Raw genomic sequence first — 231748 nt, 5'->3', positions numbered from 1 at the left:
CAGGCCGTCGTGGGCCTCGGCGGGTCTCCGGGAGGCCGGTGCTCGGGCCTGAGCCGGCCGTGCTCACCGGACCCCTTTTTATTTTTATTTTATTTAAGATTTTATTTATTTATTCATGAGAGACAGAGAGAGAGAGAAAGAGAGAGAGAGGCAGAGACCCAGGCAGAGGGAGGAGCAGGCCCCACGCAGGGAGCCCCACGCGGGACTCGATCCCGGGACCCGGGGTCACGCCCCGGGCTGAGGGCGGCGCTCAACCGCTCTGCTCCCCGCGTCTTGCAGCCTCGCATTCGCCGCGCACGTCGGGCGGCCCCGCGGAGCCTGGTGGGGGGGGGGGGGGGCTCCCGGACACGGTGCGGCCACAGGCGGGCGGAGCACCCCACGGACTCGGGCTCCGCCGCGGGGCCTGCTGACCGGGCCGCAGCCGCCCGCCGCCTCCTCACGGCCGCCCGCGGGGCGCTAACGGGGCCGCCAACGGGGCGCTAACGGGGCCGCCAACGGGGCGCTAGCAAAGCACCAACGGGATGCTAAAGGGGCCGCCAACGGGCCGCCAACAGGACGCTAACGGGGCGCTAACGGGGCGCTAACGGGGCGCTAACGGAGCCGCCAACCGGGCGCTAACGGGGCGCTAACGGGGCGCTAACGGGGCGCTAACGGGGCGCTAACGGGGCGCTAACGGAGCCGCCAACCGGGCGCTAACGGGGCGCTAACGGGGCGCTTACGGGGCGCTTACGGGGCGCTAACGGAGCCGCCAACCGGGCGCTAAAGGGGCCCTAACGGGGCGCTTACGGGGCGCTTACGGGGCGCTAACGGGGCGCTTACGGGGCGCTTACGGGGCGCTAACAGGGCGCTAATGGGGCGCTAACAGGGCTGCCAATGGGGCGCTAAAGGGGCCCTAACGGGGCGCCATCCGGCCGGACCCCGACTCCTGGGGCCACCGGGGCGCGCGGCGGCGGCGCAGTGGCCGGTCGGGACCTGAAGAAACAGGACGGAGCCTGCCCCGGGGCCCCGGAGCCCTCGCGTGACACCCGGCGCGACAACACGCGAGCAGTTTATGAGGAACTGGGGAAGGTGTGCAGGCCCCGTGCGCACAGGATTTCTCCCAGGAACCCAAGGTGGGGGAGGCTCCCGCAGGAGGGTCCTGGGGGGAGGGGGAGGGGGAGGCTCCCGCAGGAGGGTCGGGGGGGGGGGGGGGGGGGGGAGGCGCCCGCAGGAGGGTCGGCGGGGGGGGAGGGGGAGGCGCCCGCAGGAGGGTCCTGGGGGGAGGGGGAGGGGGAGGCTCCCGCAGGAGGGTCGGGGGGGGGGGGGAGGGGGAGGCGCCCGCAGGAGGGTCGGGGGGGGGGGGGGGGGAGGCGCCCGCAGGAGGGTCCCCGGGGGAGGGGGAGGGGAGGCGCCCGCAGGAGGGTCCCGGGGAGAGGGGGGAGGGGAGGCGCCCGCAGGAGGGTCCCGGGGGAGGGGGAGGCGCTCCCCGCCCGCCTAGGCCGCCCCCCCCCCCCCCCCCCCCCCCCCGCCCGCGTCCCCGGGGCCCGTGGCCCAGCTGGGTCAGGCAGGTCGGACCCCCCCGGCCCCGGCCCCCGGAGCCCGGTTCCGCCCTCGCTGGGGCCCCAGCCCGGTGCCCGGCAGGCTTCAGGCCCGCAGCGCCTGCCCCTGCCCCTGACCCGCGGGGCCGGGGGGGGGGGGGGGGGGGGGGGGGGGGGGGGGGGGAGAGGCCCCCAGGGGAGCAGGGGGCGCGGGCGGCCTGGTGGGTCAGGGCCGGGTCAGGGCCGGGTCAGGGCCGGGTCAGGGCCGGGTTGCAGCCTGGCCTCGCTCTCGCGGAGTTGAGCCGCCAAACATCATGGGGCGGAAGTTCGAGCTCATTCCTTTTGGGGTTCTGGTCTTCTGGATTTCCGATTTCAGTTTGCAGTGGTTTTTCTTTTTCAGCCTCCAACTCCACCCTCTGGCCCTTGTTGCCAATGGGCCTGAGTTTTCCGCGGAGTCAGGAGGCTTGGCCATCAGCCTCAACCCCAAAGGCCAGGGGCCCTTAATTCTTAGCCCTTTCAGTTGCTGGGTTGGTTATTTTGTATTATTTCTGTGTGTGTGATGAAACCCTTCTGCAATTTCTGCATGCTTTTGAATGCTTTCCAGTGAGTTTCAGTTGTTTTAAAATTTTAATCAAATTTTATAATTGTCATCTGCAGGGCAGCGGATACTGACACAAAGACAGACGCGTCTGTTCGGTGGAACAGAACAGTGCACTTCCCGGCCCTTACACCTGTATACAGGTGTGTGTGTACGCACGGAGGGGGTTATACACACACCCGTCCCTAAGCACTCAACTCATGTTCAGCAAAGGTGTTAGTACTCTTTTCAAAAAATGGTCCCAGAAAACCCCTGGATACCTGTATGAAAATAAAAATGAGCATAAACCTTATGTCACACAAAATGGACTTTAGTGTAATTATAATCTTCTAGATTAAAACAGAAGAAATATTCCGGTGACTCAAGCTTCCCACCACTACCGGAAGTGCTCTTAGAACCTGCTGTCTGTTAACATTTAACATCTGATCCTCTCTGGCTACTATGTGTAGAAACCCTTCATTCTTCTTAAATACCACGAATAATCCAAAAAGCTCTTTTCTGAATGTTCGGATTATTTACGGCAATGGCGCAACAGCGTTCTTGTATATATTGGTGTGTATACCTGTGGGACTTATTTTTACAGGATAAATCCTTAGAAAGGAACTGCTCTACTGATGACCCCCGAACTTCTACCTGCAGTTTCCATCTCCTTGACCTCCAGCTTCATTCATCCAAGTAGCTCTCTGGCACCCGGCTGGGCTTGCCCGCAGACACCGGGGTGTGTTCAGAGGGGACCGCACATCGTCTTCCCGCTCCTGGGTCTACACGAGTCTTCCCGCATCTCGTTGCCATCCACTTACTGGAGCCAGAAAGCCAGGGGCCATCCTGGAGTCCTCCTTTTCCACCGTCTTTTTCTTCCAATCTATCATCCAGTAATAGTAATTCTAATTCAAACTGTAGCTCGTGTACATCCACTTGTCTGTTTCCACGTCTACCACCTGGTTCAGATCATGGCCATCTTTTAATCTACTGTAATAAGTTTTTTAAACAAAAAAGTTTGAACAGCATTTATATTTTAAAATGCTAATAATATCTTCACCTTTCCTTTTCACTCCCAAAACCAGTATTAACAGATTGAGATGTATTCTTTCCAAGTTTTTTTTTTCTATGCTCATGCTAAGATACTTCTCAAAATACAAGTTTCTGCTTCTGTTTGCCATCCCTGAACTAGTACTGCTGTTTATTTACAATCTGATAGGTGAAATATATTTCAATTCAGATTTCTCTAACTAGTGAATTTAAACCCAACTTCATTCATTAATGAATCCACGTCTACTAACTCCCTCTTTGCTTTGTACATTTTCATATGCTATTAATTCATAGGAGCTCTTTGTAGAGCTATCACCTAGTTCTCATTTTCTTACCTTGTCATTTGACTTTACTTTTTGAGTCAACTCTCATATGTAAAAAAATTTAGAAAAAACGCTCAGTTCTCCCTTTAAGGTTTTGAGAATTCCTACTGAAGGTCAAGGTCTCAGGGGCACCTGGGTGGCTCAGTTGGTTAAGGCTCCGACTCTTATTGCTCAGGTCATGAGATCAGGGTCCTGGAGGAGAGCCCTGCATCGGGCTCTGCATGGAGTCTGCTGGTCTCCCTCCCCTCACTCACCTGCTCTCGCTCTGAGAAAGTCAAGCTCTCTCCTGGATGACTCTGAAATATTTTTGCTTTAATATTCAGATCTTTAATCCAGTAGACTTACATTTTTTACTTTGCATCAAGTGGTAAGGAGGTGGACGTTGAATTTCCTTTTTGATGGACTATGTTGAGGGGTTGTACAGGTTTGCTGTAATCGTTTCTAATGCTTGGGGTTCTTCAAGGCTTCCTGCATTTGTGGGGTTTCTTCCCAGGCATGGGCTGACCACGACTTACCAGCACTTGAGGACCCACGAGGGATCTCCACAGGCATGCACTTTCCTGTTCTCACCCTAAGTGACCCTGTCCTTCCTGTCCTCCCCGCTCTCTCAACCCAGGAAACTCCTGTGATGTCCCAGGAACCCAAAGGACTAAGGTGGTGGCATTCAGTAGGCTTCACCCTGCCTGTTTCCCGCTAGCAGATGATCACGGTCTTCTATACCTTTTGTTCAACGTATTGAAAACTTCTGTTCAAGGTATTGTGTTATGGGTGGAGGGGTAAATCATGCCAGGAAGCAAGTGTTCTTATGGTTTGTTTCCTCACTGTCTACATGTTTGAGGTTTTCTAGATTTTTGACATGGAAACTTAGATACTGGTTTACCTGGTTCTCCTAATCTACGCTTTCCAAGTTAACACATTTCCCTCTAAGCCCTGCTTTCTGCCAACCTATTTTCGTTACCGTGCATAATATTTTAAACTCGTATTGTCCATCGTGACATGTGGGGATGTTGTATCCGAACTACTTCTAGTTTTGCTATGGAGTTCTAATTTAATCCCACTAGCCGAATATATTCTGGGCTATAAATCGAGAGTTGTAGGGTTCAACAGCCTGTGTGTATTCTATGCGCAGTTGCTGGATGTAAGGTTTTACAACTATCCACTACATCGACTTGACCATGTTGAAATATTCTATGTGCTTAATGCTGTTTTTTGTTGTTGTTACTGAGAAAGCTATTTCAGCTTTTCTGTTTTCTGCACAAAAAGCAGCTTTTTGTTACTTTAGAAAGCTATTCTAACTACACAGATCTATTCACCCTTTCAATCAACATTCTGACTTTGGTATGGAATACTTTATGAGAAGCCTGGGCTAACGCTCACTTCCAAGTTTATGATCACCATCTTACTGTTAAATTGATCCTTTTATCATTATGGACAGTTCCTCTGCTTTCTTTTTAATACTCCCTGGCCTATTGTGTTAATATCACCACATATTAGTTAGTATTTGCTTGGTATCTTTCCCCCCATCTTATTTTCAACCTATGTTATCCTGAATGCATTTTATAAAGATATAATGGGAGTCTGCAAACTTTAATCGAGCGTGACAACACATAATTGGGGTGTATAACCTACTTTAGTTTAAGTAGCCTGTTTTTCATTCTGAGAACCTTTTGTAATTTTCAATATCCCATTTTTCTTATGTATTAACTTTTTGTTGTACTTAAAAATATTTTATTCATGATATATATGTATATGTGTGTGTGTGTGTGTGTATATATATATATATATATATATATATAGGCATAAAATGAAGTGATAGAGACTCCATCATGTAAAGAGAGAGAGAGAGAGAGAGAGAGAGGCGCAGAGACCCAGGCAGAGGGAGAAGCAGGCTCCATGCAGGGAGCCCGACGCGGGACCGGATCCCGGGTCTCCAGGATCAGGCCCTGGGCCAAAGGCAGGCGCCAAACCGCTGCGCCACCCAGGGATCCCCTTGAGGATTATATCTTAAAATGGTTTAAAATCACTTACCGTCTTCCTCTTACTTCCAGACATAACCCCAAATTTAGAATTTTATTTTGATCACACAAATGCTGTTAACTTTAACCTGTTTAAGCAAGCCTTCTCACTCACTATCCTTTTCCCATCGTGTAGTTCTAATCTGTTCTCCAAAAAGCAGCCAAATCTGTATTAAAGCTAACTAGGACTATTTCAAACCTTTCAGTATTTTCCAACTGTTTTTAGAATCCAACTCAAATTCTTTTCTATGACTGAGGCTTTACATGATGGAGTCTCTATCACTTCATTTTATGCCATTTTTTACTCATTAAGCCTTACACCACCTTCACCAACTGTCATCTTACAACAGACTTAGCAACTCTGTTACAGACCTTTCAGGAATTATTCTCTCAAGGACAATTTGCCTGACCTTTAGATCTTCTACCCACCACTCATTATTTCCTTCATGGTACTAATAAAAATTTGTGATTGTTTTCCTAGTATTGATAGAAGATTCACTAGAGTATCTTACTGTCTCCCCATCTAATTATTAGTTTATAAGTACAGTAGATTCAACGTTTTTGAGTATCTGAATAAACCTAATTCGTATGTTCTAAGTATTGACATCAACAAATTACCCTCTGAAAGGGCTGTGCTAAATCATCCACTGACAAAAAAATACAACGATCTTAAAGAGATCCTATTGATTCCTAAAGCCCCAGCAAATGCAATACAAATGGCACTAGTGACAAGAGTGCGATGGTGTGTTAAATACATCGGTCTTTCTAATCCTTGAACAAGGTTCTTTTTAATATGTGAATTACTTGTAAATCTTGGCATTTCCTTTGCTTTCCACCTTTGCTGACATAAGAAGTCAAATGCGGAGGAAAACCTGCTACTTCCTAACTGGCTTACCAAACTCACAAGTCCAATATTAGAGTTCATGTCAGTCATCACTTGCTTCAAAATGTGGTTTATAATGCTCAGATAACTTGCTTCAGACTTGGATATGGGACGCTCCATTTAATGAATGGGTTTAAATCCATTTCCATCATCGTTAAATGGGGGAAAATTATAAAAGCACACTAACACAAGTAAAACGTTCTAGTCTGTCTCAGCACTTTTCCATTGTAGGGTTTTAGTACTGCAGGTTCTGCATTGCTGCATATGTACCCTGGAAGTACTGATGTGGTCTTCATGTCTGGGAGCAAATCGAACCTTTTTCTGTGATTCTAATTAATTAACAATGGCAGTTTTAAAACTGGGACACATAGCAGTGCAATCTTGTAATGCTAATCACACTACTTAGAAAGGTGCAAATAATTTCCTATTCTCTGATCATTGTCACTAGTATCACATTAAAAATTCTTCAACTCTAACCTACAATTTTTGAATTACAAGAATGCAGATGATTTATTTTCCCTGCTTAATTCTGATGTGAAGTATTTAATCATTCAGGTAACGTTTTTCAGCAGGTTTGAAGCCAAAAGGTAGACTGAAGAAAAAGTTCAACAAGAGAATTAATAATACTTATTAATCAGATTTCTATCCACAATTCAACATTCCTATTTTGTATTTTATTTTGTTTTAATTTCACTACTGACCAAGTAAGTAACTCATAAATCACTTTCCTCATAAAAGCCAGGGATATGTAGGAATCCAAGAAAATGTTCGAATAATTTTTGCCAATAAAATGTACTTTAGTGGTGTAACTATCAGTGATATATTCTATGCTCTTCTCCACTAAAGTTTTTAAAGCTTTAAGCTACATTTTTAAAAAACCTGTACTTGTTATAGTGCATTATATACCTAAAGACTCATGTAAATTTATGAGACAATATTTTAATATATACAGAATCATTATGAATTCTATTTAATCTGCTCTTAAATCAGAATAAGGCAAACTGTATTTTAAATTCATGATTTTGCAAATGAGGCACCCCATTACCCTTAGTTCAATGATCATGTGCTCTACAGAACTCAATATATAGCAAAGTCGCTCAGGTTAATATTTTTGCTGAGGCATGTTAGGAATAAATCAGTAGCTGACCAGAAGATCTTACTTCCAGCTTAATAATTTTTAGTGCTTTGGTCCTTAATAAAATCTAAACAGGGGGATCCCTGGGTGGCGCAGCGGTTTGGCGCCTGCCTTTGGCCCAGGGCGCGATCCTGGAGACCCGGGATCGAATCCCACGTCGGGCTCCCGGTGCATGGAGCCTGCTTCTCCCTCTGCCTATGTCTCTGCCTCTCTCTCTCTCTCTCTCTCTCTCTCTCTCTCTCTCTCTCACTGTGTGCCTATCATAAATAAATAAAACAAAAAAATTTTTAAAAAAATCTAAACAGGTTTCAAAATGTACATCAGTGAGGCTGTTGGTCCCAATTCCATTTTGTTTCCAATAAATAGAAGTTGCGTCCTTTAAACACAACACTGAGGAAAACAGCTCATTTATATGAAAATTCTAGATTCTATACCTCAACGAAGCATAGTTGCACTGGTAACTTAAAAGCTTTTACAGTTTATGAAGAAATGGCCTTATTAAAACTTAAGTAGAGAAGTTATCTGTTCTTAAGTCTGGGAACTAACTTTCATGCTGGTTTATCTTGCAGAGCTAGAACTTCAGAAAAATTCCAGCAAACAATTATTTTTGGTAAAGAACAAAAACATTTCCTGTATTTAAATACTGGAAGAAACACAATTAATCAAAACCTCTTAGGAAACAGAACAGCTATTAGAGGCTCCTTTGTCAAACACGAAGTGCTTGCCAGGACAGTGTTGAGAGCTAGGAATACTGGGTTAAAGACAAGGGCTCAAAGGAAATTCTCATAATTCCTATGAACGCTCGGGAACCAAGGAGAGCATCCCAGCATTCTGAATTGAGTCATGAGGCCAAAGGAGAACGTGGAAAGTGTGTGGGCTGTGTGTGTACAGAGCATTCCAGGCATAGGAAACTTGTATAATGATGAAAATCTAACACAAGTGGTTCAGCAGGAGTTGTGGGGGAGGGAAAGGTGTGAATCCTGGAAAAAGAAGAAAATCATGACTTCTTAATGCTATGTAGAAGGATTTTAATTTAATCCTGAAAGCTGCACAGGTTTTAAGCAAAGCAATGACAGAACTGCTTGTCCGTGATGAAATAAGCATTGGAGCATTGGTATCTGCGAAATAACACGAGTGGGGGAATAGAACAGCCAATACTTGCAGGTTGGAGATCCTCGGTCTTTGTGGTAACCCTGATAAATAGGCTACAGCTGTTTTATCTTTTAGTAGGTACAAAACTCTCTCCTCTGACCACAACACTAAGATCTTTTGCCATTTTTAATCAGCATTCAATGTGGTCCAGTTTAATTCTGACAGATTATGAGGTTCCTTCTTTCCCTAAGTTTTCCCAGTTATATTTTTAGTACCCTAAATACATGATCAAAAGTTGAGCCTTTGCAAATTAGCTCATACTCCTCAATAAACTTCAAGACTATAGAGTTTTGCTTTCATTCAGGCAAGACTAATTCTTCCCATTTTTATCACTTTATTTCTACTGTAAAATATTTTGTAAGCACTCCCTCACTAAATTAAAATGGAAAAGGGCTGTCCTACATAATTTTAGCTTCAAGCCCAGTCCTTTATATAGATCCTTGAGTAACACAACTTTCCTCATAATCTTCTTAGATATATTTAGGTCCTAATTTACCTGGCTGTTGAAAATATTCTTTATGCTAGTATACCTTTTATTTTGCTAAATACGTATGTAGGAACTATTACTACGTTTTTGTATAAGTGTGTATAATGCTATATAAAGAAAACCTACGACTTACTGGTCACTCTCAGTGACTACAAACTTGGTTCTAATGCTACCTGGATCTATCCTTCCTGATACTGAAATTAATAGCCAAGGCACCTTTTAAGGTCAAAGCACCGCAACCCTTGCCCCTCACCCACGATGAATCCAGTTCCCCTTCACCTGTTTGATGATACCTCTGACAAATTCTTCCCTCCCTCCTCCTCCATCACCTACTTTCTGTTCTATTGAAGAATGGGAGGCATGTAAAAAAAAAAAGCCCACAGGAGTCAATCTCAAAGAACTTCCCCAGAGCAAAGCTGGAACAATCTGAACAGTAACACAGCAACAGCATTGGACTATGGCCTAAAGTATAAAAGAAATATGCAGGAGTCCATACAGATTCATGGGAGAGGTTTCAACAGAAGAAGTCAAGGGAGTAGACAGCCCTGCGCAACAGGAATTAATTCCCTGATCTCTACTCTGAAGGTGGGCTTTACTTAGTAACTTACTTCCAAAGAGTGGAGTAGGTTAAAGGGTAAAGACTAACTACAGTGACGAATCTGGGCAAATCCAGATATTATGTACCCCAGATTTATGATAAAAAAAGGCATTTTTCTTCAAATACTCTTTCCAATTTCCCCTTCTCCCAGTCTAAACACCAGAAAAACCATACTAATTCAGAATGGGGGATATTCTTCAGCATATCCACTTAGTATTCCTCAAGATTGTCAAGGAACTAATGAAAAACTGTCAGACCAGAAGAGACTGCAGAGATACAACAAACTAACTGCACTGTGGTACCTGGACTGGATCCTAGAACTGAGTAATGACAAATGATGAAATTCACATGAAATCTGGGTTCTAATTACTATTAATACATCGATTCTAGTTTCTCAGCTTTGTTAAAAGTATACGGTAATCATGTGTTAAGGATGGTGAAAATGATGTGGAACATACTGGAACTCAGCAATTTTTGCAACTTTTCTGTAAATCTAAAGTTATTCCAAATTAATGACTCTATCTGCCTACCTACCTACAAATGACTGAAATTCACACCCTCGTACCACACCACTAAGAATCCCTGACCATTTTGGCTTAGCATTTATCTTTTAAGACAAATTATGTGGTTATTAGGAGTAATACTGACATTTGCCATTGGGCTTGGAGGTAAATCCCCATTTAGCCACTCTTGTGGTTTCTCTGGGCAAGTTTTAAATTCCCTCAAGTTGCAACCTTCCTTTTTGTAAAACCATATATAAAGCTGATAGGAGAATCATATAATGCCTATAAATCTCTTATGACATACCTTAAACTGTCTTTTAATTAAAAACTGCCCACTCTATTTTCTAGAAATAATACAATTTCCAGCTCAGGAAAGCTACAAGGTTATTTAAAAAATATTTCATGACTATATCAAAAACAGGGCGGAGAGGAGAAATTCCCTGCTTCTTACCAACATCTGTAACCCTGGCTGTGGATGCCACGATACAAAAAATGGGAAACAAAGACTGGTTTAACTTTCATAATTGTGCCTAGAGATGGCCTTGTGTTTAGAGCTTGCCTCGAACTTAAACACTGCTAGATACCATTCAAATAGTTTAAAGGATTCTAAATGAGAACTTAAAGACAATTCAGCAGTTAAGACAGACAGTTGTTGAGTGTTATAGTCACAGTTTTAAAAATTAATTCAAGCAGCACACTATGAAGTGCTATTTTACCGCATGAAATAAAGTGTGTGATGTCATGGTAGGAAATATTCAATGAATTTGGGTATTCTCATTAAACACACATGCACACGCACACGCACACACACACACACACAATTTTTGAGTATCCAAAGTTATAGCTGATCATGACCTTGGTATGTTTTAAGCCAAGCACTCTTACTATGAACAGTGTGATGTAATCCAAAGGTAAATGAATATAAAGAGTTTAAAGTTTGGCACAATCGAAAGTCACAGGACTATAATAGGCTTAAAAATGAACATTAACTCAGAGCTTAAAAATTCTAATTTATTTCTCACAAATGCCACTTGATGCTTGACTCACAGCTTTATTTACATTTGTCTACAGCATCATTTCCTCATGAAATGAACTAGTACAGCTTAGTTAAACCAAATGAAATCATAATCATCTGAATTGTTTGTAAACTATTAGCTAAATTTATAACCTTGCATTTGCTTAGTACAGCCAAAGTTTCAAATACAGAAAGCACAAGAATAAACCAATGGTAACAAGTAGACTCTAGAAGATCATCTGGGCAATTTAGAAGGTGGACTTTCAAGAAGTCTGAGGCACAATTACAAGAGAGTAAAAGTTCTTGTGCAACCTACAGTAAACGTAGCAAAGAAAATTAAGACGTAAAAAAACAAGGGGAAATTCATTGTAAAAATATTATCAAAATACTTCTACATAAGATATTTTGCTTTCATCTTTAGATCCACTGAAGAGAAAAATCACTCATTTTAAAATAAAAAACAAATAATTTTGTTTGGTCTGTCTACTAAATACCTTAAAACCCTTACATTTTTAATTGCAGTAGACAATAATTTAAAACTAAGGAAAAAAAAAACCAAACAGTGGGTATTGATCCCCATGACAAAAAGTCCCCAAGCACAGTTGTTGATTTCCCTTAATATACTTACCTTGCATTGTCACTGAAGATACTGCTAAGAGAAACCTTTCTGTTTTTAAGCCAGAGGACAAAAAATGGAGCTCAAGTGACCAGATTTTGAGAAATAAAACAAACTCAAAGTATTTTAAGCCATAAGTAATTTCAAGTGAATAGGAACAATAAGTATTTCTGCATGTCATGCAGAAATAAGCATTCATTTGTTACTCAGAAGAAAATTTTATGCAGCGTTTGAACACCTCAAGGCAAATAAACGTTCACTTAAATTCATAATCTCTCTGTTGGTCTTTCAACCCGAGAAATACACTTCTGAAGCTTTCTTCAATTTGTTCCTCATTAACTATGATTTTACCTTGTCTACACCACTGTTATGTGGTAACTGCGTTTTTAAAGGGTATCACATAAAGCTTCTTAAAATATTAAGATAAACATTCTGAAATGGAGGTTTTTCTCATCAATTATACCAGTAAAGAAAAGAACTGGTTTTACACATCTGCTCAAAATCACATGTCAGGCAAAGAGAAATGAGTAACACCCTCTTCCTTCTGCAGTTCACAAGATTTTTCTTCATTAAATGTGCTGATACAAAAGTAAAACCAGTTAAGAGAAACAAAGATTCTAAGGCACCCTCAGCTTAGGGAATTTCAAAATAAGTTTCCATTTGGCTGTTTTCAACCAGTTTTACTTTTTCTTTCTGATAAGAATCACTTTGACATAGACTAACACAAGCAGATTGACTCCTTTTCCCAGATTAACATAAACAGATTGTTTCCAACTACTTTACCACAGTCTTGCCTCCATGACCAAAGTTCAGGCAAGCCTAGGTTATCCTGTCTTCAGTCAATAGTTCATATTCGGAAATGAAAAAAACAAGAGTTCAAATTAGGAAACTTCTGTCATAGCTGAAATGGTTTTAAATGAAACAAATGGTTGTAAATAATGATAAACAAGAGCATCTATTTTGGGACATTATGGCTTAAAATACTATTTACTTTTAATTTCACAAATAAACACAGCTGTATTGTTCTGAAAAGCAATGAAAGGCATGCACCTCTACTAGCAGATTTAGCACTTCTGACCAAGTAAGACACCAACTTCTTAAAAAATATGCTTCATGCACTGTACTGATTTTTTTTTTAAGATGTAAATTTTAATACATTATTTCTTTTTTGAACTTGAACGGGAACCAGAATGGGATGATCCAGAAGATGACCTGTGGTGCCTGTAAGACATAAGGAGAAAGCAGATCATCTAGTAAGCTGGAGCTGGTTATCCAGCATTCATTCATAAGACTATGAGAATATAAAAAACAAAACCTCATTTTGCTGGCAAAAATAATAATTAAAATATAAGATACAAATGTATACACACAAAATTAACCAGTGTTTAGATGTTGGATGTGAGACCAGTAATAGCATAACCATAATTGAAAACTCTCTGTAATTTACAAATATCTTCTCAAGATATAGCCACCTCTCAATTATTTAAGGTAATGAAGGAAAGCCTTGCAAAAAATGTGTAAAATTACAGATAACATACAACAAGGGCATATAAACTTGGTAATGGGAGTGTGACTAAATCGATCCTTGTGATACACTGTAGACCAGTGTGGTAAGTCTACATGTAAAACAAATACAGCAAGGCTTCATACTGTGTATGAGAATATATATTCTTAAATAATTACGTTTTGGAAATCTAGGTCACACAAGATGATTGTACAATTAGTTATAGGGTTATATTCATGCAGCTAATTATGAATAAGTCAATATATCAACCTGGGTAAAGTAGTGGTGTTCCGAGGGGTTGGCCCTGGGCTCAGGGTTGTTTAGTGTTTTCACCAATCACCTGGCTTATGGAATAGAGAACATGTTCATTAAGTTTAGATGACAACAAACTAGGGGGATTATATGTGGCTAAGATAAAAATTTGCAGAGTGGTAAGAAAGCAACAGAATGAATTTCATTCAAGTATGGAGTAATTTTTCTTACAAACAAATGCACAGAAACAATACTAGTTGTGTGTAACCTTAATACCTAAACTTCAAAATGTGAAGCAAAACTAATCATTCTGTACAAGAAGGAATCATGAGGTAATCCTACCACTGAACCCAGCAATAATCAGATTCTGCCTAATTCTTATATTCCACAAGCTGAAAGGATATGGAAAATTTGTAAAGATTACAAAGGAAATCATTAAAATGCCTATATGATTAGCTACTGAGAATGTAGAAAAAGTTAATGAAACTGAGTAATTAGCCTCTTGCAGAAAAGGCTGATGACACCTGCACTTTCCAAATTTTAAAAATGTCAACAGTAAGGTGATCAAATAAAAGGTCTTTCTCTCTAAAAAAAAAAAAAAAAAAAAAAAAAAAAAAGAAAAGAAAAGAAAAAGATTTGGACCGCAAGATGAAATATGCATTAGCTACAAGAACAATTTCCTTATAGATAAAGGGCATGAAACAGTAATTTGCTGTGGAAATTCATTTATACATATTTAAATGAGAATAGATTTCCAATGATCTAAAATAATTTTTTTTACTAGAGGCCCCAGAATTCTAGGATTTCTAATATTTAATGTAAAATCAATAGCATACATTTAAAAATCAACTTCTAAATTACTTCAACATATAGCCTCTGAATTACAATCTTAAAAGACAGAAATAACCGAGAGTTGGCTATAATAATCATATACGAAAATAAAAATTTAAACAATAAAATGATCAGATAGTGGAAGAGTGGATTGATCTACAACTTTTCTAAGCAACCTGATCAAAGCACACAGGTAAACAAAGTAATTAATGGTTTTGAAGTTCAAAGTCGAAAAGTGTAACTTAAAATCGGAACAAAGAGATAATGAAAATCTAATCCTTGACTAGGAAGTTAATTTATTAAACACACTTAAGAACACCCATTCTTATTTCTACAGAAACCCAAACCTTTCGGGTGACCGTGATCTTGTTCGTCTTTTTTTTCGATCACCAGATGAAGAAGATCTAGAACGACTTCTCTTTCTGTTCCTCTCAGGAGAAGATGATGAACTTGAATAAGATCTTTTTCGTGGGGAAGAAGAGCCCCTGTGGGACCTGGAGCTGGATCTTCATTGATTGAGAAACAAATCAAACATTTCATTAAAAGAAGAAATAAGGCAGATCATTTTGTTAACAGACAGCTCCAAAAATAAACAGGATTTACAACTGAAAATTTTATAAGCAGGAATACTTACTGCATACTCAACGGAAGACTTCTGGTTCAACCATGAAAACAATTCTATTTAAGTATAATTACTTTATGTTTTAATCTTTTTAACATTCTAGGTGTTCATCACTTATAATTAAGAACCAGCTTAATATATTAAAGATTTTTTTTTTTTTTTTTGTAACTTAAGGCTTTCATTTTAAAGTATACATAAATAACAAAACCAAAAGTAAGTGCATTTACATGATTTTTTGTCTAGAAAACATCCTCCCATTTGGGAAACAAACATGTATGTTATATACAACTTCCTGAGGCAAATAAACATAACAATTCCTTGTGGAATTATGCAACTTATTAGTTAAGTTGCTATACAAAAGGCAGGGATAGGGGACAGCAATGAGAAAGAACAGTAACTATTAAACTGCCAAATAAAGAAAAATAAAATGAGTAACTTTGAAACTTTGATTTATATTAACAGTATTTGTTTTTATGAAGGACTACTATTCATGAAGTATGAAGTGTTGACATTCACATGTTTCAGGTAGAAGTAAATGTGCAAATATTTAAATGCAAAGTTTTTTCTTCGTTTACATATTTTGGTTGAAGGAATTTAGCTCAAACTTCCCAAAAAATTCACCTTTGGGCTTAAAATAAAATCAGAAAGCCCAAAAGGAGAATTCTTTGGAAAGTTATAAGCAATGAAAAAAATGTTTGGGAAGAACATGAAGGCTGTTCTGTAAATCTTAATTCTATTACTTCCCCAAAGGGAACTAGGACTTAAGAATCTTCACCTAAGCAGCACTCAAATAAAAGCACTAAAACATTGATAATACAGAATAAACTCACTTGCTCTCCATTTTGTACTGCCTTAATACGAGCTTGCGTATCATTCTTTCTTCCTTTAATGTTAAACTGCAGTTGCCCTTTAATGCTACAGATTTGGCTCTAGTAAGCAATTATTTTTACCAAAAGACCTACCATTACACTTCGGGGAGAATTTCCACACAAGTGCAATCTTAGTCATTTTCTTATTCTTGTGAGGTGCTTTAAATACATGATCAATAAATCAACTTAAAAAAAAAAAAGGCAGCATATTTTGACTAAGTTTAGGAAAAACACTTTAAGAAAGTAAAGACTAATTGTTTCATTTGCTTCTTCATAAATTCTTTCTACATACAGGTTGGACCAAATGCAACCTGAAGTTAATTAACAGTAACACTTACTTAAGACCACAACCTACCTAGACTAACAAACCACACTATTGTTTTTTAAACCAACCATACTTCTTGATTTAGTTTGTACAATTTAAGAGGACTGCTTATTCTACATATAATATTCATGTGTAGTATTTTATAATTTAATAATATTTTGTGTAATTTTTAAAAAATGGAAAAATGTATAAAATATTCCAGAAACTTTATGACATAAATGACAAAACAGTTTCTGTAAATACGGAAAGAATTGCCCTACAAAACAAAATCTGTTTTGAGGCAAGGTTAATTTTCTTCCTTTTAAAGACACAGCAAACTTTTCCTTTGCATATCTCTAACTGTATTTGAACTTTTACTGCAAACATAACTTTAATGCACTAGAGATACAGTGGTAAGACTTGGCTCCATCTTCCTACTTCATCTCATTTTAGCTAGCACAAAAAAAAATCAAACCTTGCTTGCATAATGCAAAATAGCAACCTTAATTCAATCATGGGAATGTCTTGGCACACTGCTGGCAATGAAAACATCTCATGGTGAGAAAATTAAGCTGAGGCAAGTGCATTAGTTTTCTAATGCTAAAATAAAATTGACAAGTAGAAGCAAAATAAGAGAAAAAAAAGCAGCAACGCCCTCTGCAGCCTTAAATATTTTTTCTCTCTGCTTTACAGAGAGATGCTACCTCATTCACCTTGATTTCGACCCACGAGATCTCGAACGTTCTCTGGAACTGGAACGAGATCTTGACTGCGAACTGGAAGAACTTCTTGAACGGGACCTGGAACAACATGGAAGGATTTTTTTTTCCAGGACCACTTACATGAACTTTGTGATATGAAAACTGAAAGAAAAATACATATTAGAGTTCATTTTCATATAAAAAGACAACTATTTGAGATACATATATTTTCAAAAATATTTGAACTAAACATTATTTAAATATTTATGCCAAATTTAAGCTAATATATTTTTTTAAATCAACTACCACTTTCTAAATTTGACTAAATTACTCTAGAAGTCACTCAATATTGAACAAGTAAAAACACTAAGCATTTTCACTTCATTAACATTGAAGACTCTCTGCTCACAAATAGTTTTTAAAGCAACTCAGGACTTCACATCCAGGAATACTGAATGTTGTTTATAATTTCTTTGACAGAGCTCTAGCAATTTCCCTAATAAAACTCCTTCTGTTTCCTTAGTCTCTAACATGACACTTGAGAAGTATGACGACATGTGTAAGTCCATTTGTTGTTTTTCTGTCTACTCAAAGGTTAGAGAATTAAAAAGAAAATACATTAACAATAATGTCATTGTCTTAGGTAATTATACTATTGAAAAATGATACATGGGGAGTTATGGCCCTCTTAAATTTTAAAAAATCACAAATTAAATTCACTTACTAACCTAGTATATAAATAACCTTTACCTCTTAAGATAATACCTTATTGAAAAAGATTACTATTACATTTACATCTTAAAATTACTATCTTTATAATCACAATTGTATGCTCTCAGGCTTTATAGTACTCAAACAAAAATATATTAAGTATTCAAATAAGCTGTTTTTATCCCTAAATACCGTTAAAATTCATTGCCCATGGTTTCACTGTACTGTGAATAGGAATTCTTCAAGAGAACATTGCCTATATGAGGTACTGCTTTTGCTCGCCAAAAATTTTATTTTCATTGTTGACTAATCAGGTAATTTTATTGAAATTTTACATTTCTAGCAATGTAATATTCAAGTACACCAACTAAATCCTTTTTCCTGGACATCTCAAAATCATGAGCATTAGGGCAATAAAACCACTATGTCAGAAATTTGCTCCTTTATTCAAAATACCTCTAACCAAATTATTAAACTATTGTATATTAAAAGCAATGTGTCTAAGAAGTGTCTAGAAAAGTGTCTAGAAAATTTCCATACTAGCCTTTAACATCACTTTATCTGAAAGTTCCTAAATGTAAACTATCTTTTAGTTAATTAAATCTCACTATGTGTAATGATTTAAATGAATTTTTAAAGTCTACTTTAAGAAAGGCATGGTGCTAAAAATGAACCAAGGAAATTTCACATTAAAACTTTGCAATTCTGAAAATACTGGACAATTACTTCATGGCACTAAGAAATAATTATTTTGTAAATGTTGACTTGAATAAAATCCCTAAAGTACAAAGGAAAGCTTATTCAGTAAAGAAAAACAAAATTTATAAATAAAGAAGTTAGATACTGACATTTTGACTGGTGTTACCCTTGACCTGTACCCGTTTACCTGGACCTAGACCTTGAACTTGAGGGGGAGGATGAGCGTGATGAAGATCGTGAATGTGAAGATCGGGACTTTGAGCGACTTCGTCTATTAGATTTCTTTTTATTACTATCTTCTTCTTCACTGGCATCAAGATTATATTTTGAGAGATCAGCATCATCTTCATCCTCATCCTAACAAAAATTCAATTATTTAGACATTTGGATACTATCTACTAGGAATGATGAACAGTTCTGTGCACTGGACATCTCCATATGGATACATGGTATCATCAATGGATATGATATCATCAACATCTCAGCAATGTCTCAATCCTGAAATCTGCCTACAGTATTACTTATCTCAGATACACAGATTATCTCAGACATTTCAACAAAGTAAACCTGGAACTCATATTATTTCTTCTTTTTTGGTCACAATGTATTACCAAGTAAGCTGCCAAGAATTTTCAATTTTAGGGGCACCTGGGTGGCTCAGTGATTGAGCATCTGCTTTTGGCTCAGATCATGATCCTGGGCTTCTAGGATTGAGCCCTGCTTTAGGTTCCCTGCAGGCAGCCTGCTTCTCCCTCTGCCTATATCTCTGTCCCTCCCCCGCACCCCCGCTGTCTCTCTCATGAATTAAAAAAAAAAATTAAATTTTTTTTTCAATTTTAACCCCTTAAAAACCCTTGAATCCATCTTTAGTCTTAGTTCAGAACTTTATGCTTTTCTCCAGTATACTACAGCATTACCTTTCACTTGGTCTCCCTAAATCTAGGGATCCATCCTGCCTCCCTACTACCTCAATATATTGACTGTTACTACCTTGAAACACGTCAGATAAACATACCTCATTTGCTAAGAAACAACCTTTAGAAATGGTTTCACAGTCATCTGTGTAGTTGCATTTGAGGGATTCTTATGATGAGACCTCAAAGTGTACCTATAATGGTATCTATACATCAGGCCATAAAACTTTATACTCTGGCCTCGAATACCACCTGACCTGATGGTGGTGGCTGTCCCTCTCACCGCATTCTGCCCTCTGCTCTAATCACATTACCTTATGAATGATTTTTTGATGTTGTTTATTTCCTATTTAAATGACTTTTATTTGCTGTTCTCCGCCTGAAAGTGTTCTGACCACAGCTCCTGAAGCCAGCATGTAGTATCATTCTATCATTCAAGATCTCAGCTCAAATTTCACCTCCCCAGAAAATCTCCCCATCCACTGAAACCAAAGTAGATCTTCTCATGATGTGTTATCACATTTGTCTTTATAACATCATTGCTACTTAAATTATCTTGTCCATTTATGTCTTATCCATTTATGTCTTTCCCCTCTAGAATTGAAGTTCCATTAAAAGAAGGATGGTTTGGGCAGCCCCGGTGGCTCAGTGGTTTAGCGCCACCTTCGGCCCGGGGCGTGATCCTGGAGACCCGCAATCGGGTCCCATGTTTCTGTGTCTCTAATAAATAAATAAAATCCTAAAAAAAAAAAAAAGATGGTTCGGTCTCCGTTATTCTATTTCCAGAGGCAGTATAGTGCTTGGAAGAGTAAAGCTCAAAACCTTTTGAGAACAAATGAATATATAAAACCTATCTTCACTACTGGACAAAGATCACTGAAAGACTCACATTATATTCATAGCTCAAATAAAACTCAGGAGAACATAAGACAAGGAAACCATTTACCTCATCTAATTTATATTTAGAAAGATCTTCATCCTCATCCTCTTCTTCTCCCTCAGATTCTTTGTCTTCAACTTCCTTTAAAATAGATGCAGGACCAACTGCCTTCCCTCTGTATTTTTTCTTTTTACGTCCAAACTAGAGAAAAAGTTTCATGATATTTCTGTCAGCTAAAAATGTTTTAAAATTACTATTTTTCTAAAAAATTCCTTTTATATATTTAAGTCAATATGCATTTTCAAGTTAATTGTTAAAATTATATATTTAAGCCAAACAGGACTTCTTTAAAAACTGTCAGCTGCTTTAAAAGAATCAATGTGTACTTACAAAAATAAGATATATATTTATTATTCCTTTGCATTTAAGACATTTTTAACATGTTTTCTATTTTGTGTTCAACCTGCACACTAGTGTATAGCTTACCTCATCGTATTCGCCATCAGACTCTTCTCTTTCTATATATTCAACGTTTTCTCTTTCATTAAAACCACCACCATAGCCTAAAAAAGGAGGGGACATAAACTGTTACCCTATGACAATTCATTAAAATAACAAAAATGTAATAAAATCATCTCCCAGCATTAGAAAAAAAGAAAAATCTCATCAATGACATTTGCCTAGCTAATAAATTACTAGTTTAAAAAAAAGCACATTAAAAAACATCAGAACAGTGTCAAAGTTAGACACCTTAGCTAAAAAAGCCCTGTTGCTACACTTCTAGCTCTTCTCAATTTCAAAATATCCTGTATGACTTAGACTATGCATGGAATACACAAGCGGAAAACGATTTACTTCTGTAATTTATCATAGTTCTTCTGGGAGGACTGGGCTCAGTAAGAACTAAAAACCAAATTTCACTGATTACTAGCTGAAGATAGTCTGAAATCTTTTGATATGTTGAAATTTTGCTGAGCTAAAATGTAGCTAGGGTTTGGAATAGTCCTAATTATAAAAAAACGAATACAAGGACATAATAAAAGAACACCCAAATTCATTTTAATACAATTATTTTTAACATACTGTTAAAAGTCACTGAGGTACAATAAAATAGGCAGCAGACTTTTAAACTGAGAATATTCTATTAAAAAATATTCAAGATCAGCAAATCACAGGTCTTTGATGTCACAGCCAACATCTTCAATCGGACTGACAGTTTTTTGATACACACTTAAGAGGAGCTGGGGTTACTTTTAGAGAAAGTGAGTGAGATTGTGAATAAATCTCCCACTGGAAAAATGATGGAGATGTATGTAGGCAAGGGCAACATCACCTAACTACTTCATAGACTGCAGAGCAGGGGCAGTACATAAAAATAGTGATTCCAAGGCTTAAGGATTTTATGAACCAGCAAAACGCTAAATAAATGTGAGCAAGAAAGTATTTTTTAAAAATTTAAGATACGTGACTTAAAAATGATCGATCATGGGCATTTAAAAAAACGATCACTTACCCTACCATCATTTTATAAGAGTCACAAATAGTAGAAGGGATAACTGTCCCAACAAAATAATGTAGTAAGTTTAACTTTCTTAAAAAAAAACAACCAAAAAACACAATCATCTTCATTATAATTTATACCAGTGAAAACTGAATGTGTCAATGCTTATCCCTCAAATACTTGCATGTGATCCCCTTTCCTTCTCCTCCTACCTTATTTCAGAGACAATATGGACTTCAATTGTGATATACAAGAATTTCCTTTTGCTTCTATACATGACATACAAATGAAGAGTGTATTAAATACCAGTAACAATTTTTCCTTAGTAAAATCTTGGCTCTAGCTTTTCAGAAATTAAATATAAAAAGACAAAAACAAGTACAAGTGAGTATATGCTGAACCTCAAGAAAACAGCTCATATTCAATACTAATTTTTAGATTATAAATACTGTGGAAAGTTATAATTCAATATAGTTTCTTACATCTAGGTATATTTGATGTAATATCAATGTCTTGAGATTAAGGTAGGAGTAGTCTAATAAACAACAAATTTTAAAACATGACCAATAATAGAGACCTAAAGACCTAAGCTTCCAAGTACTTAAAAGTAGGAAAAAAAAAACTTCACAGGATCTAGATGGAATATTCACTTTAAGAGATGATTAATGATAAAGATCTAAACTTCAAAAACTTAAGAGAAAAGCGAAAACTAAAACAAACCAAAAAACCCACCACAGAATTTAGATGGAAATTCACATAGGAAAAAAATTAAAAGCAAAGTGAATAAATACAATGCAATAGCATGATTGTCTTCAGGTCAGCAGTGCAGAAAAATGCCTGATAGACTATTAATATGTGGAAACATGTGAAAATACTAAATTCTATTTAAAATCAGTAGTTGGGCTTTTAGAGTTCTTTGTTCACTCAAGGAATCTGCAGCTGGGGATCCCTGGGTGGCGCAGCAGTTTAGCGCCTGCCTTTGGCCCAGGGCGCGATCCTGGAGAACCGGGATCGAATCCCACGTCGGGCTCCCTGCAAGGAGCCTGCTTCTCTCTCTGCCTGTGTCTCTGCCTCTCTCTCTCTCTGTGTGACTATCATAAATAAATAAATAAATAAATAAATAAATAAATAAATAAATAAATAAATAAAGGAATCTGCAGCTGAAAAATGACATGGCAAATAAATTATTGCAGGATTCAGAAAGTGACCTATAATTCACAAGTAATTTTCCATAGGTATATAGGTAAAACTACTTTAAAATATATCGCAGCAAACATAAAGCTATTTTCATGTTTTCATACAGGCTACAGAAAAAGAACTTAATTTTTGACAAGAATGTAATTACTAAAGTATAAACTATACAAAAATAGGAGAACGGCTAATTATTTGTATAATTATTTGAAGGGATAATGCAGAAGTCAGCAATCTTTCAGTAGCACATCAAGTTTTCTTTTACTTGCAGACTATCCCACGCTTAGGAAATGTTCCCCAGAACCTTGGACTTCCTTATTAAAAACAGTAAAGAGACACTGAGGAGCAAAGCTATAGGTTATTTCAACCTTCAACTGTGACCAGCAAAGACAACCAGTTATAACCAAAGAACTAGTTATAGCCAAAGAAGTGGGAAAGGGTCAAGATATCAGAATCATAGGAAAAAAGACTGAGTAAAGGAAAAGTGAGAAGACAGCAAACTTTGAGGATTGATTTTAGTTGTTAGACTATAGTTTTCACAATAGTGGAACTTTAAAGAAGAGTCACAAAACAGATCAAAGAATATGGAGAGATAAAAAGCTCTTTGGAAATTTAAAAAAACCGATAAAGATTTTGGATTTTATCCTAAAAACAAGACCATTTTAAACCAAGTAGGTCTTTACTTTGAAAAAAAAGTAAAACATCTCTGGCTACCAACAGGGCAGGAGGCAGAATGTGTAGAGACATCAGCTAAACAGCAATTTCTCCAAGACAAGATAAAGTGGTATTTCTACTACCTAGGGGAGTGGTGGAAAAGCATTCTGGAGGGAGTAGAGGAGAAATGAAGGAGTTACTAAGGACATCTAGCTTTCTGGCTTATGCAACAAGCACGTGGTGGGGAGCACGAATCATGAGAAAGAGATCCCTTAGAAGAGGGCCAGGTCCTGGGGGAAAATTATGAGCTCAGTTTGGATATAGTAAGTCTGACATTTACATGGTAACGTTGAATAGGCAGCTGGATATATAGGTCAAAGGAGTCTCAGCTGAAGACATACACCTGAGTATCATGGTGTGCCATAGGTTACTTAAACTTAGGGCTTAGGGAAACAACGCCCAAAAAATAAAGAGCAAAGAAAGAAAACCTAGGGATTGGACCTTAAAGAACCTCAACAGTCTGTGGACATGCAGAAGACGGCGAACCTAAAAAGGACACAAATTACCTGAGGTGTGGGAAGAAAAAAGATAAAAAAAGACAGAACACATCTTTTATGTTTTAGGAGGGGAAGAAGGGAAAAAAGGGGAGATTCTTATTAAAAGGCCCCAATCTACTCAGTTAGTACAAAGGCCAAAAATAGGAGTGAGGTAGGATTTGAAGATTGAAAAAGTATCTAGGGCATTGGACATAATAATAATAATAATAATAATAACAATAATAATAATCTCACATTAGAGATTATTTAAAAAACAAAAACACATGGGGAATAAAACAAATATTTCAGTTACAGTCTTGAATGTCCAAATCCAGATGATTCTTGAAGGCTCACGGGTCTCCTATCCCTAGAAACCAGAGTGGAAGTGGTCTGAAGTTCTCAAGGAAAAGAAAACAGGGAAGTAGTTTAGTAAATAAATCTGACAACGGTAACTATATACAGAAGGAAACCTTTGATTCTATGACGTATGAGTCACTATGTTATAAAATCAAATTTGAAGTATAGGGATAATGTGGTTGGGCTAATTGCTGGTAACTGAAACACTATATAGTTAGGTAAATCATCTCACCACAGAACACACAGAGCCAGTGGTAACCGACTACTTTGGTCAGTGCTTACCAAACACCATCCAAATCACCGACAAATTTCAGGGACCCACACTCCAAGAGCTTTCACAGTTCTGTTTTGAAATCTGTATTTTTAAAGTTTCCCAAATAACTCCAATGCACAGCCAACTTTGAGAATTACTGCCTAAGCTTTAGACAAATACCTTAAAAGGTGCCTCTCTGCCCTTCTTAATTTGTGAGCATAGGACTCTCTACCACTATACTTAGTACTTAGTAAAATGGGATATTAGGAAACAAAAAGTCTTTTTTTGAGTAGGAGAGAAAAAAATCCAGTTAAAAAACCTAAGGGCAGAACAGATGGAACGATCAACTACTGTGCTCTTATAAGAGAAGGTCATTGAATTGTCAATTAAACTTTTAGTTCTTTTGAAATCATTTAGTTAGAACATGATCAGATTTTACCTGTTCTTTCTTCTAACTTAGCATACTTCGGAGTATTACACATGTTACACTCTGATCTTCTGGCCCAATTCACATTACTGCACCTTTAGAAGAGACAAATACCAAATTAGTAGGCTATACTACAATACAGGGAAAAAAGTAAATTTTTAAACATTCTAGAATTTTAATTTTAAAATAAAAATTAGGATGAAACCACTACCATAAAGAACCATTTATAAAGATACTGTAAACAAAGAAAATGTACTAGTGTGGATTCCAACAAAAGACTGAACTATTTAAGCAGAGAAGCAAGAGCTATATAGTTTGAAGACTGCATTTGTCATTTTTTTTCAAAAACATGAGACAAATCATACAGAGATTTTGATGCCTTGGGGGGGAAATTCATTTTAAATTAAAAGTTTTACTAATTTTTCAGTCTCTAAATTAACCTCAAAGGACAATAAAGTTATACCTTCCAAACATTTATATTTTTAAAAAAAAATTTTTTTTGAGGAATCAGTTCAAGCACTGCATTTCACAGCATTATCAAATCCAATGACTTAATCTGTTAGAGAATTGTCCAATATAAATGTAATAACTACAGTATCAGAAATTTATGTAAGACCCTCTTCTGATTCAGTCCTTTCTCATATATTTATCTGCACAACAGAAAAACATAGAAGTTGGAAACAATCTATACAGAACTTGAAAATCAAAAGTATTAAGGAAAACTACCTCATTAGATAGTTATGGCAAAGAACCTATGATTCTAAAACTACTTTGTAAAAACACAGAATGTATTTCGTAGTATATTTCCTATTAATGATAGAGGCTAAAAGTTCCTGAGATTTTTCAGTAATAAAAAGAAGTAGGCTTTGGTGGTTTTAAATAGCCCTTCCTCTTTTTTTTTTTTTTTGAATGGAAGCTTACCTTAGGCATTCATTTACCAGTACACATCATCCATCACAATAAAAACTAACACTACCATTAAAATAATAGAATTAAAAAATTCTTTATACTTCTATATCAGATAAACTAATCAATACGTCTTTGATTTAAATGATTTCCCTGGTTTGTTAATGTGCCTAGTAAGAACTGGAAATATTAATAAGCAGTGGCTAGACATATTATAGAAGAAAAAGTAGATAATTTAAAACACATACGTTTTGCACTGCCAGTCATTAGCACTAAAAAGGCCTCGGCTTTTTTCTGCAAGTGTCTTTCCTATTTCAGTACCCCCAGCTTTCATCATCTTAGCCTCGGTTGTTTTCTCTGAAAATAGGAAAACAATGCGTTATGAAACTGGGGAAATTAAAAAAATGATCTGTATACAGTCATAATAGAAGCTTCCTTAAATGCTTACCCCGACCACATCTATTACAGCTGGTTCTTCTGGCAAAGTTTACATTTCCACATCTGAAAATAAACAATATAAGGATGTCATTTAAATCTACAGAATTCTTAAAATTCTTTTTTTTTTTTAAGATTTTATTTTTTTAAAATTTTTATTTATTTATGATAGTCACAGAGAGAGAGAGAGAGAGAGAGGGGCAGAGACACAGGCAGAGGGAGAAGCAGGCTCCATGCACCAGGAGCCCGACGTGGGATTCGATCCCGGGTCTCCAGGATCGCGCCCTGGGCCAAAGACAGGCGCCAAACCGCTGCGCCACCCAGGGATCCCCAGAATTCTTAAAATTCTAAATGCGTAACTTTTTAATGTGTCCTTACTATATTACCTGCATCCAGAACTTATGCCATCTCAGTCATGTAAGTTACAAAACAAAAACAAAAACCCAACACCCCCCCCCCACAACAAAATCACAATGTAAATGGAAAAAAAATATTTAAAGTCACAAGTCCAGGATAAGAAATTCCAACCTTTCACTAATTGGTTATGGGGATCCTGGTTGAGTCATTTAGGATCTGTGTGCTTCAGTGTTCTATTAGCACCTATCACTGACTGTAACAAAATCCCCTTGGCAAAGCTGAAGTGAGGTATGACTGCACTTCAGTAATTACTGCGGGGGCACCAAGTCAAAAAAAAAACTCAAAGTGACTCCTAATAAAGAAAATAAGATATACACAAAAATGTAGTCAATATTATAAGAAATACATAATCCTATAGATGGGCCAATGGGGAAAATATAGATAGATAAATCAGAGGCGGCTTCATGGATCTTGACAAGATAATCTCTTTACAAGCAGGAGATGGAATTTAAGTAAAGAAAATACGTTATACCAACTAAAACTATAAGTAGTTTCAATTACAAGGAAATGGGGAGTTTTCCCGGGATATTTATCAAAACTCTGAAACCTAGTTGAAATAAATAACCAACCACAACCAACAAACTCAACATGATGCAACTCAGTATCACTTGATGTTTATATCCAGCAAACTTAAAACAACCATCAGGTTCACTAACAGTGGTCTTAACACTGCATCTGAATATTGTAAAAGCATGGTAAATGCTCGGAATGACATGCAAAGCTTAAATCTTAAAAAGCTGATTTCTTTTAGGTGTTCTACTAGAATAAAATAAGCACGTAAATTATGGAATGGCCACTAAACTGAGTGCTCCAAATAATTCTTACATCTTTTTTTCCCTTTAATATGCCTTATGACTCATATAAGCATTGAAAATCTATCTTGTGGGGCACCTGTGTGGCTCAGTTGGTTAAGCACCTGCCCTCAGCTCAGGTCATGATCCAAGGGTCCTGGGATCGAGCCCCGCATCAGGCTCCTTGCTCAGTGAGGAGTCTGCCTCTGTCTCTCCATCTCTCTGTCCCTCCCCGATTGTTCTCTAATAAATAAAATCTTAAAAAAAAAAAACTTGAATATATGCACTGTAAGAATAATAGCCTATTCGCATATTCGCAACGAGCTGAATGTACTTAGACCTACGTCAAATATTGGCCCATGTTGTCATTAACGCTGTCACAGGCACGTCGTTCTTCAAGTAACCAACACAAAAATCAGGTGTGTTATCTTTCCAACGTTTTCCATAGTATCCCTTAGAGTGATGCTGTTCTTGCATACGAATCCATTCGATTCCATGCTATCAAGCAGACCTGATCCTTGAGATCATCTTAATCTTTATGCAAATGAGTCGTCAATTAATTATGAAATAAATCTGACGGATATTTCACTTAAACTACTTAAAATGTAGGGAATCCCAGGATGGCTCAGCGGTTTAGCACCAACTTCAGTCCAGGGCGTGATCCTGGAGTCCTATGCATGGAGCCTGCTTCTCTCTCTGCCTGTGTCTCTGCCTCTCCCTCTCTCATGAATAAATAAATAAAATGCCAAAAAAAATATATAATATATACATATAAAATTTATATATATATGCACTTAAAATGTGAATGGGCGTCAAATATTGGGGAACTACAGGCTCCCTGCATGGAGTCTGCTTCTCCTCTGCCCGTGTCTCTGCTTCTCTGTCTCAAATAAAAAAAAAAACAAACAAACAAACAAACAAAAAAACTTAAAATGTGAATGGGCGTCAAATATTGGGGACCACGGGCTCCACATCCTTTAAGGAGGCAACGTGTGAGGACGTTGTGTGAGCTGACCTTTCTAGAACTACCGCCAACCAATTGCTACCAATGCAGAGCCTTCACCTCCGGGATACTTCCCCGCTGGACACCCCATCCAGGCTCCCGGGTATTCATCGATAAGGGCGCTATCCGACCCTGGTGTCTCAGTCAAGTTAAATAACCTACTTAACGGGGTCTGTAAGCCACAGACCTGAAAATCAAACCCCGCGTTTGCTTGCTTCCAACTCTCGTCCTTACTATACCAGGGGCTCTACCGCGTGTGTGGCTGCTAGCTCAAGAGGAGGAGATGCAAGATTTTAATCTGGATCCGAAGTGTGTTGCGTTCAAGGTTCCGGGCGCTTCCTTTCCGTGCGTTTCCAAACAGGCACCATGTATGTATGTATTATGTATGTATGTGCTCGGGCGGAGAGCCTTCGGGGAGAACCCGGCCGTGGCACACACAGCACCGCGGCTCCCGCACCGATGGTTCAAAAAAAAAAAAAAAAGCTGGGCCACTGAGGCACGTGCTTGCTTCTCTGCTGCAGGGATGGGATCTCAGGGCTGAGCAGGCAAAAAAAAAAAGGGGGGGGGCAGAACAACAAAATAACACAGACCTCTTGCATTTCGGCTGTTAGCGGGTGATTAAAGATCAATAAAGAGAAAAGGAGGAAAAAAAAAAAAAAAAAGAACGTCCGAATTTCCTAAAAATCAAAGCAAGGCAGCAGGCAGTGTCTCAGGGAGGGGAGGGGATGGGGGAGGCCCACGCATTAGGGAAGAAAGCGAAAATTGGAAAGTCTAAAAACCCAGGCGGAGGACGAGGGGCCAAAGGGCCGACACGGAGGAAGGCGCTTCCCGCGAACCGGAGGAAAGTTCTGCAGGAGGAGTCACGTGGGCAGGTGCACGGGGCGCGCGGGGGCGGCTGGGGCGGCGGGGGCGCGCGCGGGGGCGGCTGGGAGCGCGCGCGCGGGGGCGGCTGGGAGCGCGCGGGGCTCGGGGGCGCGCGCGGGGGCCGCGGGGGCGCGCGGGGCCCGGGGGCGGCGGGGTCGCGGCCCAGGCAGCCCGCGTGGCCCCGAGACGCCGCCGCGGCCCCGCCGCCGCCGCGCCCCGCCGAGGCTCCCGAGGCCGCTCGCGGCGAAGAGCCGGGAGCCTCCTTCCCGCCGCCGGGGCCGGGGCCGGGGCCGGAGCGGGGGCGGGGGGCGGGGGGCGGGGGGGGCCGGCGGTTCGCCGCCTGCACCCGGCTCGGGCGATCCGAGCCCCCGACGACGGCCGACGCCGACGGAACCCGGGCCCTCACACCCTCAGCCCCGACCCGGGCCCCTTCGCGGACTCACTTTTTGTCAGGGCAGATCCAGTCTCCGTCGCTGACTCGGAAATTCTTGGTCGACATCTTGGCCGCCGCCGCCACCGCCGCCCGCAGCTGCGTCTTCGCAGGAGGAAGCGGGCTGGGGCCTCGCGGCCGCCGGGGCTGCCCGCTCCGCGCCTGACTCCGACGCGCGCCCGCGCCCCGCGGCGACCGAGACGCGCACGGGCCCGGGGTGAGCGTGAACGTCGTCGCCGCGGCCGGACGCCCGGGACACGGTTCTCCGGCCGGAAGACTCGTAGCGCGCACGCAGGCTCCGCAGCCAAACCCTCAGGCGCCGCAAGGGCCAGCCCGGGCGGGAGGCCTTCGTGGCACCGGCGGCCTCGGAGAGTCCCCTGCGGGCGGGAGGACCCCACGGGAAAGCACTTCCGGTCACGTGGGCCGGGCCGGGCGGCCAGGCGGAAGTGACGGCAGCCGGGTTCGCGCGTGGGGTCGCGGGGGCGCGGCAGCTGCTTTAACCCGCGGTTAGGGACGCTGCTGTTTGCGCACGCGGCGCTCGGACGTCATTTAGAGACTCGCTGCTTTCGACACCTGCGTAGATGCAGCACCTTAACCCTTATGCGCGTGGAACCGGGGTATTTGCCAGTGTTGTTGGAATTGTGTCTTTGACCCGTTGCTTTTCTCCGAGGGGAGGGACGCTCTCTTGTGTTTTCTTTTTTTTTTTAATTTTATTTTTTTATTATTTTTTTAAAGATTTATTTATTTGTTTATGATAGACATAGAGGAGAGAGGCAGAGACACAGGCAGAGGGAGAAGCAGGCTCCACGCAGGGAGCCCCACGTGGGACTCTATCCCGGGTCTCTAAGATCAGGCCCTGGGCCGAAGGTGGCGCTAAACCGCTGAGCATCCCCCGGGCTGCCCGGTTTCTTCTTCTTCTTTTCTTTTTTTTAAAAATTAGTTTGTTTATAAACTACAAGGATAGTCGGTGGTAGAATACGCAGACCTCCCCCCCCCCCCCCCCCGGCGAGGTACCCCCAGGTTCCTCTTAGGCCGCAGCACGTGCGTGCAGGTGTCCGGCTGCTCCGTCGTCCCGCCTCCGTCCCAGCGACGCTCCCGCGAACGCTCTTAGGCACGGGGTGACCAAGCGCGAGGCTTCCTTCCTAAGGTCGCAGCAGGCGCCTGGAGGGAAGACGTCGTCCGCTACTGCTGGTCCCAAGAACGGCTTCTCACCTGGTGGCTGGCAGGTGGCAGCTGTTACTGATCTTATTCTGCCTTGAGAACTGGTTATGTGTTCTCACTTTGAAGATGGATGGATCCTCGGTGGCCTTGAGTAATTGTGTTTGTTTGTTTTGTTTTGTTTTTGTTTTTTAATCTTGGACGTGTTGAGTATATCATGTTGCGTAGACTCTGGGTTCCTGTGAAAAGGCTTTGGGGGACTACTGATGTTCTGTTTTATTTTATTTTTTTAAGATTTTATTTATTTATTCATGAGAGACAGAGAGATGCAGAGACACAGGCAGAGGGAGAAGCAGGCTCCATGCAGGGAGCCCGACGCGGGACTCGATCCCGGGTCTCCAGGATCAGGCCCTGGGCCAAAAGCAGGCGCTAAACCGCTGGGCTACCGGTGCTGCCCTGTTCGGTTTTAAAAGGCGGTGGGTCCAGTTTGATTTAGATCCACAAGTTCAAATTCGGTCTCACTTTCCGTGCACGCTGGTCCCTTTCAGCTCAGCTCTCAGAGGCGTTATTCTGCTTGGAGCCTGCCCTATACGGGCAGCACCCCAGCATTATTTTGGAGCTCGGGCAGTACGTTAATTCCTGGTATCTGCGGTTTTGCTTTCCCCATGACAGACACAGGCAGAGGGAGAGGCAGAAGCAGGCAGTCTCCATGCAGGGAGCCCGATGTGGGACTCCATCCTGTGTCTTCAGGATCCCGCCCTAGGCCCAAGGAAGGTGCTAAACCGCTGGGCCACCTGGGCTGCCCGCTTTCCCTGGTTTCAGTTAACCTGTGATCAACTATGAGAAGCAGATGATTCTCCTTCTGACTCATCCTCGGACAGTTTACAAATGCCTGTTATACACCTCCCTTCATCTCATCCTACAGGCGTTTTATCATTTCACATAGAAAGAAAAGGTTGAGGGGCGCCTGGATGGCTGGTCTGGTTGAGCATTCAGCTCAAGTCATGATCGCAGGGTTGTGAGATGCAGTCCCATGTGAGGCTCTGGGCTCAGGGCAGGGTCAGCTTGAGATTCTCTTTCTCCTGTCCCTACCCCCAGCCCCCAACCCCGCCCTGCTTGCACATGCGCTTTCTAAATAAATACAATCTAAAAAAAAGGGTGAGTAAAGTCCAGAAATATACTTTAAGAGTGAGAAACGACATTAATATAAATTTTATTACAGTATATTACTGGAATTGTTCTATTTCATTATTAGTTGTTCTTGCCTGGTTTATAAAGTAAGCTATAATTTATCATAGCAATGAATGCAGAGGGAAAAAAACACTATATATAGAGTTTTATCTGCAGTTTCAGGCATCTTCTGGGGGGTGTTGGAACGTATCCCCGGTTGAAAAGGGGAGGCTACTGTAGTTTAAATTGTAGTTCATTTCACAGACCTTTGCTAAACAGCTTTGTGTTTTTCTGCAAATTCTTAGTTCAGGTGTGAGAACCATTTATGTGGGTTTATGCATAGAATTAGGGGGTCCCCTTCTACAGATCTCCCCTTTTGATACTCATGTTCTCTCTTTTGCAGAGTAACCTCTTTCTGGCCCTCCTGCCAGAAATAGGAGATTTTTCTTGGAGTTCTAGCTGCCTTCCATAGCTGCAGCTGCTGACTAGGGCCCACACTGGGGCAAAGAGGTGAGAGAAAAAAAAAATGTGGATTCCCTCCATATTCTTCATACCACAGAGGCCTCCTTTCCTATTTCTCTTGTTTGGAAAGTTAGGGTTTCTCTTGGTCTGAGCCTAGGCCCCAGCTCTCAGGGCAAAGCCCAGAGGGAGAAAAGGAGAGGGGGGAAAAAAAAGCCAGGTATTTCCTGACCAACTTTGACTCACAGAAACCCCTTCTCTCAATTTGTCTGGCTCGAAAGACAGGATTTTTCTTAGTTTCTGCTACCTGTGCTGCTGTTAGTTTTACTAGATGCCGGGCCTCAGGTCAAAGCTGTGGGAGAAAATAGGAAAAACAAAGAGGGCATTTCTCCAACTTTTGATTCAACCCAATCTGCCCATTTTTGTTTACTTTTTGGAGTCCTTGGGTGGTTGCTTTTTGTATTTTGATCTGAGCTTTTAGCTGCAATCAGCAGGAAAGAGTCGTGGTCTTATTTTATCTTGGCTCTGGCAGTGCAAGTCAAGGAAATGCAAATCACTACTACATATTCATCAGAATGATTAAACTGAAAAATTCAGACAATTCCAAGTGTCGGAGATGGGTGTGGAACAACAAATTCTTACACATTCTTATACATAGTGAAAGTGTCAATTGATGTATCTCCTTGAGAGAACATTTGTCCAGAATCTATTAAGTCTGAACATACGTATACCATATGACCCTGAAATTCTACTCCTAAGTATATTCCCAACAGAGATGCACATATGTTCACCAAAAGATGTGTATAATAATGGTCATTGCCACACATTCATAATAACCCCAAACTAGAATTTTCCAATTGTTTATTAATGATACCCTGGAAAATAGTCACGTATTCACACACTGGAATATTATATATAGAAATGAAAATAAATTGCAACCACATTAAACAGTGTGGCTGCTACTCCAAAGTATAATACTGAAAAAGCCAGATGAAACTTGTATGTTTACATCAAGTTCAAAAGCAGGCAAAACCTATGTATCTTTATTTCCTAAAAATCCATTGAGCTGCACATTTACCATTTGGGCATTTTTTTTAAAAGAAAAAGTTTAAAAAATATTTTGATTTACCTAGCTCACCTATCCCCTCATTCAGGTAGATGCTTGCTAAATATTCTACTAACTTGAGTGGCAGAGGGCATGATCACAGACCCCCTTGACATGGTGAGTATCACGGGTGAGTGGGTACCTTCTGGTCCTAATGGTAATTGAGCTCCCTTACAACTATAATATTGAGTCTACCATAACTTATATTAACTCATATTACAAAGCTGTTAAGAAAAGATCTATTCTTGGTTCTAGAATGAATTGAGAGTCTAAGGTGGCAATGATCCAGTCTCTAAGGTTTACATTTGTAGATCCAAGGAGAATTTTCTAAAAGTCCAGATAAATCAACGATCTTGTTTATGCATGTTCAGTTCACATTCAGGGAAAAAATGCTACTCAAAAAGAACGGAAGATAACTTTTAATAAAGTTCCAAATCATAAATTCACTATAAGAGTCATAATTGAGATATATTAAAGTAAATTTTTTTAGTTGACCAGAGTTTTTTTCCTTAATTATGGTACATAAATCCTTGTGTTATAAAATATCTAGAATTATGACTTAACAAGCAACTATAAAAACGTTTGCTCTTGAAATAAATAGGTCTTACTCAAACAAAAGAACAAGGAATTTAAGTAAATAAAATGTCACTGGATTTAACACTCATACCTAAGAAACTCCCTAATTTTAATCTGGGAACCTGTGGAAAGTAAAATTCACTCCTTAGGTTACAAGTACGGCAGCGACATTAGGCGACGTTGTGGCGTGGTGTGAAGTGGTGGCTGGGTTTAGTGCAATATGTGCAGATATTACAGGACAGAGGGGAGGGTGGCTCTACCCTCCAGAAAGGTCCTCAGAATTTGGAAATGGAGTAATAAAATACGATTTAAAAGTGAGGTTGGAAGGATTAGCATGCAATTGATTAAACTAGCCACCTGAAAATAAAATCAACTCATTCTAGCATCTGGTTTGTAGTTTTGACATGAAGGTGAACAAAGATCTCCTAAAGCCAATCCATATGCCTGAGGGAATTCTTTCACAGGTAATAAAAGCTACTCTTTATTTGTCACCATATATTCAGTAGTGTGGTAAGAGCTTTATATTCGTGATAACATTTAGAATCCTCCCAATCTTTAGGAAAGATACTATTAGCTTTGTTCAGATGGGAAATCGAGGTTTAAAACGGTAGGTACCTCTTGAAGGGCTGTAAAACGTAACATGTGGTGAACATACAGGGACTCAAGTCTGATTTCTTGGTTTGCAGTCCCAGCTCCACTACATGTTAACTATGTGACCTCAGGCGAATTGCTTGATCCATATTTTGTTTCTTCGTGGAGGAAGTAAAGATGATGATAATGGCACCTGTATTTCAGAATCACCAAAAGGAGTGTGATAACTCATTTAAGGTGCCTGATAACTATAACTCAATAAGTGATGGCTATCATTATTCCATTAAAGGCTAGAGCTGGCGAATGACATCCAGTTAATGTACCAAAGTCAATCAAGTGTAGTTGGTAAACGTTTTCTGTGAGCATCGTATGTCAACAGAAAGATGATTTACAGTAAGTCTGAGATAACAATGAAACAAGACGTAAGAATATATCTGGTAATGACCAGAAGGGAGGGCTGTTTGTGTTCAGGGATTACAACTAACTTGTCAAAGAGAAATATTCCTAGAACAGAAAAGGAATTTCAAGTATCCCAACTTGAAAGAAAAATTCCTCCAGACCACCCATTCTCTTTCTTCTAAGCTTATGCTCACCGAACAAGCCTCTGAGTGATTTTTCTCCTCCTGAGTACACTGACGCTACCGTGGCAAAACACCCAGAGTGAATACTCCACACACACTATTTTTTTTTAGATTTAGCCCTCTTTATAGATTGGTAAATTGACATTCTGAGACGCATATCAGTTTCTTATGGGTCCTCTTAGCATGTTGATCCCCAAGAGGTTAATTAGCACTGGTGGAAGGAATAAAGTCGAGTTCCTGCATCCACAAAGCTAAGAATCTGGCTCTGGGTATTGCACTACAGCTCTTTGCAGATAACAAACATCACAGTGAAATGGCTTAACCAATAGAAAGGGGAAGGAGCTAATATAAAGAGAAGGTGTTTGATGGACTAGCAGGGCAAGAGCGCAACACCAATCCAGGAGAGTGACAGGGCATCTGGCACTCTTCGCCAATCTCTCGTCACTGCCTCTCTGTTTGAGTATGGTTCTTTCTTTTCCGTAGACCAACTTCCCCTGTTGCTTCATTTACGGGATGGGTAGAAGGAGTACATACTGACTTAGACGTGAACAAGCAGGGCTCATAACAAAGGGCCCACCCTTTGGAGAACCTTCTCCAGATATTCTAGGACCCCTCTGGTACCCTGGAGCCAGAACCCAGTTTCAGTATGGGTCTTGGCAATGGAAGCCCTCAAATATTCTGTTGTTGCTGGTGGGTTTGGCCTGGTCAGAAAGCCCTTCTGGGTGGGACACTCTACACCTGGACCTGGACCTTATGGGCCTCAGTTCCTATTTCTCCCTCGCAAAGTCCTCTCGACAGTAACTCCCTCTTACGGTCATCGGAGCCCACCAGGTGCCCGACAAGCTCTGGGACTTATACCTATGGGGGTAGGTCTCGGGCTGCATGGTCTATTCCTGGTGAGCCACTGGCCAGGGCAGTCTGTCCTTATCTTATTTTTAAAGTTTTTTTTAAAGAATTCAATGAGTTAACATACAGTGTATTATTGGTTTAGGAGGTAGAGATCAGTGATCCATCTGTCTTCTATAATTCCCAGTGCTCATTCCATCACAAGGGCAGTATTTTTTCCATGGAGTTGCACCAATGTTCAGCCATGAGAATGAGACTGATTCACTGTTTTGGGGGTGATTTTCAATACTGTGGACACAGAATGGGTTCAGGACCTGGGCTAGCCACCATCCTCCGTGGGCAGCCTGTATGAGGTGGTACACAGGTGCTTACCTGTTTGTATTCAGACCTAGGAGCCACCTGGTGAGGAGCCACTGAGAGAGTTATGAGTAGCTCACAGGTCTTTGATCTGGGGTTCCTCCTCAACCCATTGTTGGTGGCCAGGGCAGTCATACCACCCTTTTGTAAGCTATGTGCTATATGTCAGAAAACCCTGGTCATGGTCATTCTTGTCCTTTCCTAGAACTTTCTAGACTAGTACTGCAAAGTGAATGGCCCCTTCCTATTAAAGTCATTTCTTGCCTTTAATCAGTGTGGTGACATTCTGCTGTCCTGGGTTGGTCTTAAGCCCTGTGGGACAAGGGATAGATATGGCTTACTGCCCTTCTTGCTCTGCCCAGGGCCCCTCATCTATCCTTAGTACTGCTAACTGGTGGGTGGAGGCAGGATTGTGGTCAACATGAGAAAGGTCACATTCTAGCAGTGCAGTGATCAAGGCTTATTAGTTCAGGAGAAGACCTGGTCGGAAGATGTGTTGTTCTATGTTAATGCTTGAAACTCCATAAATAAATGTTATAAACCTCTAAATGATGATTTAACATGACCATAAAACAGAGTAATTGTTTACATATTCCCACATCCTCTGGCTAAGACTTGCATTGGTGGTCATCATTGACAAAGCCCATTAACAACATTTGAGAGTCATTGGAAACCATTATTCAAGGGCAGCACAATGGATGTTGCCAGGAGATGAGTGATGATATAATCAGAATTCAATAAATGACATTAGGGAACTGCAGAAGCCAGAAGATCTATACTGTTTCAATTTTAAAAGGTTCCAAAGAGCCATAGCATTGTGAATAATAATAGTGTTGCTACCTTTTCCTTGCAGCAGGATGGATATATGAAATTAGCCAGGAATGGTCTCCTTGACAGTAAATAACGTAAGAAGTAGATCCTGGAAACTAGGAAAAGTTTTCATGTGCACTGACTGGACAGTAAACATCTGTGTTAGTACCTTTTTTTGCCCTAAATTTTTGTCAGTAAAGTGCTATACCTCACGTGGGCCTGTGATTTTTGTCATGACTTTTCTAATCAAATTATTGCTATTGATGGCTTCCACCAGCACACCCCCAAGTATTTGCACAGAGCCTCGTATACCCCGGAGGCAGTGTTAAGAAAGCATACACCTTTATCTCTCTTTTCCATTCAAGAGATTCCAGTTGAGAATCTCTTGGCCCCGACTTCTGATTTCCAGACAGAGGCCCTTGGTCCCGTCCGCCAGGTCAGGCAGTCAAGAGCATGATGTACTGTACAACCCTGACTGCTGGGAGGCAGAGGGGGAAAGGGTAGGACTCAGAGAAAAGAAAAAGCAGTTGGTTCTTGTGTCAGTTTTCTAGTGCTCTGTAACAATCAACCACAAACTTAGCTTAAAACAACCTATTTTATGATCTCCTAGTATCTGTCGGTCAGAGGTCTGACCCCAGCGTCTCACCAGACAACAGTGAAGTTACTCCACGGGTACACAATTCCGTCTGAGGCTCAGAGTCCTCTTCCAGGCTCATTCAGGTTTTTGACACAAGTCAGTGCCTTGCAGCTACAGAGTCTCATTTTCTGGCCAGATGTCAGCCAGGGCCAGCTCCAAGCGACTGCCCTTAGGTCCTAAGCCTTTGACCCTCTTACAACATGGGGTTTACTTCTCCAAAGCCTGCAAGAGAATGTCTCCATAGGCTATTTCTGGTGCTGCTGCTGCCACTACCACCATCACTATTATTATTACTTGCTGCTGCCACCACTACGACTACTGTCGTCTTACAGAATGCAATGTGATCTCGGGAGAAATGCATTCATCACCTTTGCCATGTAATGTAGCCGGATGCAAGGAGTGGCATCCCGTCAAAGTCACAGGTTCTGGCTGCATTCAGAGAGGGGCATAATACTCGTATGCCAGGAGGAAGAATCTTGGAAGCCGCCTTAAAATTGTGCCTACCACGGCTCTCGGCCGGGCCAGTGCTCTAGGAGATGGCCGGTGCTGGTGCCTCTACCTTGAAGCATGGGGAAATCTTGAAGCTGACTGTCCTTCTTCTCAACATTCTCTTAAGAACAACATAGTTTATAAAGTGCTTAGGATGTGTGTGAATATTCCTAGGTATCCAAAGTCTCTTGGACTCCCCAAATACATCTTGAGTATTTTGTCACGCTGGTTTCTTTTTTCTGCAAATCGATGATAAATTATCAAACGTTGTTTACTTAGTACACTTGAAATTTGACATTCTCAGAAATTCGGTGGGTTAAATGATGTGAGTAGACACGCACGCTTCGTGAGTCCCCTACAACCTAAATTCTCCTTCCGTTCTCTGCAAACCATGAATAGGGAATCTTTGCCAGCTGGTGTTTCAGAGTTCCTTATAAATTAATTATTGTATTTACTAGCCATGTGGGAGTGGAGAAGTCTAATTGGGTCAAGGAGGCTGGCCCTGCTGGAGACCGAGCGGCAAAGCACGCGTAAGGCATCACTTGCAAATGTAGCTCAGTGCTTTTTTTTGAACACATGTGGGGGGGGGGGGGGGGGGGGAGTGAGCAATGCTGAAATTACATGCAAATTTGTGAAAAATCACATCATAATTAGAATAAAAATTTGCTGAAATTTGCCATCAGTCTATGGCAAGGGCAAGGTATTTTGGCAGATGTGGGACTTCACAAGTGTCCCCAAGCCATGGGAGGAATGGGCTGCTTAATGCTACGAGCACATTCCTTCATCGTTCCCTCACACCCCACAGGGCCAGGGCCAGATGTAGCAGTGAAGAGGACAGTACTGCAGCCTGGTGCTCGCGGAGTGCTGGTGTCTCTGGGTGTGTAAGGGGGTAGAAGCAAGGGTCAGGAGAACGGGTCGGCATGGCCAGAATATTGTGGGCACTCCCGGTGGAGCAAGTCACCCAGTTCACGGTGGGGGGCAGGGGCATTCATCCGGGTGAGTTCACTGCAAGTCACGGAAACCGAATCTGGTTAAACGTTACCCTTATCCTTTGGTGCCAGGACAAGGGAGCAAGCCAGTCAGTCACACGGGGCGTGAAAGTGGAGGTGACACTCAGAGCTGCTGGAGCTGGAGGTGTCATTGGAGAGTGAGCGCCCCCCCCCCCTTCAATTTGGGGGATAGGCACCTGCTTACTGCAGTCTTGGTCCTGTTTTATCCTCCAGTCTTACCAGCATAGTCAAGACTTTTTTTCTAGTCTTCTTTCCCATGAAAAACAGTTGAGAAAAGCATTCACAATGGTGTAAATAACCAAAAACAATTTAAAGTACACATTCTTTTTTTATTTTTTTTTTTAAGATTGTATTTATTTGAGAGAGAGAGAGAGAGAGAGAGAGAGAGAGAGACACGGCATGAGCAGGGGGAGGGGCAGAAGGAGAGGGAGTCTCCAGCAGATTCCAGAAGCCTGGAACCCAGTGTGGGGCTCTGGTTCAATCTCACAAGGCCGTGACCATGACCTGAGCTATAATCGAGAGTCAGATGCTTAACTGACTGAGCCAGTCCAGTGCCCCCACAGTACACATTCTTTTAAAAGGGTTTTCAGTTTAGCAGAAATCATCAAGCCCTTAAACCATAGCTCAAAACCTCAAATATTGACAGGGCCAGACGGTAGCAGGCATGAATGAAGCAGGCCTGTGTAAGATGCTAGGGCAGGGACGGGCGGGCTATTCGGACACCTTCAAATGCAACCTAAAAATAGGGACTGCTTTGGCCAAACGAGAAGTACCTGCTGGATTATTAGATCAGTAAAATAGTTGTGTTCCCTGCCTGAGGTTAAAAAAAATTCAGTTGCTATGTTAGAATCTCTGTAGGCAAATGGTGTACGGACGTAACGAGAATTGGATGGAGAATACCTACTTGGGGTATTATTTCTCCAATCAAACTCTTCCTGTGAGGCCTTATTACACATTTCTTTGGCTTTCTTTCCCACCGACTCCAAGATTTGGCCTAGTTATTGCCACTTTGTGCCGTAACAGCTTATTGTCTTGCCTGTATTCCATGAGTCACAAGACATAACTGGAAAGTTTTTCACAGCTAGAAACTGTCGAGAAGTAGATCACGTTCAAGAAAAAAAAAAAGAAAGTTGCAGCAGCATCACTAGGAGCCTTAAGCGTGTCTTGTCTGGACAGGAGTAGTATAGGAGACCAGAGTGGTCAAAGTATAGGAAAGTCCAGGTGCTTCTGAGGGGCCTGTCAGTCATGGTCCCTTCAGCCCGAGGGACAGACGGGATTCTTGCCCAAGCTGTCCGGTTGGAATACCCAGTCTCTCGAAAGAGAGGAAAATTGCTTCCTCTATCAGGGGAACACCATGAGGGGAAAGAAAAGAAGAAAAGTGATATGGTCTAATCTTGTCAACTGGACTTGAGGCAAAGAGCATGATGATTTTAGACACAAGGAGGAAGCCTTGGCTGCAGAATGCCCTGAGCAGGATCTCCCTAAGTAAAAATCGCCTCCAGTAAATAAACCCAGAGTCTGTTGATTTATAGGACATGGCTTCCCAGGATCATGTCATCAAACCTACACAACTCGTGGAGGTATAAAATGAAGATGTTTCACAAAAAACACACGCCCCCTCTTCCGTGAGGTAATAATCCGCAAAACCTCCCACAGAAATTTTGATCTGTTGTCCTGGGCTGGTGGGGTAGAAAGGACCTTACAAAAATGCCCCAGACCTTTGTCTGCTTTGTCGCTTGATTTCCTGTACTCTTGACATTTGTTAATAAAGCTTGATGCTAGAAACTATCTCCGATTTTTTTTGTGGGTTTTGATATGATAATCCTGTTCTGCGCGTTAGCCTTGACTGGCCGCGGTACTTGGTTGAGGAATGAATATGTGAACCAGGAAAAACCAATCAGAATATTCACTAGGATTCATTTAGGAACATTGGGTGAGAAAAGCTCTCTCTCCATTGGAGTTCCTAAGCGGGTAAATGTAGATGTGCAACGCATTGTAGGGAGAGAGTCCACCCACATAAAACAAGTCCAGCAGACACAATAAGAGCTGGTGGAGGGAGAGAATCAGGGGGGAGAGAAAAGGGATGGAAAGAGAGAGTGAATTCTGAACATAACATTTGAATGCCTGAATTTTGTTCTGTCCAGAGCCGTGTCTATCCCCCGGACTTCCTCCACGAGCCAAGTCCGCACACGTTCTCTTTTTGCTTAAGCTACAGTATGCTGGGCTGCTGCCCCTCGCCACCAAGAATTCTGACTAATGCCATAGCTGAAATTTGGTATAGACCAGACTAAGAGGAAGACCTCAGAGCTCAGGAGCAGACAAGCCACCATCCAGGAGAGAGTAGTGCTCAGAGATAAAAATCAGATGAGAAACCAAGAAAACACACATCATAAAGCCATTTAGAACTTCCGCCTCTGGTTCACAAACATCAATGAAAGATTAAGATTACGACTATTACAACAGTGTTTTAAGCCATTTTATCCTAAGCAGTGCGGAGATACATGCCTTTCTGCCTTCTTTTTATTTTGCCAGCTGTACCCCATGAACCTCTTTTGCGGCTATGTGACCAAGTAAGACAGTGTTGCAGCTTTGTCTTTGGCTCAGGAAGCAGAGCTCCATTTTAGAAGTTGTCCCTTTATGTTGTCCTTACCTCTGTGCTTTATCCATCCCTGATTCCTCACAGGGAGGAGATATTTATTATTATTCCTTCAACCTCAGCACCTAGAACACGGTTAGTGCTTAATATTTGTAGAACAAAGAGAAGCGTTTTTTGATTTTGCCATCATTGCAGCTCTACACGAGCCTGACCGATGTGAAATTGCACAGGCTTGATTCCTTCTTACTCTCTACCAAATGTGCATAATTATATTGCTTGGTATGCAGCAAACTGTTAGATTGTGATGAATGCTATCATAGTTAAGGCTTGTTGCTAACATTTGCAGTGAGCAAGGAATGACTACTTTAAATTGCTGCACGGTTGAGAGCCGTGGTTAAAATCACAGGCTTTCGGAACTAGGATTTCTGCTCTGCTGTGCTAGCTCTGTAACCATGGTCAAAGTGCTATATCAAAAGATGTCACACTGTCATTGTCGATATTAAACGAATGCTACATTTAAAGCTCTTTGGCAAAAGAGAATCTAGCACACAGTAAGTGCCACGTGTTTGCCGTGATTATTCTTATTGTGCTCCAGGCCTCACTTTTATCACAGGAAAATGGGTATAAAATCATATCTGTGTGCACAATTCAAATAAGATCATGCCTCTAAAATGCTTGACAGTAATGCACAATACAGAGCAAGTATTAATAGCTATGACTAGGGTATAGTTAGATTAATTGAAAGTTACCATGTGTACCAAACCTGCATTACCAATTTTCAAAAACAAAGCAATAGGGTAACTCATTTCACATTAAAACGCACTCATATACCCTCAAGTAGTATAGTGTGGGGGTTAACGGTACAGACACTGAAACCAGCCTGCCTGGGTTCAGGTCTCAGCTCTACTACCTGTTACTCGTGTGATCTTGGGCAAGTTATTTAACTTCTCTGAGTCCCCGCTAATAAAACAGGAGTAATGATAGTATCTGCTTGGTGATGTAGTCCCAAAGACTAATTGAGGCAGTGCCTCTAAAGTAATAAACACAATGCCAGAAAAATAGTAAGCAGGCAATAAATGTTAGCTCTTATAATTGCTCTGAGCCTCAGCCACTTTCAGTAGTAAAAATGAGAATAAAGATACCTACCTGACCAGACCGGAATGTGGGTAAATTGTGATCATTCCAGTGAAAATGGTAAATACTAGATATGTCATAAATGCCAGTTTTCTTTCCCATTTTTATGATTCAGGAGACAACTCAGAATTTTACCATGCGTTAAGGTTGTCAGTATAAATATCAAGCGTATGGTTGTAGGACAGATAGGATTAGGTAAAATTTGATCAGTGACACATACTAAATGTTGTTTATTAAATAAGTATGCAGGCTATTCTTTTGGCTTATTGGCTGTTCTTTCTTATTAAAGAAGATTGTGCCAGGAATACCCATTTTTATGTATTAGTTTGATTCAGGTCACGGGTAAATGGCGATTTACTCTATTCAGAGGATAGAGAAGTAGGCTGGTATTTCAAGTGTCTTGCAGTGAACATGGTGCACAATCTGCTAGAACTGAAGGAGAATGTTATTAATCAAAAGGTGCACAAGAAGGCAAAGGACTTCATTATGCTGTCTTGCTCCCACAACTTGCACCTGGAGCTTTTTAATGAATGTGCCCTTTGGAGACAGGTGGCACTCTGCAAAGTGTAAACCTCTCTAAACCTCTTCTTGTCTCAAACTGACACGTCTTCATGGCACTGTGAATAATCAATCTAAGCCTTAAATGATGTGAAAGGCTTTGGTAGGAGTATAATTAGTTGAAACAATTTTTTTTCTTGGTCTTTAGGAGTACACATGGCTAGAATAAGGGAAAAAATGTCAAGAAACAGCTGGAAAAAAGAAATCATGTATTCATCTGAAAAAGGCGAGCCTATAAATGATGATATTGTGTACTGGGTGAGCAAGTACAGTAGATGGCAGTTTAGTAACACCCAATATCATTTTGTCACGTTTAAAAGTCATCTTTTTAAAGAATATGTAGAAAAATATATCTATCTTATGTTTTATATATTGTCATCTTTCTTGGGAAAAGTTCTGCGTGTGATCTCTGTTGGCTTAGAGAAACAGAATTGTTATAAACTTGTCAAATAGCACAGAATATGAAAGGGACATTGGGGTGCTCTGGGATTTTTACACCACATTTTATTGGCATCTTATTCATTTCGAGGCACATACAGATTGTGTGTGTGTGTGTGTGTGTGTGTGTGTATTTGAAGCAATAATGCACTTGGGAATTACTCTCAAGTGAAATAACACTAAAGCCAACAACTGATTCTTAAGAAAAACTGGCTGTAATTTTAGCATTTCATGCATAGTTCTTTAGTTGTGAAAGCACTTAACAAATTAAGAGAGGTGTGCAAAGGGAGCAGGGACAGAGAATATTAGGAAGAGAAGTTAAAGTTTCCAAGATTTTTTGCATGGAGAAAAAAAGAACCCAACTTTCCCTGAGTTACAAGCTGAAGATTACATCACTTGTCACATGGAATTCACCAAGAGTCCAGGCATTAAAAACATTCTGATCCCAGAACAGAAAGCTGACAGTTCTTCCTACAATGGAATCAGACCATTACACATGCTCTGTTGGTTTAATTGAGCATACATTATATCCTTCAGCAAGAAGGCTGCTGCCATGGTGCCCTGTTTTCTTGGGCACCAGGGCTTGACAGATTTCTCACACAAGTAAGCAGTTGAGAGTGATACAATTTTGACATGAAATGTGCTTATCCTTTGAAAGCCATTAAACAAGACTTGTTTGCTTATAATTTGCTAATAAAATAAAGGGCCTTCTGCGGAAAGCAGTTTTAAAAACACATCATAACATTTTAAGTGTGTAGGTCTTGCAACGTTTGTTCTAATTTTCTAGTGACAGACACAGAGTAATAAGATTTCCCTAACAGATGCTTAGTGCTGGGTACTCACATGTCACTCAAGCTGACAAGGTTTTAGGGAAAAAAAAACCACTTTTGTCACCATGTTACCAGTTTGAAAAATTAACTGCACATAATTGCAGCGTAATTCAATTTTGCTTAATTGAAAAGTATAAACTTCACAAAATATGACTTATTAAAGTTAATATGATAGAATTAATTGCAAATATACCCTAAACAACCGACTAGATCCTATTCTGCAAATTTGTCTGTCCCAGACAAAATTCTAATCCTATGTGCCTGGAGAAAAGCATTAGTTTAGCTTACAATAGGATCATAGGATTTGGAGTTGGGAGAGAGACTGCAAGATCATCTATTTCAAATTAATGCCTACTTTTAAAGACTTTATAGATATATGTGTATACGTGTGTGTGTGTATATATATATATATACACATATACATATATAAAGAATATATTTGAATTTTGAATATTGATCGAATTTAATAATTCAAATAAGATATAGCAAGCACCATTCAGGTTGTGAATGACATGAACATAGTTTCTTCATACATTCATTCATTCTCTCAACAGATATTTATTTTAATTTTTATTATTTTTATTTTTATTGGAGTTCAGTTTGCCAACATGTAGCATAACACCCAGTGCTCATCACCCAGTCACCCCAACACCCCGCCCACCTTCCCCTTCCACTTTCCCTTGTTCATTTCCTAGAGTTAGGTGTCTCTCATGTTTTGTCACCCTCACTGATATTTTCACTCATTTTCTCTCCTTTCCCTTTATTCCCTTTCACTAATTTTTATATTCCCCAAATGAATGAGACCATATGTTTGTCCTTTTCCGATTGACTTATTTCACTCAGCATAATACCCTCCAGGTCCATCCATGTCGAAGCAAATGGTGGGTATTTGGGTATTTGCCGTTTCTAATGGCTAATATTCCATTGTATGCATAGACCACAGCTTCTCTATCCATCATCTGTCGATGGACACCGAGGCTCCTTCCACAGTTTGGCTGTTGTGGACATTGCTGCTAGAAACATCGGGTGCAGGTGTCCCAGCGTTTCATTGCATTTGTATCTTTGGGGTAAATCCCCAGCAGGGCAATTGCTGAGTCGTAGGGCAGGTCTATTTTTAACTCTTTGAGGAACCTCCACACAGTTTTCCAGAGTGGCTGCACTAGTTCACATTCCCACCAACAGTGTAAGAGGGTTCCCCTTTCTCCGCATCCTCTCCAACATTTGTGGTTTCCTGCCTTGTTAATTTTCCCCATTCTCACTGGTGTGAGGTGGTATCTCATTGTGGTTTTGATGTGTATTTCCCTGATGGAAAGTGATGCAGAGCATTTTCTCATGTGCTTGTTGGCCATGTCTATGTCTTCCTCTGTGAGATTTCTGTTCATGTTTTTTGCCCATTTCATGATTGGATTGTTTGTTTCTTTGGTGTTGAGTTTACTAAGTTCTTTATAGATCTTGGAAACTAGCCCTTTATCTGATATGTCATTTGCAAATATCTTCTCCCATTCTGTAGGTTGTCTTTGAGTTTTGTTGACTGTATCCTTTGCTGTGCAAAAGCTTCTTATCTTGATGAAGTCCCAATAGTTCATTTTTGCTTTTGTTTCTTTTGCCTTCGTGGATGTATCTTGCAAGAAGTTACTGTGGCCGAGTTCAAGAAGGGTGTTGCCTGTGTTATCCTCTAGGATTTTGATGGAATCTTGTCTCACATTTAGATCTTTCATCCATTTTGAGTTTATCTTTGTGTCTGGTGCAAGAGAGTGGTCTAGTTTCATTCTTCTGCATGTGGATGTCCAATTTTCCCAGCACCATTTATTGAAGAGACTGTCTTTCTTCCAATGGATAGTCTTTCCTCCTTTATCGAATATTAGTTGACCATAAAGTTGAGGGTCCACTTCTGGGTTCTCTATTCTGTTCCATTGATCTATGTGTCTGTTTTTGTGCCAGTACCACACTGTCTTGATGACCACAGCTTTGTAGTACAACCTGAAATCTGGCATTGTGATGCCTCCAGCTATGGTTTTCTTTTTTTAAAATTCCCCTGGCTATTCGGGGGCTTTTCTGATTCCACACAAATCTTAAGCTGATTTGTTCCAACTCTCTGAAGAAAGTCCATAGTATTTTAGTATTTTGATAGGGATTGCATTAAATGTATAAATTGCCCTGAGTAACATTGAAATTTTCACAATATTCTTCCAATCCATGAGCATGGAATATTTTTCCATCTCTTTGTGTCTTCCTCAATTTCTTTCAGAAGTGTTCTGTAGTTTTTAGGGTTTAGATCCTTTACCTCTTTGGTTAGGCTTATTCCTAGGTATTTTATGCTTTTGGGTGCAATTGTAAATGGGATTGACTCCTTAATTTCTCTTTCTTCAGTCTCATTGTTAGTATGTAGAAATGCCACTGATTTCTGGGCATTGATTTTGTATCCTGCCACACTGCTGAATTGCTGTATGAATTCTAGCAATCTTGGGGTGGAGTCTTTTGGGTTTTCTATGTACAGTATCCTGTCATCTCAACAGATATTTATTTATTAAGCATCTCACATAACTGGTATCTTCCAGGAATTATGTTAGAGATTGGTAATGCAAGGATAAATATTTCACTCTTTCTGCCTCTGAGGAGGAACTCAGAGGATAGCTGGGAAAGTAGACAAATAAGTTAATAACTCTGCAGTGGTAGGATAAAGGCTAAGACAGATTTGTGTATAATCACGTGGGGTAAATGGTGTGGAAGCAATCTATGTCACTTGCGGGTTTTTTGAAGACAGCAACAGGAAATCACATTTGAGCTGGAGCAGGAATTCTCAAAGGAGAAGTGGGGGCGGAGGATCTAGGAGAGGAAATAGATATGAAGGCAGAAGAGTATGTTTGGAGAGTGTGTGAAATGTATGGAATGGTGAGAAGTGATACAGAGTCAGACTTGGAAAGTTAATTCAAGGAAAGACTGCAAATATCAGATTATAAAGAGTCTGGCATTACTTTTGTAGGAAATAGGGCACAATTGAAAAAAAGGTAAAAGTGAAGACAAGGATATCATCTGACTTATATTTTTGAAAAGCTGTTGACTAGTGATAGACATGTTGAAGTATGCTTTTGGTGTTAAACTTGGACAATGGAAGTGACAATGGATGAAGGTGTATTAAAATGTGTTTTAGAAACTGCACTCAGTGGTCAGTTGCTTGGGAGAGCAACTGACCTGTCTCGGTGCTAAAGGAAAGGGAAAAGTGGATGGCCTCAGGAGGTCTAGTTGGCATGATTCGTTTCAAGGCTTGGAACACACTTATGTAATCTTCTTCACAAGCTTTTGAAGATTATAACAGATGAGAAAAACCAAAGTTTTGAAAAGTTAAGGAATTTGACAAGGTTACCACATAGGTAGTAACTTGTGGAAACCAGATCTGAGCACATTCTGTTCGACTAATTCGAGAACTGAGAACCAAGCTCTTAATCACTGTGCTATTTCTTTCTGTACTGAGTGGACAGTGACACACATTTCCTGGGCTGGGAAATATAAAAAAAAAAAAATGTTTTGGGGCACTAGGTGGCTCCGTTGGTTAAGCGTCTGACTCTTGATTTCAGCTCAGGTCATGATCTCAAGGTCCTGAGATTGAGCCCCATGTCTGGCTTGATGTTCAGTGGGGAGGCTGCTTGAGATTCTCTCTGTCTGTGTCCCTCTGCCTCCTCGCCACATGTATGCTCTCATGCTCTCTCTTTCCCTAAAAAAAAAAAAAAAAAAAAAAAATACATAAATCTTTTTTTTTGAGGTTTTGAACAGAAGATAATCAGTCTGACCTTCAGCATCTTGAGTTTGAAAGACCATACAGTGGAAATATTCCTAAAAGGATTGGAAATAACAGTCCTAAAACTCATGAGAGATGTGGAGTCAGAAAGTTCAGATTTAGGGGATATCAATGCATGAGTGATGGCTGAAGCCATAAGAGTGACTTGATGGCCCAAAGAATAGACATAGGGAAGAGAATTGGGCAGAAAAAGCTTATAGTGGCAGTGGAACAAAAAGAGTCCAGGGAAGAAGCCTGAGAAGGAGGATTCAAATGGCTTAAAGGGAAACCAGCATAATAAAACTTCCACACAGGTCTGTGAAGTAGAAACTTACTTTTCTCCCTTGAGCATATGTTGGGCAGAAGGTTGGACCATCATCTTCATTGTTCATTATTAAGAGCATTCTTACAACTGTGAAAAACTGTCACTCTTAGGCTCTTCTTTTCTGGAGTTCATGATCTCTTCCCATTCAGGGTCACCATCTTCTCCACACGGATTCCCATCATTGTACTAGACCATGAGTCCACATCTTTGATGATAATGGGTGTGCCCGTTCTCACCTCAATTTCTAGACTGTGCTTGATCCAACTTCACCTCCAACATGTTTCCCTGTTGTTCCAGGAGCTTCCCTGCTTGTAAAATACTTGACCATGAAATTCCAATGACTGAGCATAACGTCATCCTGTCTTCTTTCTGGTAACTCAATTCGGACTCAAGTTAGTTCACATCACTTATTGAGTATTTATCATATGTTGTGTGCTAGGATTCAGGAGATATATATATACATATGTGTATATATATCTGAATATATATGTGTTTACATATATATATCTATCTCCGCCTCCATCTATAACTGTATCTATATCTGTATCTATAGATCTTAGCACTAAGACATTGTCCTTAATCTCAAGAATTTCACTTAATAGGAAGGAGCAGATGTATAAGCATTTTTTGCAATCTCAGTATAGTAAGTAAAATGATAAAGGTATATTCTAGGAACAGTAGCGTGATATGATGGAAAGGTTGAGCAGTTGCACTTGAGTTGGGAATGGGAGACATACTATTTGTCTATAATCTCATAACTAAACCCCTAAATGTAGAGGCTTGAAATATCAATGATTTATTATTTCTCATGGTTCTATGGATTGACTGGGCTCCACCTACATTCAGTGGATGAGTAGGAAGAGCCAAGAAGGTTTTACTCATATGTCTGGGTATAGGTGCTGTGTGCCAACTTTCCCTCCTAGTGGCCTTTCTCTCCACATGATAGATTTGGGGCACAGTAATCTGAACTTCCTTCCTTCCTTGGGTTACACAGGAATTGGCACAGAGCCAATTTTATAACATTTAATTGTCAAGGGCCAGGCATTATTTGTGGGAGTAATGGCATGAGTGTTACAGGCATGGGATAAAAGTTCAGCAGTTATTATTATTATTATTATTATTATTTATTTTTTTTTAATACAGACAAATTACTGCAGGAGACTTTAAGAAGGATGAGATGCCTGGGATGGGTCTCAAAGGCTTGAGAAATTTGGAAATCTTTCAGATGAATGGGGATTTAGAAGAGCAGCTCTTCAGGGAAAACAAGAGTGACGTGAAGGCAGGAAGCAACATAGTCATTCCGTTGCCAGGACATGTGGAATGCCTGTGGGCATTTGTGGGGAGGAATGAGAAACGTGCTTGCTAGGCAAGTAAGATTATGGAAAGCCTTGTTATAAGAAGTAAATTGAACTTCATCTTCCAGATAAAGGCTGCAGAATAGCCTTAAAGAGGTTTTCTGTAGGGGAGCGGCTGCTCTTTACTCTCATTGATTCTTCTACTTTGGGGCTTTGTATATTCTTGATCAATAAGCCTTTGACTTTCTTTCCTTATTCAATCCAACCTACAACACATGGTATTCACTTAAACCTCTCTCTCACCAGCCCAACACTCTCATGACCTTTTTTTCATTCCATTATCCTAAGCCTCCATTCTAGAATAACCTAACCATCTGTTTGTTCTGATCCTAACACCAGGCATTGGATAATACTGGAGCAAATCACATAACCATGTTGATTGCCTGCCTTATACATTTATGATTTCCAACCTCTGTTGGGCTCTTAATATCCTCTAGCAAATCTTCACGTACCCTTGCCCATTCCCCATGCTGGTCATTTCTTTGCTGGTATTTTTAAGTTTTGCACTTAATGCTGCACCTTTTCCCCTTAGTAGATTACCCTGACTATTTCACAGAGGAAATAGCTGTTATAGCTGTGAAAAACTTGCTTCACAGCGCCTCTTTGAAGTTCACTTATTCTTTCTCCTGGATCTTCCCCTTCCTTTCTGTCCCAATTCCTGTCATCTGCCCGAGACTTACTTTACTTCTCCTACACCTCTGACTGAATTGGTTCACAGTTTTCATCCACTTTTATCGCCCTTCCTTCCACAGTCATGATTCCTTCTGTCCTTCACCTATGCTCATACCCCAAGCCTCCTACCCCTTGCAAGTTCTTGCTCCAACAATTATGTCCTTTCTTACGTGATTTTTCAATCCCACACCTTTCTTCTCAGCCTGAAACATGGAAAAGTCTTCCTCACCCTATCAACATTTTCTTCAGCCTTGCTACTCAATCAATAATCTCTCAGTGTACCCCCTGCGGATTCTTTCTTATTTCACACTTACTTCTTAGCAGCCGGCAATTTAGGTCTTGATCCAATGTCATGCAGTTTCTAACACATGACACACATGCAGAAAATAAACTTATTGGTGATCAATTTCTAATTGCTAATATTATGATCTCTTTTTAGCCCTCATTTTACTTGTTGTGAGAGGTGAGGGACAGGTTCCATTTTAAAGTCCTGCCCCTGGCACGGTGGAACTTGCAAACCCACACATACAAGTAGACATAATGGGGATCCCTGGGTGGCGCAGCGGTTTAGCGCCTGCCTTTGGCCCAGGGCGCGATCCTGGAGACCCGGGATCGAATCCCACGTCGGGCTCCCGGTGCATGGAGCCTGCTTCTCCCTCTGCCTGTGTCTCTGCCTCTCTCTCTCTCTCTCTCTCTCTCTCTCTCTGTGTAACTATCATAAATAAATGAAAAAAATTTTAAAAAAAACAAGTAGACATAATGGCTGAGATTCTGTATCCACAGATTTCTTAGAAAATCAGTGTTATTCTATTTTTATTTTGGTTTGTTGGAGCCTATGTTGTACCAATTGTTAAATAAATTGAATATTACGATTACTGATAAAATCTACAAAAATTATATACTATACTATATTATACTATATAAAAATTACTACATCTCTCTTGAAGTGTGATGTCCATTTAACACAAGGCAATCACAGATTTCTCATATGCTAGACAGATTTAAGAAGACAGGAGTCATGGTTTCCTAGCACATAGTAGATAATCAGTATATTTCTCTGGAACAAATAATGAATGTTTCTTATACATAACATAGCCAGAATTTTCCACATGAACACGGAATGTATCTCTGATATTTCAATGTAAAAGTACCCTGCATTGTGAGGGCTCAGAGTCATGCATTCTAAATGACGGTTGTGTTACTGTTATTGGAAAGAAAAAAAAAAAACTCCACTAATTAGCACAGCAATTCACAGGTAAATTTTGTTCGTTTTCTGTGGAAATTTCATCTGTTAGAGGGTTGTTTTAAGATGCAGTCTTTCCATAGAAACACACATAAACTCACAAGGAGTTTGAACTTAAACTACTGCTATAAAACTAGGTACTTAACGGCCTTCAATTCATCTGACTTTTATCTTATGGAATGTGAGCTCATTTAATGGCATCAAGCAAGAGAAGCTACAATAGCATCCTATGTACTGCATACCTTGGGGACCTTCCTGTGTAATGTTGACATTCAGCCTCAACCAGCCTGACAATAAAATGATCCATTTATCCAACACAGGCTGGCAAAGGAAGAGATACTGCATCTTTTCACTCTGCCTCCCACTCCCAGAGCCAGTCCGATGCTTCCTTTGGGCCAAAGACACACACACGCACACACACACACAGCACTTCATCAACAATGGTTCATGTTTTTCTGTTAAATTGAATTTACTCTTCTTACATGAATTTTCCCCTAAATACTTTTTCCAAATAGCAGAGAAAGGATTTGAAGTAACGAAAACTTTTTCATAATAAACTTGTGGTTATAAAATCCTAGGACTAAGAAACACTTATAAACAAAGAGAAATAAACAACTTTACCATTATATAGACAAGACTACTGAGGAAGTTAGAAAAAATCACTGATGTTTAAAGAAAGAGAGATAAATTAGCGTAAATCTTAAAAATCAAACTTTTTAGAGGGGCAATATTGTCTAATTGGGGACGTTTATAAATTCCTTGGGAATCTACTCCATAAAGTAATTGCTTTAATCACCAAGTCTACTGACTAATTTTTTCACTTCCTTAATTCCACTCCCTGATAGTTCTATTTCCTTTTTTTTTTTTTAAAGCACCAAAAGCAATTGTCTTCTTACCTAGTCTATGACTATTATGGTTGCTTAATTAAATTTCTTTTTTTCTTACTGAAAATAAGTCACTCCTTCTTGGTCCATGTTTTGTTCTCAATGGAGAATTCTAGAATGGCCAGGAGTTTTTGCTGTTGCAAGTGACCTAAATCCAACTCAAACTATCTTAAATCAAAGTAAGAAATCTCCCAACTTGTAACTGAAAACTCCACAGGTGAGCCTGACTCACATGCAGCATAATTTAGAGCTCCAATCATCAAGAGCCCCCTCCGGGTTGCTTCTATTCTCAGGCTAACTTTCCTTGTGAACATAATAGATAAGGCAATTCCAATTCATCATGTCTCTAGTAATTCTAGTTGAAAGTCAAAACTTCTCTTCTCCAGGAGCATATGTTCCAGGTTATTGTGATGGTTAAAAACAGTAGTATTTGTTTTGTTAGTTACTATTATCATTATCCCCTTTAGTTTGTGCTATTTGTCCATCTCTCTACCAAGCACTGTAGTCAAACAGAATATCTAGCTAGTTTTAAGATCCTTAGAGTTTTAGGGGAAGGTGTTCAATCCTATACAAATTATATACTTGAAAAGAAAGGATTATAAATTCTCTCAAAGATCAATAGAGTATTTTTTGCCAGAAATAAGGGTATAAAAAAAAACTGGCATGACAATTGTGATGGTTTACTTTATGTGTCAATCTGAGTGGGCCATGGGGTGCTTGGATATTTGGTCAAATGTTATTCTGAGTGCATCTCTGAGGATATTTTTGGATGAGATTAACATTTCAGTCAGTAGCTTGAGTAGAGCAGATAGCTCTCCCTAAAGGGGGTGAGTCTTCTTATCCAATGAGTTGAAGGCCCAAATGAAGAAAAAAGGAATGACCTTCCATGAATAAGTAGGAGCGCCTCCTACCTGACTACTGAAGTGGGTCATCAGTCTTTTCCTGACTTTGCTTTGGACTTGAACTAAAACATTGGCTCTTTGGATTCTAACAACAACAACAACAACAACAACAACAACAACAACAACAACAAAATGAGACCCAGACAGAAAGATTTTGGATGGGAAATGTGGCAGAGAGGCTGACAGGAAAGATGCCATACTCAATGATAAACCTTGTTTAGCTACAGATGATATGAGGGCTAGGTCCTCTAACAGGACCTCTAACAGAACTATTTTTTAGTTGCAGCATTTAGAAAATCCCGCAGAAAATGTCTAAAACCAGAAGGGAATTTTTTGGTTCTCATGACTGGTACTTACAGCTTGTGTGCCATTTATCAGTTTATTGCCTCTAGGCTACAAATTCACCCTTGGATATATGTTCTATGGTAACAGACAATCCCCTTTAATGTTTCTCCTTTAAAGTGAGACTTTTATGTTAAGCATTCTCAGTTGAGGGCACTGCATGGACCTCAGAGAAGAAAAAGGCTCTCGTGCCTTGTGTAGCTGCTGCTTGATGGGCCAGTAGTGTGGGTATGCGGACATCTGGTGAAGGTGTGCCTCAGAACGTGGTCCTCTGGCCACCTCCCAGGCTGGCAGCTACCACTGTGCTGCACACTGGATATAGATTAGCACCCAATGTCTGCACCAGTGCTCCATTTCCCTTTACAGGTTCCTGCACAAAGAGGGTCCTAGAGGGTCCCCACCGAGCCAGCTTCTGCTCCCTCTGAAAGCTTTGCATCCAGAAGGTATCTACCCTCTACAGCTTGCTGACTGCCTGCTGCCCACCTGCACTCCATAGGGCTGCTTCTCAATTGTCCAGAAACTGCAGAGCAGCTCAGGTCTGGGAAACCAATTTAATTTCTGGGCTATGCAATGGTGGAGCTAAACTAACTGTACCTTCTCTGAGGAGGTCTGAACACCAGCATTGGTGAGGGGGGTCTCCTTCCAAGTTTGTCCTTCCTATGGTAGTCTTCCTCAGCCCTAGGGTGCCATATAAAATTTCCTTATATTTCATAGTCTCTCTCTTATCACAGTTTAATAGTCCTTTATATTATTATGTTTATGTTTCTGCGTAGTTTCTATCTCCTGATTGGACTCAGACTGATAGACTTTTTCTTAAGGCTCAAAAATTATTACCAGGAGCAGTCTCTTGACTATGTTTCCCTTCGGCTATTTTCATCTCAGCTGGGCTTTCTTTTTGTGGCTTCACATATTATATTTTTAACCTATCAAATCTATTTGAAGACTCCAAACTTTTCCCTAGAAGCCCCAGCTCTATCTCCTTACATGTCAATAGCTTGGGTTGGGTTACACACACATCCATAATCCTACCACCATCTACCTACCTGGAGACAATCACTTCTTCATTCTAGGATTTGTCACTCCTAATACCCTACTTCTCATATCAATTTCTACATCAGTTACGAATTTTTCTCTTACTGAATCATGAGCCTGTCAGCTTTTGGGCTGGGACTATACGGTCAGCTCTTCTGGGTCTCCAGTTTGCCAACTGTAGATCTTGGGACTTGTTAGCATCCATAACCACGTGAGCCACTTTCTTAAAAAAAATTCCCTCCCTACACCCCATCTTGTTGGCTCTATGTCAGTATTGACCTCTGATAAGTAAGAAGACAAAGGAAGAAGATACAAAATGGGAGGGGAGTGGATGAAGACTTGACGATTGGGGGAATGAGGGGAAAGAAACACCATGACGTTTTTCTTTCTCCCTAAAAGAAACTACACTGACTTCTAACACCGTGTATTAGTGCTATCTGTTTTTGAATTCTGTTTTTTTTTTTTTTTTTTTTTTTTTAAGATTTACTTTCGTGTGTGTGTGTGTGTGAAAGAGAGAGAGAATGCAGGGGTGAGAGAGAGAATCTCAAACAGACTCCCTGCACTGGGGCTCCATCTCATAACCCCCAGATCATAACCTGAATCGAAATCAAAAGTCAGATGCTTAACTGACTGAGCAACCCCGGCACTCCACCTGTTTTTGAATCCTACATAATGTCATTAGATAGCATGAATTATTTTGTGTCTAACTTCATTCAATATTGTTATGAAATTTATACATGCTATTGAATGAATGTATAGTTCATTAATTTTCATTGCTTTGTAAGTACTCCAGTGTAGGAATACACCACTGTTTACTTATCAAAGTGCCCATTTAAGTGGAATTTTGGAGTTTTAGGATAACCATGTGTTTCACTCTAGAAGATTCTGAGAATAACTTTCCAAAATAGTTCTGGCAATACACCAGCAGAATCTTGTTGTTTCATGACCTCCCCAGCACTTGGTATTTTCCAACTTACTCCTTCGTGTGGGATATTTAAACTTAATTTTTAAGGCAGAGGAGAGCCCCTGAAGGATTTTCAGTTGGAAAGCGGTGAGAACAGGAGAGCTACACTGGTAGTGTTGCATAGATGGGAGTGAAAGAAAGACATGAGGGGGGAGTCGAGTGGGAGCACTCTTCCAGTGATTTCATAATGTGAAAACAAACTAGAGTATTAACAGAGGGGCTAAAACGGAAGAGACAAGAGATGCTACTGTATGTAGTGTGTGCCTGTAGATAATGAGATTTGGCAATTAATAAATTGTACAGGTAAAGACAACAAGGGTAACTGAAGAAGAGCACATGCTTGAGCTCAAGACATTGCAGAGTCTGAACCACCAGAAAGCTTGGGAGAAAATTATGGTTTGGGGGAAATCACTTTTTACTCAAATTATGTCATTTACCTTATTTAACTTTTTACCAGACTTAGTTTAAAGAGTTTAAAGCTGTGACAATCTTTTTTTTTTTTTTTTTTTTCCCAATTCTCATTTCTTATCACTGGAAGATCACTCTCAGTAGAAGTTGGATCTGTCAGAGAAGAAAGAACCAGGACTATGGTGGGATAGTTAAATTGCCTCCCTCTCTGTGAACTCAGTATCCAGAGGAAGCAACAGAAGGTTTTCTATTATTCAAACCTGACAGCTTTGGTGTAAGGAGTGATAGTAGCTAGGAAAGTGACAGGTCTGGGACTTCTGGGAAGCCTAAAGTCCACACAGCTTTTAAAGTAGGAGCTGTTCTGTGTGCTCACTTCCATCACTAATTCTTTCTTTCTCTCTAGACATTTGTTTCTATCACTGACATATGCCATTGCTTCTCCTATTTTTGCAATACTTTCTTTGTCTAACTGGGTACTCACAGAGATGTGCCAAACATGTAGGTGCTCCAGGACCAGCACTCCGCTACCTTCCCAGGTGCTGGTGTTGAGATGGTAACTCCAATTGATTATTTTAATTTTTGAGACAGTTTGCTTGCATAACAGCGCCGGCGGTGCCGTGTTGGCCTCTCTATATGCATTCCCGTCAAATAGATCTCATAGGCGGTGTGTCAGTTTTAGCACAGCTTCTTTGGCAAAGGTTTTCATTTTATACCTTTGCTAATATTTTACCTACCATTATATCCAAAAGCTTAAAATGACTTGTTAAGCTTATTTATATTGTTTTCTCCAATGAAATCACTTGACGAAGGATTTGTCTTAAATTTCTACTTTCTAAGCCTCTTACTATATCTTAGTAGCTTACAGTGTGGCACTAACAGGAAACAGAAATAAGACTACCTTATATTTCTAGACTACTTTCAAATTTTCAAGGCATGTTTACATCTATTTTATTTCCCTTTACTCTCCCCATCATCTTGGGGATGAGGTGTTATTATTTTCATCTTTCAGATGAAGAAGACTGGGCTCAAGGTCATATATGGTGTCACAGCCAGGACTTCAAATCAGATCAGCACCTGTGATGGTTAATTTTGTGTGTCAATTTGACTGGGCCATCGTCTGCCCAGCTCTCTGGTTAAATATTGATTCTGGGTGTGTCTGGAAGAGATTAGCATTTGAATTGGAGGATTGAGTAAAGCAGATTGCCATCCCTAACCGTGGGTGGGCATTATCCAATCTGCTGAGGGCCTGAGTAGAACAAAATGATGGAAGAAGGGTGAATATTCTCTCTGCCTGTTAGAGCCAAAACATCAGTCTTCTCCTGCCCTTGGACTGAGACTCACACCATCAACACTCCTGGTTCTCAGGCCTGTAGACTTATGTCAAAACTTATACCACTGGTTTTCCTGGGTCTCCAATTTGTGGACTGCAAATGGTGGGACTTCTTAGACACCATAATCATGTGAGCCTATCCCTTATATACATCTCATGCTTCTCTTGATTTAGTTTTTCTGGAGAATCCTGACCAATGCAGTGTCCTTTTGCAGTGCTTCTGCCCTGATTACCTTTTGAGTCTAGCTATAGGCTTTCCTGTTATCCTTCAACTATTAGGCAGGAACTATATTCCTGCCAGGTGAGGATTGTCTGTATATTGAGTATGTATACTTTGGCATTGAAACATCAGTAATTCTCAAAGTTATCAGGTTAATTTAGTACTTGGAACTGAGATGGGGAAACTGAAGGGCCCCCTGGAAGAGTTGCTTTTTTTTGCTGCCTCTCTTCTTCCTAGGACCTGAACCGCCACCTTACACATTGCCTTAATGTATGTCTGACCAGCTGAAGTTGTCATGCATGTTTTCTAAGACCACTCACTCCAAACACCTTGATGCCAAGGCCCTTGGTTCCAGTGCATAAGTGATTTAGCGGGGGACACCTGAGCACTTGTTCTTGTTTTGTCCAGTTCTTGGATGCCTGAAAAGGCACGTACACCAGATCACAATCCTCAATAAAAACCCCAAGCCCCAAGCAAAGACGAGATTTTCTCTCTTCTCCTTTCCAAGTCTTCCAGATTCTCTTTATCTGCAGTCTCTCTACATCTTCAATAAACTCTGCTCTCAATTCCTCTTAGCTTGAGTTTGATTTTCATCATATGCAAAGCCAAGAATCCTCTTGTCTTGTCCTGCAAGACCCCGTTGGTGTTTTTAGACCCAGCCAGCCTACATCAGAACCAGTCTACATTCGGAAGTTAATCTCATGGCATAAGAATTCACCATTTATCTTTTAAAAATTTTTTAAAGATTTTATTCATTTATTCATGAGAGACACAGAGAGAGGCAGAGACACAGGCTCCATGCAGAGATCCTGATGTGGGTGGGACTCAATCCCAGCACTCCAGGATCACGCCCTGAGCCGAAGGCAGATACTCCACCACCGAGCCACCCAGGCATCCCTATCTTTTTCTTATTTGCTTGAACCAATATTACCTCACTGTATGAATAGGTTTAGGGGAATAGCCAGCGAACTTTTATTACAGGTCTGTCTTACATTTGACTTTTTTTGGGCACCAATAAAAGCTGCCAACCACTATCTGATTATATTGCCAAAAAATTGGTTTTCAGAATCTAAGAATTGAGTCATTGCATATATAATATTTTTCTTGCTAGAAATAAATGTATTTTCCTGGATATGTTACATAGATCATCAGTATGTGTGTATTTTTTTTTAACAGATTGGTCATTGGTAAATGTATTAAAGAAAATAATCCAAAACAAGCCAAAGTGAGGGAAAGCAACTCTTGTATTAGCTTAACATTAAATATTAGCACCCAGATGAAAGACTAAAATGTAGGTGAGAACAGATGTAATGTTTGTTAATTTATTAGCAGTATGCAACTCAATCACACATTGGAGTCTACTGACTAAGATCAATGTAATGGAAAGCACAACTCTCTTGAGTGCTGTTTTTCTAGGTTCTTCTAGTGAAAATATATTTTTAGGCAACACTATGAAATTCAGAGAACTTTGAAAGGTAATGAGGTATTCTTCACAGAGCAGTGTACCATGTCCATTCTATCACTGAAAGAATAATGACATGAGTCAGAAAAGCTGAACACATATACATTTAAATTCCTGAAAAATGATGTGGGTATGCAGTTATTTAATTATTTGGATATTTTGTCAATGTTTACTTCCTGACTAAGCAGGGAGCATTTTTATATTCAGCCACATAACAGATTTATGAACATATTTCAACTTACCTAATTCTATGATAATCCAACCAACATGAACAAAGCTGGAGAAAGGGAGTTATTAATTAGGTTCTAGAATGATGAGATGTAGTCAATTCTTATTCAAGACTATGAGGATTCTGTGAGCCAAAGAAACTGGCAAATATGAACCTTAAATCTGTAGAGTTAAGAGGAAAAAGGGGACATTAGATTTGCACAGCCAAAAATTAGGTCAAAAATATTTATTTATTTATTTATTTACTCACTCACTCACTCCATACCCAGCATGGAGTCCACATGGGGCTTGAATCATGACCCTGAGCTCAAGATCTGAGCTGAGACCAAGAGATGGATCCTTAACTGAGAGCCACCCAGGCACCCCAGGCCAAAAAAATTTTAACCAAAAAATAAGATAGGAAAAAAGCAAAAGCCATTGGGAATGAACACATAGTTCCTTGACAATTTCTTCATCTGACAATGCTAGAGGATGAGATGATTGAGGTTTTTCTTTATAGAACAGTGGACACATGATGAGTGGAAGAGGTCAGGATGGCTAAAGGAATCAGGAGCTGAGCAGATGATTATTGATTACTCTTCCCTACGATAGACATTATCTAGTATTCTCTCATTAGACACAATTTAAAATATGTAGCATCAAGTTACAAATGTAGTCAATTCTTTAGTTTTTCTAGAGGGTTCTAAACAGTGCTTGACTAATTTTTAAAAAATGAGCTAGATGACTTTAGAATTCAATTAGTAATACAGAGCCACAGACTCAGAATGGGAGAAAAAATTCAAGGTTATCCACTTGCTCTCGATAATAGGAATTCTTTTCTATAATGTTCTGGTTGAGTAATAATCCAGTGTTTGGCTCTCTGTTGACATGGTACATGTTATTTTAGGAGGTATCTCATCTCATTGTGTACAGTATTTGTAAATTTTTTTGGCTAAACAACTTTTCTGATTTCTGGCAGCATTGTGATTTATGTTTATGAGAAACCCTCTTCTCTACTAGATGTGGCCTAGTGGAGCTACTTCCTAATCATGGCCCTGTCCGACCCCATCCTAAATGGGATACCAACATGACCCAAGATAGACCTGCCACCTTCTCTCTCAAATTTGAACTTTGAACACAGTGACAGATGTTTCATTTCTAGCACTGGTGCCCTGACCAGACTATTTTTTCCCCCTAAGACTGCCTACATTTTCTGCCTTCTCATTCTCCGAATGAATCTACCCTGTTTTTTCTTGTTTCCAAAACTGATTCTCCTGCATCCTGTCAATGATGTGTATGACAATCAACTGGGGAGCCTATTAAACATGAAGAATCCCAGGCCTCGCCCCCCTCAAATATGTAATTTAGTAATATGGGGTATGGGTACAGGAAGTTAAATTTATAACACATCCTCTGGGTGACACTGATGCAGTCAGATTATGGGCTGACTTTTGGGAACCACCACTCATATGATATAACTCAAATGTAAATTTGCACTTCAATAAAAATTTTCTGAAACTGGAAAAGGCTTGCTGACCACCTCATTAAATGAATGAATCCCAGTTCTTTCATTCACTCAATAATTCAACAAACAGATACCGAACATCTACACTGTGCCAGGAACCATCATGAGCCTTGGGATGTATGATACCATTAAGATTATTTCAAACTTGTTATTGGTGGGCACTGAGGCACTGAATAAAAGAGCAAAGAGCACGTATCTGGATTTTCACATCTTGTATTCAGTACATGTCACCAGTAATCTTCAAAAGAAATGAACAAGCATTTCTTTCTGTATTTCAATATACTCCACACTCCCCAAAAATGTAACAATGTAGATTTTTAATTTCTAGGTATGTTCCTTCATGTATGTAAAAAAAAAATAGTTCTAGGTAAAACCAGAAATCTCAGCTCTAATTAATTAGTCTTGGACATAGTTCAACCATACTAATTTCTTACCGTGTTTAATAACACAAGATTCTCTTCTTTTGTTGTGCTGTGGACTTGCCTCACAGTTACACACATAATGTACAGTAAAAACAACTGTATAGTTGAACAGGATATGAAAATGTTCAGAGGCTCCTTCTTTCGGCTAACAACAAAAATAACTCTATGCAAAATACTTGCTGTTAAATTAGGCTCACTCAGGTTTCATATTATTTTGGAGGATATTTTAAGATTCTAAATTGATGGTCTCAAGTCAACTTTGAAACTTACATCCCATCTCACAAATTTTGTTGACCTCTAAAATTTCTCATCATAAGCTTAACTAGTTGTAAAATATATAGTTTACAGAAAATTGTGAACATTAACATAAAAATTTCATTGTCTTTGAGATATATCCATTTGATTCCTGCCATAATCCATATAAAAATACATGAACAAACTCATTTTAATAGTCAGAAATTCTTCATTTATTTTTTCCCCTCTGAACTATTTCTATAGCACTTTTCCAATAAAATTTTATCCTAGTTTAATACATTTTTTTTCTGCCTGAAAGTCTTTTAGTAATCACTTTTTTCCTGCCATAAAAAAAGATATGTAGATTGAAAAGTAATTAAAAATTTGTAACTATAAGATTGTGTTAAAATTTCTTCTGAATTGATTTTCATTACACAAGTCAATACAAAATTAACTTAAACAACATAAATAATTGTACATTTAGATAAACATAAAGATAAAATTTATTAAAAAATGTATCCATTATTCAAATAGTTGGGCTATTTTTTGTTCAATAAATGTATGTATCTGTGAATGCATATTACTTATTGCTAGATGAGACAAAGCTCAGCATCAGTCTCTTCTATTTTTGTTTTTATGGATGTAAGATCTGAGAAAACATATTCCCATAAATAAGTAGATGAGAATGGAAAGAGTTTTGTTTTAGCAATGTCACTCAAATATTTGAACTCCTTCCAAGTTATATGCCAAAATCACATAGTTATCTATCATCAAAAATTATTTTTAATGATCTACCAGCTGTCATCTTAATTAGGTCTACTTTCAATTTTGTTAAAGGCAAAGAATCGAAACCGATTCCAGATTTTATGACTCAGTTATTATTAGTCATTTATTTTCTCAATACCAAGACTGATATTTGTAATTGTCCTATTGTTTGCAGCTCTGGAGATTTTTACACTTAGGGTCAACGTACCATTAGTAAGATGGTAAAATGGATGATAGGCATGCCTCTCTTTTAAAAGGAACAACTGGCATGAATATTCTTAGGCAGTCAAATTTTGGAAAGAGTACATGTGAAACTTGGGTTCTGAAGATTATTTCCTAAAAATTATTCATATCCCCAAAGCATACATGTCCCAGTGAAAAATCTGATGGTGTAAGCATGTCTCTTTTTGAAGATAGTTACTCATCGTTCAACATCATGTGAATGTAGATTTTTCTATATTGGAACAAAGAGACCTATGGTAAATTATCCTAAAATAGCTGTAAAAAAAAAAAAAATCCCCTTTCTCACATGCTGTACTTACACTGTGACATTGGCACTCCTCTTGTTGAGAAGTGGCAGTCTATTTTCTTTTCCTTTGGATTCTGAGGGGATTTGGACTATTGAGGAAATAATTCTCTATGAATTCTGAGTCTAGGTCATTAAAGATAATAAAGCTCCTGCCTGTCCACTTGGGATGTTCATCGTTAAAACCCAACTACCATGCTGTGGGGAAGCCCGACTACATGGGAAGGCTGTGAATAGGTGTTTTGGCTGACGGCCTCAGGTGAGGTCCCAGACAGACAGCAGCCAGCATCAACAGCACACCTGTGTGTGAGGGAGCCTTTGGGGTTTCTCTGGCTTCAGCCACCTGGGTTATCTGGATGTGACTGCATGAAAGACCTCAAGCAAGAACCCCAAAACTGAGGGAAATAATAATATTAGTATTGCTTTAAACTACTGTGTTTTGGGATGATTCATTATGTAGTAATAATAATCAGAACAGGACCTAATGGAATTTTTTAGTAACCAAACTAAGTTGACATCCAGTTGATTCATAATTTGTGGAAGTGTTACCTGATGTTGGGTGAAGTTTATTTTTGCACATGGTGAAAAATCGCAAAGTACATTAGTAGTGCATAAAGATGGCAAGGAATGTGTTAATCTTTAATTTCATTAAGGAAAATATAACTTGATTTTCATATGTTCCAATTTATTGTTGTTTAGAGTACTGCATGCATATAACATTACCCAAACTCCTTATCTTTTACTTAATTTTAAAAAATTTAGTTATATTCTCAGAGTAATACTTGTGCTTAAATTTAAAATCCAAACAGTAAAAGCTTAAAGACAAACAAACAAGCAAACAGATAGAAGCAAACTCCTAGCCCCTTCTCATTCTCCTCAAGCAAACTTTTATTTTTGATCTTTTTTAGCTGCTTAATCTGGTATTTACATCCCTGTTTCTCATGCTATACTTTATTGATAGTTCAGTATTTTTGTTTTTAATTTTACAAACTATCTATTAGCTTCCTTCACTGGAAGTTTAGGATTATCTCTTTTGCAAAGCCTCCTTAGCCCTAATGTTGATGCATACACTTGTTTTTCCTCCCATTCTCCCATTAGAGTTATATCATGTTTTCCTGATACATCAGTATTTATAGTTTATATCTGTATTACACTCTGATTACATTTCTCCTCTTTACACAAATTTTTGTTATGTTGTTTGGTTATCTAGATCCCTATGACTATTTTAGCCCCAAACTTTTTCACAGACTATAAAACAGCTTTTTTTTTTTTTAAAGATTTTATTTATTTATTCATGAGAGACGCACACAGAGAGAGAGGGAGACAGAGACAGAGACATGGGCAGAGGGAGAAGCAGCAATTAATTTCATGCCTTTGAACATAATTTCTAGGTTCCTTTCTCCCTTCCTTTCTTCCATCTTTCCTTCCTTCCATGTCTTTCTTCCTTCCCTTTCTTTCCCCCTTTCTTTCTTCCTTCTTTCCTTCCTTTTCTTCAGGCTTTTCCTTCCCCCCCCCTCCTTCCTTCCATCCCTCCCTCCTTTCCCTCTCATTCTTTCTGCTCCTCTCTCTCTCTCTGTTTCTTTGCCTTTCCTGAGCCCATTATCTTCCTATGCCAATCAAGATTCTTTGCTTTCTAGGCCAAGGACTCTAGCTGATATTCTAGGCAGTCATTGCTAGGAATTTCCTTTCTTTTTTCTTTCCTCCTGAATTGAATTTCTTATTTCTTAGATTTTGTCTTCCTCTTTCTTGGTCGATTCCTTTGTCTTGATGGAGCACATCTAGGATTTTGTGTGTGTGTGTGTGTGTGTGTGTGTGTGTTTACAAAGGCTGCATACAAGATAAAATTTTTGGAGATCTTACATATTGAGAATATTTTAATTCTACATTTACTTTTGATTAAAGTAGCGCTGAAGGTAGAGTTTTAGGTTAGAAATAACTTTCTCTTAGAATTTAAAGTGTTACTTTAATTTCTGTTGATTTGCTATTACAGTTTTTCAGTCTGAAGCTACATGGATTTCTGATATATATATTTATATATTATTGAGACTTTCCAATGATTTGTTGCTTGAATCTTCGGATTCAGCTTTCTGAGTGCTGTTAGCCAGATTCCACTAGCCATGACATTTCTGTCTTACAAAGTGGCGTTTTCATATTCATCTATTGTCCTCGTTGTCTCATTCCCTCTTCCTCTTTCTTTGTCTTTGTGGTTTTATACCTTAGATGAGGTATTTCAAGGTTGAATGTATGTGTTTATTCTATCATATTTAACCTGCATTCTCTAGCTTTCTAACGTTTTTCACTTTAGAGATGTACTAATCCTGCCGTCTTATTTTTAAATCATATGATTTTCAGCATTCATCACGTTACATATATACCTATATGAAAAATTAGCAAAAGTACATCCTTGTGTTTTCTTTTGATTCATTGATATGAAGAGAGACAGTGGTGTGCTATTAAGTGTTCATTCAGGATGAATGGACTAGGAAAACATGAAAATTGGTTTTGAAATAGTTGGAAAGACTGAAGGAGTGAGGAGGGAAAGCTGAGGTTACCCACCCACCACCTGTGTGGCTGGAGGAGCAGCAGAGGAAATGGGGTTGCCCAGAGCCCAGGATTGCTGTGCTGAGGAGTCAGCTGGGGTACGACCGCTGCTCACTGCTGTTCCGACGATCACCACCCTGTGCTGGCAGTTAGGAGCCCACAGCCTCTATGCTGCAGGAACCCAGGGGCTCACGGTCTCTTGCTTCAGAGGCTGTAGCAGCCACCGCTTCTGGAGCCAGAGCTCATGAACACTGCGCTGCTGGGGCAAATGGAGCACAATCTCTGCCTTTGCTGAGCAATTACACTGCCTGACTCCACAGCCTGCAGGTGCCCTGCCCCTCTCCTTGAAAAAAAAAAAAATCAAGCCTGTAACAGTGCCTCCCATTGGCAGGACCCGCTAGAAAGCAGCTGGCAAGGAAGTCTGTGAGATGTGGTTTACAGGCTCCCAGCCATCCTGCCATACAGAGGAGATTCCAGAAAGCTGTGAGCCAAATGACAAATAGCCAGCCTAGAGAGTTTAAAGGGAAAGTCAATAACTGACTTGTGAATATTACCATTTCTCTGGGTAGGCATATCTATTTGGCACGTCCTCTGAGTGTGATGCACAGCTATAAATATATTCTATATACATATTTTTAATAGAGACCTTTGAGAATAAAATCAGAGCTGCTTGTGGCAAAGAGGTTTGATAATTTTCCAACTGTGAAGGAAACTTTAATGATTATGATATTTCATTGATTATTTTGGCATTTCCAGAGTTTATCTTAGATATTGCTGGTTTTACTGACATTTTCCAGAATTTGGAGCGGGTGTACAAATTTTATAGGTTGTTAAATGAGACTTTTCCTATTGTCTTAAATTTTCAATGCAGGCCAGAAACTGAGCACAAGAGATGTTAAATTCCTCACATTCTAAAGATTGTGAGGACAGCCAAAATTAGGTTCAGAAACCACCCCCAGGGCCAGCTAGGAGGGGGCTAGACTTGATCTACTGCCACCAACCTGCCCCTGCTTCCTATTTTTCTTTCTCCTGTCCTAAATGCACCTGACTAGAATTAACAGCCACCACTTTTTTTCTCTTTTTTTATCTTGCATATTAAAGTGAACATGATCTTTCAGGGGAATATAGCTATTTTTGTTGCTAAAATTGAAGGTGAAGAAATTCCTGTGTGACTGGCCAGTATGTAATCATTAGAAATAAAAAGGCATCTGTCTTTTGGCTTCTGTGCTCCTCCTATTCGGAGAGACTCGGAGTTCAACTCTGCCCCCCAACTACTTGCTCCTGTTTTGAAAACTCAAAGAAAAGACGTATTTATGACAGAGGGTAGTATTCCTATTTACTTGTTCTTATGCCTTCTAGGCAGAGCTATTCAAAATAAAGGAATGAGTGCTGTTAAGAATTGATGTCAATATGATATTTGGATGGCTTTTGGCCAGAGGATTCATAAATGTTCAAATTCTTTCCTGTCTTGGTCATCGTTTTTCAAAGAGAGCATATGTGTCGGATAAACTGACCAATTCAGCACAGTGACATCACACCATAACACCTGCTAGGATGTCACTCCCAATCTCCAAAGCAAGACAAGAGAGAACCAACCAGGAATCCACAGGAAATCTCCAATCTACATATCCTGGGATGGCTTAGAAGGTCTGGAAGCCAAGAAGGCCAAAAGACTTGTTCTGACCATTTCTACCCCAATATCCAAGCCACACCATTCTCACAAGTCGTGAAAATTCCATTAACCAGTGCCAAGGTGTGAGACATAAGGACAGCTGGAGACAGGTGTTCTATCCCAGTGCCATCATGTGCCCTCCCTGGACCTGCCTGGGCTGCTGGTGAGTCCCCTTGCGGAAGAGAAGGAGAGCAGATAAAGAGAGGAAAGGAGAGAAGGACCACGCTTTCTGCTGGGGCAGTCAGATTCTAAGCTTAGCCTTACTTCCCCACACTCCTAGAAGTGAGAGAATCCCGAATGGCAAAGATTGAGGGACAGCTAGCCAGTCTTTTCCTCTTCTTCCTGCGATGACCGCATCTAAAGAGAAGTGAAGGGCCAGATTGTGCAAGTGTGTGACTTTTACCCCATGAGTGTTCCGCTGTGATCCCATTCAGAGACCAGAGTCTGGCCATCTGAATCAGCACTGGGATGAGGTGGGCTCATGGGGACAGCAGGAGTGACTAAGACCCACGACGCCTCCGAGGAGCCAAAGATCCCTGTGCTGATGTTGGCCTCGTAAGTAGTCACTACGGATACTTTCAAAGTCAGAGGTTTCGAGTCTTCATGTTTTATACACAATGTTGTGTAGAAATTATACTGGTGGCCCTGCAACTGCTTTATCTTCTCCTCTGCTGAGGCACTTTGTGTCTGTCTAGTTGGTTCCATATTTTCTAGACTTTAGGGTGCCTTTTCATGTGTTGCCCTGTGTCCCCAATTGGACAGCGTGTTCCTGTGGAACAGGTGCCTTGTCATTCACCTTTTTGTATTTCCAGAATCCACGAGTGTTTGGCATTGAGTAGGCATTCGGTAAATTTTTGATGATGAAGTTGTCTAGTGTATGAAGGGCATTATTCAGACTTATTAGGGCTTTTACCAGAACACATTTTTTTTTTTTTTATGAGAACTATCTTCAGATCTCTATTTTGAAAGTTTTTGTATTTTTCTTTCTTAAAAAATTGATATAGCATTTTCAATACAGCTTGATGGGCTAAATTTATTTTTTGCCTTTGCACTTATTCTTTTAGAAGAGCATATATTTGGAAGAAGATATATGTGAAGAGCTGCAGAGACAGAGGCCATGTCTTTCAAACTAAAGTGGTAGAGTGATAGAAAGCACTTGTGTTGGAGTGACCCAGCCCAGCTGGTTGAAATAAGAAGCTGGGATCAGTCCTCGGACAGGCTGAATGTTTTTCCATTCTCATTATGCCCCTCTCCAGTGCTCTTTCTCAGAGCAAAGTGACAATTATAATGAGAAATACAAATAGGAAAAAATAATGGGAAGGGATTATACTTTCTTGCCAGTCAATGTGCTAAGTTATGTATATCAGCTCATTTAATCCACACAATTACTCTATATAAAACACAGTGTTATTATCTGCAATTTATAAACTAGAAAACAAGCTCAGAGGATTTGAGCAATTTGCCTAAATCCTACCACCAGTCATGGCAGAACCAAAATGGAAACACTCCCTAGTCTGGCCTTAGACTTTGACACTCCACTGTCACCTGAAGGCTAAGAAATGTTTTTGGAAATAAAAAAGGAGGGAATCTTGGAGACCAGGGATGGCCTACGTTTTAGACAACTTTGGAGAAGTTACCCAAACCATCAGAAATCTGACCTTAAAATATGAGAGTGGCAATTAAGCCAACTGAAGGTTTACCAGAATTTAGGTTTAGAAGTAAATGAGAGACACTTTCAGTTGAACTTCGAGATTGACATATTTTGCTTACTGTTCTGCACAATAGTCATTCTCTGCTGAAAAGAATAACTCGTATAAAAGAATGACCTGGGATTGACTTATTGTCAGAAACACTAAAAAAGTTATAATAAACCAAGACAGGTTATTTTGAAGGCAGCAAAAACCTGGGATCAGGTGAGGTACTAGCTTTTTTAATATATGTATATAATTTCATTTACATTGTCTAGAGCATCCATTTTTGTGTTTTGCTTTTTTCTTGTTTTGGAATAATGAATGGAGTTATTTTAACGGAGTGCTAATGTGGTGAGTGCCAGGTGAAAAATTCAATTGAAATGCTGTCACGAGATTCTTTTGTTTTACTGACAGAGGTGTCATGTTCACTTGATTCCTGATACATGGAGTGTGAACTGATAAATAGTTTAGAGATGAAATTGTCAGTCACCATTATCACACTCAAGCAATTATCTTTTCTGGTGGCTTGCACCACCATGAAATCCAAGTTTTGGAAGCAAAGAGAAAAACAGTATGTATGTGACCATAAATTGTAAAAGTGCTTAGGTCAGAAAAGTGAGGTTCCTAAGGGGCCTGAATTAGGCATGGGGTAATTGTCTGCTACGTTCGAGATTAGCGAACAGGAAGGAAGGCAAGAAGAAGGGGGCAGATTGGATGTGGGTCCACCTGACTTCAGGCTTCAGGCTCCCTTACAGATGGAGGTCACACCAAGGCTTTGATAGAGACTAATATGTACACACAGCCATATTCTTTTGTAAAATTCGTGTAAGCTACTTAACTAAATCAGTTAAGTCTGCTGTTTCTTCCTGCCCTGACTTCCATTAAATTCCTCCTTCCTTTGGGTGGTTTTGGAGAGACCTCAGACATTGCTTGAGATCTACCTAAGAAAATTTGAATGGAGGGGCGCCTGGGTGGCTCAGTCAGTTAAGCATCTGCTTTCAGCTCAGGTCATGATCTCAGGGCCCTGGGATCAAGCCCCGCATCCCCGCATCGGGATCCCTGCTCAGCGTGGGGTGTCTGCTGCTGCTTCTTCCTTTTCCTCTGCCCCTAACCCCACTTGTGCTTGCTCTCACTCTCAGATAAATAAATAAAATCCTTAAAAAAAAAAAAAAAAGAAGAAAGAAAACCTGAGTGGAGAATACATTTTGTTTTAGTTTAGTGAAATATATTTATGTGATTCCCATCACTTCCCATAGGTTTAAGTTAGTAGTTCCTCCTTCTAGGATAGGAATAGCTTCCAGGAATATTCCTATTGTCCATTCTGCCAACCTGGTTGATATGACTCACAGGTATGTGACCAAAACAATATGAATATGTCTTAAGGGGCCTAGCATCTGATGTATGTGTGTAGTGGAGAAACAAGGCTTGAAATACATGGAGCCAGAAGCTAGTCTAGAAAACTTTTTTTTTTTAAAGATCATATTTATTTATTCATGAGAGACACAGAGAAGAGGCAGAGACACAGGCAGAGGGAGAAACAGGTGCCTTACAGGGAGCCTGATGTGGGACTTGATTCCAGAATCCTGGGGTAACGCCCTGAGCCAAAGGCAGACGCTCAACCGCTGAGCCACTCAGATGTCTGTAGAAAATTGTTCTAATCATCAGATATGTAAAACTGTAATTGGAGGATTTGGTTTCTATCTATAATCCTACCTGTCAGGAATGTACTTAATAATACAGCATGTAAGTTAATCACATTTTTGCTTTTTTTTGGGGGGGGGGGATTGTGTGAAAAAGACTTTGTCAGAACTCTGTATTTGTGGGGCACATGTGTAGTATTTCCACAAATGGTGCTTATAGTAACCATATACAGAAGAAACTTTAGAGAGCTGTACCGGCTATTTAGTCTCATATATCAAACTTTCCCAAACTTATTGGCTTAAAACAAAAATCATTACTCTGTTATTAGTGATTTGGCCTGGGCTTTTCTAAGATGGCTTATCTTATTCCATGTGGTACTTGCTGGACATGAACTTAAGGCTGGGATCTCAGCTGTGGTGGCTAGTGCTTTTTCTTCTCCCCCTAACAGTATTGATCCTCCACAAAGCCAAGGTTTGTTTGTTTCCCGAGTGAGAGCATGAGCCAGGTCTCTTAAGGCCTGGGCTCGCGTCACTCACACAATGTCACTTCCATTAATCAAAGGAAGTCACAAGGCTAGCCCAGATTCAAGAAGTGGGGAGACAGGCATTTTTACCTTGAGGTGGGAACTTATGGTCACTTTTTTGTACTCTACCATGTAAGATTTCCCAATTTGACAAAACTTCTGATCATTAATCTAATGATAGGAAGTTGTGAATCTGAAAGAGATCACTAAGCTATCAATAATAAAAAAAAAATCAGTCAACAGCACTAGGGGCAAATCTGAATTACCATTCTGTTCTCTTTCTATAAAGTAATATTAGAAAAATTGTTGTTATGTGGAGAGACAGTCAAAGAGTAAGGAGCCTGGAATATGGTGAGTATGGAGAGAAGGATCAATAAAATATGTCTTGAGATCTAGTTGAATTTGTATTTGGTTTATATAAAACAGATATCAGCACCATGCTTGGGAGTTCATATGGTCTGGGTTTGGGTGAGTTAACATTACTTTAACAGTTGAGAGATTTGGGGTAAGTTACCTCTTGCTTTGAGAATCAGTTTTTCATCTGAGAAAAGGAGTAATACAGATTTCTTTATATTTTTGCAGCTATTAATGTGCTAAATAATGTATTAAAGTGTTTAATATTCCCCTAGTATATAGCAGGCAGACGGCGGTAACACTTGGATCGAATATGCCCACTGTGTCTTTGGTCCTGTTCTTAGAACTGGGGTTATAGCGACGAACAAGACAAAATTTCTCACCCTCAAGAAGATTTCATTCTAGTGAGGGTCTTATGTCTAGTAAGACACTGACTGACTTCTGAGTTTATATCCCAGGCTTCAGCAAATCTTCATTCTCCTTCTTAGCATAAAGACATGAATAAAATAATAAGGAAAAATACTTGGAGCAATAGTCTATGGAGATTTTGTACATTTCCTACTTAAAAGTGTGCATTAATTGATCAAAAAGAGTTTAAAAAGAGGAGATGCTGGGAGTTCACATGTAATGAACTTGCCCAAACCGTAAATGGAGGCTAAATTATTTAGGATTACTCTAATCCGGTTAGCTAGGAAAATTGGATCTCTCTCTGTCACATTTAAAAGAAAGATTCTTATCGAAGGCAAGCTGTTCCCTTGTTTTCTTAGTATCCTGGAGAATTAAAAGAAAATCTAATTTAGGAAAGCTTTTCTGTCTTAAAAAAAAAAACACAACAACTCAATATGTTGAAAAGGCAACATTAAAAATGCATTCCCTATCTGAATCACAATTATATTGAAAATATCAAATATTGAGTTTGTATGCATTTTCTTTTAGCATCTACTTTTTCTATAGAAATAACATTACAATATGCATTAAGCCTATTAATTTATTTTTCTCCTAGAGATGAATACATTATCCTTATGCAGTTGCTTGGCTGGAGGAGGGAGGAACCCTCAATTTTTTTTTTTTATTGAAGTTATAATTTCAAGGGGGAGCTCATCTTAAGCCTTGTCTGTCTTTAAACTTGGGCAATTGGTTTTATGTGTGATTAAATTGTGTTTTTGAACATAGTAGGAATACTAGAAAACTAGATTAACCTCTCCTTTATTTTTAATTTATCTGTAAAGCCTACTAATGTTCTGTGGTTATAGAAATTATATTTCTTTCAGTTTTACAACATGGATTAATAGCAGTGAAGGGCACAGTTATATTTGTGGAGATGTGGAATGTTGGCTTATTGACTAACATAGGGTATTAAAAAATACAACATAGTTAGAAAGCCCCATTCTCAAAAGTTGTCTCCCTCTAACAGTAGTTAGGTGTTTTTGCTTATTTTCACATATAATCCAAAGTTGATTGTGTACTGGAATTAAATTTTTGTTTTCATTTTAAAAACACATCCTTTTCTGTTCTTATCCAAAATATGGCTTAATATTTCAGCTAAGCCATTCTCCAACTTCCACTTTCTATTATTTTTCCTACCTGTTTCTTAACACATAAGAATTCTTCTCCCTTGAAGTATTTTTTTTTTTAAGATTTTATTTGAGAGAGAGAGAGAGGGAGGGAGGGAGGGGTAGAGGGAAAGGAAGAGAGAATCCTTAGCGGACTGCACTGAGTGTAGACCTGGATGTGGGGGCTCGATTTCAGGATCCTGAGATCAGGGCTTGAACTGAAACTAAGAGTCAGACCAACTGTGATGGGAGCCATGCAGCCGCCCCACCCTTTAGTATTCTTAATTCTTTGGAAGCTAATTCCCTATTGCTTTGGACTTTATTTTGAAGGAGTTTTGACCAAAGATAAGCATGGTTGGCTTCACTTCTCTAAACTGAGACTAGACTATCTTAAAATAGTAACTTCTGTTATGGAGTTGATCTTCTTCTTTCCCCCCATCCCTTCTCAAACACTGTTGAAGTCATGCATTATGAGCCAGGCTGTGCAACCTTTTTTGTATTCACGCTAATTATTCTCCAGTCCATTTCAGCCATAGAAATAGATGGTTTAAATCTCTATATTTGAATTGCTTTCAGTTAGATTGGTTAATTCTCTTTAACCTTTCAGTTACTGTCAGCTCCTTTTTATATAATGTATTTTCTTCTATTAAGGGAATATTGCACAAATAGCACAGATCATTAAAAAAGTGATAAATTGAACTTCATCAAATGAAAAACATTTGCTCATTGAAAGATATCATTAAGAAGCTGAAAAGATAAGTCACATACATCTGACAAAGGACTTGCATTCCAAAATATATCAAGAGAACTGACATCTCAGCAAATACAAACCAGTAAAAAATAAATAGAATAATTTGATCAGATACTTACCCAAAAAGATATACAAATGGTGTCACTAGTCATCAGGATAATGCAAATTAAAACCACAATGAGGTACGATGGTATAAAATGAAAATTAGCCAGTAATACCAAGTGTTGGTGAGGAGGTGGAGCAATTGGAGCTCTCATACCTTGTTGCTGGAAATACGAAATAGCACTGCCATTTTGGGAAATGGTGCTACAACTTCTTATAAAATTAAAAATATATTTACCATAAAGCTGAGAAATTCCACCCCTAGTTATTTACTCAAGAGAAAGAGAAATGTATACAAATGCTCTTAGCCACTTATACAAAATATCAGAAAGAAAAAGAAAAAAAACAACCCAAATGGCCATTAGCTGCTGAAAAGATAAACAAATTGTGCTATATTTACACAATGAAATCCTACTCAGCAATAGAAAGGAAGAACTACTGATATATACAATAATTTGGCTCCATCTTAAAAACATCACTCCAGCTGAAAAAAGAGACACAGAAGGCTTCATTTTGTATGGTCGCATTTATGTACAATTTTTAGAAAAGGCAAAACTGTAGTAACAGAAAGCTGACCTGAAAGATCTGGGCAAAGGGATTTGTCTCAAAAAGGTGTTAGGGAACTTTTGGGGAGGTGGAAAATGTCCTCTGTCTTGAGAAAGGTGGTGGTTAAATACCTTTACACATTTGCCAAACTTCATTGAACTCTACTCTTAAAATGAGTTATTATCTATAAAAGTTATGCTTTAATGAAGCTGTTAAAAAAGAGAATGCTTATTTATCATAAATAATTTGGAAAATACAGAAAGCTATAAAAATAAAAATTCATTTCCTATGTAATATAACTACTATAAATATTTTTTAGTAAAGCTTTATTTGAAGAGTTGAATACTGCAGAAAATGCAAAATCATACTCGTACAACTCAATGAATTTTCACAGTGAATATGCACATATAACTATGACCAAGCTAACGAACCAGAACATTACCTAGCACTCCAGAAACATGTCTCCTGCCTCTTTCTAAGCAGTAAATCCTCAAGTAAGTAACACCAGAGCTTAGTTTTGTCTGTTTTTGAAATTCATATATGGAATTATTTTCTTTGTGTCTACTTCCTTTAGCTCAAAACTACCTTTCTAAGTTTCATCCATGTTGCATGTAGCTCTGGTCCATTCACTGTTATTGTTTCATAGTTTTCCATTGTATGGACATGCCCAAACTTATATATCCTTTCTGCTGTGTATGGTTATTGAATTATTTCTAACATTGGGTTCTTAAAAGTAGGATTGCTATAAACATTCTCGTATATGTCCTTGGACGAACAGTACATATATCTATCAGGTAGGTTCCTAGGAATGAGATTGCTGGAGTTTAGAACATGCATATGTGCAAATTTATAGATATTTTGAAATAGTTTCCCAGTGTGGTTGTACTAAGTACACTCTCACCAGCAGTGTTTGAGCATTCCAGTTGACGCACATAGTGATATTTTGATGTATTGTTCACAGAATTATAGAGCAATACCTTTTGGTTTATTTTAAAAATTTTATAATTTTTAATAAAATTTGTCTCATATGGTATTCAGATATTTGAAACTCGCTCTTTGAACTTTTCTTCTACTTAACCTCACAACATAACCATGTTAAATATTTTCAAGAAATATTATTGTTAATGGCTGCATAATATTTGATTGTAAGGTTATTGTTATCTCCCACCACTATTGTCTAAATTTCATTTTCTTCAACTCTACAACAGTAATAGTCATATCCATATAGAGGGGTTTTTATAAAAAAAAAGTAATAATATAAGGTAGTACTTTACATAATATATCTTTTTTAAGATTTTATTTATTTATTTGTGTGTGTGCACAAGTTGGGGGAGGGACCCAGGGAGAGACAGAAAATCTCAAGCACACTACACATTGAGAGTGGAGCCAATGTGGGGCTCAATCTCACAACCCTGAGATCATGATCTGAGCCAAAATCATGAGTCTAAGGCTTAACTGACAGAGCCACCCAGGAGCCCCACATGATATTTGACATATGATACATGTTCAGCTGGTTAGTTCCTGTCCTATTCCAGCATTGTGTTCATCTTCCCTAACGGGGGAGGATAAATCAAATACAGTAAGTAGATCTTTAATTTCTTTCATTAGAGCTTTATAGTTTTCTGCATATAGATTTGTTAGATTGATCCTTAAGTATATAATTTTGGGAGGTGTTATTGTACATGTAATGTGTTTTTAATTTCAAATTCCAATTGTTTTCTGCTGTTATGTAGGAAAGCAATTGATTTTTCCATATTAACTTGTATCCCACAACCTTGCTATAACCACCACTCATTATTAGTTGCAGGAGGCTTTTATTGTTGTTGCTGATCCTTTGAGATTTTCTACATAGACAATTATGTCATCTGTGAACAAAGACAATTTTCTTTCTTTATTCTCAATTTGTACACCATTTTATTCTCTTTTCTTGTCTGACTGTACGCTGGGTCTCCGAGAATGATATTGATAGGAATGGTGAGAGGGAACATGTTTGCCTTTGTTCCATTCTTAGCAGGGAAAACATCCAGCTTCTCACCAGTAAGTGTGATATTAGCTGTGAATTTTTTGCAGATATTCTTTATCAAGTTGAAGAAGTTCTCTTATATCCTTAGTGTGTGAGAGTCGGATAATGAATTGGTGTTGGATTATGTCAAATGCTTTTTCTGCATCAATTGATATGATCATATAATTTTCTTCTGTAGCTTATGTGATAGATTACATTAACAGATTTTCAAATATTGAACCAACCTTTGCATACCTGGAAGAAATTCCTTGATTATGGTTTATAATTCTTTTTGTTCACTGTTAGATTAGATTTGCTAATATTTTGTTGAGGGTTTTGCATCTGTGAGAAATCTTAGTCTGTAATTTTCCTTTATTGTAATCTCTTTATTTGCTTTTGGTATTAGGGAAAGACTGGCTTCATAGAATAAGGGAGGAAGTGTTCCATCTGCTTCTGTTTTTTGGAAGAGATTGTACAGAATTGATATCATTCCTTTATTAAGTGTTTGGTAGATTCACCAGTGAAACCATCTGGCCTTGGTGCTTTCACTTTTGGAAGGATTATTACTGATTCAGTTTCTTTCACAGGTATAGCTAGGCTTATTCAGATTATCTATTTCTTCTTATCTAAGTTTGGGTAGTTTGTATCCTTCAAGGAATTAACCCATTTCATCTAAATTATCAAATTTGTGGGCATACAGTTATTTAAGGTATTCCATTATTATTCTTTCAATGCCCTTGGGCTCTGTCATGATGATCCCCCTTTGTTTCTGTTACTAGTAATTTGTGTACTGTCTTTTTATCTTACTATGGCTAGAGGTTTGTCAATTTTGTTGATCTTTTCGAAGATCTTTTGTTTTTGTTGATTTTCACTATTGTTTTCCTGTGTTAGATTTCCTTGCTTTCTACTCTAATTTTTATTATTTCTTTTCTTTTGCTTGATATAGAATTAAATTGATCTCCTTTCCCTAGTTTTCTAAGATGGAAGCTTAGATTATTGATTTTGACATTTTTTTCTAATGTATTAATTTAACGCTATAAATTTCCCTTTAAGCACTGCTTTTGTTGCATCCACAAGTTTTTTTGTTGGTTATATTTTCATTTTCATTTAGTTAAACTTAGTTATTTAAATTTCTCTTGAGATTTATTCTTTGATTCGTGTGCTATTTGGTAGTGTGTTGTTTAATCTTCAAATGCTTTATGATTATCCAGCTATTTTTCTGTTTCTAATTTGTATTTTGGGGTCTGAGAACACACTTTGTGTGACTTCTAGTTTTTAAATTTCGTTAAGGTGTATTTTATAGCCAGGAATGGTGAATGTTTCATGTGAGCTTGAAAAGAATGTGTATTCTATTGTTGGATGAAGGATTGCATAAACCTTAGTGAGATATAATTAATGGCTTCATTTAGGTCAAGTATATCCTAAAAAACTTTCTGCCCACAAAGGTAAATGTTATGCTCGGATAACAGAAAGTACCTCTAGGACTTCTGGTCACCAAGAAGGTGGTTACCATGGAAGGAAGGCAAAACCAAAAAACTACTGAAACCAGGTGCTCTTATGTGAAGGAGTTGTTTCATTTTGTAGATTGTTATCATCAGTTCCCTGAAGAACTTTTACTAAAATGGATGAGCAACTAAGTTAGGGACCTTGTCTTTGGTTTTGAATGCTGCAGGGTGGAAGAGAATACTTGCATTGATACAGGACCTGCAGCTCATGGTTGAACAATCATAAATATTTATAATTTACACATAGGGAGTTATTCCTGAGAGAACAACTTGGCTGGAGAACTGGATACGAGCCACTGTAAGGTCTGCTTACATTGAGTAAGGGAACTGCCCAATCCCACCCTAAGTGCTAAGTGGAATGCTGCAGATGAAGTAGTTGATACGCTTCATATGCAAGCCATGTAAGACTGACTTTATGATAATTAGGATATGTACCTACTGAATATGCCATTTACGGTTAATCCTGTGATTTAGGAGGCTCCTTTTGCACGGGCGCCCAATATAACTTTACTGCTGCAAAGTCAAGCAACAGCCTTATAGAATTTGCTCTTTCAGTTTCCCCGTATGGGTCTCACAGATACTACTAAAAAACATTAAGTTAATTAACAATAGAATGCAAGGAGGCAGAAGAGAGAGTCTAGGGACTCCTTGCAGGAAAGTGAAAATTTTTACACTGTTATTAAGAAATGGAGTGGATAAAGCAAATGTTGATAGAGGGGAAACAAAGAGGAAAAACAAAAGTCATAGGAATTATCCCAGCAGGTGAATGGTTATTAAGAATGAGTTGAATAAAATGCATAATGATGGTGTTAAAAGATAAACTGAGGCATATCAAAACTTTTGAGTTTATTTTTTTATTATTTTTTTAAAGATTTTATTTATTCATGAGAGACACACACAGAGAGAGACAGAGACATAGGCAGAGGGAGAAGCAGGCTCCCTGTGGGAACCCAACGCTGAACTCGATTCCAGAACCCTGGGAGCATGCCCTGAGCAAAAATTTTGAGTTTATATGAGTAAAATCTGATTTTGAATCAAGCAGTCCCAAACCAGAAATGGTTAGGACCACTCCACTGACAGGAGCTAGGGGAAAAACTTTATTTTTTATTTTTGTTTGTTTAGGGGAAAGATTTTTATGAAGTGCAGAAGCAAAGCAAGGAAATTATTTGATTGGCTATAGCTTAAGTGGTTGCCTTATTTGGGAAGGTCTGGTGGGCTGCTGGTGATTGGTTATCCTCAGGTTTTAATTTCTTAACCTTTGAGGCACTACAGTCTTGGGTTTTGGTTTGCTTACTACAAAGGCATTAAAGACATCTCGGTGTAATGGCCTATTCACTAAATTAATTTTATTTATTTTATTTTTTTTTATAAATTTTTATTTATTTATGATAGTCACACAGAGAGAGAGAGAGAGGCAGAGACACAGGCAGAGGGAGAAGCAGGCTCCATGCACCGGGAGCCCCACGTGGGATTCGATCCTGGGTCTTCAGGATCGCGCCCTGGGCCAAAGGCAGGTGCCAAACCGCTGCGCCACCCAGGGATCCCACTAAATTAATTTTAAAATGGTATTAAAATAAAAGTCTAACTATAATGTCCTTAAAATTGGGTGAGCCAAAGGGGCCCCCAGCTAGCTCTCCAATATTAAAAGTTTCCAAACAGGTTCCTCAATTTACTGTGGTTTGGAGAAAATTAAAAAACCAGAAGGCAGCCATATGATCAGACAGGAGGGCAGTGGAAACTACCCTATTAAAGGAATGTCCACAGGATTTCCCTGTGGAAATCACTATAGGACACGTTGATGCCCTATAGAACTCCTTGCCAGGTTCAGAGGGTGATTGGAATCCCTACGCAGATATTCCCACGTGCTTGCTTACGATGGCCACCTCAGTCCATGGAAGAGTGGATGTGAAGGTACTGCAGCGCTGCAAGGATGGCCTTGCATTAAATCTAGACATAGTCCTCTTATACCCTCTGAGGCACAAAATGCTAGTGAGAGCTGTTCTGTTTGCCAGCAGAAGAGACAGAGACTGCAGATGGCTCCGTGGCAGATTCCCTGGTGGGAAGGCCCTGAGCATTCCTGGCGAGTCACACCGATGCTAGTAGTCCTGGGGGCTACAAACGGGTTGTGACAAGAATAGACACTGGCTCTGGATTGGGCTTTGCTTACCGGGTGGTACGTGCAAATGCTCAGAGTGCTATAAAAGAGCTGGAACAGAAGATACTGCACCAATTTGGACCTCTGAGTCATATTTCTCCAGACCGAGGAACACACTTTACAGCTTAAAATTTCCAACAATTGGCAGGAAGATATTTTCTTCAGAGTAATAGCCTAATAGAGAATTGGGACGGGGAATTCAGACGTCAGTTGTCTAATGTGGGGCGGGGGTAGATCTAGGCATGAAGCACTGGCTCGCACAGCTTCACAAGTGTGCTCGCAGTGAACAGAAGTGGGTCCGTAGGAGTGTTCCCACTGGTGAGAGTCCTCTGTTTTTCTGGTTTATCTGGGGAAGACTGAGAGGAGGAGGATGCTCCTATGAACATGCCATTCATGCCAAACCGGGAGGATGCGGGTATATCGACTACATTTTTCTTCCTTCTCCACATCATCTCAGTTTTATTTTTTCTTTAATACAGTAGTCATAGGATCAAGGCTTCAATTAAAAATATTGGAAGCAGGGGTGATTCCTAAGCAAGAAATTGTATTTTTAAACCTGTATGTCAGAACTCCTAAGAGCCTGAGGGGGTGGGTTTTTCCTTCACCTCATCTGGCAAAATTAAGGGCCAACAATGAATGTGGCTCTCCTGCCTGCTGGTAGAAGTAGTCTCCTAGTTCTGCACCTATATCTAGTTCTGTACCTCATCTGCATGGATGAGAGCAGACTGAGGGGGAAGCACTTGCTAGGCTGGTCCTGCTGCCTGCAGTCAGACTAGCACAGCGGCTGAACCTAGCATTCCTCCCAAGGGTGGAAAAATTTGAGTGTAAATGAGGAGAAGAAGGAATGGTAGCTGAGGATAAAGAAATGAATAAATGGGTTATTTAATGAGGGAAATCGAATACATTAACACTCTAAAAGAAGCCCAGAGCAAAAGATGATATTGTCTCTTAGCTCAATTATACCAGATGCTTGAAAGATGAAGTCATATGTCGCTGAGACCACTCCTGCTTTTGGAACCTGGCAAGTTTGAATAGAAGCCCAAAAACCTGAAAGGCCTTGCCCTGGGAGACATGTTCATACAATATGGTGATGGACTGGACTAATTATTAATGACTGAGCGGAATTCTGTTAATGGGACATTATCTTTTGTCTTTTATGATGTTTTTGCTACAAGGGGTCATGACCTGTGATCAGGAGGTTGGACTATGACATAATAATAAATCTATGTTTGGTCTTTGCCCCAGTCTGTTCTGGACACAGATCTTCTAAGACCCTTGGGATCTCTGGAGTGTTAAGGGTATCTTTTTTTTTTTTTTTTTTTTTTTTTTAAGATTTTTAAACTTATTTTAGGAGACAGCATGGGGGGGGGGGGGGGCACAGTGAGAGGGAGAGAGAAACCCGAGGAGGCTCTGCTGAGTGCAGAGCCTGATGGGGGCGCTCAGTCTCATGACCCTGAGATCATGACCTCCAGAATCAAGAGTTGGAGGCTCAACTGACTGCCACCCAGGTGCCCCAAGGGTGTCTTTTTGTATATTAATGAGATGCCTGGTAGCGGGGAGGAGGAGCCCCTAGACAGCCTCAGGATGGGGGCTGGTTTTCAGAAAGACCAAGGCTTGGTTAGAGGGTTAGAACTCTCAGTTCCATCCCCATCCTCTAGGGAGGGGAGAGGGGCTAAAGATTGAGTTAATAATCAATCATACCTATGCGATAAAACCTTCATAAAAGACCCTAACTGAAGGGGTTTGGCGAGCTACCAGACTAGTGAACACACATGCTGGAATGGTGGCATACTTCAACTCCACTGGGACAGAAGCTTCTGCACACAGGACCTCTTCGCCCTTGTTCTGTGTGCCTCTATCTGGCTGTTTGTCTATATCCTCTATCACATCCTTTATTACATAATAAATTGGCAACTATAAGTACATGTATTCCTGAGTCTGTGAGCCATTCTGGGAAATGTTGAACCCGAAGAGGGGCCTTGGAAACTCTTGATGAATAGCCAGTTGGTCAGAAGTATGGGAGGCCTGGCTTTATGACTGACTTTTGAAGCGGGATCCCTCTTGTGGAACTGAGCCCTTAACTTAAGATGCTAATTCCAGGTGGTCAGTTAGCCTGGAATTGAACTCTAGGACACCCCATCGGTGCTGGAGAATGGCTCAGCATAGAAAAATCCCACAGAGCTTTGATTCCTTCCATTCAACTGTCTCTCCAGATTTTACAGTTGGGAGTTGGCGCTGAGACCTCATTTCTTTAATAAGAAAATCCAAAAAAAAAAAAAAAAAAAAAGAAAATCCAAGAAAAGTTGATTTTTAATTTGTTCAGCTTTTTTCTTATTATAAGGATAGGAGTGACATTCAAGCTCTTTACATGTCGGAGCTGAAACCGAAGTCCATACCTAGTTAATTTCGTCTCTTGTGCCTTCTGAGTTTTATACTAAAGTTTGTGTTAGGCTCTAACGCGGATGACTGTAGGGTTGCCTGGGCTCCTGGTTATACCAGTTGTAAAAAAGTTAAGCCCTGTAACTTATTTCAGCACCCGTTTTCAATCTTACACGTTTCTCGGTTGGGATGGAAATCAAGTAATCCCCCCGTTGCTACGACATCCTTGGGAATAATTAAAGACCTCCCTGACAAGGGCAGTTGTATTTGGCTCCTGCATGGATTCAGTTTTGTTACTGGAAAACCATACATTACTTTTTCCTTTCTCTCCTTTCTCAGTATCTCTTGTCTTTCAGTATTTGTGTTTATTTTTGTTGTTTCTCTCGAAACTCCTACTAAGGTTACTAGAATATGTTCTGTTGTGAATATTAAGTTCTGTGTGGCCATGTAACCTAACTATCAGAAACAAGATTTGAGAATACTCCTCTCAACATAACTTTCTTAGTCTCTTTGGGTTTCTGTAGCAGAATTTGGTGGTCTGAGTGGAATTTATTTCTTACATTTCTGGAGGCTGGGAAGTCCAAGATCATGCTGGCAGATTTGTCTGGTAAGAGCCTCCCTCTTGGTGCAAAGAAAGACTTCTTCTCTCTCTGTCCTCACATGATGGAAGGGGCCAGGAGCTTTCTGGGGTCTCTTTTATATGGACTCTCTTCATGAAAGGGCTCAGTCTCATTCATGATGGCTCTGCTCTCATGATCTACTCACCTCCCAGAGGCCCCGTCTCTAAATACCACCAAACTGGGGATTAGGTCTCAACAAATGAATTTTGGGGAACACAAACATTCAGTCAATAGCATTCTGTCCCCCCCTCCATTGATGTCCTCACACATAGAAAACATGTAGGGGCTAAGGGGGGGCTCCCAAAATATGCCACTTGGGCATATTATTTTTTTAAATGTTACTTAAGAAACAATAGTGCAAGGACCTCAGGCCCTCCCTCTGTCCCCCTAAAAGCAGGAAACAAATATTCTATGTGAAACATATCCTCCCTATGATAAGAAATAAAAATTTTCTTTTTTAAGAAAAAAACCTGATTTTTATCACTAAGTAGTGACTTTAAAATTTAAAAAAATTTGCAGAAATAAAGCTTGTTACTTTTTACTAATCTGCACTATCTCAGCCCAACTTCTGCTTAGAATTCCTTACTAATTAAAGCTCCCACACATGTTTCCCTTATCCTGCAAATTCCTTACAAATTTGTTGTCTTTTTATCTAAAATATATAACTACCTGCCTTGGTCATTTCTTTAGGTCTCAATTTTATCAGTGGGCCTCTGTGTGCATCTAATAAAACTTTGGTTTTTTTCTCTTGTTACTCTGTATCACATAAATTTATTTCTTAGTCCAGCTGGAGGGCCTTGCAGGGAGAGAAGAATTTTTCCTTTCCTACATACACTTATTATGTCCCAACAGCCCCAGAAAGTCTTCACTTTTCCAGCACAGTTCTAAAATCCCAGTTCCAACGTCTCTTCTAAATATCATCTAAGTTAGATACGGATGAGACTCAAGATACCGTTCATCCTGAGGGAAACTCCTGTCCAGCTCTCAACCTGTTATGTCCTTTCCAAAATATAGCAGTGGGACAGGCATAGGACAGATATTTCCTTTCTAAAAGAGAGAACTATGAAAGAAAGAGGCAGCAGGTCCCAACTAGTCCAAACTTCAAGGCAAAATCCATGAGATTGTAGAGTAAGAATAATTAGCAAAAGAATAATCCTCTTTTGCTCGATGTTCAGCCCTCCCGGCCTCCAGGTCCCATTTTCTACACCCACTGGGGCAGGGGTCCCACTTGTGGCCCTCCCCACTCAGCTTTGGGCAGAGGTTATCTGTCCTGTTTAAAGCAAAGTGATGAGCCTCCCTTTTGAAGCCACACAGGCATCCCTGATGATCTCTGACTCACCTTCAGGGTCTTTACTCGTGCGTGTTCACAGCAGAGGAAGTTCTGCTATCCCGTCCTATAAAATCCAAGCCCAGTACTTTTCTTCATTCCGTCCTTTTCTCCCCTCAGTTCTCCTGCCAGGGTGGCTGATTAAGTTTGTGGTTCACAGCTATACTGGTCTCCTGTGAATTGTTCATGGTCGCTTGGCCGCATCCTCAGTGCTCTCTTTATACCACGCTTTCTCTCTCTCTCTCTCTTTTTTTTTTTTTTTTTGCAAAGTGGATAGGCTGAGAATTTTCCAAGTCTTTAATTTCTAGTTTCTTTCGGTCAATAATTCCCTCTTCAAGTCCTTTCTCTCTTCTCACATTTACTACAAGCGGTCAGAAGGAACCAAACTGCACCTTTGCTGAGGAATTTCTTCAGCTAAATACCCAGTTTCATCGCTCATAAGTTGTGCCTCTCACAATACACTAGAATATGAACACAATTCAGCCAAGTTCTTTGTCGCTTCTTAACAAGGATCTCCATTGTCTGACACCATGTTCCTCACTTCTGAGACTTCAGAATGGCCTTCACTTGTCCCTAATTCTCCCAAGATTTTGTTCACCATAATTTAGTTACTCCCTAGGATGGAGGTTTTCTCTACAGCTTTCTTCTTTTTAAGCCTACCTCAAGGGGATTCCTGGGTGGCGCAGCGGTTTGGCGCCTGCCTTTTGCCCAGGGCGCGATCCTGGAGACCTGGGATCGAGTCCCATGTCGGGCTCCCGGTGCATGGAGCCTGCTTCTCCCTCTGCCTGTGTCTCTGCCTCTCTCTCTCTCTCTCTCTGTGACTATCATAAATAAATAAAAATTTAAAAAAAGCCTACCTCAAGATCACCATTAATGATCCATTTATGACAATGTAAGCTCTCTCTAGAATGCACCTCAAAACTCTTCCAGCCTCTGACCATTATCCCAGTTCCAAAGCCACTTCCACATTTGTAGGTTGTTTTTTTTTTTATAGCAGTACCTCCACTTCTTAGTATCAATTTCTGTGACAATTAAGACCCTGTGTAGCCACAGAGCTTAATGATCAGGACCACGATTTGAGAATGCGTGTCTTAACATGACTGACTTACTTGTTCCAGAAAATGCTTATCTAGGAGGACATGACTTATAAACTAACTAGTAAGCAACTTCCCTGCTTCAGGACATTCCTAACTTGTCCGGGAAAATTGATGACTTACGTGGGCAAAGAGCTTGCTTATGTAACAAGAGCTTATTTATGAAGACTTGCTTTAGAACTCCTATCTCACTATGTCAGTCAGTCGTGGACTATTATTAATTAATTTGCCTAATCCTAATCAGTTCCTCACTTTGGAAGGCTTGCTGATTTGAACCTAGATCTCAAAATCATATATATCTATATCTTCTGTGTCTGTGTCTATACTTCTATTCTCCTCCGGCCGCCCCCTCCTGAGACCCACTGAGACTCTTATTTTGTTTCTTGTTGAGGTAGGTTTCATCAACTCAACTTCGCTTGGTCGGTGAGTTATTCTGATGGCCTTGGATCCTTTGTAGTATTAGAGTTTCTGAGGGAAGTATATTAATTAGACTTCACTGTAATTCTTAAAACATTGGATTCTCCTGAAAGATTAAATCAGATAGAAAAGAGTTCTGGGGGAAGAGTGGTTTCATTGCCTGCTTCTATGTGGCCAGATCCTTATTTTACCAGTTCCCATCATAACAAACCATTAATTCTGACACTTTCCTATGAATTAAGAATATTCTTATCTCAACTCTACAGGTGGGGAACTTGGCAGAGAGGCTAATTGACTTGCTCAAGATCACTATGTGAACCAATAGCCTGGCCGAGATATAGCCCGAGCCTCCTGACTCCCGGCCCGTGATCTGTGCACCAGATGTGCTATGCCATCACTCTGCTCTGCTGTCAATAAGCCACTGACCTCGTTTCCTTCTTAGTTGGCAGAAGTCTACCTTACGCACCAATATCATTTCTCTAGTTCATACCTGAATTGCTTCTATGCCTGGCCAACTTTGCAGTGTTACAATATTTTTAGAGTATGGCAGACGTACCATAAAATAATATATTTTTTAAAAATGACATAAGGAGAATTCTTAAAATATGCTGAGTCTTACAATGTATAGCTTTGCAGTAATAGAAAAAATTCAAATAGGTCTCAAAATTGAGCTTTTTTTATAGGTAACTTCCATGTGGCCAACTATACACTGTACACTCTGAAAGGAAAATGAGGAAACTCATGTTGCTTTGTAGCGCCTCGAATAGCTAACAAATCATGTTGTAGTATAAATACAGTGTTCTTTGTGTAGACTCACTTGATTTAGGCAGAACATCCTTGAATTATAATGTTCTATCCATCTCTATCTTGGCAATGTGTCTTCAAAAATGTCATAAATAGAGATGGTTTGTCTTGCAATGGATCCCGCTTTCTTTTCTTTTATATCCCCCTTTTTCATTTATTGGAATTGTATCTACTGTGAAGCTACCATCATGATTTGCTTCTTTGCAGGCCAAACTCTATCAAGTAGACTTGTTATTAAGGTCTATCCAGGGCTTGCTTGTTCCCACTCACCTTGGAAGACATGAAGATGTAATAAACCTCATCGTAAAGAAGTTTCTGAGGCTTTGTGAGGGGTGATTAGAAAGAGCTCTCAGGGAGCCAGAGGTGAGTTTACTCAACTAAAAAGAGAAGAAGAGAAGCTCCTAGGAAACCTGAGTAATGGTTCCCAGGTAACACAATGAGTGGTGCCCTCTTTACCCAGAACTTTTTTTTTTTTTTAAAGGTTTTATTTATTCATGAGAGACCCAGGGAGAGAGGCAGAGACACAGGCAGAGGGAGAAGCAGGCTCCCTGAGGGAAGCCCGATGTGGGACTCGATCCCAGGACCCCGGGATCACGCCCTGGGCTGAAGGCAGATGCTCAACCACTGAGCCCCCCTGGCTCCCTACCCAGAATTTAATTAGAACATGAGCATATATGACTTGATGCAGAATTCCTGGAATTTCAAAGGCCTGACCCCTAATATTTTAAAGGGGAACACCATGTTTTCCCCCAATCTCTGGTTCAGCATTGTGTGAAAAACTTTGTTTGGAAAAGTTTTTATTGTTTATTTAAGGAAGGCAGATAAAACTCTTGGTCTGTATATATATAAATCAGAGATATATGTGTGTGTGTGTGTATATATATATATGAATCAGAGATAATATATATGTATGTATGTGAATCAGAGATAATCTCTGGATGAAGAGATTTAGATGGCAGCTGTAGGAATAAGGGATAGGTAAGAAATGCTCTTGAAAATAAATCCATAGGAACAGTTCCAATATTAGGCAAAAGGAAGAAAGTAAACAAAGTGTCCGTGTTGAGCTAAGCACCCATGTGCCTTATAGGGATATAAAGATGATAAAGGCACAGTTTCTGCCTCGAATCTAGGTGAATAGGGAATACATTTATATAAACAGGCCACCATAAGAACAGCTAAATGTAGAAACAGGATACAACTAAGCTAAGGAGGACTTTCTAGGGAAAGTAATGTCTGAGCATGCATCTTAATAACTCATCTCTGGTATTTCAAATGCATATTATTTTGCTAGGGCTGCTATAACTAAGTACAACATCCCAGGTCTTAAATAATGGGCATTATTTAATGTCTTAAATAATAGACATTAATTTTTACATGGTTCTGAAAACTAGAAGCCCGAGATCAAGATGTCTCGGAGGTCTGGGTTTCTCCCAAGGCCTTTTTCCTTGACTTTCAGCTTGTTGCCTACTTGCTGTGTCCTCACATGATCTTGGTGCTCTCCTGTCCCTGACGTCTCTCTGTGTGTCCAATTTCCTCTTATAAGGACACTAGTCAGATTGGTTTAGGGCCCACCCATATGACCTCATTGAACCTTAATTACCTTTTTAAAGACCCTATCTCCAAATATAGTCGCACTCTGAGTATTGGGGGTTGAGGCATCAACATATGAATTTTAGGGCAACACAATTCAGTCTAGAACAAAATGTTACAGATCTCAAAAAGGCAGCGTATGCTCTTCCTTTCCATCTTACTTAGCTTTATTTTCTCCTTCTTAAGTGAGAAGTTATGTAGCATAACGACTAAGAGCGCAGGCACCGGAGGAGCATGGGCACCACTCAAATCCAGGCTTGGCAGTGCCACTTATTCTATGTGTAACCAAAGACAACTTGCTTGACTTCTCTGTATTGTGGCTTCCTTGCAGGTGAAATGAAGATGTTCCTAACTACCCCATTGGGTTGCTGTGAAGTTTAAATGGATGAATAATATAATATACTCAGTAGTGCGTGGCACATAATAAACACTCAATAAGTATAAAGTATAAAGGATAGCAATCATTTCTGGGTATAAGATTGTACAATATGATAGACATACCAGTGCTCATAAATAAAAAAATTATATTCTTCGGAGCCATATCTCATTTTTCATCAAATGTCATAATGAGACAGAAAAATGTATAAGCTTAAGGTGACTATCCCAGCTACAATTTGTGTCACTTACTATTCACATATTCACATGCAGCATACATCTGTTTGATCATCTGTGTTTCTAAAATAATTCTAGTGAGATTTCAGACACCTAATATTGTTATTAATAAAAACTCCATGTGTCTTTTTCATTTGTGTGGGTGATAATTTCATACTTTAGTTTGCTGTGCTAAAATCACCCTTAATCTAGTCTTTGGTGTATTTTTGGTTTCTGTGTTAGCCCATGCATTTTTTCTTTATAAAGACATTGCTGTCATTTTCTCCCTCGAATTCACAAACTCTAAATAATAGCAAGTACGGAAATAAAAGTTTTAAATGATAATTATCATGTGTTGTGCTTTCATAGACAGCACCTGTCACCAATAACTACCAATGAACTGCTTTCGGGCACCAACACACTTACCCAAAGGGATATCTCTGTAGCACTTTGGTTTTTTATTAACTCACATATAGCATTTGCTCTCTTCCTGGCCCTTCTCTAAACGCTTTACATATATTAAATCATTTAGGCTCACAACAGCTCTAGAAAGTGGATGCCATTATCCCCAATTTGTAGGTGAGGAGACTGAGATACGAAGTGAATAGTCAGGCCCAGGTCATCGTGGTCGGATTTTCATTCTGGGAACCTCTTTGCTCTTTGGGTGTAGAGCACACTAATCATTTCCCATCTTTCTGCCCACTCCGTCTTCATATCCTTTATTCGAGCTTCCTCTTGAGATGCGGTGGTTCTTGAATATTGGAGTTTCCCAGGGTTCTGTTCTTGAAATGTTTGTTTTCTACCTCTAAAGCCTCTCTCCCTTATGTCTGCTAGGGCTCATCTACAATCTAAATAGAAATGAATCTTACATCTGTATCTCCAGAGCCACCTTCTCCCTGAGCTGAAGACATTTCCAACCACCTACGAGGCATCTTCGCCTCGGATGCTGAGCACATACAACACTGAACTCCCCATCTGCCTCACTCTCCCCAAGTCGCTGCACTTCCAGTCTCTAAGCCCAACCATGGATTCTCCAGGCTCTTTCTTCTCCCATGGTCTGATCTGGCACTCATTTCTCTTGCTTCTGGCCTCTAGTGGCTCTGTACAATTGCCCCTGAAGTCTAATCTCACTATTATTGCTCTAGGTTAGCATCTGTGGGAAGGTGCTCATTTTCTTTTGTCTTATCATCCATTAATGATTTTCCCTTGCTTCAAGTTACTGTTTGAACAGGGTGCTGGTCGCTTATACCAGCTTTCTCTGCAGTTTGAGATCTTTCAGTCATTACTGTTATTTCACCAATATCCCAGGCCTGAGCTGGAATTTTGTCTCTTGAGCTAGCTTTCTGCCTTCTATTTGCTAGGAAAGAATCCAGTTCCTATTTTATCTCAGTAATATTCTTCTGTAAGAACAAGATGCTTTCAAGATCGAGCCTTTTTTTCAGAGTTTTAAAAAATAGTTTGTGTGCATGTGTGCATGTGTGTGTGTGTTTCCCTTAGCAATTACCATTGGCATAACTAGCACACAAAGAAATAAAGATCTTTTAAGAGAAACCTGGTGTATTTTTCTGTGGGCTAGTTCCCTGATCTAAAAAAATCTCTTTGGAGAGGTTATTAATTACATTGCACATTATCTCTCACAGGGACTTTGCAGACTTCAAACTTGTCTCTCTCCTTCTGCTCTAATTTATCCTCTGTATAACCTTCCTAAAAATGGAAAAGCAAATCTATTGGCCACTGGATTAGGTGGAAATTGTTTCAGAATGGCTCGCGGGGCATTTGACAAAGTTGACTGAACATGACCTCTCCACCTCATCTCCCTCTCCTCTCAGTGCGCATCACAGCAACTGCTGGCCCTCCTTGTACACGCTTGTAGCTCCTTCCTCAACGTCATTTCCTCCTTCCATATCTGAAAACGCACACATTCTATTGAGGTCTGACCCTGACCTGACTCCTGGGCACTCTTAATGCAGCGTCTCTAACCACCTGCCATTGTGTTGCCCAGGACAACCCTGCCCTGCCACGATTCAAGGCCAGGACTCTTGTGTCTCATTTTCATCTGGCTCCTGGGCACGGACACTTTTCTTGTTCAACTCCCAACCTTTTGTTTATAAAAATCAGTGTAGATTCCATGACTTGGTTCTTCACTAATTTTTCAGTCGGGTTCCACTTCCGATTTTGTCCCTAAGCTTTGCCAGGCAACTACCCCACAGGATGAAGCTTTAACCCCAGATTCAGTCAGCTTTCAGGAAACTCCTATAAGTCCGATGTCCCTCAAAAGAGAGACCATACAGTCTGTTAAAAATCTTCCCATTCTTCTCAGGCCGCATTGGTCAAGATCTCCTTGGGGCCGCCATGGTCATTCTGTATTGTAGTCATAGCTCCCGGAATACTTCAGACCACATTGTCGGGTGTGGGGAGTGAACCTGGCACTTCGATTGGGCCCTCTGTCGGATGCCATCAGTGTCGCTCCCAGAGTCCCTCGTATCCCTTTTATGACTCATGTGTATTCTTCCCCTGATGTCGTCGTGTCTTCACTTCCCTCGGCCTGAAATTCTTCTTTGGAGGACTGCCCTCAGACTATGGGGCTGCTTCTCCCGGAACCCCGGACAGCTGGAGGTGTGTGGGAATTAGAACTCTCGAGGGGGCTCTTAGCCAAAGACTGAAGAGACAGGAGCACTCTCCACCCTGAGACGTGGGCTAAAGCCTCTTCTATGGGACGTTGCCTGAACTCTTACTCTAGTTTTTCTCTTCCATGCACTGCTTGCCCTTCTCCCTTATTGGTTTCTCCCAGGAACACTTCCCCGATCATTCACTTATGCAGGACTCCTTGCCTCAGGATGGACTTCTGGGGATCTTGGCCTAAGACATCACTTAATCTCCCTTTCAAGTCTGTTTGGTTTGATTACAAAAAACATTTATCTAATTTAATTCTTTTTCTTTTTTTTTTAAGATTTGTATTTATTCATGAGGGACACACAGAGAGAGGCAGAAATACAGGCAGAGGGAGAAGCAGGCTCCATGCAGGGAGCTGGACAACGGGCTTGATCTCGGGCTTTTGGCATCACGACCTGAGCCAAAGGCAGGCGCTCAGCCACTGATCCACCCAGGCGTCCCTATCTAATTGAATTCTGAGTAAACCTTGAAACTTCAGATTTAATCTCAGCCAATTCAGAATTTCTGCCATCGGATCCCTTCTCCCTTCTCTTCAAGTTCTGGTTGAGTAGTCCTGGTTGTGGTGATGTTTTTGCAATGTCATGAGGGATCATGCCCATCTGCTCCCAGTTGTCAGAATCTGTCAGGGTGACATACTATCTTACTACCTATTTTAAGTGTCTGTTTCCATGTTTGTTCTCATTACTATGATTACAGCTTAATAATATCTAGGTTCCTATATTTTTGCTTTTTTCATTTTCAGCACTTAGAACACAGACACTAACTGTTGAGTGAAAAAAATAACAATACAACACCTTTGTAAGGCAGGCATTATCATCTTAGCTTGACAGAGGATGTAAATAGGGCTTAGAGACATTACATAACTGAGGCCATGGAAGAGAACTGATTTATAGCAGAAGCAGAATTCGGGTGTTCTGATTCAGTATAAATATTTCTGCTCCACCCAATCTTGCCTTTTCCTCCATGTCCCGCTAGAGGTCTCATGTCTGTGCCAATATGCCTGGTACTCAGGGGAAGGTCCTGGTTATGCTGATCTCAGCCATCAGGAAAACAAGTCACAAACATCTGCCTGTAGGCCTGTCAGAGAAGAGTCATTCCAAAACCTCTGCCATTTCTAGACATGGAAACCGGAATGTTCCTCCCAACTGGGCTTCCTCCTTGAGTATGAACATTGACTAACACCTTTCTTTCCTTCCTCGAGAAACTCTCCACAATCTTGGGGATTTCCTTGGAAACCCACCGGTCATAAGATCAAGCAACAATTTTGATATCATTTTTATTCATTTGACAAGCCTTCTGGGGGGGCACGGTGGGGGAGAGGTCCTGCCTTTCTGGAGAGGAAGTGTTGGGTCTTTGAGGAAGGTGCATGTGTGTAGCTTAAATCAGAAAGAAAACCAAGTAATAATGGGCACAGCCCATGATGGCAGTGAGAGGAATGTACTCTAGGAACATCTGCTGTCAGGACGATGCTCTTACTTGATTGAATCACAGTGGATGAGAAACCTGGGCACTGCATTGTTTCTCCATCTCATCGGTTCTCACTCTTAGGAGTGCAAAGACTTAGATCCGGTTGTATTTGTAGAATTTAAAAGGCATCTCTGATACCTTCAGAGGAGCAGAGGTGCGTGACCTTTAGCTCCTGTGCTCGTGTGGGGGGCGCAGGGCCCTCCCGTGGTGGCATGCCACCGTGCTGAGCTCTGTGGGTGCAGGATAGTGCCGCGCTGCTCCTACCTGCTGCCTGGGGGTGGGTGCGGGGAACCATCTACTCTGGAAGATGCGATTTAGTTAATATGCCACGCTCTGCCTCTCAGGCACTTGGGGGCACGTCTTTTGTTATTCTGCTTATTTCTCCTGACAAGGGCATGATTTGGCAGTTTGTTAGGGAACAACATTACCATTTAGTGGAAGAGCACTTTCCGTTTTAAAACTTTTAACTTGAATTAATGTCATGTAGAGTATATTTGTTTTAACCTATTGGCTCTTAGCACTTAAACACCTTAGGCAAGATCCATCTATATGTACAGAACCTGAAATCATTTGCAATTTGGTAATGTGTCTCGCTGTAGCATTTTTGAATGTGATTATGAATTAAATACAGTAGTATCGTCTTATATTCCATTTTGGGATCTTAAAGTTGACATTTACTTTTGCAAATAAATTCCATGCAAAAACTGGCATAGTACTCTCTCCAGCTTGCACATTTATGGTATTTTAATCTTTTCATTTAAAACCCTGAATAGTAATTTGGGGACTTTTTTAAAAAAAAATTTCTTGAGATATATTGGGAATGAAGAAACGCCTATATTAGGAGGTAGATTAAAAAGCTAAATAATAATTGGTATGTTTAGGAGTGCCTGCAAATAAAATTTCAGACTTAATGAAATTTGACCTCAGTTAAAGCTTCTTACTGTGTGCCATCCTCACGATGGCCTTTTGCCTTTCCTGTCTTGCATGTGTCTTCTGTGCCTCTAGGAGTGTGGATCTCTTTGGCATCATCAAAAGCCATGATGACTCTTCCTTCTGAAATGATTGAGGACACTTTCTTGCTGGAGCCCAGGAGGGGCTGAGAGTGAAGATGTCCCTGAGTTCTCCAGTTCTAGCTCAGCTTTGTCACTCCTGAGAGCTTCCGGCTATTGGCGAACCCTCCAAAAAACATTAAATTTACTTTGATGCAATGTAGTTTAAGCTCATATTGAAGGAAAAAATTGTTGCTTGATTAGCATGTCTCTGGCCTTGTCTTTTTAAAAAATTATTTATTTATTTATTTATTTATTTATTTATTTATTTATTTATTTGAGAAAGATAACAACTGAGATAGTGAGAGAGAGCATGAGCATGGAGGGGAGGGAGAAGCAGCCTCTCCGCTGAGCAGGGGGCTGGATGTAGAGCTCCATCCCAGGACCCTGGGGTCATGACCTGAACCTAAGGCAGACGCTTAACTAACTGAGCCACCCAGGTACCCCTGGCTTTGTCTTTTCAGAAATAATAGATATCTGTGATTTTCCTGAAGTTCCAATAATTGCTTTCCTGCTCCATAATCTGATAGTAAACACTTTAGTTTTTATAGGCTATTTCTCTATGTTGCTTGGGAAATGACTTTGGAAACCAGGTTCAGAATTCCAGATTCAGGGACCAGTCTTGATTCATGCATGTAATAAATGTAACTGAGTGCCTACCATGGGACAAGAATCTCTTTAGGCACAGAGGAAACGGTGATGAACAAGGCAGACCAAGCTCAGACTTTCCTGAAGTGTATAGTCTGTTGGGGGTGGGAAGACAGCCAAAAAAACGTTCGCAAGGAAAGACGAAAAATATCAGGTTAAGTATTATGCGCAGTGTTAAAATGGCATGGTGTGATAGGGTGTGATTGGAGCTACTTTAGATGATCCTGGAGGCTTCGTCAAAGAGACAATATTTAAATGCTAGCTGAATAACAAACAGCCATGAGCAGTGTATAGTTTAGAAGGACAAGACTCCTGGCAGGGCCAAGTCCCTAAGGGCTAGAAGGAATATGTGCTGTTAGGCTAGAGGACCTATGGCAGCCAGGATAGCTGAAGAAGAGTTCTGGGTGAGAGGAAGAATGGAAGGAGCTGATATGAGAGAGGTAGGCAGAGGCCACGTCATCTAAGGCTTTGTAAGGCGTGTTAAGGAGCTTGGATTTTATTGTAAATCCATGGGAAGTCATCAGAGCTTTTTTTTTTTACAGGGTGGTGCTATTTTCAATTCATTACTTTGGCTGCTATATGGAAGGTCAAACGATGCTAAAACCTCACAAGAAGGAGACAGAGGAAGAGGGCTGGCTAATTAGCAGATGTTCTTTTTTTTAATATAAATTTATTTTTTATTGGTGTTCAATTTGCCAACATACAGCATAACACCTACTGCTCATCCCGTCAAGTGCCCCCCTCAGTGCCCATCACCCAGTCACCCCCACCCCCCGCCCTCCTCCCCTTCCACCACCCCTAGTTCATTTCCCAGAGTTAGGAGTCTTTATGTTCTGTCTCCCTTTCTGATATTTCCCACTCATTTTTTCTCCTTTCCCTTTGTTCCCTTTCACTATTTTTTATATTCCCCAAATGAATGAGACCATATAATGTTTGTGCTTCTCCAGTTGACTTACTTCACTCAGCATAATACCCTCCAGTTCCATCCACGTCGAAGCAAATGGTGGGTATTTGTCGTTTCTATGGCTGAGGAATATTCCATTGTATACATAAACCACAGCTTCTTTATCCATGGTCTTTCGATGGACACCGAGGCTCCTTCCACAGTTTGGCTATTGTGGACATTGCTGCTAGAAACATCGGGGTGCAGGTGTCCCGGCATTTCATTGCATCTGTATCTTTGGGGTAAATCCCCAACAGTGCAATTGCTGGGTCGTAGGGCAGATCTATTTTTAACTCTTTGAGGAACAACTTTATGGTCAACTAATATTCGACAAAGGAGGAAAGACTATCCACTGGAAAAAAGACAGTCTCTTCAATAAATGGTGCTGGGAAAATTGGACATCCACATGCAGAAGAATGAAACTAGACCACTCTCTTGCACCAGACACAAAGATAAACTCAAAATGGATGAAAGATCTAAATGTGAGACAAGATTCCATCAAAATCCTAGAGGAGAACACAGGCAACACCCTTTTTGAACTCAGCCACAGCAACTTCTTGCAAGATACATCCATGAAGGCAAGAGAAACAAAAGCAAAAATGAACTATTGGGACTTCATCAAGATAAGAAGCTCCTGCACAGCAAAATAAACAGTCAATAAAACTAAAAGACAACCTACAGATGGGAGAAGATATTTGCAAATGACGTATCAGATAAAGGGCTAGTTTCCAAGATCTATAAAGAACTTATTAAACTCAACACCAAAGAAACAAACAATCCAATCATGAAATGGGCAAAGGGCATGAACAGAAATCTCGCAGATGTTCTCCCTTGGGGGTCTTCCTTTTCCTCTTTTTCTTGTGAGTTTGTAGGTGAAGTGACTTTTTGCACCCTCTCGTGCTTCCTGAAGCTTTACTTGAAATCTTACTTTAGAGATACCGCTTGGTTCCCAGCATCAATAGATTTAACAAATACCTAAGTATCATATCCTTTATACCAACTAGGGGAACCATGAAGGCAAAACATTTTAAGATGGGGGAATACTGGATATGGCCAGGTGACCGTGTTTACTAGATATAAGAAATTGGAGCTGCTGTGGGGTTGTGACATTGCTGAGTCCTGGAAGAAAACAGGTAATGAGAAGTTTACCTGGAGCTATCTGGATGCCAAAATTTTGTGGCTTAAGTAAGAAATTCTAAATAACTCCCCTGTTGGCCATCTGATTGAAGTTACTCACAAGGCTGGTGATAAGGACCATAAAACTATTGTTTGTGATGTTTTGAGTTCACATTTCAGTTTTCTTTTTTTCTTTCTTTCTTTCTTTCTTCTTTATTTCTTTCGGTCTTTCTGTTCTGAGGGAGGGGAGGGTCTTTCTTAGGGAGGTCGGTGGGCGGAGGGCGGGGCGGAACCTAAGGAAGAAGGATAAGGAAGGTAGTCAGGACGTCACTTCCTTCCTTCCTTCCTCCTTCCTTCCTTCCTCTTCGTTACACTCCTACGCATCGCTCCTCCCCCTCGGCTCCCCCTCCTCCTCCTCCTCCCCTCCCTCCTTCTTCTTTTTTTATAGTTCTTCCTCTGTGTCAGTGACTATGCCAGACTGAGATACTGCTGAGAACAAGGTCCTCAGGGTCCCAGGCCTTACACAACTTGCAGTCTAGAAGGCAAAAGCGTTTAGACACTTCACTGACTGTGAGTATGGGGAGTACTTACCAAGTCAAACATCAGTTCTAAATCTTTTCCTGCTTTTGAAAAATTACTGATACCTTAGGCCCCAAAGCTGACTAGGCTTTCTGGGTAAGGCCATGAGCATAGCAGTTTTGAAAACTCTCCAGATGGTTCTACTGTGCATGCAGGACTGAGCATCATTGTCCCATATCAGGGTTTCTCAGTCTCTGCGCTATTGACATCCGGGGTGATTTGTTGTAGGGCTGCTGCCCTGTCCGTGGTAGGGGATTCAGCAGTGTCCCTGGCCTCTAGGTGCTAATAGCACTTCCTGTAAGTTTTATTTATTTTTATTTATTTATTTTTTCCTGTAAGTTTTAATAAACAAAAATGTCTCCCCACACTGCCAAATGTCCTGAGTGGGGGGCAGAGTCCTTCTTTATACCCTCTGTTGAGAGCCACTGTTCACAGGCAGCAGGTCCTGGCTACTTCTTTGACCTACTCTCTGCCTTGGTGAGTCTGCTCCAGCAATGCCAGCTCCTGCATGTTCCTCAGACCCCATGCTCCTGTTCCGGGCCTTTGATGGCTTCCTCCAAACAACCACTTGAACTCCCGTGCTGTTTTTCAAGTCTGCTCAGTGCCCCCTCCTCAGGAAGATCTTCCCTTACTATCCTATCTCAGGTAGACATTTCCCCATCTCTTTGTCCTCTTACCCTGCTTTAGTTTGCTTCACAGAACTGATTTCTCCTTGACATTTTATTAGAAAACTTCTTTCGCCTACCCCTCCCCATAGCCCGTAAATTCCACAAGGGCTATTTAAGTGTCTGATGCATAATAAGTGTACAGTACTTGCTGATCTAATGAATGAATACGCGTTATAAAATAAGAAATGTAAGGTATTAAGGAGAGTTGTTGTCTTTGGAAAGCAATCCCAAATTCTTTGTTTCATCATCCCCTAAAATGATTAATTTTTTTTTTGGGGGGGGGGGGAATTTGCACTCTTATATGGAGTAAAAGTTGCTTTCAAGTGAAGGTCGTATGTGCACACATACCCACACATATCCACATGCACACAGGTGTTTGACCACTGACAAGCAAATTAATGTGTTAAAATTTTACTCATTAAGAGGAAGCGATTACATTGCGAAACCTTAGCACTTTCTTTTTGACATTATTTCTATTTGCGATCGTTGCATCTCTTGTCTCACTGATTTATCTTTACCAGTACAAAATGTTCATTTATCTCCAGATTCTGTAATTGAACGAAGTTGTAAGCTCAAAGCCTGAGTTTTAGTCAAAATACTGCATTATGTACCTGCAGTGACCATTTGTAACAAAACGTAGCCAATACTGGTAGAGAAACGCCTACGTTTTATTTTTTTATTTTATTTTATTTTTTTTTTGAGAAACGCCTACGTTTTAAAGGATAGGATCTTCCATGGGATAAGGAGGGTTTTGCCCTGTAAACTTTCAGAAAAAGCTTGACAATATGTTAGAGGTAAAATAGTATTTCACGCTTCAGACTATGATCTAAAGATATTACGGGAAGCAGGCGGGGACGGATGTAGCGTGGTGCCTGTTTTAGAAGCCCACTTTCCCACCCATCAGCGGTTAAGCCAGACCTGACTTCCAGCGTGGGTTAGGACCTGGCTAACCTTTGTAGGAACCCTTTATTCCTGCCATTGTCATGAACAGAGAATTCCCAAGAGAATCAAATGCAGTAAACTCCTCTGGAAGGGGGAGTATGAGGTTGGAAATGTGAGCATGGGCTTGTCTGGAGCCAACAAACTGCAGTAATGGGTCCTGGGTAATTGGGAGCACACTTGCTTGGGTCTTAGGAGCCAGGAGCCACCGACAGAGTAAAGTAGGAGCGTTCACTAATGTGTACTGCTGGCCTTTTATTAGCCAAGGACTTTACACGCATTATGCTATTGAATCTTTACAATTGTTGTTGACCCTATTTTGCAGGAAAAAAAAATCATAGTTCAGAGAGGTGAAATAACTTGCTAATGTTTCAGAATTTAAACATCATGAAGGTCGGATTTGAATTCTTTTCTAAAAGGGCTAAAATTCATGCTCTTACTGCTATTACCATATTGCCTAGAAGAGAAAAAGTTGATACAAACTTTGATAACCTTGCAGTTTTGCGTTATTAATGCTTGCCTAACACTACATACTTTCATTAGGCTGAATGTAAAGAGTTAGAAGAGAATATAATGTAAAATAGGATGCATTTTTTTTTTTATTTGACAAGAACAGCCTCCCCTTCAGAACTCTGGAGGTCACTGGGATAGGAATGTGCAAATTTTCTTGAGAGCCTAAGGTTACTTTTGGGGAGAGAAAACATTCCAAATCCCCAAACCGGCTTTCAGCGCCAGATTCAAGTGGATGTGCAAGAGTCTTTATTTACCCTGATAAAATAAATTTCTGGTGTTTATGAACCAGCTGGTCTGTTGTATGCTATTTTAGTAGCCCAAATAGACTACGACAGAGTTCAAGAGAAGATATGGATGGGAATGTAAGGTGTTTCCCTACATTTAGGTTACAGAATTTTAAATGATAAATTCAGCAATCAGAAAATGAATGATTAGTCACATTTTCCTCAATACCCTGGATAAGATCTGCCTTTGGGGCTATTATCAATGAGACATGGCAACAACCTTTGAAACAGCCATCGGAAGCCAATATTCACGGGTGGCACAATGAATGATTATGCTATTATATAAATAATGATGCAACCAGCATTAAACAAATGGTATTAAAGAACCTCAGAGGCAAGAAGATCTATCATGTTTCCATACAACAGGTTTCAAAGAGCCATCGCATTGTAATAACGGCACTGCTACATTTTTCTCTTTGCAAGGGATACAAAATTAAGCAGAAATCGAGGATTTGATGATAAAGAACACAAACAGCTGGTTTCAGGATCTGAACAAAAAGAGATGGTGGTCGGACACTATAACGAACCTTCCCAGGCACTGATTAAAAAATAAAATATATAAATATTTCTTCTCTACTCACTATTCTGGATCTTTATTCAGGTACCTCACCATAGCTTACATGGGCTTGTGAATTTTTAAATACATTTTAAAGTCAAATTGTTTATATTGTCTATAATTTTTCCCCCCTTGGAGATCCTGCGTGACCTAGGTCTTCCCTGACGTTAGCAGAGGAGAGTAAAGGCATGGCAGGATGTCTCCCTTGTAAGGACCCTAAATGTAGCCTTCGAGTCATGAAGCAAGTGCCTCTGGAGGAAATTAATATGTGTATCTCATTGGCAGGCTGAAGAAGTTGTCCAAAAAAGCGGAAACTCCCCAGAACATTAATCAAGGAAAAATGAACAGCAAACATTTTGTGCCAGTAAGAAAGTGTAGCATCAGCATGAGCATGGGATACCTCCAAGTGCTAAGCTTTCATACCAGGGAGGGCCACCGTACAATAATACGCCCAGCTCTTGATTACTTTTCCTAATGATAGTGAAGCACAGCATGGAAAAGTGACAACTTGAGATAATTCAAAGTGTCACATTAGCTTTGAGTTTCAATCTCTTCTATAACCAGTCTTCATAAAAAACTGCTAATGAGTAGTAAATTGGACTGATTTGAGTTTTAGTTCAATTTGCTTCTTGTGCTAATCTTTTGAGAGAGGGTGTAAGACAGCGAGACGTCAGAGATGGCACTAGAGCCAGGATCATGCGAGCCAAAGCCAAGTGACCTGGGCTCGAGGGTCCGTTCTGCAGTCAACAAGCTGTGTGGCTCTGGGCAAGGAAGGTGAGGACATCAGCTGTTCGTGAACATCGGTCAGGTGCCATGCACCATGCTGGATCTGGAGGAGAGGGTGATGAGGGCGCAGCTGGGGTCCCCAGGCGCTCACAGCCCCCTGGTGGAGACGACGCGTGAAAGGGGGAGTGGAGCCCCTTCCGAGGCATCTCACAGGGTCATGAGCAATGGGCCCTGGGAATTCGGACTACAATATGATCAACAATGAGAAGATCCACAAGGACACATGATAGTGCTGCCCGGTGCTAAACACGGTGACTGGTAATTAAAATACGTAATTTCAGCGTTTTAGGATGTACGCTGAAAAGAGTCGAAAGAGACCAGAGAAATGAACTTCAGTAATATATTTCCAATATCCCTAAAATATTATTTCAGCAGATAAAAGATACGGAGTCATTAAAAAGATAGTTCACGCTCCTTTTTATCCGCTCAAATGTTGGAGGAAGGTCAGTGTTTGTTTCACCCTGACGGCGCGCGCCCATTGGGACGAGCCGCGGTGCAAGTACTCAGTGGCCACCAGCGGCTCGTGGCCTGAACCGTGTAGTAGTAAGTCTGCATTTATGTCCAAGAAGACTATTTATGTCCAAAGCATCGGCGCACCATTCAGGGAGGGATTTCTAGCCTAACCTAAGGACCCGGGAAAAAGCCCCATGGGATTTAAGTCTCTACGACAGTGGTTTTAATATACGAGTTCACCCACGGACACTGACCGGGCACGTAAGAATATTGTAGGAAACTTATATATATATATATAAAAAAGGATTCCTAGATCTCTGAGGCTCTGAATCACGAGGGCCGGGCTCAGCCTAGGAATCCGGATTCTCTAAGAGAGCTCTGAGCATCACCAAGCAGGTGGCGGGCCGGGAGGTCCGGGCCACAGGCCCAGGAGGCGCCTGCCACGGTGGACCAGGTCGTGGGACTTTAGGTGGCACCAGCAGGAGGATCTTCCCCTGGGGAGCCAGCCGGAGAGTAAATAAATGCCTCTTTGGAAGCGCCCTCCCTTGGGATGTGGGTCGGCCGGGTCGGGGCCACCGGGCCTTCTCTGCAGCCGCCCCCTGGCTCGGCCGCGGCCGTGGGCACGGGGCTCCAGGAGCTGTGCCGGCTCACTCTCCTCCTCTCGTTTGCACTTATTTTTTCATTGTTTTTAGCTGTTCGTCCGATGTCTTTCAAACGAGCCGTCTCAAAGCTGCCCATGCGGTCCTCGTGGGGGACGTTAAAAGCCTTTCACGGGCTCCCCTCCGCATCCACTGAAGCAGGCAGCGGGGGTCAGGGCCTCGCACCTGCTGTCCCGCAGGCTCAGTGGGTGTCGGGTCAGCTCGCAGAGCCGGCCTTGGCACCCCGGGGTCCCCGCCTGCCGCATCTTCCTGTCCCATCACCCCACTTGTGATCTCAGCTGGCCTCCTGGCTTTATTTCTTTTCTTTTTGTTATTATTATTGCGTATGTATTTTAGTGGGGGGGGGGGAGAAGGGGGGAGGGTGGGAGCAGGCCCACGCCGGCCCGGACCCCTGCGCCTGCCTGCCCCTCAGCGGGCCCTGGAGCGGGCAGAGGCAGTGGGTCTAACATGTCTGACCACCCACCCCCCCCGTTTCTAGATGGGTTCCCCTGTGCCTGACCCACCTGGGTCACCAGCAGCTCCGGGCCCTGCTGGACACCCGCGCCGCCTCGGGCCAGGGTCCCCGGCCACCTGTTGCCTGCACTCTCCACTGGCTCTCACATGATCTTCTCGGCTTCTGGTTCCCCCGACTGTTCCCCCATTAGCCAGGAGACCCTTTCAGGCCGGGTTCAGGATCGCCCTCCTGCTCTGCCCGCGTGGGACGGTGGCCCTTCCTGAGTGCAGCCGTCGGGGACACCTGCAGGACCCCGAGGCCTCACCTGTGCCCTGCTCAGCACCGCCCTGCCTCCGGCGTGGGCCCTTCCCCGCAGTCCTCGGGCCCCGAACCCAGGGTGAGGCCCTTGATGTCCAGAGGGGCCGAACCCCCAGCAGGTGCCGAGGCTGCAGAGGCGGCTGGAGCCCCGGGCCTCAGGGCACTGGGGGCTGATCCTGGATCTGTGGGGGCCCCGGGGACTGGGCCCAGCCTGCTGCCAGCCCAGGGAGGCCGTGAGCCCCTTCACCCCACCACGAGGGTGCCCTCTGGGCCCGGGCAGGAGAGGACATGAGGGACTGTCCTGGCCGGGCCTTCAGGATGTCGTGTCCTACTCTGTGCTTCCCCAGGGCCCTCGGGCCCGCGAGGGTGTCCTCATTCACTGACACTTGGTCCAGTCGCTGTTGGTGGCAGAGGCCGAGCTTTGGAAAGTCCTGTGTCACCGTCTCGCTGATGCCACTCGCTGTTCACGCTCTTCCAACAATACCATTCAAACTTCTGAGCAAACTTACTAGTCTTTTTTTTTTCTTTGTTTTTTTTTTTTGTTTTTTTTTGTTTTTTTTTTTCAGTCTTGACAGAATGAAACCCTAATGGCAGAAAAATAGTTGGACACGGTGGCTATTCTGGGTAAAAAGTTGCCTCCTTTATGCTCTTTTATATCTCACCCACAGCTGGTGGAGTGAGGACATTGTCTGCTGGAAAGGAGTCCTCAAAACTCCTGAAGAAGGTTGGAGTCACTGCCGGCACGTAAAGCGCGCTGGGCATCTACACCGGCAGCGATCTCATGGCTCGACCAAAGTCATCTCCGAGAGCCCCTAGTGCTACATAGAGGGTCGATGTTGCACTAAACCTGACCCGCTTTTTGACTGTGACACGTGGACATCCCTCTTCTTCGTTTGGCCCAGTTGCCCCCCGAGTGATGGATATATTCTGAACATGACGACGAGGAGCAGATGACAATCATGACTGGGGCTTCTCCTTTCTCCTTTGGCTCATCGACTGTGGAGCATCTCACAGGGGTGGCAGCTCCTGCCTTCCCTACCTACTGTCACTCCCCATATGCCCCTTTCTTGTAGATCAGCCCTACTGAATTTTCAGCCCGGTTCTGACCGGGTCGTCCAATACAAACAACCTCAGGTTTACTGAAAGGTAGGATCTAGGATTAATCATCGTCTTGGTCCATTTGAGAAGGTTCAGGGATTTGAACTCCAGGGCCTCTCACAACTTCAACATTTGGTATTGGGAAAGAGAAGTCTGCATACGAGTGAGCCCAGTTTAAGCTCTTGACAAAGAAGGAGGCTTAGTAAGGGAACTCTTTCTTGAAGAATTACCAGGGACATAAGCTGGAGAGAGGACTTTCAAGGAATTGAATCTTAATCCTTATGTGCTTGTTTCTTTTAAGCTAACACAATTCTTTCCAGGACCATGTAGACAAATTTTCGTTTAATGACTAAAATCAAAGTAACCATCATAATTGCCTCTGAGAGAAAAAAAAAGTTTTCCTCAGGTAATGGGTGTTATCATTTGAAAACCTTCCCCTATGTGTTCTTCTTCTTCAATACAGTGGCTTCTGCGACTATAGACTTTTAGCTTGAAGATCTTTTTTTAATTTTTTTTATTGGAGTTCAATTTGCCAACATATAGCATAACACCCAGTGCTCATCCCGCCAAGTGCCCCCCTCATTGCCCATCACCCAGTCACCCCAACCCCCCACCCACTTCCCCTTCCAGCACCCCTTGTTCATTTCCCAGAGTTTGAAGATCCTTTGGAAAGAGAATAGAAAGGTACATTATGACATAGAGGAGGTGTCTGCAAGACAGGAATGAGGAGAAAAAATAAAGGCCCTTTAGTTCTCTGAGGAAAGGGATAGATGGAAGATAAGAGAGAACAGATCAGATATTAATCATTTCTACCCATGTACCCCACCGGCCTCGCCCAGGTCATCCTTGAAAGGTAGGGGCCAGGTGTGTAAACATAAAATGTAGAATTTGTGGAAGAAATGGAAATAAGAGCTTGTGCCCCACTTCCTCTTTGAGTTTCTAGAAATAAACCATCTAACAGGATCATCAGCATTAGCACGTTGTTTGCATGGGTGCTGGGCTCAGGAGAACGGTTGTGTGCTTCATTTAGGTAGAGAGAAATCTGGCTACAGAAGTTTCCCTGAGCTCCCATAAAGAAAGGACGCAGAATGTCCGTGTATAATCAGAAGAGATGACATGGAGACAGCTAAGAGGAGAGAGCCAGAAGGCCTACTTTGGGTCGAGGCCACATGGAGAATGTAGCTGAGATTTTAGATAATCCGAACTATGAATGGAAGCCAGAATAGGCCAAGACATCAGAGTGGGCCTGGAGATTTCCCAGTCATGCCAAGAAAATAGCCAACTTTCACCAGCCATAAATTTCAGTAGCACCTACTAGAGGGATGTAAATAATGGTAAGGGGCAATGAACATTTTTAAGGAAGCCAACAAGATTCTGGAGGAAAGAACAAGGGACAGCTCTCTGATTTAGGGATCCTTCTTCCCTGTGCCATTAGGACATTTAAGATTTTGAGATATTATTTATATCCACAGGAGATGTTGGCTTGGAGAAAGAAAGACGGAAGAAACCTTGAAAGATTTTGCAAGTACCCCAAGAGCTCACATTAATCTGGTCATTTAATGTGAACGTGATTGAGTTATTTGACGTGATAAGTTTAAATTTTCCCACCATCCAGTAAAATTGGGAACTTGAGAGCAAGATAAGGTCAGTCATAGAAAATAAAGAACTCATATTTTTCACGTAACTGGGTTTATAATATGTTAATTACTAGCCCCTATAATGAAATTAAATCATAAGCTCGTAATGCATGAAATGTGACAGGGTGCGTCTCCTCCAAGGTCCTTCTCCATCAAATCCCGCTTATCACCAGGTCTCGAAATATGTGCTTTGATTATGTGATTTGGAGAGAGAGCCCTAATTCTGGGGTTCTCAACTTTAGTTTCAAGACTCAGTTTTACAATTTTTCTCAGGTGTAAAATGTCTAAATTTTAGTGCCTAGAACACACATCAGGGCTGAAATGGGAGAGAGTCTGTGTTTAGTGGCAGGAACAACCACGAATAGAAACCTATGCAGGGCAAAGAGCATGAGCTGTAAATGTGCTGTGTGAGCGCGGGGGCACCCGGTACATGGATCAGTTTCTCTGCTCAGTACGGGAGAGCTGCTTTCCCTGCACCTACTCTCTGGCCATGCGACCGGCTAGGCTAATGAAACATCAGAATAGTACAAGTTCAGGCCCTCCTGTGGTAGGATAAAGACAGTGTGTTATCATGGTCTTGGCTCAGGAAATTGATAGTAGGTTAGCTGGACATCCTCTTTGCCTATTTATTACCGCTCCGTTTGTGATATTTTTAAGAGGATAGCCATGTGTTTTAGCATTATGCCGTCTTGGTGTAATGCAAGGCGAATTCCTGATATCACCCATTTCAGAAATAGAACTCAGAGTAACATTTATTGAGCCTATTTGTGTTGGTACTATATCAGGTACAGGGGATACAAAAATAAGCCAAGGCCGCTGTCTTCGAGGACTCCATGTTATAGGGGAATTTGACTTTGGGGTATTCTGTAGGGTTAGTGGAAAATAAGGATAAATATGATGATGATGATGATGATGATGATGATGACAACCACTACTTAGCACCTACTTTTCAGACAAGGCTACATGTTTTACATATATTGCCATCAATTCTTTTGACAATAGTGCAATAAAATGAAATTTATTTGCATTTTAATCAAATAGCTTCCCCTAGTTAACTCAGATACATATATAAAACACTGAGACAGAAATTGAACCCAAGGATGTGTGACTTTCCCTTGTAACAACTTATCTAGCAATTGAATATACCTTGGCAAAAGAAGAATATAATTCATAATAGGCTCAGAGATGCCAAGAGAAATCTGCCAAAGAAGCCACATTTGTGGGGAAAAGAACAGTTAGAGCAGGATTCACACAATTTTTCAAGACCAAAAGAGGAGGGAGTTGGAACTCCCTTTCCTGTTTATACACAGGGAAAGCACCATTTACTGAAAAGGTAGATTAGTGGTTGAGGGACATTATCAGTGGCTGAAGTTATTATTCCTGAGCTCCACTCCCTTCAGAACATCACAGTCTCTTCTCCTTTCTTTTTTTTTTTTTATTTTTTTTTTTATTTATTTATGATAGTCACAGAGAGAGAAAGAGAGGCAGAGACACAGGCAGAGAGAAGCAGGCTCCATGCACCGGGAGCCCGACGTGGGAATCGATCCCGGGTCTCCAGGATCGCGCCCTAGGCCAAAGGCAGGCGCCAAACCGCTGCGCCACCCAGGGATCCCTTCTCCTTTCTTTTTTAGGGTCTTGGAGTCCAATAGTGTCAACTTCCCAATTTTAGCCATTTTGAAATCGAGTGATATTTTATTTGATATATTAACATGAAATTAGAGAGGACCAGTGTATACTTTTATTAAGTAAAGCAAAATAAGTTTTGTTTTACCTTTATTATACCTTTACTTTATGCCTTAAAAGTAGAATACAGGGATTCTTTTGATAGTCAAGTGCATCCTTTTGTGTATCCAGTAGATGTCAGCATTGGGCTGTTTCTGACCATTTCATCCATCTCCATATTATTTTGAAAGGACCATAAATATTCAGTATGAAATATACTGAGATGTAAAATAGCAGGTGCAGCAAATCTGTGGTGAGGATACATTTAATGGGTGAAGGATTCAATATTCCATCCACCGAGCAAACAACTGTATATAAAAACCCCATCTGTAGCTTTTTTATCCATGTCCATTTTTAAAAATCAATTTATTTCAAAATACCAGTATACTATTTTGTAGAAGATAGCTTTATACAATTAAGTGACAAAATGGATTAAAGTCATTGACATAAATGTAAATATTTGAGTAATTTTAGGTTGCATCTGCTTAAAATCAGAAAGGGACACTGAAGGGTTTTTAAAAATCTCATTAGGATGTAATTTCAGCCATAAAGTTTTTGGCAAAGTGGTTTTTTGGAATTACTCTTTTTTTTTCCTCCTCAATATTAAGATTCCAGCTCCTTTGGAACACATTAAAACCACTTCTAGTAATATGCACCCCAATAAAGCCAAATGGATAGTTGATCAACATTAAGTGGTAGATAATATGTATAATTCATGCTTCCACCAGATTCTAAAGTTGACACAAGTTTTTGAGATTCTTGGCATACAGAACACAATTTCCTAGGAAATTGCTCAGTTCTGTGGCTGAGCTAAGTAGATCAGGCCTTGTATCAAACTGAAATGGCTTAAGAAGTCAAAACATCCTCGTTTCCTTAAGAGTAGAGTCTTACTCATCCAGCCGTTGTCATTTCATTATATGTAAAAATACAGTATCTGAGGGAGGAAACCTGGAAAAAGCCAGGGAAAACATTTAGTGTAGCATTTCCATGAAGATATTGATGACCAAAGAGGTCTTGCTTGAAGCATAAAAGCTAGCATGTAAGCATGAGTCTTATTTCAGAATTCTAGTTCATTTTAGGAAGAAAAACAAACAAAAATCTCTCTATCCATCTATCTATCTAGAGAACATGTGCAAAATTCTGTAGTAGACTCCAAGCAGACTTAAAAATTATCCTTATTCCTGAGGATTTTGGAAAATCATTGAAAAATCAGAAACATTAATAGAATATCCAAATAAATTTTAACAAATTTAATGATAGAAGTGTGCTCAGGGTGCAGATTAGAACCACTTAGTTTAGTTAGGGAGGGTCTTTGTGATTTCTAAACAATGAGCCATTTCTTGCTTGAAAGTTCTAGGGGTTGTGTTACCAAACCAGGAACAGAGAGCATCATTATTAAATGGGACAGCACATGGGGTCTGAAGATGGCTTCACTGACCTACCACTACTTTGTGGTCATTACAGTCCAGTATAGTTTTTTAAAGATTTCATTTATTTATTCATGAGAAACACAAAGAGAGAGGCAGAGACACAGGCAGAGGGAGAAGCAGGTTCCCTGCAGGGAGTCCGATGTGGGACTCGATCCCAGGACTCTGGGGTCATGCCCTGAGCCGAAGGCAGACGCTCAACCACTGAGACCCCCAGGCGTCCCCAGTCCAATATTTTGTAAGTGCTTTTAAATGCCTGTTTCAGAATTGTCTCAGAGTTCAAAATTCAGAACAGTATATGGCCTAAAGAACAGAAAAACAAAAATAAAAATAACAGCAATTTTGAGGCGCAGCCAGTTAAACAGATGAAGGAACCGCTGATCTAGCCTATACTAAGCCACCCACGGTAGTTCATCTTGATACCAACAATGTGAAATTCAAATTGTTGACTACCAACCATATGATCATCAACTGTATTCATCACTATGATGAATATAGTCTTTGGTCCTGTAAGAAAACCAGGCTACATGGTTCATTGGAGATCAAAACCATTATTGTGGCCTCACTTATATTCTGTTCTTACGCACAAAACTCTTAGGTCACTGTATGTGATGACTACATACCAAAGTGAGTAAGTGGTCGGAGTACTATACTATGTACATGATCAAATGAATATGGTAACATGGCATTCAAAGTATGGTCTACTGTAAAATAATTTAGATGAGTTTCCACAGTCACACAATAGACTGCTTTCTGGAGATGATGGTTTAGCGAATCTTTTCCTTGCCATTTCCTGAATGATGGGAAAGAACACCTCTTTCATGAGCACTATATAATATTTCTAACCATTTTTTCTCATCTCTTTGGGACACTGCAGGGAAACACATTAGGTCATAACTCAATACTGGAGGAAAATTCTGATTATGAACCTAGCTTGTTCAAAGCATCTTTGACATTAATCTGCCATATGCAATCACCACGTGGGAGATTGAAGACCATACTTCAGTTTTGTGTCCCTGGACACGAAACCCTATCATACACTTAATCCAAATCGTTGGAGAGAGAGTCCTCTTCAGATAACAAGGAACAGTAGGAGCATGGAAAGATTCTAAGACATACAATTACCCAGTAATTACCAGACTACTTGGTGTCATGATCGGTGACAAAAATTAGTATGTATTCACCACCAGGACTTCTGTTAGCCTGAATTATTCACGCCAGGGGAAAGAAAATGTGCTTTAAGACTCCAGTAGCTTTTCATTTGGATTAAGTAACAAACATTCTAAATAAGACCTTTGGTATATATCAACACTCCCTGCTTCTGTACGTAGAAGAAAGGGGATTGGGAGTAGGGCATAGGGAGATGGTTATGAGGGTCCAGTAGTTCAGAGCTTGGGCCTTATGGTTCTTACTCTCTTTTGGTATAATGGTGTTTAGAAACAGAATTCAAGTTTGCATATGACTTCACTCATCTTAAGTAGATTTATTCTTCTTCCAGATTTAATTCATGGGTTTTAAACATTTAAAGCATAGATTTTCCTTACCAACATCTTCACTTACCTCTTTCCAATGCATTCAAGATGGATTATTTTAGCCTGTTCATCAGTTTTTGTTTCATTACACCTGATGATGCTTTAACTTGTTTTATCAATCATTTGCCATTCGCCCACACTCCTTTCTGCCATGTGAGTGAGGCATTTTCTTTGGTGTTGGGCTCAAGAAATGGGGTAAGATATTGAAGAGCGAGTGTGTGTGTGTGTGTTCCCATGAGTAGCCTAGAAATCTAATCTTTTTCACTTGAGGTCATGTATTTTGGTTTCAATGGCTAGACTTTGATCCTTACACCATACCATCTCACTGATGGATATTGATTATGAAGTTGATTAAAATGAGTGGCTCTAATGGACCATAATCCTTTAAGGAGAATGCAGATTTAGAGTTCAACTGACTCTACCGGTCAGAGAAACAAATATCCTGGTGCCATGCTGGTGCTGTATAATCTCCAGTGTCAGTCTATTTATTTTTGTCAGTGTATGAAACTAGTCTCTGAGAGTTTTACTGTACGGTTGCTGGTATTAACTCTGTGTGTGTGTGTGTGTGTGTGTGTGTGAGAGAGAGAGAGAGATAGGTAGTTTTGTTTGAATTTTATTTGAATTTTATTCATCATAAAAATGAGAATGATCTGCATACCTTTTAATTCAGGGTTAGCTCTTTTTATTTGATTTTCCCTGCAGACTGCCTGTCAGTGCTTCAAAAACATCAACAACTGATAGGTTTTTATACAGCTGCCTGGGCAGCTGTGGTAATGAAATGTGAATGTGCTTTCACAAACAATATCTGAAGACTTCTGCTTGGGATTATAAGCAGAAAGAAAGAACTGCGTTTTAAGAAGATGTTGGCATATTCTTCAAATGTTCTGAAAATGATGAAACTTAAAATAATTTATCATTCTAGGGCTGTTTTAGCTTTATTGTTCTAACAACAAGATATCCTCCCATTAAAATCCTTTGTGTGTGTGTCTTTCTCTCTCTTTAGGGCTCATTATAACGGAAGTCAGGAGATCTGGCTCTCAGAGATGGCATAGTAATAAGCACCAAAGGGTTGTTCTGAAAGAAATGAGATCCAATCCTGCATGGGTGAAACATTAGAGAAAAGAAAAAGGCTATTTCAGTGTTTTCTATGCATATAATCACATGATTTACCATGATTTAGAAATTATTTTCTGTAATTTTAATGAGATAGGTTATGTCTCCACTGAGTAGGATTGTAGATTTTTTTTTTGCATTATATTAATCTGACCATGAAATAATCCTTTTCTAGAAAAAGGGATTTATAGTCTACATAAAATCAATGTGTGTTTATTATTTTCCTGAAATACACAGAGCAGACGAGTTTATTTTATTTTTTAAATTGAAAATTAACAATTGCTGGTCATCCACGGGGAGTCAGCGAAGAATAATTTTTAGAGGCACCAACTCAACAGGCTGACTCTGTCTCAGGCCTAAGGCGTCCCTGTGTGTGGATTGCCCTGAGACCCCAGTCAGGGAACAAGCTAGAGGCCCAAATGTCACTGCTGGAAAAATACAATGTATTCCAGAGTCAGTCATTTGGGGGCCTGAGGCTGCCAAGAACACTCCGCATCAGTTGGCATAGAGAACGTTTCAGCACGGAGGAGGTGTAAGGGAAGAGCATTCCCACCCCATCAGGAACAAAAGGAGATTGCTGTCATAAAATATAAATACAGATTTCAGAGACTATAACTGGGGTGTCCAGTTAATGAAATATTTGTTAAGAACCATAATGGGAGGCAGCAAATGCTGTTTCACCTCAATTCACTACAACCCTTTGAAGCGAACATGTTCATCTCTTAAAATCTTAAACATCCACAGGAAAAAATTTGCCTTAAAACACAACTGAAGGGAAAACATGGCCAAAAGCACTGTTGAAAAATACATGTGTTTAATCTTTTTTTTCCTTCACAATAAAAATCCACAGTCTCTCAGACAACATTTAACAGCATTATAGGAGAGTATTATATTTCTGCTTGCCCCAAAATGTAATATATTTCCTCTGTATTTCTGCCTCAACCTTTTAGTCTCAAGCTTTATTCCAGGAAGATAGTTCTGAAAACACCTGTCTTTTCGAGAGTGAAATTTTATGGTATCATGGATTTGTCCTACTCAGGAATAACAGAAATTATTTTCCTCATTTAATATAGAGTCTTACTAATTTGTCTATTTTGGTTTATGTGATTATATGCACCGTCTTTCAAGGCTCCTAACCCCAAGGAAAATCTTAAGTATATAACTTAAAATAATGTAGTTCATGCAGGTAAATTCTGCCAACAGTTATTCAAACACAATATACCCACAGATCCATACACTTAAACTGTGATTTTGTGATTTTTTTTTTTTTTTTTAACTTTTGGATAGAGTTAGCAGAGATACGATGCTTTTGCTGAAAGATCAAAGTATTTCCCTAAGCACCAACATACAGCTAAGAAAGCTCTGGAATTTTCTCTTTTAAAAAATTAAAAAAAAATTTTTTTAATTCAAGTATAGTTAATAGTGCTATATTAGTTTCAAGTGCACACTGTAATGATCGAACAATTCTATACATTTCTTGGTGCTCAGCAAGATAAGTGTACTTTTAATCCCTTTTATCTCTTTCACCCATCCCCCTACACCTTTCCTCTGTCAATCACCAGTTTGTTCTCTGTATTTAAGCATCTGTTCTTTGTGTCTTTTTCTGTTGATTGGTTGATTGGTTTTGTTTCTTAAATTCCACAGGGGACTGAAATCATATGGTATTTGTCTTTCTCTGACCAACCTATTTCACTCAGCATTATACTCTCTAGTTCCATCCATGGTGTTGCAAATGGCAAGGTTTCATTGTTTTCTTACAGCTGAATAATATCCAGTTGTGTGTATATATATATAACCTCTTCTTTATCCATTCATTTATGATGGACACTTGGACTGTTTCCGTATCTTGACTACTGTAAATAATGCTACAGTGAACATAGGGGTGCCTATCTTTTTGAATTAATGTTTTGTTTTCTTTGGGTAAATATCCAGTAATGGGGTTACTGGATCATACAATAATTTTATTTTTAATTTTTGAGAAACCTCCATACTGTTTTGCACAGTGGTCATACCTATTTACATTCCCATCAACTATGCAGGTTTCCTTTTTCTCAGTATCCTTACCAACACTTGTCAGTTCTTGTGCTTCGGATTTTAGCCATTCTGACTGGTGTAAAGTGATATCTCATTGTGTTGGGTTTTTTTTAAGTAGGCACCATGCCCCAGTGTGGAGTTCAAGATGAGGCTTGAACTCATGACCCTGAGATCAAGACCTGGGCTAAGATCAAGCGTCAGGTGCTCAGGCAGCCCAGGTGGCTCAGCGGTTTAGTGCCACCTTTGGCCTAGAACGTGATCCTGGAGACCCGGGATCGAGTCCCGCGTCGGGCTCCCTGCATGGAGCCTGCTTCTCCCTCTGCCTGTGTCTCTATCTCTCTCTCTCTCTGTGTCTCTCTCTCATAAATAAATAAAATCTTAAAAAAAAAAAAAGAGTCAGCTGCTCAATGGACTGAGCCACCCACATGCCCCTCATTGTGGTTTTACTTTGCATTTCCCTGATGATCAGTGATGTTAAACATCTTTTCATGTATCTGTTGGCCATCTGCATGTCTTCTTGGGAAAAATGTCTGTTCTGGTTCTCTGCTCATTTTTTAATTGGATTGTTTGTTTGTGGTGTTGAGTTGTATAAAGTATCAGGTGTCAAATTAGAACTGGTTTATTTGGTTCAGATCAAATTTTGTACCAAACACTACCACACATACCTATTTTTCTAGGCATAGAGGTTGGGAAATGTTACAAATGTTCCAAAGATTATATAAAACCTTAGGCATAAGATCCGCATAAGAAACCTGTTTCAGGCTGTATTCACTGGAGTAGAGCCCAGCTCAGGCTGCATGTGGGAGATGACATGAGGTGTGTCTGTAGGAATTGGATGTTTTCAATCCAGTATTCATTTTTATTATTTTTTAGGTCTGACACTGAGGGTAAGGATTCTGGATGTCATGGTTTGAGTTCCTTCAGAAGTAGACCCTGAGGATTCCAGGGCATCTAGTTTCTTAGGAGAGATCCCAGGAAACACAGAAGAGCAGAAAAGAGGGACAGGGAATGAAAGACAGACAATAGTCTCCTATGGTTTGTCTCTCTCTCTTAATCATAGAAACAAACTGAGAGTTGCTGGAGGGGAGGTGGGTGGGGTGACAGGCTAACTGGGTGATGGGCATGAAGGAGGGCATGTGATGTAATGAGCACTGGGTGTTATATGCAACTGATGAATCACTGACCGCTACGCCTGAAACTAATAATACACTATATGTTCATTAATTGAATTTAAATTAAAAAATTAAAAATAAAGGGAGTGAAGAAGCCAAAAGATTTAAAAAAAGAAAGAAAAAGAAAGAAAGACAATAAATGGCTTCATTCATTAAGCAGCTCTATCTTAATCTCTTTGGGTATCTCTGGGGGACACTGACACGGGCACTTCCGAGTTAGATCTCCCTGGCACTTGTCAGTCATTGGTTACGGGCTGTTTTTAGGGTTCCCTCATATCCTTGCACTTCTGGCCTGCCCCAGGCATGTGAAGAACAAGCCTTAGCAGCCAGAGACAGCCCTCACACATTGGCCAGCGCCGACAGTGGTGTTTGAAAGGTGTTTACAGGAATGGTGAAAGTGGAGAGCTTATGGGAGGACACTTACAGCATCTGCTACGGGAGGTCAGAGATACAAGGTTCAAAGATCTTGGATCAATCTCACTTTGGCAATAGAATGAAATAATATTTTAGCCTGAGGCTGACACAGGAGATAAGGCAACTGTTACGGAAAGCAGTATTTCCTTTGGAAATACATTAGGACGACATCATTTCGTACACTGGCATACAGTTTCTCAATAGATCCAACTCTCAGGTTTATGTTAAGCATTGGAAGGAGCTGTCTCTGCAGTTGAGCAGATGAAGTGGTTGGCTTGCATTTGGGGGGCAATGTTGTATGAAAAATAGACTGTCTTTAAACATTGGAATCATATTCATTCTTTGAGAGGCACATGAGACCTGAGACTGAGAAAAATAACATAACTTCTGTTTTCATAATTAATTTAGGGCATGTGCTCCTTGAGTGGAATCCTGAGTGGAATTACCTGCACTGTTTAACTTCCCTCTCTCTTTTTCTCCAAGGGACTAAAGTTAAGTAAGTGCAACTTAAATATTCATGAGATGTGACTCCATTTATATCTAAAGACCAAACGTAATGGAGTTATGAATGGGTCCACTCTTTGGGGGTCACTGGGAGGTGTGGTATGCCGGGGACATGGAAGGGATTTCAGCCACCTTTCTTAGCAATCAGTTAAAGCTCTTTTAATGATTAACGCGATAAATTCAGGAGCTAAACAGATATAAAGAGTTAGCTACCATAAGGTAGACTGCAGACTCTGCTTTTCAAGATAAAACACTAGGAATAGGAATGCAAACAATGCTGTTTTACAGTAAAATGTGGACAAAATCGCAGATATTCATTCACATCTTACTTCTTCGAACAGGAATTAAGGAAAAAACAAACCAAGAGTTGGGAATTAGGAACAGAGAAAATAGGAGAGAAGGACATTGCCAATCAACTAATCCATAGGATTGCGCCTCATTGGCCCTGTTTATTCTAGATGGCGGTTCTGCAGGCCCAGTACTTTTCGCCCTAACCTCCTGATGACCCTTACTGTTCTTAACTCTGGATTTCTATCATACCTCTTTCATCTGACCCCCTAGCTGGATTAGAGGAATAGAGCTGAGACCCTGAGATGCTGGACTGGACACCCTGTAGGGCCTGAAAAGCCACATTATGCACTGCTGTGTCCCCAATTCCTAGCTCCATGCCTGACACACAGCTCGTGATGAATACACAACTGTGCATGGAAAGGAGAATGGTGGCGAAACTGGTATCCAGCCAAACCGCCTGATTTCCAAGATCTGGGAGCCCCCGGGAGAGACCTTGAACCCTGTCCATGGGACGTGGGGTTCAGAGGCATTTGACACAGTAGAATCAAAGGGGCGGGGGAAGCAGTGGGGTCATGCAAAGAAGAGTTTGCCTGAGTTGAGGGATGTGCTGTGGTGGGAAATCAGCACCGGTGTGCAGTGAGGGCAGGGCCAGAGCTGCACCTGCGGGAGGCGGCCCTGCAAGGCCCTCGGGTCCCGGCACACGGAGGCCTCTTCCCTCTGCGCTGCTGGCCTTTGCGTGTAGTGTGTCTTCAGGTCAGCATGCGGGACATTGCATCGCCTTTGGTTTCGAAGCCCGGCCCTGCGTGCTTGGCCCTGGGGTGAGCCCTGGGGGTCCTAGGTGTCAGCGAGCGACCGCTTGGCCCCACGCTGCTCTGCACAGGGCAGGCCCGAGCCTTCCCCAGCGGCCCCGGCGGCTCGGGGCCAGGCCTCCCCGCGCCCAGGGCATCTGCACCCGACCTTCTCGCGATGCCCTTCTCTCTGGAGGGCATCTCCCCGGTAACCAGCTCTGCCCCCGTCCTCTGTCTTCAGCGGGGTTGGGCGGAGGCCGGATCCGGCCCGCGGGCACCAGGCCCTGGTGGGGCCACCAGAGTGCGAGTGTCCCCGGGGCGCTGCTGGGCCTCCTGCCTCTGGGCCGGGCCGCGAGTCTCTGGGCAGGGTCCCCGGCCCCTCATCCTTGCAGCCCACGCCCTGGGGACCTAGCAGCCGGACAGGTGCATGAGACGCCCTCGTGGTTTGGAGGTTCCCTTCCCCCTGGAGCTCTGCGATGGGAGCGTGGACGGCCTGGCGCTGGAGGAGGATAAAACTCAGCACCGGCGTTCAGTTCCGGAGCCGGCTAACATCTAGAAGTTAGGAAACATTAATTCTATCCCTTCTCAGCCAATATTTGGATTTACGGCCAGAAAAGAAGTACTTTAGTTCCTTGAAGCATTTACCTCATCTATAAAACAAGAACTACGGCTTCCCATCACTTAGAATTGGAGGGATTTACTGACCTTAACCAAATGGTTATCTAGAATTAGCCATGTATTATACTTTGCATTCCTAGGATGTTTTATTCCTCTTTGAATCATGATCAGCCGCCGTTCGTTATTGGATCCTTTTAGCAACACAATGAGGAAAGTGAGGCAGTTATTATGAACTCAACTGGTAGGTTTAAAAAAAAAAAAAAAAGACCCAGGGAAGCTCCGTAGCTTTGCACAATCTTACAGCTGGTTAATGAGGGAACCATCTCATTTTTAATATGTAGACAGAGCATTCAGAACATTCCTTCGGCTCTTAGCGTGTGCCAGGGGCTGCTCCTTATATGACACAAAGGTTAACTTGTCACGTCTTTAGGACAACCCTCAGAAGTGGGATGGTGGGCTGAAACTTCGTCCCGGTTCCTAACTCCTCCCTTCGGTTCCTCACATCTTTGCCACGGTCCGGTGGAGGGAGAGGTCTATGCCCTCACCGTTTGGTTCGGCCACGGAAGCCCCTGTGCCCAGTTACACGTGGGCCTTGCAACCCCGCGTGTGTCCGCTCCTCCTCCTGCCCCTGTCATTGCCGTCGGAGAAACCAGCCAGCAAGGAGGAGGGATGCTCAACGCACAGCTGCCCCAACTGACGCACAGACTTCCAGTAAAAAGCAGAGCTGCCCCACCTGCTGCAGTGAGAAGACGACAACCCTCGTATCCTTGGGCCAAGCCCAGCCTATTTGTAGATCTGTAAGAATGATTTTTCTTTAAAAAATGATTTTTCTTTAAGCTACTAAGTTTAACAGTGGTTTCTTACGTAGCATTACCATGGCAATGGGTCGCTAACATGCATAGGTAATGCTATTTGTTATTCCTATTTTATGGGTAAAGAAATGGAGGCGCAGAAAGGCCAAGTTGCTAAGGTGCTCAGTAAGCAGAGGATCTAGAACTCAAAGACCCTCTGTCTCCATAGCCAAAGTTCCCTAATCCTATGCACCGCCTCTCTGATATTCTAATGGGAATAATTCTCCAAGGATATTTAATTATTTGGGAATTCTGTTTTGAATTCTGTTCTGTCTCTACCACTGCAGAGGCAATGTGGTATTAAAAAAAAAAAATCTGCAAGGATTTTGATGTTAGACATTCCCAGGTTCAAATCTCAGCTCTGCCACTTACTAGCTGTGTAGCTTTGTGTAAATTATCCAAGGACTCTGAATTTATAGTCAAATAACAGTAGTGAGTGTTCATCGCTTCATTAATCCCACTCACTGAGCACCTCTTCTGAACTAGATACCGTTCTAGGTACTCCCGATGCTGAAAGGAGTAATACTCCAAGAGCTACAGTCTAGAAGCAAACACAGACAGTAGGGCAGCAAGGCAAAGGGGATGGCAACCACGTGGCACAGGACCGATCAGGAGCACGGATGGTGGAGTCCTAACCTTGTGTATTTATCAGGGTTCTCCAGAGAAACAGAACCAATAAGATCTATATTACTCCATTTCTTACAAGATTCATTATAAGGAATTAGCTCATTTATGGAGGTTGAGCAGCACAAGATCTATAGTCCGTAACCTGGAGGCCCCCCAAGAGCTGATGGTTAATTCTACTCTGAGCCCAAAGACCCGAGAAGCAGAAGAGCCAACAGCGTAAGTTGTCCCCTGAGTCTGAGTCTGGAAGCAGGATAAGACGGCTCAAGAACGGGCGGAGAGAATGAATTCTCCTTCACTCAAGCCTTTTTACTCTATTCATTCCTTCTCCAGATTGGGTGAGGTCCCCCGCCGCCCCCCCCACCTCCCGACACACACATTTGAGAGGGCAACCTGCTTAATCAGTCCCCTGATGCAAATGCCGACCTTACCCAAAAATACCCTCACAGATGCGCTTGATATAATGTTTAACCAAATATCTGGGCGTCTCTTGGCCCCCAGTCAAGTTGACCATGAAATTAACCATCGGACGCTGATTCGGAAGGTGGTCGAGGAAGGCTTCTCAGAGGGGGTGGCACTTAATGCTGCGCCCTGTGTAAGAAAGTGTATGTGTAACGTATTAGCCTAACGTATATCAGATGCTCGTTAAATTCTAGTTTTCTTTCTCTTTCAAAGGTCATGAGAACAAGTAATACTCTTTGGCCTACTGAGAACTTTTCAGGCCATAAAGCACGGGGGATTTTTTTTTTTCCTCCTTATGTGCTGAATTGAAGAAACACTGACTCTCTTGCTGATGACGAGGGTCATGGGCACGGTTCACTTGTAATTGCGCAACATAATTCTACCCCCCAAATAGAATGCTTTTTGATGGTGTCTTAAAATCTCCAATTGGTTTTTACTTATGAGGTGAATTTACAGTGAGTTATGTTACAAGGTAATTCAACCTGACAAGACACACCATCCTAAACATTCACAGACACAGTTTTGCTTCTCCCTCGAGAAGAAGCTGTTAGAGTGGAGCGGTAATCGCCGTAACACGATCAGCATGGGGGAGATCGATCACACCTAGGAAAGTGACCTCTTAGAGTTTCCTTGCAAAAGGCACACCTTTCCTGTTGATTGATTACACATCAGGGTTGACCATCCCTGGGTGGAAAAACCCAGTGTGGCCCTTACGCGCTGCTGGCACATGCACTTTTTTTGGTTAGGGTTCATGAAAGATTGATGTGGAGCTGCTGTAGGGCAGGGTCCCAAGTACGCATGCCGTGAAAACCCAGCTAGTTCTGAAAAGAGAGGAAAGGATTTATTGCCCATGAATATAAATACAATAAAGCTCAATTCAAAATGGTGATTAAATTTGAATAAACCCACCGAGGAGGGCACTCCCCCTCAGAATTGTAGGGAAGGAGACTGAGATGGAGTCACCGAAGGAAAGGCCACTGCCCTGAACATCCTGTCCCCAACACGTCTCAGGGGGTCTGGTGTTTTGGCAGATTTTACTTCTCGATTTATATTTGGGGTCACAACTCTCACTTTCATACAACCCCTGTTCGTGAAGGCACGCTCCGTCCTCCACCCCAGATTGTCGGCATCATCACCCGACTAACAGTTGCTTCCCCTTGTTCCTTGAAGAAATGGACACTGGCTGTATAGTCTTTCTCTTCACTGCCTTTCTCCCCACCTCCCGGAGTAACTTCAATATCCCCAAAGATAGGACATCCATTCCCGTGTCCCTCGACTTCAGGGAACTTTACCTTTGCTTACTTGCCAGAGCTCGTCAGCCCCTGCTGTCGTTCACTGCCTCAATTCTGAAATATTAATTGAAAACATTCTAATCTCTGACCACATCTTTCTATCTTTTCCTATCTTTGTCTCTCTCTCTATTATCCTCACTAGGTTTTTCCAAGTTCCTGGGACTGCTAATCCCTTGATCCTTTTACTTTTCCTCTGTCAGTTCCCACTCATCGTCACTTTGTACTCAGCTTAAATCCTATTGTCTATTACTTCAAACTTTTCCAGTGGTGGTGGTGGTGGGGGGGTGGCGCTGTTATCTTAAATCCCTTGCCCTGTTTTCTTATGTCTCGGCCATCTGGAAAATCTCCCAACTTTAGATCAATCTGATTCCCCGCCCCCCTTCTTATCCAGGATGCTGAATGTTACAAAACGAAGATACAATCCCGCAATTCTGAAAGCGAATGTCATGTAAGTGCTGTTCATGCCAATTAATTTCACGATCTCCAACCCCAAATGGATCAATACCACCTAAAATTTCTTCTACGGATCCCTCTTAACTTTCTGTCCCACTCTGGGCTCCAACTTTTCAAAATGTTTCCAGTCTTTCTGAACATCCATACTTCCCGTCTCTTCCTTTCAGCAGACGACTCTGTCTCTGGCTTCATTAAAAGAGAGAGAGAGAGAGAGAGAGAGAGAGAGACTGAGACTCATTTAGATTGAAACTACTTCAAAGTTCCACCACCTTATCCACAAACTTACTGTGTTCAACTACTTCTTCCCTGTTCCTGTATCTTCCAGTGAAAAACTGAAATGCAAATCGTGTTTTGAAGCCAGTCCTCTGTGATTCCAACCCCTTCCCTTTCATCATTGTTTTCTTACCCAATACATCCAATCTCTTATAATAGAAACCTCATTCTCGGATTCATCTTCTTCCTCATTTTCCATGTTAGACAATCACTAGGACTTGTCGAAACTACCTCCTAAATATTTCTCAAATTCATCTCTCTTTCTTCATCCTACTGCCACTGGGTTGTTGCAATAGTCTTTTTATAACCAGCCATTTGGCCTCCAGTTGTACCTCGATCCAATCTGTTCTTTGTATCTCAGCCAGGGTGATTTTTCCCAAATGCCAACATGACTTCCCAGTTTAAAATCTTTTCGTGCTCCACATTGCCTTTAAAATAAAGTTCAGAGTCTGCAAGGCAGCTCGCAAGTTTTCCATTATCTTGTGAGCCTATGTCTCTTGCTTTATTTCTCGCCGATGCCTACCACCTCACCTGGGAAACTAAGGAGTGAGGCGACTGAATTTCCACAAATTTGCCACATCTCTTCTTACCTCATGGTCATTGCACTTGCTAGAGCTTTTACCTTTTTAAAAAAACCTGTTCTTTACTCCACTATAGGTTTTAATTTAAACTTAGTTCCTCCTCTAGGAACTTCTAACTTGACCCTCCCTTCAAGACCCAGTCAGATATCCCCTTTATGTTTTTCCATTGCCAGGGTATTTCCACCATTTTCATTCTTACCACGCTGTATTGCCATCATTTGTTTCTGTGCTCTACCACACTAGACAATGAGTATGTGAAGGACAGGAATTGTCTTTTTCACTGGGTTATTCCCCAGAGGGCTTGGTGCAAGCTAGAGGTTCAAGAAATAGTTTTTGCAGAAAAAAATTTCAGTAGCGTAGTGACAGTTGCTATGGTATTTCCCTGTACAGAGTGTAGACAGCAGAGATGGTTGGAACCACCAGTCGACAGGTAGTTCACTTAAAGAGATAAAGAGCGAATGTGGACAGAACCCACATGGAGGGTATGGGATTATGGGATCAGATCCATGGTTTGGGGTTTATTATCATTGGGCCTTCAGGAGGAGAGAGAGCTAAGCAGCCCATAACATGGAGGAGAATCAAGAAACATAACCATGGCAGATTTTGAGTTCATCTTCGTTTGAATTATCATCTTTATTTTGGGGAGTTTTAATAGCTTCTGATATTCTATAATATTCATCTTTATACTCTACCTTTGTTATGAATAGGATGATTCTTTACAAGGTGTTTTGGTTTGTTTGTTTGTTTTGGATAAGGGTGGGTAAGGGAAGACAATCTCTCATTTCTGAAATCATTTTGTGCCAGAAAGATTTTCAAACATCGTGAGAACGTGTAGTATTTTGTTTTTGTGCCAGGTGGTTGGTTAGGCTTCATTCAAGAGCAGCGTTTTATTAGGAATGTGCTATCATAGATAGTTTCCAGGAGGGCATTTGATATGGATTCTTCTATGGAAAAGAAATTCTCAAATACTCATTTCTCTGCTTAAAACTCTTGGATAAAACAGCAAGAGTAGAGTTGGCCTAATGGGACCATTTAAAATTCTGTGTTGCAAATAGTGTTGCTAAAGAGAACTTTTAAGTCTCCCATAATTCTAGGTTGTACCCACTCACTGCTGGTTGTAGTCAAGTTTTAGGGAGGGTATTTGACAATCGAGGAGTAATGAGGTTTAGTGTACATTTTATGTAACCTTCTATCAGGTAGGCCAATTAAAATGTTACATCTGAAAAAGCACATATTCTGATTTCTGCCTAGGGATGTAATACATTAACTTACATTTGGACATGCTTTTGCTTTATGCCCTTCAATTAATGACATCTCCCAATTTACTCTCTTGGGCTGCTTAGCTCTCTCTCCTCCTGAAGGCCCAAAGATAATAGACCCCAAACCATGGATCTGATCCCATAAAAGACAATTGGTATTCACTGAACAGAACATGAAAATATGCCTTGTCCATGTCCACACTTTGGCTAGTCCTTTTTCAGTTGTGGTAAAAACGAAACAAAACAAAACAAAAAAACCACAAAACAAAACTCAAAAGTGAGATTGGACTGATTTTTTTTTTCAAGGGCATTCTTTCCTTCTTAAAAAAAAAAAAATATGGAGCAAAGCCGCTTGGCCAAGAGAGAATTATTACTGTTACTGGAACCCTTTCTTAGTTTCCTAAGACTCCTAGGGTAAGGTAAGGAAAAAATGGACCAGCCTGGCTCATAGAATCCTAGAGAACTTTATTGTGCTTATAATGACACTGGGATCATAATAAACAAGCAACGTAACAAAACAAATTGAGCCCAATTCGAAGGCAAACAGTTTTTCCATAACATAGTTTAATGATTTACTTAAACAGAAAAAAATGCAAAAGGTAAACAATGATAACTAAATGGAAAAGTACAGATAGGACAGTTACGGGAGTATTTAGGGACCGAGCAGGAGAGAGAGGAGTCACCAGATACGTTTTCTGTATAGCACAGATTCTTTATTACTGTACTTCAGTTGTGCCGTGCATTCAATCACGCCAGCCTAGGAACCGGAAATTACAGCGGCTAATTACTTGGCAGGTTTTAGATCTGACCTTCAGTTGAGGCCCTGTGTGAGTCTGCTTGGCTGTCATAATGTGTGTACACATACACACGCATACGTATTCCTGCCGCAGATTCCATGTCTTAAACAACAGAAATTTATTTTCTCAAAGTTCTGAAAGCTGGAAAATTCAAGATCAAGTCTCTGGAAGGGTTTGGTTTCTGGTGAGAGAGCTGTTTTTCTGGCTTGCAGATGGCAGCTTTTGTCCTCACATGGACTTTGCTTTGCGTGCTCTGAGAAAAAGAGAGAAAAGGAGAGAGGAACCTCTGTCTTTTCTCTCTCTCTTTTCCTATAAGGCCACCAGTCCTTTTGGGGTAGAGTCTCACTCTTATGACCTCATTTAGCCTTAATTACCTCCTGAAGACACTCTCTCCAAATATAGTCACTTTGGGAGTTAGGGCTGCAACATGTAAATTTTAGGGAGACAGACTTCAGTCCATAGCAGGGCCGAAGAACGACGAAGAGATATAATTAGAACCTAAGAATAAATAAATGTCCAGCCTGTTGCAGTAACAGGGCTATGAATGAAGAGGGTGGAGCTATAGAAACTGACTGATTCTGTTACCGAGCAGTTGAAATTAGAATCCCAGATCCAACTAAACCAAAATTCAAAAAAGCAAAATATAACTGGCGGGACAGAGAAGGTAAACTGTGTGATGAATATAGAGCTGTGCCACCCATTCCTTTTTCAAGGAAGGGCTTGTTGTCAAGCTGCCGGGAATGCTTTTTGCAGGCAGATTCCAGGGGGAGGGCCCCTGCAGGTGCCCTTCAGCTGTAGGGAGCCCCATGCCCAAGGTCGCACGCTTCCCCGAGCAGCTGACATCCAGAGCCTGAGGGCCAAGGATGGTAGGAGGTTGCCCTGTCATCACGACTGTGGGACGCTCTCCTGGGCCCGGGGAGCTCCAGAGTCCCCGGGGTGGGGGTGGGGGGGTGAACCTGGGCGCACACCTGGCGCCCCCTCTCCACTGTGAGCGCCAGTGCATCCACCACGCCCTGGTAACATCCTGCACGCTCTGCTTCCTGGAGCCCCTAACGTGCCGCGGGTGTGATCCCGCTTCGCCTGCTCATCTGCTTCAATCTCGGTACAGCGTGCTCGCAAGCCAAAGCAGGGGATGTCTTTATGTCGACCCACAACTAGCTTCACAGCCTGAGTCACCCGGCCACCAGTGTTTCCACGGATCTTTATTGTTTTCTTTTGTTTCCAATGTGTGTATATAATTTGTGTAAGATCGGATCACTTTATATCTCAACCCATTTGTGTGTGTGTGTGTGTGTGTGTGTGTGTGTAGAATCACAGATCGACACATCTGTTCGTATGTTTTTTGACTAAATCATGGTCTTTCTCCCACGTCAGAATATGCTTACGCATAACATAGGCAGTTTCAATTTTTTCCCCAAAAAACGATTTGACTTAAAAAATTTAAACTCTTGGGGCACGTGGGTAGCTCAGTCGGTTAAACCTCTGACTCTTGGTTTTAACTCAGGTCATCATCTCAGGGCCGTGAGATCAAGGCCCGAGGCGGGCTCCACACTCAGCGTGGAGTCTGCTGCTCTTTCGCTCTCCCTTGTCCCCCACCTGCTCTCGCCCGCTCCCTCTCTCTAAAATAAATAAACGCATCTGAAACAAAATCCAACTCTTCAGAAAACTTGTGGGAATATACTTTACCTGGATTAATCAAGTATGAATCCAGGCTGCCATGTTTCCCGTGTGTGTTTACATATGTGTATATGTGTGTATGGAAATCTATTCCCTAGCTTACTTTTTTTGTAAGAATGTAGTATGTGACATGTGTAACATACAAAATACATGTTAACTGTTTATGTTCTCACTAAAGGCTTCCAGTCAACAGTAGACTATTCAGTTTTGGGGGAATCTAAGCTTATATATAAATTTCTGAATGCACAGGGTGAGGGTCAGTGCCCCTTACCTCAGTGTTGTTGGAGGGTCAACTGTATGTATTTTTAACTCGGTTATTTTTTTTTTTTTTCCTAGTTCAATTTTCTTTTTTTTATTTTTATAAATTTATTTTTATTGGTGTTCAATTTGCCAACATATAGAATAACACCCAGTGCTCATCCCGTCAAGTGCCCCCCTCAGTGCCCATCACCCAGTCACCCCCACCCCTCGCCCACCTCCCCTTCCATCACCCCTAGTTCATTTCCCAGAGTTAGGAGTCTCTCATGTTCTGTCTCCCTTTCTGATATTTCCCACTCATTTTTTCTCCTTTCCCCTTGTTCCCTTTCACTATTTTTTATATTCCCCAAATGAATGAGACCATATAATGTTTGTCCTTCTCCGATTGACTTATTTCACTCAGCATAATAACCTCCAGTTCCATCCACGTCGAAGCAAATGGTGGATATTTGTCGTTTCTAATGGCTGAGGAATATTCCATTGTATACATAGACCACATCTTCTCTATCCATTCATCTTTTGATGGACACCGAGGCTCCTTCCACAGTTTGGCTATTGTGGACATTGCTGCTAGAAACATCGGGGTGCAGGTGTCCCGGCGTTTACCCCAAAGATACAGATGATACAGATGCAATAACCTGGTTATTTGAAAGCTAGTTTCAGATGTCCATGTAGTTCACCATGAAATACTTTACCGTGTATTTCCCAAATATAAGAATTTTCACTTAATAATAACAATGCACAAAATAATGATCAGACCCCAAATATTTAATATTGTTATGTTATCTCTAATGTATAATCCACCTTCAAATTTCCCCAGTTGTCTCAAAATATCCTTTTTTTTTTTTTTGAGATCTAGTAAAAAATACACTGAATTTATTGCATGTCTCTTTAGTATTCCTTAGTTATTTCCTCTGTCCTCTGCCCTCCTCCCCTACCATTTTTTGTTTTTTTGGTCTTTTATGGCATTACCATTTTTGAAGTGTACAGACCAGTTGTTCTGTAGAATAATCTTCGATTTAGATTTGCCTGAATGTTTCTTCACAGTTAATATTACATAGATGGTGTAACCTTCAAGTATATTATATAAGAGGTGATATTATATCAATCTGTCCCATTGATGGTATTAGTGTTCATCAGATTTCTTCATTGCAAAGGCCCTTTTTGAAGAAGCAGATTTTAATAGAGATTTACAGAGACGAAAATGCGTTAGTCCGCTGAACCATTTCTTTTACACTTCAGCTTATTTCCCCTACACCATACTAATCCACATCCCATGACAAATGATAGGAATATTATCAAAAGATCTAGGGAAAGTGAACTTGTGAATGTGACATTCATTCTCAACTCAGAAATGTCTTTTTCTTTAGACGTACCATCCAGTAATTTTGTCTTCCTAGTGTGGCCTTTTGTCATTTTATGACAGTGTCTACCCAAAAATACTGGGGAGATCTCTCTCACAGATCAGACCATTCCTACCCTTTCGTGACCTTCAATATTGTTAGTATCTGTCCAATGTCCAGTAAAACAAAAGTAGAGCAGATGAACAGAAACATTACATAAATACTACATATCATATGGGGACGAGGGGGGATGGAAATGAACTCCAAAAGATATAAGGCACAAAGCAATGTGGATGATCACCAGATGGCCCTCTCCAAAGTTAGAAAACTGAAGGATTATTGGAGGCCATATTGATAAGGGAAAAGAAAGAGGGCGGGACACCAATGTAACAAACTGACTGCCAATTCTATTGAGTAGCTCACTGTTTCCTCCCTTTTATCACTGTTTGATCCTGGACAAGTTACTTACCTAACCTCCTTAAACCTCATTTTCCTCATCTATTAAATAGGGATGAAAACACCCAAAATGCATAATTTTTAGAAGCATTAGAAATACTGGATGCTCAATTCCTGACTTCCAGCAAGTATCATATAAACGGTATCTATTGTTACAAACATTACTTTTTATGGTGTTTTGCAGTGGACATACAATAGTCTCATTACATATTTGATTTGATTCTTGCAGCCCAACCCCTGCTTCCCCCATGGTATAGATAAGAAGTGGAGGGTCAGCAAGTTTAGCAAAATTGGCAACTCGTCAAGTCACATGCTTGACAAAACATTAAAGCTGGGACCCAAACCCAAGTCATGATTTTTGACTAATATTCCTTTCACTAAACCATGTTAGACTAAGAGTAAAGGAACAGTGCCATCTTCCTACAAGAAAAAAAAATTATTTTTAATGTCTCTAAAATAGGTGAAAAATAGCAGTCGCATAGTTTATGCAATGCTAATATTAACGAAAGAAAAAAATGTCAACTCCAAGTCATAGAAAATAAACCATTAAATAGAATTGCAAGAAACAATGTTTCTTAGAAACAAAACAATTATCTCAACATTTCCTCAGAAGATATACTCCCCAAATGTGTGTGTGAAAACCAAACCACTGTTTCTTTGTCTTTTTAAAGAGTTACAACATGAGTTTTAGGAACATGATCATTAGATGTTCTAGCACTGTTTGGCAGGAACACATGCTTGTTATAGAATAAATTATTCTTTCTAGTTGGCTTTGTGGGCATTTGTTTATACTCAGATGAATTAATTAATTATGCAAATAATTATATAACCATTTTACTATGTAAACTATGTGCTGGTCTGTGCGTATGTAAGATGGCTGACGTCTATGTGGTTTTGTAATCTATTTAAGGTAGGTAAATAAATACATATGTAAATAAATCAAGGAAATATTTATTGAGCTCCTGCTATGTATCTCATACTTTGTGAGGCCCCAGAGATTAACACAATGACAAAAGACAAAGTTATTGCCCTCAAAGAGATTATAATTTGCTGGAAGGAAAAAAATGAATAGACAATGAAAATATATACACAAAAGAACTTTCAGTTAAAGCTAGTTTGCAATACAGGTCACAAAAATAACAAAAACACACCATTTTGGGATTCCAGAGAATGAATGAGAGGCCTGCGTCTTTTTCTGCAAAGAGCTGAAGGGACTCTGGGAGATTTGTGCACCTTTGGAAGCACTTTCTAGTTCTCGGCATCAACCACTGGGTTGAGCCCTGGCCCTTTGGGCACTTCCCTGCCTGTAATCATGTCTCCATAGAATTGGAGTTGATTTTTCTGGAGTCATCAGGAATAGCTTCTATTCATATCCAAGACCCTTACTTTTAGTTTAGGGACTTGTCCTTCCATATTCGTTTTGTCAAATTACATCCTGTTAGTATAGTCGGGCGGACTGATTTTTTTTTTTTTTTTTTTTTTTGCACTGAGTATTTGGTCTCTTTTTGGTTGCTTTTGTCATAGAATAGAGACAGAGTAGGAGTGAAGGTGTTCAGAGCTCGTTAGGCTGGTGATCAAAGGCCATCAAGAGGTGTTCTGACACCTGAATGAAGCTGGTACCTTCAGTATGACTTTTTCTCTCTGATCATCTGTTTCATTAAGCAGATGAATCCTACCTCACAGATCTTTATGGTTTATTAAGCATTTTCATACATTACCTCATCATATAACAACCTTGCAAAATAGGATGGGTCCCCTTTTGTCCTTCTCTGACAGATGGGGAAGTTGAGAGATGACACATTTTTTTTAGTTTGTTCAGTATCACATGTGGAATAAAGACCAAGCTGAGAGTACAACCCAGTTATTTCAGGCTCCGGAATCTTGGCAGTTTTCGCTCCAGCACACCAGCGTCCATGACATGCCATCCCAAACAGCATGCTGCCTTGTTCACTGCCTTCCTTTTCTCCCATCTCTCCGCTCCTTCTCTTCAGCCTTTCTCTCCCTGCCTCATCTTTCCCTTCCTCATTCTACTCTCCATTTCACATTCTTTTCCTTCCTTCCCCTTCCCTTTCATTCTTCTTCTGCCTCTTTTTCTCCTTTTCCTAGGAACTGATTGCTAGACGATCGCTGGCCAGCTGAGAGAGGACCTCCCCGATCAAACTGCCCCCCACCTTAATGGTTTGGATCAGCAGGGCTCTTGATCTAAAAGGAGGATACAGAACAGGTTGTGTTCGTTGTAAAATCATAAACCAGGATACGTAGAACATCTTGGTTGGAATGGAAATTCAATTATTTCTGATTCTTCCACTGGGTAGTTGGTTTCCTTAGGCCTGATATTCAAAGTATGAGGGGCAAGGGACTGGCAGCCAAGGCAGCCAGGAACACCTTCACTGAGAAAGAGCCCGAGCGGAGTGATACGGGTCTTTGTACATTGACAGCCCTTGGAAACAGTTCCCAATGTTGTTTTCCGTCGCTCCTGCCCATTTGTGGGAGAATCGACTCCAAATTAGGCCAACTGGGAACATCTACATATGAAGAATAACAGAAATTACATGTGTCACGTATGTGACACACATGCCATGAGAATGACTTTATAGCTGGTGCCCTGTAATCACAGTCTTGGAAGGACAGCTAAGAAGCAAGAGACTGAACAGAAAAGTCACTCTAAGAACAATGTTCTCATTCCTCTTTTCTAGACACGAAGTAACAAACCTTGCCCTTCTGCCTGTTTTGTTCCTGCCTTTTTAAAGTGCTTGTTGAGATTTATATTTGAGGCTATTTTTGGAAATAACTGGAGCATGCCATCACCTGAGTAACATGCAGAACGTTTAGTCCCCATGTCTCCAGAGCTCCAGAATTGTCCCTTTTGGTCCCATCTACCCATCTGTGCATTTGGTCCCCAGAGCCCTACGCAAAACCAAAAGCGATGAAAGTCTTCGGGAATCTTTAGGCTTTTGAACATTAAAACCACTGGATCTGGGGTCAAGAAAATTCTGAACTCTGGGTCCAATATCTGCCTTTAATACTATGTGACCTTGGAAGAAACACTTGATTCCTCTACAATTTATTGCAAAATGAGGAGACTAGACTAAGGACAACAGCCTATGATTTTAAGATACCATAGGAACAGTCTGCTTCCAGCCCTGAGGCATGGTAAGGCCACTTGGGTCGACCGAAATCACTTTCTGGTTTATCTTTCATTGACTTTTACAATAACATTACAACAGAACAGATGTTTTTGATGTTTAATGAATGATTGATATAAATTGCCATAATAATATTGCTTTACTGTTTTCGTCCTGGTTCATTAGCTGTCATTAAAGATGCCACGTGACTTGTGTTTTGCACGTGCGGTGATGTTACCATCCAGAAGCTGAATTCCTTCCCCCACCAGAAGATCCCCAAGTCTACCATTTGAATCAATGGAGGTGTGAAATTCATTCTCACACCATCTCTTTAGGAGATCACAAGGTCATTGGCTCCCATCAAGAACGTGGATGAGGAAAACAAGATACTGGAATAGAGCAAGAACGAGAGGAGCCAATTCCCACTGCTCCCTGAAGTTTAAATAGTTCCCCTGTGGTTTCAAGTTCAGTTCTGTTCTGCTTTTAATTTAAAACCATTCTCTACCAGGCAACTGATTTTTGCTAGTCTCTTGGGTGATTTTCTAAGACAGATTTCACTGTATTCTACTCTTGTGTGTGCACTTAGCTCCCATTAGCAGTAATGGGTGTTATGCATGTATAGTTCCCATTAACAATAATGGAAATTATACGTGTGCATCCATAGGAAAGTATGCTCCCCAATGTTGGAATTTTTTCAGGAGGAAAAGGACTCCTTCTGCAGCATTTGGCTTTTGTTTTAGGCTCTCTATTGTGGTGACGATTTGTGCTGCAAAGAATGAACACTGCGTGGAAGACTGCCAGCCTCCCCGTGTGCAATCTGTACAGTATTTTTTTAAAATCTTGGTTTATGATTTTTCTTTTGCGTGACCAAAACAACAGTCAGGCAAAACTTGTTAAAGAAGTAAAACAGATCCAGATCATTTAATAAAAGGTCAGAGAGGGGGCTAAGGAAGTTCCTTAGAATCAGGAGTTCTGGTAGGTAATGTTACCTGTGTGAGGGTAACAAATACAGATTTGAGCAGATGGAGAAAATAATTCTTCAAAAATAACTGAGTGCTATTTACGCAGACCATAACAACCTCCCTCCAGAGGAACACGATTTAACCCAAAGAGACCATTTCTAACATAATACAGTGATGAAAAACTGTAGGCCGAAGGTGATATTACAAGGGCTTGTGAACCATCAGCATATTAATTTGGGAACAAATCATGCAAAGATAAGATATTTAGCGTCCATATGAAGTCGAGAATATGATTCATTGTGCATTGGCAGATGCATTTAATATTTAAAATGTTTTTGGGCTGTCAAAGCAATGGTCGAAATATTCATCTCTTCCGAGTGCCTTTTGCTGAATGTCCAGCACTGTTCATCTCTGGCGGGAACTGGTCTGTGTCTAGACCTGGACGCCCGCCCCGCCCCGGCACTGCTTAGAGATGTACAAAGTCAGGTCGTGTGTAAGGCTTGGGCTTTGGTGGGAAGAGATACGTAAAAAGCCTTGGGGTGTTTAGGAGCACAAACCTTGGGAGAGATACACCTGGGCCCTTAGAAATGTATTTTACTCCTCTGAGTCCAAGTTTCCTCATTTGTAAAGTGAGGATCATAATTCTCATCCTCTAGTTGTTTTGTGGATTAAGTGAGGTCCAAAACTGCATTAGCTGAACTATTATTAACCTATCTGGGGAGATAAAATTTGACAATACTAGACATCAAAACATTTCTCTAGCCAGATAATGTTGACTAGCTTCTAATTATCTCTAACCTGTTGTATATTTTAAACACATACTTTATTTTTTCATTATTTAGCCATAAACGTGCTTGTCATAGCCTGCGCTTCTAATCTTAGGGGAAGGATAAACATAGCAATATTCTTAGGAAAATAACCCCAAACACACTTACTTTATTTTATTTTATGATTTTATGATGTCATGATTTTATTGTTTCTAGGTGGGGGAAGGAAGAGGGAGAGAGAGAATCCTAAGCAGGCTTCACGCACAGCATGGAGCCTGAAGCGGGGCTCCATCCCATGACCCCAAGATCATGACCTGAGCCAAGATCATGAGCCCAACACTTAACTGACTAAGTCACCACAGTACCCCAAACACTTCGTTTACTTTTAAAAAAGTTTTTTTTTTAAAGATTTATTTATTTTACAGAGAGAGCGTGAGGGAAGAGTGGCGGGGGGTGGGGGGTAGAAGGAGAGGGAGAACCTCTAACAGACTCCCCACTGAGCGTGGAGCCCCAGGCAGGGCTCGATCTCAGGACCCATAAGATCATGACCTGAGCCAAGGTCAAGAGTCAGACACTTGCCCACTTAACCAACTGAGCCACCCAGGTGCTCCTGCTTTATTTTTAATTCTAACTGAAGTTCAAAAAATTATAGACCCCAAATTTATAGCTATCCAGAAACTTACATTTCTTTTTTGAGGATGGTGAGGACTTAGATTTTCTTTCCCTCATTGACTCCTCAATGTGATAGTGAATGTGCAAGAAACGATGAAGTTCTTTGCGATGTTTATACGTAATTCTATTATGGTCTTAAAGATATTGAAATATTATGTAAGAACATAGGTCTTACCCTTTCACCCAGTAGATTCCCTGGTCACTCAACATGTTAAGGAGGAGACCGTGTGTGCGACCACAGGCCTCGTGCTCCACCTCCATAAACGTCAGTTTCTTCATGTGCAAAGTGCAAATAGCTGTGTTTACTTCACCAGGTTGTTCTGAGGAGTAAATAATATAACAGAAATGTAAAGGACCTTCTGTGGTGCTTAACTGTTAAGCTTAATTCTCAAGCTCTTGGGAATGACGAGAGCAGCGTGGGGAGGATACCACCGTTATGGGCTGTGGGCAGCCACAGCACAAGACGTACTTCGGCTCCTAAGGGAATATTGGGAGCGGAAGGGTGAGTACGCTTACCTAGAGTGAGAAATGTTTCAGAAGGTGAAAAAGGACACACATTTTACCGATGGCTCAGGTTCACCCAGGGCCTACCCAGCAGCAACAAGGACATGCCCAGAGTCTCCTCAGAGCAGTGTGTCCTGATGCCGAGAGAGCAGAGCTTGTCTCCGAGACAGACTAGAGCAAAGATTCCCTCAGCTTTGTCCTGGGGTGGATGGTGAATTCCATCCTTATCATGGACAAGGGCCGCTTTGTAGAATTCCTAAGTTTTTGGAAGGATTCATTTTTTTTTTCTAACAAGCAAATTGCATTTATAAGCAATTGGAGCCCCCGGTTTTATGGCACGTGGATGTGCCAATCAGGATTTATGGGTAAGTCTAGATAGTCTGTGCTTCCGCAGAGTTGATATCATCTGTCTTCAAAGTTGAAAAAATAGCCTCTATAGTCTTCTCTGAGTACATAGTCAGCTTATGATTTTATATTTTTTCCCAAACTCTGAGTATAGCCACGGACCACTAAGGACTGGTCAACGTGGGCTTGTTGCTCTTACTTACGGATCGTTACGTAAAAGGTGTGTGCTCCTACCTGCTGACCACACACTGATGGTTACCAGAGGGAGGTGGGCAGGGGGACGGGTTAGATGCCTGATGGGCACTAAGGATCCCCCTTGTTGTGAGGAGCACTGGGTGTCGTAGGGAAGTGTTGCATCCCTATACTGTACGCCCGAAACCAGTATCACCCCGTATGTCAACTACCTGGAATTTATATAAAACCTAAAAAAAAAGGAGATCTGTGCATGCCGATTTGCTTGGGGTGAGACAGAGCCACTGGGTGACTGGGAATTGCTACCCCCAACACCCTTTATATTCTTATCATATTTTATTTTTCTTGTATAGAACTTACTTCCACCTGCCCTCTATGTTTTCGTCTATCGTCGATCTCCATGAAGGTAGTGACTCTGTTGTTCTTACTGCTCTAAGTCTGGATGCAGATCACGGCCTGAAAGGCGGTGGGGCGCAGGCCCGCGTGCTGACTGAGGTGGCTGACGAGCAGCCTCCTCCTTTTAATAGCCACGCTTCCCGCGTCGGTGCAGCGGAGAATAGACGGGAGGGGCCTGGGGGTTCCATCTGCAGCCGGGCAGCTTGCCCCGGCTGGGTCCCTCGGGCCAAAGATGTGGGACGATCCCCACCATTGCCCAAGGCTCTTCGGACAGCTCGGCTGATTGTTTCTGAGCCTTGGCTTTCGGATCTGTGAACAGGGATAGTCCCACTACTCTGTAGGGTCGCAGTAAGGATCACACATAGTCGTATGCGCCCTACTGTGTTGTGGACTTTTGCTGTTTCAGCATAGCGTCCATCAGGAAAGGTGAGTTTGGGGACATCATCCAACCACTTGTGCTCGGCTTCCAGGAGCCAGATGAGCTTGGGTCACATCTGGTGACTTTTCGAAGTCTTAATGGCTTCTTCACCTGGGAAGGTGAAGTTATTATTAATGAGTTGTCATTGATGATGTTGAGCATCCCATCCGGTTACGAAAGTCCATGTCACGAAAGACTCTATTTTCCTTTTCGAGGTCCTGCCTGGGGGTTAGGACTGTGTAGGTATCCTTCCAACTTCTACGAAAACATGATAAAGGGAATTTAATGTCAGGCATTTGCCTCATTTCCTTTATCACCATCGGGCACTGTCCTACTTGGGGTGACAAGTCCCCACTGACAATCCTCAGGCTTCCAGGGGTCTCCCCCACAACACCCCGCAGTGGCTGCGCGGTCCCCGGGCCTCAGGGCCAGGCCAGGCCACAGGCACCTGGACGGGGGAGGCTGGGGGGGGCAGGCTGCAGGGGAGGCTGTACCACGCTCACCTTGCTCTGTCTCGGGAAAGCGTGTCCTGCCCCCAGTGAGTGCCAGGGACAACCCCGCTGTGCCCGGGCCCAGCGCTCTGCCCCTGGGGCCCCAGGGCTGGGTCTGCGGGTGACCTGCCTACCCCCCAGAGCAGTGGAGCTCATGCGTCTCCCAGGGGGGAGGCCAGAAGGCCAGGCGGGCAGCTGCGGGCCCAAGACCCTCGACTGCGGGAGGCTCTTCCTTCAGGGCCTCCCCTCCCAGTCCCAGCTGGGGACGTGTAGATAGAGGCGGCCAGGGGCAGGGGCAGGGTAGGGGCAAGGGTTTAGGTGGGCTGGGTGGGGCGACAGAGGTACTTCGAGGCCCACTGGGACTCAGGCTCCGTAGATTTTAATCCATAAGGTGCTCCAGGGCTTGCCCTAATCTCATCTCAGTGTATAGATCTCTTCTTCCTTTCTCCCCTAAACTCACCCTAAATCCCGATTAGGCAAATCCTAACGGCCTTTAGTAAGAACCTCACCTGTGGGGTTTGGCTCACGATGCCTTGGGTGTAATGGTCTGATTCCTTCGCCACCACGCATCTCATTCTTGTACATCTAAGATCCAGATCAAGTCCCACCTGGCCCATTTGATCCTATAAACCTTACACATTTATCCTTTTCCTAAACTATTACTATATTTTATGCTCATCAGATTTAACTCATAGATTATATGGCCCTCTGATGCCTGAGTATTTTTTTTTTTTTTTTTGCTTCTCATCATCTCTAATGGAGTGTTGGAAATACAGTAAGTCCACACAGATTTATTGATTGTAAAGGTCTAAGTGATTTTTTAAAAAAATATTTTATTTATTCGTTCACGATAGACATAGAGAGAGAGAGAGGCAGGCTCCATGCTGGGAGCCGGATGGGATGTGGGACTTGATCCCAGGACTCCAGGTTTGCACCCTGGGTCAAAGGTAGGCACCAAACCGCTGAGCCACCCAGGGGTCCCCAGGTCTAAGTGATTTCTAACCATTTTTTTTCTAATTCAAATGGAAGCATTTTTGATAACCCCAAACTGTCTTTCATTTATTTTGAATTCTCTTCTTTTTTAATCTTTTTAATTCTGTAGAGAGCCATGCAAAGAGCCTAGTGTAGACTGTGGTGTATGCTAAATGCACAGTAAATATTCGCCTTATTGCCCTCCCCCTCACTGGCTTTGTTTCTCACAGCACAGGTTGTGTGTCAGCAGAGAACATGTTTCGAACTTAGTCCTCCCTAAAGACACGTGCCCTACAGTTTTCTCCAAGGCCTCAGGGAGGAAGGGTAACCCTATTTCACCCTTCTTGGGGTCACTATTTCTTCTCTCTTCCCACCACTGCCATAATACTTCTTTCCATTAGTCACTCTTATTGCCAGCCTCTTCTTCTTCTTCTTCTTTTTTTTTTTAAGATTTTCTTTTTCTTTCTTTTTAATAATAAATTTATTTTTTATTGGTGTTCAATTTACCAACTACAGAATAACACCCAGTGCTCATCCCATCCAGTGCCCCCCTCAGTGCCCGTCACCCATTCACCCCCACCCCCCGCCCTCCTCCCCTTCCACCACCACTAGTTCATTTCCCAGAGTTAGGAGTCTTCATGTTCTGTCTCCCTTTCTGGTATTTCCTACCCATTTCTTCTCCCTTCCCTTCTATTCCCTTTCACTATTATTTATATTCCCCAAATGCCAGCCTCTTCTAAATTTATTTTCCCCTTTAACCAATATGCTGACCTCTCTCCCAATGGAATCTTCCAAAGTTCATGAGCTGTTTATCCTTAACCATAGCGTTGTATATTCATTAATAAAACTATCATGAGAGATAACAATTTGGGCAATTTTAAATATAATTCTTTGTATAATAATGGCAACATCTTTCAGTGATTTTTTTTTTGTATACTTCAGAGAATGCATTCTAGATCATTTGCTTAGATTCATTTTTCCCTGAATGGTTCCCAATCATTCTTTATGTTATTTATTTATTTTTAAAGTAAGCTCTACACCCAATGTGGGGCTTGAACTCACAACCTCGAGATGGAGCGTTGTATGCTCCACCAACTGAACCGGCCAGGCACCCCTCTTAATTAATTTTAGATGTAAACAGAATGAGACTTTTTTTTTCTATTTAAAGAAATATTATTTACCCCGAAGTAATGTGTGCAATAGCTGCTTGAAAGAACCCAAAATAAAGAATCACAGCATCATGAACAGAAAAATTAATTTTCTTTTTTATGAACTCACTTTGGTTTTTGAAAACAGTTTGCATTTCTTCTAAAAATTGAGCAAGGGGTGACTATGAAAGGATGTAGCCTTATTAAGGGTGTCTGTATGCTGGGACTGTTAGATCCACTTGAAATTCTGGCTCTGCCGTCTGCTAGTTGGGTGAACCTGACAATTCTTTTAACTTCCCTGGGCCTCAGTTTTCTCATATATAGAATGGATATAATACAGCTGCGCCTACCTTCTAAGGATTTCATGTTTTTGAAATTAAATAATTTTTGCAAAAGACAACACAATGCACTGAATACGGTGAGCACTTGATGCAACTGTGGAGTGACCGTGTCAGCCAGGAGAAAGCTTTGCCTTCCCCATAGTCCATCAGTAATTCCCCAGGCACCTCCCTCAGCCCGACCTTCTCCGTAGCTCTGAATTCACTGGATCCACAATCCTTTGGGAGTTGCCGAGCTGAGATTCATTAACTAAATGGTTCTCCTCATGTCTGGGGAGCTCCCTGTGGAAAACCAGGGAGAAATGTGAGGAGCTTTGGCCCTAAACAAAATAATGAAGGAGACAATTTGTGGTGTTTAACATCTTTGCATTTTCTTCTTCTGTACCCTTTGGTGAGAACTGTCGTGCGCCTGGGAACCTGTGTGGCAGCAGCCATGGTTAACTCTAGACCCACCATTAACTCGGTTCATAGACACGGCTTCAAACAATATGGTAACTGGATGCCATGGTGATAGATGACAGGGGCAGTTCAGGCATGGGAGCGGGGAGCCCTAACAGGGAGCCCTCTCTTACTCCTGCATTTACTCATCCATGTATTCATTCATTCACCTAATGAGAAGGCCCTCTGTGCTCCATGCACTGGTTAAGGTGTTGGGAACAAAACAAAGACTGTCCTGTTTCAGAAGCTTAAGGTCTAGCAGGATAGGTACACAGTAAAATAGATTGGATTTATTTATTGGATACACAATAAAATGACCAATGCGGGAAGACAGAAAGGATGGAGACCTACCTTAGCCTAGGGGTCGGGCAGGCAGGCCCCTCAGAGGAGTGTTCTTTAAGGTAATAGGCTGAGGGATTGCAGAGCCCTGCTTGCAGGAGTGTGCTGAGAACCAGGGCCTGTTAGGCGGGCCAACATCCTGTCACCCCTTAAAATGGATATTTAAAAACTATTTGTTCGATATTTATTTCTTGAGGCCAGGAAGAAATTGATTTTTCTATTACAAAAAATTATATGCAAAACACATTCACTTAGTAATTCACTTCAGCTGGGTCAAAGCAGAGTCGATACTGTGGAATTATTCAGTGAAGTGTTCTCTCTTCTCTCCCTTCTCCCCAGTTGGTGTGTGTTTTGAACCAGAGAACTTCTTGGGCGGCATACTAGAAATGTAAAATTTAGATAATAAAATAAACTACTCGTCCCTGATAAATAGCACCATGCCACGTGTTATTTGGTGTTAGAAACTCAACTCACTGCCAACTTTTGGCTGTTACTCTCAATACATTTTGCAGAAATACTTATTGAGTCAGTATATCTAGGGGATATGTGGGTATTTTTTCTCCCACTTGGGTGTGCTGACTCCTTTTTCCAGGAGCAACAGCAGTGTCAGTTTCCCCAGTTAAATAAAACCCAGGGACCAAGTCAGTGAGGCCCGTGTCCCTCATGCTCTAGAGAGGTTTTCCCTGCTGCCATGTGAGCCAGGGCATTGGCATGGGGCCAGGCTGATAGAGGAAAACGCATCTACAATGTGTGTGTGGGGGTGAAGGTAAGAAGTGACAGTGGCCTGGGACACAGAGGGGGTCGGTTGGTTAAGCATCAGGCTTGCTTTGGGCTCAGGTCACGACCTCAGGGTGGTGAGCTGGAGCCCACGGGGGGCTTGAAGCACAGCAGGGAGTGTGCTGCAGATTCTCTTTTCTCCCGCACCCACCTCCCTGCAGCCCCCCCTCCACTCTCATGTGCCCTTTCTCTCTCTCTCTCAAATAAACAAATAAATCTTACAAAACCCTAAATGATAGCAGCTGGAACAAAGAGAGTGGCAGTAAGGAAGGAGGGAAGTAGAGTTCAGGGTGTGTGTTGGTGCACTAACAGGCTGACAGATGACGCCAGAGAAGGCCTTCTCAGGTGAACCTGTGGGAAGGCGCCAGAGCTCCCTGCCCGGACCTGGAGTTCACCAGCAGGAGTCTGGTCCACATGTGGAGGGCGTGAGTAGGAAGAGAGAGGAGGCCTAAAGAGGCAAGGTGTTGGAGTTTGCAGGTGCCCTGGTGGGAATAAAAGTCCTGGCCATGGAGCTGACATGCCAGAGAGAGACTTTGGGATATGCAAAAGGGCCTGAGAAAAAGGAAGGGGACTTAGAGAGGGAAAGCCCCATGGGGGGACAATATGACCAAGGGAGGAGCTTTGTCTTAGGGCCTCAACTGTCACACTCCTGTGTCAATAGCCACTTGGAGAGACTCAGAGAAGCTGGGACACTGATAGCTGATAATGGCATGACGTTTTTACACATTCAGTCGTTTTCTCCCTCCCAGTCATTCTCTGCACAGCAGCCAGAATTCTTAAATAGAAACCCGATCTTCACTTGTTCTGCATAAAACACTTCAGAGACTTTTTGGATAAAGACCAAAATCTTGGTCACTATTTACACAGCCCTGCGTACTCTAGTCCCTGCTCACCTTCTAGCATTTCTTTGAGGCACCCTGTCCCACCTCTAGGATTCAGCTGCCAGCGTCTTTTATCAGGTACAAAAAATGAACAACATTCTGCTTATTTCCAGGCCTCCAGACACGCTGTGTCCTGGAACTGAGAATACTCTTCACTTCGCCTTTAAGTTCGTGCCTGAGTGTTGCTTCATCGCGAAGTTCCCCTGTTACATATTTTCACAGACACCTCCATTATCCTTTCATAGTCCTTGTAACTGTGATTAGTGATCACTTAGAAATGCTTCCTCAAAAAAAATATATTTTCTCGTATCTTTTGTCATGAGCAGACTATAAACTCCATGAGAGAGGAACTGTGTTTGCTTTATCATCATGGTATGTCTTGTACCCAGCATGGTGTCCGGCATGTATCAGTCATCAGCAAATATGTGTTGAATGAATAGTGAAATCCAGGGATTGTTGTTAAACACGGAGCAGCTACGCCTCAATCTGTAGCCTTGGCTTCTCTCATGGCAGCACCAATAGTTGCTCTTCCATAACAGAGAAATAAGCATCTTCCAGTAGGGAGGGACCTTCCCAAACCCTTAGACCACGTTGCTTAGACAGTGCCTACTCAAGAAGAATGCTATAGTTGCGAGGCAAAGAGCAAGTAGATGGAAAGGACAGAAATGCACCTGAACTTGCATCTGGAGAGAGGAGAATGGAGGGTGGGAGATTCGACGACCTACACTGAAGCAACCAAATCCCTAAATACAGACAATCCTAAGCAGAAGGAGGATGTTCAATAGATATTTTGCTAGCATGGATTTTTTTTAAGGTATTAAGTGAAATTTTGAGATATTTGTTTTTCTTCTTGAATTCTCCCCCTGCTCTGTCCTCCATTCAACCATACAACCAGTTCCATACTTTCTTTCTGTCTGTCTTTAAAGATTTATTTATTTATTTGAGGGGGAGGGCAGAAGGAGAGGGAGAGAGAACCTTAAACAGACTCCACGCTGAATCTGGAGCCCAACGCAGGGCCAGTCTCACAATCCTGAGATCATGAGCTGAGATTAGGACCTGAGCCAAAACCAACGGTCAGACGCTCAATGGACTGCACCACTCAGGCACGCCTCCATATGTTCTTGCCATGAGAAAGGTTTGCGGCAGGACTTCTTGGCTTCTGTTTGCCCAGCGAGGATAACAGAATTTACAGACAGAGGGAAATTGGTATCCCTGTGTGAAATCAGGAGAGAAAGAAAGTTCTTCAAGGAAAGGAGAGTTTTTTCCACATTGAAGGGAAGGTCTGCTAGTCCTTAAACAGAGGGGACGTGGACAGTCCTCCCTGGAAGCACCTACGAGGATAGGAGGACTTCAGAGGAAATCTCCAAGTGATAAACCAGGTAGGTTAGCAACCATGCTAGAATCCTAGCCCTGCTAAAGAGTCCCTTGTCCTGTGCAAGGCATAGAAGTGACACAGTGGGATTCTTGATAAGGTCATGTGGTTGTGGAGAAATCTAGCCGGTACCAATGTGGACAGATACCAATGTTCTAATGCCTGGTCCTGGAGACCTTAGACTCTCAACACAAACCTGAGTGTGGGAGAAAGCCTGGAAAGACCTAAAAAAAAAAAAAAAAAAAAAAAAAGGAAGACCTGAGGTTGACTGTCACCAGCTCAGTGGGCCTGGGTTCTCAGAAGAGAAATTCAGTGATTTACAGACAATAATGAAATGTGATTTTACTTGCTCATCCAATTAAGATTCATACCTGCCACTTTAAACAAGTGAACAGTAATAAAGAAAAGGTAAACTAGTCCTCTTTCCCCATTTTGAAGGGATAGTTCATTTTTATTTAATGATTTTAGAATTTCTTAAATATGCAAGGAGCTCAGGACCGAACTATCTGCGTTGAACTGATATCATCATCAGTAGACGGCACTTAACAGTACCCCGATGATAAGAGTAATAAATAAACCCAATTTTAATTCATTCTGATAGTCACGTCATGCTGCCCATGTCTGTGGGGGCTGCCCTCTTTATCTAGAAGAAAAATACTAACAGTGAGCACCAGTCTTCCAACAAATAGTTGACCTATTATCAGTAAAGTGACTATCTCAGTGAAGCACAAAAGCATTTCCTTAAACAGAATAAGGCAGTCCGGTATGTGTTCCCCGATACAGAGGAAGATGCAGAGGCAACAGGTCTACTCCAAGAGCATGTTGATGATGGCAAAACCAACTTGACATTGGTGGTGAATTGATGGCAAACAATTTTGAAATTTGTAAGTCAGAATGCTGCCCACTTACCTATGCGGCTTGATACGGAAACAAGCTTTTCATTTTTAATCATTTTTACTTGTGAATTCTTTTACTCATTCATTCCTTTTTTTCCCCCCAACAAATATGAAGCCTCATCATGGGCTAGCCATTGAGCTGGTGCTGTAGGAGGCACAGAAATGAACGAGACACTGGTTAAGTCCTCATTTTCAACTTGGGAAAGTGACAATTCATGTGCAAGAAGGACTGTAACGCACAGCAACTAGTGAGTTTGTCAAAGGCAGGGGACGGTGATACTCCACCCTTCTTTTTTTTCACTTTCTTTCTGCTCCCTTCCCTTCGCTGCCTTTTCTTCTCCATCAGGGCTGGCATACATAATGTGTAAGAGTTTTATAAACAGGTAGGAAATACCAGGTCTCTACTACCAAGTCTGGGTGCGAACATGGACACTAGAATTTAGGAGAGGCAAAAAGAGTGGGATCTTTAAATTGATAGGAAATACTGTTTCCCAGTGTAACCAGACATAACTTTTTTTTTTTTTTTTTTTTTAGGTAAAACCGCAGAGAAAAGCTGAGATATGGCAAAATGAAGAAAGGTAGGGCCAGTAACGTGTTGGAACTAGCTCACATTCATGACTTATGCTTGTCAAGTAGTGAGGAATTTTGCGAGCCAGATATTAAGCTGTAAGCAGCTCGAAATCGGCCATGGTGGACATATTTATATCACAGAATGAGGTAAATGCTGTAAATCACGACTTAAAACAAAAACTCAAACAAAAACAATAAGTTGTGGGTGGCGCAGCGGTTTGGCACCTGCCTTTGGCCCAGGGCGCGATCCTGGGGTCCCGGGATCGAGTCTCACGTCGGGCTCCCTGCATGGAGCCTGCTTCTCCCTCTGCCTGTGTCTCTGCCTCTCTCTCTCTCTCTCTCTCTCTGTGTGACTATCATAAATAAATAAAAATTAAAAAAAATCTTAAAAAATCTTAAAAACAAAACAAACAAACAAACAAAAAAACCAATAAGTTGCTTTACCAGCCCTCCAATGGAAATGACAACTCCAGAATTTTTTCAGTTTCCTGGTGGGTAAAATTATGGGTATTATGTATGTGAACTTGAATAGCCTCTAAGAGAAGTAATACTGTAACTGAAGATAAGCCAGGGCCTGCAGGACTGTCTGTGGGTGCTTGAGGACTGGGAAGCTTGTAGAACTGAGAAGAATAGAGGCGACCCTCCACTTCCCTGGTCACCAGGAGTAGGCCAGAGCACCATTCGCAGATTTATGGCTGGCCTATGGAATGAAAACTCTCTTTACCCAAATGTCCATTATCCACTCATCGAATGGTGTTTCCTGTGAGATAAGTTTCTTACTGCAGCTCTGAGGGAAGGCATGGTACAGAAAGGGGGCCTGTCTGGAGCCTATTGTTATACGATGTGGACTTGACATATCATAAACAGTACTTATATTTTATTTACTTATTTATAACTAGACACACATATACAGACAAGGTAACAAATGCCTAAATGATCCAGGAAGGCCCAACAACAAAAATAAAAGTTCTTGCTTTCTAACGTCAATAAGATGCTCTGGTCTCATCCTGGTTCTACGACTTTTATTTTATTTATTTTATTATTTATTTATTTATTTATTTATTTATTTATTTATTTATTTATTTTTTTGGTTTTATGACTTTTCAAATGCAATCAGCCACACTCCCCAGGGGACTCTAGTTCCTTTTGTTAAAAAATAGCAATAAAGATAAAATCTAGGGGCTAGAAGTAAAGATTCTAGTAGTTTATGTGAAGATTTGGGGAATATACAGCACGCTGATAAAACCACTTGGGTTACAAGGCAGAAAGTACAATTTCTTTTTAAAGAAAAGATAACAATTTTATGATGATTTTGAATTTAACCAAGTATTTCTTTCACCATAATATGAGACTTTTAAATCTAATTTCTTTTTTTCTCCAGTAGTTTTAGTGTAACTCACTGCCGCACCAAGCAACGTTTGGCCTCCTGTGTGTAGAAGTCCTACTCCTATACGATGCCTCAATGCCCTAGAACGGCTACCCAAACAACCCCTCTTATCATCATTTTAGGGGATAAAGTATGTGAGAAGTAAAAGAAATTCTACCCCATTTCCTGAAAAATCATAAAGAAGAGACAGGCAGAGGCACCTGCATGGCTCAGTGGGTTAAGCGTCTGCCTTCCTCTCAGGTCACGGTCCCAGCGTCTCTGTCTCCCTCCGTCTCTCTCTGCTGCTCCCCCTGCTTCTCTCTCTCTCTCTCTCTCTCTCATTCTCTCTCTCTCTCATTCTCTCTCTCTGTGTGTCGAATAAATAAATAAAACTCAAAAGAAACAAACAAACAGGAGATACAAGCAGCAGACATCTAGTATGTCCTGTGGAATTCTATGCAGTTAGTCGGTATCAGCAATACAAGGGGCAAGTCTTCGAAATTTTGCCTACAGTTGGCCTTTAGCCTCTTATTTTCGTGAGAACTTTAGTCCACACGGCCTCACCGATGGTTTGGGGTTACAGGGGATCTATGCAAGTACCATCAGCTCAGTATTCCTGCCTCAGTCTAGGTTTTCAATTAGAGAACGTCAGACCTCACATCTAAATAAATGCCAAGAATCCTCAGAATGTTTTCAAACCTGCAAAGTTCAAGTGGAAAGATTTCTGCAGGTAACGTCACCTGGTTTCATGGGACTCGACTCAAAATAGACAACAGCATATTGGATTATAATAAATTTCATATTCAATATTATGCTTTAATCATATTTAAGTATTCTATAATTCTCTTACTAGTAACTCCAGAAATGTTGGGTCCATTCCTAGCCTTTTCATTTTCACAGAAAATAAAAACAGAGCTTATCAAGTCTTAGCCACATGAAGTTCCAACTCAAATATCCTTTCCAGTTCCTACATACACCCACATATACGCACATGTGTACATACATGTACATACGTGCACGCCGAGGTGGTGCGTGCACACATACGCACATATTTGCATTAATTGAATCATTCTTCCAAGAGAAAACCCAAATTGCCTTATTCTTGTAACTCGGTAAATTCGTCTCCAGAAGATCCACAAATGTAGAGCATGGTTTCCCAAAGTCTAGACAGGCTGACCAGGCACTGGCTTCCTGCTTTTGGTTTTGATCAGAAATTTGTTCTTAAGATTCTGTGGTTTATTTTAAATGCTTTGCCGCCAAAGAGATCCCCAGGAGGTCAGATGCTTTCAGGTTGACCCTGTAAAACTACACCCTCTCATCGTGCGTGTCCAATTCGCATCAGAATTCATTAGGTCCTGCCATTTGAGGGCCCTCCATGGTCCTCCCAGTTCCTTCAAAGGTCACTTTCACCGAAGACGGCTGACCTTACTGCCAGGCTTCCGGGGCAACTTGGGTTCTCGTGCCCCAGGCTTCAACATGGGGCTGCTCCCGGCTCATCCTTCTCCCATATTCCTTGTACTAGAATTCCTGATATTTTACCATCTCAATCCGTTTATAAATTTCCTTCCATAATATACTATCCTTCTAGGTCAGCACTATCCATCGGATAACCCCTCCTCTTCAGTTTAAGTAGGAAAATTTCAGTTTAGATGGAAGCGTCTGGGAAACTGACATCTGTAAGTTCATTTCCAGGATGATGCGTGATTCCTAACCACCCTGGACTGTCATGTTGACCTAAGTCATCTAGAGAGGATAAATAATTTATTCTCACGGACATAACTGTATTCAGAAAAGATGATACTCTCCAACAGGGCCCAGTTGAGATAAGGAGGAGACTGGAATGCACTAGTTTTCTGTACATCTGCAAATCTTGGGGAAATAATTTGTCTTTTATCTTTTCATTCATTTTATAATAGGTGCTTTTCTGAATCTCAATGTACGGCTGATGTTTTTTTAATAGAAAAGGGGGTGGATGTTCCTTCCTACAAAAGAAGGCGAAAGAATGATTTAAAACGGGGACTAGCAAACTGCAGACAGTAGGCCAGATTTGGCCTGCAGCCTGTTTTGGTACAGCTCGTAAGGTAAACACGGTTTTTATGTTCTTAGAGAGTCACACACACACATACACACACAAGAATGTGCGACCCGGATCATGTTTGGCCTGCAAAAATCTAAAATATTTACTGTCTGGTCTTTTATAGAAAGTGTTTACAGACCTGTTTTAAGACAGTTGGAGTAAAATGATAATTTATGATATTTTCTATGTGACAGGTACATGGGATTTTATATGTTTTAACTCATCGAAACCTCATAGGATCCTTAGGTGTATTGAGAGCTGAAATACTGTCCCCATCTTGGAAGTGAGAAACCGAGGTGTGAAAAGTGAACATCACGCAGCTTGTAAGGGTCAGAGAGAAGATTACACCAAGGCAGGTGGGGACCAGAGCTTGCATTTCATCTGTCAGGAGAAGCGTCCCTGCCTCTACTGCAAGCTTCTCCTCCGTAGAGGAATCCTGAGTTCTGGATCCCTCAGTTAGGACTTCTCTATGGATTTGATTTTACCTGCCTTTGGTTTTGCAAATGCGTGTTAAAATCTTTAGCTGGCCGTTATATTCGCATTGCCTTTATACATTTATCCCTTTTGTCGTTTTATGGCATTACTTTAAGAGGACTTTGGGAGGAAAGGAGAAGTATAAGTACTGGCTCCACCATTCTGAACTAGAACTTATCAAAATTTATGTGCAAGAAAATGCACTTGGGAATATACTGATGGGTTTCCACCCGCTTTATGCTTTATCGCGTTTCTTCTCTGATATTTTGGGAGCTTCCCCGTCTGTCCTGAAATGGTGAAAGTAAGAATCCAAGAAGCAGGTTTTGGTTTTAAGTTCAAAACAGAAAACATTTGGACAGTTGCATTATTTTCCTATCTTTAGACTAGATAAGGAAGGGAATGCAATAGGAAAGGAGAGAAAAGGGGACTCTGTGACCTAGTGTGATGCCGGCATCAAGAGAACGGTAAACTCTGTTCAAGCCAGAACTTTCTGCGACTATTTTCTGGGGAATGCCAGGAACTGGGGGCTATTTCTGGATATGACCCAGTCTCCATTCCAATGAATGGCACACATTGCCTGGACTGAGCAGCTGATAAAAGTTCTTTTTGTTCCTGTTGGTGAGGGCCCCCCGCTGACAGTGGTCACCAAGGTGCTGGTTTATCCTCCTGGAAGGTTGAGGCCTTGAGGTTTTGCTTAGCTTTTAAATGATCCTGTCAGTGTGAAGAGCCTCACTTTCATGGCCTGGGATGATTTTAAGCCAAAATAGTAGAGAGCGTGGTTCCAGGATTCCCAGTGAGGAAATGGCAGAAGTGGTATTTATCAGTCAGGAGCCCAGCAGGAAAGAGTTAATACACTTAACTGGGTGATGTTAGAAGAGTTTAATGACATTTATGAAGGTTTGGAGAGGTTTAGGAGCATCAATGAAGGTAACACAATACCCTGTGGCAAGCTACAGCAGGTTTACCTTCCTAAGACCTGACGGGTTAAGGGGAGACAGTAGTTTCCAGAACCTAGAGAATTTTTTTTTTTTTTTTTAAACCCAGCCTTTCTCAAGCTTATTTGGCTAATCCTTTTTTTCATGTAATATCTGTTACCATCTTGTGGAACTTTGGGAGATGCTGGTATGGATGTATTCTTGCCTAATGAGGTAAACTAAATGATTCCTCTTGACAGTATTCCTAATTTTATGGTTCTATGAAATTTTAGAATTGGACCTGTCATCCAGAGAGGCCAATTTAAAAAACAGCCTTAGCTAAACTCTCGGTTTCAGGGTTGTTATTCCATGCTTTATAGCTGCTCCTTAGTGGAGAGTAAGGAACTGTGTCAAAGATTCATTCTTAATGAAGCAATTTTCTAATTTTATATTATTTTTGTGTTTCTTATTTACCTATGGTTTCTGAAAACTCGGGATTTAGAGGAAAACTTAGAATATATTACTAAATACTTGGCTGTTGCAGTGCTTCAAATATGCCAAGATCTGAACGTGCGTAATAATTTCATAAATATTGTTGAACAACAGTACCGCGTAGCATTAATAGAGGAGGATAATTCATTTTTATTTCACTGGGCATACATCAGCACGTGATTTTATGCAAAATAAATCGTTTTAAGTTCAAGAGGGAATTGAGAATAAAGATTTTGGCTCTTCCTCCTCTTGTGACTAGAATCAAAATAATAACCAATGGGCAGAGAGGAAGCAGAGGCTCTTTCAGCCCCAACTAGCAGGGTTCTTAATATCTTAATATTTGAATTCTTAACATTCTTCAGATGTTCTTAATATCTGAATTTTCAGCAGGCAGAGTTGATGTAAAATCCTTCAAGATGTCTCTTTCACTGTGGTCTAAACAAGAAGTTCTATCTTTTGTATTTTTTATTTTGTTTTCTAAATCTTAACTTCCTCCCTTGCTCAGAAAGTTCATTTAAGAGGGACAACAGTCTGTCCCTTCACAATATTGTTAAGTAAGTGATATATCTAATGTGTTGGGCACCCAGAACTCTGAGGAGAATGGACTTTGTTCTTCTTCTATTACTGTAGAAAGTAGAACATTTACGTACTTACCCTAGTGCGTAACATGTGATATGATATCTGAGGCTATGTGGCATCCTAGACCAAAGGGTGCAGGAGTACATGGCCCTGATGAGAGCAATTCTCTGACATGTGCATTGTGTCTTTGATAAAGAGAAATGATCACTGTTTTAAGGGTAAGATAGTTTAACTGTTAAGAGAAATAGTGTAATGTAGTGTAATTAAAAACCAGCCCTGGTGGGGAGGGGGTGTTACTTTCATGATGTAACTATTTTTATAATGGTCATTTTCAAGTCATGTACATGACATCCTTGACCATGGACGTGGAACAAGATGTGCAGTGGCCCACCATTACATCCGGTTTCCACCATGCAAATATAGAAAGAGATACATAAACCCAAGAGCATTGGTAATAGTAAAGTACAGTTAAATAATGAGGAAGTATTGTGTTTTGACTACTTATCACCTTTGTTTTCAAATAATCGAGTTAATGGTCAGTTGATATGATTTGATTTTTACTAATGGTTATCTTTAACAACCCACTCGAAAAAGTCCTAAAAATTTAATAATTGGCTTTTGTGAGCTAGTGCCAGGTGTCTCCCCTACATCATTGCATCAGAGTATAGACTTAAAGTTCGATAGTTCTGAATTTGATTCCTCGCTCTGCCACTTAGAAGCCGCGTGGCCATGTGAAATTATATTTCTTCTTTAAGCCTTAGTGTTCGCAAACGAAAGGTAAGAGTAAAAATTGCATCTGCTTTGAATAGTTGTTGTGAGGATTAAATAAAATGATAGCTCCTCCTTTCTCGGAAAGTGAGGGCCCCATGGCTAAAAATTTCACATCGTCCCTATTAGAACTGTGATCACAAAGCATTTTTTTTTTAAGTGAGAGAAAGCTATTAAGAGGAATATGCTCAGCTCTACCTAATGATGTAATTTGCATAATTCGATGGAAGATAGGCAGACTTCTCTAAGGATTCAGAAAACATTCAGTACTATTGCTGAGAATGAATACTTTTCCTTGGGATATGTGTAGTTTTGTTCCAACAGACATTCCTCCTGCTTTGAGTGGTTAGATGGCAGAGAAGATCTTGCTTCTTAGGGAGTCTGCACAGCATTGCAGTGTTTTGTGAGACCTATAGACTAACGTCTCCTTTTTGATTCTTCCTTTACAGATTCTGTACAGGAGAAGGACGATTGCCCCTTTTACAGATGGTAGAAAGGGGTGGAGACTTACATCGGTGACCTCAGAAAAGGGGGTGAGTTAGAAGACAGGCGTAAATCTGAGTGTTACGGTCACAGAGGTCAGCCACAGCTTTATATTGATGCAGTCACTGAGATTCAGTAAGTAGTGTGATCTTTCCTTATGGTCTGTTGCCCTGAGAGGGAATTTCTCCTAACGCTGCTTAACAAAAAATTGGGGTGGTGTTTTTTCTTTGAGATTGCTTCCAATAACTACAGAGAATCACACAGACGATGGAATAGAAAGAATATGACTCAAACAAATATTCTGAAAATGAGATAAAATTACCAAACCGTTGTAGATCCTGGCTTGTCTGTTCCAAGACTACAAGGTGGTATCTGTTGTTTTGTTTAAGCCAATTTTATCAAGACAGTCATTACAACAGACGAGTTTCCAGACCAGATGTATATATTGAGAACCCTTGAAAGTCGCAAAGACTCCACAGAGCACAAGAAATCTATATTTACGTACTTGAGTTACAAAAAAGTAAATCAATTACAAATGCCTCTATACTAACGTCTTGAATAACAAGTAAGAAGGAGAGAACATTCAGTGTTATTTTAAAGAGCTTAACAAAAGTAATTAGGATTATTAAGTTTTTAAGTGAAAGACTTTTGCTGTTCAGAGTTCACAATTAAGATTGGCTTCCTTCAAATTGCTAAATTTCATCCATGAACAGTTGGGAAATGTTCAGGTGAAAGAAAAAAAAAGTAAGTGTGACATATCTGAAACAGTTTAAGAATTAACTGTAGTAATGGGAGAGTGTGTAAAAACTGAAGTAGTAAACAAAATTGAAAAAAGGGACACCAAATATTAATTCCTTCTTCTAGCTTCTCAACTGGGTACAAAACACTGATTAAGTAGTATTTATTAGGTCCTACTGATTTAACAGCGACAACAACAAACTTGATGAGTGTTTGTGCACTTTTTTGCCCACTGAAAACCACCTACATAGATATTGTGACTTTAAATTAAAAAAAAAAAAAAAAAGAAGCAAGTTCTGGAAAATGGTAACCAACTGCTGAAAAACACTAGCGATCAATTGTATGACAATGCAGCTGTTATGAAAGGTGGGGACAAAGGGCTGCAAACGTTCTTTAAATACTTTAATAAGCAAGCAGAATATGTGCCATGCCAACTCATTTCTTTAATCTTGTCAGAGAAAAAGCTGCCGTGACAGTACCTGAGGCCGTTGACTACTCTAGTATTTCGCAACAGCTATGTTTCCTTTTCAGGTTCATCTCCTGGAGTATTTTAAACAATGGGGTACTTAAATGCACATGCAACTTATATTTTCATTAAAAAAAAAAACTCAATGTACAAAAAGATCGATCTGTTGCAAAGTTGCTTGAGCCTCGTGTGATAGACTCAAGCATAGTTTAAGGACCTAAAGTGTTCTTTTTCTAAGAGTTGGAATACATAAAAAGTTTGTAGAGAAAGCAAATGAATTTAACTATGTCATTTTACCTGCTCTTCTGAAGAGATTTTGAAATGTCTCAATAAAACAAGTGGGGAAGTACAGCCTCCTGATGTGTAAGTATATAAAAAAAATGTCATTCTATCATCTTTAAGTTTTCTTTAAGGATTGAGGGAAGGGGCGCCTGGGTGGCTCAGTGCTTGAGCTTCGGCCTTAGGCCGAGGGCATGACCCCGGGGTCCTGGGATCGAGTCCCACATCGGGCTGCCCGCAGAGAGTCTGCTTCTCCCTCTGCCTGTGTCTCTCTGCCTCTCTATCTGTGTCTCTCAGGAATAAATAAAAAAAAAAATCTGTAAAAAAATTAAGTAATTCATTAAAAAAAAGATTGGGGAGAAAATATGAATGCAGAGTAATAGAAGCTGACTCAGATGCAGTGGAATTGAGTGATGGCATTAAAAGAAATTATTCCAACATTGAGGAGCCAATAGTAGTAACAAAAATTCATTGGGTGACGCCAACATTCAATAAGAGGAAGAGAGAAAGTTCAAGGAAAAATACTGAATAAATTCTTTGATCCTTTGATATCCAATTAATGAAGAAGGATAAATTATGTGAACACACTGGGAGAGACATTTGAGATGAAATCCTGGCAAACCTGAAAATAACAGCTCATTTATGAGACTTCATTACATCAACAGGAAACTGGAGAATGATCTGTGGATTCAAAGAAAGGTGGAAATGCTTTGAAATTCTACAGCTCATATGGAAAATGAATTAGATAAAATATTTCCAAATTATACAATAATCATAAAAAGTTACATAACGTGACCACTTTCACTGACAGTTTTCAGAAGTTTCTTTTTCATAGATGAAGCTGAAACAAGTTTTTCTAGCATTAAAAGCAATGCAATCGGTCATGCTAGAGGAAAGACTGAATTATCTCCCTCTTCTCTCTAGAGGATACAATATTTTAAATTTTTCGTTGTACAAAGAAGTGATAAAAAAAATCACAGCCAAAGAACATAAATGAAATCCATCTCTATGAGGTATGTCAGGCAGGTGATCAATTATGTGTGTTAATTATTATGGGCTTTGTGGTATTTGCCAGTTTTTTAAATTTGTTAATTTGTCGTGATTTCTTGTTTAGAATAGAGATCACACCTTGACTTTCCTACTTCATGATGCACCTGTAATTTTGTGTTAGTTTGCTTAAAGAGGGCTCCCCCAGCTGTGTGGGGTCTATGCCAGAGCACGGCCAACCGTCTGTGGCCTTGCTTGTATGCTGGGGCAGAAAGCAAAGGAGCGGGCGGGGGTGCCCCGGGCCCCCCACCTGGGTGCCCCTGAGTGGGTGCAGCAACCCCTCGGGCCGGCAGCCCGGTGTGGGGGCAGGCTGGGCCTGGGGGCCTACCTGAGGCCGTGCAAACGGGGACGAGCCGCGTGGTCGTTTCCTCCCGCAGACCCGGACACGCTCTGTCCCTCGCTGGCCCGCCCCGAGGACCGAGGACACCGAGGAGCTCAGCATGCACCGACGTGAGTGGAGGACGGACAGTACCTGCCAGCACCAGGCCTGCACGCGGTGAGAATGCAGGAGGGCGGAGCTCCCGGAGGAACACGAACTAAGAGAAGATTCGGGGAAGACAGGGCCTCGTGCAGACATCCCGCCTGCACGGAATCCGTCGCCTCACACTCAGGTGAAGGACACTGATGGCCGTGCCCGTGAGGCCTCTGCACCCGTGGGGGCGAACACGGGGCGAGGGAGAGTAAGGCCGCCCTTCCCGAGGTCTTCCTGGCCACTGCACTCCTGGGCCTTCAGCAGGGGAGACCCGGCCTCTCCTCCACCCCTGCGGTGCTGCAGGAGCCTGGCCACCAGTCCCCATCTGGAAGCTTCCCTGGGACCTTTAGGAGCTAGGCTCCGGCTGCCCCGAGCCCCGGCCCCGGAGCTACCAGGCTTTCCAGGCGGGCCTCTGGGGGTAACCGAGTCAGGAGGCCGGGCCCTCTGCAGGGACTGGTGCCCCCACCAGGAGGGCCGGGCGAGCGCTTGCTCCCTGTGCTCTGGGCCAGGAGAGGCTCTGGTGGGAAGGCCGCCGGCTGCAAACAGGTAAGGGGCTCCCCCAGATACCTGACCCGCTGGCAGCCTGGTCCTGGACTCCCTGCTTGAGGACCGCAGGGAACACGCCGGCAGCCGGCGAGACACCCAGGCCATGGCATCCTCTTACAGCTGCCCGACGGGTGAAGCTCTCCCTCCCGGGCACAGCCTGGGTCAGGCTTCGCGCTGCCCTGCCTCGAGGAACCTGGCCTTCCCCAGCCTGCCCTCAAGCCACTCCCACCGACGACCATGACAAAATGACAACTCAAATGATTGAGACACAATGACGTGCCAACCTCGGGGTTGACTGTTCAGAGGTGTCACCTGGCAGGTGCCACCTGCACCCGCCCTTTCTAAGGACAGCCTCTTCTGGCAAAGAGTGAGAAGGCGGAAGACTGACACCTGCCCAGTGTGTTCACGTGGAAGACTCCCTGGCGGTGGGCGCTCCTCTGCTGGGCTCCTGTGGAACACTCTCCCCGGCGGCCTGTGCTCCCCCACCGGGCTCCTGTGGAACACTCTCCCCACCGCCCTGCACTCCCCGATGGGCAGCTGTGGAGACTCTCCCCAGCGGCCTGTGCTCCTCCGACGGGCTCTCATGGAAGACTCTCCCTGGCGGAGGGAGCTCCTTTGACAGGGTGGAACACTCTCCCCAGTGGCCTGTGCTCCCCCACCGGGCTCCTGTGGAAGACTCTCCCCGGCAGAGGGAGCTCCTTTGATGGGCTCCTGTGGAGACTCTCCCTGGTGGCCTGTGCTAGTCCAATGGGCTCCCATAGAAGACACTCCCTGCCGGCAGGAGCCCCTTGACGCGCTCCTGTGGAACACTCTCCCCGGCTGCCTGCGCTCCTGGGACACCCTCCTGTGGAACACTCTCCCCAGCGGCCTGCGCTCCCCCGACGGGCTCCTGTGGAAGACTCTCCCCGGCTGCCTGCGCTCCTGGGACACCCTCCTGTGGAACACTCTCCCCAGCGGCCTGCGCTCCCCCGACGGGCTCCTGTGGAAGACTCTCCCCAGGGGCCTGTGCTCCTCTCAAGGCTCCCCGTCCTCATGAGATGCTGCCCCCATTTCTGTTGTTAAACTCGTTGGACTCTTATTTGCCAGATGCGGTTCTAGATGCTTGAAGCTCATCAATGAACAAAACTTCGCAAATGAAATTTTGATTTGGTGTCTATTTGGTAGACACTTTCTAAGTATTTTTAAAAAATCTTAGAAACTTCCCACTTTCACATTCGGACTGCCTTGGTATTAAATTCCGCTTCCATGTTGTATCTATTTCCTTTTAACGGAAACACGTGTAGTCGGAATAAATACGATTATAACTACCAGTAAGTTTGTGTGTAAGGCATCTGTTTCCAGGAATGAATGTGCCTGAAATTTTTCTTAGATTTTGTGACCGTGTTACCCAGACGTGGCACTCCAGGCTCCCTGGACACTTGTTCTACTGAAGGGTGAGCTAATGCTATTTGTAACCATGCAGTGATTCTGCGTATCGTATTTTGTCTAACACTCTGTTCTTTATCAGTGACCATTACTTTCAGGTTAGTAGGTTCTCGGCCCCCAGGCAAAATTTCTAAAAAATAAAAAATAAAGTTTTAAAAACCCGTTGGTTTATACATTGCTCCAGGCTCATACCAGAGAAGTCTGGAAAATTGCAATTTTGTTAATCAGGTTGAAAAATAAAAAAACGTAAGCAGCAATAACACAGCTATGGTTTATTATAAAACTTACATTGCTGTTAAAAAAGTTTCCTTCGGAGTTTTTAGAAACCAGGGCACATATCTGAGAGGAGGGAAAAATAGGGGCTCCCATGGAATTAAGAAAATGCTGCTGGGGATCCCTGGGTGGCGCAGCGGTTTGGCGCCTGCCTTTGGCCCAGGGCGCGATCCTGGAGACCCGGGATCGAATCCCACATCGGGCTCCTGGTGCATGGAGCCTGCTTCTCTCTCTGCCTGTGTCTCTGCCTCTCTCTCTCTCTCTGTCTGTGACTTAAATAAATAAATAATAAATAAAATATAAAAAAAAAAAAAAAAAAAAAAAAAGAAAATGCTGCTGATGGGCAGCCCGGGTGGCTCAGCGGTTTAGCACTGCCTTCGGCCCAGGGCGTGATCCTGGAGACCCTGGATCGAGTCCCACGTCGGGCTCCCTGCGTGGAGCCTGCTTCTCCCTCTGCCTGTGTCTCTGCCTCTGTGTGTGTGTGTGTGTGTGTGTGTGTGTGTGTGTCTCATGAATAAATAAATTCAAAAAAAAGAAAATGCTGCTGAGCTAATCTCCTAAGTTCCTTGTGGTGTGGCTGTACTCAGCTATGAGACATAATTTGTATTTCACATGTGAAAACTTTTGCAGGCTTCTGAAATCCACATGGGAGACGGCCCGCAGAGCCATGGATCAGGGAAACGTGTACACACATCTTGTCTTGAACTCAGCAGAAGATGTGATAAAGTGCCTCCATATTGTCCCTGAGCTGGAAAAATGTGAGTGGAATGAAGTGTCGTTAAGTGAATCTTCACAACCATCCTCGCTTAGTCTATGTGACTAGAGATACTCGGTCAATGTTTGTGGAGCTAAATTGAGCTGAGTGGATCTAGGTTCATCCTACGGCGTGTGATGCAGCTGAACGTTTCTAAACCCAGTCTTGTCCCGGGTGCTGACCGCAGATGTCTGAAGGTTTCCAGAACCACCCTGTAGATCACATGCCTTCCGTTGTCCTGTTTTACCAAAGGGCTTCTTCATAGTTAGATATTTACTATTTAATATTTACTTTTTCGACCCTTTCCGGGGCCCTCTTCTGACCGACCCCTCTGCTGCTTCTGTGCCATTGAACCCTGACTTCTTGTTTTTAGAAATGCCACCTTTGACTTCCAAGGTATTGTTCTTATAGGTTCCCTCTGAACCCTGTAAATATTCCTCTTCCTTCTCTAATTTCACTTCTGTGCACCCCTTAAATATTCATCCGTGCTCTGCATGATTTTACTACTCTCTGGAGGTGATTTCATTCATGCTCCTGGCTACACACCAAAAACATATAGCTTTTTATAAATCTGTATCTCCCAGCTAGACCACTTGCCTGGGCACCAGAATGGTATGTTCTGTCCTGCTTTGGGCATATTGTCGCCTCTCTTAGTTCCTTGAGGCTATTCAACACAAGCCATCTTCACCTCTCTTCTCCCAATCTTAAAGTGTCTGATAATTGAAAAAGCACTGGCATTGGACACAGAACTGCGTTTGATTTTTTTTTTTTTATACTCATCACTTACTAGTTATACAAATTGGGGCAAATCACTTACCCTGGCTGTATTAGTTTTCTATTGCTGCTTAACAGATTACCACAAAGTTCATGGCTTCCAGCAGCACATATTTATTGTCACTTAGTTTCTGTGGGTCAGGAATGTGCGCACGGCACAGTGGAGCCTCTGGTTAGGTGTCTCCTAAGGCTGTAATCAAGGATTCGGCAAGGTTGGGTTCTTATCAGATGCTTAACCGCAGAAGGATTTATTTCCAAGCTCCCTCAGGTTATAACAAACTGCGTACACCTTATTTGAGTTTATTTGTAAGATGGGATTAGGTATGACTTCAGATAATTGTAAGTGGGTGTTTTACCTCCGTGACTATTTGATGTGACATTCAGAAGTCCTGTGCGGCGTGGGTCAGTGTTCCGTCATACGAGACCGCCCTCCGCACTGTTGGCCTCTACATATTATACACCATTGCTGTCTCCTATGCTTCATGCTAACCAGAAGCATTTCCACAGTTTTCAAAACGCCTCTCGTGGGTGCAAGACTGTCTCCGTGCAAGTCACTGGGTAAGAGGTTTAAAATATCATTCCTAATAAGCAGATGTGAGTTTTGTGACAGAAATCCACAGAAACACATTCACTCATGTATTCAACACACCTTACGGAGTACCTCCGTGTGAAAGGTGCTGATCCAGAGGCTGTCTTATTCAGCAGTGAAAAGAGACAGCATCTTTCCTTCTCCCATGGAACGAATATAAAACAATAGAAGGGATCTTGAGAATGGGTACCCATCACTAAACGCTCCTCTTCACTTCAAAGACTTGAAAATATAGAACTTAGCAGTTCCCTGAACTCTCTATTCTTTAACTCCTTGTTCAAAGTTCAGTTGAAGTTTATCAGACAATGGTCTGTGTAACGAATGTCCCCACATTTTCATCTGTTAAAAGTGTACTCCTTTTTCGGGGCCTTTCCGTGAAGTCTTTTTGATTCACCAAGACAAGTGATGGGCAAGATATCCTACTTTTAAGTTACTGTGTTGCGCTTTCAATAATTCTTTGTTCTTTTGGGGCTTGGGAGGGTCAGAGACATAGCAGGAAGCCAATAAACATTTGCTTAAAAAGAAGGAAGGAAAGAAGCAAGCAAGCAAGAATTTTGCCTTCTGGTGTGGTTATCTGTACATTTAACTAACCTGTAATCCCTACTTTATCCCAGTTTTTAAGCATTTTAAAGATAGGGTCTCTATCAAAGGTTTCAGTTCTCCTTGGAGCTGAGTATGGTGTTGTATACTTCCTGATTTCTTCATTTCTCAGGAAGTACTTGCTGAATGCCTGCCATCCGCTAGAAACTGTACAGGTGCTGGGTTTGCACGCCCTACCTCAAACTCCTCTGGAATTAGAGATCCTGGGCTTAAATGCTAACCCCTTCCACTTACTGGCTATGACTTCAGGCAGGTTCCTGAGAATCTAAAGCCCTCATCTGTAAACTAATGATGACAATGATGATTCTGGTGGTGGCGGTGGTGGTGGTGGTGGTGGTGTTGGCTAATGCACAGTGTAGGGAGCACTCTATCCAGGATAAAAACCAGGAACTAACGTCTGGCATCAGACTGATCGGCGTGCACATCCCAGCTCCATTGCTTATGAGGTGGGGGACTCTAAACCAGTTAAATTGCCATCACTAAGCCTGAGTTTCTTCAACTGTCACTTGAGTAAATGGAGATAAGCATGCCAGTGCTTTCCTTTGTTCATGGAATTAAATTCAAATTTTTAGAGCCCAGACCTACATGATCTGACTCCCCTCTACCCACACAAACTCATTCTAACCTCTCATGTGCTTCCTTCAGAGTGGTCTATTTTCTGTTTTTCAAGCAAGCCAAGCACCTTTCTCCACTTGCGTCCTTTGTACTGTCATATGACAGGCACATTCCAATGTTTATTCAAATTCACCTCTTCCCGGAAGCCTTTACTGCCCACCTTATCTAAAGTAGCCCTCTGCTTCCCATCTCCCTCATCATCTAGTCATTCTCTCTGACCTTATTTATCAAAATGGATACATTATTTGTTATAATTACCATATTAACATTTTTTTGGGTCTCATTGTTTGCTTGTTTATAGCTGATTTCCTCTACTAGAAAATCAGCTTCATCAAGCTGGCCCAGAGTGTGTGTGGTTTGCTCATCTAGTTCTAGTGGCTGGCACAGTACTCGACCCAATTAGGTGCTCCAGAAATAGAACTGTATGCATAAGTGAAAGAATAAGTACTTCATAGGTGGTTAAGAAGGTTAAATGCATAGTGCCTGGCAGAAAATAAGTGATGAGCTGATAGTAGCTAACAGTTATTATTACTAATGATAACTGAGATAGAAATGGGCTTTGGTAAAGGCTGCAACCTAGGGAGGAAGATATGGGTATACAATAGGCCAACCACTAAGCCAGGTACTGTGACAACAGTTTCGCATGAATGGGGCATCTGTGATGTGGCGACGTGTAGACATGCTCAGGAAATATTGACTGAACTGTTGTTTTTCTGTGAATGTTCTTAAAGAGCATGGTCTAAGAATAAGCACATCATGAGAAAAGAGGGTGGAGCAAATGCCAAGCCTTCTAATTAGATTTAGCATTTCCTCACTTTAGAGGTAACAGCCTGCTCCCCAAGGCAGAGTAATCCAGTCTCTGCAATGGCCGTGGGCTGTATGTGTTGACTTTATCATCTGCTCCATCGTAGCTACTTAATGTTGAACACACCCTGGTCTAGATCATGTTTTTACTTTCCTCACCTTTTCCACTCCTCCCTAGTGCTGATTTCAAAAGGGATTTATGAGGCTGAGCCCTCCCATGTTCTCCTGAAGGCATCTCCAACACTACCCCCCATTAAATCCACTCAGGTGAAGGCATGACCCTGCTATCCCTGCTATACAACTGTAGCTTCAAGACAGCCCTCAGCCTCCCCCTCCTCACTGTTTGCTGCTCTTCGGTAGACATTTTGGGGTTGCTATCTCCCTCTCTACTCTTTCTTCTGCTCATGCCCTATAATCACCCTCCCCAATGCTACAGATTTTACGTTTATCTTCATAGAATGTTCCATATCTGCATCCCTTCTCCTCTCACCAGCTTTGAGTAATTATAAGTTTATTCTTAGGAAACACCTTCCCTCCTATTAGAAATTCTTCAGAGCACAATTGTGGAGATAAGACTGACCTCTCAAGTTTTATGATTAGAACCACAATGTTTCCATGTTGATAAATTATAGATACAGCAAGGCAGTTTCTTTTCCCACCAGGATTTCTGTTTGGGAATACTAAAACTGCCAAACAGTGCGAGAGAGAGAGACAACGCTATCATTTTTTCTTGGTTGAATTTTCCACATCAGGGATATGCGCCAGCAGAGGTTGAAATAAGAACATTAATTTTATTTTAAACTAAGGAAATACAAAAAGCAAGATCTTAGTGTTATGTAGAGAATATATTATTGTTAGGGACAGCTCTGGTGAGTCATTAACTGAGTCATTTCAGTTTGTTGATTTTGTAGACACACAAGTTCAAAGATCGGGTAATGCCCATCAAGTTTGATGAGACACTAATGACAGTTACCCTTCTGGCAATACTACCGCTGAACTTACCAAGAGTCACAAAGAATCTGCCACTGAACCTCTCTGAGGGCCTGCGGGCGCCCCTGGTAGGAAAACCAGGAGAGAAGGGACTGTCTGCTGGATGGATAATGATTACAACTAATTTTTAGAAGGAATAGATTAACAACAACATTTTGCCTCTTCAGATTACCAGGCAATGGATTTCCTGTGAGTAACATTTTCTGAGAATCTCTTGCCCTAGAACTGTAAAAAGAAGCTTAAAAGAAAATCCCACAAAAATTAACGTGTGCCACTAGAGGAGATTTCAGGGCGGTGGTGGTCACCATTATAAACAACAACAGCCACAACAACAATAATAATTGCAACAGTGTATGGAACAGACAACATATGTATAATGGCAGTATAAAACAGGCAATATCAGAGAAAGTACAGAGCCAATGATGGTGGCTAAGAATTATTTAGCACCTAATGAATGTTTTACGCTTATCTATTCATACAGCAAACTAAGAAAATAATAAGCAAATAGCATAAGCTGAAGTTTGAAACAATGGCTTCAGGATACATGATTTTAAAAACTGTACTATATCATTCTGTTCTATATAATATAATACAATATAATATGATCTATCACAGCATAACATGATATGGCTCCTGCACATTGTATTGTAGTTGTCTGTGGACCTGTTCCTATGTATATTTTCACCAATTTGTATGCTCCATACAAATGGGGACTGAGTCTGTTTAGCTTACGATGGAGTTCCCAGAAGCTAGCCTCGTGCTACGTACATAAATGTCCAAAAAATGTCCAAAGAAGTATTTACTGAATGACCAGTTTCAGAAAGACTGAAACAAATTAGGCCCTTTTGGACTTAAATACCAAAGCAGGAAGTGAATATAACACCATTGTGCATCTTTCCTTCGAGAAACTCACATGCCCCTCATTTTCTACTATCATAGGCCATAGTATTACAGAGCAAGGTTAACGAGGATATTGCCAATGGCAGGCAGAAGGCAGTGGACTCAGATGAGAAACAAGAGAAGAGTTTTCTCAAAAGCTTTTACTTTTACTTCAGTTTCTGAAAAGCCTTGAGATATAGCTCGACATGACAGGAATCCCAGAATCCTGAAAATGTGCTCCATTTTAACGACAATTTTATTTACAAGAGTATAATCAACTAGACTGAACCATGAAGTACAAATGCCCCTTGGACCTTAGTCCTCCATACTCTTCTCCTAAAGAAAAAGTTGTTTCATCCAGATTAGAACAACAAACAGGTTATTTATTTACAGGCTTTGTGTCTAGGACACCACTGTGGGAGGTCTGCAAGAAGCCCATCATCACCCAGAAGTTCCAAGATCTTACCAGTCCATGGGCATGAATGAGGTCAATTTTATCGATACCCAGGCCCTTCATTTCTAAGCTCATGTAGGAATTTTGGTACCTTTCAAAGTTCCACCATCCCACAAATATTTTGGGAAATCCAGAAGAGTTGTTTTTTTTTTTTTTTCCCTAATTCTGTATATTAGTGTGTCTATTACACCATTTCATTTTTGCTTCTACTAAAGTCACTAAGGCTTCTGCTGATTCATCCTAGTTCTGAAGCTTCTGAATCTTTATGGCACTATAAAATTTGGCAGTCTCCTACAGGCACAAAATATTCACATACAAGGTTAGCAGAGGTTGTTTGGGTCTTGAAATGTTAAGCTATTTAGGGAGAGATCCGCTTTCTCTTCACATTCATGATTCTTTATCTCCATGGAGTATATACGGCCACCAGGGCAGCCAGATTGGGGTGAAATTTTATCATTTGCCACCTCACTATCTCTTTACTGTCATGTAACCCTCAAACCCTTTCATGAAATTGCCATTCTAGATTCCTTTTTCCCTCGGTATGAATTCTTTCTCAGGGGGGTTGACATATTTCTGTGCCATCTGGCAACCTCACTTTCTCCCTCTCCCAATCCAATCCAAAAAAAATATGTCTGTGTATATAAATCTGAATTATTCTCACTATGTTGTAGATCAACCTCCATATAAATCAGTGAATACAAATAATGTGTAGGATGCCATCTAGTTCCATATGACAGTCATGTCTGACTGTGAGCCTTGGCTCAACTGTGACCTCATCAGCTTCTGTAATCAGTTTTGTTCCTAAGTCCCAAGATACGTTTATTGATGGCCAGATACTCCCTAGAGATCATACCCACCTATTCATTGGAACCCTCCCTTTTTTTGGAAGTGAGGAGACGTATTCAAGGACTGTATTAGTCAGGGTTCTCATACATATACAAATATATACATATGTGTGTGTGTGTGGAATTGGCTCATGCACTATGAAGGCTGAGAAGTCCCAGGATACGTGGTTGGCAAACTGGAGACTCAGAAGAGCCAATGGTGTGCTTACGATCTAAGTGCCAGCTGATTTGAAGTCCAGAAAGACCCAATGTTTCAGTTTGAATCTTAAGCCAGGAAAAAACTGACATTTCAGCTTGAAGACAGTCAGGAAGGCATTTCCTCCTACTCAAAAGAAGGTCAGCCTTTTTGTTACATTCAAGCCTTCAACTGATTAGATGAGGCTCACCTACATTAGGGAGAGCAATCTGCTTTATTCAGCCTACAGATTCAAATGTTTATCTCATCCAAAACACCGTCATGGACACTATCTAAATAATGTTTGACCAAGTATCTGGGCACCCATGGCCCAGTCCAATTGATACATATAGTGAACAATCACAGGGACCTTAGGAGCACATACTTCTGTGTTCCTTTCTCAAACTGGTTGGTTGACAGTATGAAACCATAGAAATGACCAAGTGCTGATTTTCTCTGAAAGAGGTTGTATTCTCTAGGTAAAAATTAGGCTACAAATGACAGAGAACTGAAAATAGTAGCTAGTTAAGACATGCACATATTTATTTCTCGCATAAATGTCCCAGGAGGCGACCTTAGTTTGGGTTATGATGCTGCGTATTAGGGGCCACTTGAGGCTTCTCCTCCCTTTGTGATCCACTTTTGTCGTTCGGACCTCATGTAGAAGGTGACTTTCACATTCTAAGCAGTGAGATGGAGAAAAGAACAAGCATATTGCCTTTTGTGGAAGGTTCCTGAAAGCTTTTACACTTTACTTGCATCCCACCAACCAGAAATTGGTGACTACACTCGAGTGTAAGGGAGATACAAATATGTAGTCTTTATTCTGATGAGCAGTGAGCACATCTCAAGATCAGGAGTTCTATGACTTCACAAAAAAAGCAAAGGGATAGATATTGGAGAGAAGCAATCCTAGTACTGATTTTAAGGACCAACCTGATGTCCGATTCCTTGGGAAGTAGCGTATTTTCCATAATTAGAGGAATTTTAGCTATAGCGTAGGGCCTTTAACAAATTCAAGCAGACCAGAAGCCTTGGCTTATAGAAGAGACTGCAGATGAGCGTATGGCAACTCTGAGCTCTTCATGCGAGGTCCTCACATTACAGAAAGTGTGCAGGGAACATAAACACTCTAACACCGCAAAGTACATGGGTGGCTTAGAAGAGAAAACAAACCGGTTTCTGATATTGAGAGAAGGAATCAGGAAGATATTCATGCTACAGAAATGAAAATAAATAAAATTAGAGAATTGGGATACAACTGCTCAAGGATGAACAAATGGGGAAAAAAATGCCTTCGCACAGCTATCTTAGCAACCTAAAAAAAAAAATTAAAAAAACCTTGTTTTTTTTTTAAAATTTACAATGCAAACGACTCAACCCAGCTTTGAAGAAACAAAAACCCAAGGAACAGACAGAAATTCCTCACAAGAGATTTATGCTATGAAATGACTTAAGAATAAAATTAAATAAAACAAGAAATCAAAGAGAAGCTAGAACAGCAGAATGAGATCAGAAGGGAAGTTGCACGCTACAGGACACAAAGCAAGGATCAAAATAATATCACTCGCAACTACCAACGATGCCAGACTCCAACGAAGCAAATATCAGTTATTAATGATATATTTGCACTACAATAAATGAATGCAAATGATTCGAGGTTAGACCTCTGATTGCATTGCCATTTCAAAAACACCCCCCCCCAAAAGTTTTGGGGCTGCCGCATTGTGTATATGGTTAGATTGAGGAGAGGTCATTAGTTACCCACACAAAGGCTTCTTAGTAAATTCGGTTCCTTTTCTTTCTCTCTCTCTCTTTTTTTTTTTTTTTTTTTTTTAATCATCCAAGACTGAAGGAACAAGTATGGAGTGTGAAAATAGCATGCAGCATTTGACATTTTAAAATTTGTTTTCCACTAGTTTATACAAAGAACAGGGATCCCTGGGTGGCTCAGCGGTTGAGCACCTGCTTTTGGCCCAGGGCGTGATCCTGGAGACCCAGGATCGAGTCCCACGTCGGGCTCCCTGCATGGAGCCTGCTTCTCCCTCTGCCTGTGTCTCTGCCTCTCTCTCTCTGTGTCTCTCATGAATAAATGAATAAAATCTTAAAAACAAACAAACAAACCCCAAAGAACAGCCTGCTCCAGTGCTGGCCTGAGGTGTGGACCACAACAAGAGCTTGGGGAGGCGGGCGTCCCGCACGGGCTAGACAGTTGGTAATTTCCTCAACCCTCCTGGTACCATTTGTTTCTCCCACTCCCTCCTCCGCTGCTTTCCTTGAGATCCCTACAGAAGTCAGGGAAGACAGACACACACGCGTGCGCCTTCGAGAAGTGGTCTAAATTTTTCTACTTGCATGAAACTATATTTATCTAAACTAAAACTTGGCTTGGAAAGGTATTTGTATTATGGCTAGGTCTGTTTGTCTACATTTCTTTAATTTATGCAGTATATGTTAATTACTTTTTTAACGTGGAAATATTTTGACATTGCTTTTTCTCATTTCTTTGACTTCTTGAATAATTCTCTCGTGAGTCTGCCTCTGAAGCACATCTGCTCTCTGGGCTTCTAGCCTTATTATTTAGAGTAGACATCCTTCAGCACTGGTGCTCAAGCCTCTTGTTCTCGAAACCTTAAAACATTTTGAGCAAATTGGAATATTATTATGGAGGTGACTTTAGGCAATCTCATTTCTGAAGGTTAATTCTGGATAATCACCCTCCGCGAGACATTCCAAAAAAAAAAAAAAAAATAGAGCTACCCATTGAGACTAATCACATTTAGGCTTATTCATGTTCTAAGAACAAAACAAGGTACTTAGTTCTGAGCCGAGGCAGGTCATTCAACAAAATTGGATCCATCTGACCCTCTCAGAAGCTCCATAATGTGTTTTACCTGTTGTCAGAGGAGGATCAGAAAGATGCAATTGCTCTTTACATGAGGGGAAGCATCGTGCGAACTCAGCTCTGGCGCTCCTTACCTGCTCCACTCTTGCAAGCCAAGGAATGTCCCTGGGGAGGGAGACGTGCGTTCGTGGGTTTGGGGAATGGGGCCTCCACCTAAGTATCCACAAGCCCTGTGAAAGCACCTGCGGCCACCTGGAGGGTGCCCACCCCCAGCCGGGTCCCGTCCCCGTCCCCGTGCGCTGCACACCTGGCTCTCCCCATCACTGTCCTTTCCTGGCAAAGCATCACTCTTAATGGGCCACTTAAGGGACTCAAGACAAGACCAACTGGTAGTTCAGAAAGGCCCTCGCCACTGATCACTTTTCCATACAGCTGATACATTTTTATGTTTTTTTTTTTTTTTTTTAAGCTGGTATTTCTGCACCGTGTCGTTAACAGTTCCTAGTAGGAGCGCTCACAGGGACGATCGGGATGCCTCCGGCCCTCGCTGGTGCTGGTGTCTGGCCCACCGAGAAATCGAGGCAAGAGACTGGGCCGGCCCGGCAGGTTTTCTCGGGGTGTACTGGGGCAGCCTTGGCCATAGCTGTGAGATTTTAAAAAGTATTTTCCAAGACATCTATCTTATACAGACAAGACTATTTTAAATTGGACTCATTAAATCATTTGTTGTCACAGCCAACAGCCGTGTGGAGGCTAGTTAACAAATGAAAAATGAGCCTTTCTAACTTGTTTACTTTATATGGATGCTTTCTTTATTTCGCTTTTTTCCCCCCTCTGGTAGCACACCGACTTCGGGGATCTTGTTACAGTGCCGCCTGACAAAAATTAAAGATGTGAAGGCTGAAAATACTAGAGACGTAACGCCCCAGTTCCCATAAAATCCTGGTGAAGTGGTTCCTACTGATGGCGATACCCGGGGCCTGTCTTCTAGTTCAAGGAAGGGAGCCAATTAAAACCTCATTTACTTTGTTGAAAGGTAACACGGAATTACTTGAGAAACGCAGAATTCTTGGCACGGAAAGAAAAAAAAAATGATGATGATCCTAAATTCATGGCTGAGTTTTTCCTTGGAGCCCCGGTTCTGCGAGCTCAAGATTGTTTTCAGCAACGTACCTTTGTTAATTTATTCGCTCCTTCATTCACTCACTCATTCATTCATTCCGTTGTTCATCAGTCTGCTTCTAAATGCCCCGGTGTATGGGAGGCGTCCTTTACAAGCTCACTGGCAGGTAGTGTTTTTCTTTGCTGTTTGGTGTGAAAATTTATTTCATTTCAGTTTATAAAATATTCTCTTCTTGGTTGATATTTAAAAATTTTTTTTTTCTCCTACTGTTGCTTTCTTAGCTATGGGCTGCATATTCTTTTGGTTTCATTTTTCATCGAGGAGTCCTTTTTAAGGGTTCCTCACCTTTGTTTGCTCCCACTGGCTTTCCCGGGGTGTGTCGCCAAGTGTTAAGCAAAGTACAATGGTCTTTTCTGATGAGCCTGTGCAGTGCTTTGTATCTTAGGGTCTACAGCAGAAACATGTTGATGATGAGAAAGAACTTTGGGAACAGGTAGGTCCACTGGTAGGTTTCACTTCCATCAATTCTCTCCCTTGGAAAATGGAGACGACAGACACGTTACAGGTTAAACGAAAGAGAAAACGAACTGCTACATAGAGTTCTTTGCACATAGTAGACGCTCAATAAGTGCCTCATCTATTCAGAAAACTTAAACAACAAGCAAAACAAAATTCTTTTGAATTCTCAAGTGGTGTCTAATTTGCGGCTCGGTATCTTCCAGAGGTCCCTTTAGCTCTTCAGCTTTCTCCTTTGTGATGAATGATTAGATTCAACTGAATTTGATGCAAATATTTGTATTTGTAAAAGAGTTCAAATCAAATCCTCGAGGTCAGTTTAGATTTTTGAGGTGATCGGTATGACTTGAGAATTGGGTCCTTACTAATATTTACAATAAAACTCAATTTAGGGTTACTTACAGTTCCATTACCATGATATGGATTGTTTTCTTTCCAGGTCACTAATAATAACATTCAATAAGCACAAATCTCACAGCCTAGAGAGAGCAACTGAAAATAGTCCTAGAATTTAACTTCTCCCTATTTGTCACTGCTCCGCTCTGTGGCCTGGTGGTCAGTTTGCAGAATATTACAGAAAACACATTTGAAGTAATTCCTCGAGCTATTGTACTTCCTTCAAATGTCCCATTAACTCATATAGCCTACATTTTATTCATTGAGCCGTTCCCCTCATTTTCCAAAAATTGTATCATCCTTAACTTCCTTCGCTATTTCTCTGGTTTCCAGGCTTACAGAAAACCATTCTAGGCTGAGGAGCAGCGGGTAGAAAGGCCCTGAGAGGGGAGCGGGCCTGGCATTTCTGAGGCAGGAAGTCAGGGTTAGCATTTCTGGGGTGAAGGCGGATCGATGGAGAGCGTGGCAGGAACCGATGCTGAAGAGGGGGGTGGGAGTCAGGTCCTGTGGGGCCTGGCCAGGTGTGGTAAGGTCTTCAGGGTTTTTTTCTGTCCTCCTAAAGGCCATCAAAAGACACTGGAGTGTTTCCAGCAGCAGAGTGGATTGATCTGATTTGTGCTTGGAGAAGATCATTTGGGCTGTTGTCTGGAGCCCAGAGGAGGATGGTGAGGTCATAAGCACTGAGGCCGGGAAACCAGTTGGGAGCCGACTGTTGCAGGTCCAGGTGAGTAGTGACGGTTGCTTGGACTAGGGTTTTAAGAACCAAGCTACAAGACATTGTCAGATCTGGGGAAGGTTTGGGGGACAGTGCCAATAGGACTTGCTGGTGTGTTGATGTAAGAAGTGATGGCAAGAGTGGTGCCGTGGTGGGTGCAGCACCTGAGAGGCGCAAAGCCCCACAATGGGGGAAAAAAAAAAGCTCCACTATGGTTGTCACCACTCAGTACTGTCATCCCTGCGTGTCCCTGTGTGCTCTCCTGAGGAGCCTGGGAGACCCTTCAAAAGCCGTGACACTTCCTATTCATCTTTGGATTACCACAACCGTGACCTAGGTCCCGTCCAGTAAGTGTTTGTGGAACGAATGGAAGACATAGAGGTAAATGTAAAATTATTCGACTTGAGAGAGTAACAGCTGCTGTGTTACAAACCGCAGGGCACGTGGTGTGCTGTAAGAATAAAGGATGCGGCTTCTTGGCAACGCATGTATAGGATGACATGATTCACACCAGCAAATTTATAGTCCAGAAAGAAACCAGAATGTTTACAGGTGAAAAGCAAGTATAAAATACATTTATGGATGGAAAAATAGACATTTTCTTCTTTGGATGATAAAAGTTCAATAAACAGATAAGACCTAGGTCCTTCTTTAATTACTTCAAAGAAAACATAACTACTTTAAGCTGTTACTCGTGATGTTAGCGAGACATCTGTATCAATTAGAATACTTAGGGATACAACTACCGAAGTCCAAACCCCGGTAGTCGAAGGTACAGAGAATACTTATCAACTCATATGACAAAAACCAAAAAAACAGAAACAAACCGAAACCAGCATAAGGCCTACCTTGGGAAGTCACTTCAACAGGGTCTACATGATGTTGCCAGGGGTTCCTTTCCCTTATTTTATATCTTTGCTCTTTACTTTTAGCTTTATTCCCAAATGGTTACAAGATGGCGGCGTCAGCTCACATCTTCTGATTTTCAGTGAAGAAGAGAGACCCGCAACAGTGGAACAAACGTCCTGAGCTTGGCTCTCACGGGTTCACATTTGGACATGCGCCCTAAGCCGGTCTCTGTGGCATAAAAGAAATGGTTCCTCAAAGGACCTTGGAATACTATTGGGAAGAAGGAATAGAAAATGGCAGAATGAATATTGTCTGTCAAGTTTTAAGCACTTGTGTGTGGCTTCAAGACCCTCGTTTTTGTTTGTTTGAGTCGACGGTACTTAGAGATACAGTAGGCTTTCAACTTCACCAATGGAGAGACCTTCCATTGTCTTTGTGTCCCTGGGACTTCATGCTATAAAGCCGCTCTCCACAATACTTGTTGGCTGAATGAGTGAACATGAGACGTCCCTGAAGTTCGTGGAAATCGTCGCTGGACTTTGCCATCGACTTGTGCGATCAAACAAAATAAGGATTTCCGTGTATGCGCATAAATGGTTTGGGGAAAATGGTCAAAGATGGTCAAACTAATGCAAAGAGGAAATTGTTAGACTCCATTAAAGCGTCCTGAAAAGGTTTTACAAGTTGAGATCTTGGCCTGCATTTTAAAATTTGGATTCTTTTTGATCTCTTTCACCTTTTAGGTATAAAATAAACACCATATTTCCTCTGGCATTTCAGAGAACTGAACTTGATGATTCTGGCGGCGTTATTTTGCTCTTTCGAGACATTCAACAGCAAGCACATATGTGTCTGACTAAATGTCACTGTGCTTAAGATTTCTATAATTTGGATTTAGAAGCTGGCGAAGGGAGAAGGAAGACAGGACTTGTAAGTTTTTTATTACCCTGTCCCACGATGTTTCTTTGTTCATTTGATTCTAATGATTCCAACAGGAGTTGAAACAAAAGCTGAAGGATTGGCCTACCATGGGTTAATTACTTAGTAAAAGGGCTATTTCTTGAGTCTGATGGTGGGGAATGGGTCAGAAAAGACTAATTAGACAGGCTTCAAGTTCTAGGGAAATGCTAGTGGAACAGGTGAAAATAAACTGGTGATAATTGAGGGGCTAATTATCCTCCACCTAGCAATTGGCCACCAGGTGTTCTGTAGCACATAAAAGAAGGGACTGACAGAGCAACAGAGGCTTTTTTTTTTTTTCCAGGAGAGATGAGGAGAGGGGGAGAAAAAACACACACAAAAAAAAACCCCAGAGGAATTTGAAGTCTGTAAAACGGTGTTTCTTGTATTTTCCACTTGTTCTTTCCTGCCGCCTTGGTAGAAAACTGGACCAGGGATATGTGCTTGTGTTTTATTTGTTTTTAAAGAGCAAGTGTCCCCTCTAGTCTGTATACCCATGAAGAATTTTGGTGTTGGGGGAACCTGGGGGACTCAGTGGTTTAGCACCTGCCTTCAGTCCAGGGCGTGACCCCGGGATCCCGGGATCGAGTCCCACATCAGCTCCCTGCATGGAGCCTGCTTCTCCCTCGGCCTGTGTCTCTGCCTCTGCCTCTCACTCTGGGTCTCTCATAAGTAAATTAAAAAAATCTAAAAAAAAAAAAAAAAAAGAATTTCGGTGTTGGGTATACATCTACATCTATCCTTATAATTAAGACTATGCTGACGATCTCCATGGTGCATTTGGAAAGGCCAGGATGAGAAGCAATGAAAGCCCACCGGTCGGAATTGTCATGAGCGTGGCTTCGTGATCGCACACCTCCTCTCACACGTGATGATGAGTTCCTAGACTATATCTACTGGTAGAGGGGGCTGTTACCAAGATATCCCGTGAAGGATCTTTTGACTCCCTTTTTCTGTCCTAATCTGTCATTTGGCTAAAGATCAGCACTCAGAGTTCAGTAGCCACACGGGACTGTCTTTGGTGTTATGTCTTACAGGTAACGCGGATACCTGGGATTAAGGATTACTTAGCAGGAACGTGACATCCCATTCCGAAGCATGTCCACAGGCCAGGATGGCAGGACAGAGGTGGGAAACGTTTTTTTAAATGGCAAGAGTGAAATGCAGGCCGTGAGAAGGATCAAGCTCAGACATACCTGCCTCTCGTCCACCGGCTCTGACTGCGCAGCCTTGCACGGGACGGGCTCCTTCTGTGGCCTGGGGTGGAGACAGCACTGCCTCTGGGCCACTTGGCCCCCATCACTGACCGCCTGCCCTTCCAGGCCGTGTGCGCTCCACGGGGGGTGGGGGGAGCTCCCTGTAGTGAGGGCGCTCTAGGCTGCAGGGTAAACGGCTGCCCCCCACCCCGTAGTTGCCATTTCCCTTGGAAAGCAGAGCAGTGTAAGGGTGACTTGGCAACCAGGTTTGAACCATAGCTCTGCCACGTACTAGGGCTGTGACTGAGCAAAGACCTTAAATTTGCTGAGTTTTGCTTTTTCTCATCTGTAAAATGCAAGTAATAATTACAAACTTGCAGGGAACCTGTTAGGATTAAATAAGATGTGAAATGCCTTTTGCACCATTTAGGGTCCACCTGGAAAAACCAAACTGCCCTGTGGTGTGCAAACCCCATGAGTGTATCGTACGGGAAACTGGATGCAGAGAACGTGTGACCCATGTAATGGAATAGCTCAAAAGACAAGCAGAGAATGGTTAGGCACCTGGTGGTTAGCAGCAGACTTGCCGAGAGGCTGGAAGGAGGGGGGACAGGGAACTCGGGGATTGTGCTGGTTTCGGCGAGCCCCACTGCACCCACATGGCTCCGTGGAGGACACGCTGGCAGCGCTGCTCTCAGAAACAGAGAGAGGAGGAGAAACATCTCTCCCTCCAGCCTCCATCCCTTGCATCCCATTAGCTGAACTCATCCAGAAGCTGCCAGACACGGGGGCCAGCCCGAGAAATACAGCAGCCTGCTGGACCCAACTCCCCTGGGATCTACAGGGACTGGGGGGAAGGCAAACAGTGGCTCAGGGAGTAATAGTGCAACGACTGCTGCCCTTGGCGTGTCGCCTGGTACGTGGTTGGGGAGTCAGGGGATCCTCGTCCTTCCACTCCCTTGGGTCCACAGGTCTTGTAGTTCTCTTTCTCTTCTCTTTCTTCCTTACTCCAATCTTTGAAAGGTCCCTTAGAGCCTCTGAGAGGTTAGGGAGGAAACATCAGCCTCTGCCTCAGGCCTGTATTCTCTCTAATGTTTCTTCCTACACAACGGACCTCCTTGGAATCCCTTTCTTTATCTTCATTTTCTTTTTCCTCTGAGAGAAAATAATTTATTCTTTAGATGAATGCAGGAAATGAGGACTTTTCTACAGGCCTCTCACTTCTTGCCCCCAAGGGGAACCTTCCAGATCCCAAATTGTCATCCTAAATCCAGGGATCTTAATTTACCTTAAAAGCATACATTCCATGTATTTAGTCATGTCAGGTGCTAGAAAAGCCTACCACAACTGCCTTTGGTAAATGCAACTCTTCGGAACAATAGCCATGCCTGATTAGAGGAAGACCAATTCTTAAATAGCACCTGGAAAATCAAGCAACTTTATCCTTGATCCCTGGCTACACTTATTAGAGAGTTCTTCACAGACGTGTGTGTCTCATCTCCCTGCCGTTGGCAGGCCATCAAAACTGCGAGCCCTTGATGAGGAGATGGATGAGGAGACTGGAAACAATACAAAAATACACATGTCCTTACAGTAAACCTGGGTTTGATGGAGGAACAGGAAGGAAGGAAGATGGAGAGCCAAAATGAGCAAGACCAGATTCCCTTCATGGTCTGGCTGCTGTCAATGATTGTCCTGAATGAAGGAATATTGAATTGTTTTCAGCATCTTCTGAATAAGGAGGCCATATACCTTCTGAAAGATTTTGAACCAAAAAAAAAAAAAAAAAAAGAAACCCAAAAAGTTTAAAGATTTGACTTATTGAGAAGTAAGCCTCAGTGATGTGAGTAATTAATCTACTGTGGGCTACTCTGGCCTTGTTTTATACCATTCGAATGAGACATTACAATATAGCAAAGCCTGCTTTTCCTTTTTCTTTTTAAAGTTCAGTTGCCCCACATAGAATCTTCAAAGGCTTATCACTTTCTAAAAGCTGAACGAAGGACCAGATAACATTGGTATTATAAAATAGATGACTTTTTCATTTTTCTGTGTTTAATATGTATGTAGAAATTAGACGTTCAAGATCAGAGTAAAGACTACAATCACCTTTTTCTTCTATTGTGAAAGTACCTAAGAAGTCCCCACACTTAGAGCTAGGCATTAGGAGAAGCATCTGTGGAGCAGGGAGTCATGGGGATGAAAGGTTATAGATAAGAGAACTCTGAGTGTGGATTTTAATCCAATTGGGAAGCTGTCAGCGGCATAATTAGAAGAATAAGCTGCGTAGGGACCATGCAGAATGCAGCCGCTAAACCACAACCTATGACAATTTAGAAAATCCATCTTTTTTAGCCTTAAAATAAAAGCTTTCCCCACTTCAAGGACTGTCTGGAGAGTATGTCTTCTGTAAACTCTGCACGAAGACCGATTTAAGATTGCCCAGAGAAGAACACAACATATTTCATTGGGGATACTTTTCCAAATTAGAATAGTGCTTCCCCAACAGTTTTTTTTTTTTTTTTTAAATCTTGTTAACTCTTCAGTAGTTTGAAGTTCTTGATTTTGTGTGGCTTATGTGTTCCTATTTTTTGAAAAGATACTTAGCCGAAGCCTAAATTCGTCAGGAAGAAAAGTCAGGAAGGTCTGACTTAGCGCCCGTAGCCACCAATTCCCAACAGAAGAGAGAGGTGACTAAATCAGCCGAGTACTGGGTGGAAGCTTCTGGACAGGCCAAAGGATCTATTACCCGGAAAACCAGCACGTGTCCGAGTAGAGAGAAGGGCGAGGAAAAGGGGATTAGAGATTCTAAGCCAAAGTAGTAAATTATATGAGCACTCTAAGCTTTCGGGGGGACGCCTGATGTTTTCATTAGTTAAATGTCGTTATTCTTGGCGAGTAGCAAAAATTCACTCAAGCTAGTGAGACAAAATAATCGAGATATTAATTTGTGATTTGCGGTTGTCCTTCAACCTCTTCTTTCCTCATTTCAAATTGATGGCCAGACATTTTTTAAAATGTAGTTATTTTCCACTCTTATTTTTTTTCCAGCTTCACCGAGATACAATTGACATACGTCGCTGCCTGAATTTCAGGCATGTTGCATGAAGATTTGACTTACGCATATTGTGACCTGATCACCACAGTTAAGTTTCACTAACATCCATCATCTCATATAGATACACTAAAAATAAATGGAGGAGGGGAGAAAAAAAAATCATTTTCTCCTTGTGATGAGAACTATTAGGATTTCCTCTCTGAACACCTCCTCTGTGTATCAGACCGCGGGGCTCACCCTAGCCATCATGCTATACATGGCATCTCTAGGATTTATTTATCTTATAACTGGAAGCTTGTATCTTTTGGCCACCTTCTTCCAATTTCCTCTCCCTTTCCCCCACCGCTGGTCACCACACATCTGATCTTTTCTATAAGTTTTATGAGTTTGCTGTTTTGTTTTAGATTCCACCTACAAGTCACGTCATAGAGTATTTGTCCTTCTCTGGCTATTTCACTTAGCATAAGGCCCTCAAGGTCCATCCATGTTTGATCACAAATGGTGCATTTTCCTCATTTTTTATGGCTGAATTATATCCCATTGTCTATTTATACCACCACTTCTTTATTCTCATTTATCGATGGACACTTGGGTGCTTCCATGGCTTGGCTACGACACATTGCTGGATCTCCAGGCTCTTTATATTTCACAGGTTCAGGGTCATTTGCAGGATGCAGACCAGTAGTTGCTTGAAGGCTTTAGCTCTTTCTGTCCTTTGTGAAAGCTTACGCTCTTTGAACAGATTATGTAAGGAAGGAGAGAAAAAGAAATGCTCTTAAGAGAGTTTAGAAGGGAGAGGATGAGTTCAAGAACGAGAGTTTTTTTCCCTCTCCTGTTATGGTGAGAGGATAGCTTTTGTGGGTCATGTTGGTAGCAGAGTCTTGCTCAGTGCTCGTGACAGTGACCTCAGAAGGGGCATAACCTCAGAGGGGATGGAACTGTGGCCACTGCTGGAGCCTAGACCGAAGGCACAAGATCCTCCAGCTTCATTAGAGTTTCACACTCGCTAAGCTGGGCAAGAAAGCAGCCGAGCCTTGAAATCCAAAGAGAACTTGAGGGCTGAGATAACATGTATTTTAGCATTAATTCCTGCTGACTAACGGCCACTCGGTGAGGGAGACTTCCTGAAGCGCTGATGTTGCCCAAATCCCTGGAATCTTTGAGTGGGCGTGAGAGTAGGAGCAAAAACAAATGAGCTGAAACTCGCCAGCATGGTAGGATGAGGACGGGAGATGAATTTAAGCAGACTTAGAAAAGTAAGTAAAATGTGATATTTTTCATAGTTTATGGACCGACATATAGACCCGCTATACTTAGGCGGAAGTGCAACATTTACCTTAAGGATAAGAGTATATTGTAATCCTTGCTTCCGTCCCCAAACCTACCTCTGCCTTGCTTACCGTACTCTAGCTGAGCTGATTAGTCCTCAAGCTGCCCTCCTCCTTTTTCCCTGAGGATCTTTGTGTTTTAACTTCCTTTTGCCTGAAAAATGCTCCTTCAAATATTTGCATGACTGGCTTCTCCTCACCTTTCAGATCTTGCTTGAAATGTCATTTCCTAGGAGAGGTTATCCCTGGTCATGCTAATGAAAAGATCCTTCTCTCACAGCCACTTCTATCACAAAGTGGTTATTCTCACTTACCCTACTTTATATTCCTTCTTCGGAATTATCATAAACCAGTTAGATAGGTAGAGTGATTGATGATAGATGATAGATAGATAGATAGATAGATGGAAAGGATATTATTTTTCTAGACCCGCCTTCCAAACACCACAGACCGAGTGCCTTAACAGCAGAAATTTATTTTCTCACAGTTCTGGAGGCCTGAAATCCAAAATCAAGGTGTTGGCAAGCTTAATTTCTTCCGAGGCTTCTCTTCTTGGCTGGCAGATGGCCTCTGTCTTGCTATATCCTCACATGGTCTTTTCTCCGTGTGTATCTGTGTCTTAATTTCCTTTTTCTTGTGGGGACACATGACATACTGGATTAGTCATTGGCCTACCCATACAATCCAATTTTCCTTAATTACCTTTTTTAAAGGCCTCCAAACGTAGTGACATTCGGAGGTAGTAAGGACTGGAACTTCAACACATGAATTTTGATGGGATGCAATTCAGCCCATGATAGATAGATAGATAGATAGATAGATGATAGAATCTCAGTAACTTCTGCTGGGAGAGACACTCATCTGGCCGTGGGCCTAAGGGAAGAGGTCTGGGATCCTTCTACTTGTGTTTCCCACATTTAGGGATACCTGGCATCTCTAATTCCTAAGCCTTGTGATGCTAATGGCATGAATCAGTCTGTGTCTTCTGAGCTCCTCTCATCCCCCCTCCTTTACTTCTTTCCTCTACTACTCACTTAAGAAAACATAAAAAACTCAAATCACATTAGGTGACTAGTCATACAGCTACTTCTTGCCGTCTGAAACATTGTTGGCATTTTTTACTGTCTGTTGTCTTTTCTCTTATTCACTTTATCATTTGATTTTTATACATTTTTTTTCTTCCTTTATAATCATTCTAGAAGGATTTCATGATGGTGTGGAGATAATCTGCGGATGCAATGCTTTGTGGTTAATTTAGTCTAGAATCTGCTATGTTATTTTTAGTTTTGTTTAATAAGACATTAAGGTCCTAATACCTCGTTCTAAATAGTAAATCCTGATGGATTCCTTATTAATTGTGCAAAAGTTCTATCACTAGTGATCAATGTGTTTATTTTTACAGGATTAATTACATAGAAGGAGTATTATCCAGGAAATTATAAACATTATATCTAACACTGGTTCTCATTTCTATGGATTTGGTGAAATTTTTATGTATAAACCTGGGTCGATACCTAACAAAATGATACCACATCACACAATAACACTTAGGTAATTAGAAAAGATAATCTGGCCCAAGGCAGCTTTTGGTTTCGGTTCTTATTACTTGCCTAGACAAACTCTGTGTAGAGTCCAACCGGATTAGCAGCTTGTTCTTCAAACATGCCTCACAGATTTCAGCCTGGGTGTATTTGTTTGGTGTATTTCTTCCTTTTTAGATGATTTTAAGTGATAATTCATCTTCATTTGTTAAAATCCTTTCCATTTTTCAAAGCCTACCTCAAAAGTCATCTTTTTTGAGGTTCCTAACTAGATGTTTTCTCTCTCTTTTGGATTTAATATTTCTATTCCTCTTCTGGCCCTTACTTGATTGTAGTCAAATTGTAAGTATATTATTCTTACTACACTAAAAGCATCTAGAACATAAAGTTTCAGTCAATTCCTCATGAGTGCCTCTGGAACTACATTTCATTTAGCAAGAGCTCAATAAAATTTGTTGATTTGACTTAAATTCCTAGGTCACAGTGACCTTAGTCGATAACTAATGGGAAATATGAATTTATTTAAATACCAATCTCTATAAAATGATTAGAAAGCTAAATCTGCTTTTAATACTGTTCTGCATCCTCCTGCCAAATTCAAACCCAACCAAAGCATTGTAAATCCAAAATCATACTTAATTTTCGTGTTACATAGGTAATGTGGGATTTGTTTTTGTTTTCTTTCTTTCTTTCTTTTTCTTTCTTTCTTTCTTTCTTTCTTTCTTTCTTTCTTTCTTTCTTTCTTTCCTTTTTTTTTGCATTTATAAAGATTAAAGGATAGTCTTGAAAACTGATTACATAGACTCATAAGAAAAGGTTTTAGGACAAATTTAATATAGTCTTAAAGACCTGTCGGTCTGTTAAGTACAAAAAGACCCCAGGAGTATCTTTGGCTATTATTAGAATAACAGAAAATGAAGAAGATATCTGTTTAGGAGATATTCCTGCTAAAGCAGAATTGAGAGCAGAGAGCAGTAGTTTAAGAAGGGAAGAGAGCAGAACTAAGCAGATGATACATCTAGTAGTTTTTCCCCAAGAGGTTTTGAGTATAAAGAAGTGGCACTACCAATGTACTAAAAGCCCTTCAGGGAATCATGAAGCTTCAGTGCATTGATCTGTGCCACGGAATAGGAAATTCAGAGGAGTGAAGGTAGGTTGGCCTCAATAATTTCAGAAGAGTTTGACTTCCTTGAAACCAACACACATTTCAATATAACAAACAGTATAATTTTTCAACGTTGTACAGCATTACTGAGTGATAACCAAGGATTTCCTCATCTTGTTTGTTCCACGGCTGGGTCATCACAGCAAAAATAGAGCAACGTTTTTTTTTTTTCCTGCATACTGTACATGCGACCAGGCAGTAGTATGGCACACACACACACACACACACACACACACACACACACAAAATGATAATACAAGAAGATAGAGGATTAGGTGTTTTTAAGAATCGAGCAAAAGGAGTAGCTGACAAGCTAGTACTTTGTCACATTATATCTACTCGGTAAGGGAGTTATAGGTTAATGCCTCAAATCTGGTCAATGGTGAGTAAGTATTAATTGACAGTTATAAGCCGATCAGAAAGAAGTAACAGAAGTAATAAAAAAAAATACCTTTTTTCTATATTGTGAAAGTTGGCAAATCATGCTGCCAAAATAAATCCACAGCATGTTAGAACAGGTTATAACATCAAAAAACCCCTCGTAGTTCCTTGTTATGCATAGGGGGGCCTAGTGCACAGATTTCTGAACTCTTTTAGTCCTGTGCCCAAAGCTAATTAGTGGAAAAGCCAGGACTAGAATTCCAGCCACCTCTTCTTTGGGTTCACTTATGCTTTTTCTACTCCTCGCAGTGCCAAAGACAAACCCCATTTATTGAACAATATATGCAACAACTATTCTGATCATTTACCATAAAGCATTTTGAAGCCTTAATTTCTTAAAAATCAGGACAATTTATAACATTCTTTAATTATCTTTGTGTGTGGTGATGCATATTCATCTCGCTAAAAGGAGTAGATGATAACCAAATGCCTTCATTCATTCATTCATTCATTCGACCAACATTTACTGTGGTCCTCCTATGGATTAGTCTCACCCAAATCTATTGTTTCAGTTCATTGATAATATCCTTACCAATGGTGAGTTTTTGATACAAACAAGCACATTCAGAGAGTTTAAGGGGAAATAAATAGGGTTTATAAGGCACATTATTTAAGACCTTTTCATTGGGTGCTCAACCTATTTTCTTCCCTGGCTATAAACAATGCCTTTAACCTCAGTCAGTCATTTGTAAACCAATGCCCTTAATTCCAGAACTGTTGAGAATATAGATGCGTCATTGCACTTTCAGTCTTTTATGTGGTAAGTGTGGAGCACAGTCATTTTGTTATGAATAAGGATACAGGGAAACGAGATCGGTCTATTATAATAGATGGGATCTACTGGTTTTTAGGAAATAATGTCCTAAATATAATGTTATATAAAAATGAAATAATCTTAATGGCTATTTAACTCTCTCGCTGGAACTTGGTTATTGGGCAGCAGTCAGGAGCTTTTGGGGGGCATTCGCAGTGGATTTCTTTTTATAGCTTTCATGATTATTAGGCAAAAGCATGTCATGAGAATAGTAAAGCCATGCCTTTTGCTTTCTGAGCAGGTCTCTGTAAGCAATTTAATATGGTTCACCGAGAGAGGGTATGGTAGCTAGTCCATGTTAAGCCTAAACAAACTGCAGTAGAAATTGAAATGGTTGTTCCTGGCTCAATTCATGCCCCTGGATTAAACTGAAATATTACCCATGTCATGTAGGGATATTGAAGAGAGTTGTAATTCTGTTGGTTTCAACTAGGTACTGCCAGCAGTAACTGCCTTATGAAAAACAGTGGAAATACATTTCCCGAAGAATTATTAGTAAAAGGTGAAACTCCAACAAGAAGTGCAATTCAAAATAGTAATAAAATAAAGAATAAGGAAAATTATTTGCTATCTACAAGAATAAAATTATGGAAAGCTGTCATCAGTGAAATTACCCTCCTCATAGAATTACAGAATTGTTTAGAGTTCTTTTACTGCTGCTGTTGAGTAAGCCGAGTTTACATTGTTTCCAGAGATACACACATTATATTATTTATTTCCATAACTGGTAAAATTCCAGCATCATAAATAACTTTCCCACGGCCTGTGTGGTTTTATTTAGTGTGTACATATTAATGCCTTAAATTACATTTCTATAGCACACTCAATGAGCATACTAATAAAATCACAGCCGCTTCAATGACCTTGAGACTGAACCTCAGTCCTTCACCTACAGAATTTTAAAAACACAGACATGGAGGAGGCAGCGGGAAGATGCATAAGTAATTGCGGATTCAAAGCATATGTTTATCTCTGGGAGTATTTGCTCCTCAAATGTTGTTAATATTTAAATATACATTTTCGGGAAGCAGCCATTCTCTAATAATAACTCTTTCGACCAACCTAAAATTTTGCAGGCTGCCAATCTTCCAGTTAGACCCATTCACTGTGCTGCTCCGTCTAATAGTAATTGTCAATTGGACAATCCCTCTAATCACCAACGCACTTTGCAGATATTCACCCCGAAAACTCATGGAACTCCCCTGCGATGTAGTTCTCTCCCTTCCTAAAGGAGGGACAACTGAGGGTGAGTGACTTGTCCTATAACTGCGAAGGAGAGCGAAGGACAGGACCGGGGTTAAGATTCTGGGACCAAAAAAAAAAAAAAAAAAAAAAAAAAAAAAAATTCTGGGACCAGCAACAGCTAAGATCAACAATCTGGTCTCGGCAAAGCCATTTTTGGATGTGGGCTCCCTAATGGAAAGTGAAATCTAGAGACACGAAGATATTAAAGACTATTTAGTTACGTGGATTTGTGCTTTGCCGGGTAGATTTCTGTTTCCCTAATTCATAAGGTTGGGATTACAATAAAAAGTAAAATGGGACCAACAAAAACTCTAATGTAATGAATGATAAGCTTTAGAAATACTGTTACAACCTGGGGTACTCCCAAAGCTCACTCCCATTCAACCCTCAGAAAATTCTTGAAAAGAACGTCTTCTCTGAGAATATTCCTATCGAGGACATTTAGGGAAGGGCAATATAGATTTTGTGGTTATCTGGTAAACTAAGCATTATCCCCAGTATCCCGTCCCCTTCTTTTAGCGCTAATGTTACCATCACAGTTAAAAAAAGTAAGCAGACGAAAAGGTATTTTTTGGATGGTTGGTTTTATACCATCTGCTGTTCTGAGGAAAAATCAAACTGAGAAAAGTATATTTTTATTTTTTACTTTTTTTTATTTTTTTGAGAAAAGTATATTTTTAGAAATTATTTACGTTCTACATGATATCTCTACCTTCTACAATAAAATATTTTTATTAAAAATTAGATCAATTTGTTTTTCTGATGAAGGTAGTGTCTACACTTATAAAACTGTTCACACCAATGTCATTGAACACTATGAAAACCAGAAAATTAAGGTTTGGTTACAATTTTCATAAAGCAGAGGATATGATAGAAATCTAAAAACAAAAACAAACAGAGAAATCTGTCCATTAGGATAAGACTAGAGGAAGTAGAAAAAAAAAAGAGAGACATGGCTAATTACTATTCTGGGCAATTATTAGTGTACTCTACTTCCTAGAAAATTCTAAACCACAAGCTCACTGAATATTTTAGACCTAGAAGGATAGCAAGAGAGATTATCCTTTAATATGATGTTTTCATTTAATACTGCATTTCCTTGATTCTAAGACCCACATTTTTTTTTCTTATTTTAACATCGGTGAAATTGAAATGCATCCTAAAATCAAAAGTATCTTATTATTGCTGTTGACTAATGTTTCCAAATTTCTCATAAGTATTCATCCTTGGAATTCATTAACGAAAAACCAGAATTTAGGGGACTTATCAGGACTTCCTTGAACTGTATATTCTGCATTTTTCGTAACACACTGTTTATGTGTTTTACATAATAATGAGTGACCACAGTAATAAAAAATGAATCATTTTTCCATGATAGGGTTATAGTGAGAATTTCAGAGGTTTCCTATTAAAAAGCAACAAATGAGTGAATGTGTGGTTTGTCAATATCATGAATCAATATGTTGTAATAACCCATAAATCTCTACCTGATATAGACATTATAATAGGACACATTTATGAAGTTGAATAAAAGTCATTTAATGAAAGATTGTGCCAAGTATTTAATATTACAAGTTATTACTCTTAAAAGGAAAATGTAAAGTACAAAACATTAATTGACTCATCTGAAAATCTTGATCTTTGTTTCACAACAAATATTCCAGGTGTTCAAAATATTTCTTCCTTTTTGCACTGATGTTGATTTGATTGAATTAAGAGTTTATCCAAAGCAGACTCAACTTCTGCAAGTTTGTTAAGGTATGTGCTGCTTCATAGAAACTCTTTAGCAACAACAGCCACAACAGTATAAAACTATTTTTTCAGCTTGCCTTGATTGCGATGTTGAAGTCAATGTTGCTTTTGCTATTTCTTTTTTATTTTTTTATTATTTTTTTTGCTTTTGCTATTACATATTTTAGATCAATTTCCAGTGTCGTTTCAGTGTTCCACAACAACATTCTCATCTTCCTTCTTTTTTTTTTTTTTTAAAGATTTTTTTTTTTAATTTTTTTATTTATGATAGTCACACAGAGAGAGAGAGAGAGAGGCAGAGACACAGGCAGAGGGAGAAGCAGGCTCCATGCACCGGGAGCCCGACGTGGGATTCGATCCCGGGTCTCCAGGATCGCGCCCTGGGCCAAAGGCAGGCGCCAAACCACCGCGCCACCCAGGGATCCCTCTCATCTTCCTTCTGTTACATTTCTTTTGTTAAAATATTTGCAAAGAAGCGTACTGATTGCAAATATCCAAACACTACAAGATGCCAGTGGATACTGCGGGGAAGTATTAGAATAGCATAACATTTGGATTTCCCAGCAAAATGAACAGTACTACAGATGTTCATAGGTCGATCTTGCTGATTCAAGGACTCAAATTTGTTAATTCATGGAACACCCACTCATGAAATTCATGTGAATATGCAGTACTAACACTTCTTAATAATTATTTCATTGGCGAGAATGGCTTACTATGAGCTGCATAAAGGACTACGAACTCACAACTGCAAGCAGGAATGATTGATTAGTATAATTATTAAGCTTTAATTTTCACAGGAAAATTATAACATTTTTTCCTGTTTTCTCTTTTGATTTTTTTTTCACAAGATTTTGGATTCAGAAACACATATAAATTTCCTAAGGAATTTCTACATGCAAATACAGCTGTCAACGAGACAGCACGTAGGACATAGAGTTGTTTACGGTGTCCTGTGCTTTTGTAAAGAGCAGGATAATCGGAATCAGAATTTACAGAACGAGTGCCAGCAGTCTAGAGGAAAATTCCAGAGGTAATAGTACAACACTTTGGGAACTCTTCCTCTAAACTAACTGGTTTTAAGGGTAGTGTAGAGAAGGGGAGTTCCTAAAGGAAACTAGTTCTACATAATTGCAAAGCCTTCTTAAAAGTCCAGCACTGAAGGCTTTAGTTCTCTCAGGATTCTTTTTCTTTGAACTGCTGCATCAACCATAATTTTGATGGCACACAAGATGTGATAGTGTAGGGAAGAAAGCCCATCCAATGACTCAGAGTCAAGAACTGATTCCAAAGAATTGGAATATGAAAGTGAATATATTTCAGAAGAACTTCAACCAATTTAGTTTGCTTTTTTTATATATAGGCATATAATAAATGATTGTAAGCTATGTGTAATTAAGCCTGAGAACTCTTTCCATGAATATTAAATAGAGTTTCCAAGTGATAAGAAATTATTTTCCAGAAGTGTAATTGGTAGTCTTTTTTTCTCTTTATTGGTACATAAAATAATAATACATGTTATAATCAATGATATCTCAGATTTAATGAAAACAACATAGATGTGGGAACTGAGACTGAGAGATTACATGACTCCCCAAACATACTTGATGTTTTGATAAATGTATATACATATATAAATATATGTACATACTTTATACACATGAATATATGTACATATATACATATATATGTGTATATATAAGTATATGTACATACTTACATATGTAAGTCTAACATTTTAAGGCCTAACTATATTGATACACATAGATCAAGTACGTTAATTTTAACTCTTTTTTTTTTTTAAATTTATTTATGATAGTCACAGAGAGAGAGAGAGAGAGAGAGGCAGAGACACAGGCAGAGGGAGAAGCAGGCTCCATGCACCGGGAGCCCGACGTGGGATTCGATCCCGGGTCTCCAGGATCGCGCCCTGGGCCAAAGGCAGGCGCCAAACCGCTGCGCCACCCAGGGATCCCAATTTTAACTCTTAAATACTACTTTATCCCACGAATATCTCACAGTTTACCAAATCTCCTACTGATGAGCTTTTCCAATGTTTATTATTAACAATGCTGCAATAAGCATTTATATTAATTAACAGGACATTAGGAGCTCTGGTGACAAATCCGCCAGTGATGGCTCAGACATGATAGGACTTCATTCCTAGCTCACATACAGACCAAAATGCACATTCTAGATTGGTGATGGCTTTCCTCCAGGTAGGAGGGCCTCGGTCCTTCCATCTTAAGACTCCACTCTTTCATCATATGGCTTCCAAAGTCTCTGCTTGTTTGCTTCAAGCCAGTGGAAGAAGAAGGAGCATGGGGATTATGTGTGGCAGTTTTTCATGAGGCAGGTCTGGATGTGTTGTGCATTAATTCTGCTCACCTATTGCTAGATCTCAGCTGCAGGGCCACAACTAATGATAAGGAGGTTAGAAAATGTAGTCTAACTGTATGCCTAGGAAAAGGAGGAAATAGATTTGGTCAAGCGCTGTCACTTTCTGCCACAGAATCCTTATGTATGTCTCCTCGTGCCCACTTATGAGGGTCTGTCTAGGACATGCACTTATATGTGCAACCGCTGAGTCTTAGTGAATAAATCTGCAACTTGTTTTAAACATCAAATCACTATATGAGTGCTTTGCTATTCTCACATCTTAGTCAACTCTTGAAATGATCAACTCTTAAATTTTTGCAGTTTGATAGCTGCCGAGGAGTATCCAACCAACTGCTTTAATTTGCATTCTCTTAATTAATAGTAATATTGAGGATCTTTTCATGACTGTTGGTTACTCGGATGGCTTTCTTCTATAAACTCCCTGTTTCTATCTTTTGCTCACCTTTATAATTTACTTTTGTGTAGTATTTGTTTTTTATATATTCTTTTTTTTTTTTTAAGATTTATCTATTTATTTTAGGGGCGGGAAGGACATAGAGAGAGAATCTTCAAGCAACTCTCCGTTGAGTGTGGAGGCCAATGCAGCACTGATCCCATGACCCATGAGATTATGACCTGAGAAGAACCAAGAGCCAGACACTTAACTGACTGAGCCACCCAGGTCCCCCTGTTCTTGACATAGTCCAGATAACAATCCTTTGATGAGAATTTGCAAGGCAAACATATTCTCCCAATGGTGGCTTGTATTATCATTTTGTTTGCCTCTTGACATACAGAAGTTGGTCTTAATGTACTTAAATTTATTCTTTCCTTTATGCCTTTCTGTGTCTTGTTTAAAAAATTAACAAACATGGGATGCCTGGGTGGCTGAATGGTTGAGTGTTTGCCTTGGGCTCAGGGCGTGATCCTAGGGTCCTGGGATCGAGTCCTGCTTCTGACTCCCTACAGGGAGCCTGCTTCTCTCTCTGCCTATATGTCTGCCACTCTTTCTGTGTCTTTTCTAAATAAAAAAATAAAAAAATAAAAAAATAAAATATTTTTTAAAAATTAACAAATATGTCTACATCTTTTTCTATATGTTTTAAAGCTTTGCTTTTTATATTTAGCTTTAAACTCAATATAAAATTTATTTTTAGTTAAGTACGAGATAATGTTCTAACTTTCTTCCATCTGGATGGCCAATTGTATCAGCATCACTATTGAGTTTTTCTTTCTCAACTCTTCTGTGATTATATTTGTATGATATATATTTCCCATATATACACCAGAATCTATTTGTAAGTTCTATCCCATTGCAACCAAACCTTAACTCTCTGGGTTTTATAGTGTTCAATATTAGTTTAAACTATGTTACAAGTATATACTACATTTATAATAAAAACATATGGATCTAAATTTTTTTTAAAAAATTAGTGCAGCATGTAAGTTTATTCTATTATTTGGAAAATAAACTGTTTTCTTATCTCCAATTTCTAGAGTCAGTAGAAGATCCTCAAATTAAGATTGAGTTTCAAGGCAAAGATTATATCAAATGCATGGACATTATGAATCAACTGGTGAAACAGGCCAAACTGAGGAAGCAGAGTCAAACCTTTGTGAAGACCTTTCTAGAAAGCATAAACTCGAGTCCCATGGAGGCTTGATGGGCCCAGAGAAACTGATTAAATAGAGAGGCAGGTCTAAAAAGGAATTGTAAGTGTGGCCTTGACAAATGGAGTTAACTTGCATCAAATATGTAGATAATGCATAAAGTTCTGAAGACAGAACCAGTCTGAGCCAAAAGAAACAGACTTTTAGAGACTTGTAAAGGACTTTAGGCCTTCAAATTTCTACAAGCAAGAAGTAGGCTGAGAAGACTGCTGAGCAATCAAAAAAGAGCATGTTTTCCAAAGCCTTCATCAGAAGTGGGCAACAAAGATGATGGATGGTGATGTAGCTCACAGAAGGCACAACCAAAGTCTGTGGATAATAACCAACTGGAGATGCTCTCTGAAACATAAGTGGAGCAGAATCAGAACCTGGTCAACAAATATTTCCTATGCCAAAGGAGGGTGAGTTGGCGGCATTTGATCAGTTGGATTTCTAGAACTGCTATTGGAGCAATAGCTGCCTTGTGATTAGCCTGTCCCTGGTCCACGGATATTGGGTACCTTGCATGGGGAGGAGGGGAAAGATAGAGGGGTAACTTGTTTTTTTTAAGTTCCTAGGTCTCTGGATTAAGAGAAATTGCACTTAGACCTGATGTAGATCATAAGAACCTCAACTTTGAGCCTGATGCCATGATTGGATTAGACTTTTTAAGAGTGCTTGAGGTAGTCTGAATTATCGGCCTCTGCTCTTTATTTCTTGCAGCATGCCTCATCATGGGCAGAGTATATATCCTTACTCTGACTTTGCGCTTGGCCATATGACATCTACATTTGACCTCTTGCATATCTATTTGCATCATGAGAAGAACTTGTTCTAGTGGCTTCTTCCCCTCCCACCTGGGCCCTAGAATGAACATATGTGCAGCCAAGGCCACACGAAGGAAGCAGGACTGCCCAGCTGAGCCCATCCTAGACCAGCAGAGCTGATTCACTTTGTCTGTAGATCCTTAAAAATAAACAATTTTTTTTTAAGGCAGCAGTTGGCAAACTTTTCTTTAAAGGAGAAGATGATAAATATTTTGGGTGTTGTGGGCCATGTGATCTGGTTGTCTGTAGTACAAAAGCAACCATAGACAATCCATAAATGCCATGGCTGTGTTCTAAGAAGACTATGGACATAAAAATTTTAAATCCATAAAATTTTCACACATATAAGATATTATTCTTATTTTTATTTTTTTCTCAACTATTTAAATACATAAAAACCATTCTTAACTCACTGGCTATAAAAAAAAAAAAAAGTGGCAGGTTGGATTTGGCTCCTTGGACAAAAATGGTTTGTTGACCCCCACTTTAAGGTACTGAGTTTTATAGTCTGGCCTGAAATACTCTTTACCACCCCAAGGTGGATCATCTATAGCCCATCACAGCAAATATTCTGAAAAATCCTTTATAGACACCACCCTCTTATCAAAGATTCACTTCTGATAGTAGCTGTTCAAACTTCATCTGCCCTCTTGTACTCTTTTTCTCTCCCTGCCAGCTCCTAGGCCCTTTAATTCCCACCCTTGTACCCCAAGTTATTTGTTATGTAAAACTATTTATTCCCTTATCATTTTTTATTCCATTTTCATTTTATCTTTCATCTCTGATAAGCAAAACCCAAATGCTCTCTGTGGGACCTGCCCTCTTAGAAGGTCAGGTACTTCGGAAAATGTACATATTTAATCATCTACCGAGGCACACACAGTTTTTTATGCCAAAAATATTACTGCTCAATGCTGTAAGGGTATTCTTAAAGGCAATATTGTGTTTCAAACACTTTCAAAATGTAGTATTTCATACAGACAAGAATAAACAAGAGGCTGGACTGTGTCTCCCCCTGCCCCCCCATTATGGAACAAGAAGAAATGGCCCAGTAATGGATGAATCATAGTTAAATGAAAGCACAAACCCAGAAATTGTTAAAGTGTGATTCAGCACTACAAGTATTTTCAACTCCATTTCGGTAGATACTGACATTTAAACTGGGAATTCACTGTGACAACTACAGCAAAGCACTATTAGGTTACACACATCTGCACTTGCTCAGATAAACGCACTGACCAAACTCCCTAACTCCCTTTAGAGGGATAAGGAAGCCCATTAATGGAAACTCATCACTGACCAGGATGGAACTGGTTATCGTTTGTCAAGGACAGGTTATAACATATCCCTTGGTACCTACAGCTATTTGACGTGCTTGTGGTATTTCAGACTGTGGAATATATTTTCTGGTCTAAAATCCAAATAAAATATAGGACAAAATCAGGCTTTCGCTATTTTCTTTTCTCCAAACTTCCCTTGTAAAAATTTAATCTGAGACTTATTTTGCAGAATATTTTCTAGGACAAAGATATGGATCAGGACATCAACCCCATGGTGGTCAAGTTTGATTAATTCTGACCAAAACTTTAGAGGGAGAGGGAAAAAAAAAAAGAGGAGAAATCAGAGGGAGCAGGAGAGAGGCCATAAGGCCTGAGGGAGGGCGAGACAGGGAGGGGTGAGGGGAACCAGCAAGGAGGGAGAGGCAGGGAGCCAGCAAAGGCAGGGGTGGGACTTACATTAGAAAATGAGGGTTAATTTCTCCCGAAATCGCCTGGATAGAGAGGAAAGAAGGAGCTGTCTCAGTTCCTGCCTGATGGAAAAGACTTAATTAAAAATTTTAAAACTGCTGAAAGTGCTGTTTTATTGGCATAGTAGCTGTTTCCATGTTAACGGCACTTCTGAATTTTAAATAACAGCCGTTTTGCCTCTAGTTTGGAGGCTCTGGAACAGGGATACATTTATTAAAGTTCAAACAGGAAGATGGCCCAGAGATTGGAGGCCGTGACAGTTCCATGTTACCCGCCAGCTCTCACCAGGTGGTCTATCAGAGGGGTGCAGGGTGGCTGCTGGGCGGGGTAGACGGGACACACGCCACTCACACCAGTCTTCACGGAGCCACTTTGGCCCCAGCTGCTGGGAGAGCCTCCAGCGGCCAGCTGCCTCAGGCTCATGCCCTGCCAAGGCAGCCCACCTGCCCTGGGTGGCCGTGGGGAGGGGCCCAGGGTCCCCGCACTTCAGCCTCGGGCAGAGCAGCTGCGAAGGGCAGGAGCTCCCCAGCTCGCTGGAACGTGGAGGCCTTCTCGCCCAGATCGCCTTCCACTTTTTCCCCCTGCCTCTCGTGTTTCCTCCCCCTACTTTCCAGAGGGCGGATCCCTGATCCATATCCTGTACCCTGCTCCCTGCATCTCGGTGTCTGACTCCAGAGAAGCCAGCCTGCAGCCCTCGGTTCAGGAAAACCAGTGTTCTGGTTGGCTTGTGACGTCTGCTGCGGGCACGGATGAGCACGCTTTGGCAGGGCTGTTCGTCTAGACTCGAACCATCAGCGTGGACTGATCGGCAACTTTCTGAGCCTGACAGTCAACATCAAAGGGAACATGGGAATCCTGGGGGAGCAAAGCCCAGAAAGATCCAATTCTTTATTCATGAAGCCTTTACTGATACTCGCTCCATGCCAGGGAACATCTAGTAGTGGTACCAAAAAAATGAGAATATCCTTTAGTAGAGACGCCTTGAGACTTCTTCGAGAGGGGTGAAAGCCTGAAAACAAAGCAAAAAGTGCCAAGAAGGGGACGCCTGGGGGGCTCAGCGGTTAGGTGCCTGCCTTTGGCCCAGGGCGTGACCCTGGGGTCCTGGGATCGAGTCCCCCCATCGGGCTCCCTGCATGGAGCCTTCTTCTCTCTTTGTCTCTGTCTCTGTATCTCTCATGAATAAATAAAATCTTTTTTTTAAAAAAAGTGCCAAGAGAAGCTGGGAAGAGGAAATGAGGCAGATTTGTGCACCTGGGAGCCCGGGCAGGCCTGGGTTGGGCGGTGTGGCAGGTGCAGGGGTGAGGTGAGCGGCGGGGGCCTGGCGGGGGCCTGGCGGGGGTCAGCAGGGGTCAGCTTGGAACGGGCCAAGCCGGTGGGCGCCCTCGGAAAGGGGAGCAGCTCTGCACCCAGGCCCACCATCTGGGATGTGCGGGGGGGCTTGGGCCGCTGTGGACTCCAGCCCTGCCCTAGGTGCTCGAGGCCTCGTCCCTGTGGCCCTTTGTCCCCTCCAGGGGGCCAGTGTCTCAGGGGCTCCTTGGCCGGGAGCGGTGTTCCTCCACCTGCAGAAGGGATTCCTGCTCCCTGGGGTGGGGGTGGGGCGTATCTCAGTCCTGGGCCTGGAGTCTCAGGAAAGGGCTGAGGATCCCATCAGGAGGGGAGGGGGCTTCAGGTGGACAGAGGCTGGGGGCGGGGGGTCCCAAATAGATGAGTAACATACCCCCTGCGAAGTCCGATTTCCCCGGTAGCCCCCCTCTGTTGCCCCAGAACTTCAGGGAAACTGCACAGCAGGGTGTCTGGGCTGCACCACAGGTGACCCCCAGGGTGCCAGCCAGCGGAGTTGGGAAGGGCCCTTGGCCTGGCAGCTGCCAAGGGACACAAGCAGGGGCCTGGCCACGCTCCCTGATCTGTCCGGGTCTCGGGAGCCCTAGGAAATCCCATGAATGCCTTGCAGTTGGAGCCCAGTGCAGATAGAGCGGCCAGCCCCAGTGAGGGGTGGGAGGGGAGGGGATGGCCCATAAGCCAGGGCCGGGGTGGGAGGGCCAGGTGGGAATGCACGACAGTCCCAGGATCCCCAGCAGGAAGGAGGCCACATGAGGCCCACCGTGGCAAAGGGGCCGTCCCCGACTTCCACAGAGCACTGACTTCTGCCTCGAGACCCTTCTCCCAACACTGTCCCCAAGAGGAGCATAGCTCCCTGGGCTGGAGACGACTGGGTGCTGGGAGGGCACCTGAGACCAGATAGACCTGGGCTGCAGGAGGCACAAATGCCCTCAGGGAGTGCCGGGCTATCCCCCAGACACGGGAGGCAGAGGGTGGCAGAGCCCAATGGTGTGGTCAGGGAAAGAGTGTGACCCATGCGGGAGACCCAGTGGTGCAGGGCGAGGCAAGGGTGCAGGCAGGTGCCGACATGAGCGAGGAGTGGGACGGGGTCCGGGCCCTCACCTGCTTCTGTGACTGTTTGGGGAGACAGTGGTGTGAGACGTCAGTGAGGGACGCTGGTAAAAGGACCAGAAGGAAGAAAAAGAAGACAAAGAATGAGCTAGATATGGGGAGAGGGTTCCTATGTGGGGGTTCGTTGTCCGGTGGTCTGGTAAAGTGTTTGGGTGGAGAAGACACCAGCGGCTGAGCGCCGTGCACCAGGCACACTTGGGACAGGTGGCCGATGGAGAGTTAGCATTCAGGCTGAGAAAGAATAGGAGCCTGGAAAATACTGTATTTAAGGAAAAATTGGAGGCAGTGGGATGAAGAGGATGCAGAGAATGTGGGGCAAAAAACCATGGGGGGGAAGGGGGAGATGTAGAGATGGGCATCTTGTAGAGTTGGGGGGATCGTGACCATCCTGGGAGGGGAAATAGTAAGGGTGAGGTCACCCCTGTGCCATGAGGCGAAGGACCAACGAAGTGGCCTCTGACCCCAGAGCCTGCGCCCATAGGCCGGGAGCCACCCAGAGCGCCAAGAGTACTACAGGCGACGACCCAAGTCCTTGCCGTTGCCTCACACGTCGCAACCCAGAGGAAAGATGTGAGGAGTCCACTCCGGGGGGCACGACAAAGGGAAAGTCGGAGCCTCAGAAGCGACTGTAGTTAAGGGCAGAGGGAGTGAGGGCCGTGCCCTTGGGGTGCCTACTCCGTGGTCCCCCGTCCAGTGTCCGTATTAGGCTCACGACCGCGCTCGAGGCAGAGGACAGGTGGAGTTTGGAGAAACCCTTCCCATGGGGCTTCGTCAGGATCCTCGTGCCTGAGACCCTCCTGCCTGAGATCTGCAACTCAACCTCCTCAAGGCACCAGGCCTGAGAAGTCTCCTTCCAGTTGGGGAACCCGAGGGGCCGCCCAGCAGAGGCCGTCGTGTCCAGGCGGGGAGTCCCCGGACAGGGCCACCCGTGCTCCAACTACCCAGCACTGCTGAGGGCGGCTGCGCAGCTGTTGGGCCCCCCGAGCTCTCTAAGACTGTTCTTTGACTCGAGTGTCTTTCTAGGTGAAGAGAAGGACCAGCCACCTCTCTCCTTTGTCCCTCTCCAAACCCAGCCTCAGCTAGCCACGCCTCAGGGGGCTGCTTGGAAGTCTAGCTTCAGGGTCCTGCGAGCTCCACCCCCCTACCCCACCCTTAGCCCACCCCCCTACCCCCCACCCCATAGCTTCTTTCCCGGGTGGGATCCAGGAACTGTAGCTACTCCACCAACACGCCACAACTGGGCATGGCACTCAAGAGTCAATCCCATTCTGCCTCCCTCCAAAGGGTAGATCTTTCATTTTTCCTCAGAATTAAGAAAATAAATCAATGTCATATTTTTCTTGTTTTATCATGCATATGATAAGGAGGAAAACAGGATCTACTGAAGAAGAACATGCAAATATGTGTGGTTTATAACGTGGAAAACGGAGTTAAACGAACTCGGCTCTAGTGGCCCCTGAATAATATTCACTTTTCTTGCAAATGGTGTTTAACTGATCTGGTTTTCGAACTACACAAAAGCAGAATTAATTAATATTTTCTCCTCTTTTTTAAAAAAATTGGCTTTGTTTTCCAACACGAATGAGACATTTGAATCTATTAATAAGTGGAAAATGTAAATGTTATTATTAGCATAAACTAAGCAAAACTGAAACTCTTATAAAAGATGCTACTTAAAGATGCAAGAGAGCTGCCTGATAAAAATCAATCAAAATAAGTCCAGAAGTGTTTCTTCTTGAGAAAAAAAAATAATGTAATTGGTAATTATAGAGCCAGAATAAAAGAGAATAGCTACTCTTTAAATAGTTGATTAAGGTTCAATGACTTTCTCTATGATGCTTTGAAAAAAAGTACTTAGTAGGTAAAGGAGGAGACCTTCTAGGATAAACAAATGGAATTAGGTAAAGATGTTTTCTCGTTTATAACCAGGGAGGGGAAATCTCATCCTCTCAACCACGCACGTTACGAATAGTTTCACTAGAAAACTGAATTAAATATACTATTTGCAAAGATTTCGTGTTTCAGATAGATGTTTCCTTTTCCAAAGATCACATTTTTGTTTGTTTGTTTATTTGAAGGCACCATCAATGAATTCTTAGGAATTCTGTCCTGGAATTTCTTATGATGTCTTAAGAGACAACATTCAACTTGTTTTCCAGATCTTTCCTTTAATTCATTCATTTACTCTACCAGTATTTACTGAGCACCCACAATGTTCTAGGCACCGTGTTCAAAACTCTAAGCGAGCAACCCCCCATCTTAATTTTGTGTTATGTGAAGAGTTGAGTGAAAACATGTTTTCTCTCATAATCATGCAAGGATACAACTTCCTTTTATCTCTTTTCATGCTGAAATTTTTTTGGCATAAACATATTTTCACTTTTGACAAAAGAAAATTAGTTTAATTCTCACCACTGACAACAAATCTAAAGGCAGCTTTTTAAGTTCTTAAGTTTGATTATCATTTGCTTTGCTTTGCAGGGTGCGCAGCACTAAACGGGAATCTACTTCTCTTCCTCTCTTCTTGCCACCCTGTACACTATTCCCGCTGCTCTCCTTCCTAGAACCCTTGACAAGAACTCTTACCTGACTAAATCCAAGCAAACAACCTTACCGACGAACAGAGACGGGGTCTGGTTAAATACGTTAATGTCTGTAGTGTATCGTAGAGAACTTGACAGGCGCTATTGCTGAGTTCACCTTAACCGTGGCCCCCTTGGACCACTGGAGACCAAGTCAGTCTTACTCAACTGAGAGAAAAACTAAATTTAACTGATCACATTTATAAGGCAAATCAACCAACCAAACCAACTACCAATCAAGCAACCTTAAGGGGCCCTGAGACCCGACTGGAGATGGCACAGCTGATAGGAGTGGGCTGGAGAAGATAACAAATCCCTTCTTCGCATAGGATTTTGCAGATCCGTAGTGGGAACGTGTTGATCATTTCTTAATATATTTGCAAATGAGTAAGGCTGAAATTTCCCATGAATGGAGAGGCGTGCGGAAGCGTACCCCGCCAGTGGTCTTCGTAATGAACTCCGGACATCAGCTTCCGTACATTCATTTTCTTCCCTCCCTCCCTCCTTCCCTTTTTTCCTTATTCTCATTTATGGACAAAACAATATTATTCCCACTTCACGAAGATGGAAAGCTTCTCTGTGGGGCTCCCTTCAAGCCTTAGACAGACGTTAATGAACTTGTCCTCAAAGGAGTCAGAGTGAGCTTAGTGGTTAAAAACATGAGATTTGAAGCCATATGGACCCAGGCTCAAGTCTCTATCCTATCGCTGGCTGTCTGTGTGACCTTCGGCAGTGTGCTTATCCTCTCTAAATCTCATTTCCCTCCTCTGGAACATACAGAATATTATTTACCTTATAGGTTTGTTCAAGAATTAAATGATAGCAAGCACTCAACGTGTTATAAGACTTAGATAAATATGTTTTAAACACCTTTGAATGAAGAGCTATGGTACAAGAGGGCTTTAAAAAGTGCCTGGGGGCTCCTGGATGGCTCAGTTGGTTGAGCATCTGCCTTCGGCTCTGGTCATGATCCCAGGGTCCTGGGATTAAGCCCTATGGCGAGGCTCCCTGCCTCTCCCTCTCCCTGCCTCTCCCTCTCCCTTTGCCCCCCACACCTGCTCATGGGCACATGTGCTCTCTCTCTATCTATCAAATAAATAAATAAAATCTTAAAAAATAATAATAAAATGCCCTGAAAATAGAGGCCAGGCCTTTTCGTAGGAGGGATTCTTCTGCCGTTTGTTGTTTGCTGGGTGCAAGACTTATTCATCCTTGTATTTCCAGTATTAAACACTATTTTTAAAATAATGAGAGGCATTCAGAGTTTGCTCAATAAATGAGTAAATGAAAGAATGAATAATCTAGAAGAAGCCCAAGTAAATTTCTTCTTCTGTGCCAAGTCTACATGGTAGGATTCAGGAAGAATTATTGGGGTACCTATGTGCTTGGCTGCAACACGCAATCTGCTGTCTGTGTAACCAGGGTATGAGCACAGTGAGTGGCACCAGGAGCACCAAGGATTGACCCAGGCCTTGGTCCTTAGTCTGTCAAGGATGGAAATCAGAGGTTGGAATTATGGTGATGGTGTTTCCTTCCAGTCCACTTGCTCTTTGTTAGAAGAGACAAACAAGGTCACCACATTCACCTTGGAAGGACCGGCTTCAGAGGAGGTTGTGGTTGGTGGTCGAAAGCCCAATTACGCAGCTCATGAGCACAACTTCTCTCTTGGCATCATTTCTTTTAGACTCGGTAAAACAAATGTACCTTCCACTTTAGTTCTTCCCATTATTTTTTTAGCTCCCATTTTATTCAGATGCTGGAACATCTTACTTTCAGTTTGCTATCTGATGGGTTTGACTCTATTAAGCTGGGTCAGATTTACCAGTAGAAATTAAAAAAAAAAAATAGAGACTCCATTACAGAAACTGATCGATAGTTCTCAGTGTGGTGCCAGGTCCTTATATTTTGGGCAAGTCCACAGATGGTTCGGAGGCATAGCTTTTGTTGAAAACTATTAGTATACAAAATGCTTTTTTATTAACTTTGTTTGAATTACAGTTTCAGATATTGTTACTTATGGATGCTTAGTTTTTTTTTTTTCCCTCATTTTTAAAGTGAGAATAACATTCTAAAGTTACTGTGGTAACCAGAGATAATACCAACTATTCATCATTAATATTTGTGTCCCTAAAGACATGTTGTAAGGAAGACGTCATTCTAAATCTGAAGGGATTTGAGGGATTGGCAAAAATATAGCATTATTATCAATATTAACACTTTTGAATTTATAAAGTGCTACTGGGTTTACCCAGAATGATCATGGAATTAGATATTCTAATTAACTTACTTCTCTGGGCTAGCCGGAAAATAAATTTTGATTGAATTCTCCTTGCTGAAAATATTCCTAAAATCTAATAGTCTTTTCTGCCTTAAAAAAAAATCGAGGATAGTGCACATAATTGAATCATTTTTGATGATTTCCAGTACCACAGTGTTATCGTTTAGGACGGAAACGTTTTCATCGAATGGCAGTATAGGCCTTGCTTATTGGAGACTAGGATGAGGTATTCAGATATCCAGAATCCGTCTGGGAGGTTGTTTCACTGCTTTTCGTTTGGTTCTTGTTTTTCACAGAAATCACTGATCCATTCCTGGCCGCGTCAGTCACCTTGAGGATGGGATGTGGAATAGTCCCGTGCAGGAACATCTGTTATCAACCCTAGAGATCTCCCTCCTCAAGTGGGAGCTTTTATATTCTATCCCCAGCCAAAAAGTGAAAACAAATAGGACCGGTCCTTTGATATATGTTAGCACTTCAGGCTATGTTGTAGGGAGGACAGGAGTCGGGAGACTAGATTTCCTGCGATTCTAAACTGTGTGCTTTCAACACTCCTGGGAGGCCATTATTTATGCTCCAAACAGTAAAACAGTCACCCTCTTAGAATAATACTTGTCTTACTGAGTTCTCATGAAGACAAAGTGGGTTAACCTTTGTAAAAGCACAGAAGGGCTTGGTCCCTGTCTATCTTGTTTACCAATCTATCCCCAATGCCTAGAAGATTCCTTAAAATATTTGCCGAGCGAATGAATAAATATTATTCTTCCTTTCCTCATCACTGAGGCCACCACCACGGCACGTTTACTCTACTTGTCTACAGGCGTCTATCACAGTCTACAGTGGGGTCCTGTCAGTCGTATGGTCTCTCGTATTACGGGGTAAGCTCCTTTAGCATAGAGCTCATGCATCCAAACTTCGTTCCTCCACAGACCGTAGCACAGTATCTGACACAGGAACTCAGCGAACGTATGATGAACAGAGGCATGTTGTTAGTAAACCCAACTACGTAACTGGTACACCTAGTGAATGTCCATCATGTCATTTTCATAAGCTCAGTTGGCTAATGGCAGAAATTCTCCATTTGGGGTGCCTTCAGTCGCTGAAGCGTTGGCCTCGATTTTGGCTCAGGTCATGATCTCAGAGTCATAAGGTTGCGTGTCGCCGTGGGCTCTGCGCTGGGCATGGAGCCTGCTTAAGATTCTCTCTCTCCTTCTCCCTCTGCCCCTCCCCTACCCTTTCTCTTTCTCTAAAAAAAAAAAAAAAAAAAAAGAAAAAAAGAAAGAAAGAAAGAAGAAAGAAAGAAAGAGAAAAAGAAACACTCCCTCTGAAATATTCTAAGTGAATTTACCAAAAAAAAAAAAAAAAAAAAAAAAAAGACCGTATCTTTCCTTTTTCTTTCAAAATCATTGGATAACACTGCTTGGTGTGTAAACTCTTAACACATCTGGTGGCTGTTTTAATGATATTTAAAGTCACACAAATATGTAAGACCTATTATAAGAGAATTTTTGGAGAACTGAAAGTTATTCTAAGTAATGCAGTTCTTTCCCTTTTGCAGAATGCCGCCAGCATTAGGCTCAAATGGGAAAGAAGGGGAAATTGGGTTGATTCCTTATTTTTAGCCTCCGTTAGATGATTGTAACTCATTATTTGCTAGGTTACCGGAGGGTATACTTCATCAACTCTGATGCATTCAGCATGCCGCCGCCTCGTGTCTCCTGAGATCCCGGCTGTCTCAGCCTGCAACTCCTCCTGAAATCTCCCCATTGCCTCCCAAAGAAGTAGTATGTCAATATTATGCTTTTATTGATAGCCACACAATTCACGTAACACTTCTTTCCCTAAACTTTTTTCATTATGTGATTTGATCTGCTGGCTTAGCCCTTTCATGCTAGCTGTTTGTTTTGCCCCCAAGCATCTGGCCTTTAAAAATACAATGCATCTTACTGGCTTTTTGAATAAGAGAAATATAGCTGCGCTGAGAGTGAGGCAGGACTGTGCTTACACACCAAGTCTTAACGGAAATACCTCAGCTTCCTCGATACCGGGTTAATTCTCATAACGGCCTGTTACGTTTCCTAGTTGCTATGTGATTACTAATTGTATACTGCACTAGGAAGACAGGTGAGGCTTCCTATTGGTTCTAAGCCTCAGGACTTTGATATCTGCCCATTCAGGTATCATTAGACAGATATCAATAGATTATAGTATTTTATAATCTACTGCTCAGGCCCATTCATTTCCAGTCACGGAGTTATTTTGCATAGTGATAAAGTGATCATCCTTGTGAATAAAGAAGAAACAATACATGTAAAATATCTCTTTCAGGAAGATTTGATTCTGTCTCGTATCATATTTTCACTGACGAAACTAAAGATTAATGGCTTAGAAAGCTTTCTTCCAAAATGTGAGTTCACTACTTACAAGACAATTATAAAGAGAAGGCAGTTAGTTTTCGCCGATCTAGAGAACATACTTTTTTAATGCGGTCCGTGAGTGGGAAATGAGTCCTGTCTGATACTTAGCAATGTACACCTGTAGGTTCGTTTGCCTGGGTATTTGAGACAAATTTTCAGATGATGAAAAATTTAGGGAAAAGTTGCTCTACGTCAAAAGTGGAAATAGAATTCGTAAGTCTGATGTTTTTAAAACATTGCTTGCAAATTGTTTATCAAAATGAGAGCAGGGATCAGTACCAGCCTATAGAGTGACACGGTAGTGAGAATACGTAGGTGTGACTCGAAGTTTTTTTTTAAAAGAGCTGGAAGTCAGAGTGAGAGCACTAAAGGTTAATCAGCGGTGACTAGGATGTGCCTTTAGTAGTACTTTGGTGCCTCAAGTGGTACTTTAGAGCCATTAATAATCATGTACTGTAGTAGTTATTAGAATGAATGGTAAAGGTTTCTGTGCCCAGGGTCCCCCCATCAAACTATGAGCCCATCCGGTGTCCTAGACTATGATATTCATCATTGTATCGGCAGCACCTAACCAGGGCCTGGTTTACTCCAGTTTTGCAATGATTTTTAATTAATTAATTAGGTGCTGATAATTTAGTTAATTAAACACAAAATAACTAAAATATAATTATGAAATTTAATCTACAGCTGTGTTAAGAGGGCAGTAAAATTAAGAGCTAAAAATAATCTGTGCTCCGTGGTTAACATGAAGCAGGATCTTCTAGATCATGAATTCCGTTTTGGAGTAGAATCTACATGAACAGTGTTGAAAAACTTGACAGGCTAGAAAGAAGATTAACATCACTCATTGTTGAAAAAGATGTGAAGTTTGTATTCATATTGAGTAATCCAAAAGATTAGGCACATTCCCGTGGCATGTTACTATATGGATTTATTAAAGTACAAGACTCTTAATCCTAAGGCTATTTGTCTGGTTGTCCTTAAGGTTGATTTTTAAGTAGATTTAAAAATAGTGATATTACAGGGGTGCCTGAGTGGCTCCGTTGGTTAAGCACCTGCCTCTGGCTTAGGTCATGACCCCGGGGTCCTGGGTCGGGCTCCCTGCTCAGCGGAGAGTGGGTTCTCCCTCTGTCCCTCCCCCCACCTTGTGTGTGCACGCTCTTTCGCTCTCTCTCTAATGAATAAATAAAACCTTAAAAAAAAAAAAAACTAATGATGCTACAGGGGCACCTGGATGGCTCCGTTGGTTAAGTGACTAACTCTTGATTTTGGCTTAGGCCATGATGTCACATGGAGCATGGAGCCTGCTTAAGACTCTCTACTTCCCTCCCCTTCTCTTTCCCTTTCCCCCCTTCCCCCCCTTTCCCTTCCCCCCCCTTCTCTTTTCTCTCTCTCTCTCTAAAAAAAAAAATATAGTGATACTACTTTCCATATCAGTTAGGATAGGGTTAGGCTTCTAGTAACGAAGACGCAACCTCCCACCATCCACCCTGGCCCTGACAGTGGCTTAAATAAGACAGACATTTATTTTTCTCTGTTGTACGTGTGTTCACATAACAAAAGCTTAGCTTCCACTTTTAATAGAGATCTAGGTTCTTTCTCTCTTGCTGTTTTTTCCATTTTAGCACATTGGTTACGATTTTAAGTGGCCGATCAAGTCAGTCATTGTATTTACGTTCCAAGAAATAGGAAGAAAATGCCAAGAAGATTCTCTTATTTATTTTTTTCCCTTTTAAGAGACTTCTTGGAATTTGCACATAGAAGTTCATTGTTTATCTTAATGGCCAGGTTCTCTTCCTATTAATGAGAAAGATGCTCAGCAGCATATTGAAAGGCAACCCGCGGTTTCTGTAACATGATTAAAAAAAAAAAAGGAAAAAAAAAAACAGAAAAAAAAAAAAACAAGCATATGCCCATGGTGAAAAAATTAAAAACGAGCAGCAAAACATACCAACGGCGTAGAAGAATGCAGGTGAAAGTCGACGTTTCCCCGCCTGTCACTCCCAGGGACTCTTGTAGTCTGCCTAAACATTCTGAATACCCTCTGTTCCTAAGTGCTCCGCACCATCAGCCTCATTTTTCTAAAGAAGAATAAACCTATATTTCGCAGTTTTTCTCTCAGCCAGGGGACAGATGTGTGTGATTCAGGCTGCGCCAGCTAAAGCAACCCTGTGAAGCTCTGATTTAGAATTGAGTTACGTGGGGAAAGAAGTTGGGTTCAGGGTTCCCGTCTGCAGGAGCAGATTGTGGCAGGGGCTTCGTGATTCTGGAGTCAGGAGCCACCGGGGGAACTTCCTGACGCAGGGCTCCCTGATGGTGGCACTGGAAATACACACAAATGCATCTTTAAAAAAAATATTTTTTTAATTTATCTCAGAGAGAGAGAGAGAGAGAGAAAGAATGTGAAAGGCGAGGAGCAGAGGGAGAGGGAAAAGCAGACTCTCTGCTAAGCAGAGAGCCAGGCTCAGACGTGGGGCTCGATGCCAGGACCCTGAGATCATGACCTGAGCGTGAGACAGACCGTCCAGGAGGCCCTGCCCGCAAACGTACTGTACACGCGTTCCTGGCAGCGTGGCTCTGGGGTTGGCAGCCAGGGGCGCAGGTCTCTGATTTGGCGGATCCTTGGCTGTGGCAGAGGCAGCAGCTTTATCGGGTGGCCAGTCCTGTGGCGTGCATCTGAAAGACTTTGATAGGCCCTCGGCCTCGGGGCCCTGGCTTCGGCCTCCGCAGAGATTCTTTGCGTTTAAGAAACAATTTTATTTTATTTTTTTTTATGACATCAGTGTCCGTGTTCATCTTTAATCTGCGTTGGTTTTTAAAGAGGGAGGAGGATGTAAGGCAATGTGAACAACAAAGCAAGCCCAGCTCTGCTTCCATCTCTATCTGTTCGGTGTCTACAATGAGTGGATCCACTAGAATTTCTTCACCAGTTTTCTTTGTTGCCAACGCCTCGGACGTTGGGTCCTCCATAGTTAGTGAGGAACCCTTTGCTGGGTGGCACGGCTTTCACTGCTACTGGAGTTGTTAGGTCTGAGTTGCCTTTTGATAAAATCTGGAGAAGACCTGGAATGGTGTTTTACTCCTGGAGTTGTAGCTGTTCTCAGCAGATTCTCATAAGAAATCACAGGAAAAGAGGGATCCGCAAAACTCTCAAAACACTTGTCTGAATTTAAAACTAGAGAGTGGGAGCTTGCTGTCTGACCCTTCCTGACCAGAGTCTCCGGGGTCTGCTTCATGACCCACTTCACCTCCACCAAGATAATCCCTCTCCTGAGTTCGATGTTCATCATTCCCCGTGCATTTACTTTCATAACCAACGTGTATCTCCTTAGATACGAATACGTGTATCGTTGTCTTGTATGGATTCACTTATATAGGAGTGGCGTCATTCTTCAAGTACTCTCCCGAAGCTTCATCCCCCTCCCACGATGCTCATGAAATTCATCCCTATTCATTTATGTAACCTTGGTTCATTCGTGTTCACTATTGTACAGCATTGTATGAATTGAACACAAGACATTTGTCTACCTCCTTTTAATGGGACATTAAGTTTTGCTATCATAAATATCTCTGCCAAGAATTCACTTGTGTCTTTTTAAAATGCATGTCCACTTGTGTTCACAAGCAAGAGTTCATCCAGGGTGTATATCTCGGAATAAAATTGCTGGGTTAGGGTACTTACACCTTCAATTTTATTGGTTATTGCCAGATTTTTCTTCCAGGTGGTCGTATGGATGTGCGTTCTTACCAAAAGTACACAAGTATTGGCTTTCATCCACACCTTTGCCAGCCCTCAAGATGGTCAGAGTTCTTAGTTTTTACCAATACAATAGGTGTGAAAGATATTTTATTATATTTTAAGTGGCATTTTTTTTTGATCACTGAGATACACTATCTTTAAATAGGCTTATTGGACATTTGAGATAAATCCTCGGTAAATTATCCATTTATATCCTTTCCCTACCAGTTGTATTGGCTGATATGTGGACTGTTTTTTATATTCTAAGTAATAATCCTTAGATTATTAAGATTAAGAAATCCTTAATTTCTCTGTTGCGTGTGTTGCAAATATCTTTTCCCAAGTCTGGGGCTTTTCTTTTCTTTTTTCTTTTCTTTTTTCTTTTCTTTTCTTTTCTTTTCTTTTCTTCTTTTCTTTTTCTTTTCTTCTTTTCTTTCTTTTCTTTTCTTTCTTTTTTCTTTTCTTTCTTTTTTCTTTTCTTTTTTTCTTTTCTTTCTTTTCTTTTTCTTTTCTTTTTCTTTTTTCTTTTCTTTCCTTTCTTTTCTTTTTCTTTTCTTTCTTTTCTTTTCTTTTCTTTTCTTTTTCTTTCTTTTTTCTTTTTTTTGCCTTTTCATTTTTATATGATCTTTTCTGACCAACAAAAGTTTTTAAGTGACAGTATTAATGAATTTGTCGATGTTTTTATGGCTTTGTATCTAGTTTTTTTTTTTAATTTTTCTTCTGAAATCACAAAAATATCTTGCTACCATCCTGTAAGAATTTTAGAATGTCGCCTCTCCCATGAAGGTGGTGTATCAGTTGGTACATTCAGGAAGCAGAACCACTAGTGATGACGAAGAAAAGGAATTTATTTAGGGACTTTTCACTGTCACTGTGAAATCTGGTGAAAAGTCTTGTTTCTGTCGTTTCTGTCTGCATTTGGTGCTGATCCTAAAGCCACAGGGTACGCAATAGGGAAGGGAAGGCACATGTCAACCTTGGAGAGCAGCATAACTGGAACCTCGAGGAGCCAACTGGATGGAGCCTGCCCTTGTTTCTCATTGGGCATCATGTGCTCCTTGTTCCCAAGCCACCAATTTGCAACAGAGGATGACCTGCGTGGGAGGCTGGCTGCCACTCGTCACAGAGCCGCAAGGACACCTGGCCCAGGAGGTGGAAAACCCAAAGCGAGATACCCCATTGGAGCTCAAAAGGCTGTGGAACTCAGCGACCGGCCGTGCCAACAAGCCCAGGCACCTGCCTGCACAAGTGTGTCTAAGGCAGGAGGGCACCCAGCCTACTTGGACCTTCCAAGAGTCAACATGCTTACTGTTCTCTTCCTCCAAGTTTCTCCAGCAGGTTTCTCTGGTGGCCACATCTAACCCCCAGCAGCCTGCAGAGGAAGGAATTCTAGGAGACACAGTGGCGTTCAGCCAAGTGGACTCTTTGCAAAGATTGGTTCAATCAGGAAGCTCTAGGAATGACAGAGAATAAGAATTTATTTAGGGACTTGACTTTCTTTAAGGACTGTGGAATCTGGTTAAAAAAAAAAGTCTGTTTTTGCTGGTTTTTCTGCATCTGGTGCTGATCCTAAAGTCAGAGAATTTATTTTGTGTGTTCTATGGAGTGACAATTAAGATCTAATTTTTTTCCTTGTGGATAACGCCAGGCCTGTGTGTTGAATACTGCGTTTTATCCTCCACTGATTTGCATGCTGCTGCTGTAAGACATTACATTTCATTATATATTTTGTTCTCAAACATTTATTTTGCTTCATTACTATTTGTTGATTTCTGTGTTATTACTTCACGGTTCTAATTACTGTAGCTTTATTATAAGGCTTACTGTCTAGAGTAAAGTAAGTCCCACCATCTTACTTATTTTCAATAGGAGTATTTCGTTTGGACTTCTGTTCTTATATACAAAGTTCATTAAAAATTCTTTTTTGTATACAAAGTTTAGAATCACTTTGGGATTTTCATCGTAGTTGTTTTAAGTTTATATATTAATTCGACATCTTCATGGTATTGAGCCATTTGATGTATATAAACATGATACACTCTACAAATAGTCTTTCTGTAATGTTTGCAATAAAGTCTTGTAATTTTCTCCTTTAAATTTCACATATTTATTTTTAAACACTTTTTAAATGTGGTTGTTGTCGAAATAATCTTTTAAAACAGTATTTTAAAAGGTTTTTTCATGGTCTATAGAAATGTAATTGATTTCTGCATGCTGATCTCATATCTAGAAGCTTTTCTAAACTTTTTATCATTTCTGGTAATTTATCTAGAGACTTTCCTGGGTCTTGTTTTTGTTTTTTGAGAAAGAAAGGGAGTAGACGGGCAGGAAGAGGGAGAGAGATAATCTTAAGCACAGGGCCTGATGCGGGGCTCCATCTCAAGACCCTGAGATCATGACCTGAGCAAAAATCAAGAGTCGGATGCTCAACCTACTGAGCTACCCAGGCACCCCTCTTGTGTTTTCTATATGTATAGATAACACATCCGCAAATAAAGGTGGTCTTGGTTCTTCTATAAATTAATATTCTTATAATAAAAATAAATAATAATAAATATAAATATATTTTACACATAATATCTAAATGTAAATAAAAGTAAATATTATTCTTACCTCTTTACATACCCCAGCCTGAAGTATAATGTTAAATAGAAGTTTTGACGTTTCATCCACGTTTGACAAGAACTGGTTTTGTGTTTACAACAAATTCACTTGTGGTCATGATTTAAACATCCTACCTATAATCTATTTGCACAATTGCTTGATGTTTTTAAAGGGTAATATTTTAAACCACTACAGCCACAATATTTTTTGTGTGAAAGACACAGATACCAAACATTGGACAGTTGCCATTTTTGGTAGCTATAAAGCTTTTCTGTTTATGAAATATATTTTCTCTCATAATAAATATAATTTTTTCTTTGATGTATTTTGTATCATATATGATAAGAAACCTTTTCTAAACAATTTACAATAGAATCCGTCTCTATTACACCTACTGAAAGTATTGCATTGATGCAGAAATCAGTGATATTTTGCTAGTTTGCAAATGTTCCATTATTTGCAACCAAAAATACCACATGTTTCATATAAAACTATATGATGCTTGAAGTTTGGGCTTGTTAAATTGTTCATGGTTCACACAGTACTTCCTTTTAAGTTTTAAGCATTGCTTTGAAAATATGGCATGCTGACCCTCTTTGTATCTAGAGATGCAATTAAAAATAATGGCCTAAATATTCAAGTAGTAGAGAATGTTGGCAATATGACACTGAGGCTATTCATTTGACCTTCTTTTGTGGCTTGCAGGCATGCAGTTTGTTTTTAAACGGATGGTGTGTTAAAGATCTGTAGTCATGTCATTTTTTTCCCTGACAATTAGTAAGATATAGAAAGAGAAAACTTTTATGCAGAGAGAGTCCAACTAGGCTACTACCCACAGATCAATAACATCAAGTGTTTCCATAATATAAATATGCTTCCAGCCTGTCTCCAGGGATTTGAGCGAGATCAGCTTTGTATAAACAGGTTTTTTATTTGATGAGTAGACAATAGATGAAGAAAAAACAAATGTGCTGTGGTTCTTCATGGAGTGTCTCTGGGATTTGAAAATGATTTACAGATACAACCAATTAAACGACATGCTAGTTAAGCATCCCATAATCTGTACCCCTGGAAAATTCTGTATTGCAACTCAATTTAAAAGTCAGAGAAGTCTTCCCTGACCATCCATAGGCAATTGCGTACCCTATTTTTTATTCTCGTAATATTTTTTCTTCTGTAGAGTTTATGACAGTTTTAATTGAAAGGAAGTATGATTTTTGGGGGGTTTAATTTCTGATCACCTGTATAATTGGTAGTTCTATGAGGGCAGAGACAGAGAAACAAATCTATCTTTTTAACTAACGTAAGCCCAGGAACTAGCACAGCGGTTATTTAATAAATATAATGACTTGATGAATAAATGGTGAAAAAATAGCTACTGCTATTTCTTGAGAAAGAAACATTATCTGCCTTCAATTTCAAACAACACAAATTCTTGGATTAACATAGGCACCGAAAGAATATGTTGGGTAGATACTGGGCAGCTCGTAGAATCAAAAGAAATAGTAAGTAAGCAACAATAGGAGCAGGTTTAGGAGTCTGGGATGTGGAAACCAATGGACAATCTCCAAAGGTGGTGCTGCCAAAAGGAATTAAACATTTTTAGTTTTCATGCCATTTTGAAGAGGACTAAAATTCTAAGGAAAGAATAGGGGAAAAAAAGTTTCTTTCTTTGAGAAACTAAGTGAATCGAAGAAAAATTCAAGCTCTGTCTCTGTCCCCTCTCCCGCCCCTTGTGGGTGTGTATGTGTGACTCCCTCCTTCTCCTTCCTTTATTTGACATGTGCTCACAGGCTTGAGATTTTCCCTGCTTTTTATGCCTTCTTTTTGATTTAAGTTATTATCTGTTGAAATTTCCTTTCAGCCTGAAGGACTTCCTTTAGTTTTGCTTTGCTTTGCTCCAGCTTAGATCAGATTTGCCCGAAACAAATTCCGTCCATTGTGTTTATAAAGGAATGGTCATCGCTTTGGTTTCACTTTTAACATCAGTTTTGCTGGGTGTAGAATTCTTGATTAAATTTTTTTTTTTTCTCCAGTACTTTAAATTATACCACCCTCCCTTGTTGCTGAGGAAGACTGAACTTTTAATCACGTTGCGGCTTCTTTGTATATGAGTTTTCTTTTTTTTGCTCTTAAACTATTTTATTTGTCTTTGTCTCTCAGCAGCTGACTACACTACATTTAGCTGTGTACCTTTTTGTGTTTAGTAAACTTGGGATTTCAAGTTCTCCTAAGGTTAGTAAGCAATTATAGCAAGATCAAACGATACAAAGGTAATACGTGAAAGTCAATTACTGTCCAATATACCAGCAACGAAGAAATGGCATCTGGAATGAAAAATGCAATACCATTTACATTAGAACCACCAAAAATGAAACAGGTTTAAGTCTAACAAAATCGGTACAGAATCTATCCACAAAAAAACTATAAGACACAACACATGAAATCAAAGAACAACACAAATAAATGAAATGCTCAATGTTCATGGATAGGAAGACTCAGTATGATCAAGGTATCAGTGCTTTCTGAGTTCATCGGGAGATTCAACACAATTATGGCAGGTGATTTTGTGTATATTTATAAACTGATTTTTTTTTTACTTTTTATTTTTAAAAGATTTTATTCATGAGAGACACAGAGAGAGAGGCAGAGACACAGGCAGAGGGAGAAGCAGGCTCCCTGTGGGGGGCCCAGCGTGGGAACTCGATCCCAGAACCTCGGGGTCACGTTCTGAGCCAAGGGCAGACGCTCAACCGCTGAGCCCCCCTAGGAGTCCCTTTAAACTGATTTTAAACTTTGTATGGAGAGGCAGAAGGCCAGAAGAGCCAGTACAGTATTGAAGAGAAAGAATAAAATTAGGGAACTGACACTACTCAACTCTAAGTTTGAAAGAAAGACTGTTTCTCCCTGTTCATGACTCATGACTTCCGACACTGTAAATGTGGGTGTCCGATGCAGCAACCGACTCTCCAGTTTCTTACAGACACAAACTGGATGTCCCACGACTCTCCTCGGGGCCAGCACTGTCTGCCTGGAATAAGCCCTTATCCCACCGTTTAAGAGAGCCCCAGAACACTGCCCCATCCCGCAACTTCCGACGCCCATCACAAGTCCAGGTGTGATCACCCGGGATTCTGATTAGCTGGCGATAAACTGGAGGTTCCACTGACCTCTTCCTCAGGTTTGGTAATATGCCAGAATGGCTCATAGGACTCCGGAAGCAGTTACCTACTAATTTCGAGTTTATTACAAAAGGATACAACTCAGGAACAGTCAGTGAAAAAGATGGATGCACATGTGGGCAGGTGTGTGGGCAAGTCTGAGGGCAGGTATGTGCAGGTAAGAGAGCACGTATGGGCAGGAAAGAGGGCAAGTATGCAGGCAGATATGGGCAGGTATCCGGGCTGGTGTGCAGGCAGGTGTGCGGGCAGGTGTGTGGGCAGGTATGAGGGCAGGTGTGTGGGCAGGTGTGCGGGCAGGTATGGGGGCAGGAAGCTTCCATGCCCTCTGCTGGCATGCTATCCTTTTGGTGCCGCTACATGTCCATGAACCTGGAAGCTCTCTGGACTCTGTACCTCAGGGATTTTTATAGAGGCTTTATTCCCCAGGCGTGATGGATTACAAGCACACCTAGAGACAGTGAGGGTTTGGTTACAGACCTCCACAAGAAAGCGGATGCTGCGATGAAGTCAGTCACATGAATTTTTTGGTTTCCCAGTACCTATAAAAGTTATGTTTGCAGTATCCTGTGGTCTATCGAGTGTGCAACAGCATTATGTCTTCAAAATGTGCCTGATTTTAAAGTGCTTTCCTGCTAACACATGTTAACCATCATCTGAGCTTTCAGCAAGTCATAATCACTGATCACAAATCATCATAAGACATGTAACGACAATGGGGCGCCTGGGTGGCTCAGCTGTTAAGCGTCCGCCCGACTCTTAGGTTCAGCTCAGGTCATGATTTCAGGGTTGTGAGCTGGAGCCCTGTGTTGGGCACTATGTTCAGTGTGGAGTCTGTTTGGGATTCTTTCCCTTGCCCCCTGCCCACCCCCACCATCCCCTGTCTCCCGCTCCAGAGTGCACCTGTGTGTGCACAAGCTCTCTCGCTCATAAGTAAATAAATAAATAAATAAATAAATAAATAAATAAACAAACAAATAAATAAATAAAAGCAAGATTTTTTTTTTTAAAAAAAACAAATGTAATGATAATGAAAAAAAAATGGGATATTGTGAGAATTACCGAAATGTGACACAGAGACGTGAAGTGAGCAAATGCTGTTGGAAGGAGGATGCTGACAGCCTTGCGGGAAGCAGGGGGGCCACTAACCTGTGTGTGTAAAATGCAGTATCTGCCAAGTGCAGTAAAGAGAAGCCCAATAAAGCGAGGCGTCCCTGTCCGTCCTTGGCCCTTGATTTAGTCTCCAGCCTCCTCTCCGCAACCTCCTCCGGCTGGGAGATGGGGCTGGAAGTCCTACCCTCCTAATCACAGATGTCGTTCCCCTGGAAACCAGCTGCTTCTCCTTAGGGACTTCTCAAAAGTCATCTCTGTAACATAAAAGATGCCTGGGTGAAAGGGACTTCTTGGGAGAAACGAAAGACATTCCTTTCACCTTTTTGCTCTTCTTATTTAGGAAATTCCAGTGATTTTAGAAGCTGTTTATCCTCTGGGAGGGGGATAAAGACGAAGTATATATTTCTTATTTTAAATCACACTATCACACACACACACACAATTTCAAAAAAAAATCATGCAATCACACAGATTTACCATAAAACTATAGTAATCAAGAGAGCATGATATTTTTGAAAGAACAGATGAGGAATCAAGGGAACAGAATAGAGAGCCAAGAGATTGACCCACATAAATAGAGTCAATTGACTTTTGACAAAGGAGCAAGACAACACATTGGAGAAAAGATATTCTCTTCAACCAACGGTGTTGGAACAACTCAACGTCACATACAAGAAAACGAATTTAGACACCTTCCAAGAAAATTAACTCAACATTGGTCATGGAGCTGGATGTAAATATAAAACCATAAAGCTCCAAAAGATAATATAAAAGACCGTCTGGATAACCTGGGGCATGACGGTGATGAAGTTTTGGAACGTAGGTGAGGTCCGGAGCCGATGACCAAGAAAGAATCCTTGAGGCGTCTTTGGTGCAAAATGGGGGTTTTATGAAGGCCCAGGGGATGGGCCCCATGGGCAGGAGGGCGGCTGGGCTGCCCCGGGCCTGGGAGGGTGGCCCATTTTACACCCGGGAGTTGGGAGTTGGGGGACGTAAGCAAAAAGGAGATTTCAAAAGGATTTTCCTGTGCTAAGAGGACATGGGAGGTGCGGGAGGCCCTGCCATTGTCAGGAAAAGACTGCTTTTCCCTCTAGCAAGACGTTGTCCTAAAGACCACGGGAAGCGTCCTGAGGAAAGCTGCTCCCCCCCCCGGGGGGTCTCCTGGGGGCCTCAGCTGTGCTCTGGCCCCGCGGGCCCTGCGCCCCCATCACTGAGGACCTGCCAGCACAACACCAAAGGCAGGATCCATGAAAGAAATCCTTGGTGGTCTTCACTGTGCTTTGCAACAGACACCAGCAGGGGCTGAGAAGACAAGCCACAGGCTGGGAGAGAATATTCGTGAACACCTACATGCTGGAGAACTCTTCCAGAAGACACAAACCCCTCTCAACACTCAGCGATAAAATGAATAATCTGATAAAAAATGAGCAAAGGCCCAGAGCCGACACCTTACCAAGCGAGCGTCTGAAGAGCTACTCCGCACCCCGGGTCCCTGAACAACAATGAGGCGCCACTGCATACCTACCAGGGTGGCCCATGTCCGGTACAGTCACTGCAGCAGACGCGGCCGGGGCTGCGTGTTTATCCGGAGGCCTGGTACCCAACAGGGCCGCATCGGGCCTTACTCCTGAGTGCCGGAAGCCGTGACACCCTCTGCTTATGCTTTGAATTCTCTTTCCTGAGGAAGCCCAGGGTTGGGTCTTGCTTCCCAGGCCGTCCTCCTGATTCCAGGGCTGCCTCTGCCACTTGGAGACGCCGGTGGGGTCCAGGACCACCAGGCCGCGGCTCTTCTCCTTCTCCTCACATTTTACTACCAGTAAATGTTGCCTCGAGGACACCCGGTGGCGTTTCCAGCCTCTGCCTTGGGATGTGCTGGAGCCGGATCCTCAGCAGGTTAGAGACCGCTTCTAGGCAGGTGCAGTCACAGAGGCCTCGTGGCTGGGCCTTCCAGCACCACCGCAGGGACACCCTGGCCCATGGCCTCTCCGCAGACCCTGAGCCCTCCCTACAGCAGCCACCAGCTGTCGCCTCGAGGCCCGTCCACTTTGGGTCAAGGGTCTGCTCCAAGTCCCCCCCGCCCCAGCACGCTGCCCCACGACCTGGCTGCTTCCACGCAGCAGACAGTACACTGCTGCCCTCGATTGGCACCGACAGGTGCACAGAGGTGCGCTTGGGCAGCCGGCTGCGTCCTCCTGCTGAAAGGCACATAAAGAGCCCCCAAAGCAGCTGGATAAGTGCCAGGCACCGAAAAATACGTACAGCGGTCTAATTCTAAGTCTCTCCTGTCCCACTGCATTCATAGGAAGCAAGTCGGAGAAATGTGCAAAGTATAATGGGTGTGGGGGGGTTAAACACAGAAGCTCTAGAGAAATGAAGGATTATTCATCACTGCAATTCGTAACCGCACATGGCCTTTTTTTTTCTTAACTGGCGAATTACCTTTTACATGGATATGAAGTGATTGGTAGATTGAGTCCTATTTATACTTGCTGGACAGCCGAGAGGAAAGGAAGAGTATTTTATTAAAAATATTCTGTTGTTTACTAGAAGGCATAACGGGAGCTCAACACCGCTTTTGTAATGTTGAATTTGGGTGTGATGGATGAGGCCAAGGATGGGACAGGAGGGGGAGAGAGTCTCAGAAATTGCTCGAGATTTTTAGTAATAGAAATGATGTGCCACTAATCTAATTTAATTAAAATTAGAATCATAACAGACCCTTTTGAAGAGCTTGTGAAATGCTTTCCTTTTGCACGTCTCCTTACTGTTGAAATGCAGCCCATTAAAATGAGTAAGAACAATAGATAATTTCAACTAATCTCATCTGCAACTCCATCTGATCCAATGAGAAGATTTTAATTAGAGCTGGACTTCGTTCAAAAAGAGGAACGACTGTAACAAACCCTAATTAAGTTGATTGTTCCCCTAGTGCGTAGGTCACGCATCCATTTTCGTAAAACTGTATTTGGTTCTCTAATGCCTTTAATATTTGTGTTTGTATATTCATAGTGAATCATGAATTTTCTATTTTTCTTTGCAGGCACTGTTCACTCACCTCAGTGGTGGCCTGTCCAGTGGTATCTCATCCTTGGGAGCTTTTGGACACCTTTCCTTCCCTAATAATTCGTGGTTTCATTCAAACCCATAAAGGGGAAATCATTTGTTGCAAAGATCGTATTTTACAACGTCACACATCGATGTAAAACAAATAGTGCATTATGTTTCTGTTTTATCAAAAATAAAAAAAATTGTGAATGAAACTTGCTAGCCTGACTTCCTGGAGAATGTGCAGTCCACACACACAGACACAAGGTATCACAGGTGCTGCAGCGGGAGCTGTTCCACCGTCTAACGTACAAATACAGAGGTGAACACCTGATACACAGCCGTGCACCGCGCGCGTCTATGCCTCAGATGTCCTTCTAGTCTTATGTTCTTCCTGAAAGCCTCAGGCCAAAACACATTTTATTACAACTGTTTTTATCTGAAGAACTCTGAGGTTTATTCTTCATTCTTTTTTTTTTTTTTTTTTTTTTTTAATTTAAGTCATCTCTGCACCCAACCAGAGGCTCAAACTCACAGCTCTGAGATCAACCAGAGAGTCCCATATCCTGCTGACCGGACTGGCAGGTGCCCCTATTTGAAGAAAGCTGTGTTTTGGGGCTCCTGAGTGGCACAGTTGGTTAAGGGTGGAACTCTTGGTTTGGGCCCAGGTGTGGCTTTAGGGTTGTGGTAGATCGAGCCAGGTGTCGCACTAGAGTTTCTCCCCCTTTTTCCCCCCTCTGCCCCTCCTCTTTGCTCTCTCTCTAACATAAATAACGTATTCTTAAAAAAAAAAACTGAATTTTTCATTATCTATATTAAATTTTGAATCAATGAAGTAATATTCATAAAATGTATCTGTAAAAAATACATAATGGGATCCCTGGGTGGCTCAGCAGGTTAGAGCCTGCCTGTGGCCCAGGACGTGATCCTGGAGTCCTGGGATCGAGTCCCACATCGGGCTCCCTTCATGGAGCCTGCTTCTCTCTCTCTCTCTCTCTCTCTCTCTGTCTCTCTCATGAATAAATAATTAAAAATAAAGTCTTTTAAAAAATACATAATATACCCATCAAATGGTTTTCAGAAAAAAATTTTTTGCCATCTGCTTGATAATCTCCTATAAATTCTCTCAAATCCTAATCTTTTTCTTCCAGCACTGTTCTGAATTTTACATATCTAATCCCCCTCCTTTCCTTTAGTTTTACCATATACTCGTATCCCTATCTGATGTTTACTATTGCGTGTCTTTTATAGCTTAGTCATACTTTGTATATTTGATTACAATTGACTTTTTTTCTGCTCAATCTTATACTTCAAAAATTTATCTATGTTTTCCCACGTAGCAACGATGTATTATTGTTTGCTTCTTATTTTCATTGCTGCATATTCTTCTAGCATGTAAACATTTATTTACTTACTTTACTTCAATGGATATTTTGTTTGTTTATGACTTTCTGCTACTATAACGTTGCCAGTATAGTCTTCAACAGTTGCCTGGGGCATATGTGTATTCAGTTTGTTTGTTTAGGATTAAAAAAAAAAAAAGTGAAATAGTTGTATCACACAGCCTAGGAAAATCGCTTTTATTATAAAATGATGCTAAATTATTTTCCAGAGTGGTTGTACTTTATAACTTTTGTAAATTTGTCTGCTATGAAATGCTAATTCACTGGAGATTTAATTTCTATGTCCCTAATTATTAATAAGGCTGAGTATGTTTTATGTTTATTGATAGTTCAGGTTTCTTCAGCTCTGTGCCTCAAGTCTTTTTTTTTTTTTTTTGTGCTCATTTTTTTTTCCTTTTCTTCAATGATTTAAGAAGGATATATTCTGTGTACAATTTTTTGTCAGTTATATGTTTTTAATTAGTAGATCCTATTTATGGTTTTAATTTTCATTCCGCTTAAAGTAAATTTCTTAAATAGACGTTTTTATGTTAAGTTAGTTAAATTCATCAATTCCTTGTCTTTCAAATTGAGCTTCATGTCTTGTTTAAGAGGTTCATCTCTACCCAACGGTCAAAAGATTTTAGATATGGTTTTCTCCGAATTTTATTTTTACTTTTAATATTTAGGACTTTAATTATATGGAATTGATTTATGTTTATGGTACAGGGCAGGAAAGCAATCTGATTTTTTTTTTCATTAATGCAGTTGTGCCCAGTACTGTTAAATGGATAGACCATTCTTTCCCTCTGATACGCAGGGACAACTCTGTCACACTCGAGTCTAACAATTATGACTTGATTTCTTGGTTCTTTATTTTGTCCTACTGGTAATATTCTCTTCCTGAACAGTACTACAATGTTTTAATTACTACAAATTCATAATAAGTCTTAACACATAGAAAGACAAGCATCCCTTTTATCTTTACTTTTGAAGAATCTGGACTATTCTTGGCTATTTGTCCTTCATATGCAAAAGAACTAATTAAATCCCCTAAAATAAGCATATTACAGTTCTGATTGGAATAGCATTGATTCCTTGGGTCAATTTGCAGAGAATTAGCATTTGTGTAATACTGAATCTCATTTATGAACAAGGCATATTTACCTTTAACGGTCTTATTTTGTATTTTTTGATATAGGCCTAACAGTCGTAAATGATTATGCAGCTAACAGACCATGAAAACACATGAAGCAGAAATTGATAGGACTGAATGAAGAAATAGGTAAATCCACAGCAATAGTTGGAGATATCCATACCCCTCTTTCAAAAATTGATAGAGCAGGTTTACAGGAAATCGGTAAGGACAGAGAAGGTTTGAACAAAGCTATCAACTAACCTGATCTAATTTTTATCTTTAGTCTATTACATTCAACACGAGCAGACTATAGGCTCTTTTCAACTGTACAAAGAACATTTATTAAGTTACATCACATTCTGGACCACAAGACAAGTGTTAATACATTTTTGAAATATCCAAGCCATTCAAAGTACGTTTTCGGACTACAATCAAATCAAATTTAAAATAAATAATAGAAAGATTTCTGGAAAATTCCCAGGTATTTGAAATTGAACAACACACATCTAAATAAGCAGTCAACGAAGAAATAAAAACAGAAATTAGAAGTTATTTTTATCTGAATAACAATAAAAACCTGATGAGCTGTCACTAAGCAGTGCTTAAGGGCAAGTTTATAGCATCAAACCTAAAGTTGTAAAACTTCTAGAAGAAAAAAACATAGCAGAAAAAATTTTGTCTTTGACTTAGGCAAAGAATTCTTAGATATGACAACTAAAATGCGAATCACAATCTATAAAAGAATGAATTAATAAATTGAGCTTTATCCAAATTGAAATCTGAAAATTTGAAAGATTGCTAAGGATGAAGAGAAAAACCATAGACTGGGGAAAATATTCATAAATCATATATTTCATAAAGGACTGCAACTAGAATTTATGATAATCTCTCAAAACTCCTTAGTAAGGAAGAAAGCTCCCAAAACATGGGGGCAAAAGATGTGAACGGCCACTTCATCAAAGGACATGCAGGCGTACTTTGTTGTATTGTGCCCCACTTTATTGCACTTTGCAGATATTTCCTTACCATAAATTGAAGGTTTGTGGCAACTCTGCATCAAGTCAGGCTATCGGCTCCACTTTTTGAATAACATTTGCTCACTTTATGTCTCGGGGTCGCAGTTTGGTAATTGTCACCATATTTCAAACCCTTTCCTTATTACTGTATTTGTTACTGTGATCTGCGGTCGGTAATTACAACAACTGCTGAAACGAAAGCAAGTTGTCAACCATAAGGTATTTTTATTTTATTTTGTTTTGTTTTATTGGGAGCAATACAATATTTTTAAATTAAGGTATGTACACTGGTTTTTTAGACATGGTGCTATTGCACACTTAATAGATGACGGTACAGTGTCAACAAAACTTGCATATTACGTGCTGGGAAACCAAAGAGTTTATAGATTTATTACTTTATTGTGATACTTTATTGTGGTGGTTTGGGACCGAACCTGCAATATCTCTGAGGTATGCCTGTATATAAATGAGAAATGCAAGGAAATACCACAATGAGATGTTACATAACTACGTATATTTTGGAGTATTAAAATTCAAAAAGACTGACCATGTCCATTCTTGTCAAAATTCTAGAGCTTCTGGGACATTCATCTTTTGCTGCTTGAACGATCAATTACTGAAAAGATATCTCCCATCTCAGTTGAGGACTTTTTCTTGTGTTTTTTTTATTTATATTTTTTAGGTTATGTTACTTGATGCATATACACTTAAATTTTGTTACCAAAAAAAAAATTTTTTTGTTACCATATAATGCTCTCTTTTTTCTTTACTAATTTTTGTCTTAAGGTCCACTTTATCTATTATTAATTGCTGGGTCAGCTTTTTAAATTTGGCATTTCCCTGCATTTTATTTTATCCTTTTACTTTGAGCATGCGTGTATTCCTGTATTTGGAATGTACTTGTAGACAGCATAGAGCAGAATTTTAAAATATAGCTTGAAAATTCTTATCTTTTTATGGAAACATTTAGGCAATTTGCATTTTTCCCTAATTAATCATAATTTAATTTTTGACATATTATTGTATGCTTTTCATTATTTCTTTTCTAATTTTTTCTTCACCCTTTCCTTATGGCAAATGGATTTTTTTTCTCATATCAATTTCTTTTATACGCTAAATATTAAGTTATTTATTCCTTTTCTCTACTGGTTAGTTAGAAATTTTTAACATACAGAATTAACTTATCAACATTGGACAATAAATATTTTCCTTCTATTTCGAATAGCACCGGGTCCATTGAACACTTTCCTTTTGAATAAATTTAGCTTATTTTAAAAATAATTTTTGATTTTTAAAGCTTCGATGATATCTGAAGTCACTTTGCAGAGATGGGATGGGGCACATGCTCCCATCCACAATTTGTTTTAAATGTCAAAATTGGGGACCTGCACATAAATCAAGAAGGAGTGAAAAAGTTTTTTATTCATTTAATGAGGTTTTGTGGAGAGAGTAAGGTAAGGCTCCCAAGCTGGTCCCCAAATGTTTTGAGAGCACAGGGAAAGGAAACTGAGTTGGAGTTTTGAACTGGAGTGAGGGTTTTGTGTACCGGCCAGGGTTGGATACTTGACTGACGACTAAAATGTGCCACGTTTCATGTAACTGAATTTGATCTTTAAGACGTTATGGTGCTTGATGAGGCCCGTACCCTGCAACTGGTAAGAATGTCGGAAGTTCTATTGAACTCCTTGTTGAAGAGCCCAGCGCTGTGTATTTTGAGAAGAGAATTAAGTGCCTTGGCCACTATCAATAATATCTGGAACTCCAAGGGGATAAGGAGTGAAGCCTTATCTTGGTGATGCTTAGAGTGTGGCTTTCTTCCGCCTGTGCAGAGAGAGATGTATGACCTTAATTTACATTTTGGGTATCAGGTGAAGCAAGAGATACCCGGATTTCTTTATTTCAAAGGGAAAAATCTTGAATAAAGAATTGTTGCTTCCATTAGACTGGGCCAGCCTCTGGAGTTGGTAAGGAGGTACCAGTGAGGAGGTGCACGGAAGGCCAAGGCACCCCGTGTTAAGACAGCTGACTAGGGACATGCGGGTGGCTCAGCTGGCGAAGCATCTGACTCTAGGTCAACTCAGGTCTTAGTTTCAGGTCTATGAGTTCAAGGCCTGCATTGGGCTCCATGCTGGGTCTGGAGCCTACTTAAAAAGAAAAAAGAAAAAAAAAAACAAAAGAACAAAAGAAAAAGACGGCTGGCTAAAATTCAGCCAGTGTTGCTGATTCTTGGGTTCCATTCTCATTCTGGGACACGGAGCTGAAAGCTAAGGAGCAGTGACGCCCCGGAGAGCTCCACCCTGTGTGACACGGGCTCTGCCCCCCTGCGTGAACTCCCTGGGGGGGCTCATTCCAGTGGTACCACGGGGCTTGGCAGGCAGCTAAGGGGCACCGGCGGGTGACTCCTCCATCACTGCGGAGGGAGTGGCAGGGGACTGAGGCCAAGCCGAGCCGCCCCTCCCTCCTGGCCCCTGCAGGGGAGCTGGGCCAGGAGGCGCGGGTTCGGCCCAGGAGACTCCAATGAGCACACTGAGCTCCCGGGAACCGCATCCATCATCGGGGGGCAGGGGGGGCACAGGCTCGGGGCCTGTAAAGCCCCTGTTTGCAGCAAAGCTCAGGTGCAGCGGGGAGGACGTGTTGCACCTGCAGCCGCTGGGCCACCCGCCTCGTGGGGAGTGACCCGAGCGCCCCGGGGCAGCCGCCCTCCGGGCCCTACAGGGCTGGGCCTGCGGCGGTGCAGGTTGGGGTCGTCACCTGGCGCCGGGACCACGCGGCGGGAGCCCCAGAGGCAAGGGGCCCAGGCGGGGGTCGGAGAGCTGCCGGGCGGGGGCCCCCTTCCCGCCGAGGCCCCACCAAGGCTGCCTGCGCCCCGGGGCCCCGACCGACCCCCCACGCGACCCCCGAGGCCGCCCTGCTGACCCCGCGGCTCTGCAGGTGCGACCCTGGGCCACGAGCCCGGCCCCACGGCGTCTCCCCCGGGCCTGGCAAGGTGCTGGTGGCCTGTCCCCCCCCCCCCCGCCCCCGGCTCTCGGCGCAGGCCCTGCAACCACAGGCCCGGTGTCGGGACGCTGGAGCAGCTCTGGCCGGGGCAGGGATGGAGCCGCGGGGGGGGGGGGGGGGGGCTGGTGCACCCGGGGCGGAGGCCTGGCCCCTCCCGGCCCCCGCGGAGTGTCCGTTGGCGTCGGTCCGAGGAGGACGTCGTGGCCGGGGCAGGCCGGTGCTCCGGGGACAGCGGGATGCGAGGAGCGGGGGGACGGGGGGCACCGGGATGCTCGACGCCGCAGGGGGGCGGGGGGCGGAGGGGGCCGGGGAGGGCTGCGGGGGGAGGTGAGGTCCGGGGGGCCGGGGGGCCGGGGGGCCGGGGCGCGTCCCGGGGAGGCAGGCAGGTGCCCCGCAGGCTGTGCAGGTGCGCGGCAGCCGGTGGCGGAGGCTGGGGGCGCGGCGTGTTGGGGGGATGGAGTCCCGCCCCCCCCCCAGGAGTTGTTCCATCCGCTTGGACCCAAGGCCACCCTGGTGGGGGATGGCCACCCCGCCTCGCCTGGGTCTCAGATAACGGTTTCCGTCCTGGACACCCCATCTTTTCTTTTTAAAGGTTTTATTTTTTTACTTATTAATGAGAGACGCAGAGAGAGGCCGAGACCCAGGCAGAGGGCGACGCAGAGCCCGAGGCGGGACTCGATCCCGGGACCCCGGGGCCACGCCCTGGGCTGCAGGCGGGTGCGGAACCGCGGAGCCCCCGGGGACCCCCCGGGACCCCCTGTCTTGATTCCCGTTGGGCCGTAGGAGCGGTTTTATCTGGGGGGAGGACCCCAGGGTGTCATTCTGTGGGGCCGGGGGTGGGAGCCAAAGACTCGGTTGGATTCTAGTCCTTTGCTGGGTGGGTGGCAGCGGCCACACCTGCGGGGACACTTGAGAAGTCTGGGGTCGAGGACCGCAGGGCCCGGACGCACGGGGGTCCCTCGGGAGGGGGCACACCCGGTGCGGGTGGAGGGCCCCGGGGTCGAGCAGCAGCCCCTGCTCCTCCTGCTGTATGCACAGCTTTCCAGTGAACCTTGGGTTTTCAATTGGGTCAAATTTGGGACCTCTGTTTCCATTTATTGTTTGTTTCCTTCCCCTTATTCATTTTTTTTTTTTTTTTAGGGGAGTGTTTTTGTGTTCTTTTTTTTTTGTCCATTTTCGTTGGTCACTAGACCTATTTTGACAGGGCAGGATGTCCTCTCTGCTCTGCTCATATTTAGACGTTTCTCTTTCCAGAGAGCTTCACATCAGCCCTTGTTAGGGCCAGGGCCCTCCCCAGGCGTGACCTCTGTGGCGGCTCCATAGGGAAGGCGTGAGTGTGTCACAGGGATCAGGATCTTTGCTGGGACACAGGCTTGGCGAGCATCAGCAACCATGTAGGGTCCCAGTGGGCCTCTTGCTCTTTATGGTGCCACCTTGCAATTTCCCCTTCACACGAGCCATCACCCGGTGGGCCCACACCTCCTACAAAGAGTCCTTCCCCTTAACTCCCCGTAGAGTAGGGCCGATGTCCAGTTGAGACACACGTCCAGTGGCCACAGGGAAGCATCGTTCCCCTGATCCTACTGTTGGTCGTGGCTCACACTGCAGTGAAGACACACACTTCAACCAGGGTCGCCTGGGTCCAGGCTGAGAGGTACTACCCAAGCCAGTTTAGGGAAGGCCTCTGGGCCGCAATCTTGTCCCTAAACACTAATTATCGAAAACTGCCAATTCAGCTGGGGTTCTAAACCTGACGTTCATGCCCCCTCAAAATTCATCTGTTGTCCTGGGGGGAGTGGAGACTTCTGTGAGGCGAGAGCTTGCGTGGTTGGAATTTCTTGCTGGTGCCAAGGGAGGGAGCACCTGGGCTCTCCTCTCCAGTTGGTCCAAGGTGGGACTTGAAAGGTGGCAGCAGGTGAAGGTCACACGCGGAGCGAGACTCGCCCTTACAGAGCCTTTCACCATCCACTCATCCCTCCTTTAGGATATTGTTTCCTGTGGCTTTTTTCTCTCCACGTCTCAGTCTGTCTCTACTTCTCTTGCCAAGAGCCTCTCCCGTGTGTTTATGTGATATTTTATCAGTTCTCCCCAAAACTGCTGCCACCTCATTTTCTCCTTCCTCTCGTTCTGAAACTCCGACGATCAGGTGTCAGAACTTTCATGCCTTGTCACCTCCTTCACATTTTTAATTGTCACCCTTGCCTTGCCCACACTGCTCCGTAATCACTCAGTCCGTCATCTGTTTCTCGGTGATCTCTCTTTTCTTTCTTTTTTTTTTTCTCTCCTTTCCCTTTATTCCCTTTCAACAATTTTTATATTCCCCAAATGAATGAGACCATATAATGTTTGTCCTTTTCGAATTGACTTATTTCACTCAGCATAATACCCTCCAGGTCCCTCCACGTTGAAGCAAATGGTGGGTATTTTTCTAATGGCTGAGGAATATTCCGCTGTATACACAGACCACAGCTTCTCTATCCATCATCTGTCGATGGACACCGAGGCTCCTTCCACAGTTTGGCTATCGTGGACATTGCTGCTGTGAACATCGGGGTGCAGGTGTCCCGGCGTTTCACTGCATCTGCATCTTTGGGGTAAATCCCCAGCAGTGCAATTGCTGGGTCTAGGGCCGATCTATTTTTACTCTTTGAGGCGATCTCTCCTTTCCCATAAGCACAGTGACCAGTTTTTAAGAATTTTAACACTTACAGGTTCCAATTGTAGACATTTTAAGTATTACTTTTAATCCAATGAGGTGTAAAGTTTCATGCTCACTCTTTGCATTGCAATTGTCTACCCCTACTCAGAGTTTGATGCTTCTAGGACCAGAACTCTTCCTGGGTCCTCTGCTCTGGGACTTCACCACCTGTGTCTTGCTCAGAGGACTCTGTGTCCCTCTCCCTTTTGGTTGTGAAGTTCTATGTTTTCCGTTCACCTGTGAAAATCCTTTGAGCTGTAGGAGGAAGGCGATTCCCATAGAGGATATCACGTTTGCTTCTCCGAGGGATCTGCGGTGCCAGCCTACGTCACGAAGTTAGTTTTGTTGCCCGATTAATTTCTTCACACGAGGTTTTCTTGGATGACCCACGTAGCATGCATTTCTACTCCAAAGCTGCTCTGGGGAAAAGTTTTGGGGTTAGGAACTCTTGAGGAAGATATTTTTCTCTTTCTGTCTGGTGTGAAAATTTGAGACAAGCCACTTTGTTTGTGGTATTCTTGGTTTATTTTTAATTCACTCTTATAATGAGGTTGAGGACTCTTGGGCCTTGTATACTGAGCTCGCTGCCCCTTGTGGCCTTAAAAATCAAAGCTGAGGTTCACCTCATTCATCAAATGATCTCAAGGAAAGCCAAATAAAGTGCCCAGCAACTTACCTTGACTCCTTCTTTCATTTACTTTTTGGTCCCATTATACCTAAGGCTCTTTTAGGTTTACCAATGCATTTAAACAAATCTGTGGTTGATGCAAATGCTTGGTTGTTCTCAGTGGAATCATCAATCACTAGGCCCTAGTTTACTCTTTATTTTTATATGTATGATGATTGTTATTTGCAGTTCTCACAGCCAACAATGGGAAGCCTTTAGGAACGAATGGGGTTTTTCAAACGTCGGCTGTGCAAATTCAGATCTTCCTTTGGTTTAAGAACTGCTTCTTAGAAAAGACAAAACAGAATCCTAAGTGTCTGGAAACATGATTCTACATCAGGCACGGAGAGCAACTGGTTTTGTTACTTTTGAAAATCCACTTTACCGGTTGAGTTTAGACACCCTCTTCTCAACTTACTAAAAACTGACCATTGTTTTTTAAAAAGTGAAGTACGCTTCATCTGCACTATTTCTTAGTTATGGAATTGTTTTTGTTTGAGATATAAGTGGATAACAGACATTTTTTTTTTCTCTTATCACAGGGTGATAAGAAATTCGATCTCCTAGGACTTCACGACCACGTAAGAGGACATCTGGTGTGGGGTGGTACTATATTGAGACAGGGCAAGGAACTTGCCCCTTACCCCCATATTTAGGTCTTTTGTTCTGTCTTCACACAATCATGTTGGGCTTCGTCATATCACGGTTTTGGGCCATGAGACACTAACAAAAGTGATAGAAGCAGCAACTTGCCATGCACTTCCGTCCTGGGGCTCGCCGTCTCAGAGTTGTTTCTCTGGGGCCTCAGGGGCCATCCTGTAAGGTTGGTCCTAGCTTTCCGGATGGAGGGAAGTCATGCGGAGGGGCCCGGGGGGTGCAGCCTCGCCAGGAACTAGCAGCAGGCCACCGGGCGGCGGTCAACTCCAAGGCCCAGGTATGTGACAGACCGTCCGGCTCAGCCTGTGTAGACAGATACAGCCTCAGAGTGACCCCAGCGGATACTGTATGGAGCAGAAAAAGAGCTCAGTCAACTTCAGATACATGAAAAATAATATATGCATGGAATAGAAAAGAAACATGTAAGATGTTTAATTCTGTCCCGGGTACTGGGAAATTTCGCTTTCTCACATTGAAAAGTATTATACTAAAAACTAAAATAAACATGCTTTCCCTTCATTCTCTAGCATGATCTTCACTTCCAGAGAACTTAGAAATCTTTGTTAAAGCACAAATGTGAGAACTTTTTCGCATCCCTCTTTTACCAAGGTATCTTATTTGTTTGGAATTATTTGGCAAAACTCAAATAATTCTTTCTGTTATTATTTTGATTTATTTTACATGAAACATTATGTAAATACTTGCTTTAGCTGCCAAGAGCTGTCACGAAGGATTTATATTCTATACTGACTAATAATGCCAGGCTGTGTTTCATGCCCCTTAATGAAATTTTGACCTTATTTTGCTCTTAAAAAAAAATCTATGTTCTGAAAAGCTGTAATTCTGTTCAATGGTTTCTCAAATGCTTGAGGAGTCGTACTGTGTAATATTGGCTATACTTCACAGTGTGCAACATTATATTGCATGTGTGTTTTACTATTGAGTAATTTTATTTTGTAGTCTTGCTAGTGCCGTCATATAATTAAATTGTAAACTCATGTGGTGTAAAGGTCAGACACTTCAAATGTACGAAAGCAAATGCTATGTGTATTTAGGGTTCTATTCTTTGCACACCGAGACCAGCAAAAGGAATGAAAAGATCATATATGTTACGATTGCAATTTCTAGTCTTTGGAACAAGGTTTTACAGCTTTGTGTTATTGTAAACAAAATCTCACCCACATTCTTTAAAAGTGTCCCTCCATTTTCTCGGAATACTCATGGAGCAAACACATTTTTGTTAGATATTTTTCAACCCTAGTCATGAATAGGACTATCACTATAGTTGGTGCCTGCTTTTTCCCCCTTGACTATTTCTTCTGTAAATACACCTTGATTTTTGCTTTGTGGTAGCTTTCACCGTAAAAATATATTATGCCTTTCTTCCTGATGACCAGGAATTTAGAAGATTGTACCTCAGTTATTCTTTGTATTTTAGGTTTTTTTTTTAATGGACATAAGAACATCAAACTATTTTTAAAAGTGTTTCCTTAAAGTTCAAGGGAACATGTTAGTGTATTTGTTCCCTCTTAACCCTTATTTAGGGAGATTCCAGAGAAAGCAAAGCTCACTGAATGTTGGGCAGTCTTGTTACTAGATAGATCACCAGGATATTAATATAAATGGTTTTTAGTAAAAAAAAAAAAATTCCATTATTCTTTGAGAACATTCTGAATTAAATTTAAATGGGCAAGGTGCTATTATGATAAGATAATCATATCCTTCTTACCACATGCATGACCTTTCAATAATATAGAACATTTAGATGCTATTTGTCCATTTATTTAGAATGTGAGCATTATCTTAGAGCAGCCATGGATCTTAGAGCTTCATTTCTTCACCTGGTAAATGAGATCTGCCATAGGTCTTCCAAACTAATAAGTCAATGAAGAGGCTTCTTGGCTTTAAATTCTATGCACACATCCACGTGTATAATCATCTAGAAAGATTGTCCAAAGCTTTCATCAGATTCTCAAAGATTTATAACTGTAAGAATGTCATAAGCTTGATTGTCAATCTCTGGCTTTCCAACCTTCATGTTTTTAATGTCTATAGGATTTGTGGTGATGTCCTTCTTTGGTTTTGTTCTTAATGTGGTTCCTTGTGACTGTTCTTTCTCCTCATTATTTTTATCAAGGTTTAATAATTTTTTTAAAAAAGGTTTTACTTATTTGAGAGAGAGAACATGAATGAGGAGGGGTCAAGAGAGATGGAGAAGCAGATTTCCCATCGAGCAGGGAGCCTGATGTGGGACTCAATGCTCCGACCCCGAGATCATGACCCAAGCTGAAGGCAGATGCCCAACTGACTGAGCCATCCAGACGCCCCAAGATTTAATCAATTTTATTAGACTTTTCTACAAATCAAAATTTGACTTTATTGATTTTTCTCTTGTATATTACTTTTCTGTTCTAATTTGTTATATTTATTGTTTTCCTATTTTCTTTGTGTTAAATTTGCTCTTGTTTTTCAACTTTTCAAGCTCGTGACTCAGATCATTGATTTTCAGCTCTTTTAAAAATGCATTTTAAGGCTGCAGATTTTCCTTTAGGAAGAGTTTTAGCTGCATACTACAAGCTTTGATATTTCATATTTTTATTACTATCAATTATCATACTTTATGCTTCAGTATTTATGCTGTTCAAAAACTGGCATGAATACTCTATGTTATAGAAGTCAGGAAGGTTGCTTACCTTTAGGAAGGAGGGCATATAGCGATGGGGAGTGCTTTGTGAGATGCTCTTGAGGTTCTGGTAATGTTCTATTTCTTGAACTGACTTGTGATTCTATGGGTATATGTACTTTGTAACAATTTGTTTAGCTGTGTTTGTGATTTCCTTACTTTAAAAAAAAATCTCTATATTACTGGAGTAAAATTCTTTTAATGTTAAAAATGAAATAATTACTATAAATGAAAATTTGATGTTGTTAAGTTTAAATATGTTCTTAAAGTACTGGCTTTCATTGCAGAAGGAACTGCTGTGCAAATACAAATCTTAAAAGAGTTAAATTCAACACAAATAAAAACTTAGTTCTCTAATTTCAATAAACACCCAATTGAAAAGATCAAAATAAATACAAGTTATACTTTTCTTTAATGCTAATGCATGTAACTTTAGTCTTTTTCCCACTCAAAGGATATATCCATTTTTCCATTTCGAATGGTTTTATTTGATTAACTTCCAGATTAAGAAACACTAGAAAGCCAGGTAATTAGGCTTAACCTATTTAAGTAAAGCAAAGTTCAAAGTTAAATATCCTGGAAATTGTCATAGTTATAACTATTCTGGCACATTCAGAATATTAGTAAAATAGAGGTTGTTAGTTCCAGAAACATATCAATACCATATAATCTTTGGTCCACTGCATTATCCCCCCTTTACCTGCGTGAGGGCCTAGAAATACATGGCTGAACTTTATCTTTCTGGTTGTCATGTTTCATTGAAAATATGATTTAATGGACTATTTTATGCCCTAAGTCTAATATAAAAAGTTCTGTTGGTTTGTTCTATAAATAACAAAAGATCATTTTAACTTTAGCTTTGTTTTCTGACATATTATCTGTATTAATTATGATCTCCAGATTTTACTTACAGTCTTTACTCCTTCTCCCAACAAAGTCTTACTCATCTTCTTGCCTTTTCTGTGAAGTCTCACTTCTTCAGGTAACCCCAGCTCTCCATACAGGTTACATTAATCCCCCCATGTGGACGCTTTCTTAGCAACCTTCACCAATCATGTGCTTCTTTCTCCCTTGTACTTATTTGTGCGGTGGGAAATCTCGTCCTAGACTTTAAACTTCCCAAGGACTGAGGCCACGGCTGTGTTGTGCACCAGCACATCTTGCAACGCCTAGTAGACTGTGTGGCCTATAGAGAATTTTCATAAGATATTTATGGAATGGGTAGGTTCAATGTGGATGTTCTAAGCATGTGAGACTGTATTAGATACTTTGTTTTCTGATTCTCGAAGACTGTCAAATGTTGGTTCTTCTGGCAAATCTGAGAGAATTTGGACTTTAGTTTTTTTCATTAATTATTATTATTATTTTTAAATCTTGAGAAGGTTTGATGCAGCTGCCATAAGTCAACCATTTTGGGAGACATGAGAATACACAGTGGTTCTTACCTAATTTCTCTAAGATATTCAGAGCTGGGAAATAAGCGACTTTGTACAGCCCTGATCCTTAGAGGGCTAGGAGTGGGAGAGCAAAAAGGAAAAGAAAACTGACAGCAGAGATTTTTTGCTCCTGTGCATGAAAACTCTCCTGGAGGAGAATCTCAGGCTCTTCCATGGAGTTCAGCACCTCCCTCCTGTGCATGACACACTTGAAGACTAGGTCATCATTTTGGAGATTATTTGAAACCTTGTTCAACACACTCATTCCCTCTACACTTTGCTACCATTGTAACTTTAGACTGTTTCATATATAACAAGGAGGATGTAGACAGTTGTTAGTCATTATTCAAAAAATTCAAGTTTATGTTATTTTAACTGTATTAAGACATGAAATATGCTATTGAATAGCATATACACTAATTATTCAAATCATTCTAAAAAATATGAAACTAGAATTATTCTTGTTTTCTTTTCTTTTGAATTATTCCTGTTTGTTTGTTTTTTTTTTAATTATTCCTGTTTTGATATGTCTTCTTGGACATTAGAGGTCTCCCCAACCCCCGCCCGCCAATTAGAATTAGTAAAGGAAATGTGTGTGTGAGTTGTGAGGCAGATGGCTTAGAACTAAGGCTTTTTTTTTTTTTCCCCAGTGTAGCATTGTTTATGTCAAAATCCAAACTACAGCAGCTTTAATATTCAATGATTAAGAATATTCTACAAAATACTTTATCTAAATGGTTATTTAAAATATTTCATTTATAAGATTATTTGTAGATAATAGGTAATACAGGTAGGCATTTTAGAGTTAACCCATTAATAATTTGATATGAACAAGATCTTGACTTATATGAATAATGGATGGAAATTTCTGCAAAGCTGTTACAAAAGGGAATCATACAAATTATAACATGTTTGTTTTTAGAGCGGACATAATACTTAAATTTAAATACAGGTATCTAGTCATGATCTTTCAAAAAAAAAGTAAATACTCTAGACTGTTTCTTAGGAAATATCTGAATAATTACCAGTGTATGAACAAAACTCACAGATAATTAAATTTTAAAAATTTACCTGGAAGTGTTGGAAGCAGAAAATCATAATCTGCAAAGACTTGATTTATATGTTCTGACATTGTACATCTTTCTCATTAGATGCCTTTGATTTTGTTATTGATTTTTTTTCTTTTTATAGATAGTTGTTTTAAAATGTCTTGTATCTCAGCTGGGTGTACAAAGAACACAAGAATATCTTTTCCATCGTAGGTCATTGTTCTAACTACATGTCAGAACAGGAAGGAAAAGATGAAGATATCAACTGAAGAAAGTACAGGGTTTGAAGAGTTGACCTGAAATCTTGTCTTATAAGACTTATATTTCCTATAAAGTTTAAATCAAGACCTATATGTAGATATAATTCTTTCAAAATTCTTTATACAACATTTTATAATTCAGGACATGATTAGAAGACAGTTGTATTCAGTTTTCGAAATATATTAAGTATTTCTGAGGGACTGACAAAATCTTTCCCATTATATATTTTTTAAAGATTTATTTATTTATTTGAGAGACACAGAGAGAGTGCGCACGTGGCTCTGTGGCATGGGGCATTGCCAGTGGGGGGAGAGACAGAGGGAGAGAGATAATCTCAAGTAGATTTATTTTTATGGAATTTTGGAACAGATGTTTTCATTCTGTACTTGGCTGAGTATGAAGAGCTTTGTTATATTATGAACACTGATTTTTTCAGAAGGAAAAAATTACTTTAATAATTTGCCATGATAATGTAACAAAATTGGACATGCCCAATTTGATTTCAGAAAGGGTCTATTTAGAGAGGCATAAAAATGGTGAGTATGATAAAGTCCATCTTCTGTTAATAATCTTGATTCCAACAATCTAATATCAACAGAATGCTACCCTAGAACTGGAATATCTTCTCTATTTATGATGGGTGGCTTCCTCATTTTCAAAATGCATGCCCTTAAGCTTAAAGACTTTCAACATCTTCTTTATTCTTCCTGAGAATCTGAAAGATAGTCAGAAGTTGCCTGGAGGTTATCTTTAAATAAATTTCTAAATGATACCAGAAAATATGTTACTTTATGTACTTGCCACTATTCGACTCTAAATTTTTATTTACTACCAAAGATTATGTCCAAAACTTCTTTAGAAGCAATAGTTTAAAATGAAAAAAAAAGATGAAATATTTTTATAAGGCCTTCAGAAAGATAACTTTTAAATAGAATAACCATCCCTTCTGCATACTCATCATCCCCTTCAACAATTTTGCCAGTTTTGTTTGATTTCCTCCCCACTTTTGTTTTTAAACTGAAATATTTTAAAGAAAATCTTAGACATTATGTCATTTTACCTGTAAACAGTTCAAGCAATATGCTTCTTAAATTGATAAGGATTTTTAGGGACACCCGGATGGTGCAGTAGGTTGAATGTCTGGCTTAGGCTGTAATCTCAGGGTTGTGAGATCGAGCCTCTTATCGGGCTCCACACTCGATGTGGAGTCTACCTGAGATTCTCAAGAGAAGGGAGGACAGGAGAAATAGAGGAAGGGGTTCCAAATGTACAAACTTCCAGTTATAAAATAAATCGGACAGGGGATGCAATGTACAGCATAAAGCATATAGTTAATAAGGTTGTTACAACAGTGTCTTGATGGGTGGTAGCTGGATTCATCACGGTGATCACCTTGTGATGTATGTAAATGTTGAATCACTAAGTCATACACCTGAAACTAGTATAATGTTGTATGTCAACTACTCTTCAATAAACGAAATGTGTTGCCTCACTATTTCAGTTAACACCTTATTTTTTTTAGCATAATATTATATGGATGTGACACCTCAGAAGATACACGTTGGCACTTGCAGTGAGCATAGCATAAGGTAAAGGCTTGCGGAATCCCCATGTTACACACTTGAACCTAATACAGCATTGTGGGTCAACTGTACTTCAATTAAAAAAAAAAATTGTTCCATTATTGGTAAGGTTACCTTTTCCCATTTGGTTAAGAGCGCGTTCACCAGATTTCTCCATCGTAATTTTTCCCACCTGTAATCATCGGTCATATGTGGAATGAAACTTGAAGAGTATGTGAACATCATGCTCCCCAACAAAGTTTCTTCACTCAGTTGTAGCTATCTT

The 231748-nt window shown here is 41.3% G+C and overlaps 2 protein-coding genes, 4 long non-coding RNA genes and 1 other non-coding gene across 27 annotated transcripts; 4 read left to right on the top strand and 3 right to left on the bottom strand.

Annotated features, from left to right (window-relative positions):
* Positions 1–838: 838 nt before the first annotated feature.
* On the top strand, positions 839–18437 carry LOC119872293. Its single transcript, XR_005361435.1, has 3 exons — positions 839–1112; positions 4084–4221; positions 16947–18437. It is a non-coding gene; the product is annotated as an uncharacterized LOC119872293 (long non-coding RNA).
* Positions 11231–30091, bottom strand: ZRANB2 (zinc finger RANBP2-type containing 2). 3 transcript variants are annotated; one of them, XR_005361413.1, is made up of 11 exons: positions 29937–30091; positions 26432–26484; positions 26232–26340; positions 25090–25172; positions 20645–20721; positions 20225–20359; positions 18552–18721; positions 16967–17053; positions 14806–14964; positions 13646–13715; positions 11231–13092 (listed from the first exon to the last, which is right to left on the bottom strand). XR_005361413.1 is itself a non-coding variant. In XM_038541664.1 (11 exons), the coding sequence occupies exons 1-10, from the start codon at positions 29990–29992 to the stop codon at positions 13686–13688; spliced, it is 963 nt and encodes a 320-aa protein (XP_038397592.1). In that variant the 5' UTR covers positions 29993–30091; the 3' UTR covers positions 11231–13092; positions 13646–13685. The 3 variants fall into 3 exon arrangements, 2 of the variants coding, with proteins under 2 accessions (XP_038397592.1, XP_038397591.1); XM_038541664.1 differs by having other exon boundaries at positions 13646–13719; XM_038541663.1 differs by lacking the exon at positions 13646–13715.
* Positions 15688–15748, bottom strand: MIR186 (microRNA mir-186). The gene has a single exon (NR_049335.1). It is a non-coding gene; the product is annotated as a microRNA mir-186 (primary transcript).
* LOC102155681 lies at positions 30081–188929 on the top strand. Of its 19 annotated transcripts, none has more exons than XR_005361426.1 (15): positions 30747–31235; positions 32655–32761; positions 33865–33932; positions 34789–34855; positions 144047–144090; positions 151202–151370; positions 154143–154376; positions 154904–156216; positions 157112–157239; positions 169403–169564; positions 170488–171334; positions 172402–172492; positions 175612–182153; positions 183817–183910; positions 187781–188929. It is a non-coding gene; the product is annotated as an uncharacterized LOC102155681 (long non-coding RNA). The 19 variants fall into 19 exon arrangements; XR_005361422.1 differs by having other exon boundaries at positions 154143–156216; positions 187781–188355; positions 188657–188929; XR_005361421.1 differs by adding an exon at positions 153643–153731 and having other exon boundaries at positions 154143–156216.
* LOC119872294 lies at positions 92138–95111 on the top strand. The gene is made up of 2 exons (XR_005361436.1): positions 92138–92335; positions 94865–95111. It is a non-coding gene; the product is annotated as an uncharacterized LOC119872294 (long non-coding RNA).
* A 23742-nt stretch (positions 188930–212671) lies between the features above and the next one.
* Positions 212672–221026, bottom strand: LOC119876346 (basic proline-rich protein-like). The gene is made up of 2 exons (XM_038538959.1): positions 220093–221026; positions 212672–213066 (listed from the first exon to the last, which is right to left on the bottom strand). Exons 1-2 carry the CDS (start codon positions 221024–221026, stop codon positions 212672–212674), a joined length of 1329 nt encoding a protein of 442 aa, XP_038394887.1.
* A 1957-nt stretch (positions 221027–222983) lies between these two features.
* On the top strand, positions 222984–231193 carry LOC111096457. Its single transcript, XR_005361411.1, has 5 exons — positions 222984–223482; positions 224357–224395; positions 224774–224893; positions 224999–225080; positions 229853–231193. It is a non-coding gene; the product is annotated as an uncharacterized LOC111096457 (long non-coding RNA).
* Positions 231194–231748: the final 555 nt, after the last annotated feature.

Source organism: Canis lupus, chromosome 6 (assembly GCF_011100685.1).
Source record: "Canis lupus familiaris isolate Mischka breed German Shepherd chromosome 6, alternate assembly UU_Cfam_GSD_1.0, whole genome shotgun sequence".
Classification (NCBI taxonomy): domain Eukaryota; kingdom Metazoa; phylum Chordata; class Mammalia; order Carnivora; family Canidae; genus Canis; species Canis lupus.
This window is presented reverse-complemented; position numbering and strand designations above follow the sequence as displayed.

Bases quoted from the DNA above. Each gene is read 5' to 3' on its own strand.
- LOC119876346 (XM_038538959.1), bottom strand. From the start codon at position 221,026: ATGGGGTGTCCAGGACGGAAACCGTTATCTGAGACCCAGGCGAGGCGG. The intron at 213,067-220,092 runs GTGCAACACGTC...TGTGCCTTTCAG, and splicing joins GGGTGGCCCAGCGGCTGCAG to CAGGAGGACGCAGCCGGCTG.
- ZRANB2 (XM_038541663.1), bottom strand. From the start codon at position 29,992: ATGTCGACCAAGAATTTCCGAGTCAGCGACGGAGACTGGATCTGCCCT. The intron at 20,360-20,644 runs GTAAGCTATACA...CTTTTTCTCTAG, and splicing joins CTGATGGCGAATACGATGAG to TTTGGACGTAAAAAGAAAAA. The intron at 18,722-20,224 runs GTAAATGGTTTC...AATTTTTGTTAG, and splicing joins CTAAATATAAATTAGATGAG to GATGAGGATGAAGATGATGC.